At 37.7% G+C, this 288,358-nt stretch overlaps 4 protein-coding genes across 7 annotated transcripts; 2 read left to right on the top strand and 2 right to left on the bottom strand.

Annotated features, from left to right (window-relative positions):
• Positions 1-20,479: 20,479 nt before the first annotated feature.
• Positions 20,480-66,787, bottom strand: TTC8 (tetratricopeptide repeat domain 8). Its single transcript, XM_074868563.1, has 15 exons — positions 66,590-66,787; positions 57,532-57,561; positions 53,123-53,243; positions 48,252-48,315; positions 47,937-48,096; positions 46,970-47,059; positions 43,230-43,274; positions 36,759-36,844; positions 33,644-33,731; positions 29,765-29,875; positions 27,602-27,741; positions 26,183-26,357; positions 24,744-24,866; positions 22,839-22,922; positions 20,480-21,181 (listed from the first exon to the last, which is right to left on the bottom strand). The coding sequence occupies exons 1-15, from the start codon at positions 66,695-66,697 to the stop codon at positions 21,065-21,067; spliced, it is 1,542 nt and encodes a 513-aa protein (XP_074724664.1). The 5' UTR covers positions 66,698-66,787; the 3' UTR covers positions 20,480-21,064.
• A 17,245-nt stretch (positions 66,788-84,032) lies between these two features.
• Positions 84,033-207,574, top strand: EML5 (EMAP like 5). Of its 2 annotated transcripts, XM_074868561.1 has the most exons (43): positions 84,033-84,435; positions 105,397-105,556; positions 109,159-109,257; positions 109,815-109,883; positions 112,517-112,702; positions 120,452-120,587; positions 123,505-123,706; positions 124,806-124,943; positions 125,708-125,964; positions 128,623-128,835; positions 130,657-130,824; positions 134,839-134,945; positions 135,333-135,451; positions 142,003-142,189; positions 143,901-144,006; positions 145,345-145,438; positions 147,521-147,621; positions 149,476-149,678; positions 150,783-150,894; positions 151,911-152,038; positions 153,838-153,979; positions 155,770-155,922; positions 156,775-156,906; positions 158,494-158,582; positions 159,366-159,542; positions 160,468-160,669; positions 162,355-162,481; positions 164,028-164,042; positions 178,406-178,484; positions 179,554-179,683; positions 180,358-180,456; positions 182,520-182,540; positions 185,421-185,594; positions 187,037-187,245; positions 189,176-189,333; positions 191,655-191,769; positions 192,241-192,429; positions 192,632-192,804; positions 194,061-194,223; positions 195,101-195,204; positions 197,461-197,614; positions 198,402-198,502; positions 198,804-207,574. In XM_074868561.1, exons 1-43 carry the CDS (start codon positions 84,239-84,241, stop codon positions 198,838-198,840), a joined length of 5,925 nt encoding a protein of 1,974 aa, XP_074724662.1. In that variant the 5' UTR covers positions 84,033-84,238; the 3' UTR covers positions 198,841-207,574. The 2 variants fall into 2 exon arrangements, with proteins under 2 accessions (XP_074724662.1, XP_074724663.1); XM_074868562.1 differs by lacking the exons at positions 164,028-164,042; positions 182,520-182,540.
• A 577-nt stretch (positions 207,575-208,151) lies between these two features.
• On the bottom strand, positions 208,152-232,435 carry ZC3H14 (zinc finger CCCH-type containing 14). Of its 2 annotated transcripts, none has more exons than XM_074868558.1 (17): positions 231,889-232,435; positions 231,414-231,456; positions 228,144-228,258; positions 225,099-225,139; positions 224,558-224,753; positions 223,791-224,211; positions 221,760-221,920; positions 220,549-220,649; positions 217,744-217,899; positions 216,149-216,223; positions 215,505-215,661; positions 214,497-214,720; positions 212,331-212,451; positions 211,223-211,359; positions 210,070-210,164; positions 209,072-209,178; positions 208,152-208,427 (listed from the first exon to the last, which is right to left on the bottom strand). In XM_074868558.1, exons 1-17 carry the CDS (start codon positions 232,378-232,380, stop codon positions 208,421-208,423), a joined length of 2,649 nt encoding a protein of 882 aa, XP_074724659.1. In that variant the 5' UTR covers positions 232,381-232,435; the 3' UTR covers positions 208,152-208,420. The 2 variants fall into 2 exon arrangements, with proteins under 2 accessions (XP_074724659.1, XP_074724661.1); XM_074868560.1 differs by having other exon boundaries at positions 232,345-232,431.
• Positions 232,436-234,406: 1,971 nt separating this feature from the next.
• On the top strand, positions 234,407-287,396 carry PTPN21 (protein tyrosine phosphatase non-receptor type 21). 2 transcript variants are annotated; one of them, XM_074868555.1, is made up of 21 exons: positions 234,407-234,588; positions 236,842-237,096; positions 240,685-241,058; positions 255,969-256,138; positions 258,319-258,416; positions 260,844-260,911; positions 261,360-261,430; positions 262,746-262,833; positions 263,033-263,121; positions 265,123-265,210; positions 265,919-265,998; positions 267,142-267,243; positions 267,919-267,979; positions 268,511-268,595; positions 270,777-272,242; positions 274,496-274,633; positions 277,165-277,386; positions 278,595-278,723; positions 279,022-279,256; positions 279,815-279,975; positions 280,849-287,396. In XM_074868555.1, the coding sequence occupies exons 3-21, from the start codon at positions 240,879-240,881 to the stop codon at positions 280,975-280,977; spliced, it is 3,660 nt and encodes a 1,219-aa protein (XP_074724656.1). In that variant the 5' UTR covers positions 234,407-234,588; positions 236,842-237,096; positions 240,685-240,878; the 3' UTR covers positions 280,978-287,396. The 2 variants fall into 2 exon arrangements, with proteins under 2 accessions (XP_074724656.1, XP_074724657.1); XM_074868556.1 differs by lacking the exons at positions 234,407-234,588; positions 267,142-267,243 and having other exon boundaries at positions 236,712-237,096.
• Positions 287,397-288,358: the final 962 nt, after the last annotated feature.

The following is a 288,358-nucleotide window of genomic DNA, read 5'->3' as shown; positions in this document are numbered from 1 at the left end:
CTTAGAGGACTCCCTCCCCAGCCTGCTGTTTGGCAGAAATCCTGTTTGGAGGTGGTTCACAGCCCCAGCACACCTCAGCAGAGCCCATCTATGCAATGCCAGTCAGGTCCTGCACCCAGAGGATGGGGAAGATGGCAGCAAAAGTACCATGTGGGAATTCCCAACAGAGTGCCTAGGGGCCAGCTGCCCTCATCCTGACACCAAGGCACGGCAGGAGGATAATCCTATGGGCTGCATGAGGCTACAGGGTGTATTTTCACGTGCTGGGCAGAAGTAGCAGCACTGTGATGGCAGCGTGGCAATGCTCCTGGGAGGGGGTTCATGCCTCTGGGTTAGCTACTCAGCATGAACCTGTCCTCTCAGCTTGGACACTGGGCTGTCTTTTGGCTATCAAATGCTGACCTAAAAGAAGGCATATGTAACCCAAACTATTTCATGGCCAAGCATTCACTGACACTACCATCACAGCAAAGGCTCTGTGGTGATGTTACGTTAACGAGCGTCCATGTGGAAGGGAGCAGAGTACCTCTCTGCACTCAGTGCTAATGCTTTTGGTTAAGCATAATCCATCTGAAGGTCTTTTCAGTACAGCAGACTTCAGTGGAGGACTAGCTGAGTGTGCTGGTTCAGAGGGCACTAATGCAATTGTGCGATTAATTTTCGTCTGTGCTTTTGTTTGCTTTGAAGGCTGCGTTTGGTGGAGACGGGCAGTGTGATACGGTCAGTCACTCCTACAGTGCTTGCTGTCCTCTGACAAAGATGACTGCTGGCCTCTGAGATCTGACTCCTTCCGAGCAAGGATGAGTCACTGCCCCTGGGTAAATAATGAATACTATGATGACACTCACGACTGAAAGACAGTGAGTTGGAACAAACAAGGTAATTTCTTAATAAATATTTATTTCAAGGAAACATTGGGCTTAATCCTTCTTCCACTGATGTTAATGAAAGTTATGCATTGACAAAAGGTACTACAGCATTTGTAATGTGTTTTGACATCTGTGGATGAAAGGTTCTAAATAATAGCTAAGGATTATGTATTCCTCAATGGGAACATGAGCTAGCCCGCTGGATAAATTAATAAATACATTGTTATGTAAGTATGGTAAAATGCTTCTGATGCTTCATGCTTAAACCTGACATGTTGACAAAAGGAAGCTGAGGATTTGGTTTATTTTATTTTATTTTATTTTATTTTATTTTATTTTATTTATTTTTTTTATTTTATTAAAATTTCATTCTTGTAAGGCTTGCTTGAAAAGTCTCCAGGTGCTTTCAGTTTTAGATGTTAAATCTCCAAACAGAGATAAATATTTCAGTTCTGTTTCACAGGTAGAGAAACTGAGGTATGAAAAAGATCACTGAGACTTTAATGTCATGGGATCTGTAGGCTGCACCCCTGGTCATTGCAAAGATACAGGAAGAGATATTTAATCATTTTCATCATGCAAAAACATCAAAATGGTCTCGCAAAAAGAAAGGCACCTTCCTGGTGTAAAAATGTCAGAAAGCAGATGTTCTTTGGGTTTAGACATTTAATAACGTCCAAGAAAATTCACCATGTACTCATTGTGGTATATCTTATATTCTACCCTAAGTCTCACCATGAACGCTACAAGCACGGAAGACCCCAGGAGGCTTTCTCTGCTGTTGGGATACACATTCCCATCTCTAGGAGTTTCACCATTACTTTCTCAAAGCTTCTTAAAAAGTTTTTCTCATTTCTCCACCCAGCTGAATTTGCCATTGGTGACACTGCACAGCATTGTTGGCGGGTGCTAAAGCCTGTCCTTGCACTCCAGCCCCGATGCTACAGGTCTGCTAAGTGCCACTGTAATTAAGCCAAAGACCTTCCTTTCTATCTTCTTTCATCTAGATCCCTGAACTTATTTTAGGCATTTGTACAGTGGTCCTCACTGTGGTACTGAAGAATCATTTAAATACCAAACCTGATCTCAAAACTGAAATGTCTAGCACCTAAAAGTGATATCTAGTGATAACACGAAATTGAAATCTGCTTTCAAGCATTAGACTTATGTGGTACATAAGTGATTGGTGTTTGCTACTAAATGCTAGACAGCTTAGTATGGAGTATTTATAAAAAATTACAAAATATATCATGGAAGTGGTTCTGTTTTCTAGGTGCAGCCTATATCCTTCCTGCAAAGGAAGCCCATAGGAATGACCAAGAGTGAAATTAGTTATCACCAACCAACGTCCAGTGCTTCTGGCTTAGTCTGGTACTTTTTCTGCACCTCCAGCAACTCTACATTATTCTTCTGGATTTGGACAAACTAAAGATTAAAATATCACTTTCCAGTGGATGATAATTTCCTTCAGATCTGAAGAGGATTTTGGTGGGTTTTTTTAATTTTTCCTTCATATTTAGTGATTTATACCTGAAAGAATTTAGTACCTTGCCTTCTGTTTCTGGAGCCCTGATCTGCAAAGACTACTTTGATATCTATGCAGTAAGATGACAGACATTTTAAAGGCTTTTTTTGTAATGACATTATACAGATTGGATGTCTTGCCTTCCAGATGTTTGACTGGCAGCTTCTACAAAGAGAAAAACAAGCGATGCAACATCAAGTCACAGAATAATGTAAATAAGAATGCAAACAGGCAAGAAAAAAAAAAAATCAAGGAAAACTTGTGATATTTCCTGCCATCCTGTTTTCTGTTCTACCTGAAAATTGTTATTGTTTTCCTGTGGGAATGAGGTTTGGTATGATTGTGCTCTCTATCTATATGTCTCTTGGTATGCTTTCCAATTTCAGTGACATCTGGCAGAGGGGTAATGGTCTGAAGGAGATGATGTTTTCACAGTTCTCATAAACACAGGTAGTTCTGTGCAGGAGGCTGACTCTTAAGTGCATTGACTGGGAAGGAGCTGGGGCGGAAATCTCATGCACTATTAGACAGCAGAGGATTCAAGTAATAAAGTATTTTTATATATGCCAATCATAGATAAAACTCAAGAATTTATACCTTCTTCTATAAAAAATGGTAACCTCAGAAAAAATATCCTTGGGAAATCAGGTCTGCCTAGTCCTGGTTCTCAGGGATCTCCTTGTTCCCTGCCTTTTTGAAATATTTTATCCACTTAGATGACTCATGGGGACAAGGACTGTCTCTTAATAGACTGTACCTAGCACAGCAAGTACCAGTCTCAGCTGAGTCAAGGGCTCTTCGATGGCAAAAGCGAATTATGCACTGATGGAGCCTGCTTGCTATGAAACAATAATACTCAGATCAATCAGGTTGATCACTAATCTTCTTTTTCTTCTCTTAGATACAGATAATGAAGATTCTGCCTTACATTACTTGTCTGGTATTATTAAGAAGAATTATTTATTACCACAGGAAATGAAAAAGCCAAAGATGAGGCTGAAACTCATTCCAACAGAGTGGAGACTTTGATTCTTCTTTAAGTCTTTCGTACCAGAGACTTACTGCACAAAGAAAGGGTGAAGTCAGTGTCATGGGCTGGCAGTTCTAGCTTGCACCGCATTCCTTTGGAGGTAAGGGAGTATAAAAAACAAGGGTGGACGAAAACCAGGCATTTCTCTGTTCTCTCTTTACAGGAGAGGGGCATGCATTCCCAAATACATCTTGTCTTCATCCCACCATTGAGGTCATTGGTGTCAAAAGCTCTTGTTAAGTTTTTATGTGCAAGGAGAGTGTCTGGCTGCTCGAGCAGCATCAGCAGCCACCATCACAGGCAGCACAGCTGGGGATGCCTCCTGGAGGTCACAGCCTGCGGGTTGCTGCAGACAGCGCAGGCCCAGCTGCTGGATTTTTTCTTAGCTTTTAAACAGATATTCTGGTGTGGGGTGTTTCTGGACACAAATACAGTACAGCAGAGAGCAATGCTTCCCTCCTTATCGCACAGCAGCTAGTGTGCAGCTTGCTTCCCTGCATCACAATCTCTTTCTTCCTTTCCAAAATAATTGCAGACAGACAGAAATTATTTAAGCAATATTGTTGGTAGTGCTACTGACATTTTCCCAGTCCTGGGAGACTAAACAGGCCTTTTGTCTCCTGCTTAGCCCTGCCAAATGCAACATCTGCCTGTGCAAGACCAGTCTCTTGTCACCCCAGCCCATGATGCTCTTCTGCCAGTATTACCTCCCTTTCTCTCCATTATTTCCTTCCTCTGCATCTGCCCCTCTCTCACCAGCTCCTTTCCCCACACAAGCTCTGGCCAGTCTCTCCACACACCACACTCCAGATCTCCCCTTCCCACACAGCTCCCACTCAGTCCCTTTTCCACCCGCGCCGGCACTCAGCCTGCCACTGCAGTGACCTTTCAAGCGCGTGTAGTGCTGTGTGTGCTGCAGAAACATCCTCCCCTCCACGTGTCAGCACAGCCACAGCCTCTCATAAACTTTTGACCCTTGCTTAGCCCTCTGCCATCCCCTGGCAGAAACAATGGCGGGGTTATATGTGTGGGTTTAGTTACCAGGGGCTAAAGACTGCCAGGGAACACAGTGTTGCAGCTCTGATTACACTTACATGGGAGAAAAATACTCTTAAGGCAGCAGCTGACATTATCTTCTTGTTTGCATTTGGTATTTGGTTTTTAGGCTGTTTTGCCTCTTCATTGATGTGTGTTTTCTTTTTTTTTTTTTTTTTTTCCCTCTTATTTGTCTTTAGGTTGCTGCTCAGGAGCCAGCTGTGAAAGGCTACATCCCTTGTAGTAATACAGCTGCATAAGAAGTTCCTGTTATAGGTGAAGGCAAGGAAGAGCATAGAAACAGAGAGGGGTGGCTGCAGTCCTTTTGGGAGGGTGGGGAAGAAGCAGAAGCGGCAAGTCCATGTGTCTAAACTGGAGACTTAATGAAAGAAATAACACCTTCCCTGATTCTAGGCAGCAGAAGAAAAATCCCTTCCCAGTTGAAACCTGCACAGGATACTGTCCATTGCTTTTTTCCTACTAGTAAATAAATAAAAGTAACTTTCCGATGAGCTCTAGTGCAACCTTCAGTGCTCTAATCAGTGCTTTGCTTTTCCTATTTTCAGCACATCATTCTCCCACTGCAGTTGCGCTCCAAACAGTTTATAAACTTCAAATCCTTGCTTAGAAAACATTTTCAAAAGCATTACGCTTTCACATAATTTATTTGTAATACAATAGTTTTCTTTTCAGCTCCTGCCACTTTATTATATCAGCCTCAACTTTACTTCTCAATTCCAGCTCTTAACTATGTTCCACCATTTCACAAGATCCATGTTATTTAAGTGAAAAATTGTTAAGGAATGGATGGTGTGCTCTAAAAGATGTTGCACTGGGCGTAGTCAAACTGCAGAAGGGTTGGTTAATTGGCAAAAAGGAAACAACATCCTTCTTGCAAAGGAAAATAGCTAGTGAAGATATGTTTAGATGCATAAGATAATTGTTAATCTGCAGGACTTTGCTGAGAGCATTCAGAAACTGGGTTTCACTGTATGGTTCTTTAGAAGGAAATAAATCCCTCAGTCTGAGATGTTCCTTCTGTGTAGAAATGTCATATCTCACATCTTTGGCATGAGCTTTGCTCCTTTGGCCCCAGTCTCTGCTGTCCGTGCTGCCGGCCTCACGCATGCTGCAGTAAGGTCTCCATCACTCTGTGAGCTCATGTGCCTGATTTGCCTCCTCCCCAGTCGGATCAGCTGTGCTGGTAGGCAACATCTTGGAGTGGAAGAGAAGCTGCAGCATTGCCTGGCAGGCAGCCTGGCTTGGAGGGCCCTGGTCTCAGTATGAGCTAATGTTAGGATCTGGAAAAGATGGAAGATCTCTCTCTGTCACTAATGTTGTCCAAGTGATTAGTGTGAGCAGATGATAAATGAGGATTCAACAAATAAGGGGGCAGTCTGCTCTCTAACAGAAGGTATTTTGCTGGTTACTTACACCACAGTGCTCAATTACATGGTCTCTGTTAACAAGAGTTCACTAATACACTGGCCACATGTCCTAGGGGTCGTGGGAACCTGGGAAGGGTGTATGGTTCATGTGGCATATGTATGCATATATGCACATTATATATGTATGTATAGTATGTGTGTGTATGTGTGTACTGTAGATATTATAATCATCTATGATAATTTTTTTCAGTTCTTTGAGACTGGCAGCCTGTGCATACTCAGGTGGCTTCTTTACCACCCCTCAACCATTACTTTCCTTATCTACACCTGTCTCATTTAGGAAATAAAACTTGGACAGCTGTTTTTCTAGTTGGTTTGGTTTGGTTTGGTTTTAATCATAAGTGATTTGTTTGAACTGCTCCTCACATCTTGACCAAACTCCTGAAGTTTTGATGTGCCCCTTTATCCTCCTATCCTTGTTCCTTCCCCCTGTTTAACCAGTGCATTCATGGGCAGGCTGAAGCCCAGATAAGGTTCCTCTCTGCATCAAAGTCCTTGATGTAGGCCAAACTGATAGTGAGATGGAGGTTGTGGCTTCTTCCTCTCCAACATATATCCTTCCTGCAAGGATCAGTTTGAATACATGTCATCCAACAACAGAAACCTTTTTTAGTTGCTTCTTTCTTGGACTCTGGCACTGCTTCCCTTAAACCCCATTGCTTCTTAGCTGTTGTAGACGCTGCCAGGCAAAATTCACAGAGAGACAAACAGGCCCCTTGCACATTGCTCCCCCCCCCATTACCTTTGCAGTCACCCAGCACCCCTGGGGCTGCACCAGGCTGCAGAGCCAGGGTGAGTTTGCCACCCACTTCAGAGGGTGCCAAGGGTTGATACCTTGATACCCCTTTTTTGTGTCTGTACGTACAGCATTGGTGAGGAAGAAGAGCTCACCTCATTGATCCATAGAAATAGAAATGAAAAGATGCAGTCAGTGACTCCTGAGGTTGTCTAAGTCAACTTTCTCTGAGTGGCCTGGATGGAGAAAGGGTAATAGCGACAAGCATGATGCAACATTTGTTCCAGGAATGCCTTGGTGAGTGCACCTTTGTGAGGAAGGCTAAACCAAAGGAAGGACACACTTCTCCTTACCTGGGTTTAAAGCCTGGGTGGCCATCAGCCTCTTCTGCTCTTGTGCCAGCACAGCAAGCCAGAGTGCTCACAAGCTCAATGGTATCTTGGTTTTCCCCTGAGGCTGCCATTTGCCCTCAATGAGAGAACAAGATCAGACTTCATTTGAAACCAAATCCACAGGTGGTTTCTTGGTGTTACAGAAAGTTCAAAAATATCTAGAACAACATAGACCCAAACTGCTTTATATTTAAAGTTGCTTGATTTTGGAGGTGAGACTGACTCAGGACTTTCTGTCCTCGATTTTGCAAAGTCCAACAGCTTCTACCAGCTGGGCTGTGCCTCACGCCTCAGCTTCTGAATATTTGCTTCACTCCAGACATGTATCCCTGCAATGCAGATTCTAGGTAGGACACATTGTTATTTGCTTCTTTTCTACCTGGAAAAAAATTTTCCTTTTGTATAGTTCAATGTCATCTAAATAAACAGTTACTGTCTTTTTGTGTCATTTTGAAACACAAGTTGATTCTGCAGTCAGCGCAGCACACAGCATTCAATGTTTAAACTGTCTAGTTAGCTCCGTCCAGACATCATCATGGCCTGGAAACGAATGGGTTACACCACAGCATAAACTCACTGGGATGAAATAAAACTAAGTCTAGTTACTGGATTTAACAGATTATGTTTACAAAGTATCTGTTTGATTCTTTTCATTTCTTGTCATATCCTGTTCCATTTAAACTTGATATCCTATTTTTTGATCAGAACGGGTACCACAACTTTAATGACTGAGACACAGTATCTCATTGTCCTAAAAAAAACCTGAAACAACTAGTTTGCAGCTTATTGTCAACTTTCATGAGAGAACCTGCAGACAGAGCAGGAAAGTGCAGTCAGGTTCAGGAACCTGATGAGGAATACAGAGAAATGTTAAATAAATTATTACTTATGCATTATTAAAAATAACAGTCACGCTTCTATAGCTCCTCTCAGATAATGAACTCAAAGCCATTTATAATTAATTTCACAATTCCATGTAGGTGAAGGAACTATGCCACGTTGTTTTTATGAGCAAAGAGCTGAGACATCGAGAAGTGTAGTGTTTAAAGTCATGTAGACCCCCTGTGAATAGCACCAGGGAGTTTTTCCCAAAGGGCATTCCACCAGGTAAGTAAGGTGGGCAGGCATCCTGGTTGGTTTTCCAGGTTTTAAGGTCCTGGAGGTGGAACCGTTTGTCTGTTCTGGATTTGGCTGGAGTCTGGCCCAATGGGGTCTTCAGATTTGCCCACAGAGGCACTGACCCAACATCCCTAACTCCATGGGATACAGGCTGTTCAACTCATCATCCCGAAACCCGGAGTTGCCAAAAAGATATCTCACAGTGCAATGCTGTGACAGGGTTCTGAGGGCTCCTGACACTGTTGTTGAAGCCTGAAAATTTGTAATGCTGCACAGAAAAAAAGGCCACAACACACAAATGCTGATTGAAATCATGGATGTGAGAGTTGCAACTGCTGAGACTGGAAGATGTTGTGCCACGTGCTGATGGTAGGCAGCAGGGTAGCACTTGTCCGATCTGCTGACACGCAGTGAGGAAGGCATTCATCTGGTGCTGAACCTAATGAGAAAATAAAAATCCCACCCAAATTATTTTCTAACATGGTATATTCTAAAAAAAAAGCCATGACATTTAGTGGCATACTGACAATAACATGAATGTTACACATAACACATTTTATCAGAGCTGAAGTCAACTGTGCAGCCCAGATTACTTCCACTTTTGTAGACTGCATTGCAGAGTGCTGTGGGAAGCAGTATTTCAGGAAATGGCATGGTTAGAGAATCTGAGCCCCATCAACCCAAGAGAGCGTGACTTGCCCTCTTCTCCTCTGCACTGCTTGAGTTTGCAAATGGCAGATGTTTCTTTTTCCCAGCTTTCAGCCTTATTCTATTTCTCATTGGCCATTGAGTCAAATTGCATTGTACATGTGTACTATGATTGCGTTCCTTATCGGGCAATGGCAAGCTTTCTGTGAAACAACACATTTAAATATTTCCTTACATTATCATCCTTGCCCAGATAAAGGTATGCTGCGCTTGGTACCTTCTGCACCGGCCCACTGTGTCTTGCAGGGAGCAGCAGTGAGGTCCTGGAGGCAGAAAATGCTATTTTTGGTTCTGTACTTTACATGTGTATCTTTTTTCCCTCCTAAAATTATGTTTATTATCTAGTCATGTTTCAAAGAGGCAATTAGTTTCTGCATTTGAAACACTTCCCCAGAAAGTGGTGGGCTTTCTTGATAAAGAGACAGGTAGGAAGAACCTGATCCATTTCAAATCTCTGAAAATAAAGATCCTGGAGAATTATCATTGCTTCCTTCTTATTTTGCTTTTATTTAAGCTGTTTCAGAGGCTTGTTGTGCCTGTGACAGGCAAGAGATGCGTGGAAGTTGCCTCCAGCATTGGGCTGTGAAAGACCCAGTGAGTGTCAGGAAAGAGGATGATCATAATGAATGCCCCCCTTCTCCTGGGGCCGGTGGGCTTCCTCCAGCAGGTGAGATCCAGACAGTGAAAACAGGTGACTTGCTATTCAGATAGTGGTAGAAAGGCTGTCAGGACTCCAGCTGCTGATGGATGAACTCTGGTTCTCACGAGAGTTTGTGTATTTTGTGACCGTGAGTTTTAGCTGCACTAAATATACAGTTTCCTTCCTCAACACACCATCCTTTTCATAGGAAGTATTTTGTTAGCTCTTGTCCTGCAGACTTCTCCTGACTTAGGGGTTAAATATGCTACAAAAACTGCCCATAAAATGGACTATGTGAAGATTTAATGAATAATGTGATATTCTTAATAGTCCAGTGAATAGCTGACTCTTATCTCTGTGTGTATGGGGAAGAGCATGAAGACAGGAAATCTGTGACGAGTAATGGCCATATGAATAATTTATTTGACACAAAACTATTTTGTATCTTGATAAAAATCATGTATCCCTGTGAAAGCAGAAGTTCCTGAGGCAGCACAGTTTGCCTCTAGGGCAATATGCTTTTTTCTTATCTTCATTTTTCATTTTCTAGTAACAATCTTATTTACTCTGTCAGAATTCATTGTTGATAATCACTTGTCAGGAGTTTTCTGACTCTACCAGCAATTATTTTTCCAATCTGCATTACACATTTCCAGAGTGAACAATAGATTATACATTTCATATTTTCTAATAAAGATATGACAAGAAAACATTTATGATGACTGCACTCAAAAGAGTTGCGGTCGACAGCTTGATGTCCAAGTGGAGACCAGTGAGGAGTGGCATTCCTCAGGAGTCAGTATTGGGACTGGAGCTCTTTAACATCTTTGTCAGCAACATGGACAGTGGGATTGAGTGCACCCTCAGCAAGATTGATGACAACACCCAGCTGTGTGGTGCAGTTGACACGCTGGAGGGAAGGGATGTGCCATCCAGAGGGTCCTGGACAGGCTGGAGAGGTGGGCCTGTGTAAACCTCATGAAGTTCAACAAGGCCAAGTGCAAGGTCCTGCACATGGATCGAGGCAATCCCAAGCACAAATATAGGCTGGGTAATGAGTGGATTGAGAGCAGCCCTGTGGAGAAGGATTCTCACCCTCTACTCCACTCTCGTGAGACCCCACCTGGAGTACTGCATCCAGTTCTGGGGCCCGCAGCATAAGGACATAGTGGGAAGGACTCAAGTGGGTCCAGATGAGGCCATGAAGATGATCAGAGGGCTGGAGCACCTCTCCTATGAGGACAGACTGAGAGAGTTGGGGTTGTTCAGCCTGGAGAAGAGAAGGCTCCAGGCAGACTTTATAGCAGCCTGCCAGTACTCAAAGGGGACTACAGGAAAGATGGGGAGGGACTCTTTATCAGGGAGTGTAGTGATAGGACAAGGAGTAACAGTTTTAAACCAAAAGAGGTAGGTTTAGATTAGATATAAAGAAGAAATTCTTTCCTGTGAGGATGGTGAGGCACTGGAACAGATTGTCCAGAGAAGTTGTGGCTGCCCCCTGCCTGGAAGTGTTCCAGGCCAGGTTGGATGGGCTTTGAGCAACCTGATCTAGTAGAAGGTGTCTCTGCCCATGGAACTAGGTGATTTTGAACGTGCCCTCCAGCCCAAACCATTCTATGATTCCATGATTCTATGCTTTTGTGAATAAACAGAATGGATGTGAGATCTGAACAGCAGAATGATGTGCAGGTTTGGGGTTTGATTGCATTTTTACCAGGAGAAAAATTACATTAGGACTAGAAGGGAAATATTTGTTGAAAATAAGAAAAGGTTACCTCAATTTTTTTGTAGTTACAAGATGGTATTCAAAAGAGGTATTCTTATACCCATCAGGGAGCCATCCAAGGTTTATGCAGATTTGACATTTTCTTCTTTCTTCTCTATTTGTATCCGGAGCCCAGGGTGAACAGCCTCCTTTTTGTTTGCTCTCTCTAAATATCTTTGTCTGGGCAGCTGTTGATTCAGGCCCTGTGAATAAATAAAAGGAAGAGGACCTCCTGCATGATTTAAAAAGAAATGTTATTTTCTGAATCCTGACTTGCCATTTGTGGTGTTAGCATTATCTTACTTAGACAAACAAATGGCCTTTTCTCCCTCCTCACAAACATATTAGCTTTTCACTTGCAAAAGCTGCAGAAAGTGAACTTTCCTGACATTAATGGGAGATGATGGCAGGTGATGGAAGGTGCTGTCTTTGTCCGAGAGGAGGAGAAGCACTATGAGCCCCATGCACCCGCAGTGCTCAGACTTCCTGCACAGCTTTTATTCTCCCAGTGCTTGTGAGTGTTACTGAGGGAAATCAAAGACAAAATCCTTTAAGAGTTCAGTTCTGTCATCCCCCCGCACACTGCCTCTCATCATTGCTTAAGGAGGAATATTCATGCAAAAACCCCAGTGCAACCAAGTGCAAGCATTGAAAAAGAGGGTCAACTGACAGAAAATGCATTAATTTATAATAATAATAGCAGCAACAATCCTGTTAACCTTATTTTACACATATGGAAATGGAGGGATGTAAAAGCACAGTGTGCTGAAGCTGGGAGCACCAGCTTAAGCTGGGACGTGGGTTGTCCCCTTTCTAGGTCTCTCTTCTAATGGTTAGACCAAATTGTGTGGTCCCAACATGTGATTGCTACCCGATATTGTTTATTAAGTATGACTATAACTTGTCAGGAGAGCCTCACACAGATCTTTGAGGTTCAGGTATCCTCAGACCCTCAGTCATATTTGCGCTGCCTCTTGAGGAGCACCAGGCAGTTTGGATGAACCTTCCTCAACTGGCAGCTCAGCAGCTGTGTTTGCATGATCTAGCTCACCTAAGCCCTTTTTTATATCCCATTAACATGTTTGAAGGCTACCACGCTAGCTGCACCCTGTTACCAATGTTTTAGCTCCCATTCCTTTTAGACAGTCCAAACCTAGGGAGGAAGGAGGGGGAAAGGACAAAATTATAGAGACAATATACCACGCTGCTGTGCAATGATAGGAAATGTTGGATACTGAAAGATGCTAGTTATGTTAAAGTTGAAGGTGCTGACAGTATCAGAAAAACATGCTGAGCATCTTCAGTATCTGTTGCCCTCAGCGGGAGCAGAGACACTCAGCTTCTCTCAGCTGACACTAAGCATTCACCAGTATCACCCTGATAATGAGCTCAGATGAATCCATGCTCCTTGGTTGGCACAACATAAGAGAGCTGTTGAACAGAAAGTGGAATGGACACTGTAGCTTCACCAACCAAAGAAGAAGCCTAGGAAACCCTATGTTTTTATTTAAATCATAAATACAAATACGCTCTGTGAAAAACACTGCCCCATGACCGTAAAAGCTGAACGACACATTGAAGCTCCAGTCTCCAGGGATCGTGTGGGGGTTCCTTGGCCAGGTGGCTGCTCCATCAGTCCTCCCTCTCTGCTCCATGCTGGGGGGTGGCCAGTACAGAAGCTGCTGCTGATGGGGAAAGGGCTAACTGCAGCAGACAGACGAAGTGTGTGTGTGGCAGGAGAGCAAATGTCTAAATCAGGAATCTTCACCATGATAATTTGCTTTCAATAATCTCTTCAGGACTTCCTATTCCCCTTCGTTTTTTGCCAGCTAAGAGGGATGTGCAGGTGATGGGGAGCTGAGAGTGCTGATTTTTAGGTAGATCTGGAAGGACTATTGTGTTTACTGTGTCCTCATTAATGCTCTTGAGGGGCACACTTCTGACAGATCAAAGTGATACTTATTTAAGTACCACTTCAGTGCTGTTTAGCACATATTCTTAAATATTTGAAATCAGAAAGAAACTTTCAGGTCCTGTCTTTGATCCAGGAGATACTTGGTGGAATAATGTTATCAGTTGACTTCTGTTCAGGTCTGCCTGCTATTTTACTTTCCTCCAACATTATTGAGAAGTTTAGTCACCACAGTTTCTTCTCCCCTTCCCTGTGTTGACTCTATGCTGAGAACATGGCCCATGTGTAACTGCTTAAAGCATGCTCCATCCCTTTCACGCTCCATCCCTTTCATGGTCCATCCCATTCCCTCCTGTCAGAGGGAACTCAATGCCACATGGCCTCCAGCAAGTCTCACTGCTCTAGCAGGAACCCACAGCACCTGTCTGTGTGTCTGCAACTTCTCTTATTCAAATGAGTATTTGATAGAATATGGAAATTACTCATGGGGATGACACCTAACATGGTTATCAAGACACTATCTGTGACCTTGGCAGTCCTATGTCCTATTTTCAGTACAATCCTTTCCTTCCTTTATTCTCTCAGTCATTTCTGATACTGTTCATGACCTTTGTCCACCAGCACCTTTGCAGTATGGTGCCATGTTAAGGTCCTTTCTCCCCAACATTGCTTCCTCCATGGTTCTTAGCTGCTTTTTGGTGTGACGCGCTCCCTGGCTGCCAGCTGGCTTGTGTTCAACTGACTGCTGCCATGCAGCGCTATAGAAGCAAAGTTCCTGCTACTGGTGCAGACTGGGTCCAGCATGGCCAGGCCCACGACGGTGGCATGAGTTCATGCAACAGGAGCATAGGGTACCCTTGGGCAACATAAGCTCCCCTGTAGGGTACAGATACTCAACCCTGTGCTTGTCCAGGAACCTCTTGTGCCATCCAAAGCTGGTGGGCTGGCCACCAACAGGTCCAAATTTCTGTTTGTGACGTGTAGGGTCATTGTTCCATGGAATATGGTTTCCAATCCAAATAACACTTTGCAGATTTTATCTTGCTCTTCCTTGCTCAAGAGATTTGTGTCTGAATTACCTTTTTGCTCAGAAATGACAGGTATTTAGCCAGAAAGGAATTTGCTTACAATGTATGCTACTTTACATTACGTCATTGGTTTATGTTGCAGCACAGTAGGGTCCACCAAGATAACATGATAAGAAGTTACAGGTGCTCATATGACATGAGTCATAGACTACTCAAGACACAACTCTCCCTCCCCTTCAAAATCAAATATCTGTCATTACTCAGGCTTTGTTTCAAGTTTATTAAAGTTTTGATCTAACAGGAAAGGCATCTGTTCTGGTGCTGGTGGTTTTATGTTTTTAAAGGCATTGGAGAATCTGAAGCTTCAGTTGAATTAAAACCACTTTCTGAGATTGCTGAGTATGGCTAACTTTTTCTTGAAAGATGATGTATTCAGGTAGACAGCATGAGAGTTGTCACATAATGCCAGGGATTTGAAAGTTTCTGCACTTTGTAATTGCTTAAAAATGAATCTTTGATAAATATATACATAACTGCTAATAAAGATGGTAAAGATGATCATAGGTGTGGCTGCAAAGTATAAATGACCTCAGCAATTTATAAGCAGCCACATTATGTTTATTTACCATTAATTTTCTATATTTTGCAAATATACATATAGCCCTGCAAAATAGGATCTCCATTCCACCCACCTTTCCCAGTGTTCAGTTAGACTGGGGACTAAGGAACTCTTGGAGAGTTATTTCCTTCACTGTCTACAGCTACTGCCTGATTTGAAGATACAAGCTATTTGTGGATGTCTTGCATATACGTAGATATGTAGTAATGATATCCCTGTATTATACTGCAGAGATTTTTGGTATAGGATCTTGGCATGGCTTGTGGTACTCTGCTTATTAGCCTGCCTTCCCAGGATTTATGTTGAATTTCAAATCTTACATTCATCCAAGTAGCTACCATTTAATATCGTAATAAATAAATGCTTGGTAATGACACAGCATTTTAAGCCTGTCCCTTAAACATTGCAGGATTGAAGGCAGAAGCCAGAAGCTTTTAAAGTTTTTCTACTGGGCCTCCCACATCAGTATCTCTGGAAGAACCAACAATTACATCATTAAAAGCTGGGACAGATACATGCATCTGGTTTTGTTCTACCAATTGAAAAAAAAAAAAATCAGTGACCATATATTTTAGAAGATTGTGGTTTTATCTGAATCTTGGACTGTTGGCTTATGGTAATTCACAGGAATAAAAATAGTCTAGGGTTATGTTCCTAAATTAGCTTTTGTGTGGTATCTCATATACAAATAGACAAAGTCTCCTGATTGAAGGTTTTATGACCCTTCGTTAGGGTGATCTACATATATTGTATGTAAGGATTAATTAACATGTGTAATAGCTTTAAAGGTTCTTGGCATTATTATAGGATATAGACTTGGCAAAATATGGAACTGATAGTAGTATAAAATAATACCAAAGCTAAAATGTAAAATCTTGGCAATTACTTTATGGCTATGTAAACAGAATAAGCTGAAAATGAAATGAAATTGCTGGTGTGGTCTACTTGCTAGAACCAAGTTTCCTGGCTCTTAATGAGTTCGCCCTTTCCAAAGTGCTGAGCAAGGTTTGCATCCTGCTGTTTCTTCTTGCATCTCATTTCTAATGGCTTTTTCAGCTAAACCTTTATAACCCTTTTGTAAACTAAGCATAAGAAGAGAGAAGAAGGCTGTGCACTAAGCAATTGCTGTAACTAACCAACAGAAAGGAGATTAACAAACCAACAGAAAGGAGAAGGTAAATATAGTACTTGTACAGAACATTCAGTTATTCAGCGTAATTCAGGGTATGTTTACTTGATAGTTTCGCAATAAAAACTGCTTTCTATGGTGACATATCTCCCAGATTTAACCTGCTTACAGATGCTTCTGAGCATTTGCAGCTCCTGAGCACTCCTAAACTCTGAAAATGTGATGAGGGAAATTAGTAACACGACTATCTTACCAGCACAGAAATTCAAATGCTATTGGAGAGTGACTGGAGATAACGTCTGTCTATGACTTGAATATCAGAGGTTCTTGGCTTTTGCTTCATTTGTCTTCTAAGGCACAAAGAGAAACTTAGTTTTGTTTTTATTTATAGAGAAAGGGGCACTTTGCACTCCACATCCACCATCTGCTCATTTGTTCCCAGTGATGGCTGGGATATCCAAAAAATACTACTCTGTGGCCCGCAGAGCTTGGCAGTGCAAAATTACAATGTGTGTACACATACAGGCATCTGCTGGGAACAGCAGTTTGGAGCAGCCCTAGACCCTAAGTAAATTCCAACAAGCAGAAAAAAACTGTGCAAGCTGCCTCTTGTCCTGGCACTGTGATGAAAACTCACCCTTTCTTTTGAGTCTGATTCCACAGTGGCTTCATGCCCTATGCTTCGCATTGTTGTGTGCAATATAAAATGTTTCTCGTCTGGAAACATGCTAAAATGGCAATTCTGAGGATTCCGCTGGAGTAGGTGAGGAACAGGGTGGGATCTCACAAAGCCTTTTACTCAGCTTATTTAGTTTCCTGGTAGGCAGCTGCTTTCCCCCTGCACTTATCTTGAACAGATTTTTGACCTGCATTTCAGACTGCCCAGTTCTGTCCTTGCAGAAGGGGCACAGCTGATACTTGCCAGTAAATTTTCACAACAACTTCTTCTTGCTGTTTGGAGCAAAACGTCATGTCCTAGTTTAGACAAGTGGGTTGGCACAAAGGATTCTTCAAAGCTCTCTATTTCATGTTCTCTGTGATAGGGTGTGGTGGTTTGACCTTGGCTAAATGCCAGGTACCCACCAAGTCGCTCTATCACTTCCCCCCCCTTCCCCTTTTTTTCTCAACAGGTCAAAGAGGGGAAAGAAAATAAGATAGGGAAAAAAAAGAAACAACCCTTGTGGGTAAAACAACAGCAGTTTTAATATAAGCAAAGCGAAGCAAAGGTGCGTGCGCGGAAGCAAAAAAAAGAAAGCAGATTTATTCTCTACTTCCCATGAACAGGCGATGTCGGGCCTTCTCAGGAAGCAGGGCTCCAATACGCGTAGTGGTTGCCTCGGAGGACCAAGGGTGACCCCACCCCCTTCCTCCTTTCTCCCAGCTTTATACTGAGCAGACGTCATATGGTCTGGAATATCCCTTTGGTCAGTTCGGGTCAGCTGTCCTGGTTGTGTCCCCTCCCAAGATCTTGCCCACCCCGTCCCACTGTGGGGGGGAAATGTCAGAAAGAGCCTTGGTGCTGTGTAAGCACTACTCAGCAGTAGCCACAACACCAGTGTGCTATCAACACCCTGCCAGCTCCCAGCATAAAACACAGCACCATGAGGGCTGCTACAGGGGAAAACCAATTCTGGCTCAGCCAGACCCGGTACATAGGGAAATGGTGTATTTTGTCAAAAATAACCATCACACGTGCCAGTGACAGCTCTGGTGACAGAGGCAAAGTAGGTATTGCCTGAAGGAGGCAAAATGGCCACGGTTCCACTCAGCTGTGCCAGATTCTAATGACAGTTCAGCTGCTGGTGCTGGGGTATAATGAGTACCCACAGGTTGGGGGATGGTTGAAGGGGGGACATGAATGAACTTGAAATCATCCATCAGGAAGCAGACAAATATATGGTAGTGAGTGTCTAAATACAAAATCTTTCACAGAAGATGCTGTAGCTTTTTTTGTACCAAAACTTGCTGCTGCTCTGGCAGGTAACCACTAGTCAAGCACAAACTGGGTTCATTAAAAAGAGCTCCTGGCCTAAAATGTTTGGTGTATGTCCTATCAGAGATCAGACCGAATGACCCAAAATTCTCTCCCTCTAGCCTACAAAGATAGGAAGCAATCAAAGAGAAAAACCACCACCACCAGCAGCAACAACAACAAAATGGAATCATTATCCAAAGTCATACAGTGACCAAACTGGCATCTTACGGCAAACTGCTCCTGTCCTGCTCAACGATGTCTGAGGATGCTTTTTGCAGTCAAAAGGACACACAACCCTTAACTGTGAATCTGATTAATTTCAGCCAGTTTTGTGGCTGGTGCTGTGGCTATAACATCTTGTAAAACAATCAAAATCTGTTAATAACCTAACCCTTCATTAACAACTTTTAAATTATTTCATGCATCAGAAAGACCCCAGCAAGAGGGCTGGTGAAAAGACTGGCTGGAATTGGTGGTAACAGCCATAAACTGTACAGACCTTTCCTCCAGGACTATAGAAACTTCAAGACCTCCCAGAAATCTGCTTTGAGCTTCCTTCCAGGCAGCATTGTTGTGGATACCATCTACCCTAGAGATTTAAAAAATTGTTTGTGTCATTTTTTCATTGTATTTTATTTTCTGCTCCCAAGGGACTTTGTAAGTGCTGGCTGGGCATAGCTGGAGCTGTGCTACAGGTTAGAGGAAAAATGATTTCTATGGTACAGAAATGCTGCTTGCAATATTAAGGTCACACCGTCCTAACATGATCCTACTGCAGAGATGAATACACATTCTGATGCACTGTGTTGTGCTGTGTCGTCCTCAATCAACTGAAGGCAGTTTGCCCCAGGGCCTGCCGATTCATCTGTTTGTTGGAGCTCACACCAAATTAACATACAACAAAACCAAAAGATTCTTCCACGACAAACAGCCTGCTTATTCATCTGTTTTTTGTATTGTGGTGTTGTTCTCATTACCACATTTGATTTAATTTGTACGTGTGCTAGTTGTGAAAAAAATAACTGTCCTACCCTTGCTTTGAGGCATGAAAGGTCAACGAAGCAAATAGCTTGCTGTCTTTTGGGGCAGTCAAAATACACCATATAAGATAAATTTGGAATGGCTTGCAGATGCACACTGGGGAGCTAAAAAGGTTTTAATCCTTATTTAGAACTTCATGTGTTTGTGTGTGAGGTGGGGTTTTTTTTATATAATTAATTTACACAAGCATCTTGTGTAAAGGAGTCTTTACAATACATGAACATTTTCCGTTTCAATCTCCACGCATCCCCCAATATTAAAAGAATAATCATGTCAGGTCTAGGTTCTAAGGAGTACTGTTGCTAAAAAGAAGAGTTATTCAGATCATAAACTTGAGCTGTGATCACAGTAAGTGGGATAAGCACCTCTAAGGAACTACTGAGATGCCACACTGGATTAAAAATTGAAGTTGTATTACTAGTTTCTGTTCCAGTTATTGTAGAAATAATCTTATTTACCATGCAATTTTAAAAATACTTTGAGTTAATAATATGACATTCAAAAATTCTCAACAGTTGTGTTTAAACTGCTAAAAGACAAACGTTTTCTTTTCTGGTAGCTTCCTAAGTTTAGCACTGTCAACTGGAAAGATATAAGTACAGTAGATCAAAGGATGGAACTTCCCTCTAAATTATTCCTTTTTACCAGAAAGTAAAATCTTATTTAGGTAATGAAAATTACCAATAACTAAGGATCTCTCTTAATTAGCTTGTGACAAATTCCAACAATATTAAATCAATGTGGAAAAAATAAAATTTCCATTAAAGATGCTGCATCTATTCAGCCAATAATGCATTTGCATTTTACAAAATGATTGACACCAGTTAATGATAGTGTTTCTGACTGTCACCTACAGACTGCTTATGGGAGGAACCTGTAGGTCCACTTCTCTAAGCTCCCCAGCATCTGCCTTCACCAGCTACAACAGTCATACAAAGATGAGGGTGGGGAAGTAACGAATAGTAAAAAGGAAGACATCATATTCATAAACATGTTTAGGGTTGCTCCCTAAACCAAGATAATCCCTTAATATATCAGAGAAATATGACAAGATTTTAAAGACCTGTTTCAGGATGTGCCACTTCTGAATGCCTTAACATCCCACATTTCTTAAAGGTCTTTTAAAAAGGTCAAGTTGGAAAATCATGCAAATTTATCCCTTTTAGTTAGAACACAAAGATATATGACAGACAGAACATCTTTATTTATTGCTATTAGTAGTATTCTTGTAGTTAGGATGATCCAAATATTTAGTTAGCAACAGTGCTTATGTGGTAGCACAGGTAACCACCCGATCAATGCCTTGTTCTCAATTATTAGTACCTAACTCTGCAAGCTTCTAAATATCCTTCTCCCTCACTGAGATCAAGAATAAACTCTCTCTTGGGGAGAGAGGAACACACATATTTATGCTATTTTGTACCATTTCTGTGGAGTCTTTCAAAATATGTTATGATTGCTGACTCTAATTTTCATGGCAATAGGGATGTAATTTTAACTTACATAAATGAAAGAAACCATACAAACTGGAATTTATTTAATTCATACAGTACAACAAAGAATGTAAGAACTTCTGCTTTACATATGTACTTTAGATTTTTTTAAAGGTATTTTAGTTTTAAAACTTAACATTCAGTAAGAAAGTATACTATGAAAAGCCAAGTTTGAATACCAGTTAGGAAGTACTTTTACTCCGTGTTACTTGACAGATTGTCACACAGGAATATTTAAAAACATTTTTTCTGCAGAAAAGTCAGAAAAAATTCTTTAAAATGTTCATCACTATTAAATGGAAACTTACTTGCTCATACACCAGACAACTATTTCAAAGCTGTCATACTGGCAGTATCCTGCCATTCCTGCAATCTCTCGTGTATGTAGTTGCAACGTGTTCTAGCAGCATTTTAGTAAGAGATATGTTTTAAGATAACAGAAACTAATTAGGACTCTTAAACCTTTCCTACTACTCAAAGTAACACAGGCTCTGCCACAGGAATGCATTAAGTATACTTTATCTACTTTGAGCCAGTATTTTCGAAAAGATGCATGGGAAGTTCAGTCTGGTTGTTTTCACATAATAAAAAATATGCTCATCAGAGCATAGCAAAGTGCTGTTTTAACTGTTTGAGGAGCTGTTGTGTATCAACGTGGCCTGGAAATGCTTCTTCTGACTTCTGAGCAGCTGTGTAACTCCTCTGAAGATCTCCAACCTATAAGAAACACACAAACTAATTTTGTAAATCCAAACACTGCAGTATTTGCATCATGTATTCTGTGCAGTACATTTCTGATCTCACAAATATTTAAACATAGCTGGTCCTGAAGGTGAACAAATAAACCAGTCAGTATAGAGGCTTTTGAATTCAGGGTTATGTCCCCCTTACATCAAGGGATGAGAAGAAAAAGACAGAAATGTGATTTTGATGGGAGGGATGCTTCAAGACAGTAACTTTATGTCCCATTCCACCTGACTTCTTGGAGAATGGACAAGGTACACCATGCCCAGTGCTTAAAGTGAGAAGGAATAAAAATATGGAAGATTTGTTTTTAAATTCCATAGAAGTAGTGTTGTATATACAGGTAAAACACAACCAATCAGGCCTCTGTAAAAGCCACAACTCCATGTGATTTCCTGCTTCCTCACAGCAAGGCAGAACAGTGTTGGGGAGCTAATGGTGCTCCTCTGCTTTTAGAAGTATGTTTCCACATTGTTCCCTACTTTGGGAACTTTATTTTTTCCTAAATAGCCATCATTTTTGGAAGGAGAAAGTGTACGTAAGGACAGCATCTCAGAAAGTGGGTTCAGCAAAAAAGAACCCAACTGGGTACACATCTAGTAAAAGTGATAGCTGCTGGGTGGAAAGGAAGAAGCTATGGAAAGTGTCAGTAGGAGGCCTCTGTTGCCTGTGCATCAGTCAACACAGACCTTCAGTGCAGCAGGAATTCTCTGAAGGGGAAAAAAACAGGGTCCTGGCCAGAGGAGTTATGTTTTGTAAACCATGGCCTTACACTGAATCTGAGGATTGCATTACCACGCTGCACCAACAGCTAGCTGATCTAGCCATCTGTCTTCTCCCACAACCTATGCAGGTTCTTTGTGCAAAAGCTATGTAACAAGACATTTGCAGACTAGGATTTACTCCTTAATCAGTAAGTACAGAATGCAATTATTCAAAACCATCTTATGTTTCACAATGGAGAGGACATGCTTACAAATTAATGGGTTGTTCTCTCCTTGACGCATGTACTTTAGTATCTGTAGGAGTTGGGCTGCCCACACAACACAGACTCATAACAGAATCTTGAAGGTGTAGGCACAAGCAAAGAAGCATTTTTTTCTTATGAAAAATGTAAGGACTTGTACAAGTTTCTCCTTATTAACAGGAATGTTGGCCACAATGTTAATTCAGTGTCGGAGTGTGAAAGAAATTATTAACACACAAAATTCAAAGGTTGTAAAGCTGAAGAACAGACTTTCCTTTTGAGACCAGTAAGATCATGGGATGAATAAATGATATTTTGTCTATAATTACTGATAAATTATATGATACTATTTCACTTCACATTCTGAAAAAGCCAACAACTGTAAAGACTGTAGATGGAATGGTTAATGGATTGTTCATCTTCTGGGCATTTGGAAAATTACAGTTACTTTATAGCTAGTTGGCCTCACTCATTCTCAAAAGCAAACATTTGAATGACTACTTTTACACACAAAGCTTCTGGATATTAAAATGAAAATGTAACTTTAGTTTTCCTTGAGTTTATGCACTCTGTATTCTTCTGTCTTACCTATTACTTCTCAGTAATAGCAATAAAAACCCAACCGCCCAATTTTTTGACTACAAGAATAGGATAATGCATTACCTTCTCTGAGAGTACTGCAAAATTGAAATGGGGCTCATACATATGAGGTGCTAAAGATGAAGCAGTCAGCAGCAAAGCTCTTGCCTATATAGACAAAGAAAAAAAACCACAATGAAATCTGTGAGAGAGGGAGGGTAACAAGAATCTAATGCAATTTTCATCATTCTTAAGAGAAATCATCCTGTGTTTTCTTTACTAGGCCTTTACTAAGAAAGCTATCTTCAACAATGATGAAGTTACACCAATAGTACATTTAGGCACAAAACGGTTTAATAGCATTGAAATTAATAAGACTCGTGGTTGAGTCAGAAAAAACATGTTGGTACTTATTTGATTAAGCAATTCAGTTCTAAACACTGAAGAGAATTTATTAATTTTAAAAAAAGTATTTAAAGTCCTACCCCACTGTATTTATCTGTTGTCTCTGACAGCACTGTCTTAAGCATCCCTGAAAACCTAAATTTTATCATAAAAATGAAACTTTTCTCACTCAAAAATTTTAATAAAATTAACTCTTTTTTTTTCTGACTAGCAAGATAGTATCATTAAAAACTAATGAAAAATTAAGTATCAGAGTGTGCATTTTCATGCTGTAAATCCAATACAAAATTAAGGTCAACTTAAGCTTTTACTAAAAAATGGAGACCTTCGGGGAAAAAAACCTGATCTTTTAAAAACAAAAGTATCTCTAAACTATTTGGGAAGGCAGAGTTAAGAACTTACTAAACTACCTAAATCTGACAATTCTGAGTACATGCAACAGTACTTCTGAAAGAAAATTGTGAAGTGAAATAAAATAAAATCCAAGATAAACAAAACATCTTCACTTTATTCTTCTGTGCATAATTTTATTGCCCTGATGATCTTGATTTTTAATTATACATGTGATACAAGATGAAAATAGAAAATTTTAAGCTAAAAACTAAATAGACAGGAAACAACTGATTATAATGGAAAGGCTCTGCAGCGCTAATTAGCAGCAATCACAACCTCCCCAACTGGACGTAATTTCCACCTGGGAGTTAAATGTCTGCAAATTTACTGATTATGAAACTGAAACTAAATCCAAAGTTTGTCACTGAAACCATCCAGTGCTGGGTTCATGTCACTGTTTCCATGGTAATTGCTAGGTTATCTGAATAAAGTTCACTTTGAGAATCTGCTCTTAAAAAAGGTATTTACAAGTCTTTAAATCATATTGTAGCTCTCTGATGTATATATGAATCCATCAAAATCGGCTTGCTCCTATAAGGATTAAAACAAGCTCACAGTACTTCAAACTGTCCAACAAATGCAATTTAATTTTCCCTGCATGCGTGTAAAAAATGAATGCATTTAATCTACTGTGCATGTCAATTATACATCTAACTGCAATTCAACTTAGTATACTCACATTAAGTAAGACAAACCACCAAGCTTACTGACGCAAAAGTATTTATCAAGAACCTGCTACTTTGGGACAAAACTCCAAAGCAGTATCTTTGTTGAAAAAAATCTTTTAAGAGCTGATCTGATTGCTGCTTTCTGCCACCCAACAAAAGTATATTATCTACATTTATAAACTGAATATATAGTCAAAGTTGTAATTTAAGTGATGATTACAGAGTGATGGGTTTTGTTTTGGGTATCAATTTAGACAAAAGATCTCCACAACTGCAAAGCCACTGTAAACCTCGTCTGTCTTGGATGGACCATTTGGATATACCTAAGAATGGGCAGTTTAATGGGAGATGGCATAACAACGTGGAGGTTACACGAAAACATGCATGAAAGTTATCCATGTTTTCTGCCTGCAATAGTAAGCTAAACGTTCCTATGATGCCTCCACCTCAGAGAAAGGACATGTTTCTTAAGTACAAAAGGGTCAAAGGAAGCATTCTGCTTAGGCTGAGATGCAACACCAACCTGTTCAATGTGACCTTTACGCATTTCCAGTACAGCCAAGTTGTTGTAGGCTTCCGCATAGTCATTATTGTTGACTAACGTTAGCTTGAAACACTGGTAAGCGAGATTCACGTCTCCTATCCCCTAAAAGTAAGATTGTATTTTAATTTGTGAAAAGATTGGAAACAACATACATCTGTTTTGTTGTCTAGAGTATCTTTTCACCCATATGTACTACCATGGAATACAAAGCACAATAAAAACATGCTTATCACAACCATATGTGCTTTCTTCCCAGACCCTCTCATTTGCTTCTTATCCTTCCTCCAGACAGATTCGTTTCTCTCCAGCACAAACTTGCATGCTCCAAGTGATAATCACTTCATCTAATTTAACTTTTAGATGACTAAAGTGTCATCTAAAGACTACACTATCTGCTACCGTCCATAGTAGGATAAGAAAAACAGAGATGTCTCCAGAGGGGAAGTCATCTTGCCTCTCTGTCTCTATACAGTTTAAAAAAAAAAAATCACATATAAACCTAGGTTTTAGAAGATAAAAAATTAAGAGAGATTAATTTCTTTGTATGGAGCAGCTGATTGCTCTTTAATGCTCTAGTGTTATGATCAACACTGATGTAGCATCAGGTTAAACATTAGAAGAGATGAATGCAGAAAAATATAGGCACATCAGTTCAAATTTCAGTGTTTTAGGCAGTATAAATTAATGTGTTTATCCTAGTTGCAATACAATCAAGATGATCAACTGAGTTTCTCTCTGATTTAAGTTAAATCATAATCAGCATTTGAAGACAACTCATATTAGAAAGTTGCCAAAAACTTTATTCAGTAACCTTACTCTGGCAGGCAGCTAAACAGAAATCTCACACAACTTTTGGAAGAACATCTGCAAAAATGGGGAATGAATGCAAATTAGTTTAGAAATTTAACAAATTATCACACAGTTACACAATATTTCTATAGCAGCCTGTAAGACAGAGGAACATGTCTTCTCAACTATGACATACATAGTGCTTTAGTGTCTGCTACATGCTGCTGAATACATATTTTTATGGCAACAGAATCGGCCTATAACAGCTCAGAGAAAAATATTTTGAATTCAATTCTTTTTTTTCAGATTAGCTTGTTATTGTAGCAAAGTCCTTCAAGGGCTGGTATGTGTTGCAATTTTTTTAGAAAGAAGGGAAGGTTAAAGATGGTGGGGAGGGAGGATCTTTTAGCATGAGTAAGCCACATTCCGTGAAGATGTACAGAACTTTTTTCTTTTGCATCTTCCTCTCTACTGAAGTGCAAATAAACCTTTAATCTGTACTGCACTTTATCCTGTGTGCTATCAGGTTTCATATTTCAAAATAGGGCAATGACTCCTTCCTAGTTATTCTTTTTTCCAGTTGTTGTAAAATTATATTTATTCAGAAAGGTTGTTAATATTTTTCATACCACAGCCACGTGTCCCAAGTTGTACCACACATCTGCTGTCTCCTCCTCATTTTCAGCCAAAAACAGTGCACGTTCAAATGAAGATAGTGTCATATCATATTGCTGGGCATAGAAGCAACAGAGGCCCAGATTGTTAAAAAGTTGGCAGTTATAAACACCCATCTGCAGGAGCCGTCTAGATTGAAAGAAAAATTTTTTTATTAATTTCAAATAGGAGTTCTATTCTAAATGACAAAGTTTGCTCCTCCTTTCTCCATGTTCTCAGAGGGTATAATAACCAAGTGTTAGTCTTACACTTGGTAAAAGTTTCATGAAGGGCACTGCAAAGCATTTTTGATTAGTAGAATCAAAGCTGTGCAAAACAGTCTTCATGTAAATTATGTAACTTCTGACTGTGCCACATGATCTGACTTTACTGTAAGACAGAGCTGTATGCAGACTTTCTCCATTTCCTCTTTTCAATTCCTCAACCTCAATCAAACTGTTAATTTGTTGCAGCTACTTTTCATAACTCTTCAGACTTCAATTTTTTGCTTGATTCCTGTCCTTCAGCACTGCTCTAATCAGTAATAGTACATCTAGTATGTGAATCTACATTAATTTTACAATTGAAGCACAACTCAGATTTTTATTCAAATTGATGTTAATGCATCTTTTAGAATGGAGATGTTTTATAAAAAATCCCTTTATTAATATTTATAGGAAAAACAGATATGCTAAGAAGGCCAGGGAAAAAGAGGGCTGCTGTCTGCAGCATGACTGTGAGTTTCTGAATCTAAAGCATGAAAGAGGTCAGGTCCAACCAAATGAGATGGTAGTGCTTACAGTGACTTACTCTGCTCTTAGACTTAAGAACCTGAGTCAGGCTCCTTTGCACTCTCACTGTAGTGAAATAAAAAGCAAGCAGCACCATTTAACACTATCTTTTTATTGCTTTCAGTATGAGGGAATCCCAGCCTGTATTCAAGTAAGGGATTTTGTGGTAACAACTGCTCATGATTTCAGGTGGAATTTTTCAAAGACTATTCATTTTCAAAGGGGTAAATAGAAAGTCCATGTGCCTTCCAAATGCAACTGAAGTTGAGAGTAAGGTCCAGTGTTCTCAAACTGCCTCATGCTGTGAAAGATCACTTCTTGGTTATTAATCAAATACTAACTGTTTTGATAATCTTTGTTGATACTTCTACATATTCCACATGTAATAATGACAAGTTTTTAAGAGAGAGATGTAACTGTCACTGGCCGAGAAGATACATAAGTTGGCATACTCATTTTATGGTGATATTTGTCCAAATGCTCAGCCATCCTCCCATGTCAATCTCCTAATGTTCTTTCTGCTATCAGCATTACAAAAAATCAACCCTTTATATTAGCCTCCCGCATGTTCAGTTCCCCCTTCCTCCCCACAAGTGTAGATACCTATAAAACCGCAGAGCTATCTCGGGCTGGTCCGAATAAAAATGGTTACTGCCAATGCATGCGATGGCTTCCACATGAGTATTGTCTTGTTTTAAGACATCTTTATAGTACTCTGCAGCTGAGGAGATATTGTTCATTTCCTGTACAAGTGGAAAAAATTGAGATTAATTCTACATTTATCAGCAATTTTTATCGTAAAACTTATTAAAATGTCAATCTACTGAGTGCTTTAACTATGCCCTTTACAGCACTTAACTGAGATTAATTATGTATGCTCTTACAGTTCTCTGATCGTACAATGCAACATCACCAATTGGCATCTTCACAAGCAACACACACATCCACGTAAAGACTGCATATTAATTTATCAGTGCTAGCTGTACCTGTCATTAACTCTATGCCATAGCTACAAAAAGAGATTTATTTGTTTTTTATTTATTAGAAAAAGAGATTGGTCAGAAGCTTAGCGTATGCAATAGGCACTTGCTACTTTTTGCACAATGCCTTGTGATACACAGTGCTGTGCAGTTGGTTTCCCAGTATGGTAACATACAGTAGACTTATTTCCCCAGTCAATGTCTCAATTATTTTCAGTGCTTTGTAAGTCAACGCATTAATTACTCTGAACACAAATGAGAATATAATTGCATATGAAGAATTATTATGTGCCTTCAAAAACAGGAATCAGGGATTTATTACCAAAACCTGCACTAGCTAGGATATGCCAGTTAAGAGAACTATGTTGTATAAAAATATATGCTTGGATGTATGCTACTTGGAAGATGAATTAGCGTGAACTCATTGCTGTAAACAACATCACACTGTTTCTGAGGAGTGCAAATCACCAGAGGATGCTACCCCACATCTGAAGAAAGTAAATTAAAAGACCAAAACACACTTCTGTGTTTAGAGAGGAATAATTTCTGCCTGTGTGCTGGACATACACTGTACTCTCAACATGACCACATAAGCTTTTATTGAACCTCAGGAGCATATTTAGCTATGAAAAACTGTATTCCCTGTGATTAAAGGAAACAGTACTATAGCAGTCTTTGTAAAATAATGGGTTTTCTAAAACCAAAAAAGGTCTACAACTCTTCCTATTGTCAAAAGGTAGTGACAGAGAAGAAAAGTTCTGATTAAGATGCCTGATGCATACATTCCACTTGTGAGTCTGTGTAATGAGAACAGCCCTGTGCTGCAGTACAAATCTTTGCTAATGAAGCTATAATCCTGCACTCAGGTGTCAGTGCAAAACTGGATCCTGTCAACTATATGATGCTCTTTAATAATTCCTTAAAGGGTTATGCAATGTTATGTATGGTTCTGAAAAAGAATACTCATATTAAAAACTGTTTAATAATTCAGAAAGAAAAGCCTCCAAAAATTATGCAGCTGTTTTCTTCCCTGCTGAAGGACAAAAAGGATTTAATATGAAAATGGATTAATGCTTAGGGGTTAGATGAGAATGATGAGAACAGGAAAGAATGCCAAGTATAAATGTAGACCAAAAAAAAAAAATTCATGACTCTGTTTAAAACATTTGTTCTGGAACAGCATCATTACAACTTTCAGTGAAAAACAGTATTAAGTCCACTGTTTGACATGAACATACACACCTTTAAAATACAAGATACATGGTTACCAAGCTAAAACAAAACTACTTTACAACTAATCCTACTTAAAATAACATCTACTTCCTAAACTAAGAAACACACTTCAACTGTTCTCATTGGCTTAAGAAACTAACAGTAACACGTAGTGCTAATAAAGACAACACAGCTGAGCAGACTATTCTGCCATTTAATCCTGCTAGCAGGCTGTTGGTGACGAGCAGTTTTAGTATGATGAAACACATATAAACTAGACCTAGGTAGATGGACAACATCTGGACCACTTGACTTAACACGGACTTGTTTCTGTGTGTCAAGGGTAAACAGGATGTCACTAGTGTGATTAACCATTTAAACAAATAAGCCTGCAAGTCTTCCCCTGACATTACTTTGGTATCTTTGTGTAATGTTACCTGTTTTGCATTAGTGATACTGAAAATCAGCATAATTAATTTTTTATGACCTTATAGTTCTATTCAACTATTGGCTCTTTTTTCTTGCCCAGGCAGCTAACCTTGGCCACAATAAGGATTGCATAGTGGGTGCATACCTCGTAGATTCTGGCAATTCCACAAATAAGAGTCACTTCTCCAGGAAATTGATCTAACCCTTGCTTGAAAAGGTTCAAAGCTGTTACAGGCTGATCCAAACGCAAATACACCTAAGGAAATAAAAAATGTATATAAATGTCAAATGTCTGACTTCTATACTTGTACTGCTGTTTAACAAGGGAGAAAAATAAAAGGGATGACACTTCCCTTTATGCAGTAAACCATTAAGTGAGATGGTGAATAACACTGGGAAAATAATGGAGGGAATACTGAATAAATAGCTAATAAAATAGGCTAATTAAGATAATTAAATTTGCATGCATATCATCTTGACATTATTAATTTATCTGGACATTACTAATAAACCAAAGAAGTATCTTGTTACGTATTAGCATATCAAAATAATATACTTTGACACTGAGGTGAAGGTATCACCTTGAATATTTTCCTGTTTAATGTATTTTAAAAAACTTATGTTTAGGCTTGAAAAACTGGATCTTCAGGTTGATAGTGCTGGAATACCAAAATATTTTACTTAATTAAATAAGACTGCAATGCACAGAGCAGTGACACTTTCAAATTTCCTTACTGCTCTGCCAACCTCCCCTGTTACAAACAATAAAATCCCCCAGCAGAAAGGAGGCAGTTTGGTCTCCGTGATTTTGGCTTCTGTGTTGATTACAATGTGGATTGTGATGTGGATAACATTGTGTGAGAACTGGATAGGGGACATCAACATAGACTGATAGACACCACCTCTGCAGCTGTCTAACTGTAAAGCCCTCCTGTTGTGGGGTATGGTAAATACAGCTACAGTAAAGGAACAAACCCTGCACACCTACTGTGGGAAACTAGACGGCTAGAGTGATTAATCTGTCTCCCACCGAGTGGAAAAGTGCTTTAAGTGCTCCTGAAGGAGAAACATTACATTAAATAGTACTAATACTTGATATGACTTAAAAAGGGAAAGAATGTGTGACTGCTATCCTGACACAAATATTTTGTGATGCAATGTAAGAAAAATATCAATGTTAACTGAACACCCGAGAAACCTCCAAACACATTTTCTGCTTCTGCCCCTGAGCTTCATGGACTTTTGAGTGCCAACAATCAAAATACTAATTAAAGTCATAAGTTCTTTGTTTGCATCCATATAGATATATACTGCTGTAGACATCTGCAAAGAGTTCTTTCCTATGACCATTCAAGTGACATTCTTAATTGTCAAAGAGCTGTCGACTATGAGTGTCTTCCTAGTGCAGGGACTACCATTTCAAGTTGATCACTGGCAAAAAGAAAAAAAATACAGACTTTTTTTTTTCCCAGTCCTTTTGCTAATGTCACTTATTTCCTGTATTAATCTAGAAAGCTAACTCCTCTTTGTGAAAAGCAATAAAAGAGCAAGGGGTTTGGGTTTTTGGGGAGCGTGGTACTTGGTAGACTAAGACTGCACTGATGACACCACCAATGAATATGCTTTAAATCAACAATTTATTCCTAAAGCACTCTATCTGGAAATGTTCCTGTATCTAAAACAGACTTCAAGTCATTTGCTATAGTTTTTAATTTGTAAATCATGCAGCAGTTTCTGATCATTTTTATGTCTGCATTAAATTTTAAACTTTAAATAATTGTCTCTGTTGTGACTTTCATGCTCCTTGTTTTCTTCTAGCAACAGTTTTCTACAAGTAAACCACTCTGTAACGAGTTTCAGTGGAAAGTACACAGATGAAAGAGAATACACGACAGTTGGGTATAACTCCTCAATTAAGAAGAACCTTGGCTGGTTGTTTTACTCCTAAGTATCACCTATGTGAGTGACTTGTACAATTTATCCTAAGTATGTGTAGTAAGCCAGTGTACACTGCCATGCCTACAAATAATTTCATATTTTCTTTGTTTGAACAGAGAGAAAATTTTAATTAGCTGGTTTTTTGCTTTGCTTGCTTGCTTGTTTTTTGACCTGATCTAGCTATGAAGCACAGCTATCTTCATATTCTTAGGGCCAAAAGTGTAAAAAATGGAGGACAGGAAACTCCACTAGATCTGCTCCTTTTTTATATTTTTGTTTATGAAGTATGTTTTCTGAGCATTATGACTCAAGTCTGCTCTATTGCTTCACCTGGAGGTTCACTCCAAAGATGCACTTGCTACAGATCCTCTGTGCAACTATTACACTAAGGCAACACAGCCACAGTAGTCTACTACGTAATTCCCATATCCAGTGGCATATCACACCGACAAACATCTCTGCAGACTGTAAAGCTGCTGTCAAGATGAGTGGCAAAAGAAATTAAAAGACAGGTGGGACAACTTCCACCTACTCACAGCTGCTTTGGGGAGACCCGCTCTTTAAGAGTACTACAGCTGTAATCATTAAGTTTTAGATGCTAAATGAAGAACGGTTCCATTTTCTTTTTGGAATCTCTCTTATCTCTGGTAAAAATACCCCATTTCCAGCTCTTCTGGGTCATGAAATACTTTGTAACTTCTCAGCCTTGACTTCTTTAAAGACTCTTTAGTTTTTTAGTTTTGTTTTGGTCTTTTATCTTTTCATAAATTACATTTCAAGGGAGAATCAGCTTTCTGGAAAATATTTTTAAAAACCCAGATAGCTGTTGTAGTAATAAATATAAACAGAAAACTAATTGGTACTGTAGTATTGGTCTATTTGCACAGAACTTGATGCAATCCTATTATTTTTTTAATGGCTGCTTAACTCAAGTCTTATCTTTTCAGTACTGTCAGACTGAGCCATATCTCAGTGCCCTACTCTACTGCCTGTCCACCCACAGTCACTAAATCATGTTGTGCGATGCCTTATACTTGAGCAAGCTGGTCTATGGAGTGGGAGGTGGAAGTTCAAATGCAGCTCCTACTTGAGCTAGTAATGATGTGGGGGGGATGCGTATCTCCCTAACAAATCACTGTTTGTTAATTCAATTACTCTGCCAATTTAATCACTCTGTAGCTCATGTGTTTTGCAGAATGACTCCTGCTGGTGACAGAAATCTAAAATTACAAAGTTCAATTGAGTAAACTAACTCCAACTGCTGTGTTGAAGACAAGTCTCCAGATAGCAATGATGATCACTTAAATACAAAACGTAAATTGATCAAGAAATGTAAAGATAAAGCAAGTATCATAATACGAATATCTGAATTATCCACTAGTAGTGATGATTTTTGGTCAGGCCCGTGACAGCTGGCTTAAAGGGAGCTGATAAAAAGCAACTGATTTAATCTCCTTCTAGGACAAGAGGAAGAAAAATGCAGTTCTAGTTTCTCGTTTCTCACAGGGCACCTTTTCTTGAATGTCTTGGAAAATGTTTAGAATCTGATGTGTACCCTGGTAAACAAGTAATTCTGAGGCTTAGCTGTGCCACTTGTTTTTTTAAAGCTTTTAATGCCTTTATTTTGATGGAACAGTCTCTGTTTCAAGGTCTCCGATTGCTTCCTTTAAGCTCACTTTGTTTTGATTTTGCTTGTGAAACTAGGATTTTGAGCTTCACTCTTCACTTACTGACTTACTGCATTAGTTTCCTAGGAGATAATATATAGCTACATTGTTCTTCATACTAAAACTCCAATAATTCTTTAGCTATATAATCCTCACTGGAGTTTAGAGCAAAGAATACAGTAACATAGGAATTTTAGGGTTTTTTTGTGTGTGTGAAATCTGGAAGCTCCAAAATCTTTTGTAAACTATAGACCTAAATTTCAACTGTTAGCACGTATTGCCTCAGGTCTATATGGAGATCACACACTATTAAAATTAATGGTGTATCAAATTCAATACTCAGTTATTCTGGTGTATGGACTTCTCAGGAATAGTCTGGAATTTCACTTCATTCTTAAACAAGCAAATCTATGACTTACTTTCGCCAAATACAAGACTGTATCAACCATGTCCTGTTGCTTGAGAGCTGACTTAAATTGTTTTTCGGCTTCACGGTATAATCCTAACCTAAAGAGACAATAGATAGATAAAGAAGGTATTTGTTTGTTGGTTTGTTGTTTTTTTAAAAAAAAAACATTAAAAAATGAAGCAGTGCACACTAAACCAAACATGAACAGCTAAAAAGCATACTTTAAGGTCATATATTTGTGTGTTAACAAAACCCATGATGTTAAATATACTAAGGTTACAAAGACAGCCATTCAAAACCAGGAAAAAGGCAAATTCATTAAATTTGGACCCCTTTTGTGCATGCAGCCTTCTGGTGCTAATTGAATAATGATGTACTCATTTTCATAGGACTCCTTCCTGCTCTTTGTACAGAATGGACAGTAGAAAATAAGCAATTAAAGTCATGCCTCAGCCTCTACCCATATGGTTTTGGAGCAGAATTTCCTCATTCATGGCAAAGTTTAGGGATCATCTTAGTCATCTATAAAACACTTTCTCCTGGCCTCATATGGGAAAGGGTGAAACTTCTGTTGCTGATATTAAAAGTCTTTCACTGTGTGTTGAAAACATGCTGTACTGTAAATGGCATCACAGCTTAAGACCATCCAAGCAGATCACTTGGGAGAGGGCAGTATATGGCACATGAACCTCACAGAAGTCTGTTTCATCTCAAAAGCATTTGTTTTGCAGTATTTTGCAGTAATCTATAAATGCTATATAGACTACAAAATTAAGAGGATTGTATCATTTTAACAACAGCAAAAAGGTACACTTTCTCATATGCAAATCGCCTTTTCTTTCCTTCAGCCAAAGAGCACATATACTTGGTGAAGAAACACAAAACACAGCCAGAACAAGCCCAGCAAAACAACAAAACACAGCCAATACAGACATAAGGTAATATTGGATCCTGGAAGTTCATGTGCCTGCTTGGATGCTTTAACCTCTGTAACACTGTTTATAAAAATCCTGAAAGAGATTAATTTACCTATAAGCTCATGTATTGGGTTTGCACAGTAAGGTTTTCGTAGCGGGGGGAGGCTACAGGGGTGGCTTCTGTGAAAAGCTGCTAGAAGCTTCCCCTGTGTCTGATAGAGCTGACCCCAGCCAGCTCCAAGATGGACCCACCGCTGGTCAAGGCCGAGACCATCAGCAACAGTGGTAGTGCCTCTGGGATAACATATCTAAGAAGGGGGAAAAAAAAAAAAAGCCACACTTGTACAACTGCAGTCAAAGAGAAGAGTGAGAATATGGGAGAGAAACAACTGCAGACACCGAGGTCAGTGAAGAAGGAGGGGGAGGAGGTGCTCCAGGTGACAGAGCAGGGATTCCCCTGCAGCCCATGGTGAAGCCCATGGTGAGGCAGGCTGTGCCCCCGCAGCCCATGGAGGTCCACGGTGGAGCAGATCTCCACCTGCAGCCCAGGGAGGACCCCACATTGGAGCAAGGGGATGCCCGAAGGAGGTTGTGACCCCGTGGGAAGCCCACGCTGGAGCAGGTTTTCTGGCAGGACTTGTGACCCCATGGGGGACCCACGTTGGAGTCGTCTGTTTCTGAAGGACTGCAGCCTGTGGAAGGACCCACACTGGAGCATTTCATGAAGAACTGCAGCCCGTGGAAGGACTCATGTTGAAGAAGTTCATGGAGGACTGTCTCTTGTGGTAGGGACCCCACGCTGGAGCAGGGCAAGAGTGTGAGGAGTCCTCCCTCTGAGGAGGAAGGAGCAGCAAAAACAATGGGTGACAAACTGACTGTAAACACCACTCCCCATCCCCCTGCGCTGCTGGGGGGAAGGAGATAGAGAAATCAGGAGCACAGGAAGAAGGGAGAAGTGGGGGGAAGATGTTTTAAGAATTGGTTTTATTTCTCATTATCTTACTTTGGTTTGATTGGTCATAAATTAAACTAATTTTTCCACGTCAAGTCTGTTTTGCCCATGACAGTAACTGCTGAGTGATCTCCCTGTCCTTATCTCGACTCATGAGCCTTTTGTTCTGTCTTCTCTTCCCTGTCCCGCTGAGGAAGGGAGTGATAGAGCAGCTTTGGTGGGCATTTGGCATCCAGCCAGGGGATGCCAGGGTCAACCCACCACAGATCAAAATAAAATAATCCGTCTACTCTTCTAAAGAATATCAAATAAAGCTTAAGGGTAGTGAAGAATTTCATTAGTTTGAGCATCTAAAAAGAAGAAATAGTTTCAAGTCAAGATACAACATGGCATTTTAAAGGGCTAACTGCTTCATACTACCAACATGGCATTTTAAAGGGCTAACTGCTTCATACTACCAGCCTGTTCATACAAGAATTGCTTATAGAATTGTGAAGACTACAGATGAGGCTTCAGTTTTTTAACAACCAGTACAGTATTCATATGTTTTACATTCATGGGACAAACACATTGTAAAGAATGAAAGGGGGAGCTGCCTCAGTACTTGTTTGATTACGGGAAGCAGGGTTGTATCAGGAGGAGTTTTACCTGATTCGATAGAACTAGTTGTTACAATCATAGCTAGATCCTCAGCAACCACTCTAAACTGCCTGCAAGAAGCTCTCCTCCCCACTACTGCCACGAGAGGCATATCGCCGCACAGTGTCGGGGTACCCCTAAGTTATTTGTATGAGATGCTCAGGTACAGAGTGCCAGGCCTCAGGCCTTGGCATCTTTGGAACTGACACTTCTTGGGCAATGTACCTCTGGCAGAAACTGTCTAACATGAATATTTCATTTTTTATTATTTCATCAATCTGAAGCCCTCACTGACAGTTAAATTTCTCAAGCTAATATTGTAATATTGATTTTGTGTGGTCTGTTTTAACAATGGTTCTTTGCATTTATTTACTGACTTTTCAATGACTTTGAAACATTACAAAGGTGAAGATGCAATAATTCAGTCACTTAAAGGTACTCAATGTTGATGTCTTTACCTCAAGCACTTGAATCTCCTTGTATATTAAAGGAGTTTTAACTCTCCAACTAAATACTTACTGAACTATTTCTCAGTGTTCAGCATTGTGCAATACACCCAGCAGTTCAGGTCCTGCACTCATACTCACTGATCACAGAAGAAATGAACAATGGCTTACCTATAGTAGCACTTCCCAATTTGGACTTTCCACCACCAGTCCTTGAATTGTGCATGCTCAGTGGCAAGGGCTGCCAAATCTAGAGCCTTTGAAAACAAATCCATCATCTTAACATTAATGCCTTCAATGTTTACACAAAGAAAAAGAACACAAAGTGAACAGTGTAAAGATTTTTGTAAAGAGAAAATTTTGAACCTGGTCCTGGTAAACTTCAGGTGGGGGCACTGCTTTATGTTTACTATTTTTATAGCTTAGTGCATAAAGTAGCTGAAAGGATAATTTGTCCCTATAACAACAAGTAATCCAAATAACTTCTAGTAATTCAAAGAGAAAATATAAAATAATTTGATCAGACTCCTGAAGTGCTGCTTCAAAATATTTAGAATACTTGTGTAAGCTGACACACTTTTTTCAAGCTTCCCATCCTTGTTCACTAAAAGTTTTTAAAAACAAGTAAAAAGATACTAAAATAAAGAAATCAGTTCAGTCAGTTTGAAATACTGCAGAAATTGTAATCTCATTGCTAATAACAGGCTGCCTCCACTTCTGCGAACTCTCAGATGTATACAGTAAGAAATACTTCTTTCTTTAAAAAGTCTATGATGTAAATAATTATTTTACTACAGATAGGAAAAATAGATAAATATTCTAAGAAATAGCTATTGAACAGGGTGGAAGTCTAAATCTTTTATCTGGTATATTGGAAAAGTGGTATGCTAATCAATGTGCTACCATCAGCCACCACAGACAGAATGTATGGCTTTTCATGTTTTAGCTATTATTTCATCATTTCTGTTAAAACAAATGGATATGTGTTCTGCACCAAAACCTACCAAAGAAGCAATTGTTAGGGCTCCTTTTTTTTCAAATTCCACTTTGTCCCAGAACATATCAAAGACATGATATGTTTGTTACTTATATTTCAGGGATATCATCAGAAATAGTCTAGAAAGCTTTAACACAGTATTTTTATAACAAAGAACTGACCCTTTGGGGTTTTTTTGCAAACCACAGAAATCAGAAAGTAGCTATTAAGAACATATGGAAAAGTTCTGTGCACCAGACACTCAGTAGCAGAGGAACCAATAATCTGCAGGAAAAAAATAAATCTGAATACTTGAAATACTAGAATGAGCCTAATTTAGTGACATCTACCTCTGGGTTTGATTCCTGTTCTTCCTGCTAGCAAAATGAGGCTGCAAGTAATCAACAGGTGTAGATTTGACATAGCACAGCAAAGTCAGTGGACCTAATGAGAACTTGTCAAAGTTGCTCTCTTTTGGCTGTGTGAGAAAGAGTAATTTGTTTTCTGTAGCAATTCAGGCTAAGGAGTTGGTTGCATTGATGCTGACCTCAAAGAGAAAGGGACAGTTGTCATTCCCCGCCTCTGTGACAGGAGAGGGAAAATTGAGGAAAGCTTACAACTCTGAAGTCACTATTTCTTCCAGTTACATGGAATCCTTGAAGACCTCGGATGGCAGCTCTTATCTTGGTTGATAATCTTAATGGCTTTGCAAATTGCACAACAGGGCCTCTGGACCTACAGCTATAATGGGGAAGATGCTTGCTTCAAGACAGAAATTACCAGTTTCCCTTCCAGACAAATACTTTCTTTCGTCTAAAGGTATATAAGCAATTTTGTCCCAGTACTGGGAAAATCTGGGAAAGTAGTTGATGTTAAAACATCAGTTACTTTTGCTGCATTTACAAATGTATAAACAAATGTGTCAAATACCACACCTGCTTCTAATGCAGTGTGAGGGGCCACTTAAAATGAGTAAGGAGCATACTGCAAATAACGTGCTTTGAAAAGCTTTCCTTAGAGTGCTCTGATGACAAATATTCAAGGAGAAGGACTGAATTTCAAAAAACAATCCCTTCTGTAGCTACACATTCAGCTTTCTTTCTGGCACCCTAATTATTTCTGATAACTATTTTATGCAAGGCTAACAATTCTAGCTGCTATTGGAAAGTGGGAACTAAGACTGCTTCAGGCTTAGTAGAACTAACATCAGCAGTTTATCTGTTGGTGCAGATCCTGAACTCTTACTGGGATCTTATTACTAACATCAAGAAACAAAGCATGACTTCATTTTGAAGTTAGTTTCTGAAATTAAGTCCTGTTTTTATACCTTCCTATCAAGGAAGTAGGAAAGGAATAGGAAAATCCTGTTTCTCATACTTCACAAGCAATTACAAAAACTTTAATCTAAAAATGCTACAAATGTTACCAATATTTCTAAACAGTGTTTGCCTGAAAAGGCTTTGTGCATATCAATGTCAGCTTTTTGTATGTTAGTAGTCAGACTTTCTACTGGTATTACAAAATCTGTTGACAATGCGGCCTTTGAAATGTTAGTAAATGGGTTAAAATAAACTTTTAAAAGTCAAAGCCTGCACCTTGCCATATCAATACCACCTGCTAGCATATTTCAATTTCAGTTTGCTGCAAACTTTTTTTTTTAATTGCACAGTTTAGTACAAATCAATGTTCAATCTGCACAGCATGTTAATTTAAAACCAATCTATAATAGCCTGTGTTATGCCTGTCCTGCACTCCTGTGCATTGCTGAATGTTGGTGCTGTTGTATTAATAGCTAGAAAGGAAAAATAGCATGGATTGTGGATTGGCAGATCCTGGTATGTCCTTTTAAGGATTTTTGCTTCTAATGTACATATTAGAAAAAAACCCACACTGATTGTCCCAAAAGTTTTAATAAACTTTAAGGTATAAGTCATCATCTGGAAATGCTGGTTAGCTGAAATTTTGCTCTATAGAGCACTTAGCATAGTTACCCATGTATGTAGGAGTTCATTTCAGTAACAGTCTCAGCCCTGGGAAGCCTTCCAGAACAAATTTATTTTACTCTCAGTTCTTATATTTGTGCAAATAAAAATAATAAAACCCCCTAACACTTAGTGGGTTTTCTGGTTAAAAAAAAAAAGAAAAAAAGTTTTTCTTAAAGAATGAATCAGAGCTGGTTCTAAATGAAGAATGTAGATTCTTTAATTGTAACTGTATTTACCATGATTCTGAGATTCATTTTTTTAGCATTACTTTCTGTAGCTAAACTGTATTATAACTAAGACTTCCAAATTGTCTACCAGTTGTAACACAGTATAAAACAGTTTGTAGGGTTCTGCTAATTTACTATTGTATTACAAAATTAAGTTGGTAAATGTACATTTGTTTGAAACTTAGTAATTTCATACATAGTATTGTATGCACCAAGAAATTGGATAGAGGAAACGATAGCAAGTGTCTGCTGCTTCCTTCACGTGCTGTTGAATGGCAGTAATTCTTCAAGTAGCAATTATTGATTAAAGTCTTATTTATAGACAGATCAACACAGAATAGCCTATAAGATAGCTGAGTAAATGACATTAGCCATAGTCAATTTAACATAATTTCATTTGGTGAATGTCTTTGGATTTCTACAGTTTGTAAATCTAACATAATTCCATTATAAATAGATTTCTATCAGAGAGTATAACTTCAGAGTATTAGGAAGAACTAAGTATCAGAAGTCATGATTTCTGGCCCCAAGTATATATTGTGCACTCATTTTTTTTTTTTCCTCAGGACAAAGTGTCTTGTCATCATTATCCACCTGTGAATAATGGCAGAGTAGGATGTCATCGTCTACTGATGAAAAAACTATTTCTGGACAAGTCTTTTAAACTGCCCTGCTCTTACAGCATTTAGCTCATAAAATGGCTTTTAGAAATAGCTCAAGGGGTACAGAGTCAGTTATTAAGTATATGTGTTCAAAAGAAAACAAATCAAGAACAATAATGGATAGGGTAATAGTAAGTGTTTAATTTTTTGTCAATAAGATTAAAGACTTTTGAATACATTTTCAAGTGCTGAAAAAGCTCAGTGCTTCCCTCTTCTTCTTGCATCCCCATGTTTCTGATAACTGATAGATTACAGATATATTTACTTTTAATTTGAACCCAGTTCCTAGCATTATTTGTCCAGTCAAATGCACACTGATTAATGGTATTTCTCAACTGAAATTACTGAAGCTTTTTTTTTCTTTCTATATACTGGCTGAATACTAAACAGAAGATAAATAATAAAACTGCCTTTGCTTCTTAAATAATAATGCAGCTGAGAACAGTACAGACTGTTCTAGATCACAGTGACAAAGGAAGGACATTGTCACTGCTACTTTTGTGTTTTATTTGCAAAACTGCAGGAACTGGTCTTCCAACTCTACCCATGCAGAAAGTCCACAAATAGAGGCTTTTCAGCCTATACAGTCACAAACTTAAGCCAATTTCCCAGGCTTCCAAGCCTTTCATGCTCTTTCATCTCATCTCATGCAGAAAAGTGTTTTGTTTTGTTTTTTATTTTAAGAATGTGCAACATCACACAGTAGCAGGTAATACAAAGATGCAAGAGATGTCAGTGAATGTTCTAACGGATGATCAAGCAAGATGCAGATCAATTTTTAAATAGTTAACATATGTGCTGTTTCTCTGCTGAATCCTAAGTGACCAAATTCTTGTCAGGAAGAATCAAGACAATGAATCAGTGAAATGCCATTGGTAGAACAGGTGAATAAACAGTGATGCAGCAGAAGTTAAAGTATTTCTTTTTTTTGTTCAAGAAAAATTAATGCAGATGAGGTTCAAAAGGAAGGGAGGATGGTTTGAAGAACAGGATTATATTGAAAATGGTGTAGAAAGTGCAGAAGAAAAGAGGAATGAAAGCAAATGACAGAAAGCAGACTGAACAGTTAAATAAACCTCTCTTCAGATATACACATTACATTATAAAGGCACCTTGTATTGTGAAGTGTGACACAATTTTTCTTCCTGTAAGATGCTATCATTAACCAAATATGTTGATCTCCCTCTCATTACACAATAAACAGTGGTGACTAAGCTGACACTTCTTTGCTTATGGATATTTATTCAAATGTCTAGAGTGCCTAAAAAAACATAGGCAAAACTTTTCCTGCAAGACAGTGATTTTGGATGCTCAGCAAGGATTTCAAAATACATGCAGTACAGTGTAAAACATCTTACAATTTTTTTTCTGAAGAGCCTGGAAAATTCCTTGCATTATATGAAATTATCTGTTTAGCCTAGAGATCCTACATGTCCTTAAAGTGTAGGTCACAGGCACATGTGGCATCTTATCAAGTGACTTTCATTCTTAGTGAACCCAGTTCTCAGGAACAAGCAATATAAATTTTAATTATTAGTAGCATAAAGCCCAGGCACTTTCTTCATATTCGGTATCAGAACATGTAAATGTTAATTGCTACTTCTCTCTGACATTTCTGACACTTGCACTACTGTTTCAACCATATTTTGGATTAACAGTGCCTTGCAATTCAATCCTCTTAAAAGAATGCTATGCAATAAATTCACAGTGTACAACTATAATCATCTGATACTAGATTAAAAAGCTTCACATAGCAGTAAATTTGGAAATGGTTCTGATCTATGTCAACAGCAACAAAATTTTTTTTTTGTGTTATTGATTAACTGGAGAGTTTAACTTCAGATCTAATCACACAGCAGTCATCAGTATTGCAGAAAATTCAGTAACTGTTTAGTCAGCTACGCGTTATTTACGAAAACAGTTCTTTCAAAGAAACTTCAAGCAGAAATTTTGATTCTGTTTCAACTGAGTACATATATCTAACATAGTAATGAAATATTTTGACACTTTATTCATTGAAAAAATTAATTATTTCCCTGGGTGAACTGCCAAAAAAGTTCTGCAACCTTTATCTATTTCTGCATGTTTAAACAATATGTACCCAAAGCTGATCTTAGCCATTCAGTGCAGTAACATATGAAGAATCACAGAAGAAAAACTTTGGATAGGGTAAGGGGGAACTGTATAATTAAGAAAACTTTTGGAGAATAAAAGTTATAGACAGTGATATCAACAATATAATCTTTCTCTTGAGGCCACAAAACACCTCAGCACTATGGAATCAGATTTCCAGAAAAAGTGACCAAAGTCCTATTGATATTTTATTTTTCTGCAGTTTCACCAAATACCCTTCCTTTCTATTAACCCAAATGCATAAACAATCATCTCAGTAATTTAAAATGTCAAATGATGTTCAATTCAATCAATAACTATTTTGTCAGATATTTTCACCTTTTTCTGTTAACGGACAGTCTTCTGTAACTCATTGCTTACTCTCATTACGAAATCATTAAATACAGGGATCTTATCATGTTGATAGATGAGGGAACTAGTTTTAAGTGTTAGAATGTTTTGCTTCTCCAAAAAGAGAGCAATCTGTACGTTGGTATTTGCAAGTTATCATCCCTGATTATCAGCCCTGTAAGAAAGGATTTCTCTCTCTTAAACAACTTCTAATGCTTCACTTCTGTACTCAGATGTGATGTACTACTTGGATCCTTAGTTTAGCAGAATACCAACAGAAATAACTGAATGATACTTCATAAAAACTGAAAATGAAACATATTACTCACATTTTTAACGTCATTTTCGTGGTGAAAAATATACTCAAACAATGCCTGTCAGAGGAATATTTAAAACATTGTCATATTAGAAGATAAAAATTGATAATATTATTTTAGAGGAATACAGAATCTTGATTATGTTAGGCAGAAATTAATTATTTGTGAAAGCAATCATATTCACACATCACAGTTGCTGACATTTACATTTAATTAAAGACTTGAATAGACAAAAACTATAGGTGTGCTACACTGCCATTACAGGAAAGCATTTTAATTTTCAATTTGTTGCAAGAGATTAGTGGAATTGTCTCTTATCTTTGATCCTTAAATCACTTTGATAAAAAAAAAGGCAGCTATAATTTGAAAGCGAATATAGATTTATTTGAAAACCTGGTACCATTTTCATGTCTTTTTACCTGTAAAATCAATGAGTGATCTAACAAAGACTTTTTGCAATGTATAGTTATGTGCTTATGTAGTGCAAAATCTACTTAAATCAAGCATAGGTTATTAAGAATGTAAACTGAGTAAATTTTGCCTTAGGGAAAAATAAATTCTAAACCCTACAGAATTTTGGGATCTGTAAAGGAAAAACTTTTTTATTTGTAAATGATAAATGCTAACAATACTGAGTTTCTGAAACTCAAACACACCATCATAATATCAAAGCTTAAAGAAGTTGCATGCATCAGCTGTGCTGTGGTAACTGCTCATAAGCCCCCAACAATTGCACCGCAATGTAACTGCCTCTTTGTTTACTCTTGTATAAAGCTATGCAAGTCATACTACCTTGTAGCTGTTCTGCACTAGAATACAGAAGAGTATATAACAGGTAACGGGGGTGACATTTTAAGTGAATAAAATGATATTGAAAGAGACTAGGTAATTAAATGGAGACTTGTAGCCTCTACTCCCAGACATGTAGTATGGGTGCTAGTAACACCCAGGTTCAGCTGAGTTGAACCTTGATCTTTTTCTGCACCCAAATCCCAGGTCTTAATTGCATTGAAAGAACAGAACGTTTTTCTAAAATCTAATTATTTGTTAAAAAAAATTAAAAGAAAATATTGTCCCATGAGGAAAGATATAAAAGAACAAGACAGCAGTCTTCTAAGGGCTTCCATGACTCTTCTGCCAGCTTTTCTTAGATAAAATTCTTAAAATATTTACCTTAAGGAAACTACAGAATTACTAATGAATTGTCATGTCTGGTGAGGAAAGTAAACAACAACCTACTTGTCTTCTACTTTTGCTCAGAAAAGACTCTGAACAGATGATTAAAAGACATTAAAGAAGTATAAATAAAACCACATTTATAGGGAGATTAGAATAGGTGGATAACAAAACAATAGAAAATAAAGTAGTGGAACATTTCATCCTCTAGTTCAATAACAGGGAAGCATTCAGTAAAAGTGAGTAAATATAAAGTGATAAAAAAAAAATGTTCTCTTGCATGGCTGGCACAAGGAATTTACTGCTGTTATCTACAGGTTCTGACCTTCATAAGGATTTAAATAACTGAACATTCCCTTGGATAAAAAATATCTAGAGTTATCTTAAGAATTCTATTAAAAATCCACAAGATAAGAGAGATAAAACTTCCTGTTTCATACCATAAACCGGTTGCTCACTGAGATTTACCAGAGGCTCTCTCTGGCGACAGGTGGTACCTCACATGTCTACTGTGGGGTTTCCTGCAATAGTCCTTAACATGGCTGATGCTAGTCAGAGGTAAGCCACATTCCTGTAGTCATGCAATGAAAAGATAATCTAACTTAAAAAAAGATGTGATGACTATACTTTGCAAACACATAGGGAAGAAGTACATAGGAGGAGTATGTACCAATATGAGTATACAGGCTAATCATGTGAATTTAATAGTTGCAAGATTTATCATCTTTTTGCACCTGGGAGAGGTAACAGCTCAGAGTTTCAATGATTCTTAACACAGAGTGCAGTCTGAAATCTCACCTCCTGCTTTGGCTTCAGCCTTAATGCTGTCTTGTTTTAAAAAAGTTATAAATCCATGTAGCTCCAAATTTAAACTTAGATCTTACATTCTGTGTGAAATGTTAATGTCAGAATGTATTAGCTTCATAATACTGACAAGTACACTTGTTGCCTATGTATGTTTCTATGACTGTTGCTTTACATTTTTTGGCTTAAGCCTCTTCTTATATGAAAGTGAAGGAAGACAGAGCTATCCCATTGTCCCAAACAATGCTAATTAGAAACCAGAATTGCTAAAGAAACATTTCTCATTCCTGAGAGCTACTGTTGAGAATAAATATTTCATCTAAAGCTAACCTAACTACTTAAATAGTATATAGAGTTACCAAACACAACTAAAAGCTAGCTGTCTTCAAGCAGAAGAACTAAGCCTAGTTTCTTATGGATGCATCCTGTGTTTCTTAATCCTTCCCAGGTTTCTTACATTCTCCCTGTTGTACAGACTTTGATGGATTTAGAACAATATGTGTGCTGGCTGATTGCCGGCAAGGACATAATTGGACAAAAGGCCTGCAGTTTTTTTCAGAACTGATAAAGAACTGACTCATAACTGCCCTCAGATGATAGTTTGGAAGTCTTTCATTATCTCTCCAGACTAGAACTTACTATACTTGGTATTTATTCTTCTGCCTAGCTTGGTTAAGAGGCCAAGGGACAGAGATGTAAGGAGAGGGTGAAGAACACAGCGCAATCACACAAAATTTATTTCCTTTGAAAACCACATTGAAAAGCAATGCTCTACATCAGTCTAGATCAGGTTTTGAAAAGCAAAGGAATTTTCTAATTGTTTATGAAAAATTATTAAGTGCACTTTCGGACTGGAGGAGCTAATTTCCACCAGCAGATTATTAGGTACTGCTAGTCTTCTAAAAGGGTTCACCACTATGTTTCTCAAAGTAGACTGAATACATACAGGTTCTTGCAACTCTAGGCTGCTAGCCAAATATAGCTCCTGAGTGTCTGATAGTCATTTGATACCTTGTGCAAAATGAGCTGTTGGTCTCAGCCCAACAGTTGTTTTTTGTGAACAAAGTATGCACAGAAAACATCTTCATCTATACAACTAACTGGTTGTTAGAAAGCAGAAAGATTCAACTGGAAGGCCACAGAGTGATAAATCATTACACAATTTTTAGGTCCGTTCCACTCACAGCTGAAACCTGTAAATTGGGCAGATAAGCTGGATAAACCTGTTCTATTGGCAGATAGTCTGTTTCAGTGGTTGTCAATCATAAGATCTTAACAGAATATGAAGAAGAATTCTGAAGAAAAAGATTAAATCTTTTTATATAAAAAGTGTGAACTCATGCCATAAAATCTACGGGAAAAATACAAACCATTTGAACATTTTTTAGGACAGGATTGCCATCTATTCACACACAGAACCGCATTTCCAGACACTAAGAAGTATGTTGCTGGGTTTTGCCTCCTGGCTTTTTTTTTTTTAGTTGCCCTTCACCACTCCTATATGCACAGTTCAAAGTTATTTACCAATGGAATATTTTATTCTATACAAACATTTTTCCTAGGTTATACTTTCAACACAGTCTCTTCAGAAATATTTTCAATTTCAAGTCTAGTAACCAACCACTGTCAAAAGTTAAGTAACACACTTTGTTTCTGAACTTTACAACACAGTTCATCATTGTTTGTATCCCCAATCCCATGTACAGTTACATTAGAATGATCCCAGAAAGCAAGAAAAAGATATCATAACATTAACCAAAATAGTTACATACCTTTGCCAGTTTGGGTTTTTGAGCATATTTTGCTAAATTCAGTCGAGACAGATTTATGAAAGGGCCATCTGGATTTGTTAGCATTGAAGCCTGAAGGGGAAAAAGAAGGTTTTAAGTGGGAAGATCCCCTACACTTTCCCTGAAAATTTTCAAAATATTAGTAGTATACAAAAAACCCAAACCCAAACCAAACAAAGCATTTGTAGATGTATTGCTCTACTGTGCAGTACAGACTCCTCTTACTGAATTGAATCTTTTCTGAAAGCCAGGAATTTGTCCTACTCCCATACAGTTCCTGAAAGAGATGGTATGAATTACCTTCTGGAACTACCTTTTTCTTCCCTCTCTCCACTATTTCCATAATGTGCCTAAGCATGTATCTTGGACTAACTGTCAGATGGACTGAAGATAGTTGGGATACATAACCGAAAAGTCTTCAAGAAAGATTTAGGAAGATCAGTTCATACCTGCGATAGTGAGAAGATACCACATTTTGCCATTAATGTGATATTAATCTGTATTACATATTCGTGCCAGTTGCAGTTTATTAATTTTGGCAATAGGACAGGATAAAACTAGTATAGTTTATTTTCACATTGAGATTAGTAATTGTTTTGTCATAAACTGAAAAACTTGGAGAAGGTTTTAACATACTTATGGTGAATTTATATCATAGTCTTTTCATGGCCTCAGTGAATGAGTCTCACAGAACTTGTGAATTTGGAATTTATGTGAATTTTTGTGAACTTGTGAATTTATGTATATTTTTTAAATAAACAGATTAGCAAACTAACAAAAAGTAACATTTTCAAACTCTACTTTGAAAACAGTTTAAACAAAAAATTAAAAATGCTCACCTCCTTCAAACTTGAGTTTAGATGCAGCTTTTAAGTCAACTACAATGTCACTGTACCAGACACTATGACCAAGAAAGCCATCATTCTGAGAACAGAGTCAAACAACTTACCGTTCCTAGCCTGACGTATCTCCCAGAAGCACTAGTAATTGGACGAGCTGTGAGAGCTGTTCGAGGTGTTTTTATAGCCTGTTCCACAGTACTTGGCCGTCCACTTTGTGTGCTGGGTCTCACAAATCCTGTAATAGGCCTTCCTGATTGAGTTACTGGCCTGAGGATGTTAAGCACATTATCCTTATGTTGAGTGGTATTTATCGATAGAGAATTTAAACACTTATATCTACAACATTTCATTTTCAGAAGTTAAATTTAGGATTTACTCATTTGTAACTAGTCACATTTTAAAAAAAATAAACAATCACATACCTAACAGCTGGGCTGGGACCTCCACCTTGGCTAGTTCCAGGGAGTTTCAAAGATGTTCCTGGTCCTATAAAATAAGAGTATTTCTCCCTTCACATCGTGATACTATACTCTTGTCCAGAGGACTTCAAAAAATGATTGTGTCTTACAATAAACTGTAAATTTCTTTGTTCAAACTGAGAGGACATAGCACTAGGCAAAGACGACAAAAACAAATATTGCACTGTACTACTGATAAACTGTCAGACTGTTGCAAGAAACCTGCCACAATGAACACGGTTTTCTCACTTTTACCCTTCCCATTTGCTCCCCCATCACACCTGGAGGGAGTGAGCGAGCAGCTGTGTGGGGTTTAGCTGCCTATCGGGGTTAACCCACAACAATTCTCAAGAACATCTTAGGAGCAATAGATAGAATTGAAGTAAGAAAGGTTACTGGAACAATGAGATCATGCTAATTTGAAATGGTATATTTTCTATCTGGGACTAAAATAGGACCGAGGCTACAGGTCAGATGGAGAATGGTATCTCATGTCATTGGACCCACAGTGGACCCCCACCCACAATTTAGGGCACATTAAAGTTCTAGCTCACCCATATCCAAAGGTCATCAATGAAAATACTAAATTGACTTGAGCCCAGGTGAACAGATGACAGGTCACCCTTTTCACATATTTCTGTTTTGACAGTGGATCATTAACAATTACGAGTTCCTGCATGTAGATTTTCCATCACCTTCACCGACACTTGATTATAGTCAGTTCTTCTAACCTCCTAAGTGAATGTCTAAGAGATAGTTTTAAAAACTTAGTTAAAAGCAAGATATGACATCTATACCTTCTGGTCTGTTCACTGCTTGTTACCACGTACAGAAAGAAATGAGATTTAAGTTGACACAGCCAGTTCTTGACAAATTACTGTTACTCATCTACTTACTTTCTAGATACTTATGAACTGCTTTTATTTCAAAAGTTTCCAAGAACTGAAGTTAAACTGATAGGTAGCTAGTTTCCTTCCCTCTTTTTTCCCTGCAAGATAAACCCCAATTTTTCCCTTTTTCAGTCTTCTCTCCCACCCTCAAGCTGTAATCACCTCTGACATACTACCAGTCCATTGTTTAAGCAAGTTTAGAAGACTTGTTCAAATCAGTAACTTCTAACTCAATCTAAATACCTTCTAGCCTTTTTAATCCATGCTGATACCAAGCACCTCTGACTTCAATACTGTAGTAGCCACCTGTCTACAGCTGTATTTAAAGTTAAAGAATATAAAAAAGGTATTAACCACTATCACCTTGGTAAAACCAAATAAATAGGTAATGTTAGAATAAGGACCAAAACTCGGATTTCTTTCTCTTCTGGCTGGCTGCATTTAAGATCTCTGTTGCTTACTTGCTCTTTATAGTCCTGTGAATCTTGATTTTTTTACTCCACAACAGAGTGTTCAGTCTACCCAGCAGAGTTTCTAACACGGTGTGGTGGTTTAGCCCCTGCCGGGGTCTGAGACCACGCGGCCGCTGCCCCTCCCCCACAAAGGGAGTGAAATACAAAGCCCCAAGACTGAAATAAGGGAAGGTTTAATACAACAGTGCAATAGCAACACAACCAACAACAACAATAACAATAACAGTAATAGTGATAGCAGTGAACAGAGCAAAATAGCTACCAAATACAGCAGTTTGAAGCACGATGTACAAAACCACGAGTGCACCGCGCTCCGCGCCAGGAAAATGTGACCTGCCAGGATGTGACGTCCGCATGGTATCTGAATAACCCGGCTAGAGCTCCCCCCCACTGCTGGGGAAACTTAACCCTATCCTGGTCAAACCAGGACACACGGTAACTAGGGCACTCTTCTGAGAAATGGAGAAACTTGCTTTCAACTTTTCAGGCTAGCAGACAATGAACTAGTCTTCTACTTTCTGAGCCTGTTTTTTAACTATTGCAATAATATAAAAAAGGTAGGAGCATTAAAATCCCTTTTCCAGTTATGTTTTTTAATAACTATGATTTTTTTTGTGCTTTTGGTGTACTGGGAGGATGCTTAGAGGATTTAGTTCCCTTGATCTCACCCCAGGCAACTCAGTCCTTACACTGAGAATCCCAACTGAACTAGCTATGAATAGGCATCAAGAGGCCACAGCAGTGCATATGGTCACTAACAGCAACAAAATTTAAAAGCGTAATTTCAACACTTAGTGATGACTGCAGTTGACTCCTTTAACTCCCTAGTTAATGAAATAGCTGTGATTACCCATAATGCCAATTAGTATGAGCTTCTGAAAAATATGTTGTCAAGGTAGCACTTTTAAACAAGATTACAACCTTAGCTGATAAAATGAATAGTGTTAAGAATCCAAAGGTAACATACTGGGAATTTTCTGTAAAATGATGCTATAGAAAATTTTTGTTAATAAACAAGACTGATGGAAAATTAACAGCAAAATTATAAAAATCTAAAAAGTGGTGGAAGACAGATTTCATTATATATGTGTGAAGAGAAACCACAGAAAAGTAGTTGTTTCCAGTGGTCCCTATACAATTTAGTAATTAATTAATAATGCAAGACACAGAGCAAAATCATTATTAAGATAGTTTAATCTGGAAACTAAGATAAGGACAGATGCAAAATTGAAATGGACATGTAACTGATGAAAAAGGATTTGAACTGCTGAGTAAGCAAAGTACAAACAATACCAGTCATAATAAGGAAAGTATGACTACACATTTTTAAGTTTGTAAGCTATAATTATAGTGGGGGAGGATATCCTGAAAGATTTGCCACAGTAAAAGACCCTTAGTCAAGACCATGTATGGTTAACACATTTTAACAGCAAAGGAAAAAGCCCACAGTCAACAAGCACCCATATTCATTAAATTGTGTAAAATTGGAAGTGATCACAGAATCACAGAATGGTTGAGGTTAGAAGGGATCTCTGGAGATCATCTGGTCCAACCAGGCTCAAGTAGAGCCAGTTGCCCAGGGTGCTGTCTAGACAGTTTCTGAGTATCTCCAAGGAAGGAAACTCCACACCCTACCTGGGCAACCTGTATCAGTGCTCAGTCACCCTCACAGTAAAAAAGTGTTTCTTGATGTTCATACATCATGTTTCTTGATGCCTCCTGTGTTTCAGCTTGTGCCCATTGCCTCTGGTCCTGTCACTGGGCACCACTGCAAAGCCTGTCTCCATCCTCTTTGTACTTTCCCTAGTGATACCTGTGCTTACTTTTTAGATAAAAGTGTAACAGAAAAAAACTTCAGATGTATAAAGAAAGTAAAATCAAGCTGTAAAGAAAAATGTATTTTCAATGTGTCAGTGGACTTGTCTGGTTTGGTGACTACAACTGAAAAAGCACGCAGATTAATTGGAAAGGATTAAGAGTTTCAAGACTCAACTCAAAAATTAAAAGATATACCTCAAGAAGAAGACTGTTTAGCTGATCAAAGGTCACTGGATAATTTAATGACAGTTTTAACTATTTACTCTGGAAATATACCTTTGAAAATAAAGTCTTCATATCGGGCAACAATGTACACAAAGTAGCAACAGCTGGATCTACAGTTGATAATTCACACTAAAGATATGGCACATGCTGATAAAAGCTAGCAAATTTAATAATTTACTAAAGACTGCAGGGGGGTCTTTCTCTCTGGAAAGTTTTTATACTTTCTGAAAAACTATATACTAGCTCAGGCACATCTAGTAGATTTGAAGCACAAATAACAAAGTCTTATCTCAGTGACTCAGGAGTGCAGGCTACACTATCATAATGATTTTCTTTGGCTTTGAAATCTGTGACGCACTATCCAGAAAGTCACCATTTTTCAGTTTAAATATAGTAAGAATGTATTTTTCCAGAATACCTTATTTCTCAATAATATTCATCAAATTATTTTTCTTGGCAGATGGTCTCTACCACAGGGGGCATAAAATCAAATAAAAGTCTAAATTATATTAGTATGCTGTTTTAACACAGATACATGTAATTAGATTATCATAATGCATAACCACAACTTGAGTACTGCTTGGCTGTTTATATGTGATCAAGCATGTAATGACCATTTTAAAAAATGTAATCAGATAGATATGCAATTGCCTACTCCTACCCAGATGAAAAAAAGCTTTTAATGCTTCAGATATTAGTTCTGGTCTATGTTCAGTTCTTCCCTTGAATTCCTTGACATAGTAGGTGGTTGAGAGCCACATCTAATAAGGTGCATAAAAATTCCCACGTGGACTGCACTAAAGAAACAGAGAAAAACAGAAATAATGCCAAAAGTAGTGGAAGACTACTAATTACTGCCCCCTTAGAAGGGAACTGAGGAAGCTGAAAAGAGCTGCATACAAGAAACAATGACAGGGCAGAAGAACTGTCCTGGGAAGGAAGAGAGGAAAAAGTAAAGAAAAGCAGAAGAGAGAAGATCAGTACAGAAAATGTTTGGGGAAATGATACAAAAAGGTGATGTCAGATTTGGCCAGACTGTTGCTGACAGTACAGGCATATGGATGAGATTCACAGTACATCAAGGGGATATATTTTTTGCTAGTTTCCCACAGTGCCTAAAGAAGCCAGAAAGGAGTAAAAGAAATCAGTGCACTGATGGAAAAGAGCTAGTGAGTACAGAGATGTAGAGGAAAAGCTGACAAACCACTACTTGTCTGAAGCCCTATCTGACACGTCTAAGCTCTACATCAAGATCATGTGATGTAACTCAACATTGCCATACAACCATAAAACAATCTAAAACTCTTCTTGTAGCAATAGCTAAAAGTCGTATCAGGTCACCTCAGTATGTACTATTTTATGCTAGATGACAATCCTGAACAAAAGAGCTCTTGTTGCTTCAATGTATTTAAGTGAAAGTCATTCTTACGTGCGACTTGAGCAATGGCATTTTCGTCTAGCATCATCTCTGCAATTCCCTCTTCATCCATATCGATTTCATCCACGTACACCATTTCTGTCAAAGCTCGTGTTTTCAGGCTCCAGGCAGCCTGAACAAGGATAAAGTAAAAAGTAAAATGTCTTAAAGACACCAAGTAAATAATCTAATCAACAAATTTGCCTTTTAAAAAATTATTATTCCCTTCACAGTTTTAATAGGCTTGAATAAGGTATTGACTTAAACAGCTGGGTATATCCATCAATTGCCTGATGGAGGTGGAAAGAGACCTGAGACTTTAGACAACCCATTTGGAGTGGAACAGCTATAGTCACTCAAATTGAAGGATGGAATTTCACACCTCATGAAAAGCTATGACTAATTTAGGTCACAGGCAACTCTCTGAGATGTTGTGCTTTTGAAGAAATCCCCAGCTACCAGTGCCATTCAAAACCCACTGCTGACAGACACCTTATTTAAACTGGGATGGGAGAGGAAGGTAAGTAAACCATTGTAATGCAAAGTAATGCCCTTCCCAGGCATCTGTAGAGAAAGAAGGGAAATCCTTTAACTGGCAGTTAAAGATACAGTATATTACTATCCACAAGCAACAGTCTTTAGAAAGATAATCTAAAACTCCTTTGTTCAAAGCATCAGCTGTAAAAAATGTGTAAATGTATAGATCAAGCATCGCAGATTGTGAGATTATTGGAGTACTTGTTACTGAACTGAACCGACAAATTACAACATCATATGTTTTAGAGGATTATATGAGCAGTGTGGAAAGGCAAGCATAATTCTAGTCGATGTGACAAACTTTGTGTAGACTACAGAGGGACCAAATCAATGGGGAAAAGAAAAAACGGTGGCAGCCATACAGAAGTACCGACGAAATAAGTGCAGATTCAACCACTCCTATAACTTAATATGCCTGTAATGTACTCATAGAGCTGGCATGATAAAGGAAGCCACAAGACCAATCCCTGATCTTCATTCAGATATTGAACAGATCATCATAAATTTTCCAGAGTAAAAATCACTGCCAAAACAATTAGATTTGTTTCTTTTCTGACAGGGGGTACAGCAGTCTGGTGGGAAAGCATGTTTAATATTTGCTAAGGAGACATTTCAAAACAGAAACAGACTGATGCTACCTTAATAGAATTAAAGGTCAAAGACATGGAAACATTTTCTTTAAATAAGAGGTAGGACAAGATCTGGACCTCAGGCTTATTTAATAATTTAAGTAATCACTTAATTGAACACTTCTCATCATTATGTCTCAGACCATCCCTTCCTCTACACTTCCTTCATATTTCTATGCAACATTACAACTATCATAAAGAAAGTATATCTAAAAATGTTGAAATATTTAACTCTCCTTTTTAAAAGTGCTTTCTTCCAAGCAAAAGCAAAGGAGGGATTTAGCCAGCCAGTTCAACCACAATTAGAAACCTTTGTTTAAGTATGAAGAGAGGAACAGGGCAGGATGATTTGAATCTAGGCCAGACAGACATAATCCAGATCTGCTTTATTATCTTTCAGTTTCTTCTTATGTAGTAGGGTGACAACCTTTAATTAGCATTGAGATTTGCAGTTAGATGTTCAACACCCTTAACTGTTTTTCATTATTCTATGGAAGTACTTAGTTTGTCAAATTTTTAACACCTTGACAGTACTCAGCTTTTTTCAAAGACGTATATGTCTGAAGTCAACATAACCATGTCTATATTGGGAATATGCTGAAATTAGAGCTCTCAGCATAGTCAAACACAGGCTGATTTCCTAGTAGAGATAAGAAAAACTGCCCATAGCCTTTCCCTGGGAATTTAAAGTAGCAACTTCTCTACACTAATTGCTAAAACTGGGGTCAGTTCTTAACACAGACATAAGTATATCATTGTGATCTTTCCAATAACAAACATAAGATAATGTGTTTTTAAAACTAACGTCTCTTTGTCATTACTGGACAAGTATCTGTCAAAAAAATAGATTCCACAGACTGCTCTTCCAGTCTTAAACTCCTAGTCTGAGGTTTCACAGCCAACAAAAAATTCAAATATTGCATATTATTCCTTAATTAAACATCAGTCTGTAGATTATTGTCTGCAGCAATGTTTGCTATAGGACTTCTGATCAAAACACCAAGAGAGAGAAAAATGTCAAATTTGTTACTTATACTATAGAAAGATGACCTTTACATTGGGAGACAAGAAAACAATTCAAAATTCCTAACTACTAATTACAAGGCCCATATGAAACAAAAGTATCATTTCACTGCATGCACACAGTTATGCTGAATATCTGAAAAATCAAGGCATGGGAAAAGAAATTAGAAATCTATACTGACACACAAATAGAGAGGGAGATGTAGGAAAATGATCTTTTTTTTCAAAAGAATTAAATGAAATTTCTGACACCCTTTTTATTTATAAAAAATTTGCTTCTTATTCATAAAAAGTCACATAGGACTTTATAAGAACTACGGCATATGGCTATTGTCTTACGTTTTAAAAGAAAACCTGAGATGTACATTTCTCTGTTAAAACATACCCTCCCCAACAAATTTTGATTTCTTTTTTTGTTCATAAAGTAAAGATGTCTTTTATCACGTGAGATGTACAACTCATGCGAGGTTCAAACATTTTCTTAACAGCTCAGTAATTTCAACTTTTGCTGACTTTCTGTAAAGAATTTGTACCAGTAGTCCTGGTATTTCCTATAGCTACTTTATCTTTGTACGAAGCCTACTTTCTGTGTTGCTATTTTTAGCTATCCAGAAAAATTTTAACAATTCTGTTCATAAGAAAGTACACAGTTTTAGTCATTTACTATAGCACAATGCACAGATTTTTTTGCTCATCGAAAATCTGTAAGGTTAATCTGAAACTAATGCAGAAAAACTTCAATTAAAATGAATAAAAGCATCACAAAACTGGAAGAACCACACTGCCAACAGTGAGAGGAAGGCTCACTTATAATCACAAAAAGCCATAAAAATAAATGCACACGTTTCTGAGTAACCACATAACAATATTATTTACACCTCAACTTAGCAAAAGTTTGTCCAAACTGTTGCCTCAGATTTCATTTATATTATCTGCTCTCTCTTTGTGGGATCGATAATTTTGTTTTGTGACAAGCAACATGTCTGGCATTTATGAAGACAACTTGCATTTTTATGAAATGGACACTTAAACAGTAGGAACAAGAATAGGACAGCTCACTTCAGACAACCCACATATTCACAACATAGTAACAGATTTAGCTTACTTAACTCATAATCAGAACAGAATTTCACAATAACTAATAGTAATCAAAGAGGGATGCAATAGCTTAAGTACCATAAATACAGAAATGTGATATAGTATTTCTTAAGAAGTCTAAACTCCAGAAAGAAAAGTGACAGTGTTTTTCACTTAGTTCCCAAGAACTGGTTTTTCACTGAATCACATATCTTCCTCTTGTTCCTGAAAAGTCCAAAAACCAAATTAAAAAAAGATAAAATCTAAATCTAAATGTTTTCTGAATCTGCTAATGCACATTTCTAAGAGATTTCATTCTCCAATAATCCTTTCCATTATCATAAATTTTATTCTGTACACAATGAAAACCCCAGAACGCAACAATTACCTTGTGAAGTGCAATCTTTAAAGTCAAGAAGATACCTGGCAGTATTTCACTGAAACCATTTTGTATGCAAACAACTTGCATGACTTCATCGGAATATAATTGGAGACTTGTAAAATATGTTATTGAGCTATATTTAAAGATGCAATTTCACATTGCATTTAATCTCTTCTGACTCTGGGCTGGAGCCAAAAGATGCCACCACCTGCACATTACTATTCTTCTCATTGCTGTAATCTAGTGCTAATGTGGACAGAGTGAAAACTAATCAATTACTCTCAGTCTTCCATCGCTTATGCAAAGCATCATCATGCAGCTTCAAGACTACCAGACTCTACACAAGGCAGGCAGTGAGACTGAGCTGTAGGAGCAGGAAGGGCATGCGTAACAGCCCACCATTACACTGCATTAAATGAAACATGAAAGTGAGCCCTAAGAGCATAAACATTGTTCTGTCTGTTCTGGCTTTTTCCTAATCTCATCAGCAGATGAAGGTCATTCAGTTCAAGATAGACTGAATTTAGCTTTTAGAAGGCACTAAGCTACTGAACTGCTGAATAAACCTATAGGATATATATGGGAGAAATAAACTTCTATCAAATATAAAAGCTGCCTATTTAAAATACCCCTTATCAAATGTACTGCCTTACCAATGATGAAAACTAAATTTATGCCATTAAGAATTTAACAACAAAATAAGTATTATTCAGTGTATCAAAATTCTTCCTAATGCTTATATCTAATAATTGTATTTATGAAAAGAATTTTACCTGAAATACAGTGTATTCAGAATCAGGCTCCTGAAAAGGGAAGAAACAGAAATTGAGGAATGGTAATGCCAAACAATAAAAAGAACAACAAAAATGGAATTATACTCTGTGACCAACTCATTTTATACAAACATCTTCTCTTTGACACATATACCCAAATTTCCATTTCATTACATTATCCCAACTTACACACACTATGGAGCTAATCAGTGTTTTTCACACTGAATGCAGATTTGCAATAAGTACAATTTTCAGATACCTTTTGCTTTCTTGCTTCTGCTGGATCATGTTGGCCAAATCTTAGAGTAACATTACAGAACTATTAAAGTGAAAAATGGTACATTTTAAAAAAACCAACCAACCAACCAAACTTGGAAGATGTAAGCAAATCTCTCGAAAATGAACCAGATTATCAGGCCATGGGCTTTAGAATGCCTACGTAATAAAATGTATCTTTGTGCATTTTTGTTAGCTGCTGATGGTGATCAAAATGATATCACTGAAGTACATAAAGGAAAATTTCTGCACATATTGGGTTTTTTTTTTTTGTACTTTTATGATGGAAGTGATGTATTTATTGTACTCTGGACAGTAATGCTGTAGGTAGAATAAATGTCAAACTAATGGCTTATTGCACCATCCAGTAAACAAAAGGAAAACTACCAGATGAAGTTTACTACAAGCCAAAAGGCAAGAACTTGTATCTGCTTGAAAACTTGAGGTAAAAGTGAGTAAATACTAACAGGAAATGCAGGTTTATCATCATGTATTGTGCAGTTATCATGTTTATATACTATTTAAACTATCCTTCATGGCTTATGGTGATCACTTCCAGGGACTGGGGATGAATTTTTCCTCTCTAATATATTACTTAGTTTTAGAAGGAAAGACAAGAAAGGTGGGAGATAGATTTTACTTTCTCTAAATCACTAGTAGTCTTTTGTAGCGTCAGATCATTTCTGCTCCTAGAGGCAGTGGAAAATTTCTTATGTATCTGGCCTTGTGTAAAACTATCACAGTTAAGGCAGCTATGTTAGATTGAATACAGAACTTCAGAGTAATTCAGACTAGAAAAAGGACTTCAGGTCTCTAGTCCAAAGCCCAGCTCAAAGCAAGGTCAGCTATGGGGTCAGCTGAGGTTTCTCAGAGCTTTGACCAGTTGTGTCTTGAAAAATTCCAAGGATGGAGACTGCACAATGCCCCTGTGCGACCTGTTCCACTGCCTGACTGCCCTTGCAGAGAAATGTTTTTCCTTATATCATGCCACAGCCTCCGTCATTTCAATTTATGTTTGCTGTCTCTCACTCCATGCACCACTGTGAGGGGACTAGTTCCACCTTCTTGATAACCCCTTCATATGTATTAGAAGGCTGCTATTAGATCACACCAATGTCTCCTCCAAGCTGAACCACTGCCCAGAGTGCTGTTAGCTTCCTTCGCAACCAGGGCACACTGCTGACTCATGTTTCACCAAGAGAATGGCAAGGTCAAGCTCGCTCTTTTTCTCTGTAGTATGAGATATGGTCTACTTCTTTCAATTTGAGCATTTTTACTCAGTAAATTCCATGATGGCAGGGATCTGGAAGACTGGTGATGATCTTCCTTCTGTAGTGTACTGGAATTTCTGTGGCCTTTTAAGGGTCATATTTGGAATCACAAACTTGTTCACTGGTGTCAGAATGCATAACAGTTTATAAATTGAGCATTCTATGTAACTAAATGTTAATTGAGGGATTAATCTCAGCTGTCTGTGATGCACCTGAGCTTGACTAAGGCACTAAAACTGCCTTTATACTTTAGATGTATGATTAAATGAACTCCAAGTTCTTTTATTATGTTGTTTTATTTATAGTATTCCTCTTCTAAAAAATAAACTGTTTCAACCTTCCAAGTAATAAAGAAAGGGACATTGAGATATTTCAGCTTGTATTTTATTCACTTCATTGTGTCCGAGTGTTATACATATGGTGTCGTAGAAAACAGTTTAACAGCAGTAGCTTATCTTCCATACCATATGCGCTACAGTAACTAATGAGGACAAGGTTACAAATATTACATCAACACTAACTCAAAAATGCCTTGATGTTACAGATGTGTAGCTTAGTTTAGGCACTGTTCATCAGTTTAAAAAATAATTTAAAAATAAAACAAATTTGCTTATGTGGAGACATTCATATTAGTAAAAAATGCAGAAATTACATCCCTCATCACTTCGGAGAAAAGTAGAGTTGACCAATAATACTTACTAAAACATTGCTCTGTCATAATAGTAGGTGATAGTACGCATTGTTGATACATCATAATATATTGTTCCAGTTTCTGACAATCAGTAACTTCAGATTTTAAATAACCCTCAAGCAGGTGATAGAACTTTCCTCCCATTAAACCCAAGTCTGGAACAACAAAAACTAACATTAAAATATAATGTATTTTAACATGGGTGGATCCAGCAGTTGCTACTCACACAAGTAAGCCACTGGAACTGGATTCCGAATAAAGATTTCTTTGAGAGGATTAAAAGTGTTGCCCTGTAAGCTCGTATCTCAAAACAAAAGGTCAAATTTATTCTTCATTTACACATATAAGGCTCCTTGAAATTAGTAAGATTGTAAAAACAATGAAGGAAGGATTTAAACCAGATCTCTAAATCCACTGAGGGCATTTTATAATTCAAGTTAATGTGTAAAAGTCAGCTCATTCGAAGACCAAAAATATTTAGAAAAATTAAGTCTTCTGATGTTTATAGACTAGAAGAGAGAATGAAACAAGGTTACATACCTTATATTCTAATAAAGCTTCATTCTACAACTAATTTCAGATAAGTATGATTTAATACATGCAGAATATTAAGATTAGTATATTCTGAAAATGCTCTTCAAAAGATTAAGAGCAGAAACACAGAAAAAACATTACCCAGGAACAATGACTTCACTGTATGTATAACTAATTTTTACATATAAACTTAACAATTACAGTCTCTTGAACCAGTAACTGATTTCAGTTGAAGATGCTTTCTCAAATCAAGTTCCATGTACATAAACATGTCTGTGATAACTTTATTATGACCTTACAAAAACCAGTAGCTGAAAGTTCACCATGGGAGAAGAAAGGACGAATGAACAAAAGCAAATCCTCATAGTCGACCATTAATCAAGTTAAAGGCAGGACATCCACTGTATGTCTATTAATTACATTAGGGAATTTTTTTTTTATTATTGTTAAACTACAGCAGGCCTCATACATCAGTGCTGGTTATTGCCTTGAATCTGACATATGGAAAACAAAGAAGAGTAATCAGATTAGGTAACTAATCAGGATGATCAGCACAAACAGCCTTGGATTGTATTTCCTCTAGGTCATGCTATTACTATAAACATAGAAGACAGTGCCTGTTTGCTTATGTCGTGGTTTAACCCCAGCCAGCAAATAAGCACCACACAGCCACTCACTCACCCTTCCCCCCTCCCAGTGGGATGGGGAGGAGAATCAAAAAAAAAAGTCGCCAGTTGAGATAAGAACAGTTTAATAACTAAAATAAAATAATAAAATTAAAATTATAATAATTGTATTGTAAAGGAATATAATGAAAACGAGAGAGAGAAATAAACCCCCAGAAAAGACAAGTGATGTGCAATGCAATTGCTCACCACCCGCTGACGCCTGAGCAGCGATCCACCCCCCAGCCAACTCCCGCCAGTTTATACACTGAGCATGACATCCTATGGTATGGAATATCCCTTTGGCTAGTTCAGGTCAGCTGTCCTGGCCATGCTCTCTCCCAGCTTCTTGTGCACCTCCTGGCTGGCAGAGCATAAGAAACTGAAAAATCCTTGATTTAGGATAAGATCTACTTAGCAACAACTAAAACATCAGTGTGTCATCAACATTATTCTCACACTAAATCCAAAACACAGCACTGTAACAGCTACTAGGAAGAAAATTAACTCTATCCCAGCTGAAACCAGGACAGCTTACAATAGGAAATAATTAAACTGAACATCAGTGCTCATGTGTTTGTAAGCCCAAATGCTAGTCATAGAAAATATAGATCTTATCTATCCTGAGATAAAATTTTCAGCATAGAAGTAAATTCCATCAATAAAATTTATATTCCTAATTCTTAAATGAAGAGATGGACAGGATATTTTATAGAAAAAATATTTCAGTCTTCCATAAAATCTAACTCAGTAACAGCTAATTATTCTTCTATCAAAATGTTCAGCATATTTTATTCATTAAGAACTCTTCAGGAAAACATAATTGATTTAAAAATGTTTTGATTTCACTGACACGTTCTTTAAGAATTCAAGCTTATAATGGCATAGCATTTAATACTGCTACATAAGAAAATTCCTGATTCATGCACAGCTGGCTAAAAGGTCAATGTGATACCTTAAAAACCTCCTAGGGCTTACCACATCTGGTGACAGAGTTCAAAGAGAGTTCTACACTAATTAAGATAGCTTCTAAGCATATGTACATGTAACTATTGGTTGGATCATCAGTAAACTTATTTTTGAGACCTTCAAATCACCTTTTACCATGTTCTTAAAGGAGAACTTCTTAAAAATCATTATACTTGTAATGAAAACATATTCTCAATACTAAGCTAGATGTACAGGGAGTGGTAAATTAAGAGAAATATCAAGATGTACTGGTCAAGAAAATTTCTAATTACATTTCTAAGTATGACTGGCAAAAACACCTACTTCTAAGGCTATTGTAGAAAGCTGATTTCAGCTGCCCATAGTTTTGTGACAGTGTTGCGGATGCAGTGGAGCAGGAGTGGTGCTATCAGTTAGCAGACCAGCTGACAGATGGGAAAAATGGACAGGCTTTCACACAGGCAAGGTCGTCTCTTTCAGGCATGAAAACGCTCTCAGATTATGCACTGTTAGTCTCTTCCTTTATTTACTTATTGTTACATTACATGTCTTAGAAATGAGAAGGCTAGTTGCCTGAGCATGAAAAAGTTCTGACCTGTAACAGTCACAGCTTAACTCAACCATTCCTGAGCACCTCTTTAAAGGATGCTGTCTCCTGTGGCTTGGTTTGTATCATATCCTAACGCCTGCTGTTCAAAGAACTGAATATCTGAACAGTGACGAAGGCTCCTGTTCTTGTGAGATCCTTCTTTCCCTGGTTGCAGAGGTTGGAAGGCACATGCTTCACAGAATATGGTACAAGAGGATGAGAACAGATGGCATGGTGATTACAGCAGTTGAGTATTCCCTTGTGCTGCACAGCAGCTCATTTAATCCTAACTTTCCATAAATTGTCATTTGTCTGTTTGCTTTCCTCGTGTCCAACATGACCTACCTTGGGCCTGATTTGCAGAAGTGCCCCCAGTTAGGGTTTGACCATTAACGGTTTTAGAATTGCTATGTGCTTTTTAAGCATAATAAGCCACACATATTGGGTCAGGTACCAAAAATGATACATACTTAATTTTAGATGTAGTTCACACAGATGGAAGACAGCACGATTTTCTGGTAGGTGGCTGAAGAAGACAGAATTAAAGTTCAATCAAAATAAAAATATTTAGGAACTACTGATTTTATTAACACACCACCTTCAAAACACAGACTTCAGAAATCAACAGCCAATCTACCTGAAAATGGTTGTGGGTTCTTAATTAACTCAAAAAAAAAAAAAGTAATCTTAGATCACTTTAGATCACTACAGCAATTTAACTGATATGCTACCATTAGAATAAGTACAGAATAATGTAAAATAGTATTAGACTAAGCAAGTCAGGATCATTAAGTAATGTATGTCACTTATTTGAGTTCTAACTACCTCAGTGTTCAGCCTTGGAGATTAGTATCGTTCAAAGGTTTTATAAAAATAACAGTTCTATTAAATGCAAAGTATACATGTTGCAACACATAAACATGATTTTTTCACTCTGTTGTATCAAGTAGGTTCAAAATAGTTTGTAAGGTTTCAACTACATGTAGGACACGTTCCTGAGGCATGTTACTATTTCCTTTACTCTATGCCTGAAGTCTAGCAGGGCAAACGTGACATATTGGTACCTGAAAACAAGCAAGTGTTAGAAAGTAATGAGCTGAAAGTGCAACAACACATCTATGGAAAAGACCTGCAAGGCTTTACAAATGAGAAGCAGAATAATAAAATACAGACTTACATGGACAGATAACCAGCAAAGATTTTGTGTTGATTACAATAAAAAATGTAAAATCTAAAACATCATGAGCACATTGACTGAAGAGAAATGCCATTTCATGATAAGTCTGCAATGAACGTTAAAGCTATATTCTAACTAGATAATTAGAAAATGTTTTACTCGAAGAGATTTCAGGTGTAAGATTTTGTATGTTGAGTTGGTTTGAGTTTGGTTCAAATTGTATTCTTGAAAGTTATTTAACCGATATTCTGGTTTCTCCAACCTGCTGTACCAAAATAAACAGGTGGTATAAATAACGCCAGATCTTTTGTCAGGAGCTGTCTGGACTAACAGAGTGGAATGATGGAAGAGCGAGCTGTGTAGCCGTTACATTACACCATGAAGTACAGTATACTTCATGATCCTTCTGAAGAAACATGCTGAATTGCCACTTAATAACTACCCCTCCATTTATTTATTTATTTTTAAAGTCTCTAAACTGTTACTCCGCTTACACAAAGTACTTATATAGAGTAAAATCCACTTGCTGGTGTCTGCAAACTTGTGATGTGCTTTACCTGAACACTGTTCTATGAAATCTCTTTTCAGAAAAAGACCGACACATAATTCCATGCACTTTTAAAATGTTAAAGATGACTAATTTTTTCCAAGCTAAAGTAGATATATTTTAAAATACTTTTAAAAGTTATTAATTCCTGTTTAAAAAAAGCTTTTAATGAAGGTTCCTCAAGAAGATGGGGCAAGAGCCAAACTAACCACATTTTAAGTTTGCCTCTACAGAAAGCAAAGACATTTCTCTTCCTTCTAAACTTTCAGGTAGCTTTGAAATATGCTGCTGCTGAAGAGTACTTTTTCACACAAAACCGTGAACAGGAATATAGTTCTGAAAGAAACAGACTGAAGTTACAAAGTCCAGTCCTTTGCAGGCAACCATGACCTGGAAGTCTTTTCAAAACACTAATGAAACTTGATCTTAAAATTCAGAGACTTCATATAGGACCTCCTCTAAGAGCTTGTGATTTGATGTGGTGTAGACATGACTTATATCCCCATCCTCCCACTGTTTCTCAAGCATAATTATCTTAAATGTTTTCACCCTTTCATTCTTATAGAAGTTGAAGCTTATAGGCTGGTGTGATCATTTCAAAGATTAAATTAAGTGATCGCTTGTCCCAGCTTTATATAGTATTTGAAAAAACTCTTACATTGCTGGTATGTAAGGTCCTGCTTCTCTAAGAAGAATGTGTAGCTTTATCCAAGACGACTAATTTATATACTTAAATGTTTGCAGCATGTGTGATCAATATTTGGAAGAAAAAAGGAAAACCACATGGGATCTACATCCTCACATTGTTGTTTTGTTATTTTCCTCCTAAACATTTTTCCCAGCCTTGTACACCTTCTATTCCTAACCCCACTTCTGTCTGTTGCAATGTCTTCAACAAGTTCCTCAGTGCTACCAGAAACAGCCCAGCAGAAGTTTGGAGTTGCCAGGTGTAACAAAACAATTTTATACTGGAGTTTCAACACACACTAGAAATGCAGTTGCCTTTTTATTTCCATGTTGAGATCACAGATTGGAAAACATTTTACTAATTAAAGAATTTATAAATGAATAGTAACAGAAGCACTATGATCTTTATGACTTTATTTACTGTTATCTGTACTGTCTCAAGAGTTTCTATCACAAATCAAGTGCTGTATGTCCATATGCAAAGACTGCATGTATTGACACCCAGTAATGTAAATACAGATAAATTATATTGTTCCCAAGACTAATTTTTGAAGGACTTGCACAGAACTAATGCTCAATCCCATTTAGTGTTCAGGATTAATTTTCCAGGAATGTCTTCTCTGCTAAAAAAATTTCTGCTCATGGCTTCTTGTTGGTGCCTTACAGTATATAATATAAACAAGAGCATCTTTTAAGTATCTATCCTAAACCAGTTTAAACAATTACTGTGCTTTACATTTACAGTCACGTGACTGTGCAGCTTTCTTTAAAGACTTTTCCTTCGCGATTAAAAGGGCTGCCTTCAAGATTCTTAAAATATGTGGCTATAGGATACTTTGAAAGACTAATTTACTGTAAAGTATTTATGATGAAGATAAAGCCCATTCAATGACTGTTTTCCAAATATGGCAGTAAAAACACTTACATGCATACAAATGTTAATCCAGAAACAACCCTCTCAAATCCTTCCTTCTTAAGAAGGGTGAGAAAATATGTAGATATTGAACAACACATGCCTAACACTTCCAGAGACTTTGCAGCTGGGAAAAAAAAAGCTAAAAGAGAGGAATGGGAAAGCCTTCTGTCCCGTGGTAATCCTCGTACGTAAGCTGAGCTAAAATAGGTGTCCCTTAACCTTATGAGGTTTAGCCATACAGCAACTGTGATATCTGAATCAATTGGTGTAAAATCAACAGTAACGTCCTTAAGCAGACCTGACTTTTAGTCTTGGCTTTTCCTTCTTTAACTCCGCAAAATCGCGGCTGAGTTACAACTCTTGTTGTGGGGAGTCCCAGCGCTCCGCTGCTGTCATCCCCCGCAGTACAACGCACCTGCGGCACCCCCCGCCGCCGCCCTCGGCTGGGGCTAGGGCTAGGGCGGGCGGGCACAGCCAGGGCATGTCTGCGGAGGAGCCGGCAGCCCCGCACTCACCGCCTCCACTCTCAAGAGAGATTTGGGGAGCTCGGCGAGCAGGCGCGGCCTGGCCCTCCGACCTCCCCCTCCTCCTCCTCCTGCTGGCGGAGCACGGCGCGGCCTTGCCCTCCCCGGCCCCTGCAGCAGGGCGAGCGGCGGTGCCGCGGTGCCAGCCCCGGCGAGCGGCCGGGCCGCTGGGGGAGCGGGGGCCCGGCCCGCTGCCGACCGACACCACTACCTCCCGCCCCGGCCCCCGCTACCTGCTCGCCGGGCGGCCCCTCCAGCAGCTGGGAGCAGAGCTCCGAGCACTGCCGGAACTTCCTCCGCCTGAAGCAGCTCCAGGCCTGGAACAGCGGCTCCAGCCCCATCCCGGCGGCAGGACCGCCGCGGCGGCTCCGGCCGGGCCGCCGGCGCCTCCCGGCCCGCTGCCTGCCGAGCGGGGCCCGGGGCGGAGCGCGGGCGGCCGAGCGGCTGCCACGGAGACGGCAGGCCCCGCCTCGGTCTGGCGGGCCTGCGCGTCGCGCCGGGAGGGCTCGGGGGAGGCGGGCGGCAGCTGGGGGCGGCCTCCGCGGGGTCCCGCGGCCGGTCCCAGCCGGCTCCGGGGCGCCTCGGGGCCCGGAGCTGCGGCCCCCGCTCTTGGGCCGGGCCCCTTCCTGCAAGAGCCTGTCGCAGGCTGATACACCCGTGGCTGAAAGCAGAGTTCGATCTGTAATATTGAGAACGGTAGATTTCAAATAACCCCACAGCTTTTAACTGTGTCCTATTACCGGCTGGCCTGTTATCAAGAGCCGTTTCGAATTGGGACATGTGCCTAAACAAGAAGGATACAGTCCTTTAATCCTTATTTGGGTAAAATGTCCTTTAGAGCCATGGGAGTCCTGGTTTAGAAAAGTACAGAGTGCAGTGAACAGCACTGGTCTCAGTCTCGCAGAATCTGCTAGTTCCTTTAGTTCATTAGTTCTTGCAGACAAATAATAAGACCAAGATATTTGGAGATGGGAGAAGCTGAAGTACAACAACTTTTACTTTGTATGTATTGTAAGATACTGATTGCAACCAGCAGCCCAAGTAAAAGGAAGAAAAAAAAGTCTCTAGGATTGCTTGGAGAAATAAGTGAGTTTGTGATGTGACAATCCCTGATGGATGAACACTAACATGATAGCTAAAATCGCGTCATGGGTATTTTAATGGATCAGTCTGGTTTTATTGCTTCTTTCTCACTGAAACAGTTTGTCCAAGATCCATGAAGTGGATATCCAGGCCAATAAGATCAATTTCAGGTGGAAGGATTCCAAAACAGAAATGGAAGTGCCAGTCCCGGGGCGATGGCTTATTCTAATACAAGAGTAGGTGGTTTGAACGGAAGTAGCAGCTATAGAGAGCTGGGTTTTGGCTGTTCCATGGAGCGTGCACAGGGAAACAGTGATCTGAGTGAAATCTCTTCTGGAGCCCATGCTATCCCCAGTTAAGAAGGGTGGAAAGGAAATAGTACAATAATTTCTGTCCCTTCTCTCTTTTAAGTCATCATGGGAATCGGTATGTGCTGCATTCCCCCAAAACGTGTAGGAGGCTTGCACAAGGAGACTCGCTGTATAGCTCAGGTTGGTCAGAAGAGTGAACAGTATTTCTTGTTGCTCTGTCAGACCAACTGCTGTGACACTGCTATTCAGTTGTAGTACTGTGTCTGAGTAACTACTGAGCTGTAAGATATCCCATTTTGTTTACAAATTCTTTTAAATGGCAAATCCTCCAGCGTGTGTTTTATGGTCAGGCTCAGCACAATAAGCAGGATGTGCTGTTCAGAGAGGTTGTGAACATTGGTCAAAACCTATAGATTTATTAAAAATACTAAGGAATTCCTCTACTTCTGTGTACATTTATGAGATGGGTTTTTAAATGCTTTAAATGCTTGCTGTGACCATGTTAGGTAATTCAGCATGTCTAGGCTGCTACTTTTTTATAGAACATAATGTCAATGGCACTTTCAGTTTGTAGAGATGCATTTTGAGGTCCGTACATTAGTTCTAAAGTTGTTAGATTAAAATGCCAAACTGCTGTTAGTTGGTTTACCGGAGACGATGCCAGAATGTTTTATACTTGCTGTTTTAAAAAGCAGTTTTCTTTTGTGTGTGAACAGCCCACCACATCAGTTAAACACAACATTTATCTGCACAGGAGAACAGAGGAGACCAATAGCTCAGAATTAAAGGGCTACATGTACTTTGTGAACACCTGTTTTAAGCCTTAATATCTTAATGGCTACTTCCAGACTACAAAATAAATTAAATGTCTAAAGATGCTGAGAATGTTTTATTATAACAGTCTTCTTAATGATTTCCATTTTGAGCTAGTGAATCAAGATGAAATATAATGAAGTGGTGATTGTGGGCAACACAACAGATTAAGGTTTCCAAGTACTCTGTCAACCTGGGAGCTGTGCGTTCAGGTGAGCAAATAGTGGATTGGTCATAGATATTATTGACTACTCTGTGCTCTAGCTCACCTGAGGGTCTTTGACTTGACAAGGAAACAGTGGGTTTTGTTTCCTAGAGAAAGGAATGGATCTTCAGGGTGACTTGCTCTCTAGCAGAAAGCAGTGGAGACCCAGAAAGAGGCATGAAGCCGTATGCTTTATATGGGGGATGAACTTTATGTTCCTGTGATGAAAGCTGATGACTTTTCAGAAGAAAAAAATGAGATGAGGCTGTGTGACTGGAAACTAATGGGAATAAATTGTGAGTCATGTGAGCTGCCAGTATTTGGTCCCTGGTCATGGGAGGATGCCCCTGAAAGCAAGAAAACCGGTAAGCATCTCAAGAAGCTCTCTTGGGAGGAGAGGTAGAAAATGAATGATTTTCAAGTAAAAGAATAACTGTATATTTAATCAGTAATACATATATTACTGGACTTCAGCTGTAGTTTTATAGCACCAAGATTCTATCTATAACAAGAAAGGTCACAGTCTTCCAAAGTTAGCTTGTCAGATGTAGCTATATGGCTTTTCAGCAAAAGAAAGGGGGAGATGGTCCCAGAGCAATTTTTATTTGTTACACTGTTGGGAAAGGTATTCATCGCACTTAGTGATCAAACTGAAGTAATGTCCTATGGTAGCAATTAGATCAAGATGGATCTTCTGCTTTTTTACAATTATAAGATTTTACAGTGTTGAAAATGACTGGAAAATTCTTTTTCTTTCTTTTCAAGCTGTAATTGCAAGGGGTTTTTGCTCTGTTTGGCTGCAGATATCAGAAGGAGTTTTTATCAGTTTCTGCATGATGGTAGGCATCTAATTCAAATGTATGAAGCCAGAAAGAGTTGTCCTGGCAAACCTAATTCATCCACCCATGGCAATGTGAACACTCAGACCTAAAATCATAAAGCATAAAACTGTACCTTAGATCAAAGTTCAAAGAAAGATTAAGCTATGTAATAATTTGTCAGCAATACTTATATGAGGAAGAGCCTTTGATTAGTTCCTTTATATAGCTCCAAATGTAAAGCAAATGTGATTCTGGAAATTTAGCTTTTATCAAACCATTTACTTTCATGGCCTACCTGCCAGCATGTAGAATAGAAAGACACTGTCGGTCTCCTCCTGCTTCCAGATCACATCATAGTTTTGTCAGTGTTCCAGAAGCTACACAAGGTGCATTGAACATTTCACTGATAAGTGCTCTAGATAAAGTTTGTAAAAGGGGAGGAAAAAGTGAAGATGGACAGAGAAAGGTGTGTCCACCCAAGTCGGCAGTTACAGTACATGTAAGTCCCTGCTCATGTGTTGCCTCTGTATGTGCACTATTCAGAGGATGAATATAGACCTGAGAATATGTATGTTAGTCCTCCATAAAGTCTTACAGAATGTCAGTTCTCTAAACTGGCACTGTCTTATTCTCAGAAATAGCTGTCTAAAAAGTATGTCCTGATCCTGGAGGAACATTGCAAAGAAGACTTAATCCAATATTGACAGATTTCTGTATGAGCAGAGCACTTCAACATAAAATTACACATGATTCAGCCTGTCCTACCTTTCACGTAAGGTCAATCCCCTGGTGCAGATGCTATTTGCATGTGTGGAGTCCACTCCTACCTCTGTAGCAGGCATAGAAATGCATTCTATCTGTCACAGCCTGCTGTTGCTACTAGGTGAGACCAAATCCCCAAGTGTGCTGCTGGTGTGCTTTCTTGGCACGCTTCTATCCCGGTCTGTCTCTGGTATTGGCACAGAGATCATCCTATACATATCATCTTGAAGTCTTTTACACTGATAATGCTGGCTTTCACTTCCTGCATAGAAGAGCGTTCTGAGCTTTTTAATATAGGGACTCTCATTTACCTTGGTTATCGAAATCCCCAAATTTGAACCTTTTAACCAGTCTAATACTTCCTCCAAATAATAATCTCTGGGGGTAGCCATATTTCACTTCTCTAACATATTAAAATCCTGTAATAAGACACAAAGTCACTGTGTCTTTGTGCGCTCTGTAGAGTCCTATATGATTGTCTCCCTCCAGTGTAACTGCATGAAAGCTAAACAGCCAGGAATTAGTTTCAGGGCCGATGACGAGACTACCTTCAGGGAAAGAAAAAGAAGTAATCCATTGCAGCTGAAGTTAGGTGACATATAAAACTGGAAGAAGTTTCATACCCGTTTAGCTGAGCAACTCATGCTATCCATCTGCCTATAGTATTTATTTGCCAAATAAATCTGTATCTGAATCCTTACTTCTGACATGTGTAGAGGCACTCTTGCACACTTGTGTGATTCTCAAACAGCATAGAAGCCAGATGGGTAGTCCAGCTGAGTATTTATAATGCTTGCTACCCACTTTCTGGAATGCTGATAACAGGATTTTGGAAGCCAGTACAGGGCAACTAATACATTAAGGAATATGTCAAATAAGACTACATAGGAAAACTTTACTTGCAGGAATACAAAAGTCCCTGAAGGTGTGTGTAAACTCCCCGGCTGACTTGGGTTATAAACAAATCCTAATCATGGGTTTAGGACTAACTGTAGGGCTGGTTGGTAGTGCTGATTAATTATCCTATGGCATATGAGAAAAAGAGAGGGAATTGGATTGACAGAGGAGGTAAAACAGGAGCTGATGAACAGAGACACTATAGCCCTGTCTGTCCTTTCCTGGACTCTGAGTTGCAGTCCTCTCAGACTAATACTGAGAGGAGTAACGGGAAGAGACTATAGAGGAATTTTCATATTGTTTTGCTGATCAAGGATGCCAATTAAACTCAGACACCAGAGTGAAAAGAGTAGGCTTATTTTACTGTTAATAATTAAAGGATATAACCAAATAATACAGAAAATAAGCAGTAAGAAAAATACAGAGTAGTACCCTTAACTATTACTGCATACAGTTAATTATAGAAAATAAGAATAAGCAAGGTAATTCACCTAATCATTGTTACACGATGGGGAGAATAGTGGTTAAGAAAGATACATCACCATGTGCATACGTTACCATCATCCACATCCACAGACACTGGGGAGCCCTGGTTACAGCGAGGATTTGGAGAGCCTTTCCCTGCAAGTGGGAAGTCCTACGTGATGTGTCCGTCCGTAGGTGAGGCATCCAGAGTCGCTGCAAGAGGGTCCAGCCTTATATACCAAAAACCAGCAAGCCAGAATGACTTGCACTTTTCTTTGAACAGAACCATCTGGTTTCATCCTCCTGTTGGATTCCACCCAAAGCCTGGCCAGGGCTTGGCAGGGAGAACCAAGAGAGTTTCTAACAAGGCTAAACACTTGGGTTCTCAGCCTCAAACACTGCTAAACAAGGAAAGTTGGATACACATTCTCACGACATTTCATCCTCGCTACTGCTTACATTTTGCCTAAGCTACATCTTTCACTAGTGAGCATACATATTTTGTTAATGATCAGATAGTAATAATAAACACTAATGGTAATACAGATTTTACTAATTAACAGATACTAATAATGGATAATGTTTGGTTGTGAGGTTCCTCTAGAGGTCAACTTTGTTTTGGGGCCTATTATTCAGGCCCTAGCACTACACATATCCTTTTTTCTATGTTCCTCCTAATTAACAGCAACATTAACTTTTACAATAGGCCATCCACATGGGCAGCAATGCACTTTAGTTAGCCTCATGTCATTTTGCACAGGTCAAGCACAGGCTTGTAAATAGTCTTTTCCATGCCACCTTCTGAGAAGCATAGATTAATTTAGAATATTTCATGTCCAGCTACATAATTAGGGTGTTTTAAAGTCCTGTTGTAAGTCCTCTACAGTAGAGGAAAACAATATGTAGGTTACTTTTTGCTCTATTTCCTTGAGGGTCTGCTGCTGGCTTCCTGGCCTTTAAAGACCCCTGCTCTTTTTAGTTTTTTGAAGTCAGGTGAGCAGTATTCCTTTTACACACGTATGCCTGGTTCAGAGCTGCTGTGTTTGCTCTGGTGATGTGGCCTTCCTGAATGCTAATGAGTACAACCTGTCTGCTGAGGTATCTAGTACCAGAGTCTATTGCAAATGCTGATGCTTATCCCAAAAAAGGGTACTGTATGCATTTGGCTGATGCCAACAGTAAAAGGAAAAAGCCCATCAACTGCCTTTCTGCAAAGCTGAGGTATATATAAAAGAGCAAGTACAGAAGGCCAGTAACAAAGCTGATCATATGCTGGCCTAGAATGCAATCTCCTGCTCCTGCCACCGCCTCTGGGCAGTGGCCACCTCTGATCTGTGTGAACATGAAAAAGGAGCTTGCTCCTCTAATTTTGCACAGACAAATTCCTGTCTAGTGCATAGTTGTGCAGTGTACCACATACCCCATTTTTCTAAAGCCATTCTCTATCTCGAAGTTGGACTGGGTGAGTCTGAGCCAAAGGTCAGTGGAAACTTAACTGCAAAAGTTTTCTACATCAAAGCTTTTTGCTCTCAGGGCTTCATGTGGTTGTGACTGTATACGCTGATCCTTTGTACATGCCTTTCTATGCATGAAGTGAGCCACTGGTGACTTGCAAGTTAATCACAGTCATTTAAGCTGTATATGCTAGATCTAAAAAGAATTCAGTCAACTGGGCAGCAAATAAGTGTCCTGTGTCCCCTGTACGTAGCCACACTACACAACTGGCCTGTAAATAAAATGACTCTGACATCAAATTGTCTTTGTCATTAAACTGAGAGAAGCCTGGAGAACCTGTTTGGCTTCTCAGGAGTTTTGTCACACGGGCTGCGGTGCATGAAATAACTCTCATTTGCACTCTAATGGATACCATTTGTTGTTGTTGGGGATGCACAGTCACAGATTGGGAGACTGAACATGCTGGCCCTCCTCCACAACAGTATCTTTCAGGCTCTGGCATTAATGTCTGCAAGGTATTAAGGAGTGATTTTCAGCTCTGGATTTCCTTTGTGATGTCACTTATTCAAATATATATCTGACATCCCATTTGAGAGCTGGAAGTTTTATCCATCACAAGATAGCTATTCAGTTGCTTATGGGAAATTAGTGGTTGGTTTCAGTGAAATTAGTAGTGCTTAGATCTTCATATTATACTTCAGGAACTATCGCTTCTGGCATACTTGTGTATAGTGTGTGGAAAAAGAATAATTTTGAATGTGTGTGGAAACTGCTTAGTTTCTTTCCCATAGCTCAGGGCTAAGACACTGAGTAGCTTGCTAGAGCTATGTGCTTCTTTCACCCACTATCCCCCAAAATGAGGAAAATTAATTCTATGGAAAGTTGGACAAAATAAATTTTGGGAATTATACCTCAGATGTACTTGATTTGTGGGAGAAGAACAAATTACATACTTCCTTTTTAACACTGATAGAAAAAAAAATTAGCAACAGTGACATTCTGGGAGAGATTGTCTAGGTGGAAGATGGGTTTCACTGTGTGAAATGTTACAAGTGGTGTTTATGTGTGATATTATGAAAGGTGGAAGTTGCTTGGCTTGAGTGCAATATAGGCTAGTCTGCATTCTTTTTGAAAAGTTTTGTAGTCTGGGGCTTAGTCCCTTCCATTACTTTAAGTAGAATTGCTTAATTTGGTCATAATACCCAAATGTCCTTCAACTATAATGAATCCCTCCATGTTCATTGTGCCAGTGCTATCTTGGGACAATGATAGGTATGTGGTATAACTATAGAAATCACCAGGGTTTATTAAAGAAAACTCATGTGCTTATCTTGTATAACTATGCACAGTCGTTGTATTAGAAGTGACCTTTGTAGTTGGTATGTTTTGAGACACTATTCTCATCTTCTGTGGAAGGACAGGAAATTCAGTGGTGCTGCTTTATTTACAGCTGGAGTATTGTGATGATATCACTGTCTCACAGGTAATTTGAACATGGCCTTCATTGATTTGAACTAAGAACAGAAAATTCAGGGATCAGAAGTAAGGGACAGTTGTAATTCCTCTTCTGTTTGTGGTTTATTTTTCATTTGAAAACTAGATGTCCCTGAGACAGGCTACAATAAGAACTCTTACTATAATTATTTCTAAATGAAAATATCAGGGAGCTCTATTGAATATCAGGAATCCATTATTATTCATCTTTATTCATAGAACACATGGGTTTGCATAATTACTTTTTATAAAACATAGAGTTTGTTGACATCTATATCTGTGTATTGGATTTCAGTTCTGTTTCAATTAATTGTTCAATTACTTGTCAGGATTAAGTGTTGCTTAGAGATTTAAATCTGCTTCTGATTTTCACCTATTTTAATACAGTTTTTTTCTTCCTACTGATAAGGGTATATTAAATTGATACTGAATATTGGCTCTGAAAGGATAGATATATTTAATATTTTTCTCCTTTACATACTCCTCCAGAATAAACTATTGGTATGCCTAAAATGCTTTGCATTTTCCAAATGTTCTTGTGACTTCTGCATCAGTTTCTTGACATTTAAAGTATGAGATACATGAATTAGCTTCTTACAAAGTGTGTATGGAAGAGAGTAGGACAGGACCCACTGATATCTAAGACTCCTTTCATTTTAAAAACATAGTACTATAGGCTGAGTTTGCCTTTCTCTGTGAGGCTCCCATGGGGGTCTTCTGTGTGACAAGCAATCATACTTGTTTCTTGAACTAGGAATGCTAATTGCCAGGAATAGAACCTAAAAATACTTCCTAAAATTCTGTTGGTATCCTCAAATTTCTTATGCAACTCTGGAGAAACGTCCTGTATCCCTCAGTAGCTAAGTCATTCAGATGCAGGTTGTTGCTTCTGTCAGTTACTCATCTCTCTCAAGGTGTAAGAATACAGAAGAAAGATATAATTCACTGCTCAGTACAATTAACAAGGGCTTGAAAATGAACATTGATGTTACCACACATCTACGTGCAGATTGCCTTGGCTAGGGACATCTGACTTGCCTTTGAACAAGTGTTGGCATCATGAAAGATGACATGCAAAAAGGGTATGATTCAGATACAGTTGATATTGGGAGAATTGAGAGCAAAGAGCGTAGAGCAACTTTTGTTTTGTGTGATTTGAATGAACCCAAACAAGATTACAGATCAGGCCATGACAAGTGCCTGCTTTTTGGGAAGGCATGTAGTTGTGGCGGAAGAGCACAAAGAGGAAGTTCCCTCTTTACTTGCTATTTGCAGCAAGGACCTTGCCATCTGAAGTTGAATTCACATAATATTTGCTTGTAGAACCCATATCTTACTGACTGTAGAAAATTAGGAGAGGTCATGCAAATGAAATTGCATTAAGAGCAGAGTTTTGTGCTGAGGCTTAGATTCAGCATCAGGGAAAGTAATTTATAGTAACAGCTGCGGGTTTCATTCTGTGACCAGCCAAGACAACAATATGCATCGATAGCAACTATTGCTATCATAAATAAGAATACTGCTGCTTCTTGCTGATCATACATGATATTGTAACCATGGTTACCATGGTGTAGCTGAAAAGGGATCATCCAGCAGCTGATAACAGAACTTACATGGCAATACTGTTCAGGTCCCAAGCCATTAACCTTCATATGACTTTAGGTCTGTCCTGTTCTATTTATGCATGGACTGAATACAGTCTTTGTGATCAGATCCACACTGCCTTCTCTGTACAAGATGTTTTTCAAGTGAGATTTTTACCTTCCTTTTTATCTTTAGTGTTTCATATGAGGCACTATTTCTTGTTTGATGCAGATGCTATGTATGCTGTGCTGAGTATAGACTGGTGTTCATCACACTAGAGGAATCAATGCAGCTATAAAAAAAGACAGCGGCCTATGAAAAAGGCTCGTACGTTATTTCCATTTAAAGATAGGTTGCAAAAAATTGCAAAGGATCCACTGATGACTGGCTGTTCAGCTTAAAAAAACTGGGCTTGACTTGCACACTTAGTTGCAGTGGATCCTAAATATTGAAGTAGCAACCCTCATAATAATACTAAGTTAATGTTGATGTAAATGGGTTTGCTCACATATATATATATATACATATAAAAGCGGTGGAGAGAGAATACAGATCTCCTAGAACTCAGTCTGCTATATTACTTACAAAGCCATTCCAGCATCATCATTTGTTATATACCTGTTAGTTCCCACAAAAAATTATGTAGGTGCCCTACAAATCTACTTTCTTCCTGTTAGGAGTGTTAGTCTGTTTTGTTATTATTTTATCATTTTTAGAGGGAAAATGTGGGAAAAAGATCAATTTTCCTCCTGTGAGGTGTGGCTATTTTATAGAGGCTTGTGCACAGTACATTACAGTAAAAAGCTATGTCATGTAGCAGTCTCTTGCCCATATTTTCTTTTACAATTGGAATAATTTAAAATGAAGTATTTGCTGTTCTTAAAGTAGGCTTACTTTACTTCAGTTGGTAGACTGACTTAAGTACAGTATGGCTGTAGAGAACCAGCTTACAGAACTGAGTATCTAAATCAGAGGATGATTTAAGTTGGAAGGGATTTTTGGAGGCTATCTAATTCAACGTCCCACTCAAAACAGGGTTAACTTCAAAGTTCGATGAGGTTGCTCAGGGCCTTGTCCTGCTGAGATTAGAGAATCTCTGAGGATGGGGAATCCACCGCCTCTTTGGGCCACCTATTCCAGCCCTTATCTGTTCCAGTGCTTAGTCAAATCTGATAATATGGAGTCATACAATGAAATGAATTAATTTAAGGTTTGCATTCCACTGCTGCATTAATAGTGCTATGCTATTTTTTAAGTTTCTCAGCATTATGAAGGTTAATACTGTTACTTTTTAAAATGTTTAAATATTTTATTTCCTTCAGTTCTTCTGAATATTTATATTATCCCTGGTAAATGATGTCATATTTGGTAAACCTGCATTATTGTATGTTGATTCTATGTAGTGACATGGCTAAGCTCTTTCATGATTCCTTTTGACAGCTAAGCTTTTTGAGAGCTTTTGCGAAGTCAGTACTGTGCATTATATTTTGAAAACCTTGCCAACTACTGTGTAGAAAGATGTCATCTTGGCCTGATAATTTTTAATTGATTAATTACCATCAGCCAGCTGAAATTTTAATTCGTGCCCCAAAAATTATTAACAACATGCTCTTGGGTTGATCATCCTACGCTATCCTAGTTGTAAAGAAAAAATTGAAAACAGGTGGAAAAATTACCACTGCATGCAAACAAGGTGTTGCTTCATGTTGGGTTTGATCATATCATAAGATGGAGCAGAGATAGCTGTCACTTAAGTAGAATTTAAAATTAATTGCATTCTATATTTAGTTTAGGTAACAGTTGAAATTATGGATTTTGAGAATTCATAATCAGATTTTTGTCATAAGTCTATTGATAGAAAATGCATTGGGATTTAATCAGCCTCTCTTTATGTGCCTCATTTAAGCCTGTTTAGGTTGTCATGTTATATCAAGTGCTGGTGCTTGATACAAGTTCTTCAAATCACCTAGATGAATGACTTCAGTACACATATAATTGTGCATAAAATGCAAGCTGAAAAAAGCTATTTAGATCCAAGTGTGTGTGTGGTGCCTAGAGCCATGTTGTGTAAACACAATGTCATTGCTGAAACTGAGTGGTCCATTGTGTGGCTTCAAAACGCATTCTGGTGTCTGATGGTTGGCGGTCTGAAACATGGTAGTTTTTTCATTGTTTATAGACTAAAAGGAATTTTTTTTAGTGAACTGTTCCCATGTGCTAACACAGATTTTAGAGCCAATTGTTAAAGTTTGTGATAGACATTTTAAGAAAGAATACAAATGGTAGTGCCTAACTTCTGAGACTAATATTAAACATCATTTTACTACAGCAACTTCAAATCTAGAACTAAATGTCGAAGCTCTTTTGCCTTTATTTGGAAAAAAATATGTGCTGTGATGGAAATTCTTAGACTGAGATTTTTGCCATTGAAATCATGGTAGAAATCCTTCTCTCAGTTTCAAAAGAGAGAGGATTGTAACTTTGGATTACAGGAGAGACCCTAAAACAAGATCTTTTGGCAAAAATGTCACAGCTAAGGAAGCCGGTATACAGTTTTCAGTAATTGTGTTCCATCCGCAGTTTCAGTTGGTATTGTTTACTGATGTACTTGCAGCACTTCCTGTCCTAAACAGATTTATTTCTGCTTTAGAATGTCCAGAAGAAATTGTTGCTTTCTATACTAATGATGAATGAATTTAATTTCAATAATGTTTGTATCTTGTCCATCCCTTTAGCAGCCCTATGTTAGGAAACCATTATGTGAGGACATTTCTAAATCCAATTTCCGTGAATAAACATATCGCAGCCCTAGTTGCTGTCTGCATTGTGAAAATTACATGTTCATTGTCTTTTAAATAGGGTGCCCATTTCTTCCAGTGCCCAGAATTAATGTTTACCAAATAGATACAATTCCTATGATTATCAAGGTGTAATTTATCTTGCAGAAGCAGGACAAATGAATGTTTGTGATATTTAGTTTCATACACATATAATTGTTCTATTTTCATTTCAACCGTTGTATCTAGTTTATCAATCAGTACCAAAAGAAAATACATGGGTTCATAGTTACCAAGTTTATAATAGAACTTGCTTTTAAAACAGCTACAGTGCTGGATGATGCTTCAACATAGGACATGATTTTAAAGAGCAATTGCGTTTTTCTCTTCAGAGCATATCAGCTACAACCTTTTGAAATTGTCAGAATTTTTGGAGGTACTCCAATGTATAATGTACTCATGACTTGTTGCTCTTTAGCTCATCATTTTCCAGCACCTTGTTATAATGATATCTCCTTCTGTGACCATACCCTGTACCTGCTCCCATCTTGTATTTCCCAGAGTCTTCTGTGTTGAGGAGAGACGTGAAGAAGTCAGTAACTTTTTCTGTGCCATTTTCTTAACCTTAATTGGTTCCTTTGCTTCTTGATAATGCAGTAGACCTACTGATTATTTTCAAGGCTTCTTATTTCTAATGTTACTTTAAAAAACCCCAAACTCTATTGTAATAATATATTGTAGTCCTTTCAAATTTCTTAATAACTTGCATCTTATGTGTTGGCTGTTATGGTATAAAATATCTTGTTAAATTTTCTGAAGGAGAATTAACTCAAACAGTGTTTGAGTTTGCGATGCTGTCTTTTTTCTTTGACTTCTTACTTTTATCCAGTAGTAAACAGGCTTTTGTGAGCATCAGTGTATGCCTCAGAGCTATTAAATGGTAGCAGGTAATTCTCATTACTTTCTCTCTTAAACAGGTTTCTTAGTTTTGCAAAATACTATTTGCAGACATTGTGTTCCCATAATAGACTGAGACCTTTTCATCCCCAAGGATCTTGAAAATGATGTTGTCACTGTTGCTTGTCTGTTTCATATTATATAATTACTACTGGAACCAGCTACTCTGTATTACTTAGGACTTAGTGGAGAATAATCCCTCATTTTGTGTACTCTGGAATTAGCTGTTCCAAGAGCATTTGTTTAAGAAATCACTTTCTTTAAGCCTTGTGCCATTTAGTAGAACATGAGATACATTATAAATATATTTACAATATACTAGGAAGTACGTCTTCTTACAAGTATGTGTTGTGAGACATTAAAATACCACTTATTTGATTTTATTTAGAGAAGTGATGTACTTGTGTCACTGAATACTAATGAAATATAATTTGCAGTGATGTAGCTGACATCATAGGAAAGATTTAAAACCCATCATAGGCAGCTGAGGCAAAACAGCTAAACACCATGTTTCACTTGTAAAGTACCTTACTGGAAGCACATAAAATGTCCTCTTTGGCGAAGAGCTCGTTTATTTCCCACTGTAAGCACAGGTCCCATAGAACACACCCGCCTGCCCGGCCTCCTGGGCCTGCCTGCCGCGATCAGCACCGTGGACAGCGCCGCCCCCGCCACCACGGGCACCTGCCCGATCCACCGGCCCCGGCCCGCGCGGGCTGCGGGAGGGCGGGGGGGGCGGGGGGCACAGGCTTTGGGAAGAGCTTGAAAAGGGCAGGCCACGCTCAGTTCGTATGTCCACCGAGAAAAAGAACGGAGAGGGACTGCTGTCAGAGTCCTAGTGTACATGTGCACCGTATGTAACACCGACGGCAGGATGTCCCAGGGCCCGGTGGTCCCTGAAGTGATGACTGCCCGGTGCCAGTGATACTGGGTGGAGACGTCCAGGCTGGTAGAGGCCAAAGGAATTACGGGTGTCAGAGCTGCGTGGGAACACTAGACAGAGCAAGGGGAGAGGAAGAAGTTGTGATACTACACCACTTCCTATTCCTGGCAAAACCAGATGCTGAGTGTGCGAAATTTCACTTGCACCCCTTATGCGTAGGCATAAGGATAGCAAACTACAACAATGAACAGTCTTCCTCCTGAAATTTTTGCTCTGCCATTCTCTCATCTTAGAGATGGTGGTCAATTCAGGAACAATCAAAAGGAAATACTGGCAGTTTGTGTGGTGTGTGACATGCTGCTGTTCCCACCCTCCTTGCATTGCGTATACGTAGTTTTTTTGACTACAGTTTTGGGCTCTCCTGTTCATTACAGGACATAGGATCTGCATCTTCCAGTTACAGCCAATTTCATTACACATTAAAGTTTCTTCCTGCTGCTGTTTTCTCTTTTCAGTTTTAGTAATGGTTTTGGAACATGTGGCTGAAAACAGCCTATTCACTTTCACCAACCAAATTCTCTCTTGGTCTAATTTTTGAGTTGCAAATAAGACCACAAGATTAAAATTTTAGCTCCACTGAAGTTAATACCACACATTAGTATTGATCTCAAGAGGTCCAGAACTTCACTTTTAAGTAATAACCCAACAAAGTATATATTTATATAGAGTAGAAGAAAGCAGACACCATAATTATGTATTTTTGTACATTCATGTTTAAATATGCAATAAATGTGCAGTAGAGAAAACTAATATGTTCTTAATTTATACCACAAAAATACTCCCACTTTCAAATGAGCTTTTACAACAACAGAAGTCAAATATGTATCAACTGCCTATGTCTGCTGATAATTAATCCAATTAACATTTAAAAGCTTGAAACAAGTTATTTCAGTCATCGTATACATTCAGTATTTTTCGAACCTACTTTCTCATAAACTTCAGCTTATAAAGGGAACAGTCTTGCAGTTGTAATCTTATTTTTAGCCTCAATATATTTGTAACTTTATGGAACTGCACAAAATCTTACTAGCAGTTTGATTAAATGTATATCAGCATCGAAAACATTCTGTGGAATTCAAGAGGAAGCAATGCAGAAATTCAGGGTTTTTTCGGTTTTTGTTTTTCAAGAGGAAGCCAGTGTTCATTTCCTTTTCATATTATTTCCAGAATGAGACTATGCATCATTGTTATAGACTTTTCTGTAACCACGTTTCCCATGAAAAGAGCTGGGACAGCAACACAGAACAGCCATGCAGAGTTAACATCAGATTAGAAAGAATAATACATTCTGTACTTATAGATGAGCTAGCTGGGAATTTTCCAGTCTGTTTCCTTGGGGGACTCCTGAGAAACTGCAGCTACCCAAGTTCCAAGGTGCTCTGGCTGTTTAGGAAGCAAATAGAAGGGAAAAAGACTGCTTTTGATTTTTGTGGAAGTAACATTTGCTTTATCTGTTGGTCAATATATATGACTTTTTGACCTGATTAGGGATAAAAGCCATTTTTTTAAAAAAATTAAATTTTTCATGGAAGGGGAAGTTTCCTTGGCTGTATATTTTAGTGAAGATTCAGGCTGCATGAATCTCTCTGCAGACTTCTGTTATGTGTCTTGTGTTGTTTTCAATAAACATGTGGGACTGAAAGCTGCATCTGATTCTGGTGTCATGAAAATCCTTATTGTCAAAAATACTGTCTCTCGGTGTTCTAGACTGTGAAAATCTGTTAATATAAAGCTAATTGACTAGAATGCTTAAATGCATGTTTTTGTGAAAGAATTCTTTTTCTAAAACAATGAAAGGAATAATATAGTATCAAGTTTACTCTAGAAAGATTTAAGAGGAAAAACTCCCTCTAATTAAAACATACATAGAGTAGCATGGAAAAACATCTCCACCATGAAGTAACTAGTTAGAAGTAGATGTTCTGTGGAAGAAATGTCAGTATGACTAATGAAAGAGTAGAAGAGAAAGAGGAGTTAAAGAAATGGAGATTTAAAAATAAATCCTGTCAAAATACATACACTTGGGATGCCGAATCTGAGCTGGAAGTAATAGAAAAATTATTTGGTTTATTTTCAATTGTCAAACCAGGAGCTTTTAGAGTAAGTATTCAAGTTTATGGTGCAAAACTGTTCACATGCTCATGTAATGCACATTTATTTAGCCAGCTAGGTACTGCAGAGTGTGACAAAGCTGGGGAGCATGTTCTCCTGACCAAAATTTTGGATGGGGCGGAGGGGTTCCCCTGCACTGCAGCTTCATGCAGCACGGAGAAGTCGCTTCCCCATCTGCGAGATGGGAAAATGGTGACTTCGCCGTGTAAAACGCTTTGAGATCCAAGGCTGAAAAGTTGTGTCATGGGGAAATTAAGACAGGGATGGGGATGTGACTTTTGTGTGGGATACGAGGCAGGCGGCGGGGTTAAAGGGTTAAGTATTAGTCATTAAAAATTACAGCTGACATTTCTTTCGTGGAAGAAGAGGAGCCGCCGGGCCCGCGGGGAGAGCGGGGCGGGGGGGGGGGTCCCCACACGGCTGAGGAGGGGCCAGCCCCAGCGGCGGCCGGGAGCCGGGCGGCAGGGGGTCGCGGGAAAGGCAAGGAACCGGGATATTCCCCGAAGCGGCAGTAAAAATACAAAACCAAACTTGGGGAAGGGGAAGAAGACATGGCCTCGCTTAAAAAGAAAAAAAACCCCAAAACAGCACAAAAAAGAAAAAAAAAAAGGAAAATTGTAAATAAAAAAGCTCCCCCCGCCCCCGCCAAGAAGGCGCATCGGTGAAGCTCGTTATCTTCTGCCCCCACCGACCCTGCTCCGCGGGCGGCCTGCCCGCCCCGTCCCCGTCCCCGTCCCCGTCCCCGTCCCCGTCCCTGTCCCCGTCCCCGTCCCCGTCCCCGCCCCCGCCATCTCCTCCCGGCGGCGCCTCGGCCCGCGCCCTTCCCGCCGCCGGCCGCGCAGGCCCGTCGCGCCCCGCCCCGCCCCGCCTCGCCGCCTGACGGCGCTGCCCTCGGCGCAGGCGCAGGCCGGGGCGCGGGGGGGGGGCCGGAGCGGCGGCGCCGCGCCCTCGCTCCGCGTCCCGGGCGGTGTCTCAGTGCAGCCATGTCTGGCGGCGCGGGGCGGCGAGGCGCGCTCGGGCGGCGGCGCCCTCTGTGAGGCGGCGGCGGACGAGCGGCGGCGGCGGGCATCCATGTCGGCGGCCAGGGATTAGCGCGGCGGACACCGAGCCGAGCCGAGCGGAGGGGGCGGCCGACCCGTCGCCCCCTTCCCGCGGGGTCTCCGGCGGGAGAGAGCCGTACCCGGCTGGCGGGGGCGGAGGGACATGGCTGACCGGAGCGCGCCGAGCTGCCACCTGCGGCTGGAGTGGGTCTACGGTTACCGGGGTCACCAGTGCCGGAACAACCTCTACTACACGGCGGCCAAGGAGATCGTCTACTTCGTGGCGGGGGTCGGCGTGGTCTACAGCCCCCGGGAGCACCGGCAGAAATTCTACCTGGGGCACCAGGACGACATCATCAGGTACCGCCGCCGCGGGCCGCCGGGCCGCATCCCGCCGCCGCTGGCCGCATCCCCCCGCGGGCCCCGGCCCCGCCGCCTGGCTCGTCCCCCGCCTGCTCCTCCCGCCCCCCTCGCTGCTTGCCCCAGGTGCCGTCCCGGGCTGCGCCGGCGATCCGCCTCCCGCCGTCCAGTCAGCGCTGTGGGGCTGCGGGGAGCGGATGGAAACGCCGCGAGGACAGTCAGCGCTTCCTCGCCCCCTCCGCCCCCCGCCCGGGCTTCGCCGTGGGTAGAAACAGCCTGGAAATGGCTTTTGGCTGCCGGGTTTAACGGGCCGCGTCGCGTCCCCCTCCTCTCCCCGCCCCGCCACCGGTGCGCGGTGCCGAAACTTGTACGGGCGCTTGTGCGCCGGGGTGCGCGGCGCGGCCCGGCAGCCTGAGGGTCGCTGCGCGGTCCCCGGCCGCCCCCGAGTGTCAGAGGGCCGGCGGGAGGGAAGGAGTCCTCTCGGGTGTGCCCTGAAGTACTCGGGTGTGGAGGAGGGTAATCTGCAGCAGGTACACCTCTGGCTCACCTGGAAAAGGCAACGGTTACATGGGGAATGAGGGGCCTGCCTGTAACTCGTGCAACTTTTAGGGTTCAGCCTTTCTCTCAAAATCGAGGCTTCTCCGATAGCTCACCTTTGGTAAAAACGTTTAACTTGGCAGTGAATGTTACCAGGTGCTGAAGTTTATAAAAACAATAATTACAAACTGACCTTGCAGAAGAAATGTGCTGGTGTTATTTTCTAAATGTATTTTCACTCTGAGGATGCTTTTATAAGCTGTGAAATCAATGAGAGATTTGAGGAATATGAAGGGCAGATGTGAGCCTGAGTCATCAATCCTTTCCCTTTCAGTAGGTGTCATTGCGGATGGATTCTAAATTCTGATTTCCATTGCTCTTCCTGTTGGGGTAAGAGCTAGCAGTAGACAATTTTGTAGGTAATTTGCAGCACAGAATTTGTTTTTATGACGCTTAGTGCTCCAAGGCATACCTTCTGTGTGCGTTACTCATATGAGTAACAGGTATTGCCAGCGGACACTAGAACAGATGCTGTCTTTCATTTAAGCTTTTAGACACACCAGAAAACTTGGCCATAATGGCCACTTTTTTTTTTTTCTTTGTTTAAATCTTCTTGAAGAAATTTAAGTAGTTTTGAAGTATGGCTGTGAGCATCCCCTAGAAGGGTGTCACAGCTAGACTATATTTCTCCTTGGTGCTAAAAATGTGAAGGAAAAAGTAATCAGTGTACCTTTGTAGACCATTGTACTAGGGGTGTTGAATCAGAAGTTTGAATCACTGTTATTTGCATCATTTAATGCTTTAACATTCTCATTTTAATCCAGGAAAAAATGTTTCTTAAGAACTGCTAGCCATCTCTGATGTCAGGTGGTGTGGGAAATCCAGATCTGCAGCTTCCCATTGTGCTCAGGAAGCTGTGGCTCATTACTTGTTCTAATCTAACATCCAAGGTTGCCGTAGTGTAATATCACACATTTAATACCATGTATTCATGAGTGCTTCTGAATGATGCCATTCGTTTCAGCGGGGCTTCTTATAGTATAAGAATTACGTGGTTTGAGCTATAACTGGGGAAGTTGTTTATGTTTTCCTGTGGTAACAGTTTTTTGCTCATGCTCTCTCAGTTTTGGTACAATGTGCTACATTTGGCCAAAATGTGACAGAACTCATTATTCAGAATAGTACTAAAACAAAAAAAGTCTGTCAAAAATCAGCAAACCAGAGAGAAAGAATAGAATGACTTCATCTGATTTTTATGGACATGTACTTTGATTTTTATGGTACCATGACCTGGCATACTGGAGTTTCTCCTGCTTTGAATTGTACTGATGTTGAGAGAATATAATTCTAAGTATTAGTATTAAAGCATTACAGTTTTACACAGTTAGAATTTTGCATGCCTCTTAAAGCTATACAGAAATGTTAGTATGCTTAAAGAAGAATGCTCAATTTAAAAGCAGCATGGCTATTTCCAATAGTAAGATTAGACTTGCAGTGATCAGTGTTTCACTTGCTGCTCGTTCTAAAAGCAACATGATACCATTTAAATGTCATCTTCCCTTACTTTTCCTGGCTAAACTTGGGTACCTAGACATGTTGAGTCTCAATATTTAAGGCAGTCATAGTGGGAAGGTCAAGTATTTAAAAAATGGGTTTTTAAAATACCAGAAAACAGGTGCAGAAATTGGATTATATAATATAGTAATCAGCGTTACTAAATTTTATCTCTGAAGATAGCAAACTCAACTGTTGTATTGCAAAAAAAATCATGTTTTGTGTTTTAATAGGCTCAGCAAGCACTGTCCAAATGCTGAAGCATTTGCGATGTTTTAGTGAAAGCAATGGGAGGATTGAGTGTCTTTTTACAAGTGTGTCTGAAAATCTAATGTATTTAAAGGATCAAACTTCCGTGAGCACAGCTCCATAGCTACAAAGACTAAGCGATATATACTGCATGGCACACGGTGATATTATTAGTACTCTTCATTATGAGAACTTCTATATCATTAGCATGCTTTGGATGACATTCTAATTTTAAGCATCAGTCAGGAAGAGAAGAATTGCAATTCTTAAATCAGAGCCCAGTTCTTTAGTAATAGAGAACAATATTAGCTTAATGGACAGCTAGAGGATATTTTCCTTTGGAAAATTTCTTTCTAGCACTAGCAGTTAGTTTGTCTTCTGCTATGAAGTTTTACCTCCTTATATTAAACAAAAGCCTATAAACCTACTGTAAGATTTTTGATATGATTAGATACTTTAACATAATTTATTTCCAGTATAAATGTCTAATCTCGATTTTGGTGACAGTGTCCACCCCCCTTCCCCCACCTCAGTTAACAGTGTACTGAAAGTATGACATCTCTCACTGTTTTGTCCCTCAGTTCTATTGAACAGTCTTTTGGAATAGAAGAGGGTAATTAGAATCACTTGGGGCCTCTTCTATTAGTCTGGTTTTTGAATTGAACAATCTCAGTCATTCAGCTCCAATCTGTCTCTAAAAAGGACTGCTCTTGCTTTCTGGTGAGCTTTTGTTTTTTATCTTCTGGTTTTTATCTCTTCTCAGAAGAAATCAACCCACTATTCTGGAGAATAGAGAGTATTATGTTTTCGATCTTATTTATCTCTCATTTCTTATGCATCTGCATGTTTTTATTGCTGAGGTCCTCGGTGTGTGAGGACACTCGAACATGTCATTTAGATACAGAAGTGCTTTGGAAATTTACATCTTGGGAGTGCTGATAATGTGAGGTTTTTTCTTGTGTTTTTAGGAGTAAATAGAGAGGAAAATCTTGTACATGAAGTCTCAGGCTTTGATACAGCTATCCTTTGCCAGCAGCATAACTTGGACGTCTGCTGTGTTTGCGGAGGATCCCCTATCCAGCCTGGGCTGTGCATATGTAGGAGACACTAATTTTGAATAAACGTGAATTACTCCTGCCAAGTTAGTGATTTAAATGGTGTGTTCTGTAGGGTTTCATAAATCACCAAACTAGCTTGTGAGGCGTAGATCAGGTTGCTTTACAGTAGAGAAGAAAGAGACAATGTCTTGGTATGTTCAGGTTAGATCTCTCCTTTGTTTTCTCTTCATAATTTTAGTGATTTAGAGGAGCATGGGTTATTTAATGTAGACTGTCCTTGCCTTGTCTGAGAGACCTTAGGGGGATCATATTTAATCCTGATCTGTATAAAGATTTCAGAAGATGCCCCCTCAGAGTATTAACTTGTCATACTGGAAACTGACGCTCACGTTGAGGCTCCTTATTTATCTGGGCTAGCTAAAGCGTGTTTATGTACTTTACTTTCTGTGATGGAAGGTGAGAAAATTGGAAACCCTGAAATCATCCACCTATTTAAATGGCTGTCTGCTGGAAAAAGCTTTTGATGTTTCCAGGACTATTGTCTATGCTGACATGCTCCAAAGAGACACTTAAAATAATTTTTCCTTTTGATGTATTTCTTTTTTTTTTTTTTTCCTTCCCTTAATGCTAGCCCTGTGACCGTCTTTTTTTGTGAGCTTCAGAGTGCTGGAATTTTACTGGGAATTAACTTTTCACCTGGCATTGATGATGCTATTGAAAAGCAAAACCTAAGATCAAACCAGTGCATCTTTTTGAGATCTTTATTAGACTTGGCAAAAATGCATATTTTGCTTTCCTTGATGTCTGTTCTTCAGTTCAAACTTTAGCATTCATTTGAAGTCTGTCCTTCTGCACCGATATCTCTATGGTGGTGCAAAACAACCACACAACCATGCGGGTCAAAGAAAGAAGAGAAACTACGTTTCTCTGTCAAAGGGAGACAAATTAGGAAGAGTTGTTACGCCCCTCCTACTTTTTAATACCCATCATGTGAGTTAGCTGGCAAATAATAGTGCTGTTGTATATTCTTCCTAGAACTTTATCACCAGTAAACTGTGACTACTTAAGACGTCTGTGATACATTTAGGTTTTGTTGCTAAAGGTAGTAGCCAATGCATCTTATGCTAGAAAAAACACTTGAATTTCTGCTGATAATGCCATCTCTAGCTCTGCTGTAGAGCAACCATAGGCTATGTCTGATAAGTTCCTTTGTCTGCTTGCCTAGAAATCTGTGTATTTTTCTGTGTCTTGGGCTAAGTTGGGGGAAAGGAATCATGTATTGCCTGCCCTAGGACTCATGCAGAGTTCTGTTTTTAGAGCAAATTTAATTAAAAAAATTATTTAGAAAACATTAAAATTCTTTACTGTTAGGAGTTCTAGTACCAGAAACTAACAGATCCCCTGCTACAAAGACAGAGGAGAAAGAAACTGGTGCTGCCTTTAGTTTGGTTGAAAACATCTGGTTCTTTCCTGCTTCATGCCCCTCTGTATCCAAGACTGTAGAGAGGTAAATTGCATACTTCATAAAGCAGAGAGGTATGTGCAAGACAGGTAGAAAGAATGACAAAACATTTCTCTGTATTGTGACAGAGATAGGATTTGGCTCTTTTCAGCAAAATAGTTTACTTGTCTAAATTGCAGCTTTTGTTAAGTCAATTTTTCTTACTTGTTGCTGTGAACTCTGTAGGAATCATCTTGAACTTTGTTTCCCAAGGAACAAAAAGAGGCAGCCAAAACTCTGGCTGCTCTGAACTGTGGTCTTTCTGGACACTTTATTTAAGAATTTGGCTCAATCTACAAGAGATTGTCCTGCCTGAGATTCTGTGATCTTGCTCCTGTATTCCAAGGCAAAATAAACTGTTTCTTCCTAGTGTCAACATTTCTGAGGTTCTAGTGAAAATCGAAATCACTAAAATCATGTCTGCTCCCTGATGTTGGTGCTGTCCACCAACTCTGTGTGAAGGAGATTCTTTTACCTGTTGTTGTACCCTCAGCATTAGTCTAACCGTCAGCATCTAAGAAATTGTTGGACTCTGTTAGCTGCTTTCTAAGACTGCAACTAGATAATGCTGTCTAGGAGGCAGGTCCAGGCTTCCTCTGTGTGGCTGTCAGCTATGGTTTGCAAGCAGAAATTCTAGCAGTGCAGTGATTAGTCACATCCGAGTTCTGAATGACGACTCTGGTCTTTTCCTCATCCTCTCTTTCTGTTAACTTTGCATTGTTATGACTTGGATGACTAGCTGTTGGACTTTTTCTGTAAAGATGCTGTGTATTTCTTCCACCTCGTTGTATCCCGCTTTGTTCCCTTTTCATTAGATCCATGTCACGAGAAAACCTTATGAAAGAATAGAATATCTTTCCTCAGAAAAAGAGGCAAACAGAAGATTTCACAAGAATGTAGAGGGAAATTATTTCCATCTTTTCTATTCCTTCAGTAGACTGACACTCTAAGATCCATCCTAGTTCTCAAAAATCTCAACAAATAATTGAAATAGTTAAAAGTTAGGGTATCTGCTAGCAGGTTTATTGTTGTCTTCTTGTCTGGAATAAATGGTGTATGTTTCTAACCTAACCCCAAATGAGAATCAAGCACAAATGTTAAGCAACAGATATTATGTACAGCTACAAAATTTTATCAGATGTAATTCCATCAATTGATTGGCAGCAGATCTATGAATTTTCACCAGGAATTCCATGATCAGTTGTGTATTTTGGATTCCAGGGAATATAACTGAATGAATACCACAGTTGGCACATGAGGAGTCTTAATTATCCATTACATGTGCAACCTCTTTCATCTTTTGAATTACTAATGTGATAGAGTAAAAACAAGCTTCAGCATGTTCTAGTGAGGAATTCTTTGTATGCCCTTGAATTTGATGCAGTCCAGATACTTTTTTTCTAGAAGAGAACTCTGTTATTTGCAGAAATGTAATCTCCCAAATTATTTCAACAATTATAGCCTTTGAAGAAGGCCAGTCATCCCCCTTCAGATCCTCTAATAACTTTACTGGAGGAAAACAGGAGTGAAATCCATCTTACAGTTGCACCTCGAATGTGAAATTGGTCATGCATAGAAACACCTCGGAATGTCGCTTGTATAATATTTAGGAAACCTACAAGGTGCATACATTCTGGATTATTATTATGGATAGTTCTGGGAAACCAGTCGTTGTTGTTAAGTCCCAAAGAAAGTCTTTGGTAGGAATCCTTCCCCTCTACTCAGCATTGGTGAGGCCACACCTGGAGTACTGTGTCCAGTTCTGGGCTCCGCAGTGCAAGAGACATACGGTGCTACTAGAGAAAGTCCAGTGAAGATGATTAAGGAACTGGACCATCTCTCCTGAGGAAAGGCTGAGAGAGCTGGGACCATTTAGCCTAGTGAAGAGAAGGCTCAGAGGGGATCTTATCAATTTATATAAATACCTGAAGAGAAAGTGTAAAGAAGATCGAGTCAGGCTCTTTTCATTGGTGCCCAGTGACAGGTCAAGTGACTTTCAAATCAAAAGTCAAAATTGAAGCCCCAAGCTGAACAGTTGGGGGCTTCCAGAATTGGAAGTTCGGTTCCAAAGCTTCATGATTTTGACTACAAACATCCATTTATGATGTTCTTCTGACATGCAAATTCAAATAAAAATAATTTTGTGTAAGTTTGTAGTTAAGGAAATTATTTTTGAAATTATTTTTTCTTGAAGAAAAGTAGACATTGAGAATAGATTTTGGTTTTTTGATGTGCAATGGAATGTTTACTGTGAAACCTAATAGCTTTAATAGTTTGTTTTCTACAAAGAGCAGCAGGCTTTGGAGTGTGTGCTGGTGTGTCCCTGCTCAAACATGACAACTGGGGTTCATTCTCCATTTGCACTTGATGAGGAAACAGTGTTCTTGCTTCAAAGGATGAAAACAGTATAATGCTGAAGTCATGTAATGTGTACCATTCCAAGAGGTTTATTATAGCAACCCAAATCACTTGAATAGATTAATTCACCAAGCTTATGTACTCCTTTGTGAATAAGGCATCTTCCTTTTCTGAATACAATATTTTGAGGGACTGGTTGTTTTATTTTTTCAGGAGGTTTAGATTAGCAGCTTAAAAAATCAAGTCTTTTCCTTAGGTTATTCTTACGCTTATATGGTGTCATGTTTGTTTTGTTTATGCTAAAGATAAATTCATCTACTCTCACTTTGTCATCTTCAGGTGTTCTTTAAGGGCACAATCAGAATATTTCCCTCCATTAAAGAACTCATAACTTAATGGGACCTAAATTACGTCACAAATAAACGAATCAGTCCTCCTATGAGCCTCTGGCTCAAGTATCTTTTTGACTATCTGCCAAAATGGTATTTCTTCCAGCAGAAGTAATTGCTAGGGCAAGGAGTGAGATAATTACTCTGCTGACCACATCATTTTATGCCATGGTTCACAAGGACAAAGTCCAAGTTAAGCTCTGTCCAGTTTTTCACGTTAAGTGATCTAAAATTGTCGAATGTGCAAAAGTCTGGAGGGAAGATTTGTGTTCATCTCTTAAACAGATCAGAGGGAGAGATGAGAGAGAATAATCTTCTTTTTCCTTGAGGAAAAAAAAAGTTTTCTGGGTAGTTAGTTCTAGAACACGTGTTCTGGAACATGTGTTGTACCAGTCTGGAAGATGTTCTTTGAGAGATTTATTGTTGAATCTTCATTACAAAGTGTTTTTTGTTTTGGTTTTTTTTTTTTACTGAGAGCTTTGTGTGTGGCCTTTTTAGAATACCTTTTGCTTGCATTTCATTTGATTAAAATGAAAATATTTTAGGAATACAGAATAAAATATTTCCTGGATTCAGTTTTGAAATGGGACAAGAGTGTGCCTGTTTTTTAATATGCCTGCATACCGTTGAAAACTTTATTTTTCCTAATTAAAACTGCATGAATAGAAATACCAAAAATACCCAACCAGAACTGAATGTATAAAACATACCAGAAGTTGATTAAAGTAGATCGACACAGCAAGGAGCTAGAGGCTTACGAGCTTGCCTTCATGCATCATGCTTTTCATAGCCAGCAGTCACATCACCTTCTGATGAGTCTGTCAGCACTCACGGGCAGGGTCAGATCAGGTCAATACTTAAATAAGAAAACATCTTGGTGCTGTACAAAATGCTTTTCTTGATTTGGTAGTTGTTGCATTAGTTCTGAGAAAGAGAGCCAACATGAGCTCTAGGACAACGTCAGAGAAGAACAGGAAATATAACCAAAGGCTTAATAATCTTTGATCATTAAAAATTTTAAAGTATTTTCTGCAGAATTTTGAGATCTGCCCTAATCTTTTAACTTTTCCAAAGTGCAGTCAAAGCAACTGTGTTTTTCTGCTTACCTACATTTTCGATGTTTTCATTTGTTAGTCATCCTCTTGGTATAAGTAAGAAAGTAGATTAAGTTTCTGGCTGATTTTTAACAGCATTATGAAGTTAACTTATTATGGTGTTTACAGTGTTATGATAGTGATAGTAGTTTAGCATGTTTGAATAAAATAATTCTTGTGAAGGGTTTATATGAAGTCAAATGTTTGTGTTTTTTTTAATGCTAAATTTAAAGTTTCAGTTAAGACATAAAATAAACATCAGGTTTAAAAGTTAATTATTTAAGACTTGATTTCCACCCCCATGTGTTTTAGATTGAAAAACATAGTATGCTAGTTCTGTCTGACGTATCAAAAAATGAGTTTAGATTTTACTGTAATTATTAACACAAGCACTGTTGGCTTTTTAAAAGGCATCCATGGCTTGAAACAAAACCTGAAATAATTACAAACCTCCCTCAAACAACAAAAATTACAAAAAGTTATTTCTAGTTTTGTCATCTACAGTTTTGGGTTTTTAAAGTTGTAAGCCGATGCTGACATAAAGCTAAAAAAGCTGGAGAATTTAGTTTTACATTTTGTAATATTTCAAGGGGTTTTTTACTTAGAAATGTAGTTTACCCAGTTTTTCAAAATATTATTGTATCGCTTTCGGAGTTACCTTTATGATTTGGGACAGCACTTTCGTCTAGCATCAGGGACTTCAAAAGAAAAAATTATTACTCATAAAAGTGGCAAAGCTGTCTAATCTGGACTGATGAGGATCAGACATGCTCAATTTAAAATTTAGATTTAAGATACACTTAGAATCAAAATGCTTTTATAGTATTACCAAGGAAATTGGTTTATTCACAATATATTTATTTGACTTGGAATAATCTGTTGCTTTTGGTATTTTCACATGGTAGACAAAGTTACTGAGCACTTGAAAAACTTGAAAAGCGAAATAAAGTTATAATATTCCTTGAACTTACGTGTCAGGGTGTGAAAGTTCACCTTGCCATCTTAATAATTCAGTTGAATGTTTAACCTAGATGCTGTTGAATGTTTTCTTCAAAATACATATAGTCAGGATTTTCTACGCAGTGAGATTCTGGTGTGAGTGCCATCTGGTGTGGTATGAATTTCCCCAGGTGCATCAATGAAGCACCTTACAGAATGTTATAGATCCATATAAAATTACTTGCATTAGGGCGCAGATTACTCTCGTTACTCCAGTGGCAGCAAAAGACTTTCATTTCTACAAGAAATAACCAATATCATTATTTGTATTGCTGTTGTAGATATTACAATGGTAATAGACTTCAAAATGCAGTTCTTGATTTGCACAAAAAAGGTCCGAATCAGCCAAGATTGCCTTAACTCTTGATAGCAAAAGATATGGTTGAATTTTTAAGATGGTCTTATGATACCTATCAGTTATATATTGCAAAAGATAGAAACCACAAAGAATTCCAGTGTGTGCACCATCTGATAACAAATCCATGGACCATTTTTGGTGTTGATCACCTTTACTTTCATTTCAAGTTTTTGTCTTTCAGCTTCAGTTTTGGTCATGAAAGCGGCAAAAGTGATGTCAGCATTAGTCAGAAAGAGGACAAACTTTGATATTCGTTGGTAGCTGATAGCTGAGTTGAGGGAAATCACTCTGGGAGACATCTTCGTCAGCCTGTGAATATGAAGAAAATCTCTCTTTTGAAGGACCCATCCTGACATACCTATTATTTTGGCGATATGTGAAATATTCCACTTCTGCGCTTCATTTAGAGCAAGAAGTCTTTCTGTGACCATTTTTGTTAGAAAAACAGTTTTTCTCATTGTTTTACCTAGCTGCTAGAGGATATCAGTATTATTAAATCTCTAGAGAAATATTACATCTCTTCTTCAGAATAACTTTCCTCAGCCTAGTTGAAAAAGTTTTTCCTTTAACTGGGAATCCTCATTACTGTTGAGTGACTTCCTGGTACACTTCTTCTGAATAGGATCTGTAAGATGGTGCCTGCTGCTTATCCTTCTGTGAAAACCCTGGATATTCAGATACTACTTCAGCAGATACAGTGGACAATCTTTGCAGCTGCTTTTTACAGTTTTCTAATTTCATGTCACTGCTTGATCTTCCAAGCTTTTTCAGCAGTTTTCTTTATAGGGCCTATTGCTTTGGCCTGTAGACAGGATGGATCAAGACCTGTATCTGTATGCCCAGATCAGTCTGATTCTTTTGGTTTAAAACCAGGCATTACTTCCTCTCATTTTAGCCAAAAAAAGTCCTTTAACTCCCATCCTAATAGCGATGTCCAACTTCTTATTGCTTAAATATTCATGGGATCGTCTTTGAGAAATATTTTTGGGGGCTCACTTCTTTGGCAGTGTCTTGGTATTGTCTGTGGATTAGCATTGTTTTGCATCAGAATGATGTGCCCATGCGGAAGAGCAATGGATTCATACAATGGGAGTAGTAACTCCTCCTGAGCTATGAATTGAAATGTCTCTTTCTCTGAGCTGAGGTAAGCCAGTTTGCTCACAGGAATTTTTTTACTTTAGACTCTCCAAATATAAACAGAACTACTAGGTTTTAAGATAGGTATGTGGAAATGTAAGAATCTTAAACATATACCTTAGATTAGTTCCAAGAGATTTCTATGCATTTGATTTGGCTAACAAACTGCTGGGATACATATCCAGTCTCAGAACTGGGACCCTGTTTTCAGAAAATCCTCACCTATGCATCCTTTTAGAACCTAATCAGGGAATAGTGGGTAGGATTTGTGGCTGGCACAGGAGGACACCTGAGCAGACCCTGGCATTCTGTTTAGATTTGAACTTTCCTCTTCACAAGGATTGCTGTGACTTAGAGTGGATGTTTCTTGGGGGTTTGAATTCAAGAGTTGAGAGAAGTGTGCCCAAGGAGTGCTGTAACTTTTGGAGAGAATAATGTCATTTTGAACAAAGTGATCGGCTCTGTAGGTACCACAGGTGGTATTTCCACTGATGGTTTAGCCAGATCTGTGACAGATGATGTGCAGGGAAATTTTTCATTTGCCTTTTACATTGTGTTGACTATAGGATGTATTACAATTTAAACTTCCTTTGGCTTCATACAAGGTATATTGATTAGATATTTGACATCAATTTTTATGTAAATAAAATGCTTGATTCAGGTGAAGAATTCAACTTAACAGAAGAGAAACCAAACTGAGACAAAGAACCAGATAATAAAGCAAATGTGTCCAAGCTGAAAACGTTTATAAAGTGCTCATAGTTATAGCAAAATCATTGTGTTCTCACCTGTAGCTCACACTTTTCACTCCTGATTATGTATTGTATTTTTTTCTTTACCAGAATTGGAGAATGAAATTTGTAGATAAGACAGAGTTTTATAACAATTTTCTAAAAGACTAGATGGAAAATAATTGTTTTACTGCTTTGCTTCTTTCTAGTTATGTGGTGCACTTCTTGTGCTAAATCTAGTTGTATATAATGTTAAAAATAACAGTAACCCTTCAATTTTCTGAATTATAGGGTAACTTACTATAATAATAAAGCTGCCGAAAATGTCATGCTGTGATATAGGTGCATGCAAATATTATATATAAATATAATTGGGAAAAAAACCCCAAACGTACTTAAGAGTAGAAGTCACTTAAAAATATTTATGTATTTTAGTCATTTAAGGTGAGTGGTGGCGAGATGTCTCCATTTTATCAAGACAGCATGCATGCAGAATGAGTGGATTAATTCTATGTTTTGGGTAGCTGACAACAGTTACAAACCTTCTCCTGACTTTTAGAATTGTGTTAATCCTCGTTCCCTGTTTATAATCCCTGTACAAGAGCAAGCAAGGTGAATGATGCTTTATCTTAGATCAAGACAAGAATCTGACAGCATTTGGAAATTGCCTCAAAGTTTATTGTTGTGAGTGTGACATTTTAAGCTAAATTAGTCTTCCAGAGTGCCTAGGGAAATAACAGGAAAATTTGAAGAACTGGTAAATGTTTGGTTTGGTGGTTTTTAGATCGAGGTTACACTTCAGAAAATATTGGGATTTTTTTGTTACAGGTTCCTTTATTTATTGCTTTGTCAATTGCCATTTGTTCTACCATAGAAATTAATACCATAAAAATGAATAGCATTTGGAACATTCTTCAGTAATAAATGAATTTATAAATAATTGTGATTTTTGTCTTTTGCAGGTTACAGCAAATGCTTGTGATAATGAGTATACATTACCTTGTTGGGAATAATGAACGGGATCAATATTCTTGAAGTAAACAGAATTTTAGAACACAAGAGCTGTATTTTCTTGAAAGTGTTGCTCATGAATGCTCTTTATCCATTTTCTCCTTTTAGTGTTTTTTAGTAATTAAGTTTGTGAGCCCGCATGTGCAACAGCTTTCATTGCCCACCTGATACACATTGACCTTGGAGTCCGTTTAGTATTACTGCATTTTCCCATGCTTCTTTCCTGTTTTGTTTATGCTTCTGGTACATGTGGGGTTTTGTTTGTTTTAGCAGACAGTCTTCTATGGGAATACTTATGTTCTGTGGCCTCCATCACATTTTTATAGTTTTTCTAAACAATGGTTCATATGTTGTCCCAGCTTTAAGTTATGTCCTGGCTCATTTCACCTTTCTGGGCGTGAAGTTAGATGCTGGGATGGTAAATTTGAGACAAGTGTTATAGATGTTCTTGGCTTTCCTTTTCTGTAGGAAGACACCTCTGGCTAACACCTGCAGAACACACATATGCCTGGTGTTCTCAAAGAGCTTGGGAAGAAATCTAGTTGATCTGCAGTCTCCAGGGTTGGCAAGATAAAGATTGTCTTAGTGCTTTCTTCTGCTTTAAACCTGCTTTGGTTGGTAATGAAATACAGTCCATTGAAGCACAGAATATTGTGCTTATCTCAGCTTATTTCGTTAGCAGCTCTGCCACTGCCTTCTTCCCACCATTCCTTATTTTAAGCCAACTGCTAATTTTATCAGTGTGACCTTTCTGTATAAAAGAACCACCTTTCAAAACTTGTCACTAATTATTCTGTGACTCCACTCTTGAATATTCAGATAAGTTTTTCATAATATATCCCATGGGAGAGAAGACTGAATTGCTGTTTAATATACTTATTCAGATATATGAAAGAAAAATGTACAATCTGTGATTATTTTTTTTCTATGTAATACTAGAAGATCTAGTATAAATCTCGAAAATAACAGAGGGAAGATGAGTAGTTAAAACTGTTGCCAGTCTCTTATGGAGAAGCAGCAAACAGTAATGACTGGATGAAGGGTTGTTGGAAGCGTTTGACCATGATAGTGAAAGATTTAGAAACAAGAAAATTTTGTACCTCAAGCAAGTTAACAAGCATCCAAAATAATCCTTTTCTGGAAAGAAATTTTTAAAATTTTCCTGGCTACAAGATTTGGAGCAAATGCTTCTTTGACCTTAAATTGTTTATTCTGTATGTTTCAAATTCAACAAACAGTGCAGTGAGTTTTTGTGCACTGAAATGAGGTTGAGAGTGATTATAACAGTGATGATAATTTTTGTCATTCCGTTTCCCTTTCTAGCCTGTATTTCATTGCAAACTTTATGTGAAATTAAATCTGTTCTCATTTTATAGGCATACTTGTCTCAGTGTCCACCTAATTAAGTGGCTACAGCATGATGGTCTTTACTTAAGCTAATTAAGTAGTTTCTTAGCTTGTAAACTGGTTAGAATGGGAAATCAGTATTTCTGCTTTAATTTTAGCCTGCCTCAGTTTTTTAATCTGTGATCATTTTGTAGGTTTGTATACTCTTCACCACTTGTATCCAGGAGTGAAGAACTGGTTTCTAATTTTGTGCCTGACAGATCCTGACCAAATCATTTAATAGTGCTTGATGAAGTGTTAAGGGATCTCTTTTGGGTCATTGTATGTAGTAACCCAAAACAGCTGAGTAGCTGGACTGCCTCTCTCAAGTTATTGACAACTGATTGCAGTACCTCTTCTTTCTGCAGATCTTGCTCTTCTGTATTTTTTTCCCCCCTTTTTCCCCCCCTCCTTTTTTATTTTTTTTTTTTTTTATTGCTGGTACTGGAGGGGGCGTTATGTTTGACAGTTTAATAATTGTTTAAAGAATGAGTCTTAAGTCCTTGCATTGTCCCATGAGGAAAGAAGGAAGTTAGATTTTTTTTTTTTAGGTGGTATTCCATTCCTTGGTTACCTTCAGGCTTTAGTTAATGTCACATTATTGTACCACCAGTTATTATAATTGGAATTGCTTCTTTCATATGAATAGCTAGTAGAAGATAATAGGAGACTGTCTTAGCAAATTTGTCTCCAAATCATTCTGGAGTATATGATATTTCTGACTTTTCTGTGATAAGAGTTTTTTTTCTAGGAGCATGCAAGTAATTTTGCTGCCTTCTTTTTCAAGGGGCATGTTAGAAAAGAAACCTCAGGTAGTGAAAACCTGTTCGTGAAAGTGTCAATATCATGTGGAATTTGGAAACAAAACCCAGCACCCCCTGGTCAGTCAAAACATGAGTTCTCCTATTGGCACTGGCAAAATCATTCATATTGAAAAGAATGGGAATGTCATTATTTTTAATCTCTTTTCTAGAGAAGGTAACTTTTTTACTAGAAAGCTTAAGCCAGTCCCTTCCTCAGCAGTGGAGGACGTGGCTATGGAAGGCAAAAATAGGCATCTGTGTAAAGTGGCCTGTAGTTCCCAGAGTCTTTTCCCTCAGTTTTCATCCATGATGAGTTGGGAACTTTACATCAGTGTTACTGTACTCATTCTCTCACTCTTTCCTTCTCTTTGAAGTTCATCTGGTCTTTTTATTTTTTTTCCCCCCTCCTGCTGATTTTTTGGAACACATGGGAGCCCAAAGAAATTTTTAGGATTCTCTAGGTTGCTTATAAACATTTCTTGTTAATCTAAAAACATTTAGATCCAATAGGGGAGAATATGGAATGGTAATGAGGTAAACTGCAGCTGGGAATAATCTGTGTTCATCCTCTCTGTCTCCAGTTCAGATTCTTTTACTTTGAAGTTGGATGCTTATACAATTTAAGGAATCTTCAGAAAGCTATATTTGACATTATTGGTGCTATGACAGTAGCTATATGGAAGACCCAGTAGTGATGCTCTAAGACGAGTACTGCTTTGTTTTGTCTATGGGAAGTAAGCGTGCTCTGACTTGATCTGTCTAAATTTTGATGAGAGATGTTTGCTTGTTACAGCTCTTCCTGCTTTAACAACTTAAATAGTATGACAGAAATGGTTTGTAGTTTCCCCTGTCATTCTTTCTGGGAAAATACAGGTACATGGCAGCGAATAAGAAAATATCCACAACTATATGTAAAATGTCTGTAAACATACAATGAAAATATTTTTCTGTATTTACTCATAGAAACAATTTCACACTTGAAATTAACTCTTAATGAATAGATATCTGAGATGCTGTTATTTTACTGCAGTATTCCTTCATGCATTTTTACTGGTGCCCTAGTTTTATGAAGCTCAGGAGTAGTCACATGAACATGTTCTTGGATTTTCATCCAATATTGTTGCTAAGGAAACATCATCTTTAATACTGTGTCCTTGTCTGCAGCTTGTCTGTATTAATCAATGCCTGTTAATGCTCAGCACAAACCAAGTAAAGATGAAAAAATAGCAATTTCTTTTATAATAGTCGATTGTAGACTAATCTCCTTCAGGATCCCATACCACCACAAATCTCACACAAATGGAGGGTCATGTCCATGTCTCTGGTCTCATCCCAAAGAAAGTATGGACAGTTTTTATACTTTTTTTTTTTTTGGTAGGCCGCCATTAATATTTAGTATCATTAATCTAGCATAGGTATTGTACAGTGCATGGATCTCGTCAGAGTGGTGGAAATGCTTACATGCTGCTCTAAAGGGGAGAAATAACCTTTCTATATGAAGTATAAAAGAGGAGCTTGAATGTGCTAAATTGAGAAACATACCTCTTTTCAGTATACTGTTGAAATTGTAATACTGTATTTCAGCCTTCTTTGACTATCTATCTAGGAAAAGATGGTCAGAGATATCAATGGAAGTCTCAGTTCTCTACAGATCCAGCTGTTTGGTTTTGTTGCAATAGTGACAAGCAGATTTATTGAGTTTTCTACTTCTGAACTCTTCTGAAAAGTATCAAATTTTACAGCCAATTTCAAAATTAATTTGACTTAGCAGTTTGTTAGCCGAATTCCTGCTTTGTTTCATGGTCCCATTTGTCTTTTGGACATTTTCCTTCATATCTGCATCTTCAAAGACACTGCGTTAGGTCTAACATCTGTTCTTGAAAAGCTCAGGTCAGAAAGGCTGGAGGCAAGCAAAAAGGCCTGAAGAACTTGTCTCGTTAGGAATATTTGTTTCCTTTTTTGGACAAGCAGTGATATCTCATTCATCAGCTTAGTCATCCTTCAAGGAAGAGGAGAGAAATCAGGCAGAAGTTTACAGTCTAGCTGTGTGGGCTAGATGCAAGCACAGTTTCAGCAGTCGAACCTGGATAGGTCATCTCAACTTTCATTACCAGAGCTGTAAAAGAAACATGAGTTCTTTCCTTCAGAGTGCAGAGCTTCTCATTCCACTAAGCAATCTCCTTCTCCCTAGGAGAAAAAATGCAAGAAAATCTGTGTGAGGGAGTTAGTGTACTTAAGTCCACAGAGCCCACACCAGCAGATTTGGAAGCTGTCTTAAGAGCAGAGCCACACTCCTGCTTTTCTGCCTGCCCTCAGGGGCTGACTAGATGGATAGTAAGCAACTACTTCAAATACCATCCCAATAGTTGTACACCTCCGTAGAGGTGTCTTGGAGATCTTAGGGGTATCTAGAACGACTCATACTTGTTTGATTCTGTTAACTGCGTCATGCCCATGAGTCAACATAGTCCCTGTACAGCAAATGTTTATGGTTATCCATTTCCAGGCACCCATTCCAGTTATATTTTTTGCTTTCTGCACTAAGAAGCTATTTACAATGCATTGCTCAGGACTGTTTTAGTAAGTTCATGAATATGTGAGTTGTATGAATGCTTTTACTCTAGAGGTTAGACCCAAGATACTGTATTTTTGTATTGATTGTTACGCCTGTAGGGATTGCTTAATCACTCATAGTCCAATGAAAGAAATGAAAAGGGCCTCCATATTGCTTAAAACTGGAATCTAATCCTTGAGTTCTGATCAGGACTTATAATTTCAGACCTGAAATTCAGCATGGTGCCCCATGGGTGTAATAATAGCCAAAACATCAATATTAAGGAAAAGCATCTTCATATCATTCATGGTTCAAATGAAAATCACTTAAGTGTGGCAGTTCATTTTTTTTAGTGTTGGTAATAGAAATAGAAGTCCCTTGACTCTTTCCATGCTTCCCTTTTCCATGTGTCCTGATAGCCAGTGAAATAAAAATACTTGCAAGTAGTACTTTAACCTATCCTTCACTCCTTGGTCTGAAAGAAATGATGAGGGAAGGTGTTTTCAGGTGAGTATTTCTTCAGCTACTGCCAACAGCTCTGCTGTTCAGTTTCCCTGAAATCCCTGCATATTGGCATTTTTTAAAAAAAGCTTGCTGTTTTAAAATATTTACTGTATATTTATTCTCTTCTACTTCCAGTGACTGTCTATAAAGGTTGTTAGCGATTTACTGTAGAGACAGAAATGATAGGGGAAGGACATCAGTAATTCTATGGTGTTGTCTGTTGTGATTAAAATACAGGCTTTGGATCTTAATTTATGCTGCATCATCCCATATCAAGGCAGAATTTGAGCTCAGTTGTTTAAGTCAGTATTTTATATCATGATACAGAAAGAATGAATACTATGATATTGCTATTAGTTATTATTTGCCATTTATTAATTAGAAGGGGAGGAAACGTTCTCTGTATTCACCTAATACACTTTGAGTGGAATTGATTGCCACACTTGGGATAAGACAGTGTTTTCCTGGGCTTTGGTAATGCCTTTACTGCTGCCCCTTCCATCTCTAATGAGTTGTGTTTGTCGCTTCTGGTCTTTAGTTAAAAACATGCTAAGCTAATTTTTGGTTGCTGGAAAGTGTTTTGTAAGGTGTGGCGTAGGGATGCTTTTGTGTGTGTGGTCAGGGTAGTGCCTGAGTGTTTTGCAAACTTGGGGCTGTGGGGTAGTTTTCACTTTCCTGAAACTCCACAATGCACTAATAGCAGAACTAAGTACATGATTGAAGAGGTCATGAATCAGTCATAAGACTGCTATGTTTTTACTTTTTTTCTTAGTTTCAGTCTTCTCTCCCCCCCCTCCCCCCCCTTGCATATTCTTTTTACTTCGCATATTTCTTTTACTTCATTTCTCTTGAATTTCTTTACTGCCCATGTGGTCTTACCTCTCTGTGGTGTCATCGTAAAAATTAGATCATTTTGAATGCAGCATTTTCTCCTCCTCCAGATGCTTTTCATTTTTCCCCATGCGTATGCTATCTGCCTGTGTGTGCTCTGGGAGATGTGCAGGTGTTAGTCAGGATTAGGTGGCAGAACTGAAATGAAATGTGGTAAGTTTTGTCTACCAGCTCCTTTCTACATTGTTTTTTAATTATGAAGTTGCTCTGTCAAATAAAGCAGGAGGGAAAGAACCAGAGAAATAATTCTGGGATTGAAGAGAAGCAGAGTGGGGAAATGTTGGTTGCTTGGTCGTGGTGCTGAGGATAATGTGGAGTAACAAAGAAGACGAATTCCTGTAGAAAGGTTGGAAGGTCCAGAGTCTTTTTACGTTCGAAAGTTTGAAGTTAAAGGTTCCTGTCAGAGTTGTGCATGTGGAATTTGTTAAGCAGTATCAACCAACTGAAATGCTGTATTAAAAATACAAAAAATAGAAAAATGTATCGTGTAGTATAGTATGACTTCATGAAATATTAAGCAAATTCTAACATGGTTTTCTTCTTTTTGTATATAGAAAATATACATCTTTTGATTTAGATCTTTTTTTTATGGTCACTTCCTGATTAGCTTTACCCTGAGGATTTCTTCTATGTTTCTAGACTCCTCTTGTCTCCACCCTTTGAACTTCATTTATCAAAATCTATGTTCATGTTTAAGATCATTTTACCATTGCAAAGTGCTCGACCTTTCTCCTTTCCAAGTGAGGCTGAGAAGATAAATACATTTAGTGTACATTGTTAGTGGTTCTGTCCACCAGTCTCTCAAGATCATTACTCTATGATTACTTACGGGAGGAGATTTTTTTACCAAAATTAAATAGCCAACTTTTGAAATTTTATCTTCCTGATATTACACGTGGTATTTCTCACATAATTTTGGACTGCCCTAGTCCATGTAGAATATCATCAAGTAGCTTGTTTGGGTTTCTGTTAGAATATGTTCTTACTTTTCTGTATTATGCAATACAAATCTTCAAACCTCATGTCCTCCCTTGCAGCTTGCTTGCATAAAAAAAACAAAAAAAAATCTTGCTGACTCTCATGCTTTCTAGCTTGGTTCCAGATTTAACAAAACAGTTGTGATGATCCACTTTGAAAGTCTCTGAAATACAAACTAAGAAAATCTCTGCAATGTTAGAAATGTGAAAAGTTAGTAATTATTCAAAATCAACTATTCCCAATTGTTCTATATTAAAATTAACACATTTAAGATAATCTTCATCTCACTTCAGTTTAGTCATCTGAAGTCTAGTTATAACATCTAGTCTAAGCTAGTCATGCTTTGGCTTGCTGTATGATCAGTGGAGAGATAGCTTCAGAAGCCTGTTCAATCCTCATAAAAAGGATGTCAGATAATATGTGGAATGAAGTACTTCTGGAGATGCATATCTCTCAGCTTGATTATAGATGTGTAGATAGCTAAACACTAACTTTTGTTGTCCATCCTTTGTGGTTTTAAATGTCAAGAAATAGAAAGAAAGGGAAAATAGATTTTATTTTTTTTTAAGTGCATGAAAATCTGACCTAATTTAATGAACTCTGTATTTTGGAACAGAGGATTAATGACTATTCTGCAGTTAGCTTAACTGGAGAAGGCTTGAAGGTTCACATCCAAGAAAGGTTGTGGGTATACTGTATTATGGGAATTTTACAGTAATTGTGGAATCCGTGATACAAAATGACTTGTTAATATCTACTATCAATGGGAAAATATTGTAAAATAATTTTTAAGGAAAAATATTAATGCAACCTACTAGGCAAAAGTGAAAGTTTCATGCAAAAATATTTTATATCTTTTTCTTTGGCAGCCTTGCTTTGCATCCTGAACGTGTGTTGGTGGCAACAGGTCAAGTCGGAAAAGAACCATACATCTGCGTGTGGGACTCATACACTGTGCAAACTGTATCTGTTCTGAAAGATGTTCACACACATGGTATAGCTTGCTTGGCTTTTGATTTAGATGGTCAGGTATGTGATTAGTATTCTTTTTTCAAACACTTAAATAAATTGTTTATCTGTCAGAAATCTTGTTATGTAGCTTTTTCTTTTTTTAAGGAAGTATTCAGGTTTTATCTGCTTATTCTCAAGTTGAGGCAAAAAGTTGGCAGTAGTAGTGACTGACAAATATTCACATTTGTCAAGAAAAGCATAACTTCAAAAAAGTTTTGCGTGAAGATGAGATGGTAGGCAGATTCTTGTGGTCTGTGGGCCACAGTTCAGGGTAACACCAAATGTTTGGAGATAGTGGATCTCCCTTGTGCAGGGGTGTGTCTTGTGCAGAAAGTGATGGCAGTCCCGTTGTGTTACTCATCTTGGACTCCGAATGTCTTCAGGCAGTATTCCCTTCTCTGTCATGCATTGCATGCATTGATGGCTCTCCATGTTTTGATTGTTTAGACTCGTATCTGGGATCTAAGTGTCAGGAAAAAGGTTTTTTTTGATTATATTTTGTTACTCTAAAACATTATCTGAGTAGTAAATTGGTTCTCAGAATTGCTACCTGTAAGGGAGATAATTTTTACCAGACACTTTCTCCTGTGAGTAAAGAGGCTTTCTTGATTGATGTATTGGAAAATATACATTAGGTAGCAGCTGAGGAGGTATTAGCCATGGAAGTCCTTTCTGCCGTTGTGCTCTCCTGGTCTTATGCAGCAGTTGTTTCCCTCCCGCTTAGCCTTGCAATGTGATACTCAGATTTAGCTACATTCTCAGTTCCTTTCACTTGCTAAAAAGGTCAGTATCTGTTACTTACATCCTCACTTGAGAAAGCAGTAGTATTACAGAGACCAGTTGCTGTCCTTATTAAGACAATATCAGATGGAGCTCTACTAACCACAAATAAGAGGAAAGCCTAGCTATAACTTGTTTCTGTTAAAACATACTGTACTTGTTGTAGGGAGGTTTTGCATTTGTTGGAATGACCTACAGATTTTATCATTTAGGTTTCTCATTGTTTAGGGAGTCAACTTTCAGAGTCAGCTTCTATCTAGAACATCATTTCTGCTTGACAGTGCTATCTTTTCTCTATGCTTTTGTCTGTGTAACTTGTCACGTCACTTCCTCACTTGAACACCCTTAATAATTTAAGGCCAGAATATATCTAATTAGGATTGAAGTCCCCTCATTCTTTTTTAGAATGCAGTTATGCATCCTCTGTGTGTATTGGAGGGAGTTGAATGTAGATCTGTGATTTGTTCTAGGAGTCCCAGCACTGATTCTTGTGTTTAAAGCCATAAATGGTTAGAATTTAGGCTGTACACTTTCTCAGCATTTCCACATGATCACCTTTTTCATTGCATTTGTTAGAAATTTGAGGTCTCAAAGGAAAGCTGGATATAGGTTTTTCGAGATCTGCATCTCAAGAATTGTCTCCATACGGAAATACAGTAAAACACAAATCCAGTTCAGAAAGATCTGCAAAATATGTTAGTTTACATCTTGCCTATCCTTATAAATCCAAATTTGTCAGAGTCGCTGACCAGGTTCTTTTAGATAGTTTAATGTTTGATATTAAACATACTTACTTGATATATTTGGCGTTATATGGGATTTTGATTTAGTAGAGTGTTACAGCAATATGCTGAAATCACAGCACAAGAAATTGCAGTATACAGGTGAATCACAATAAAAATGTGGTTCCTGTTACTGGTCTATATATGATCACTGTCATGATGCTGGGCATCTCCAGTCACTGAGAAGGAATATGTGGATTGAAGTGAGGTCAAGCCCATTGCCCTCTTCAAAGTTTGTTTTATTAATTGTTCAGTTTTTATACTTCATGTTGGGGTATGCCACATACACACTCTCCTCCCCACTCCCAACTGGTCTGGCTAGCTCAGGAAGACGTTATTTATTATTTACTTATTATCCTTTATTAAATGCCTTGGGGAGCCTGGTAATTCACTGGTGAAGCTGTGTTATCTAAAACCAAGGTTACCCTCCAGTCTCCCTGGTATTGAGAGAAGTTCAGCTTGCTTTATGATACATTCTTCCCTGAGCTCACTGTTGTTTTTGCTCTTCTCTGAGCTCTGCTCCACTGTGGGGGTGTGCTGGTTGGTAACAAGATTTTCTAGTTCTTGGGAGAATCGAGAACATAATTTAATCTCCCTTTTTGAGAAGTCAGTGTATTGGCTTATGTCTGGAGTGGCATCACCCAAATTTTTTGTGGTGGGTATGCAGTAATTGTAAAACTAGTCTGCATTTATGCCTCTCATTCTGCAGTAGGACTGGAATTGAACCGCTTGGAAGTGTAGCTGGAATTAAAACTGATGTTCCTTCCAAGAATGTTTTCAAAGATGGAATCGAAAGATTGGACTTTGTGGTGTCTCAAAAATTGAAGTTGGCATAAATAAATAGGGAGCATGGATAGCAATTGTATTTAACTTGTTTCTTTTTCTTCTCATAATCTTGGATCTTTTCAGACAGTAAAGAAATGATGTTATTTGGAGTAGGTTTCTGTCTTTGGGAAAAAATTTACTTAAGTTTGAGGTTTGTTTTTGCTTTTACAAACTCACATTGATAATCTACATAGAAATCGAAACTAAATTTGTCTTTAATGTGTGTAAGTATTAACTGCTGAACAGTGGAAAAAAGTTTGTGCTAAAGATTTGCAAAGCTTTCATTTCTCAAAATGTCACAATTTATGCATAACCTGAACAAAAAGACTTAATTTTCTTTAAAAACAAAACTCGAAATCACTCAGTTTCTTTTTATCTGATCTTTAATACTGTTAGTCTTTCTGTTGAGAATTTCTGTAGGAAAAATAACATTTTGACTGGTTAACAGATGCATTAAAAGTGGACTCTTGGCTAATATGATCAATGATTTGTGTCAAGAAATCTGTGCAAAATATCTTCACAGTTGAAGACAAGACAGGCTGCAGAGCATAGGAAGATCTCAAACACTTGTTTTTCCTTATTTTCTCAGAACAATCTTTTTAGTCCTTACTAGTTCTACAGTTTAACTGGCTTCAGACTCTTTCTGAATATTAAAGACGTCATGAAATTTGTATGTTTGGGGTCTTGCTGGATTTTGGTTTGAGAAAGGATTCAGAAAGGAATAGTTACTCATACATGTTTTGAAGAATTAAGCAAAAGATTCCTAAAGCTTTTAACTGTTTTTAATATTTTGTTTGTTTCCAGTAAGATCGAAGAAAAATTTTTTTTATCTTCTGAACTTGTAAATACTTAAATTCTGCAAGTTAATGTAATTAAAGGTAAACAGATGTAGTCTTATTACCTTCAGTGAGGTTATTCCTTTTTGCAAGTGTTTACTGACTGCTGCTAGACATGTGTGCTATATGTCATTATATATGTTAAACATCATAAATCAGAAATATGTTGTTATCCGAGAAGATCTTGCTTCAGTTATGACATCGTGAACATAAAGAAGAGATGCATCTATGGAAGCTTTGGCATAAGATGTATCTTTAGTTTTCTTCTATATCGAAATGTAGCTATTGCTTCTAACTCAAATATGTTATGAATGTGTTACCATTCAAAATTATGACTCTAGCTTTCATTAATATATTGAGTTATTTTTATTTATTTATCTAATTTGGACATTTTTAGCGTTTGGTCTCAGTTGGTTTGGATTCGAAAAACACAGTTTGTGTATGGGACTGGAGAAAAGGAAAATTGTTATCAATGGCTCCTGGTCATACAGACAGAGTAAGTATAACTACAGAATTTGAGTGTCAAGGTAGTTTTAGTTTGTTAAACCATGTCTGTGTATAAATACTAGAGCTATGTCTGAACAAGAGACACTTTATGTTTTAGAAATTGAATTTGCATAAAGTTTGGATATGTATTGATATGTGAAGATATATAAGATATGTACATTTATTTCTAAAATGAAACGTGTAACTCACCGTTTATTTGAGTATGGTTTGTTGAGACTGTAAGTATGTAGGGGAAGTACAAAATTAATGCACTTCCTAGACACTAATCCCCCTATGGGAAATCAAAATACAAATAATTGGTTAAATTTTTCTAGTCTGTAAATGAACCTTAATGTTGTTTTATCATGTGTTGTAATTAGGAAAAAAACCAAACAACTAATATGAGCTATACATTGCAATTTCAGTATTGAATGAGTGGATTAAAAAAGTCATTCCAATAGTTCCATTAAAAGGACTGTCTGTTAATTTGCTACCAGTTTTTACCATTTTAACTGTCCTATAATAGAAGGGCCATCTCTGCTGACATCCTTGGGTTTTTTTATGCAGATATTTGATATTTCTTGGGATCTGTACCAGCCAAACAAGCTCGTCAGCTGTGGCGTAAAACACATCAAGGTAATGAAATAAATGTTAATTCATAAAATCTTGAAGCTGCAGTAGCTTATAAAAGATATAAAAATAAAACCTAAAAGGAATATGTAATTATAATATGGAAGGTCCTCTGTAAGAATAATACTACTTCTTAGGAATTGTAGTCATGGATCACACCTGACTACACTAGATACTTTACAAGATACGTATAGTGGAAGACAGACCATCTCTGCTAAAAAGAGTTCATGCCCTGACAAGGAGTGCAGGAGTAATGAACCAGTTATCAGTAGCATTGTACGTAATGATCATAATATAATTTAAAATTTCAGTTGTCTAAAACATGCTGTTTGAAATCCCAAGAAGCATAAGAGAGGGTGCATACATTTGAGGTGAGTCCAGGTACTCCAGCTTCTGATTCTTGAACTTAATGAACTTAATGAATTCTCGAATTAATGGACTGTTACGCTGCACAGGTGAAATGAGTTGAAAAACCATTTTTTACAGTTTGAGAGAGTATGGGAATACAGTGGAAATAGAAAGGAAGATGCTTGATCTTTCTTTTAATTCTTTTTTTTTTTTCCTGATGTTATTCTTACCTGTGTCATTTTGAGCACTCTGTACCTGTTACAGGATTCATAATTTGGACAGTTCATGTCTTTTTCAAGCAGAGTTTTGATGAAACTTTTCAGGTTTGTTTGATCCATGTACCAACTGCTGTGCAGAAGCAGCTTCTTTTTCAGGTTTAACTCTGTCATCAGGATTATCAATGCTTGACTGCCATCAGATACATTTCCTACAGTCACTGCCTTCTCACATGCACTGTCTTCTGTGTTACCACATAAAAGCAGTAGATGGCAGCTTGAAAGTTCTGTATTGCTCTTGTGCATAGGTTCCTATGGGGGGAAAATGTGTTGTGCTTTATACAATGAACTTTAGATCAATATGGATTAGTGGTTAATTGGAAAAAATATTCAATGTATCGGCTAGATTGCATATGTCTTTGATTTATCATAGTGTTTAGCATGTCATTTACAGATTTCCATGAGCTTGATTAATAATGATCTTTTTTCTACTTCAAGATCTAAAAGGACTGTTATACTAATAGTGAGCTAATATTTGCCATCAGTGATTTAGTATATTTAAGATGGCTTTATGATGTCAAAACATACCTATTTAGATAAGCAGAAGTTTATTTGAGCAACTTTTAAGGCTCTATAAAGCCTTTTAAAATAACAATAGCATTTTAAAAATAATAGATGTTTCCTTCGAGAAAACATTAACCGAATATCTGAATCCTAGAGATTTACAGGCATTTGGATGAGGCAAAGATTTTTGTTGATGTGTATTTTTCTTAAGCCATCTTTCCTTTTTGTTCTTTAAGATATCAACAATTAATGTTTGTAATAACTATCATATTTTATCCTTATATAATATTTTATGCAAATTGTAATACTACTCAATCAAGTTATGTAGATAATTCCAAGTGAACTGATACTGAGGAATTACTTTTCTTAGATATGTTACCTCCGTATTTGAGCTAGGTGTTTGATTTATGCAGTGATTGTGCAGTTACTTCTCAAGCAACAAAATAATCTATGATGTGTACTTTGCTTGAAGAAATACTAAAGTACAGGGATTTGTCTAATCAGTATATGGTTATTTCTTAGTTACAGTATTTCTGGTACAAAAATCTTCATTGTAACTGCTTATGTTATCCTGTATTAATTGAAGTCTTGGCTTAGAATTTTAAATAGATTATTGGCAACAGATTTGTTGTGAAATACAGTTTCATAAACGTGTATACAGGGAACATGCTGAGACAATATAAGAGTAACCTGTCAGCAGTGATGAAATAAATGCTTTCACATTTTGCACTGGAGTACTTCAGCAGCTTGTTGACTTTTCAGTGCGCATTTACATGTTTGGACAGGAGGATTTGAAGGGAATATGCAAGTGCTTCTTGTCTGCAGAGATCTCAGAAACTGGGGTGTAGCTGGAGATTTGGTTGGCAAGTATCACTCTGACAAGTGACTCTGCATGTCTTTAGTTTAGGAGTCATTAGTACATGTTGGATCACCTAGGAGGAAATTCACTCTCATGTGGTTGCTGTAATCACATGCTAATGATCTATTAGAAAGTTCTCAACAGTGCTGCCATAGATGGCTGCTTTACATGATCAGCGGTTCTGATGAGAAGTGGTAAGTCTGTAATAAAACAAGCTGCTTTCAAACAGAGCAAATGGCAACCTTATCAGAATTTACATGCTTAGATTGCGTCTTTAAATGGCTACAGTAACATAAAGTACAAATGCAGCATTTGCAAAATGGAGGTTTTACATCAAAGAAAGATCAGATAATTCTATTATGAAATGCTTTTCAAAAATGACTGAGAATACAACTGACTCACAAATTCTAATTTGAAAGAATTTCAGTTTGATTCAATATTGATACCCTGAAACTCTTTCCCAACTAGTCTGCTATGCTGATTTTATGGAAGGATAAAGTTGGTTAATACAAAAAGTTGTTAACGAACTAGAGAACTAAGGCAGGGAAAATGATGATGTCTTTTTGAGGTAAGGTACTTCTCTTTCAGATGTACATATTAAATTATAGTATATTAGTGAAATATTCATCTTTCTGAATCACTTTATGTTGCAGTTCTGGAGCTTGTGTGGTAATTCATTGACACCAAAACGTGGTGTTTTTGGCAAAACTGGTGATCTCCAAACTATATTGTGCCTAGCCTGTGCAAGGGATGAAGTGACATACTCTGGTGCATTGAATGGAGATATATATGTATGGAAAGGAATCAACCTTGTACGGACAATACAGGGAGCACATGCTGTAAGTATATCTCTTTAATATAAAATGTTAAATAGATTTCTGGAGAGCTGGAAAGGGCTATGCAAGATCACCTGGTCTGTGTTCCTAAACAATTTCAGTGATAGAGACTCAGTATGTCTAATTTGATTTTTTTTTTTTTCTCTTCTTTCTTTCTTTGTGTTGCTTAAGATCACTGTTACAGTAGAAAGTGAATGCTAGACTGAGAAATACATTTAGGTGTCTATTTATGTACTGTCTTCCATTATCACTGATGGGGGACTTAGTAATCAGTAGAGACTGGAATGCATTTAAGTTTACCCTTAAGTAGACATGTATTACTCTGTTCAATTACCCATGCGTGCTTATATATAGTGACATTTTATATACCGGAGTTGAGTATATGGCTGCTTCCCCCAAAGAATAGGGATCTGTTTTATCTGACTTTGTTTTGTGGATGTCTGATTAATCCCAAAACATATCAGAAGGCCTGGACTCCTATATTTAGGCAATTGGTGTTGAAACAAAGAAACAGGTCCCCAGAGAGGCTGTTGAGTCTCCATCCACATTTCTGTCCATTTCGAGATAAACTCAGCTGGACATAGCCCTGTGCAGCCTGCTGTTATCTGACCCTGCTTTGAGCAGGAGTTTGGACTAGAAGCTCGCCAGAGTTTTCCCCCAACATCAGCTATTCTGTCATTCCGACAATTGAGTCCTACTGGCTGGTTGCCTGATAGGTCTCTAGCGTCCATTGATTCTATGAACTGTAGTGTAGGCCCAAACACCTAGCTCCTTTGTAGGCACACATGTTTAGCCATTTTAGCTTGACTCAATCACTCTTCCGTGCCCTGTGTTGCTGCTTTTTAGTGTATTCATTCATCTTTTTAGAACAGTATACAGCTTTGAAAAGTGAATTCATATCAGTGAAAGTTAATAAAATTTTTCAAAAGTCCTTGATAAGATTTTCTTTTAATCAAAATGTTTGATGTGACTATGAAGTGATTGTATTTTTGCTATTTAAGTTTTCATTGTATTTTCCATATTCTTTCAAAGCATATGGTTTTGTGATTAAAGTATGTAGCAAAAAAACACTTAGTGGTTTGCAATCTAATTTGTGAGTGCCAGACTATGAGAGTCCTCGTTTCCTCTCATGGTAGTAAGTCATATACGGTAATATAATGTGAGATTCAACTTCTAAAATTGTCCAAGTATTGCTGTAAAAAGAAAACCAATCAATTTCTGGTTGTTTTAACCTATGAGGCGTGAAACTGCTAAGGTAACTTCATGAAGCTATATCATTTATTTGCTGGTCGAAGTTTGTTTTTTGTTTCAGAAAGCACTGTACTTTCTAGATAATATTTGAGGTTCCCTAATTAACAATTTAAAATAAAGTGAAAATGTAAGCTTATGAGTTCCTATATTGCAGCTTTGAAATTCTAGGTAAAAATCAATAACGGTTAATTATTTGTTCTTGTAAGAATGTGTTTGTTTTAACTGGCAGTATTGGACTGATATAACTGAAGTATTATAATCATTCTTTATAATTTGATCAGGTAGAATGGAGGGGACAAAAAGATGATGAATGATATGTATGTTGGAGAGGTTGCAGTCAGTCTATAGTGAGGAGAGTGTTCATTTACTCATAGCTTAGAAATGTACCTTTAGGATGGTTGCAGCTTGTTGACTTAACTAGTAATTTAAAAGCAATTGGACTGCTTATTCAGATAGCTCTATAATGACAGTGTATCTGATTATGAACAAAAATAAAGTTACGAAGAACATAAGTGTGGGAAACATATCCTAGACTATGTATTTTGCATTTGAGATTTTTTTATATACCTATAAATGTATGTATATTAAAAAAATGAAATATATATATACACACACATATGCATACTCTCCTGTATGCATCTATAGAAATATTAAATGTATTCAAGAAGGTCCAAATTATAAACCAAGAAGAATGAGGGGATATTTTAACCTTCAGATATTTACTGGTTCTTATTCTATACCTTCAGATCTGGTTTTAGCATTCATATTTAGTGTTCAATAGTGTTCTATTCTATTCTATATTTTCCTAAAGTGACATGGACATTTACTTTCTGATGTTGAGGTTAGTGAAATGAAATTTTTAAAATGCTTATATTGCATATACAGACCTGGATTCCCAGAGGAAGAAGTGCACGTCTCCTATCCAAAACTGATCAGGAAAATACTCTCCCATCCTGTTTGGTGTTGTAGGAGATACCTGTCCTGTATATTCACATATTTGCTACTTGGAGTATTTAAAATAGCCACAGTTTATTTCTCAGAATAATGCAGTGCTTTTCAGCAGTTTCAGTATGAAATGAGCCAGCTGATAAACATAGGATGATGAGAGCTTGTTACTCCATTACCTTATGTGCTGTGTCAGTTCTCTGTTGACCACAAGATCAAATTTGAAGTGCTCTGCTCCTTATCTTCAGTAGTGTCAGTGGATGGAGCTCAAGTGACCTTGGAGTAGGTCTCATCTAGCCTTCTATTTTTGGCTCTGTCCTTTAGGCTCAATGGAATTGTACTTTGCAGTATTGAAAATTAAGTAGGGGTGCTAGTCCATGGCTTTGGAATTAATTTTCACAAGAGATTAGAGTCATTACAAATCTTGCCAATTTCAGGAAAAAAAACCCACAGTAAAATCTCCTCTGGAAGCTTACTTTCCAACAAAATGAAACCTTGTTTTTCAATAAAACATTACCTTAAAGGATAATATTGTCAGACTGTTGTAAGCACAAAATATAGCAGCTTGGAATAAGAGTGCCTCTTCGGCCATACTAAACTATTAACATATTTTACAGTTATTTTGTACTTAATTTTATAAATCATGTCCTTCTTACTTATTCTTTTAAAAGAAAATGCAAGTGTAAATGGTAACATTTGTGATGTGCATATGTTGTTAAAAGCACAGGGTGCACATAATGGAGAATCAATACAAATTTCTGTTCAGTATGCTAAGTGTTGGAATTGTCATCCCTGCATGCCTGTTTATCATCCCACATCATTACTCCTCAACAAGCTTGAATTAAACTGAAAATTTATTCAAAGAAAACATGTCTCATTTGCATAAAGTACCATGTCTTCTTTGCTTGCAACATAAGCATTCCTGAGATGCAGGAAAACATTTTCTAAAGCATGTTAGTGATGTGGGGATATAGTCCATCCAGCTGGCAATGGTCTGCGTTAATATAGAAAACAGGTTCTTTTAAACAGTTGGCTGTTTTTGTTACAGTTACCCTAGCTGAAAAGACATTTTTTACTTTAAGAGTAGTTCAATGTGAAAAATAAATCATGCTGTCCCAGGATAAGCAATCAAAGGAACAGACAGTGACTTTAACACTAGCAAGCAAAATAAGAATTCACAGCTAAGCCATATTATCTGTCTGCTGTCACAGCAATGCTAAGAACTGTAGATAGAGGAAAGGAGAGTTTCCAGCTGATTCCTTTCTGAGTTTGAATAGAAACAAAAAGTTGAAAGCAGATAGATTGGGATGACTGTAGAATTAGTTGGAAGAGAACTGGGGAGTTCACTTAATGTAGAAGTAGGAATGAAAAGTAGGAAAAGATGGAAGCAAGTAGCAGTTAAGAGTAAAGGCACAGAGTTCATGTGCAGGGAGCACTGGATAGCAATGGGAAACTCAAATTCTAGTTTTGCTGATCTCCTAAACGATAATACTAATAATGAAGTTTTAAAACGAAGATAGGAAACAGAGCAACATGAAAGCATATGTAAGTTCATTGGCACTGGTCATACTTCAGGAGGTTATTTGTAGGCAGTGCATCTGATTCTGAAAAGTTAACATATACCTTGACTGAAAAATAAATCTTTTATTAGATGTCTCATTTTTGTACCAGTGCAAAGAACATACTATAGATTCTTCTATATATTTTATCATCTTATGTGTTCTATTTCAAGGTACTCCATGATATAGACAAAGTGTTACTCAGGTATTAAAGCAAAATAGTATGCTTATTTAAAAACACTGTACATTTTAATGATTCTTGTGTGCTATGCCTTTGCCTTGCATAGAAAATGTACATAAGATGCTTTCTCAGCATCTGAATAATTTATTTTGAGATAGTCTTTCAGAGGCACACATTAAAGTTGCGTGGATTGATGTCAGAAACTGAGGTTAAATAACAGGCTCGAGGTTAAATAACAGGTACTCTGTTAAAACTATTGCACATCTATGTCAGTTGGCTGAACACTAATTAAATATAGATGGAAACAATATAATGAACTTAAATGAATGGTTTTAAGCTGGTATCATGTTACCAACACATTAAGTCATGCTGTATTTTTCTCCTACTGCTTAGACTAGTCACGGATTTGAAAGTTAACTGTCCACTTATTTCAGCCAATGAGAGGTGTATAGGCAACTATTTAAAATTTTTATACCAATATGCCCATTTTTTAACTGATTTGTTAAATAGGAAGATTAATTTTCACAGTAGTGGTTCTACACTGTAGACTTACTGACACCAACGTTAAATGTTTGCAATCCATTTCCTTGCTATGCAGTATATATTGGGAGAGACAGTATCTTAGAATAAGTGCCCGATATATGTGTTGCTTTACATGTTAGCATCTATGTCCTGAATTGTATCTAGGAATAAAAAGGAGGCACTGGAGTTCTTACTGAACTAGTATAATGTCTCTGTTCTCCATACTGCTCAGTAGTAATCAGTTGCTTCTGAAGTTTCCATATGATCTTTCAAGCTTGATCCTAATTATAGCTAACTGCAGTCATATGCTTTAGGAATTGCATACTCAGAGTTAATGTGGTGGATTTTATATAAATGACTGCATTTAGATAAATTAACACTTGATCTTTTCCCATTTGAGGTGAGATAGGTCTAGCACCAGCAGAAAACCTGAGACTACCTCAGTATTGGAAGCTTCTTGGATACGAGCAGTGGCAAAATATTCATGCAATAGAGACCATCTTTGTTAAGTTCTTCTTGTACTTCTACAGCTTTCAAGTATCATTTCTAGTAGATCTGGATATTTATTTGTTTGCTCTCATTCAATTCTTTTTTTTTTTTTGAATTTAAGGGAACACAGGTGTGATACCAACTGGTTATATAGGAAAAATAGGAAATATTCTGCATTCTGAGAAAACTGATCAGTTTGAGATGTTATTTCTGGAATTTTCCCATTCATTAGGAAGTGTAATGAAAAATTTGTAACAGAATAATGCAGTCCATATGTCAAACTTTATAACTTTTAAGATGGATGATTTTGATCTACACCTTTTATTTTGATTCAGGAGCACAATCAATCTTTGTTGATCACATTATTTAGTTGGATCAAAGTCAATGCAATTGTTTGCCTCTCATTGCTGCTAGAAGGCTATTGACCATCAAGAATCAAATTATGTTAATGACAATTTCAGGCTGAAGGATTAAGAGAGCATGAAGACTCCGAAGTTGATTTGCATTAACAATCTTGACAGTTTCTAAAAGGAAAGATTTAGTGGAAGAATTATGACTGGCCAAGCTACCAGAGTGAAGAATCTGTCTTTTCCCCATTAAGTGTGAGCCTAACAATTAAATGAAGAGTAGCTAAGCTCAGCTTCTTCTATTAAGTACTTATGGTCCCCATTAATAAGGGATCTTTTTTCTAGTCTTCATCTAATTCTTCTATTCCAGTGGCACATAGACTGAAACAAGAATGTCCTATTGCATTTCAAGAGATTGAACAAGCACATCTGCCAAATCTCCTTGACAACCAGTATGTCCTTTTTAAGATAAGGATATTCTGTGAAATGGAAAACAGATTAATCCTGGATCCACTTGATCTTATCTTCAGAACATTCAGCCAGCTTCCCACATCACCAAATGTCTGATTCTTTTTTTAATACTGACTAATTAAATCATGGATTTCAGAGGGAGTTAATTAGAGAAAAGAGAATAATTCTATTATCAAGGTTGCATTCTAAAAAGGGCTTTAAAAGATTTAAATATGCCAGAACTTGGGCAGAATTTAGTATATGGTACAAAATGAGCCAGAATTCCTCTAGCCTTTTAATTACTTGATGCTAAAAGGTTGATGCAGTAAAAGAGACAGACACATAGAGAAACAAATACAGGTTGGGTTGTATTTTCAAAAATCGCTAGGCTTCTAAAGAAACAGAAAGAGGATTTTCAGGATGTTAGAGATAATGGAAGTTAGCCTTCTAATCTGCTTATGACTTCAAAAGTCCACTAAATTTCTGTTTAGGCATGTACTACTCTCTTAAAAGTCTATACCCTGAGGATGGACATGGCGCATCAAAAAATTTGAGTTCTGTCACTCTAGTCTTTCAGTTTTGATTGTAATTTGACATTCTAGTAAAAATATGCTTTTTTCTGAAAGCTGAGAGATTTATTTTTTCTCAACTTGAAGAATGATATCCTTGTTACCTGATGCTATGGAAGAAAACACAGTCCAAATTTCATTATGATCAGTCCATTATGATATTTTCTTTATTTATAATTTAAGAAATAAAACCAGCTTGGTATGAGAGAGTAGTCATGAGTACCTGGGAATTCTCAAAAGCCACAGCACTGAATGCTAATTTCTTCTGTAAGTGTACAGCTTTATTTTCCCCCAAAAGCCAATCTCTCTTTTGCAAATTGGTTTCACTTTTGGGGTTAATGTACTTCATTACTGCAAAATCCTGACCCCCAACCAAAGAAACTACTTCTTTACAAAACTGAAATTTCATAACAATATTATAGAAGGTATAGGTATGTTGTTGGCTGTTCTACCTTCTTTTGGACAGGAGTTAGGGGCAGATTTTCCCTTCCATTGTTTTTAATTCTCTCCTGTTTTCTTTTGTCATGGCTGAATATTAAATACTTTCAATAAATATAGAACACTTCTTTTTTTAACTTCTTATAGGTTTATTAGCCAGAGTTGTCCTTTCAGTAGCTTTGGTTACTGAAAAGTGTGAGCTACTTCTGAAAATAAGACTAATGAGTTGTGTGGGTACTTTTTAAAAATAAAAAAAAAGTGTGTATGCTATTAAGATAATGTATCATGTTTACATCAAATATAGTGGCTATGTGGATACAGTATCTTTATTTTAATAATGGATATATCATTCTTGCCTCTTCATTATCCTGAATAAAACATGTATCAAGTAAATGAAAATGTGTTAAGTTTTGTTTCCTGATGTCTACCTTTAAAATAAGAGCTAATATTATGCATTTTTAAATTGTGTAAAGTGATCACTTTTTTCTTATATTTTGCTTCTAAACTTAAGTTTTAAATCAATCTTCCTTGGCTTAAAGTGTAAAAATTCCCAGATGTTTTTTGCCTGATTGCATAGAAGCTAAGTAATAGCAACAAAGGCCCTGAACCAAACCTGATGGAGATCAGTGGAATTCTTCCTGCTGACATTTGTGAAAGTTGGACCAGGCTCTAAGGCAAGATGATGCAAAACTAAACTCTTTCTAGGGATAAGAAGCAGCATCACTATGATCATCATCATCAGGATGAAAGCAGTATTACAACAATTTCTTTATCTTACTGTTTGTCATTGGATGTGAATTCTGCTCTTTTTGAGTTTGTTTCCATTTCTGACTTCTGTATTTAAAGCCTGTATTAGTTGCATGTGTTTATGCTGTTTTCAACAGCATAACAGATACTAAGACAGGAAGACAGTCAATGTCAGCGTGAACAAGAGTTCCACCTTCCATATTGGTATCTCCAATCTGTGTATATTGTTAAAAATAACTTTCTTCTCTCTTTAGGCAGGAATTTTCAGCATGAATGCATGTGAAGAGGGATTTGCTACTGGTGGCAGGGATGGCTGTGTTCGCTTGTGGGACTTAAATTTTAAACCAATTACTGTGATTGATCTCAGGGAAACAGACCAGGGATATAAAGGTAAAAAGAAGTTTGTCACTTTTCATATACCAATAAAGTAGGAAATTTACCAGTGTTGTGAACAAGAAAAGACTTTAAAAAGTTGTTTCATGTATGTACTCTGAACTATTTGCTAGAAAAGAAATTTGATGTCTGCTGGTATGAAGGCCACGTAGTCCTTCAAAGTTACTGTAAAACTTACTGTGAAGTTGTCAATGCAGAGATTTAATTTTTTTTTTTCTTTTAAACCAATAAAATGCACATCTTTTTTATAGCACAGCAGTTTTTAACAAGGAACAGTAATTCTTTGAGAGAACTTAGAAGAGACAGGAAGATCTATAATGTAAAACAGTGGAGTGCAGAAATTGCATTTGCTAGTTATCCAAATTTTCATAAAAACTATTTGGAAGTAATCTACAGTTCTGTAGTACTTAGAACACAGCTTACATATACCTATGACTTCAATTACAGTTTATGTCATGCTAAAATTTTAGATCTAGCAGTCTATAGCATGTTTTGTCAGTGTTCTCGATGTTGTTGCTGTGGTGATTAAAGAAAAGAATACAAACGTATGCTGAAGCACTAATGTAACTTACAATATTGCTCTTTGCCCCCAGTCACTTCGTTGTTTTCTAATATCTTGCCAGGAATTTGACAATGTGGTAGAATGTCTGATGGCAATCAGATATTGAGGGTCAATAAATGATTACAAGTTAAATCTTTGTATTCTGTAATTGACTTGGTATTCCCACCAAGATTGCGAAATATTGCAACAAGATGGAACACCCTTTCAAAATACCCATTTTAAAAACCCTGTGGTACAGTGACTCTGTTTTAAATCTAAGTTTTCTCAGCTGTTTCATGTAGTTGAAAGCTGTGTTTCATTCCGTTTCATTCTTTCAAACTTGTTCTCCACTCCAGATTGTCTCCTTTACTTTTAATGGAACAGACTCTTGCCATGAACTCTTTTGGTTCTTGTTGATGACTTAGGTGAACTCCATCCTCATATTTTTGACTTGTCAAATGCCCATGACAGAGCTAATGGCTTTCTAAAAATCCTCTTTTTAATAAATTCAGTTTCCTGAATCTTTTCACTTCATTTTTTTTTTGGTATTGTATCCTTTTGAGGATTGCCTTTATGACCTGTCCTTCTACTAATTTTCTTAATTGCATTTTCTGCTGCTCCTATACCTCAGCTCTTGGTAATTTTATCTGTGAACACAAACTCAAGTTCTTTATCCCTGGGAATGGCTCACAGAACAATTACTTGACTCTAGATATATCTCCAAGTAGTCAAATTGTTTTTCAAATTATCTCCCTCCACCATAAGAAGTTCCAAATTACTAAACCAGATGTTTTAATCGTCCTTCATCAAAGATTCTGGTTGGTTGTTTCTTTATTTTTTAATCACTATAGACAATATAGCCGTATAATGTATAGATTATAGGGCTAGATTGTAAGGTGGTTATATTCACCAGTGCAGCACAACAGGAACGAATCTGTAATGCAGAACAGTTGGTGTGGAGGATTAGAGTAGCGCAACCCATGTGCATTCAGAGGTGTGTTTGAGGGGCATTAGCTCTAGCCTTGTTCAGTGGACTGAACATTGCATTGCAGTTTGAATGCACTGAGTGCACTCCTGGAGCCCATCTTTCAATTCTGTTTCATATGGCGGGAGTCTTATTTGTGCATTTGAAAGCCATCTTGTAATGCAAAGCATGACAAGAAGGCACAATCAGGAGCTTTGCTTTGAAAGGTAGCTGTGTCAGAATTAAAACATCAGTGCAGATGCACCAGACTGGCCTGCTAACCCACCCATTCACTGTTTCTCAGTCTTGCAATTTTTTTCCAATATAAATTTAATAACATAAGGCTCTTCCCTCTACATAGTTAAAAATATTTTTCAGAAGCACATCGACTCTTGCCATTACAATATTCCTTTATTTCATCTTGTAGATATAATTTTAATATTAATATATTAATATAGCATATTAATCCAGAGTAGTTTTTCAAAGATCATTCTTCAGCTACTCTCCACAAAAGTCAGTGTTTAAGCAAAGTGAATTAAGTTAGACATTGCTACCATCTAGTTATCTACACCTGAAATTGGCAAAATTGAGTTGCACTATCCGAATGTAATAAATACAGCCTGTTTTAGGAGGTGCATATTCTACAATTGGGCACCAAATATGGGGTTCTCAGTGTACAACTGTCCTAACTTCCATGTTATTATTCCCAACCTGATCTACAAGTGCAGTCTGTAAGTGCTCACCTCCACTGTAAGCCTGGAAACTAATTCAGTTGTTGGAAATGCTTGTTAAATTCCATCATAAACCCTTTTCATCTCTCTATATGTTGTTTCAGTTTGATTTATTTTTATTTTCTATTTAGTGAGAAAAATAATTCCAGATACTATTAAGATGTTAGGAAGATATGCTTTAGGGGGAGCATCTCAGAAACAGTCTGGGGAGAATTGGGCTCTTTAACTGTCTTGCATATAATGCATGTTCCACTGATGCTTCTCTCACATAATTTAGCTTTGTCTAGCTAGTATTAAAGTCCATGGTTTGATCAGAAATTGTCACTTATATTGTCTGCTATCTTTGAAATTGAAAGACATTAAATGTGTAATTTCAGATGCAAACACCAGTATTATCTTCCTCTGTCAGAAATCTTGTAATACAAGAGTTGGCTATGTGTCCTTTATTAAAATAAGGCTCATATTTTATTTTAGAATTTTTGCAATGTTAAGTTTGAGGTTAATGTTCCAAGAGCAATTTGTGTTGTATGGAATAGATAAAAGGAGTAAATGGAGGAATAAGAGAAGGTATATGGACACTTTTTGACATTTTCTTGCTTTTATGTTTTGTCATGTGCTACGTTACCTTTGTTGCACAAATTCTCAGGATGTATCTCTCAGTAACAATCTCTTCTACAGGTCTGTCTGTAAGAAGTGTTTGCTGGAGAGGAGACCATATACTCGTCGGGACACAAGATAGTGAAATTTTTGAAATTGTGGTGCATGAGCGTAATAAGCCTTTCCTGATAATGCAGGGGCACTGTGAAGGAGAGCTGTGGGCTTTGGCTGTCCATCCTACAAAACCGCTAGCAATGACTGGAAGTGATGATCGATCAGTCAGGTTAAATCTTGTTTGTTTAACTGTGTGCAGTTTTATATGAACAGCTCATTCTGTAGATAACCTAATTGAAATACATACATTTTAAAGGTATTAAAATGTGGCATTGAAGTTCTTCTGAACCAGTTATGCATGAAATTAGGGCTCTCCAGTAATAAAACATAGTGGAAATGCGTATTTCACAAAAATGAAATGTACAAAATTTGAACAAATTTCATTTAGCCTAACATTAAGCACCCATACACAAGTATCCTGTAAGTGTTTCCTTCTCAGGAGTTATGTTAGGCATTCACAGGTTGCAGTGAAAAAAATTGTAAAAAAAGCTTACAATTTTTACTCTTACCATAATCACTTTTTCACATGCTGTGAATTAACTTTTAGCTTGGGAGTTTCATCAGACTTAATGCATACATAGTAAATAGAATCTATATTCTGAGAAAACCTAGTGAATTACTCCCTTTTACAAGTTCATCCTTTTTTGTGAAAAAATGTGTTTTCTCTTCTTTCTTAGAAATTAGGTGGGTTGGCATTTTTGTTAAATATCTTAAGTGTAATGTTAATCAAAACACTAGTTGAATTATGAATATTGAAATAATGCTCTAGAATTCCAGATATATCTTGTAAATGATAGATGTTTTATGTTTATCTTGTAGTAAAAACTTACATGTTATAATACTATCTAGTTATAGGTAAGGAGTTACGGATAATGACTTGTTAATAGGAAAGAATATGTTTACTGAGCAAAGTCTTTAATTGTTCATTAATGTTCTTCTTGGCTAAAATGATTAGCAAAATAGTGGAATTTTCACATAGTGGTCTAAAATTATATATTGCTATATGTCATTCTCTTTATATTTAGAAAGTCAAACAAAATTAATATGCTCCTGCATTTTCTCATTAGATATTTTCTTGCTATTTTAAATACATGAATATTCTTTGCTGTATGCAAAATTCACACTTTTATCTTAGATTGTTCTTGTGGAAAATTATTTTAAAATAGCACACTATCGTGTCCAGCATTCTGCAGAAATTGCAGGTTTCATGCTATCTATGACATAGCTACAAAGCACTCCTCATGTTTGCAATTATTTCTTTATTTTAGAATTTGGAGTTTAATAGACCATGCTCTGATTGCCCGGTGTAATATGGAGGAACCCATTCGCTGTGCTGCGGTTAGTACTGATGGAATCCATCTTGCTCTTGGAATGAAGGATGGCTCTTTCACTGTGCTTCGAGTCAGGTATGTTACAAAAATTAAAAATAGATACCTTATTAACTCTTTCAAGCATGTTATCTAATTGCTTTTATAAATTGTATGTATATTGACACTGTAGTGACCATACATGAGAAGATCACTTACATTTCTGTTTTAAGTTATTAATCTTGAGGTGCTCAGATTTTTAAAATGTGTGCTGCATGTGTTCATGTTGTTCTATAGCAACACATTTGAAAAAGTATATTGGTCTATTTGCAAAGAATGGCAGTGTTCTAGGAAGCGTTTTACTTCAGGTTTTAGCTTTATTAATTATTCTTGAATTTCTAAGACATAAATTTTCATTACTTCCTAAATTGCTTCCATGTGTTGAAATGCTGCTGTCAGCACATCACACGTACAAAAACAGTGCTGCCTTTGTTGCTGTGATGTTTTAAAGGGAAAATGAGATCTATGTCTCATGTCAGTAAGTTTTCTTCCCTGAGTGAATAAAGATCTGGTAATTTGCCTGATTTAATATTTTTTGTGGACCCAGCTTGAACAGTTCGTTTTGTTCACTCTGCCTCAGCCTGGTGCAGCACCTCTTTGTGTCACCATTCCCTTCTCTCTCTTTTTTTTTTTTTTTTTTGGCCATGAAGCCCCACCCAACTCTAAAATAGCAGTGTTGTGTTTGCGTATGTGATAGTAAAGTTCATTTCATCATTTCAGTTTTGTCCGTTTTAAAAAACTGGGAACTTGACAGTATGATAAGGCTCTTCTATACTTATGACATGCTTTCTTTCATACTACAGAGATATGACTGAGGTTGTTCATATCAAAGACAGGAAAGAAGCTATTCATGAGCTGAAATATTCACCAGATGGGAATTTCCTAGCTGTTGGTTCCAATGATAGCTCTGTGGATATATATGGTGTTGTTCAGCGGTACAAGAAAGTTGGGGAATGTATTGGATCTTTAAGTTTCATCACCCATATGGATTGGTCTTCAGACAGTAAATACTTACAGACCAATGATGGCAATGGGAAGAGACTTTTTTACAGAATGCCAAGTAAGATTCTGAGTTGCCTTTATGATATTTGTTACTTATTACTGGAAGAATGTATCGTAGTTTTGTAAATACAGACTCTGGTTCAAAGCACTGGGTTACAGAGAAATTTTTTCTAAGTTCATATAAATATTTACTATATTTGAATAAGTACATCATTTTCCAGCAATGTTACTTACTTTTATCCTTATGTTTACTCTTCTTTATAATGGATCTTTTCATGGTAGAGATGCTGGCTTATAATTTATATTATTTCTCTAAAATTTGCCCCCACTTTTTTAGAAAAAGAAAAATTCAATTTTGCAATAGCTTAATAGCTTTGTACTTATTGAGCTTGGATATTAAATGGATTATCATTGCTTGAGCTGTATGTTTTTTAAAAATGTGTGGAAAAATCAGTATGTTGTGTCTCAGAAGAGTCATCTGGTTTTCTAGAACTATGCAGCAGAACTGAGGAATTTAACTTAAAAGAGCTTTTACAGTGATAAATTTGTAATAGATAGAAACAGTTGGAGTGCAAATGAATCGGAACTAATGGGATTAGGTAACTGCAGAGAAAATAAGAGTGCCTGATTAAAGGATGCCAGAATTTTAGGAATTACTGGAAACCAAAGAAATATCGAAGCTGTGATACATATATGATTCAATCATGTAACTTTCAAAATGAATAAAAATACCAAAATGAAATTTAGCTGGGCAGTCTACTGATAACACAAGTTCAAATGTGTCTTTTCTCTCTTATGGCAGGGAACTATTAAAGAAAATTAGTATGTTACATAATAGTAAAATACAGTTTTCAGATTCAGAGTTCGTGACAACCCCATTATTGTAAATATTTCCAAGACAACACTGTCTTGAAAACTTGACTGAACTGTCCCATAGTCTTGAAACAGTTTTCATCAAGACAATTCCCTCTGCAGGGGACATATGCACATAGTATGTGTATCTTATAGCTTCAAATTTAAGTAGTCCTGATTAGTGTGTCAAGGGCAGTGTTTCTCACAAGGTTTGACTTGTTTCTTCTGTGTGTATACCCTCTTTACATGATATCATTCTATATTTTTCCCACTCATCGTATTTGTAGTAACTATTTATTGTCATCACCACTCACTATATTGTCCCTTCATTTGTTATACAATATTTATACTTTGCACTATACGTTATTCACAGTTCCATGGAGCTTTTTGTGACTCTTTGCTGAAGCATCTAATTCATTCTATGCACAAGTTTGATCTTGTATACTAAATGAGACAGAAGATACGTAAGAAAAGATAGAATTTAATTAGACTGTAACAAATAATGTACACACAGGAGGAGCAGTTTGAAGTTCCATAGGCAGATTTCACCCTGGAGTTTCTTGATATATTAGAATGTGGGATTGTGAAAGTTTGTTTATGTAGAAAATTTAGCACGGTCAGTGAAGTTAGAGGAACCCCCTGAATATTTCAAAATAATGATCAGAATTGTGTAACACTTGAAATTCCACTATAAATGAGTAAGGAACTTACAGTTGCCTAATACAAGATCTGTAGGATTTAGTCATGGATATAACCAGTATTAGTAGTCATTGTTTATGTGGATTAGCGATTGAAAGAGATTACAAGGTAAACCTTGTCAAAGGGTGTAGTTACTTCATCAGAGCTGAAGGATCTTCCAACAGGACACTTGATTTCCTTTCCTTTCCTTTTTTTTTTTAATTAAGTCTTCCTTTCTGATTTATTTCCCTTTTTGCTTTATCTTTCTTGATGGCGTTCTTTGCTCTGTTTATTCCAGTCCACTTGAGTTCTCCCTTGACTATCCTTCTGTTGAAAACTTACCTCCTTACAGTAGCTGAGGCTGCTCCCCCCTACATCCTGTCCCATCCCATCCCATCCCCTTCCACTAGTCAGAATCCTATTAACAATAAGAAGACAGGAAAAAACCCAGCCTAGTTGCTTTCAGTTTTGTTACCACTGTAGACTGAGAGGTGAATTATTGCCAGTGTCCTGCTCAGGTTCTGCAGTTGCCCACTCAGTCTGACTCACAACTTTTACATTTGCTTGCATTGTTCTTGTGTTGCTCCTGCACTTTTCTTCTGGCTGTTCTTGAAGATGCAGTATTTATTAAATGGGCCTTTGGTCTGACTCAGTACTTAAGCTCTTACATGAAACTTTGTGGGACTGGAACAATCTTATTACAGACAGATCTGATGTGAAATAATTTAACAAGGATCTAAGCATAAAAGGTTGGTATTTTAAGTAATTGACAGTGGCCAGATCTAAATGAGTTCTTCAGTTTTTGCTTTATATAATATAGGTTTGTAGAATAGTTCAGCGAAAGAATTTTTCCAAACTTTATCTTAGAATGGCAACAGGTATTTTTTGATAAACATTTAAAAATAACACAGACTCAAGCAAATATCAAGAAATAATACTGTATATATACAAGATATACTATATATACTACAAGAAATACTGTAAAGTACCAAACCAATGATCTGTTAAGTAGTGTTGAGAAGCCTTACTGCTGATACTGTTGGTCATAACAGAGAACATTAGATCAAGACAGTTGTAGAAGTCAGTTTTTAATTCTGTCTCACTTGGATTTAATTCCAGAGAATTAAAAAAAATTTTACATTGCATAACTAAATATTGAAAAATAGCTCTTTATTTTTGTTCTTAGGTGGAAAAGAAGTAACAAACAAGGAGGAATTAAAAGGCGTTCAATGGGCATCATGGACCTGTGTTTCTGGCCTTGAAGTTAATGGCATCTGGCCTAAATATTCAGATATAAATGATATAAATTCAGTGGATGCAAATTTTATTGGGCAAGTTATGGTTACGGCTGATGATTATGGAATAGTAAAGCTCTTTCGATACCCATGTCTAAGAAAAGGTAGTACCTTTAAGTTCAATTGTAAATGTGTATTTTGGAATTTTGGTTATTCAAGAAAAAGGTTTTAGAAAACTGGGTTTTTGAAATTATATCAGTGGGCAATATTTATTCTTAGAAGTTTAGTTTGAGCTCAAAGGTAGAAAACAATAATAGGCTGGTGTATTGACAACTGTATTAGTATTTTATTTGCATTATGAATAGGAAAGCCAAAGGTTTTACACATACTTTATTTTGTGAAATAGTTATCTTTTTTTTTTAATAGAATTTTATGAGGTGATGCAATATCTACCCTTTTATGAGATACATATCTTCAAGTATCTCACCTTGGTCTTCAAGTAGTTTTCTTCCTTCCTCTGGATCTGTGTTGGAGATTTGGTCTAGGAGTTAGAAAAAATGACTTTACTAAATGATTAGAGGCAGTAAATAAGTGAACAGCAAATTGGTCCCATAGTCAGAGTATGCCACTGTATGTTACTTGAAGGTTAAAAACTTTTCCAACACATTTTTCCTCAAAATTTTACTAGCAATAAGGACAAATCTTGTGTGAAATTTTAAAAACTGAAACCTAAAGCCAAGGTCTATAATTTTCAAGTTTACTGTTCAGGACTGTGAGTGAACAGGGAGAGAAGGTTATCTTTTTAGATGAGAAGGGCTTTATTTTTTCAGAGCTGTTTGAAGAACTCTATTCTAGACACCTTTCAAGTTGAACAGATTATCAATAGCAGAGATCTCTGTCTTCAAGCTGGTAACATGGTGATGATCAGAGGAAGCCTGTGAAATGTTCCCTAGCTTTTAAACCTAAAAAGTTTGCTTGGGGACTAGATCAAATCTCTAAGTTTTGAAAGTGGAAACAAAAAGTTGCACTGTTGCATCATTGCAATTTGCAGCATTGCATGTTTAATGCTGGCTACAGTGTCATGATCTTTGTGATGGGTCTTGAGTTATGTCTTCAAGCAATATGTGCTTAAAGAAATGATTTATTTTCTTTAAAATGACTGATGTTCCACTATAGGTTTTTCAACTGTTTTTGTAAAAGTATATTAAAGAACATTTCATTTCAATCTTTCCAGTTTTATTTTTAAAGTGATAAGGGTTTTATTGATACCTGAGGTAATCCAAAAGTATATTCTTGAAAAGACTCTTCTGTCCATTTGAAGGAGACTGAATTTGTTCCCTTTTTATCCCCTATTTTGCACTAGAATTATAAAACCAAAGAAAAGGCACAAGAATCTGTATAATGGAGTGCTGTTAGGAACTTCTTTTTAGTAACTGATCCAGTGATTGTGTTGTAATTATGTAGTAGTCAGTGAAAACATTAACTTGATGTAGTTCTACTACTAGAGGTGTGAGGATATGAATTGCTAGAAGTGCTTAACACTCAAATTGCACAAACAGTGGGAACCAGTGCTATGAGCACACATAGGGGGGTGTTTTCACAGAGCTAAATATACATCATTTAGCATTTAAATAACTGTATCTTTTCAATGTAGAAATAATAATAGCCAAAATCTTGGTTTGTAAAAAATAAAATAATATAACTTTTTTTTTAAATCTTTCTTTAGTACATCTCATACAGCATTACCATATGTCTTATCTCTTTGTGTTTGACTTATTAAAGGTGGTATATCCTGGAATCCAAATTTTAAAATTTGTCTTAAAGACAGATTAAAATTTGGGAATGCTGCAAAACCTAGCTGCTATTAATTAAAATATCTTAATTAAACTGTTACTTTTTATAAGAGTTCCTTGATACTTTTTCTGAAACTGCTTCTGAAACATTTATTCCACGTATACTGAAAGAGATTTTTATTCTTGTTCAAGGAGCAAAGTTTAAAAAATATCTCGGTCATTCTGCTCACGTGACAAATGTCAGATGGTCGCACGATCACCAGTGGGTTGTTTCCATTGGGGGAGCTGATCATTCTGTCTTTCAGTGGAAATTTGTCCCTGACCGGAAGTTGAAGGACTCTCTTCATATAGCACCTCAAGGTAAGTAATTTATTAAAAAAAACAAAGGGTGGGAGGAGTCGAGGCTGTAAGAGGAGTAAAATTCTTTGGTGCAAGTATAGAAATAAATATTCAGAATTGTCAGTCTGCGCAAAATTGTTCTTTAATGTTGCATAGAGTGAGGGATAAATCTATTAAGATATGAACCCCCTTGTGTTCTAGCCGATCCTCAAAGGTTAGAGAGGGTGGGGATGTCTGGTCTTATCTCTGAATAGGTATGCCAATTATGGCTGTGACTGTAGGCCTGACACCAGATGCATGAACAGCCCATGTGCTGTAGGTCTGACACCGGATGCATGAACAGCCTGTCTGCTGTAGGTCCAGTCACATTCAAAAGAAGCGGTCAGGTTCATAAATAGTACGGTTTATTCTTATGCAACATATACAGATTCTTTAAGACTGTCTACAATAAATGCGCTATACCAGAATAGCTCTACAAACAAATCATTTGTTTGTAGATTGCAATCATAAGCTCAATTTCCCAGGTAGGCACTCAGCATAGCCAAGATCACAAATCTTACCAAAGGGCATTCCTTCTGGGGGCAGGGGGTGAGGAGGACAAACCCGTTGATCTGTCCCTGCAATTTGGTGTCAAGTTCTTGTCCCTCCCCAGGTTATGTATGAAATTGGGGTAGTATTTATCCATTACTGTGCCAAGCGTGTTGGTGGGACTGTGGTCAAGCTACTGTTCCTTCAGTAGTTGCACAAAACATTTCTTGGTATAACCTCTGAGCAGTTGCCCAAAACATTTCTTGTGAAAAGTGGAAGAACGGGACTGCACGGCCTTCACCTTGCTTCATGTTTCTCCCTGGTGTCATGGCAACACAAACCACCGGCTCTTCACCCAGTGCTGTGTGTGCTCTGGGCACCAGGTGTTCAGCAATACTGGGCTTTGCAATTTTCCACTGTTTTGTGTTTCCAACATTTAAACTTTGCAGCTGCCTGAAGTACCTGATGGAGTTGCTGATACTTGCCTGTACTGTGTATGCTCAGTCTAGCAAGACTGTGAAAAAAATTCATCACTGTGTTCCCTGTGCAGAGGGAAAATTTAAAAGTTCAGATCATACATACAAATTTATGAATTCTGTATGTACCATCCTTTACTAAATTGACAACAACTGGATGCCCAGATGTCACTGGAATAAAAGATGTATATATCTCCCACTGACTGAAAAAGGGGAAACATAATCCCCGTTTTTAAAGAAGGAGGACCCGGGGAACTACAGGCCAGTCAGTCTCACCTGTGTGCCCAGCAAGGTCGTGGAGTGGATCTTCCTGGAAACTATGCTAGGGCACATGGAAAATAAGGAGTTGACTGGTGACAGCCAACATGGCTTCACTAAGGGCAAATCGTGCCTGAGAAATTTGGTGGCCTTCTATGACAAGGTTACAGCATTGGTGGATAAGGGAAGAGCAACTGACGTCACCTACCTGGACTTGTGCAAAGCGTTTGACACTGTCCCACATGACATCCTTGTCTCTAAATTGGAGACACATGGATTTGATGGATGAACCACTCAGTGGATAAGGAATTGGCTCAATCCAAGCAGAGAGCAGTGAGGAGTGGCGTTCCTCAGGGGTTGGTATTGGGACCGGCGCTGTTTAACATCTTTGATGACGACATGGACAGTGGGATTGAGTGCACCCCCAGCAAATTTGTGGACGACACCCAGCTGTGTGGTGCAGTCGACACGCTGGAGGGAAGGGATGTGCCATCCAGAGGGACCTGGACAGACTGGAGAGGTGGGCCTGTGCAAACCTCATGAAGTTCAACAAGGCCAAGTGCAAGGTCCTGCACATGGGTCGAGGCAATCCCAAGCACAAACACAGGGTGGGCAATGAGTGGATTGAGAGCAGCCCTGAGGAGAAGGACTTGGGGGTATCAGTGGATGGAAAGCTGACTGTGACCCAGCAATGTGTGCTCGCAGCCCAGAAAGCCAATCGCATCCTGGGCTGCATCAAGAGAAGTGTGGTCAGCAGATTGAGAGAGATGATTCTCCCTCTCTACTCTGCTCTTGTGAGACCCCACCTGGAGTACTGTGCCCAGTTCTGGGGCCCCCAGCATAAGAAGTACATGGACCTACTCGAGCGGGTCCCGAGGAGGCCACAAAGATGATCAGGGGGCTGGAGCACCTCTCCTATGAGGACAGGCTGAGAGAGTTGGGGTTGTTAAGCCTGAAGAAAAGAAGGCTTCAGGGAGACCTTATAGCAGCCTTCCAGTACTTAAAGTGGCCTACAGGAAAGCTGGGGAGGGAATCTTTATCAGGGAGTGTAGTGGTAGGACGAGGGGTAATGGCTTTAAACTGAAAGAGGGTAGGTTTAGATTAGATATAAGAAAGAAATTCTTGACTGTGAGGATGGTGAAGCACTGGCACAGGTTGCCCAGCAAAGTTGTGGCTGCCCCCTCCCTGGCAGTGTTCCAGGCCAGGTTGGACGGGGCTTTGAGCAACCTGATCTAGTGGACGGTGTCCCTGCCATAGGTTGGAACTAGATGATCCTTGAGGTCCCTTCCAACCCAAACCATTCCATGATTCTATACTCATGTGATTAAAACTTTGAAGTATTTAGATGATAATTTAAGCATTGTAATTGATTTTTATTTTTAAGCAGACTATAGGTGTTTAATATTTGGAAAAAAATGTAGATCATGTTTCTACCAATGACTAATAACAGCAATTATTCTCATGACTGAGTTTCCCAAAACCAAACAATTAAGTGAGTGCCTCACTTGCAAGTTCCTAAAGGAATTTAGAGTCCTTTGGGGAAATAAATATATAGACTTACAATGAAATATACTATTTCACCCTTTAATTGCTAAGATGAGATGAAGCTGTATCAGTATGGACCCAGCTAATAGGTAAATTAATGCTGATTCAGTGCTGGCCTTGTCAGTGCCAAATGCAGAAGGAAGCAATAGTTCTCTTCATCTCCTTGATGAAGCCTCCAAAAGCCTTTAACTGGTTTGGTCCTTCATGGTATGAATTAATTTTCAACTAATTATTTCCCACGACCCAACTTTTTCATTAACTACTGCTTCAGAAGATAAAATTTTTATATATTAAGTGTTGATTAGATTTCTTATTTCTGGCTATCTGACAGTATGTACAACATACATCTGTCACACTGTTGGTAATTGTCCTGTTAATGGCTTTTCTAACTGTAATCTGCCACCTTCATGGGTAGCAATATTGTTTTTCTCTAGATCATTGATAAAATGTTAAGTAGTATAGCTCCAAAGATTGCTCTTCATTGCATATTTCTAGAAACTTTTCTTACTGAGTGGTGATTCTCTCTTTGCAATTACATTTTGAGATCTTTTAAAATCCATTTGTGTTCTAGACTCATTTTGTGTCTGGTTTCTTAATGAAAAAATGTGGAACATTCAATCAAAGGTTGCAGAAAGATCCAAATATATTTTTTATTAGCCAGGACATTCTTTTCAGTTTCCGTTGGAATGAAACTCTGTGCTACAACTTTATCTGGCTTTCCCCAGATGTAAAACAGAAACATTAAATGACTACTCTTTTTCTCCACAGTCGCTGAAAATTTTAACACTTCCTTCCTATATCTGTTTTTTTCTTTCCTAATCTATGAGAAGAATTGCTCCTTTCATCAACGGCTCACCTAACCATAAGTTTCTCCTTGGAGCCCTTTACTTCTCTTGTTAGTTTTCTGCAAGTCTTAGTTTCTGCTTTATATTTGTTACTTCGTTCTCTTCTTTCTTCCTTTCCTCTTAATGTTAATGAAATAATTTTAATGAATAAAAAATAACTTGCTGCCCAAAATAAACAACAACAACAAAATTATATTTACATTTGGCTTATTTCTACTGTATCAGCAGAAATGATCCTGTCAGGCTGTTAATTCTTAGCAGTTTCTGTTATAGCTAATATATGCATTGATTATCAAATCAGAATCCTTAAGCAGTTTCTTTAAACACTTTCTGGTTTGCAATTTAGGTTGCTTCATTTCCTGTTTGTGTTTTCTTGGTGGCAGAGAGTCTGGTTGATTCTAATAGTGATGAATCAGATTCAGATCAATCTGATGTTCCAGAGCTGGACTCTGAAATTGAACAGGAGACACAGATCACCTATCGTCGACAGGTAAAGATTTTAGTTTTGATGGCAGTTGGAATACTTCTCAGGGTTTAAGTTGGTCTTTTATGAAGACCTGTTGAAATGTGAAAACTGGGGAGACTGAGAGCTGAGCAGGAACTGACCAAAACCTTTAGAATTGTTATTATCTGATGCATTAAAAATATTAAGATGCAGTAGAGAAAAAACACGATTACATGTATTCCTAGCATGTTCTATTAGAGTTTTGGTTGTAATGTAAAAACAAGTTATACTATACAATAACCAGCTACATTTATTGGAGATTTTTTCAGTGATGTCAATATAACATTTTTGTGGGTGATAACTGTGGCTGAATTCTCAGAAACATGCTTTTCTTGTGAATCTCTTAATTTATGAGTGTGCTTTTTCTTAAAGGTTTACAAAGAAGATCTACCTCAGCTTAAAGAGCAATGCAAAGAAAAACGGAAAAGTGCAGCTTCAAAGAGACGAGAGCGAGCTCCAGGGAACAGTATAAGATTACATTTTGTTCATGGGTATGAAAACTAGGATTCTTTAAAATATACAAGCAGACTGTTTGTGTGTTATAGATTGGTGTTTATCATTTAATAATCTGATGAAAGACTTCGAGGTCAGTTGCTTTATGATTTATTGGTTTTATTTATTTCTATAAAAATAAATTTACACTAAATTAATAGAAAGCTTTGATGCCAAGCTAGACTAATTGTAAACACAAATTCTAAAGTGAATTTTCACTGAAGCTTTAGCTGATAGTTGTTATTTGAATAGAGGTGACTAAATACAATATTTGGCTATCACCCATATTTTTCAGGATCTGAAAAGTAATAGTTCTCTTCAGTATATTATTTTGGATGCTACAACAGAAACTTGGTGTAGTTGAAGATGACTGGGTTCTGTACTAAGTGGTGTGTCTATTGGTGTTTTATTAAAAAAAAAGTATAAACTGTACCTAATCTGAAAAAATTTACACGTTCCTCTGTTTAGGAATTAAATTTAATTCTTAATAGGTCCTGTGAGTGTGCTGAAATTCAGTTTCATTCTCTTTTTGGTGCTAATTTGAGAAACAAAATGACTTTCAGATGCATCCTTGAAAGCTTACAATTTCGTCTTTAGGATTGGTATTCTCCCATATCTCTTCACAAGTGAAGACTTTTTCATCAGAACAAAGATGTGGTGTTTTAAAGCAAACTGGCAGTATATGTTACTACATTAGAATAATGATCAGAGATATAAATTCCCTTGATAAAAGAAAACCAAAGCCTTTATTAAATTAAGGCTTTGGAAATCAGGTGATACTGTTTTTCCTTTCAAAAGATACCTCTTTGCAGGAATACAGCTTCTTTTTAGAGATAACTAAATGCACAGATAAGTTACTGTCTGTCTTTATAATGACACTTAAACAATTTTAGAAGGGGTCCACATGGAATGCTTAATAAATTAATTGGCTAAGAACAGTTAATCATTCAACTCAGCAATTTTGTCTGTAGAAGACATGGAGTCTGAGGAATAGCTTTGGAAATAATGACAACTGGGAAGCTTGGTGCAGAGTTGGGTTTTTATATCTATTTTTGATGCTCCAGAGTTCTCAGTTGAAGATTTTTGTATCTGTGTAGAAAATGCATTAAGGTGGGTAGCTGTATGTAGTCTTTAAAATTTGGTCTAAGAATCAAACCAAATGATCCTGAAGAAGATGTAGCACAAGTAAGGGCCCTGGATCTTTGGGATTATTGTTATTTCCTTCACAACAGAAGTGAAGCTTGACCAGAATATCCAGGAATGACCAGAAGTAGAATGTCCAGTTGAGTTCTGTCTGGTTACCCAATGGGCATCAAGGAAACTAATGAAGAATCCATGCTGAACAACAGATTTTTCTCAATGTCCAGGCTGTTAACTTTAAAGTGACCCACATCCAAGTGAGTAATAGGCATATTCTCTGATTCAGGAAGTCTGCTTTGCTTCATCTTTCTTTAGCTGCAATGGAAATGTCTTGGATGTTCCTTGAAAGTGTAAAAAGTGGTGCTTTTTTGAACTAGGGGAATAGGAAGCTCTTTTTCCTTTCTTTGTTTTTGAGCACGTTGTTTTTTGTGTTTTGAATTTGTCAATTGCCTTGAAAGATGAACTTTTAAAAATCTCTTCATATCCTGTAAGAAATCTTTTAAATCTCTGGTTACTTCCTGTTTTGGAAGGGGATAAAAACAATAATGCTGATTATGTGAGCCAGACGCTGACTAATATGGATGAGAAAGCAACTTCTATTAACAGGTTAACTTTTAAAATGCATCTTTCTCTAAGAGATATGATGCAATCATGATGAGAAACATGTTATTAAAGTTGTGTGTACTAGTTTGGCCTCTTTTTGACTATTTCTGTATTTTCTTTCTGCCATGTCTTTGACAGTGGTGGTGGTTCAGAAACGTAAAAAGGCTACATCTTTTGAGATATTCAGAGGACCCCCTTTCTCAGACTCAATGCTTATAATAACTTTTGCTGGCAGGGAATAAGGATGCAAATATAATACTTAGGTCCTGTATTCTCTCAGAGCTATGCTGCTGATCTCTCAAAAATTATTTTATCTTTTTTGTTTAATATTCAAAGGATTTAAGCAAGATCTAGTTTGAGTTTCAGATATTCATTGAACTGACCTTATCATAAGATGAAATTTGGTTACAGTTTCAAAATGACATGGGATTTCTCATCCTCTTAAATGAGAGTCTTACGACACCTTGTATGGACTCCTACCAGAGGGCTACGAATACCTGCAAATAACATCTGAAGGGAGTAGGCTATGAGGAAGTCCTGTTGAGAAAACACTATTGCCATGTGAAAGTTTTGGGATTTTTTTTGTTTGTTTGTTTTGGGGTTTTTTTGACATATCTCTACCTTCGTGCTGAAGACTCTGACCTCAACCATGTTTATTTTGACATTTGGTTCTTCTGAGGATAGGGTTTTCACTATGTTTGGAAATTTCCCACATATACATTGAGGAGCAACATGCAAATTTTGAAACTCTTACAGGATTAGACAAACTATGGACATTGACTCTTTTCCCAGAGAGGACACTACTTGTGAAGTTGCCCCTTAGTTTGCTATATATGTGACTATATATAACCTTCAACTGTGAGTGGGATCCAGCTTCAGGTTAAAGAATTTACAGTTGTGTGCCTAAAAGTAGGTGGTTTTATGTGTGTATCTAAACTTCCATCACAGTCAGTGGAGATCCAGGTGGTAGTCAGTGAAGCATAAGGAGCGATTTCGCTCAAGTAAAATTAAATGCTGACTGGTTGATCAGCTGAGTAGCCCTGCAGGTTCCGTTGGCTGTATTGACTGCTGATTAAAATGTAGGTGTTAGTATATCTAAAACACATGGGAACACCTACATTTATGCTCTTCATGACCTTGGTAACGGCAGAATTTTTTTTCTACATAGCATTGAGGTAGCTATCTTTTCTTCTGAAAGTTACTGTCATATTAACTTGAATCTGTCCTGGATTAATGGTTTGATTAGCTGTTGTTGAAGACCACTTGAAAACATAAACTCCTGCAGAATGCAGTGTTATGTTTATTGTGCCTTGTTATATATTACTCAGTAGCTATGATGCAGAGCTTGCTGTTGTTATTATTTAGTTTCTAGTTGCTAATCAAGATGCCTTGTAAATTACTTCTGTGGCTTGTTTTCTGCATGCAAAGAATTGTTTCTCTTCATGCTTTTTTCTGAGATTAGCTAATGATCTCAGTTCTAAATTGGTTTAATAATATGGAGATGTAGGTATTTTGGAACTGTGTAGCATAATCTCGGGAGTTATCTTCTATACTGAAACATGCTTCTTTTCATCTCTGTTTGGACTGTCAAAGCCCATCACTTTATCCTTCCAGAGAAAAGTACCTAACTAGTCAGGGAGTTAGTAGACTGGCATGTGCAAAAGACCAGACGCGTTTAACTGGGTTACAGAATGTCTTTGTTTGCACTGCTTGATATTTTGGCAAAATAGGTTTTATTTTAATTGTAAACAACTGATTGTACACCTATATTTTTTGTAAATGGAGAAAGTGGACTAAAATCCAAACTTCTGATCATAAAAAGTTATAGATATGAGTAATAAGAACTATTTTCCTGCATCCTAGGTACATTTTGGATGTTTTGGGTAGTCCTCTGAATATATGACATTAACTTACTCAGTTTCACTATGCTTAACTTAGGGTATATAGGCAATTGTTATGACAAAAACTGGGAAAATTCCGAATTTCTGGATTGCAGGTAGGAGGATCTGAGACCTTTTTGCTGTCTTAATGCTTTTTACTTTTATAGACAACTGCTAAACTTGTAAGAAATTGCTCAGTGTCCAGTATTTCTAAAGCATTATTTTTTTCGGTGTACACATTTTTGTAGCTGCTTTTTAAAATATTCAGGGTGCATATTCAGCATTTTTTTAAGTATTCTGTGCTTGCAAAGAAAATCTAGTATTTTTTTAAGAACACAGTTCAGAGTGAAGCAGAGGAAAATGACATCTGAGCAACGATAGGTCCAGATACCTTCTTTGGCACTGTGCCTGCCTTTATAATCCTTGCCCCTCACTGAACGTTGTCATGTCCTTAAACTGTTGATGTTGCGTACTGTGATAGGGTATTTTTGTTCTCTGTCTTTATAGTTACTGTAGGTCATTGTGTATTATGTCCCTTTAAAAACTAGTGGCTGGACATCAAAGAAGGGTGCAGCCAGGCAGGGCAAGCAGGCAGCACTTGGGGTGCTTCAAATCATCCTCATGTGTTGCTGCTGGGGGAAGTTGTTAGTGAAGGATATGGTGGAAGGAAAGCAAAGCATGACTGAAGAGTGTACACCTGTATTGTGAGTCTAAATTGTTGGTGACTTTGAAAAAAGCAGGGAGCAGACATATATCTGAGCCTCAGACCCAATGGGAAGAGGTTTTTCTAGAGACCTTGAAGGGGCAGTAACTCAGGAGACACTGAATATTTGTTGGACTGGAACCAAACCTGAAGTTAAGAACCTGCCTGTGAGAACCAATCTAAACAGTGGTTTGGAGGGAGACTTATTTAAAAGCTTTTATTTCTGTGCTATCACAGTTTTTGCTGGTTTAAGGAGTTGACTTTGCTTGTTCGTGATCTAATGAGACCCAGCTTTAGACTTTGCAGTATTGTAGACAATACAAAACTAGGAGGAGTGTCTGGTACACCACATGGCTGTGCTGCCATCAAGAGGGACCTGGACAGGCTAGAGAACTGGGCAGGGAGGAATCTCATGAACTTCAAAAAGGGGAAATGCAGTGTTCTGCATCTGGGGAGGAATGGACCTGGACCATCTTCTGGTCTGTTTAAAAATGTTGTGAGACAATTTTAGCAATTTGTCTCTAATCACTTATGATCTGAGTACCATTGCATGTAGTGTAGGTGAGCCAACAGAAATACAGTGTGTTCAAACCTGCTACAGCTGGTGTTTTCCAGTAATGTATACGTCTAGTATTTGTGAACATGGATCCGTGGCTGGAGTTTTCAGAATAGTATTCATTAAGCTGAAGTTGGTCAGCTGCCTTAAAGATTCATTACTTGACCAGTGCATATGGTTGCACTGTGTGCACAAGGAAAGCTAAATATAATTTTATGACAGACTTTTCTACCTGGACTGCATAATTTCTGTGTCACTTAAACCTTTTAAGTGTCTCAAATGCGTTAATTGTCTTGATGTTATCCCATTCATTTTGTGTATGGTATATGTACAGATGCATCTTTGTCTTATGTGATAGTTTAAAAGCCTGCACTGTTGCAAAGAGATCCTGCATTTGTTGTTTTCTTAAAAATAATGTAGTTTGTTCTGATGATACATGCTTTTAATTAAGCAAAGAAATTAATATCATGAGAAGTATAACATAACATAGGCATTAGATATTTCTGTTGGTTTGCAGTTGCTGACGGTGAAAGCTTAGTTATTTTGTTTGCCAAGAATGACTTGCTGATCATCTTCAGGGCTTTTTTTCAACTAGGTAGAGCCTTATGGTCCCTAAATAAAGATAATTCATCAAAAGGCCAATTCGAACACATTCAAGTGTCATTCCCTTCCTGTAAATTTAAATGTATATTCAGAAATATAACCAGATTTTGCCTGCATCTTTGTAAAATAATTTTAAAAATTGATCTAGTGAAGATCTATAAGAACAGAAGTAACAGAAAGAGGTTAGTTGGAGAATTAATAGTATAGAAACAAGATGTGTCAGGAGTATATGGAGTATTGTTTATATCAGAAGAAAGGAAGGAATGACTTTAAGTTACATATTTTTAAATGTTATCTCCATTGACTGCTAAGGATAGCATTGTTAAAAAACACCGATTTAAAACTTGCTTGTTTGTTTAATGTTTTTTAGGTTTCTGAGTCTCTTAAATTACTTCTGAAAGTAGGACCCCTAGCCTTTTTGAAAATCCCACCTTTGGTTTTTATGGGGTACTGAATCTTAATCACACCTAGGAAGAAATGTGTATACTGTGACTGTGCATACAGACCTCAGTTGGGAATTGGCCTACTCATGCCAGTTGCTGTATCAAGCACAGAAAGGAGACAGGTTTTCCTTCAAAAAAGAAACTGATTTGGAAGAAAATCTGTGCATTTGTTTTCTGTTAGCAAGTTTCCAGAAACTTTCAGTTTTACGATATCTGTGTTGTCCACATTCTTGTGTAAATTTTTGCTGCCTGATTTTTTTGAGCAGTAAGAGATAGAAAATGTAGTATTAGTTTGGGCTATTTCGTTTAATTACATGTTGCATGCCAGAATTCTCGATGTGGTCTGAAAAAATTACTAGGTGTTACTTCCTCTTCTAAACTAGTTATGGAAAATAATTAAATAGCACTCCCTTTCGAACTAATACTAGTAGTACTGATGTCTGAATAGTAACATAAATTGATAAATTGGTGTTCCTTTAGGAAAATATGTTATAATCTTAAAACCCCAAAACAGTAATTGGTAAGTAATCTGAGTGGAAAATGCATCTTGCAGAATTTTGTCTCAAAGTTTCTCTATATATGGTTATGACCTTGATGAACAAACTTTTTTTTCTTTAATTAGTTACAGAGGTTACGACTGTCGAAGCAATTTATTTTACACTCAGACGGGTGAAATTGTATACCATGTTGCAGCAGTGGGAGTGGTGTACAATCGACAGCAGAACACACAGCGCTTTTATCTAGGTCATGATGATGACATTCTTTGCCTTGCTATTCATCCCTTAAAGGACTATGTGGCAACAGGCCAGGTAGGATGCGTGTTTATCTGCAATAAGAGTCTGAAGTTGTTACTACTGAATTTAGAAAAGCCTATTTTGGAGGAAGGAAGTCCAGTCTACACTTATTCAGGTGAAGGACTGCATTTCTGTTGCAGATGGAATCATGTTAAAAAACTGAAGTGTTTCTTCCAGTTTTTATATTAATTCTGATAAGTCTTTAGTTGATAGTTCTTTTTAACCTCTTTTTTATTTAAGAATAGATTCATATTTTTTATTCAGCGTGACATTGCTTCTTCATGATAACAAGTGGAGGAAATGTGCTATTAAAATACATTTTTTTAGTGTCTCAGTTGTGAAGTTATGTTATTACATTCTGGCATTTCAGTTCCATGCGTTATGTTTTTGGTTATCACCTATAGCCAAAGTATTTACTGTTTGTACATGCCACACAGGTATGTGTGTTGCTGAAGTATTTATAGTAGTTCATTTTACCTTTTGCCAGACAGTAATTTTAGGTACATTTTTTCACCCATGTTTTGGGACAAACATCTCTTCCCATAAATGTCCATATACCAGGAGTTGAAGGCTTGATTTGATGTTTCAGGGTTTTTAAATTATTGTCATAATTATTATTGTTATTATGTAATAAATTGGAGAACATGTGAACTGAAATTTTTAATATAAACTTCTGCTTATAATGCCCTTAAATTGTGTAAAAATGTCTGAGATAAACATACATTTGCAGGTCAGTTTAAAGTCCTAAATGTGAGAACTGATTCTATTTAATTTAGGAGTAGTAAAGACTATGAATAATAATGTGCCTGGATTTACTGTATTTTAAAATACCTTATGCTGTCAACAGAATGATGCACTCAATTATATACTGTTTTATATGTACACATTATATAGTGTTGTATATTACATTACCTGTAGAAATTTGGTAATGCAGTAATCAAATTCCCCATGCAACAGTGGTTCAGATTTTCCTGATAGTGGACATTACAAAAAGGTTTTCAAACATCACATCTTAAGTTTGTGGTGAATCCAGAAATAGATCCTTGTTTTCTTAAGTCCTGCCCTCAGTCTTAAACAGAGAAGAGTGTTCTGGTTTTGCAGCCTTTTTTTGTGTACTGAAGTGTAAAACCTTTGCAATAGCAAATAGTCTTGTAAATACTGACTAGTAATGCTTGTACATAGTTGAAAAGAATAAACTATATTCCATTTCTTACCAAGTTCTAGTTAACCTGCATTAGTGCCATTCTAGTGAAGACTGCTCCACAGGTATCAGTGCATCAGAATCTGACTTGTAGGCACTTGTAATGACACCAGAAAGCAACAGAAGTCACCTTGATTTCTCAAACATAGAGTAGCTTATGTACTAGCAATAAAAATAACCTTTTATTTTTAGACAGGGAATGATTGATAGAGAAATTATGGAATAAATATGCCACAGTGCAATCAGTGAAGGGCTTTCCCTGCCCCCGCACCAGGAGGACTCTAGTTAATTGTGATTGACGTGCCTGGGTTCTTTGGAGGGAAGAAAGAGCCAGCTGCGGAGTGGTGTATGTGAAGCAGGAGAAAGAATAATATACTGCTAGCCAGACAGAAGCAATACTTGGAAAATTTTATCACTATTTTTTCAAATACTTTCTAAAGTATTTGTAAATATTATACTTTTAAACTGTGTGAAGTAACTGAGAAATGGAAAAAAAAAAAAGGTTATATATATGTATACTTTCAGGTTGGTCGAGATTCCTCAGTACACATTTGGGATACAGAAACAATAAAACCACTCTCAGTATTAAAGGGCTATCACCAGTACGGTGTTTGTGCTGTTGATTTTTCAGGTAATAAGTCTTTATTTATTTATTGTTATGTAATTTTACTTTTCTGTATGAAAATACAAGCTAATCAATTCTGATGAGCAATTGGGAATTCCTTTACACTGAAGATTTTGCATTAAAAATATTCTCTGGTGATCAATGGCAAATGAGAGAGGCTGTCTTAAGGTGATTGTTCATTAAAAAGAGCTCCTGTGGAGTCTTGCACGTCAGGAAATGCAAGGTTCTGTGCCCTTAGAGCTGCAGTGATCCCTTTGGAATTTCTTTTGGTTGTATGAAGCAGGTGCACAGATCTTGATTGTTGTGTCTGCATTATAACTGTAAGCAAATCTTTGAGCAAATAGATTTTTTAAAAAAATAAATCCTGCAAGCCAGTTGGGTAGCACACTGACAGATTCAGAAGGTCCAGTTACAGAGTTCTGGGCAGAAACCCAGCCTCTTTCCTCATCTTATACTAACATAGGAGACTGTCAGTTAAATCTTCTGAGGTTTTTGCACCCCATACATTGAATTCATGTACCAGTGTTAAATTTCTTCCTCTCTGCTGGCTTCTATTCATTCTTTAATGGTTTAGATTTACTAGATAGGATCTCTAACCTCACAGTGAAGATGGGTGATCACAAAGATGAGTGGTTTGGGGTCTTTGATGCTTCTTAGCTTTCTTTGGTTTTCCTTTTTTAAGACATGAATCTCAGTTCCCAAATTCTGGCATGGATGCATAGCAATTTCAAAGAAGGATACATGTCGAAGTCATTGATCATGAGTGAGCACAAATAACTTCTTTCTTGGAGGTTAATGTGGGATATGTGTTGGAACTTCTCAAAGACTTCACACTATTACTAAATTTAAGGATATTTTATAAACTTTATGGTATTACTTCAATGCTTTCCTGTTTAGAAATCAACAGGGATTTTCAGAGTAAACAGAAAAATCTCACAGTGCAACCTGCGATGAATATTTTTGTGCAACTGTGTCAGCAACTAGCTGAACAAAGGATTTGATACAAACATAAAGGATCTAAGTGCAATTTTTAGACAGGGTAACTTAAAGTCCTAAACTCCATCCAACTGACCACTCAAGTGTAGAAGCAGAGACAGACTTGCCTCTAAATATACATCATATGATTATTTACCTGTTTGTACATTGTTCTTATATTTGTGAGGTTATAATATTATTTAATGGTTTCTTATTATTGCAATATAATGCTATATTGCATTAGATGCAATTAGAATAGATATAATATGCAATTAGATGCAATTAGAATAGATATAATATGCAATTAGATGCAATTAGAATAGATATAATACCATATCTACTCTCTTAATCATAAATTTATTTTTCTAGCGGATGGGAAACGATTGGCTTCTGTTGGCATAGATGACAATCACACCATTGTACTCTGGGACTGGAAGAAAGGAGAAAAGCTTTCAGCAGTAAGGTGGGAATTTTAACTTTGTCTTAAAATTTGTACCTAGCTTTACTCTCAAATGACAGTAAGCAAAATATATTCATTAAATTCTGTAATAAATTAGCGGTTTCTATCATTTAAGTGATACAGGTGATAACATTTAGCACAGCCTTAAAACTTTCTTTGGAAGAAAAAAATTAAAGCTATTATAGTCAGCAACAGTTATTACAGTGACAGCTCAACTGTTGAAGAAAGAAGACATAGAAGACAAAGTTTATTTATGTGTATTTGATGTGTTCTGAAATATTTCTTTAAAACTAATTCCATGGACTTCTGTTGGCTCTCCCAGAGATGGTGATATATGCTCTGCTTTTCAGATCTTTTTCATCAGAGGTCACATCTTTCTTGGGATAGTAGTTTGCAGTTGTTTTGCTCAGTTCCCTTTTCTTCAAGGTTCTTTCCTTTTCCTTTCTGCATCCTGAGCAGCCTGATCTAACTTTGAAGTTAACTCTGCTTTGAACAGGAAGTTGAACTAAATAACTTGTTGTGGTTTGAGTTTAGAGAGCAACTGAGCATCAGGCAGCTGCTCACTCACCCCTTCCCCCTCCGGACACAAACCTAGCTCAATAACCTCCAAAGGTTAAAGATTATGGAAGTTTCTTTGACTCTGCATAGATTATTTCACATATGTTTATTGAGTTTTAATCTACACGATAGAATTTCTAATATTGAGTAATGTTTTTGAAACCTTTGACTTTGTTGTTTCTAAGGATCTATTGCTTTAAATAGAGCAGTAATATGAGTATGTTTTTCCCCGCTCTGTCTGGATTCAGTATGTATACCCTAAATGTTGTGCTGTGTATGTTTGAAAGGGATTTCTTGTTCTGTGCAGATACAATTTAAAAAGTATCAACTTCCATTTTATCCAGTAAGTTCATTATTGCTCTTCAATGATATTTACTCTAGTTTGTTTTTAAACACGCTTCGAGTTTCTGATCCACTGAGGAATGAAAATGCTGTATAGATGATTTTAGATAAGGAATAGTACACCCTTCCTGGTTATTCATCAGAAGGCCAGTTAGCTTGGCTTCTCTGAAGATACTCGTTTGGGCCTTCCATTTGTCTGCCTTTCCTGTTATACTTTTATTCAGCTTTTTTTTTTTTTCCTAGTTGTCCTATTCTCTGAACCCACCAGTCTCACTTAATTCTCATTTTTAATCAAACTTTAACCAGTTTATACTGGATTTAGTTTCTGGAGTGTTTTTCTTCCTACCTACTCAGAGGAATTTAATAGAATTTTTGAGAGCAGCCTCTATACTTTGAAGATTGCGGTGTGAGTTTGGAAAGAAACTGTTTCATGCTTCTTGCTACTAGTTCATTTAGTCATCTGAAAATGACAGAAGGTAAAGTATTATTGCCACTCTTGAACAGGGAGCAAAAATTAGGGATTAGAAGCTCTTCTGCATTTTAAAGAAAAAAAACCAGAACTACTAGTAAGCATTTATTTCCTTGCATAGATAGCAACCTTAGTTGAAAGCTGTTTTTCAAACTATAGGACTGAAGCAAGGCATTGGTTTTATAGAAGCATAGTAAGAAATCTAAAATGCACAAGTCTTTATATTTTTAGACACAACTGAAATTTCCATTTAAAATTTGATATAACAACATATGTTTTATTCTAACAAGAAAAATAGAAAAATCAAATAAAAGGTGGATGAGAATGCAGTTTATTTTCAAACTGGGAAATTTTTAAATAAGATTTACAAGTTTACACCTGTAAGTTTTATTATGAGCTGTCAGAGGTCTAAATACCATATGCCTCAACTTAATGCAAATATATATTCTTTTGCACAGAAAATGCCACCTAGTGGATTTCTGAAGTAATGTAATTACTCCCCTGCTTTGGAAACTAAAGGGTAATGAAAATGTAACAGGATTCAATATGTTTGTTCTCTGGCTTTCTTCCTCCTCATAATAAACTATTATTAATAAATTGGAAATAAATGTTAGCAAGATAGAAAAGCAAAAATAGCAAAAAAACCACCAAACCAAAACCTATTAAAAATATGAATACTTATATTTTTATTTAAAATATTTTGCTTTGCATTTCAGGGGAAGCAAAGATAAGATTTTTGTTGTAAAGATTAATCCTTATATGCCTGATAAGCTGATTACAGTTGGAATTAAACACATGAAATTCTGGCGTAGAGCAGGTAAGGAAACTTCAGAATTACACCACTTTCTGTTATTTAAATATTGCATCTCTTATAGTATTTTTCATGCATTAAAGGCAAATATTTTCTCTGTATATCTAAGTTAGCTTTGCCTTAGAAATAACATTAATTTGCATTATGGCAGTAGCGGGAATTCTTTTTTAAGGTCAGTTTGCCATGGAGCTAGAGCTGCACAAATAGAAAGGACCCTGGATTTCCTACTGTCTGTTTTTATATCTCATAATAATACAGCACATCTGAAAATGTTACACAGCTGCTCTAAAATCATGGAACAGTTTTTGGAAGAAGGCCCTTTAGAACATGTATGTTATAAAGAGGCACAAATATAAATAAATTTAAGGTTATAAAATTCCACATACAAAAATTCAGACAAAGTACTTGAAGAGGATATGTGTCAGTTGAGACCTGTTTGTTTGGATACTTCTGTTAAACTTGACGATTAAAAACCAAGTTAAAGCAGCTTGCTTTATCTGCTTGAAAAATTTCGAAGAGTGAAAAATCCATTCCCTGATATTAGTGTGAACTTCGTTGTTTCAAACCTCAAAACATATATAAAGACATATGTGCTATAGAAGACTAACTTATCTGCTAAGAATTTTCTAATTATTCATGCAGAACTAAAGCACACCAACTCATGAGTCCTTGATAAAGATTAATTTTGGAGAGAAAAGTCTGTGACGAAAAAATGACACTAGTTTTGTGTTTTGACACAGTTCTGGCTCCAACAGAAATTAATCAAGATTGCCTGAGAGCAAGCTGTTGAAGTATATATAAATTATTAATTTTAACAGTTGTGCTTGCTACCTATAGAAAGAACGAAGTGTGTCAGAATATTTACTGAATGAATTACTATAAATTCTTTAGAAAGAAACCTTAACTGTGGTAAAAGCCTGCAGATAGTGATTCTAAATAAAGAAATGAAATTGTTTAAAATGCCTGTTTTCTCTCTGGCATTGCTCAGCAGCAGGAATCAAATTTCATTAATGCTATAGCCCATCTGTGTGAAACTGGAATGTCACACTGGCAAGGCAGTCGCTGTGAAACACACTTAGTGTTAATGTGAGGAGTATCGGTGCACCTTAACAAATGCCACATCTCTGTAATCTGCACTAGAGCAGATGCATTTGATGTGAAAAGTGACACCAAAGTATATGCTTTGGTCTAAATTTTCAGCAGTGCCAAGTGATGGCAGAAGGTGCAGAGACCTTGCTTCTGTAAGTATGAGAACAGTGCGAAGTGTCAGATCCTGAGGGGCTTCTGTGTTATACCACATGAAGTTTCTTTGAGGATTGTGGACATATAAAGCTGACTTTCTAGCCAGAAGTTACTATGTGTTATAACTGTCAAATGATTTTTAGATACAGTATTGTAAGGAATTTTAAAATGTGTGTAGCTGTAACATTTCTATTATTCAGAGGCCAATACAGCAAGCTTCTAAAAATTAGAAATCTCACTGAAAACATATAGTGAAAAGGATGGGATGTCAAGATTTAAACCCTTTTTTTTCTTTCAAGTTAATTTTATTAGGAATTTCTATGAACTGTGTGGTAGTTGCTCAGTTTTTTTGTTTAGATGCAAGTTTGCAAATGCACTTTATCTATGTCGGTATATGTACATATGCAAATCCATATTCAAGTAGTAAGTTAAAAGGTTTTTTTCTTGGAAGATGCCAAATAGTAGAAAAAATTTGTTTTGTGAGAACTCTTCTCAGACTCATTTTTTTGGAGAGCACAGGTGAACCAGAAGAAAAGGGCTTGTTCTGGGTAAGATTGTATCATTTTTGGAAAATAATTCTAAGCAAATGTCTGATGACTTGTTTTTGGTTTGAACCAGGCGGAGGACTAATTGGGAGAAAGGGCTGCATAGGTGCTTTGGGAAGAACCGATACAATGATGTGTGTGGTATATGGCTGGACTGAAGAGATGGCATTCTCTGGAACTTCCACGGGGGATGTGTGTATTTGGAGAGATGTATTTCTCATAAACACTGTCAAAGCACATGATGGTCCTGTGTTCAGCATGCACGCATTGGAAAAAGTAAATAAACTGCTCATTGTTTTTTGATGTCTGGACAAAAAAGTCTATGAAGTTAGTCCTTTCCATATTCAGGAATCCATGGCTTTATTTCCATTACAGAAAAGCCTTGTGAGGTTCAGATTCAAGATAGTGTTTTATGCATGTCTCTAATCCTTGTTATGTAGCATGCTGTTTCTCAAACCCTTGTGGTCCAGTGACATCTTATTCAGCAATTTTCATGACCTCTTATTAAAGAAATACAACTTATGATAAGTAAAAGTACTTTTTGATTTAAGCATCCATAAGTTTAATGGAATATGAGAGCTTGTGAGAGGGGAAGAAAATCATACTTTTACTATTTTGTGCTGTAATTACTGTCTACAAGTAGAAGCATTCAGTCTGTAGATCACTAAGTACTCTCTCCTGATTCTTTTGACGCAGGAAAGCCTTTAAGCATGTGCTTAAATGTGAATGGGTGTTCCAGTTAGATTACTTGTATGTTTGAAGTTATGTATATGTTTGTGTTTTGCTAGGTCAGACCGAGTTACTCCACCTTCTAATATTTGAGTTTCAGTATAGCAGCTTTGTACAAAACATGTGTTAATCATATTGAAAAAACTAAGTGCTCCAAAGGAAAGTACTTATGATTTCAATATCAAGTATACCTGTTGCTTCATTCAATAGCTGTAAATAATTTTTGAAGGCAGAATGACAGAAATATGCATTTATTTGACCAATTTAAACACTAATCAAATTTTTGTGAGTGGTACTGAGTTTGGCTTGGAGTAATGTGGTGAAATGCCAAAGGGATATTGAGGCTAAATATCAAGAAGAATGTTTCAGTATGCCAGTTAAATTATTTTTCTAGTATGGTAGAAACTTACGGTTAGAACTTTTAAATCCAGCCTGTGTACATGGGCTGTACAGAACTGGTGCCTTCATCAGAAGGAGAATTCAATCATCACTTTGCTGCTCTGGGTTTTTTAATCTCTAATATCTGTAGTTCTGTGCATTAGTGTTGTATATAATCCATTTTCAGTATTGGCAGAAATCACTGAAAAATTAAGGAAATAAAATAATTGATTACAGCTTGTGATTATTTTTTTTAAATTTTTTTTTTCCTAGGGATTTGTCACTGGAGGGAAGGATGGGGTGGTCGCTCTCTGGGATGATACCTTTGAGCGTTGTCTCAAAACCTATGCCATCAAAAGGGCTGCTTTGGCCCCTGGGTCTAAAGGTAACAGAGATCTTTACCTATTTTTTATTCTATTTAAGATACTTTATTTAGAAAACTTTCTGTGGAATTGCTTTCCCCAGTAGGAGGAAATCCACATTTGACATAACGAATACTACAAATTATTTTTTTAAAGCTTTACTGATTCTAAATAAGTAATTTTTCTCCTGGGAGGGGAATTGTACGTTGTGTCTGTTTGCACACGTGGTGGCTGCAGATCATATTTTTTACCTTATTATCTGCCTGAGTCTCTTACCACCCAGGTGATTTTTTTAAAGTGGCAACCAAAAAGTCTATTAAATTTCTAATCATGAAATATCTTGTCTGATCCTTTTTGATTTGGAGGAAGAATGAAATTCAGAATTGTGGTTAGTTTTGTAAGGTATTAGTACATTTTATGACTTAATTTTCTGTAAAAGCATAAGTATTTTGAAATTGTTTAAGAACATTTTAATTCCTATTATTCCTGTTTCTCCCATTTCATCTTGATCTTTGTGATGATTTACGGTTTCCCCTATTTGACATTCTGAATAGCCTTTTCTCTTTTCTCCTTGCCCCCCCGCATTAAAATTACATCTGCTGTGTTCTAATGTACATGGCTTGATTTTCAAAAGTCATGAATGGAAACAGCCATTAACTAAAACATTCTACTGCAGAGTGTCTCATTCTCATATCTGTTTAATAAAAAGCTAAATTTGAAGGTACCATAAATGCTAGCAATATAGTAGTATAGTTGGTACTTCATATGCCCTTTTTTCACTAAGATTGGCAGTGAGTCAGGCTGGTTAAACTTCAGAGATACATAGTTGAGAAGAAAGATTGGTGTCAGTTGGGTAATTGCTAAAGACTCCCAAATGAATCCAAATATTATGTTAGTTCTTCCATGCAGGAATATGTTTTTACTTGTTTACTACTAAGTATCTTTTTCTACAGTGAGAATGTTAATATGCATGCATGTGAAAAATACTTTTTAAGGCATACTTGAGAATCTTCTGTCTTCTCACATTTTCACATTCTAGGTCTCCTCTTAGAAGATAATCCTTCTATACGTGCCATATCTTTAGGACATGGTCATATTTTAGTGGGCACAAAGAATGGTGAAATATTGGAAGTGGATAAAAGTGGACCAGTAACTCTGCTGGTTCAGGTACATGTTAAATATCAGTCAAATATTCCATGCCACAAACACTATTTTATTTTTCAAGTAAAGACTGTCGTGAAATAACAAACATTTTAATTATTAGTGAAGTTAGCAAGTTACTATCACTTCATAGATTTTTAGTGCTAGACTTGACCATTATGACTCTTCAGTGAGCAAAACTAATTACATAATTTCATGTACTAATTTGTTCAACAAGTTCATCCTTTCAAACAGACCAAGATCATATTTCTGTTTAAAAAGAAAAAAAGGAAAAAAGTGTGTGAAACAATGGATCCTCCACTAAATTCTTTATTATTTTTTTCTGAGTACTAATTACTGTTACTATTTTAAAAGTTGTTTCCTTGAGGTTTATTTTTAGTTTTGCTTTGTAATTATGTAAAAAAACATTTCAGTTTTCTTTGCCGTACTAAACAGACTGCATTTCTTAAGCCTGACTACAAAACAGATTTTTTACGTTGTATCATCATATGATTTTCTTTCATACTTAATAAAAATCTGTGGACCTTTAATTCACACTTCTGAGTGGCCAACGCAACATGTAAAGAACTAGATTTTTTTAAGAATATATTAGAACCTAAGGTAAAGAAAAATCTAGATCATAAAATCATAGAATAGTTTGGAAGGGACCTTTAAAAGGACTACCCTGCAATGAGCAGGGACATCTTCAACTAAATCAGGTTGCCCAGAGCCCCGTTGAACCTGACCTTGAATGTTTCCAGGTATGAGGCATCTACCACCTCTATGGGCAACCTGTTCCAGTGTTTCACCACCCTCATTGTAAAAGATGTCTTCCCAATATCTAGTCTAAATCTACCCTCATTTAGTTTAAAGCCATTACCCCTTGTCTTGCCTCAACAGGCCCTGCTAAAAAGTCTGCCCCCGTCCTTCTTACAAGCCCCCTTTACGTACTGGAAGGCTGCTATAAGGTCTCCCCGGAGCCTTCTCTTCTCTAGGCTGAACAACCCCAACTCTCTCAGCCTGTCCTCATAAGGGAGGTGCTCCAGCCCCCTGATCATCTTTGTGGTCTCCTCTGGACTTGCGTCGCCAGGTCCATGTCCTCCTTATGCTGGGGGCCCCAGAGCTGGACACAGCACTGCAGGTGGGGTCTCATGAGAGCAGAGTAGAGGGGGAGAATCATCTCTCTCGACCTGCTGACCACAATTCTCCTGATGCAGCCCAGGATACGGTTGGCTTTCTCAGCTGCAAGCACACGTTTTCGGCTCATGTCCAGCTTTTCATCCACCAGTACCCCCAAGTCCTTCTCTGCAGGGCTGCTCTCAATCCCTTCATCCCCCCAGCCTGTATTGATTGCCCTGACCCATATGCAGGACCTTGCACTTGGCCTTGTTGAACCTCATGAGGTTTGCATGGGCCCACTTCTCAGGCTTGTCCAGGTCCCTCTGGATGGCATCCTGTCCCTCAGGTGTATCAACTGCACCACTCGGCTTGGTGTCATCTGCAAACTTCCTGAGGGTGCACTCAGTCCCACTGTCCATATCATTGACATAGATGTGTATGAGGATTATTTCTCAGGGAGAATTTTTGTCTAGTACTAATTACTACTATAATTTTTTTTTTGCACTTTTACTGTAAGTAGCAGGGTGAGGTTTTTTTCAGGTGTTCTAAGTTTCTATTCAGATATTTCTTATTATCCTCTAAAGATATAAAGATATGCATGTTCTCTCTTATTTGTTGTTGTTTTTTTTTTTAAAAACTTCCTTAAATGTATTATTTCATATTTCAGTTTAAAATACAAAGTCATCTGATTCATTGTGTTTTTTCAGGGTCACATGGAGGGGGAAGTTTGGGGTCTAGCTACTCATCCTCATTTACCTATTTGTGCCACTGTAAGTGATGACAAAACCTTAAGAATATGGGATTTATCTCCTAGCCATTGTATGTTAGCTGTTCGCAAATTGAAGAAGGGTAAGATGCTTAGTATGAAAAAATATTCAACCGAATTCAGTTGACATTTACTAGCATTATGAATCTTCCAAAAGCTAGACTGAATAAATTCCTTTGCTCAAATTAGTTTATCGATGCTATGTTCATGAGTTATGTAGCCCTTAAGCTAATGAATCTGTATGAAAGATTTCTATGTAATACTGCTCTTAAGATTATTTGCAACTGTAACGTTTTTAAGTCAGTGAATTTACAATAAGAGTTGAGCCAATTACATAGATCTGCCATGTTGCTTATAGTATTGCACACTTTTTTGAACAGTGGAGGACTTCAAATGTAGAAACTTTTGGAAGAAATTTGAGAAATAATTTTTAATTTCTTTTCTTTGTGAATGTTAAGAATGGAATTTCACAGAAAGAGAATAGTCATAAAATTCTTATTCATTGTATACTGTATAACTAGATTCTATTTTGGCAGGTGGAAAATCTTGTTTTAAGTGACATTATACAAGGAGACTTTTTTTAGGATTAGACCAGACTGGCCATAACAAGCTTTCAATGATATATATGTATTGCTAGATAAAGGAATACAACAGGTGTTCAGTAAAGCATTTTGACCCAAACCTTCATGGAAGCTTAGTTGAAGATGATTTGGATTGATAAAGTAAATGTAAGAAGAGTCATGAGCTAGCACAAGCAGGGATTAAACAAGAACGTTTCAAGTTGGTGAAGTCTGCATAATTCTTAAAGCTGGTATTTCTTAATATTTTTAAATGTAGTTTTGGCAGAAAAATAAGGGCTGTGATGACTTAATTTGCTGATGAGACATATTTTGAGATGCTTTGGCAGTCTTAAACACCTGTGTGTACTGTGCAGAAAGAGCTGCGTACTTCTGCACGCTGCAGTAATGAAAATGATAAAATATTTGGTAATTAAAAAAGGCAAGACTCAATGACTGTAAGAAGAAATGTCTGCGTAGCTGAGGAGTAACTGAGAAGCTGAAGGCTCAGGATGTTCTAGGTGATGGCAGGATGACAATTACATGTGATAGTGAGGTATTTTTCTCAGGACATATTGAAGTATTCATGTAATTTACAAGAGACTTATCAGAATATTTTTGATGTACACTTCTCATCTGTGTTCAGATGAACAAAATTAAATTGAAAGTTGAATATGGAGAAAGAGGATCTGCAGGATAAAGAATGAGAAGCTTTGTGGTAGAGTCAGCTAAATAGAGGATTACTGTCTACAAGTTATTCAGAGGAGCAAATAGTAGGGAAAAATATTTACGCTAATGGAAAATTCTGTCATAGAAACAAAGCTATATAAGCTGACCATAAATAAATTTAGATTGGAAATTAAACTGTTTTTCAAATGAAACTTGATTAAAAGGATAATATAACATACTGACCATCATAGCAAATGACTGGATTCTGTGAGTCCAGAAGGTCTTTTCCAGCAGTGTTCTTACCAGAGCAAATGGTAAGAAACAACTGGCACCAGATACTCAGAAGGAGAGCAAATTAAAAATAGACAATAATGATTAATCTGTATTACTAATGTAGAACATATGTCAATTAATATGGAAATAAACGTAATCTAAGATTCTGGGATTGTGTACTTGTCAATTTGCCAGTGGCTTCTGTGTGCTATCACAAGATGCAGAGCTTGGAAATTATCTTGGCAGCATCTAAAAAATTTCGTTAGACTGTTATACTATAAGAACAGCTTTCTTTATACTACTGGAAAAATAATTCTGAAAGAGGGATTATGCACTGTAAATGTACCTGAATGCCATTTCTGTACTCTTCATAGGAGGTAGATGTTGCTGCTTTTCTCCTGATGGAAAAGCATTAGCTGTTGGTCTCAACGATGGAAGTTTTTTGATAGTTAATGCAGATACCCTGGAAGATCTAGTCTCTTTCCAGCACAGGAAAGATGTTATTTCAGAGATCAGATTTTCTCCCGGTAAGTGATTTAAAATTAAGATTTTTATGTCAAGCTTGTTCAAGCAAGCTTTATAACCTTTAAAAGATAAAAGTAGTAGAGATTTGTAGTACTCTTCTACATGTAACAAATAAGTCAGCAAGACTGATATTAACATTTTGAAAAACATTGGGTGAGAAGTCCTGTGTTGCTGCTTTAAGTATGAGATTATTGGAATAGGTTTGCTTGTAGTAACTTCCTGAATGCAACAGTCCATTTTAAATCATGAACGTCTGGCAGCCTCCCTGTGTCCTTAGGGTTCCACTTTGAGGTGCCTAAGTTTCACTCTTCACTGGGGTTACTGTTAGCTAATGAGAATGCTTGAAACTGGTATGTCAGAAAGTCCTGGCATCTTCTTTTTTCTTCTTTTTCCCCCTACAGTGCTTAGCACTCCCAGTGAGACTAGGTTTTTGTTGTGTGGTTTTTTTTTTTATTTTTAAACAGTACAGCTCTTATTTAGGAACTCAAATGTATGGCCTGAACTAATAGTACTACTTCAGTGAAAATAATCTTCTGTAGGAGAAATTTGATGCAAATTACTGATACCCGTTCTCATGCAACATTACTTTCTGGTTACCTAAGCCTTACCACTCTCTGAGTGCAAATAATATTTAAAATGTCATCAAATAGTTTTTATTGTTTGAAGATGTAATGATGTAATGGCTGTATATTTCATACGGATTTTGATTATGCAATATGAGCATTAGTCTGTATAAATTAGCAAGTTTATTTCAAAGAAATCTGGGTTGCATGTAGCTAAATTAGAGAATGTACTTACTATACAGAGCACTACAATTTTTGAAAATGTTTTGTGTTTTTACTGGTGTATTTCAGGGGCTGGAAAGTACTTAGCTGTGGCATCCTGTGACAACTTTGTAGATATTTACAATGTAATGAGCAGTAAACGAGTAGGAATCTGCAAGGGAGCCTCCAGCTATATCACACACATGGACTGGGACATAAGAGGTAAGTAGCATTCATTCTAAAAATCTACTGGAAGATTGATTACATTATAGACTACATGTGAATTTATGGTATCACTGACAGATTTGTTTCTTCAGTTTATGAATATGCTCACAGAATCTGAATAAATATAAACCCATTAATTTTACTACTATTTATATAGTGAGAAGTTGTGCAATTTGAAGTAAAATAAATTGTCTCTGTGGATTGGTTTGTTTGGGGCTTTTTTACATCTTCTGTGTTTATTGTTTGACTTCCTGAATAATGTACTGCATAGTGCAGTTGCATCTGTAGTTCAGGAATATGTCAAAAATAGCAGAAAGACTGGATTTCCTGTCTTCCCGCGTCTTAATACGTGATTAATTTAAATACTAACTGTCATGGTTTAAACCTGGCAGTGAAACACCACACAGCAGCTCGCTTACCCTCCCCCACCCTGGGGGATAGGAGAGAGAATTGGAGGGGTAAAGGTAAGGAGACTTACAGGTTGAGATAAAAACAATCTAATGGAAATAACATAAAATTAAAATAATAATGATAATAATAATAGAATATACAAATAAGTGATGCACAATGCCATAGCTCACCACCCACGAACTGATGCCCGGCCCCTTTCCGGCTAGTGATCTCAGAGGAGAGAAAATCCCGAAACTGCAATCCTGGAAGAGAGAGCGAGAGCTTCCCAGCCAATCCTCCTCTATATACTGAGCATGACGCTGTATGATATGGAATATTCCATTGGCCAGTTTGGGTCTGGTGCTCTGGCCATGCTCCCTTCTGGCTTCTTGTCCACCTGCACACAGGCAGGACATGGGAAGTTGGAATGTCCTTGATTTCTCAGCAACAACTACAAACATCAGTGTATTATCAACATTCTTCTCATACCAAATCCCATACTGAATCCAAAACACAGCACTATTATAGCTACTAAGAAGAAAAATTAACTCAATACCAGTCAAAACCCGGACACTAACTTTAGTCCTGTTTCATACAAAGCCAAGGCAGTGCAGTTGTGCAGTCTGTTAGTTCCTGCTCTTATTCCTCTACATAATCACTTTTGAAGCAGTCCAATTTAATTTGAAAGAGCGTTGCAAGTTAGCTTCCTCTGAGAATTTTGAAAACAGGAAGAGGACAGAAACATTAGTGAGAATGTCCCTCAGAAAAGAAGTAGTATAAAGGCAAGCAGAAGTCACCTGCTTGGAAGCAGCTATTGACCAGGGAGCATATGGGCTTCTCAATCCCAAGAACACATGCATACTGGTCAGCAGTTGTCACAATCAAGCTCTGAGTTAGACCCAGTACATTTTGTCTACTATCTGATGGGACAACCATAAACAGAAAAGTCATGCATTATTACAGTTTTCAGAGAGGAAGAAGGACTGCGAATTTAAAGGGTCAAAAGACTCAGATCTTCAGAAGCCCATACTTCCAGATCCACTGTGTATGTATGCAGCTTTTTCCAATGGAAAGTAATTTGTGTAATGCTGTTAGAAACAAAAATTTCAAAATAACCTTTTTTCTTTCTTTTTTCCTTTGTAAAACAGAATGTTCTAGTTAATGTTAATATATAATATGTAATATGTTTTATAGGGAAACTCTTGCAAGTCAACACAGGTGCTAAAGAGCAGTTGTTTTTTGAAGCTCCTCGTGGGAAAAAACAGACAATTCCTAGTTTGGAGGTGAGGAAATAGACTGCCTTCTTAACTTGTTTGCACATTGGAGTTACGATACAACAATCTATACCACATAAGAGGGAATGATGTATAAAACTATAATTTTAGCTGGTCTGTTCTGAAAGCTTATGTTCAGGCATTTGCTGTCCTTTATCCTTTTTTGCAGCCTGTTCAATTAGATAATGTAATCAGAATGATAAAATACATAGGGGATATCACATTTGTCTCCTGTTAAGCAATGGACGTTTGACTGGCTTACTCGTGAAAATATCACTGGACCTCTGTATGCCTCTTTTGGTACCTAAACATCTTTGAAAACTTACTGCAGATTACTTAGCCCTAACCTTGCTGTGGAAGACCTCATGTCTATCTTTACATCACAATGCAGTATACATAGGCAAGCATAGCATATTGTAGCTATAATATTGATTTGTTTTCTCAGACATAGAGCATTGTCACAGGACAGAGAGTGAAAATGGACAATTTTCAAATAGTATTTTCTATGAGATTGAAAGTCAGAGTTGAAAAATGTGATTTGTTTTCTCTGGCCTGGAAGGCTGGGTAAGGTCAAAATTTTAAAAATACTTCAGAGGTTTTGGAACTGGAAGTTAATAGAGGTAAAATTAAGGGTCACGAATGAAATCCTGAATAGTCAGAAAATAAGTGGTTAATATGTTATCTTTTAGATGTGACGTATCTTTCAGTGCAAGGACTTTTTCTTGAAATCAGATATGGAAGAAAACTGTCTGGGAAGAAGCATGCTGTGTCTCAAACAGGTTGTTTTTGTAGGTAGAAAAGATTGGCTGGGCATCATGGACAAGTGTTTTGGGCTCTTGCTGTGAAGGAATCTGGCCAATAATTGGTGAAGTCACAGATGTAACTGCTTCATGCCTCACTAGTGATAGTAAAGTATTAGCCACAGGAGATGATTTTGGATTTGTGAAACTGTTTCGATACCCTGCAAAAGTAAGTAATTTTCAGCTGTTCATGGAGAAGATTGATTAATAAAACTACATTTTTTTAAAACTGTAAAAATTCATTGCTTAGAACAAAATAGTGCTTTTATACTTTTGTCCTTACGATCAAAGAAGGCATTCAATATTACACTGCAATTTGTAATGCATTAAACATTCAGTTGGTAAGAATGACCATTCCAGGTCAGAAAAGAACCATCTCGTGTATTGTCTGTCACTGACAGTGGCAAATGCATAGGAAAAACTGTAAGAATGGGAATGGGACAGGCACTGTCTAATAATATATTTTTGGAATTAATATCATCAGTGTGGTTTTTGTCGGTGTTGGTTTTAACCCGTTAAGCTCTTGTTTTGGAAGACAATATTTCTCACCTTCATTTCACTCATGATCTTATAGACCTTCATTCTCTCCAATTTCAGTCATTTTTCTCTGATTTGAAGAGCCTCAGTATTATTTAATCATGCATCATAGAAAAACTATTCCAGAAGCACATTATATTTTTACTGCTCTTCTAGAACCTTTCTAGTTTTTCTGTACATTTATCAGTAAATATGTCTTCATTTTTGAATATTTTGCTATGCTAGGGATGGTAACAATGCACAACTATTGACTCAAAATATTCTATGTGCATTTTATTCTTAATTCTGTTATTTTCTATCTTAGGAAAAATGATCCCGTGTTTATTGCTGGAATCTGTTTATAAACAAATTCTTGCATGCTTTGTATGGAAATATGGTTAACATTTCATGAAGTTGCTATAGGAGAGGAATGTGACAAATCATGTGATGCACACAAATGCAAGACAGCTGAAGCATAAACTGGAAAGAAGTTAAGAATGTGTTGTGCGCTGGCAACTCATTTCAGTTTTACCCAGCAGACTGGTTAAATTTGATCTGTGCCCTTTCTTCTCCCTTAGGGAAAGTTTGGAAAATTTAAGAGGTACGTTGCTCACAGTACCCACGTAACAAATGTCCGTTGGACCTATGATGACAGTTTGTTGGTCACTGTTGGAGGAGCAGACACATCTTTAATGCTGTGGACTTACGAGATGGAAGGACATCGGGATAGCAGACAGTGTGACAGTGAAGAGTCTGATCTAGATTCTGAAGAAGATGGAGGTCAGTAATAATTTATAAAACTAGCTGGATTATGCTATTTCAGGAAGACTTTATTAATGGAAACCTAATTTAGAAATAATCAAGTTTTATATATGATTGTTTTAATCTTAAATAGTGAAGATGCTTCAAAAAAAAGTTAAGTAAAATTTCTTTTGGGGGAAAGGACTGATAAACTGTTGTGAAGAAAATGATAATGAAGTGTTTGACTTACTGCTTTGAGTCAGAGTATATAAAAAGACTCTTGACATCTTTTAAACAAAAAAACATAAAGTGCCAATTAGAGGTAACTTCCAAAAATCTATGTAGAAAAACATACTAATCACAGTTTAGATTTGGTTACTAATTCTAATGGAATTAGGTTGAAATCTGTATAATGTGAGATCATAGTTAGCGCGATGTTATAGCATCTGTTTCCATAACATGAAAGTATAATAGACTGAGGTAGGCTGATGTTCATATATGGAACAATCTATTGTTTCATAATATCAATAGTTGTAAGGTGTTAATTACATTTTGTAGAATTAACTTCTGTTGATTTTGCCATACTTAATGTTTTCCTTTTCATATTATAATTCCAAGGGTTCATGAGCCTCCAAACTTGTTCTTCCTGCTCCCAAGTGCAATTTTTCCTCCTTATGAATTCCTCAGTCTTCAAGGATTTTTAAACTATCACTGCTAATCTTTTAATAGTTCTGTATAATAAATTAACTTCACTTTTACCTAAAATCTGCTAAATAACCAAAGAGATGCTTCAAGTATTAAAGGCATATTAAACATTCACTGGAGAAGAACTTTTGTGCGCTGTCTTTCTGGTTAAAAATATTGAAGGCTACATCCACAAAGTAATTTAATTGCCTGCAGGAGCACTTGATCAAATTTAGCTTTCTGAATCAAAAATTGCAATCTTCCGAGCTTTTTGTTCAGCTTCTGCCTGTGTCCTGTTACCACATCTTCGACCAGTAACCTTCCCTAGGTGCTGGTGCTTTACACAGAACCCTCTTAAGCTATGTGTTAAAAAATACTCTAAAAGAAAGAGAGGTCTGTTAAGCTTACAAGAAAAGACATTGACATCTTTTTCCACAAAAGTTTCTCTTCATCACGCCCTATTAATTTCAGTTAGAGTTGAGAACTATTCATGAAGTTGGAATTAGTAGTCTTGATCTTTGGAAAAAAAAAATGAGGGTAAGTAACAGCCCTGTCACTGTTTAGATTTTTGCTGTGTTTACTATAGTAAACATCATGTTGATGTGCCTCACTGTCCCTAAGCATTGTGTAGGAACCCTGTGCAAACCTATAGATTCCATCCTAATGGATGGATCCTAAAATTCAGAACAGCCTGGCACTAAATCTTCCAGAACTTAACAGCAGGTGTCAAGTAGCAAGGTCCTTTGTTAGTGATACTGAGTTAAGGCCAACCAAGCAGAAATAGGTTAGCTTTGAATGTCCCTTGAATCTTTGTTATTCCACAAAGATATTGTAGAGAATTTTCTTCTTAGAATGTCTTTTATTAACAATGTTCATGATTCCCAGCTGCTTTCTTTCTGTTTTGAATTAATGTTACTAATAATACAGGTATAATAGTTCTTCTGGTCCAGTACATTGTTGAAATCTGCACAAATTATGGTGTAATTTTTTTTTTCTGGTATCTTATTTTGTTTTGATACTGTTCACTGTGATTTTGTTAGGTTATGACAGTGATGTGACAAGGGAAAATGAAATTAATTACACCATCAAAGCCTTATCAACAAACATTAGACCAATGTTTGGAATTAAGCCTCATCTGCAACAAAAGGAGCCAACCTTAGATGAAAGGTAACTGCTAAATTACAATTCTAACCAAGAAAGCAATCCGAAAAGATGATTAATAGTAAAACATAATTATATTGGAATATGTATATACAAATTAAAAGGGTATATATAAAAAGAGTGGAAATACTTCTTTAGAGAGAAAAAAGCCCAAACAACTTAAGTTTTGCTGAAAGACTAGGCTGTATCTCTTTTTCAGAGAGCACAAAAGACTACAAATGATGTATGTATATTATGAAGTTTGGGGAGTTTCTCGAGATAATTGAGTTATTTGCTGGTGTTTCATAATATGTTCTTTTTAAAACTTAAATCGCAAGTGGTATCTAGTAATGGTATTACAGGCATGAACCTGTACAATTATTTTATTGAAAGACAGCTCTCAAATTTTTGTTTTTGCCAACAAATTAGTCTAATTCAGCTGTAATTGCTCGTTGCATTGTTTCTGTCTCCAGATAATTTCACCTGTCTTTTGAAAAACTCTGTCCACAGTGGTTCTGCAGTTTCTTGGATAATGAAGTTGGTTGCTAGCTTGGTTCACTATTGTATGCTTTAAAAGAGAAGGGGGTGGGGAGCAGAGTAAAATAAGACCAGCAGATAAAGTAGATGTGAAGTTAGAAGAATTTACAAACACTAGAACATAATCTGTTGTAGAATCTGCAACTGAGCACAGGACCCTGAAAGTTGTTGTCAGCAAAATAGATGTGGACAGTGTATATGAGGGAAAAGGGAAGAGGGATTCCTAATATGATACAGTGGCAATTGAGGAATGCTAGTATTAAAGAGAGGGAAGTGAGGAAAACCCAACACAGTAAATTAGGTGTAAGGATGTAGAGAAATAGCAGATTGGAGACTTCCTGCAGGAATGTGAGGAGTTCTGTAGGATGAACGTGCCTCTTTCTGCAGTGAAGCTGACAGATCTGTGATGCCCTTGTTGAGAAATGCAACCTGACATTTGTGGGAGTTTTGGTGACATCTTCTGTTTTTAAGTTGAATTGAAGGAGAGAATGGGGGCCTGCATATAAAGCTGTGGCGCTCTATCTTGCATTTAAAATGGGAAATGGTCTTTATTAATTAGATGTATTTGGTGTGAAAATCAGAAAGAAATAATGTGCATGATATCAGCCTGTTGGATTTATATCTACTCTTGTTAATGGAAGCTGTGATTTTTTTTTTTTTTTAACATGAAATAGTAAACCTCTTGTATTTCTTTCAGTAATTATTTCTGAAAGATGAGTGAGTTGTGTTTTTCAGTTTCAAATAAAATATTAAAGAACATTAATTCCATAGTAAGGTAACTAGGTTCTGATTCAGATTACATAAAACTTCATTAAAGAATTCCATTGCCTGCATTGATAAAAGTTTGAGGCCCTAAAACTTCAAAGAAAAGTTTTTGTGAAGAATAAAACCAGAATATGGTTACTGTATGCATTTAAACTTCTGTTCTGCTGAAGTTAATATTGTGTAAGATTGGTAAATGTTTTAGTAGGTCTACTTTCATAGATACTAATTTTTACTTGATTTTTATTTCCCTTTCCTTTTGCTTCCTATGAAGGCAGGGGGTAGTGAGGTAAGTTCATTTGCACAAAGTCCAGGATCAAATACATTTTAATAACTTAAACTGCTTGGGAAAAGTTATACTTTTCAGTAGAAGTAAAGGCTTTAACTCTTTACTATTAAACAGTAGCTGGTCAAAAACAGTATCTGGGTAGAAAAGGGATAAGGGACGAAGAATAAGTCTAGTTCTCAGCCTGAATAGACAGGAGTGGGTACTAAATAGAGTGTTTGGGAGGAGGTGATCAAATCTCATCTTCTTTTCCTCAGTACTTTGGAGTGTCTAAGAAGCAGCTTGACTTAAGTAGCTGTAGTCATATTGCTCGCCTAACTTCTTGTGGACTTCCATAAGACTATATCACAGTGTTGGTGCAGAGGTGCAACATGGAATAAAAAGTGCAGGGAGCATGTTGCAGAGATGCCTGAAGTGGCTATATGAGCAGTATCACCATGTCTGCAGCATTGTGTTGGAGCTAATAAAGCTTCAGGGACAAGAGGAGCATTATTGACTTGGCTGCAGCATTTTACCAGTGCACCTATACTACTTCAGGATCTGAGCTGCTAGGTCCACTCAGCGTTCATATGACATGCAGAGTTGCTAGCTTAGGTGCCTGCATTAGGTAATGAAGTTTTACACATACTCTATTTAGAATATATGCATACTCAAAAACGTGCTCTTACATTTGTGGCACAACAAATCCTTAGGCTGTAGGTCACCCTTCAGACTTGTAGACTGAGCTGCCGGGACAATTGGACCTACACTGGTTAAGAAAGGAGACCTCCCTCTCATGCCTACCTGGACCCTGTTTCCACAATGAAACTCTGTGGTGACATGATAGAATTGTGTTAATCTCTGTATCCTTCTGTAGATGACTTGACATAATCAAGAAAGCCACCATCTTCATCTAAATTTTAGATGATACCACTAGCAACCTTTTATCAGATTAATTCTGGTTTTAGCTGTAAAGTCAGTTATACACGCTCTGTATAACTTATACAGACTTTTCTTCTGTGTTTGTTCATTTACAGTGTATTTGGGTACTATACTGTACTGCTGTGGTGGGTTGACCCTGGCTGGTTGCCAGGTGCCCACCAAAGCTGCTCTATCACTCCCCTCCTCAGCTGGACAGGGGAGGGAGAATAAAACGAAAGGCTCATGGCTTGAGATAAGGACAGGGAGATCACTCAGCAGTTACTGTCATGGGCACAACAGGCTCAACTTGGGAAAAATTAATTTAATTTATTATCAATTAAATCAGAGTAGGATAATGAGAAATAAAAACTAGATATTAAAACACCTTCCCCCCACCCCTCCCTTCTTCCCAGGCTCAGCCGTGCTCTCAACTTCTCTTATCTCCTCCCCTTCAGCAGCACAGCGGGGTGGGGAATGGGGGTTACGGTCAGTTTGTCACCCATTGTTTCTGCTGCTCCTTCCTCCTCAGAGGGAGGACTCCTCACACTCTTGCCCTGCTCCAGCGTGGGGTTCCTTGCACAGGAGACAGTTCTTCACAAACTTCTCCAACATGAGTCCTTCCCACGGGCTGCAGTTCTTCATGAACTGCTCCAGCGTGGGTCCCTTCCATGAGGTGCAGCCCTTCAGGAACAGACGGCTCCAGCGTGGGTCCCCCACGGGGTCACAAGTCCTGCCAGAAAACCTGCTCCAGTGTGGGCTCCTCTCTCCACTGGGCTGCAGGTCCTGCCAGGAGCCTGCTCCAGTGTGGGCTTCCCATGGAGTCACAGCCTCCTTCAGGTATCCCACTGCTCCAGCGTGGGGTCCTCCCCAGGCTGCAGGTGGAGATCTGCTCCACCGTGGACCTCCATGGGCTGCGGGGGCACAGCCTGCCTCACCATGGGCTTCACCATGGGCTGCAGGGGAATCCCTGCTCTGTCACCTGGAGCACCTCCTCCCCCTCCTTCTTCACTGACCTCGGTGTCTGCAGTTGTTTCTCTCCCATATTCTCACTCTTCTCTTTGACTGCAGTTGTACAAGTGTGGCTTTTTTTTTTTTCCCCCTTCTTAGATATGTTATCCCAGAGGCACTACCACTGTCGCTGATGGTCTCGGCCTTGACCAGCGGTGGGTCCATCTTGGAGCTGGCTGGGGTCAGCTCTATCAGACACAGGGGAAGCTTCTAGCAGCTTCTCACAGAAGCCACCCCTGTAGCCCTCCCGCTACCAAAACCTTTCCGTGCAAATCCAATGCAACTGCTCAGAGTGTAGGTAGTACATCTGGCATTTCATGTTATATGTAGGCTTGTTATATTGACTGCCAAACATTAGAACAGATACGTTTCTTGTAGTAACACTTTATTAGAATCCTTGTATTCTCAGGATCACAGGTACCTACCAGTGTGGAATGTGCTTCTGAGAATGTCTTTCAAGTAATTTTGACTTTGTGTATAAAAGAGATTCCTTATCAGAAAGTATCTGAACCTCTTTTACTACTGAGTGTAGGAAGAGTTTAATTCTCTATGGGAGAAGATGGAGATAAATACTACAGGTAATTAAACTCTGAGGCTATGTGCAAAGACTTTAAAGACCATACCGAAAATAGAGTTACTACTTAAGATTGTTGTACCTGACAGCTGAAGTGGAATTCATAAACCCTAGCTGAGTAGTGAAGTTCCCTTTATATGGAAGGAATATGATTTTTAGTAACCAGAGTATTAAATGAGATAAATAGGAGAACACTAAAGGAAGAAGCATATCTGAAATCTCATCTGTTTCCTACTTGTGTCTCACAAAAGCACATCTGTGAGGCCAGGAGTTGTAGTCCAAGACCATGGCCTGGATGTAGAGTCATAAATTGCTCAACCAGGCACCAAAACTTGATTTACCAAAATGATTTTGATTCTAATATTATTAGAAAGGTTAAGTTGATTTCACCTTTTATGTTGTAAGCAGTAGGATGACATAGGAAAGCAGAGTTTTAGGCCATTTAGTCTATCAAAAATTCAAATATTCATCACCAGGTGGGTCAAAACAGCGTCAAAACTTTTAGCAAAACTCCTTTTGCTAAAGCTCTGCAGAAAGGAATGAAAGAATCCCTAGGGTCAGAAAGGGAGAATAAGTAAAAGAGGCTGTGAAACACTGCAGTCTGGTAGGTGGGTAGCTTCTCTTTGAAATATGGAACAGGAGATTCTGCTTTTGGTGTAGCATAACAGTTTTCTTCCAGTGACTCTTAATTCAAAATGTAAATGCAATTCCCAGAACATGAATGTGAACAAAGGATTATTTTTGCTCTCCAACAGAGGTAGTGTCCTGTTCTCAGTTTTCTGGTTTTGCTCATAAATTACTTTTTTCCTTGCAATAGCAGAAGTTTAAAAAAAATTTATTTTCTCCTTCACAACAGCACAGTTTTACTAGGAGCAGTGGAGATTTCTGTGTCTTAATCATTTTTATGACTAACACATTAATTTGAGATGTGAGTTGCATCAACTCATACTTCTAGGCAGCACTGCCTTTATTTTTTTTTCCTTCAGAACAAACATGATTTTCTCCACTTTTTCTGGGACTTTTTTTGATTACAGTCTTATCTAAGCAATTCAGTATTAGAAAGAAAATGAGAGGTTTTTTTTTTCAAATTAGAGATGCTAGTGCTGTAAAAGTTGATATGCTGAATAGAAATATGTGGAAGCCTTAGATTTCAGGCACATTTTTTGACAAATTTATTGATGCTAGAACTCAAAATTTCATTCAGATTCAGTTGATTTCAGGTCTGCTTGTGGTGTAGTTTAAGGTCACCTCTACTAATGATATTCCATTCTCTAGGAGTAAAATTACGGTGATATATCATTGACATTAGAATACTTCTGTTGAAAACACAAAATGGCATTGGCTGTGAGGAAGCACTTTTGTCTAATTTTAATTTTTTGTAATTTCTGAATAATGATATTAAAAGATAATATTTTTATGTGAAGATGTCTAATGTATGTCTAATGTGGTTGTGTAAGAGGTTTATGGATATTCAGCAGCACAAAATAAATTGGAAAACTCTTTCTATCCTTTACTAAAGGTTATTTCCTAGTATGTCTTTGTGCTAGGTAAATTCCTCAGAAGAGAAATCCATCATGGATGGTTAATTTTGAAAACACTTTTGGCTCAGCTATTCCCTGAACTGCAAATCACTGGCGGTTGGGAGAAGAATCTGGAGAATATCACTGCATTCTTATTCTGTTCCTAAACTCCCTGCAGTGTTCACTGTTTGTCACTGTCAAAGGGGCAATGCTGTGTTTAATGTACCTTAGATAAGAATGACTGTACCAGGAGATCTCAGAACTAAACAACCAGGAATTCTGGTTTAATTTTTCACCATAAATGTACCATACTAAAGATTTGCAAGCAACTAAAACCTCTGAAATAGTCTGTCTCTCATAGTCATCACTATCCTGTTCTCTTAATACATATCATAACTCAGTCCACGTGCTGAGATTCTTCTATGGGAAGATCCCAGTGTTTTATATCTTTTGCAAATTCTTTAAATGCTCTGCATCCACTCCCAGATGCAATTCAAAGCCAGACATTGTGGCAAAATAGCTTCCAATCTTTTTTTTTTGTCTTGAGGATTTTGTTGTGTATGTGTAAGGTCATATGCAAAAATACATAACCTAATACATAAGGGCTTCAGCCACACTGCCCAAGATGCAGAAGGTGAAGGTGGGGACTGGGAGAAGGGAGAACTGCCTACTATAGGAATTGTACTTGCAAGGGGGTGAGAGAGGGAGAAAGCTACTGAAATGAGTCTTCCTTTATCTGAACCTCACAGTTATCACCTTGTAATTGCCACTGAAAGAGAAATTCAGAGATTTTATACAAACATCTTCCATGTGTTTTGTATAAATGAACAGAATGCAATTAGATTTTTCTGCTTGCAATTCCAGGGACTTTTGATATGAATGTAGACAGCACAAATTCCAAAGTTCTTTTTGTAAAAAAATCAGCTTTTTCCTCTCCTTTTGCACTGTCAACTTGTGTGATTTGGGAGAGGGGAGAAGCCAATAATCAAAATTAAAAATTATAGCAAAGGACTTCATATTAGCAGCTTCTTTGCTCTCTGCATTCTCCCAGTTTTTGCAGAATAGATTAGATAACAGGAAAGTTTAAGTTTTAAGTTAACTTTTTTTCAACAGCTTTAGAAAGAATGCAGGGCTTTTTGAAGGTAACATTTCTGTGAATTGGTTTCCACACAGTGGAATATACATTAGTGCAGGACATTAACCCTGAGATTGAAAACCCTGAAATTTCTGGAGATTTTATTATTCACAAACAAGAATTTAATTATCATTAGTTACTTCTATTACTATGTCTCTGATCACTAGCAATAGACTAGAACAACATTATGAAAAGGAATGGTTTCCCATTACCAGTTTGAGGTAACTATTTTTTCCTCCCAAAGCTGAGGTAAAACTCATGTCTTTGAGGAAATCAAAAAGCCAATTACCAAAGTATCAAGGTTTACCAGATAATCTCCAGTTTTGAATGCAAGGAAAAAACCTATTAGTTTTGCAACTAAAATAATCAAATGTGACCAGGAAATAAAAGTCTAGAGGAACAACTGCATGGCCCAGTGATGAGGGATGGAAGATTTTTATTTGGGTTATGATCTATGTAGAACGACTTTATCAACAGAACCTAAAACGTTATGTGAACAATATGCATTTATTGAAGAGTTCAAGAAAAGTGTAACTGAAACGCAGGTATATTGCGGGATAGGTTGAATACAGCTCCAAATAAGTCTTGCATATTTCAGTGATGAAGGCAGCACAAAAGCCTTTTATGAAATCTGCCTTGTACGAATTAGACATCTGATCATATCTCCATATGTGTCAATATTTTCCAGCTAATAATTAGATATGTCACACGCGGTCCATGTGGAAAATCTTGTTCCGTACTTAACTCATGAGATTGATAAAGTAGAATTGGAGATTAAAGAATTGAAACTGTCAAATTTTCCTCTGACTATGCAAACATTTGGTTCAGTGGACTCAGAAAAATTGTGAGAGAAAACTGTGCTCTATTCTTGGAGAAGCTCTTATTTCCCCTGCATAACGCTTATTCTGAAAAATATCTGAAGATATGCAATTCTTCAAGGACTACAAGAATTCAAATGTTACTGACTGTAAAACCTGTTCAAGATACATTTGAATTGTATTGGGAGAAAAGGTTTAGCTGTTTCCAGTCTGAACTAGTGCATTAGTCTTGCATGGCAAAATAAATTTGGAACTAATTAGAAGAGATTCAGTAAAACAGATTATTTTCATTGGGGGTTGGAATCCATCTGTAAGTTGTTAACACTGTTTTTTTAATTTTCTGGAAGGTTTTCCATACCAGATGAGGGTAAAATTATTTTTGCTTCACCTATAAATGAAAAAGACTGATAACTAGTGTCCTCCTTGCTGCAGTGGAATTGCTTGGTAGTTCTTAAAAGCAAATCAAAAGAAAGTGTACCTGCTAATCAGATTAATGAAAAATACCCATGCATAGTACAAATATTAGGAAATAATCTGTACATGCCAATATATTCTGATGGTTAATAATGATTTTTTGCTCGTCAAATATAGGAGTATTCATCATACGTGTCTGAGAAAACTCATCCACTGAAACAAATTTGTGAAGCTGATGCTGAAATATCTTCAGTCAACATAAATTGAATTAAATAATCATGAAAAAACATTATATGTCAGAAGTGCTCAGTACTCCACACATTTTGACTAGCTAATTGTATTTTAGTATAACAATGTATTTTTATGAGTGAACTTGAACATTTATCTTTAATAATAAGCTGACTGTTTATCTGTCAGCTCATTTCGTGAAGTTAAACCTGCACAACCTTTCTTTGAGTAATTCAGGTGTTGTGTTTGCCAACTCTTTAAATACTTGATATACTTCAGAGGTTTTTGGGTCTGCTTCTGCTTTCTTTCTCTGTTTACGGTAGGAGTCATTCCCAAGAATTGTATTCTCATACCAACATGTTTATAATTCCCATTTAAGTGAATGGGAGTTTTCTGTACAAATAGTAGATTTACATAACCTGTGAAGTTGTGAATAATCCCCTTGTTGTAAAAGAAGTAAACAAACCAGAAAGTCAGTTATTTCTATGAATAATTCACTGACACTTAGCTTTCAGCCAAGCTTGTATAAGTAATCCTTTTCTCTTTCCCACCTGCTGCTGAAAAGAGGTTCCAGGTAATGCTTTTATTTTGCTATCTAGTCCATATCTTACTGTCATCTCCCATTTTCCTTACAAAGCCATCTGTCATGTTGGGTGCTATACCATGCACCTGTCACTCTTCAGAATATTGCTGTATTACAAATTTTAAATTTATATGTATTCATAGTGGTTCTGTTCCATACAATAAGCTAAATATTCATTTATCTACCAATATAAAATTAACTATATGGATCATTAAACTTGCCTATGTTTTACAAATAGTATTTTTCAATAATATTTATTAAAATATAGATATTAGTACTCTTTCCAGTTCCCAGTGGACAGCTATCCACCTCAAAAGTGGATTGTTTTACATTTGATGGGACAGTCTCACCTGACATGTCAAGGTGTATGTTTTGCTAAATTTAAGTATTAGATTACCTATATCCACATTAGTGTGTACCAAATGTCACTACTCATAGGACATGTGAAAATAATTATGACTAATTGTTGTCAAGAAGCAGTATTTAAAAACTAGCAGGTTGCATTGTCTTCTAATGGAAATCAGACCCCTAAGTGACTCTGAAAATCTTACCAAGAGTAAATGGACAGAACTTCTTCATTTTAAAATTAATTCTCTACTTCAGGCTTGCTGGCACCTTTTTGAGAGGGCAGTGAAAGTCACTTCATGCTGAAGGCTAGTGCAAAATCAATTGCTAAGTTCTCTGCAAGTATGAGGTGCAGCTAGGGCAAACCTCACAGGAAGGGACTTTTGTACCAACAGCTGTAATTTGCTCTATGAAATCATGCCCAAAATAACACTTGGATCTTTAAGACAGAAATAAACGTTGTAGTTGACATTGTCGTAAGTTACCATGGAGCTCAAAAATTCATGGCAGTTCATATTAACCACAGAAGACTATTCCTTGTTCTGTTAGTAACTTTAGAAATTCAGTATCAATAATAGAACGAGGGAGTGAAATACAACAGCATAATACAAGATAACACGGGTAGCAGTGTCAGTAATACTGAAACTATGTCTCAAATGATAAAAAAGGGATTTCTTTGTTTCACAAACTACTTAAAAATGCTTGTATTCCATTTCTTGGTCTCATAACAAGAAATATTAAGATACATGTATACTGATTCTATATTCATGTTGAAAGTAAAATGCCAATATTAAGGTATTTATTTCCCCTATGATAGATGGCTGGAACTTTCCACATGTTCAAACTGACCCCATCCATATGTGCATTCACCCCAAAATGTTATTCATGCTCTCCTTCCCATCTTTTGCACGCAGTTTTTGAGCATGCAGCCAGTTACACACGCAGGTATATGACCACTGTGTGTTGTATATGCCATTAGTCACTTTCCAGCACTATTGAAAAATATCTGCATCTTTCACACCTTTAAAAAAAGCAGTTGGAAAATGTGTTCCGGTGTCCTTCAACATTCCTGCTTTTAAATGCAGAAGCTGTCATCTTGAAACTTAATTGGGAAAAAACCACATACGCGTTTGTAATTTGCATTCTAGTTCCACTGCTCTGAATCAATATAGTAAGTCTTTCCTAGATGGTTACTTGTATAAATTGTTCAGGTGACCTCTGAGATAATATAGCTGAGTATAAATTGTCAAGTTTTGTTGACTGGTGTACATTCACTTTATTCTTTTGTATGGTAATGTACAAATGTAAATGTATTCTCATGAGTGGCAAAGGATGGTTATCAACCTACATTTCTATCTGTACAGCCTTTAAGTATAGATGGTCTTTTCAAGTGATTGTATAATGTGAAATTGTTTTACCTCTTCTCACATTCTATCACAAGGGATTAGCAGACACCAAATATTATAAAATGCCATATTCTAGATCCAAGCAGCAGAGAACTCTTCACTTCCAGTAGTAACATAAACCTGTGCCAGAACCATGTCCTTTCAGTTTTTACTGCTTTCATGAAAATTCAGATATGCTCTCCTGCTCTGTTTAGTATTTATGCTTTTTTTTTTTCCTCTAACTCACTTTTTCCTCTGTCTTTCAGGGATATAAATGAAATAAGAGGGGGTGGAAAAAAAAATAATGAAAGAAATGAGGCTTGAGTGCTCTGTGGCAAATGTGAGAGTGACGAGTGGAAGAAGGGCTCTTTATGCTCTGTTTTATCAATTTCTGGAGTAACGGTAGTAAGACTGTTGCTGGATTGTCCATGACAAATCAGAATTTAAAAATCTAAAATATTTGGAAGCATTCTAGAGTGAGCAGGAGGTGGATTGGGCAGTTTTGCTCAATCTTCCCCTGCCCTCACCTGTAAAGCAGGACTGACCTCTAGGGATGGAGCCTACAGCCGTTGTGTGCTGCCTGCATGCTCAGCACCAGCATTGTTACTCACTTCTACTCCAGAGCTGTCTGGATAACCTATGGTCATCAAGTTTCCTACTGTTATTAAACTTGGTTTTGGTGGTTTGGCATGGTTGGTTGTTTTTTTTTTTTCCCAGGGAAAAACTTGTTAAACCTACTTTTCATTTTCTGTGTAATTACAGGGATTTCCTCTGCTGTTTTAGATGTATCTTTCTTATTTCCTTGAATCTCACCTGACCTAGGCAGTCCTCTCTCAGTCTCTGATTTTTACGTATCTTTGCAACAGCTGTCAAACAGCACTAGCCTCTGACAACTGATAAATGTACACTGTTCCTCCTAAATAATAGTGTTTCTGGGAATGCCTTTTTTCTTAGAAGCTCTAAATTGAGATGGGCATAAAGGTATTTTTTATGGATAGATTGTTAGGAATTGTCTTAAGAGAACTGGACTCAGTTCCCCACAGTTTGGACTTCTTGCTTCAGATCAGGTGCGGCTTTTGATGGTAATGCATAGTAGTCTGTGTTTGATCTGAAATCTTCATTTACCCTTGTGCTACTTTTAACAGATTTTTTTTTTTTAAGAGTGGCACTAGTTACTGATATGCTTCTTAGTCTGCTGTTCACAGTAATAGAGAAATTTATGCAAGATACTTGGATTTAGAATCTGTCATTTTTGTTCCGTGTGCTGGCTGCAATGTAATCTAAGGAAGCCACATTTAAAGATTCCTTGCTGTCTGAAAAGCATCAGAAGTTATGCCTCTTGCTCAGCTAGGAAGGCTCTCTGGAACTCTGAGGAGTGTATCTTTTTCTACTTTCCTTTCTTCAAGAAGGTTTGGATTTTTTTTCTGCTGGCAATCATATCTTGGGTGGTGATGCTTCACAGCTGAGTAAGGCGGCATTGTGATTGTCTTTTTAGTCCTTAATATGTCATTGACAGCTTGATTTATTTTCCTCCAGAAGCCTTTTTAAGTTCTACACGTGCCAGTAGAAGCAGCATGCACAACAAACAGCATGCCAGTCTCACATTTCTGCAGTACTCCCTACTGTACTTGCTGTTCGATTTTATAGCTCCTGCATGGGATGAGAGAAGAGGTAACATGACAGTGGAAAACTAGTGAACCTTGATACTCTTTATTATATGCTCCTCTTCCCTGCCACCCCCCCACCTTTCTGATTCTTGGGGAAACTAATGCTTAGGACCACCAGAATCACTGGTATACAATCTTCCAATTTTCAGCACTTCAGAGCTGTTCCTGACTTCCGTGTTTAAAAAGAGAAAGGTACATGTTGTGTTTGCTCAATTTAAAAAAGGATTTAAAGTTAACGTTATCTAAGTGGTTTTTAAGAAACCACTTTTGTATAAGTGTTTTTTAAGGAACTTCTTGCATTTATAAGTGTGCTTCTAGTTACCTAATAAATGAGTAGCAATTACGGAGGTATCAATGGAATTAAGGAATTTTAATTATAATTCAAAGTGTTAAACTGTAGGTAGGAAAAAAATGGTTGGCAGCTTTTGATATCATTAACCTGTTACATAAATCAGGTATTAGATATATTTCAATAACTACAGTTCTTAGCCATAAAATAACAGGATATGCATAATCACGGGTATGTGCAATTCATTTAACTTCTTAACCCTGTTCATTCTTCAAAGACTTTTGATTACACAGACAGAGAGCTGGTTATTATTTTGCCATTTAACTTCAGAGATTGTAAGCACTAGAATTTGTTCAGTTTTAAGAGTACTTAGATTCATATGCAAAAAAACTCAACCCACTCCAAAACCCAAACAGAGCTTTATTTCTTAATATTTTGGGAGGTCGGTGTGACCATTTCAGAAAGGTATCGGAAAATAAAAAATGGTTCTTTATTAGAGAAGAGGGAATCTTAATGTAAATTTACCTCAGATGTTTCATGAAGCTGTCTGATTTCCACCACCCCACCCCCACACCCCAGCGAATTTTAATTGGACCTGGGCTGTATTAGTTTCTCTCCTTCTCTGTCTCTTCATTTACTTGAATGAATAAGGGCGGGTTTTTATTCTCTGTGTCACTGAAGTGCTTTCAGAAAGCCCATTCCCCATACAGAATCTGTGCCTTTCAATTTTTGTTCATGCATTTCAGTAGTTTTACTTGGTTGGGTTTGATTCAATTTGAGTAGCACACAGTGATAAGAAGGTCTCTATGGCACTGGGAGATAGATACCTGCTACCTCTTGATCAGTGTATTTGTAACTGAAATTACTCATTTACTGTGAAGATGGGGAACAAATACGGTCAAAGATTTTTTGTAAAACTTCAGATGACCTCTCTCCATATATATTTAGTACGATAAACATTGTGACCTATTGGGAGTGTTTTCTGTTGATAATTTAGAAACTTCTAAATAAAAGTGTAGTTTCTTTATTTTTTAAAATAGAATTTTAATCATACTTAGCAATACTGTTGTTGTAATGACAGGCTAGATAAGAGGATGCTAGGAGTCAGTCAGTGGTGGTAGGAGGAAAGAGAAGAAAGGACCTGGAAAATAGCCGGGGAGGCTAGGTATTTCACATCAAGTATAAGACCTGGAAAGAACTGGTTGAGAGACAGTAGTGATTTAAGAGTGGTCATCAAGTTGGGTGTTGGGATTGCTGACAGAAAATAGATGTATTACTTGCTTCCTGTACTGGCCAACATGCCTCTATAGATGGTGAGGGCAGCCCAGACTATGCATGGTTTGCTTTTCCTCCTCTTTTCCAAAAGTTAGGAGGATACTTTTTTCACCTTTGCAGACTAAGGGACAGTCTGTGAGCTAGGTCCAGGCTATAACTGCAAAAGAAATTGAAATGTCTTGCTTTTCTGTCTCAAGGTGTATGTGAATTCCTTCTAACTGGAGACCTCAGAGAGGAAAAAAATCTGTAACTGAGGACCTTTGGGAATGAGTTCTGGGGGTACATTCCTACCAGACATATTTCAAGCAGGATTGAAAGAGTATATTTAAATGTGGCTATCTTTTAATATTTGTCTTTTGAGCATGGAGAACTTAGTGCATGTCCACATTGGACTACTTTTCTGATCTGCATTGCTATATATGGTAGATGTCCTCTAGATTTTGCCTTTACTGCCTGTTTATTAGAAGTCTGTTATCCAAGAGTAAGAATTTTGGAGTAGGAAAAAGCAACTGTTAGACTACCATTCTTTGTGAAGTTACAAAAGTCTTTCTCTGTACTTCAATTAGTGTTCTCTGTTTTAATTTGCACTTATTTATGAGTGAATTTAAAATATGAACCTTAGTTATTTTCCTTCATGGCTTGAATTTGCTTTTTAACTTCAAATATTATTTTATACTTTGATAAGAATTTGTTTAATACAGTCCATATTCCCTCCCTGTGAAAAGACTCATTGTGTTATCTATCCAGTGTAAACCATCATTATTTCTTTTTAGATCTGTATTTGGATTTTCTGTCATAAAGATTTTACGTTTCATAAAATCTAGATTTGTGAAGCTGAATTAAATATTTTGGTTACCTTCCTCTGGCCCTATCTAACACAATAGTGAATTTTAATAAACTTGATCATGTTTGGGTGATCCAGGCATCCGACAGACTTCTCTACCAGACAGAAATTTTTCATCATCTGTTTTTCTTTTATACTTTTTTTTCCCCAATGGTACTTTACAGTCTTTTAAGTATAGAGGAAGTAATTGAAGCATCTCGGAGCACAGTTTATAGTTGCTGTATAATTTGCATTATAATATGTACAAATCTTTTGATTGGTGGCATGACATCAATCTATAAATCGTACTAAAATTGGGCAAGGAAAACGGAGCAATAAAGCTCAGAAAATGGTACTTTATTTTCAAAACTAAAAAAATAATTTTTGAATGTAGTTCAAAATATACAGTGTACAAACAAATCATAGTCTAGAAAACAGTGATTATTTTGCATCAGACTCATTCAAGAGCAGAGAAGGAATTAAAAATACTTCATACTAAAAAGGGAATATGAAAGGGAACTGAGCTGTTGCTTTATGTGTGATATTAGTTTGTCACACTGCCTACTGGATTAAATCATCTAGATTTCATTGAATCTATATGTAGAATTTATTTTGAAATTAATTGTTCGTCTTAAGGGTCAAACTTACAGGTTTCTTTTCATGGCCACATATGCTGTATATATAGAATCAATAACCAGTGCTCCTGAAAATTGCTAGAAATAGTTTCATAATTTTATTAAATAAAACTTACTGGATTGTATGGTTCTTCGTATATGAACAGTTGAACATAATTTGAAAGATATGTTACAGATATTTATCAAACTCTTAATTAAATCTGGGCTATTCAGAACAGTGGAACCTAAGTTATGGCTGATATTCATGCATTTGCATGGTGATGGTTTACTTCCAACTGAGTGTTGATCAGTAACTCGTTTCTGTTGATGTAAGAGTGAATGGGCAGGTGTACCTGGTGTTCTTTACAAACTATGGCAAAAATAGGAAAAGTTAGGGCCTACTGAAGGCATGTGGGAACAGGAATGATTATCTCTAGTATTTAGATCAGGTAAGATTTTAAAGTTTATCCAATAAAAAATGCTACAGAGAAGATGGAAATGCCTTAAGAACACAGGATGAAAAAGCTAAGAATATTACATCAGTGTCATTTATTGTAAAACAAGCTTTTGCATTAACTTCATGGATTGTTGAAGAATTGTCGGAAAACCTAACGTGTTAAAGGTAGGGTTTTTTTTGACAGAGGTGTTTCTTTTAAAGATGAATACAAATAGCAGTTAAACAAGATACAGCTATAAGTTTTCCATATGCAGTAGCAGGTTGGAAGGTACTGTGTTAGTATGGAATGGGTGACGGACAGCCTTCTCTTATTCACAGTTCTTTATTTCAGACCCCCAGTTAGTAGGGCATTGCCACAGCCGGAGAAACTTCAGACGAATAATGTTGGGAAGAAAAAGAGACCTATAGAGGTAAGAACAACATTGATACCCTCTTCCTCTCCTTTTAGGATTTTCTTTTCCAGAAATTGACACATTTGTGGACACACTAAATAATTGTTTCATTTTAAATTTATCAAAGCTGGAAATATTGAATAGTGAGTAAATAGCAAAAGAAGGGAGATTTTTTTTTTTAAATCCAGAAAAGCCCAATGCTACTTTTTTTTTGCAAGCGAAACAGAGCACAACTTAATTCCTAGTAACAACAAAACCTTTTAAATGCCGTGTGTAGAAAACAATATATTCTGTTTTAATAACTGGATTATTAATGGGTGTATTATCACTAATAAAACTAAGCATCTTTTACTGCAAAATTTTTAAAAATTTATTTTAAAACTTTGTTTAAAATTCATCACTGTTAGCAGTTTTAAACATAAAATAATTTTTTAAAATCTATTAATGTTGCCTTTAGCTCGGATACCTATTTTTTTTTTCATTACATGGCCAATGCAAATAAATACACTCACGTTTGATTAATCTGAAGTAGAAATTTCATCTAACCTTGAAAAATGCAGTTTTTCATATCAACTGAAATATTTTCTATGATATGAAACAAAATGTTTGGTGTAGCATAATAAATGACTTTTTGCCATCAGTGTTTTAGAAGTTTTAGGCTTTAATTCAGCTTTCTTATTTGTCAGCTGGAATTAAATTGTGGACCAATGTTTGTCATTCTTTGTTTCTTAGTATCAGCTGCATCAAAAGAGCTATGTTCTTCTTGTCTCACTGTTGTTTATTTATTTATATACATTTATTTATTTATATGCATGTGTATGAGTATCTCATTCTGTGTATATGTACCTGTGTGTATACACGTATAAATATTCTACGGCACACACCAAACCGAGATGATAGGATGACATGACTGTGTACAAGAATGAGCAGTAATAAAAGCTGACAGGGAAGGCAGAATCTCAGCTTCTGTTGGTTTGAGACATTGTTAAACTCCTTTTCCTTTACTGCATAAGGACATTGAAGATTGTAAAGTTCGTAATTGCTTTAAGGTTTTGAGTATCTAATAGATGTAAATATCTTGTTTTAGGACCTAATTTTGGAGCTGGTGTTTGGGTACCGAGGCAAGGACTGTAGAAACAATGTGCACTATTTGAATGATGGTGCTGATGTAATATATCATACTGCGTCTATTGGGATCTTGTATAATGTGGCAACAGGTAGGAGAAAATCCACTTGAGGAAAAATGTTTCTTCACACACATGGAATTACAGTTTATGAAGTAACTGGTATGCTCTAAATCTTATAAAAGTATGTGGGAAAATTATTATTATTTGTTGCTGAAAATTCAGTCTGTATAGATGATTCATAATAGCTGGCATAAGCAAACTAAATACATTGAAACGTTTCTGGTAACTGAATTTGGAAGGAGGTAAAGATTTGATTATTTTGGCATTAGATTTCTGAAATTTGTTTGTTAAAACGATCACAGAAACTAAAACAGCTGAACAGTGGGGTCATTGTAGTTTAATGTTTTTTCTAAGACTAAGTTTATTTTTTCTTTGGTTTACTTTTGAGTGCTCTGTATCACATACATTCATTCCCAATAACCAATTCAGTTTAGATAACTCAGACCTTTTAAAGGGCAACACACGCCATTTGTTTCTGGTATATCTAAGCAACTTGATGGAGAAAACTTGAGGGACTAGTTCCAAGTTATTGAGTACTATGTGTTAAAATCAGGATAAAAAATTAGGAGTTTGTTTCCTGCTTTTAAGCTCCAAACGGCAACATCACCATAATGTGTTTTCTAACAAATATTATAAAATTTTCAAACATTAACCATGTCTATGTGTGTATAAATATTTTAATTAAAGTTGGACTTTTTTTTTAGGCTCTCAGTCTTTTTACCAGGAACACAATGATGATATCTTGTGCCTCACCGTAAATCAACACCCCAAGTTTACCAACATAGTGGCAACTGGCCAAGTAGGTATGTTTGTATTTTTGTAAAAAGAAATTGACATAAAAGCATGCAATTAGGGCCTTGTGAGTTCATGATAAATCACAAAAATACTTGATTATGCTATCTCCGTTTGTATGAGTGTTACTCAGTTACCTGTCCTCTTTATATGTTTCTTTGGGTGTAATTTAATAAAGTTGAACAAAAAATATTGAGGCATTAAAGAAGATTAAGCTCATCTTTTGTTTGGAGTGTTATCAAAAATATTTTTTTAAGAAATGTTAAGCCCCATGAAATTAGTCTGGTTTTATTTAATTATCAGCTTGTTCTAGGCCTTCCAAAGAGCCATAGCCCTTCCAAAGACGCTTAATTGAACTATCCTTCATTTCTATATGGACTAAACCTAGAATTCTTAAAATAGATGTCACTTTACGTAGGTTTTATCCCATCAGGCAGATTTATAATACCTACGTGGTGTTTTGGTAATACATAGTTGTAATATTCTAGGCAGAACCAAAACCTTAATGGTGTTTCTCTACAGATAAACCTAGATTTAGGGGGAAAATATGTATGTGTCATAGCAACATTAAAACTGATCTATGAACTAACCACATTAAAAAAAAGAAAAAGAAAAAAAGCCCACTGTGCATCTACATAGCTGCACTAATACTGGTGTTTCTAGATTTTGCAGAATAGTGTAATTTTTGTAGTCCTACAACTCAATTTCTGTTTTCATACCTTCAGTTGTTTCTCAGCGGATTCAAAACCACATTGTTTTTCTTAGAGCATAGAATACAAAAGAACCCCTTAGTTTTAGCCAGAATAGCTTTTTTTTTTTTCCTGTAGCTTTGTATTAGATGTTTCATCTAAAGATGGTCAGTCTGTCAGTTACCTGCTTCCATCTTTTGGCTTTTTAGGTGCATGTCTTACTCAGTTTGACTTATTGATAGTAGTAACTACTTAACTTAAAAATCTTTATTTCTTGGTGAGTTTCTTGCCTCACATTGATTTAAAGAAATCATTAATGGAAATTATCTATCAGCCAATGGAAAAAGTTATCAGCTGATTTTTGCCTATGGTTTGATTGCAAAGAACATTTGCAGGAATTACAGACCTTTTATTGTCTTTAGGAATTTGCTTTTTCAGTGTATTTCTTAATCTGGCCCTTTTTGCCTTTCCATATGATAGAATATACAGGAAGAACGTAGGCATAATGTGAAAATTTGTTCTTTGCATGGATTTTCTTCAGTGTTTGTCTTACCCAAGAAGAAACACAGGACCCTTAATGCTTTTTTATTTCATAATAATTTCTACATCAACTAGCAGTAAAATAATTTTGACTGCTTTGTAATGTGGATTAAGGCATACAAATCAGGAGCCAATTGCACTTAAAAATTAAACTACAAAACATGCTTTTTAGATTTTTATCTAAATTTATTTTTAGATTTTGAAGAGATGTTAAGGAGTGCATACTCCATGAAGAACATACTTAACTGCTACTACTTTTCCTCTTGATATGACTGGCACAAACATAACTTTACCATCCTGATTTAAATCTTCAAAAGATTTACAGAAACATTATTTCAAGTATTTTTAAACTGTAATGCAGAGTCTCGGTAATACTTCCCAGTACCTGAACCTTCATAATTGTGACTTTTTTTTTAATGCTCCTATAGAATAACATTGGGTGTATTTGCCACTTGTCAAGATCAGACTCAAACATTACTTCTTAGCAGAATAGCAATCAGCATTTTTTTTTTCACTTGATTTGTTAAAATATCAGTAACACGTAAAATATGCTTTTTATTTAATTTGTCAGAGAGAGACCTAACATACACCAAAACTAGACTTCTGTGTTGTAACTCAAAATGGAAATCAAAATATATTCATTCTATGAATTTTTATTTCTGATGTGACCGCCTTTTACCAGTAACTGTTCATCTTTAACACTAAAAGCAGTATTGGTACTGCTGCATTGCAAAGAGATGACATCAAGGTGTGTGTGAAGAAATGACACTAAATGTGGCATATATTTTCTTTAGCACTTATCTTATTTCTGGTCTAATTATTTTTCTGCTGCTTTTCCATTACAGGAGACTCAGCAGATATGTCAGGTAAGGGAAATAAAATTTTGACATCTTCAGGTGTAGTTAGCCTATCTAGTAGCCATCTACAGCTTTATAGAGCAGTAAGTGATGTGAATTAATTTTTAGTTTATTAAAACCCTGTATCAGTCATATTATTGTCAGCACTGAATATAAACCACAACAGCTCAGCAAATTGTAAATATAGAAGCAATTAAAATGTTAGAACACACTTAAAAACTACTTTTGTCATAGCATACTCCCTCCTTGCTGCCCAGTGATTAGCGAATCTAATACATACTGTTACTGGTAGCATTCCTATGTACGCTTGCAGGTCTTATAGACATGTTGGGGCTGACAATTAACATCTGTTTTAGACACTCAATTGCGTATAATTTTAAATATGCATTTCTAAAGTAAATTCCATTGAGGAGGCCTAGGTGACTGAGTGAAAAAAAAAAAAAAAAATCACCTTTCACATTTATGTATGATTGTCATGCAGTTATTACCACTGATCCAAAATGCTTGTTATGCTGTCAGTTTATTTTTTTTCTGTATCATTTTGGGTCTTTGACAGTTTGACAGTCTTGACTGAGCTATTTTTTATTAATATGTTGTTTTTTCAACTGCAATCTTAAAAATTCATCACCATCATGTGTGAATGAGTTCATTGTGGAGCGGCCATAATTGTCTTGTGACACATCTTCAGAGATGCATAAATGTGTGTTCATGTATACCTAGAAAGTATAATAATCTTCATGTGGATCTAAAGCTTGTTCTGTGAAGAACAAATGTACAATGGCATTTTTAATGTGTGTTGACTTCTTTTAAATATGCCAAATTGTCTTGCTCTAAGGATGGGAGGAAGAATATAGGTACATTTTCCCACACTTCTAAACTGTATAAAAGAAACAGTGATGATATGGTTGTTTATATGAAAGAACATCTCTACTCCTGCATATAATGCCTGGAGACTTTCCCTCTCTCACGTGCCCTCTTCCTACTGCAAGTTTAGTTTGAGCTTGTGTATATTACTAAATTCTGTTGTCGCTGCCTGCAACCAGCGCTGTTACATTTTTCTTCTTCATGGAACCACCATTAGTCTGGAATCCAAGCTGCTGCCTGCCTTCATTAGAAGGTTGCGTAGTTTCACTTAAACTTTCTAGATGGCTACTTGGCACATTTTTTACCAACAGCTTTTGCTTTTCTAGTTCCAATATTCTGTTGTCCACAGTGATGCAGGGTTTCTTGAAGCAATAATGTTTGTTATAGGCTGGAATGGCAAATTAAGTTTCATAATGACTTGGTATAGATTTGCTTCATCTTACTGAAGATATTTTTTGTCCTGCCAGCCGATGGTAGCTTTATCTAACTTCTCCCAGAAGGAGATGACACCTTAGAAAATCTCTCTTGTGAGAGCAGATGTTGAACAGCTGGAGTACTCCACAATCAGGACGCAATGTCAGGACAGAGACTCTGAGAAGAACACCATCAAGTAGGAGGACTTAAGAGTCCAAGTTCTCTGTCCTGCAAATCTTGCTCTGAAAGTTGTTGTCAGTTCTTATTCATGAAATTCAGGTGAAAGTTTCTGTCTGCCAGTTTTTTTATAGGTTATAGAGCAGATGCATGGGTCAAGGGCAATACAGAATTTTACCAAGGGCAATATTGTAGAGAAAAAAATACTTCAGAGCCATAATAAAGCTTTCCTTTCCCTCAGCTTCCCATAAGGACAGCAAGGAGTTTGCTGAAAATATTGAGACATGCAAGTTGTTGCCAACCCTTGTCCTTTCTGTTTTAATGGAATGTCTATACTATGCTGTAGTACCTCTCAAAAGGTAATGATAACAGTATGTTGGTGACATGAGAGGAAATTCAGAAGTGAAAGAGAAGAAATTAGGAAGGTTTTTCTAAAGACTGTTTTGGAACAGCTGTGGAATTGGGCTCAAAAACTTAGTTTAATGTGGCTAAAATTTTACCTAGATCCTTGTGCCTACTATTTCCCATCATATGTGTGCCTTTGAGGGACTAGATTTAGATGGGTAGAAACACAAAGCATGGAGCTGAACTAGAATTTAGTTTATGTAAATCTGGGTCTACGACAATGACTAGTTACCTCCAGACTCTGCAGTCAGATTTACTAGAGATCAGAGATAACGAAGTTTGAGAGAGAACCTTACTGTCCTGGAAATGCCCTAAATGCTATTCAGAGACTGCAAACTACATGGATTGCAAGATCTTTGGAGAAGGCATTGCATTTGGAAAAAAACAAGCTGTCATCATAATAGAAATAATCACATACATTAGTAGCATGGAAAGACAGTTCTTACTGCAAAGAATTTGCAGTCTAAACGATGCAAACTAAATTAAATACCCTAAGTTCTTCTGCATCAGTAAGCAAGCTGATTATTCAGCTGATGCTCTCCTAAGAGAGCATGCATTTCAGACAGATGGCCACTTTCTAGAAAAGGAGATTTTGGCCTTGCACTGTAAACTAATTTCTCTGTAGCTATCAGTTGTCCAGACACTCCATGTAGAAATTACATTCTTGATGATCTACTTAATATTTATGAGGGGTTTTGAGTTTGCATGCTGAGCTAAGTTTTACTGGAAGAAAAACAGAAGAGAGCTTGCTTTCAGAGATTCTGCTTCAGAAGTCCAGTAACAGGTTAAGCAAAGTTTTCATCTCCAGTAGTGTAATGACACCAGCTTCTTAGTCCTGCTTAATGATCCTGTTTGCCATAAATTGGTTTCCAAGGGGAGGCCAAAATCTCCTTTCTTTTCTTTCTTTTTTTTTTCCATCTGACCAAAACAATTTTGTTTGTCTTATTAAAAAATATTAACTGCTTCAATAAGCAAATCATTAGATGTTTTCAAAATGTATACTAATTACATATTTTTATATTTGTGTAGCTACAGCTCCTTCTATTCACGTGTGGGATGCAATGAACAAACAGACACTGTCAGTACTGCGGTGCTACCATTCAAAGGGTGTTTGCTCAGTCAGTTTCAGTGCCACTGGCAAACTGCTGCTCTCCGTAGGGCTGGATCCCGAACATACCATTACCATTTGGAAGTGGCAGGAAGGTAGGAAAGCAATTGTTTTTGTCAAATGTGTTTATATTGTTAGAGGTTTGTTGGCTTGAGTCAAGAGCAATTGCAGCATAAAAATACCAGCAGATTGAAAATTACTGCAATAAATGCTTTGCACTGTGCACTGAACAAGAACAGGTAAAATAAATGTACTTACCCCTTCTAGTAACTGCTAAATGTATCTCCTGTGGAACTGTTGGGTAAAGATCAAGATAGTTCACTGATTTCCCATTAGAATAATTAAATAAAATTGTAGTCTTCATTCTTTTTTTTTTTTTTTTCCTCCCTAGTCATTTCTGCTGCTTGGTAAAAACTCTATAAAGTCTTTTTTGTTCCCAGAAGTTTTCTATTCTTCTCTGTTCTTATTCTTCTCTAAAGTCTGATTATTGCCTAGGTGGTTGTACTCCTAAAATTATCCCCCAAAAAATGCAGATTGCAGAAATGCGATGCCAGTACAGCTTCTCTGTGCAGCTCGGTAATTGGTGTCTTAAGCTATACTACATGTTTTCAGATTGGCTTTGATCTGAGTTCAGGATTTAGGGTAAAGCGATTTGGTCAGCTTCTTTCCTCATCTCCTTTCTGTCTGGCAAAGCCATGCCCAGATTATGAAACAGATTCTTCTAGTCTTAGGGGTTTATGTCCTCTCTCTTTGGAGATTTCCGTTGATCAACTAGTATCTCTCAGAAGTTTAAAGATCAGCTATGAAGTTATTAAAAAGTAATCCTTCACAGCTTGTCTGCTAGATCCCATGGAGCTGAATGCAATGCCAAATGTGTATTTATACAGTCTTGGGTAGTGTGAAAGATGTGTGGTAAAAGCCCATGTAGCAATTCACTGCTGTTTCAGTCAGAACGTGCCTGTGCTTATTCTTAAGAGCTGATAGAGTCATTCAACATGGCAGGTAAAGATCCAGATCGAGTAATCTTCACGTGGGTCAAAATGTCTGATTTTAACACATCTGAAGAGACTAGAAAAACATTACCTTTGAATCTAAGACCATATGTAACCAAGTCAGTTTCTGCATTTTCTGCAGAAGGAAGAAAGTTTTCTAACTTTGGACAAAATTTGCAGAGAAGTCATTCATGTCTCTTGTAATTTGTCCAGAGTTTGAGATTTTCAGAGGAGCCATAGGAATTTAAGATGAGATGGAAACTGACTTGCATCTGAGCTCCTAACTCTTTTATATTCCTGAGGAAATTGAAAATTATAAGTAGATGACACCTTCATGAGGTGCTATGCTTTGCTACTGGGTCTTATTAAATGATATTTTTTTATCTGCATCTTAATTTAGTTTTGATTTAGGAGTAGTTTGTGCTTTTCTTCCTGACCTGTGTGGCCTTGGATGAATCATCATTCTCCCATAATTTTTATATTTTCTTAAACTATAAATGTATATTTTTCTCAGCAAATTCAAAATGTCCTTTTCTTTCTGCTAGGTGCCAAAATTGCCAGCCGAGCTGGTCATAACCAGCGTATATTTGTAGCAGAATTCAGACCAGATTCAGATACTCAGTTTGTTTCTGTGGGAGTAAAACACGTGAGGTTCTGGACACTGGCTGGAAGAGCTCTTCTCAGTAAAAAAGGGCTGCTGAGCTCCATAGAAGATGCCCGAATGCAAACAATGCTATCTGTAGCTTTTGGAGCGGTACGTACCTCAACAAACTATTTTAGAATGCATACAAACAAAAATTTTTTGACTCTTCTTTTATTCAATTCAGTAAGCTTTTCTAACCTGATAATGTCAGTTGTTTTATTAAACTCAGTTTAGTGTTTCTAATACTTGCCCTTTAGTTAGAACTAATACCAGCTTTCTTTGGAACAGAAAAGAAAGAAGATTATGGATTTGTATGTTTTCAAAAGAAACAAACATAGGTGCTTCAGACTGATATACACTGCTTGGTATTTAATCCAGGTAAAGCAAAGCTGACTCTAGACAGCAGGAACCAAACAGTAGAAATGAGGCTAATTTTATGTCTGCCTCGGGGTGATTGTGCTATAATCTGTATACATTACTCCTTCTGGTTGACATGAGAGCAGCATTGTGCTGGAGCATTTGTTAACACTATGACTGTTAGACGACCACAGTAGAGTTTTGTTTTGCTTTGGGGTGGTTTTTGACAGGTGCAGGCCATGTTGCTAAGTTCTATGGCTTTGCTATTTCAGAAGTTGCTCTATGTGAGTGAGCAACACTTATCTCTTCAGCTGAACAGATAGCCAGAGATTTCTTCCATGAAGTGGTGCTTCTCTTTTATTGTGTGTATTACTGTCCTGCTTGCTGATCTGCTTGTTGGGTCCAGACTGAATTTACACTATTGATGTTGATTTTTGAAACTGTAACTGGCCTCTGGTTTCACATTTCTTGAGACTCTCTTTTCCAGAGTGGTGTGTCTCTCTGATTTAAGAGAGAGTCCTACAAAGCAACAAGATATCCTCCAAATGATAACTGTTATAGAGATGCACAGCCCAGGCATTAGTATGGGGTTTGGGAAATCTCTGTGAACTTTCTTATGGAGGGATAGATTCTTAGTGTGAAAATCAGGCTGTATGCTGCATGTGCTGAAGTATGTCCTGGTATGAGGTTGTTTGAGGATGCAAAGCTTGCAGGGGTTTTGTAAAAAGCTGTGCAAATGGAATAAAGCCAAACCTGGTGTGTTCTGCATGCTTGCTGTAGGGAGTAGTTCTGGGAGTGTTCTTCCTTGTCTCAGAAGGAGCTAGTTCAGGTGCTCCTAAACAGGAGTTGGAAACAGCCCAACAGTTATGCTGTGAGGATGATCAGAGGATCTGCTCCCAAGTTAATTTCCAGTCCTCTCTTATTTACTCATTTATTAGGGCACCTCCCCCCCCCCCCCCCCTTAAAAAAAGGATGTATAACATGAACCAAGTTCAGTCAAGGAAAGTGTACTTGGCAAATCTGTATGTGCATACTGGTACTCTAAAATACTACACGTGATACTGAGTTTTAGGATTGTTCATCTAAGTTACTAAAACAGTTTTGCTCAAGAACCAGTTTCTGTTTTAAGTGTACCCTAATAAATTGCCCTTAAATTTGAGAGGTAATTAAATTTATTACCTTTCAAAAACAGGAAGCAGCAGTAAAGAAGAACAGGCAGCTTTTAGTTCTAAATTAAACCGTTTTCTTCATAAACTAATGGTTACTGTAATCCAGTGAGTACTTTCACCTGACAACGACTGCAAGCATAATGTACATAACAAGGAGGGGCAAATTGCCTGTTTGTGTGAAATGTCAAAACTGTACTTGGTTTTCTACTTTTCTACCACAGTTTGCGCACCTGATAGGCTGAAAACAGATAACCATATGGCTGAAGCTTAAGTCATTGCATTTCTTCTTGCAGTGCAGAGCCTGTTAGCTACTAGAAAGCATGTTTCAGACAAGAATATAGTACCTCATTATTTTGTCCCTACAGGTTCTTATTATCCCTTCTACAATTTGCTCTTCTATAGGAGCAAATAAAAGCAATCTAGCCTAAATGCAAATGGTGATGATCTTTATTTCTGAATTTTTTCTTCCTGCCTTGCTTAGAATCAGATGATAAGTATATTTTTCCCCTTTTCAGAATAACTTGACATTTACAGGTACTATCAGTGGAGATGTTTGTGTTTGGAAAGATCATGTGTTGATACGAATTGTGGCCAAAGCTCACAATGGACCTGTTTTCACAATGTATACCACATTAAGAGATGGTTTGATCGTTACAGGAGGCAAAGAAAGGCCGTGAGTCGTCTTTTTTTCTTTTTTCTGCATGTGCATGTATTGTTTTAAAATGGTTCATATTCATCCCATCCATCTCAACTAGGCAGTTGAGATGTCAAAGCTAGAAGTCATTTCCAGATCCCTGAGTAGGTGGTAGGAAAAAAAGTAGCTGCCACCTCCAAAGTGCAGGTAAGCCCACATGAGCTTCAAGTACCTATTTTTATCATTTTATATAAGAGAAAGCCTAGAGTCACTAGAATCCAGAACTGGGTACTTGCTTAAGTACCTAAAGTCAAGGGGGATGAATCAGACTCTAAATGCCGTACAAGTAGTTTTTCATAATTTTAACTTCGAGATAAGTCATCTTTCTAAAGCACACGTGTAAGCTTCTTTAGGTGTTTTATGATGACTTTACATTATTTTAGTCAAAAATAATAGTCAAGTGTAAAATAAAGTATGTGAACGTTTTATCAATTATATGACATTATCAATTATACTGCATTACATCAGTCAGGTAGTATTTCTCCAAATACAAATACACAATTATCAAAGAGATGATACAGTTCTCTGTCCTTAAGCTGAAAAGGGCTGAACTATTGTAATAAAAAGTAGCCTTGAAATCACCTTATGTTACTAGATGGTTCAATGGTATTTTTCACAGCAGTAATTATTTTTGAGAGAAGACAAAAATATTTAGTTTGAAATACAGCTTTAAGCATTAAAAAGTTGCCTCATCCTTGGTGGGTTACTTCTTTTTCTGAAGTTGAACTGAGGTTTTAATCCAAGTAATTTGCACAATTGTGGTTAAATAAATGCATGCTAAATATTGTAACAGCATAATACACAGCTTCTTTTAAAGAAAGGATCTGTTTAGTTATGATGGCAGAGGCAAACTTCTCTCAAATCTAAGGTACAGCAACATCTTTTGTTTCTGGGGTCGTAAACAAAATATCTCTTCAAGCATTTTGATTTTTTTCTTAGTGCCTTGCTAATGATTAAAAAAAAAAAGCTTTGGCTGTAATACAGTCCATATGATAGCATGATAGGGCCCCATTTTGCAGGACACAGGCCAACTTACTACCTTTTCCTTAAATACTCCTTAAAGATCCTGGCTGATATTCAGACCCAGCTGAAAACTTATTTATTCCTGTGCTTGAAATATTTTCTTCTAGTGTTTATAAAACATCACCATGATTTTATTTGGAGAATGTTCTATCACTTAGCTTCAGAGCCTCTTAATAATTAGTATTTGACCTGAAAGAAATAGTAATAAGTAACATTAAGAAACAATAATTCACCTCCTGTGGGAAAATGGAGTATTGAAAGTATACAAAACAAATTCTACATTTAGGAAAATTGCATGTTTGCTTCTGCCTTGGCATTCTTAATTGCAGTTCACCAGCCTCTTTTGATAAAATCTTTTTGCTGAGTATGAGGGCCAATCATATGTCAGAACAGCGCTATTGGGAAGCAAAGAATATTGCATTGCAAGAACGAGTGATTTGTAATTCATTACAGTTCTTTTAGTAGTAATAGTACAAAAGCAGTAATTGTGACTAAGCTTTCTGGAGTTCTTGGTCAGGGTTCATTTAGTAATCAAAGTTGCAACACTGGCAGCTCAATACTGTGGAACATTTTATTTTCTGTTGGGGGAGATTCTTTTCTCTTTGAAGACAGATAAAACATGTCACAGCTGAAAAGATTTATAACTTTCCTTAGACATTATCTCCTTTTTAGAAACTTTTTTCATTTTAATGTGTTCTTTACTGAAATACTAGTTCTCTTGAAAGTGGGTGGGAAATACTCAGTGCTTTCATGATTAATACATATTAGTTGGGTATCTTGTGCAGTTAACATTGTGTGATTTTTTTATCCTGTGTCTTTGTCATTTATTTCACAGCAGTGAAAATAGTGAAATTTTCACAAAAGTGAAAATCTTTTGTCATTTATTTCACAGTAGTAAAATAACATCTCTTTCCCGTTTCCCTCATCTACATTTTGATAATCTCTACCTGTCTTAATAATAAGATGGCAGTTTGTTCACACACTGTTCACACAGACAGATTCCCTCATAGCTACAAATTCAGACTAAGCTTAGCACTGACCATCTTTCAACTTGTCTGTAAAGTAATGTAATGAGGACTTTGAATCAGTATTTCTTGCTTAGCTTGGAGGTTCAGCATATTAACATCACCTGTTCAGTAAAAACAACTGGAATCTTTAATGATTTAAAACATACTAAAACGCCTAGTTTACATGACATTAAGTAATACAGTTCTTTCATACTTTAATTGTTTTTTTGTGCCAGCCATTATACTCATATCTTCCTGATTTCTTCATAGTTCAAAGGAAGGAGGAGCAGTTAAGCTATGGGATCAAGAACTGAAACGATGTCGTGCCTTCAGACTAGAGACAGGACAAATGACGGACTGTGTTAGATCTGTTTGTAGAGGCAAGGTAAAGAAAACATCATGCCTTTAAAATAAAGGCTATAATTTGTGGATTGATCTATAGCATTAAATATACGATACATTGCTTCCTCTTATAATTAGTACTTGATTAAAGGTTGAGCTAGAAGATGTCTACAATTGATTTTACAGCAGAAAAAAAACTCTGCTTCAGAAGATCTTAGTCTTACTTAGGATAGTATTTTGTATAGATTTTATTAAAGATTGACTAAGGATTTATTTTCTATTTCCTTTTCCCACTTCAAATATCCGGCTTACAAGCAATAACTCAACTAGCATCATGATTTATATACAGTTTTGTACTTTAATAAATCGTAGAGGAGTTTAAAAAATAAATTATCTTTGATTATTTGATTTCAGCAAACCTTGACGGAACTATAGCTGTGGATTATATCTTTATTATTGTTCATCACACGTATTTACTGTATTATATCAGATAATTCTTTCACTGTTGTTCAAGGGGAAAATTCTCGTTGGGACAAGAAATGCTGAAATAATCGAAGTTGGAGAGAAAAATGCTGCATGTAACATTCTAATTAACGGTCATATGGATGGACCAATCTGGGGCCTAGCAACGCATCCTTCCAGAGACTTTTTCCTTTCTGCTGCAGAAGATGGCACAGTAAGACTCTGGGATATTGCTGAAAAGGTAGGTGTTGGGGAATAGTGGTTGTTTAAGGAGAAAAAAAAAAAAAAATCCTAGACTTGTGGTGGTGTTGAGGACCTGAAACTTGTTTTTTAATGTATTCTGAGAATAATCCATCTGGTAGAGACAAACTGTTGGCATAAGGTACTTTTGAAATGTAAACAAATAGAAACATTTACTTTTCTGGGTTTTTATTTCTTCACAGAAGATGCTGAACAAAGTCAGCTTAGGACACGCAGCTCGTACTGTTTGTTACAGCCCAGAAGGTGATATGGTAGCTATTGGCATGAAAAATGGAGAATTTATTATCTTGCTTGTGACCTCTCTAAAAATTTGGGGGAAAAAAAGGGACAGAAGATCAGCGATTCAAGATATCAGGTCAGAAAATATAATGCCTTTGTAGCAGTATTCTAGAAATCTGTATTATTTTGATTTTACATTCAGAGGAGCATTGCAATGATATTTCAGAGCACTGGAATCAATGAGTGAATTGTGGAGTTTGTGTGAGTACTCTGATACCACGAATAAAAAGGAAGGAGGAGGTACATGAAGATAACATACAGCAATCAGTCAAAAACCAGGCAGTACCATAGGGGGAGTGTCAGATGGTATTTCCAAGGATTAGTTAAAAGTGAAGGGGAAGTAAATGGACAATAGGAAGAGACCATCCTAATCAGGGGGCAGATGAGAAGGTCTGAAAAGGAGCAGGGTGAGATGATGTGTAGGAGGTAAAATGAGATCAGAAGTTTACAGATGAAGACTGGATTGTGAGAGACAATGGAAATGCCTGTCTGACAGTTTGTTCTTTGTTGTGTTTTGTTAGAAAGGAGTTAGCAGAAGTAAAATTTTGCTTCTATTTCCTGAGTGGAGGACAAGACTGTGCCTTCTGTCAGATAAACTGGTCATGATAACTAAGGGAAGCTTCTGGAGAATGAAGTGGAATGAATGGGAGAAATAGGATCAAACAGGGACCTTGCTTCAGGAAGGCAGGAGAGCCCTGCTAGGAGTTAGGGCGTTGCTGGAATCAGAAAGCTGTCCCAAGCTGTGTCTAGAATAGAAAGAAACAAACTTCCCTATTAACACAAAAGGGGCTGTGAGGAATTTGTTCAGCTCAGGAAGCTACTGAGTTTCAAGACTAGAAAGGAAAACTGGAGGAAAGAAACATACAAAGGCAAAGATACATTGGGCAGAGGACAGGTTTGATTTCACATCGTTTTATTCAGTACATTTCACTTAGAAGGTCTGGCTTTTCCTAATTTACAGCATTTATTTTTTCTAGTTTGTAGCCTTGTAAGTATAGTGTTAGGCAGTCGAAGTCATCAGGGGTGTGTCACAAAGTTGTTAGACCATTGAGATGGCAATGAGATCAGATAATAAAGAGAGTTATTCCAGAGATGCTCCCAGTTCACTTATATGTGACAGCTGTACCAAAATTATTGCCACCTTCTGCTGCATACGCATTCCCTGGAAATTTTGTTTCAAAAGTGACTTAGCAGACGAAATACTCTGCCTCTCTCTCTTTAGTTCTGAATGAACTGAAATGAAAATTTACCCATGCTACTCACAACTATCTCAACTACTAGAATCTGTTTTAAGTGCCAACCTGTGTTCATAAAACCCTTTTATCTGTTCAGGTTTAGCCCAGATTCTCGTTACTTAGCAGTCGGTTCCAGTGAGAATGCAGTGGATTTCTATGATCTGACTTTGGGTCCCACACTAAACCGAGTCAGCTACTGCAAAGATATCCCAAGTTTTGTGATTCAGATGGACTTCTCTGCAGATAGCTCTTATCTCCAGGTATCGGTCATTAACTGTTCAAGATACTGAATGGAAAACATACTCTTGACAGATACTCTGCAAGTATTCTCCTTTGACAACTACTAAATTTTGTAACGAAATATTGTAGTAGTAAGTTACTGTCACTAGACTGTTACTTTGTTGTAGTGAGAAGTGGATGACAAAAATAGTTATCCTGGTTATTAAATACAAGAAATAAGCATAGAAACCAGAAACAGGTTTCAGAATCACTGTAATGTGTCTCACTGCCTTTTTACCTCTGTGATGCTGATGAACTATCTTAAGAAGAAGTACAGTCTATCATTCTGTAAGCCCCAGGGACCTGTGAATTCTTCATATCCCTGAGCAGAAGGGTAGCATTACACATCGTTTTAGTGCTAGCCTCTGTGGAGCAGCACCAAAATCATGGTGTTACAAATCCCAGCCACAGGGCTGAAGACATTTCTTAAAATCAGAATAAAGTAGGCATACTTTGCTTTCTATATTTTGTTCACATCTGAGAGGAGGAATAAGCTGCTCTCGCTGTCAAATCAACATCTACAGGCTGAGAGGAATACCTGCTTTGTGTCAGTTTTAAAGATACGAGTTTATTTTGCCTTATTTATTTATATACACATATACATTTGAACACAATAAATAGAATTAATATGTGCAGAATGTGAGATGTTTCAATTATTTTTTATTAATTAGGCATTTCTTGCTTTATACTTTTATAGATTTTTGTGAATTTCCAGCTCATTGAGCTTTATCAATAGCTAAGTTAGTTATAGAGTAAAAGATAAGTATCAAGAAAATGCTTTTCAAAGCCCTTTAGAATTATAGTTTAATCTTTTCAAACAAGTTCATGTATTCTGAATTCTCTGTGGTCATCTCAAAGGTCTCTACTGGGTCTTACAAAAGGCAAGTCTATGAAGTGCCTTCAGGAAAACAGCTTGTGGACCAGGCTGTGATTGACAGAATAACATGGGCTACTTGGACAAGGTAAATGATTCACACACTTACACCTCTTAAAACACTTGTAACTTCCAGGAGAAGCACCTACTGTTTAAAAGCATATTTCATCCCTTTATTCAGTCAGGTATTTTCTTTTAATGCACTCATCTGCTCTGGCAACAGATTACAGTACAGCAAAAGACAGTACATAGCAGATTCCCTCAGTAGAACAAGAGCTGTTTGACCAGTGAGGACATCTGATAAAAACTGATCTCTCTAATGTGTGCCCTTCTATTTGCTGTGTATATCTAGCTTCTGATCGATATATCTCTAGCACCCTCAGTAGTTTTTCATTGCACTGTGCAAATTACTTGGAATACTGCACTATTTGCTTCAAAATAGTGATTTGGGGATAAGCGTACACGGAAAATTAAAACATCAAAACATGAAAAGACAATACAAGACTGTGATAGTTCAAGTTTTATTTGAAGTATTACACTAATGGTATCTGTATATTAATGTTGCTATTAACATTTACATATTAAAAGGTATACAAAAATACCTTAGTTACTATATTTCATTCAAAATAGACTTAGAAATTACATTAAGGATGATACCATATTTTATTTTTATTTTACATTTAAATAATTTATTTTATATTCTATGCAATCTCATTTCCTGTGCCTTAGTTCAGGCCCCTTTGCCTGCTTTCAATTATTGTCCTCTGATTAGCACCCTCAGACAAAAATTGAGAGTAAATACTTGAAAATTTTCCACATGGGAACCACTTTAAACAATAATAATCCTGACTATTTGCTGCAAGACATGACTGAAACTACGAGCTTTTCAGAGGGCTCTGAAAAACCATTTTGCTAGCTCTCTGTTTTCTGTTTGGGTAATTGTCTTGGTTTAAGCCTGGCTGGCAACTAAGCCCCACACAGCTGCTCGCTCACTCCCCCCCTGGTGGGATGGGAGAGAGAATGGGAAGGGTAGAAGTGAGAAAGCTTGTGGGTTGAGATAAACACAGTTTAATAAGTAAAGCAAAAGCTGTGCATGCAAGCAAAGCAAAACAAGGGATTCATTCACCACTTCCCATGGGCAGGCAGGTGCTCAGCCATCTCCGGGAAAGCCGGGCACCATCACACGTAATGGTTACTTGGGAAGACAAACACCATCACTCTGAACATCCACCCCCTTCCTTCTCCTTCCCCAGCTTTTTATGCTGAGCATGACACCACGTGGTCTGGGATATCTCTTTGGTCGATAGGGGTCAGCTGTCCCGGCTGTGTCCCCTCCCAACCCCTTGTGCACCCCCAGTCTCCTCGCTGGTGGGGTGAGAAGCAGAAAAGGCCTTGACTCTGTCAGCACTGCTCAGCAAGAACTAAAACATCTTTGTGTATCAGCACTGTTTTCAGCACAAATCCAGAGCATAGCCCCATACCAGCTACTATGAAGAAAATTAACCCAGTCAAAACCAGCACATTTTTGTCACCTCTTTGATGTGAAAATGAAAACAACCTATGCTTTCTGACCAAATTCAGTATGTCTGAAGTAAATTGTTCCTTTTTGAATGTATTGTGCTGTGCTCTGATTTGGGGGGGAAAAATCACAAAAAATTTCCCAAATCACTCACCTATTAACAAATTATAAAATGCTTGTTTCTGTGCGTTCTTGGAAGTATGCATATAGATTGTAAGCAGAGCTGAATAAAAAGCAACTTTTCACAGGGCTTTGCAAAGGAAATTTTCTATAAATATCTGGTTTGGAATCTTAAGATAATTATGTTTTCTGTTTAGGACAATCTCTCTCTTGCTCTCTGTTTATAATGAAGAATCTTCACTGGACTCAAGGAAACTTCTCATCTGATTGATATGAAAATGTTACAGAATCAAGAAAACTTAGTTATAAAGAGAATATACAGATTTTTATTTTCCAAAAACTGAAACTTATTCATGTAATGCTTATGCTATGACATTCTATTTTTAATTCTCTCTCTCTTTTATTTTTTTTTTTTTGGCAAATACCTCACTGGACAATAGTAGTAGTATTGATTTCACCTCTGCTTCTTAGTGTTGTCATGGGCCACATTATTTTGGGAATCACTGAATCAGTTTCAGAAGCAATTATGGAATGATACAAAAATTAGTTACAGAGTAAAGCCTCTACAAGATGTGTATGTGTAAGAATAAAATGTAAAAATCACATTTTTGTAAAGCCAGTTACAATGTGAGAACTGCTTACTATTTCGTTACTCTATTGTTTTTGCTGGAGTTTTCAAAAGAATCTCTTGCTCTTCTGTTTCAGTGTTCTGGGGGATGAAGTGATTGGAATCTGGTCCAGGCACGCTGAAAAAGCTGATGTAAACTGTGCCTGTGTCTCTCACTCGGGAATCAATCTTGTAACAGGCGATGATTTTGGCATGGTGAAACTGTTTGACTTTCCATGTCCTGAAAAATTTGTAAGAATTCGTTTTTGCATTGTTACAAGAAGAAGTACTGTTGATATTGTGGTCTTGTATTGTTTCTCTGGAGGATGTATGATGGAGATATTTCCTTCTTTAAATTTGTAGCTTTTTAATGCATCTATGTAACTTGGGTTCTGTAGTCTCATAAGCATGCTTCTCCTCAAAGTTTTCCTACCATTTTGTGCAATAGCTCTTGCTATTAGCTCTTGTAGATGTTGATACTGTCTGCCTGTCTGCATTAATAGTGCCTTTATACTGAAGATCTCAAAGCCCTTAGTTTTGTTTATCTAGGTCTCCAGTCTCCATTTGACAGATGAGAAAGACAGCTGGTAATTTTAGTCTCATCTGTGTATTTCCATAGATGAAGAGTTTACAGATTCTTTGCTAACTAACACTGTTAACTTTCAGGATTTGAGATTGCACAGTGTAAACTGCTTACACACTTGTAATGAAAATAATTTTTTCAGTGTTAGGAATTTGACACAAAATTCAGAGATTAATCATGTGACAAGATAAATTTCATTTTATTGTGTTAGCTTGAGCATTGTTCCAGTTTGGAGGTGCTGTCTCATTTGGTGACAATGTAATCTGCATTGCAGCTTAATAGTAGTTCTCCTTCAGGAGATCTTCCACGTTTGAAAACCTGTATAACATTCTGAATGATATAAATAACGTGAAGCAATAAAAAGGTAGATAAAAAATGCATGCCTTGTTTGATTTAAGAGGACACAGAGTATTTAGACTCTCTCATTTTATTGTTGTGTTTTTTTTTTTTTTTCAGGCAAAACACAAACGATTTTTAGGTCACTCTGCCCACTTAACTAATATTCGATTTACAAGTGGAGATAGATATGTGGTCAGTGCTGGAGGGGATGACTGCAGGTATGTATCCTTTCCATTATTGTCAAAAAGTACACAGCAGTGGGCACAGACAGTCCATAACAGTGTAAAGCTCGAGTTCAGAGTCTTCATCTTTTTATCTGTGCACTTGCGGTTTTTTTTGTTTATATATAAAGAAATGGGTATTTGCCACAAAATAAATAGCAGTTAAGATCTAGTAAATTAAAATGTTTATGTCTGTATTCAGAGCATCATACTTTTAACTGTATTAGCCATTTCTTTTTAACAGTGTTGTTAAACAGGTCTTTTATACCTCATATTTAATATCGTTTTGAAAACACAGCTTATTTGTTTGGAAATGTGTGCATATGCCTCACTGAGAGAGACATGGAGACTTGCAAGGAGGACACTGCATGAAGTACCAGGCATGAAATTCCCAGGATTGCAATGTGACATTCTACTATGCCCTGCATGCGTAAGAAGTGGTGCTGATCCAAGACACAGAGCAATCGTGTCTCTGAAAGACAAGTATCTAGAGTTTGTCAGAAGGATGGATTGTAACAAATATGGTGAGGCCGTTAGATTGATTTCAGTATCGGATAATCCGGGTTTGTATTTCACTCACTGCCAGATGTTGAAAATGAAATACGTAGATAAAAGGAAAAAGGGAATTGTTAATCAATGTACAGTTTCACAGTAAGATCCTGGGGCTTTAATCAAGAGATGTTATTTCTGACCTAGTGCTGTACATTGATCTATTTTCAGCATGAATGTTTCTTCTTTAAGTTTTGGAGTCTGAATATCATAAAAAAAAAAAAAGAGTATTCCATATTTTATTACTGAAAGAAACCATATATTAACTCTTAAATATATAGTATTTTAATAAATGTTTAATTATGATAATGGAAATGATATTTTTATGACTGGTAAAAAGGAAACATCATCTGGTGAAGCAGAAAATAATAGAGCTGATTCCTTTAGGACTTAAATATTTCTGTGTTTAGAGGCCTGGGTCACAGTCATGTCTGGTGAAAGCCGTTGGATATGCATGATCTTCATGGCTAATTTAGTGTTTTTGTTGCACTTAAACATTAAATTAGTTCTGTGAGCAAAAATAATTTGCTCACTTTGCGAGTGCCTTGCCCACAACCTAAAAGTCTAACTCCAATTTTTGCCTTGTGAATAAAAGTATTCTCAGTGGAAGAGAGATTATTGCTGTGTCGCTTGACTGAGCTGTTAGCCTCTGTGCTGGAAATGTGGACTAGGGTGAGGGTTTTATAGTCTTCATAATAGATAAAGCTTGGGATGTCACCAGTTGCAAAAATAGAATTTCATAGCAATATGAATTGATTTTATTTTCTCAGCATCATAGGGGGGATTCAGAGAGAATATAAACTTTCCAGACATTGTATTTTATACATTTGAACTTTTTAACAGAGTTAGGACTAGCAGGGAGAGGTCTCTACTCAGATTTCTCTCACGATTGTAAAAAAATGTCCAATCATATGCTTCTTTAAATGGATCTGCTGTCACCTCTAGCATAAGTGCATTTATTCTATCCTGCAACATAACTGAGACTCTAAATTGAAAAAACATTTCAGTGATAATGAAAACCTGAACAAAGCTGTGTTTTGGGTTTAAGTGAGGAAGATTTCATCAGCTGTTTGTCTAAATCATGTCATAGAGATACATTACAGACTGAACCTGTTTCTTAATCTGTGCAGTTGATTTTCATGCAACATAGGAGGGAACAGAAGTTGCTAATTATCAGCACTGCTCTCTTAATGACATTCTGCTGTGGATGTAAAGCTCTCTTTCTCTGTGTAAGCCAGCACTGCTTTAACAATGGCGTCTGTTTTGGTCAGTCAGTAGGCTTTGATATTATTCACCTCTTGCATTCTTTTACGCCAGATAAAAGTAAAAGATAAATAAATGTCATCTCTTCTTGTAAGCATCTTGTGTGCATGGTGGTTATAGGAGGAATGGGTGGGCGTACATATAGAAGAGAAGGGGGAGAAAAGTTAATGAGCCAGACTTCCATGCTCTCCTAGGTCCAAAAATGCTCGTTATGTGCTATACAAAGCTATAGTTACCCAACAGTCTTAGATAATATACTTTATATATCAAGCTATAACAAATACTTATTTTACAGAAGTTGTTTATCATGTTTCTTGGCATGAATGGTTCTCAGCAAAGTCTTGCCAGTCATGCAGCTGTTATTCTACAGGAGCAAAAGCTCTGTAGATTTGGTCATGAGTGTACAGGGAGACCTTGCCACTAACATTTTTTGACTTTAGGGGAATTGCATATCAGAATTGAGATTAGACCTGATCTGTCTCATAACCTTGTTGCCTGCCTGTCTGTTTTATATGAAAATTAATATCTGTCATTTAAATCTTATCTATGCCAGAGAAGTCAGTTGCAGTATGCTATTCTGTAGCTGAGATTCTATCCCTTATTAAACACATCTGTGCAGGACATCTTGTCTTGAAGTAAGATTTGTCCTGCCTCTACTTTAAAGTTGCCTTTCATCAGTTCAAGTTAAGTGGCTGTTAAGAGCTCGCTCATAGTCTGTCCTACTCAGACTGCCAGATCAAAGTCCAAATTTTTCCCCTCAAAATCCTGGTCTTCCAGCCTCATGATCTTCTGCAGGCCTTCACCCAATGTGGGTAGGTGGGCTATCGAGAGGTTTCTTCCTTGGATCCCTGTCACTGGTCATGTCCTCTTCTCTCCTTCCCCCCACACTCTTCATTAATGCTGTGCCTCTCCACTGATCATTTGCCCATTGGTGCTTTTGCCCTGGGGCGTCTCAAATGCCACACCAGCCCACGGTGAAGTACCGGTGAGAAGCTGAGGGCCAAATTGCAGCAGGGCTGCCCTTGGCAGTGCAAGGCTGATAGCTGCAAGGTGAAAGTCTGAGCCTCCAGATCTCCCTGCTTCTTCACTCTCTTCCAAACCTCACCGCTACTGCAAAGGGATGGGATGAGAGCTGGAAGGTGAGGAGGAGCTCTTTAAAAACAAAACCACCAACCTTGCTCCTCCTATTGCAGCCAGTGTTGGTAGCTAGTACTTTCCTGGCAAACTGCTCAGTGGTTTGCCAGGTAAAAGGGGGTCAGCCAGCTGGGAATGGTCATGAATGTTGAGGAGAAGAGTGAGTAGAGCCTCAGTTGCAGCTTTCTTCCTGAGGACAATTTGGAGCATATTTTGTAGGACAAACTCTGATTCTCTGCTGAAGAGAAAAGCTGGCTCTAAGCATGGTTAAAGATAGCAGCTTTGTGGGTTTTTTTGGTCTTTTTGTCTGTGATGGTGCTTGTTACTGTGCCTCATCTGCTGTTTACATTAAATGCTACTGTAGTAACTTGCTAATTGCTGCCACCCCTGCTTGAAGCATGTGTATACAGGAACAGACTGCCTGTTTCGGTAGGCAGTGGGAGCTCACGACTGGTTGCTCAGCACAAAGTCAGAGAATGACATAACCCTGTAGGATACGTCAGGGCAGAAGCTGGAATGTGGAGACTAGTGACAGCCTTTTGTTTGGAAGTGTCAGAGAGCAGAAATGGGGGCAGGAGAGTTCTCTCTGAAGCTGGAGAAAGCCTTTTCTGTGATTATACAGCACCAAAGAGGAGACAAAAGTTCTTTGTACAATTTAAACACTCACAGTGGATGATTTTGTTCTCTAGCTTAATTGTCTTTCTAATTCTTTTTCTGGCTAGCAGCGAACATATCTTTGGGATCTTTAAAGTTAGCAATATTTTTTTTGTAATAAAAGAAATAAACTGGAGAACTGATTCAGGAAAAACAAAATGACATTTGACTTAAATAGCTTCCAAGGGCACATTTAGTTTAAGTGTGCTTAGGAAAAAGAGAATGAGAGAAGGAAAATCCAGCTCCTAGGAGCAAACAAAAATTAAAAATAAACACATTTAGAACTGCAAATTGCCATAGTGCAGGAACTGAGGAATACAGTTGAGATTAGGTCAGGGAGAACAAATTAGCCAAATGTATTAAATCATTTAGACTTGAAATCTTGATTGTTTTATGCTTCAGGAGGTAGTCATCATATATGACTGATCTTGAAAACGAAGGTGAGAGATGGTGTAAAACTAAAGATAAAATCATTTGAGAAAATCAGGGCTACGTTGTCACTTGTTGACAGCAGAAGGAAAGCGTGCATTCACAGTAACTGCTGACTTTGCTCAATATCAGGGTTTCAATATTAACAAGATTTATTTCAGAATAAGTCTGATCTTCATACAAGTTGGGTTAATACTAATCTGGAATTGTACCACCAGAAAGCAGACACATTGCAGACAAGTTATTTCCTGGATCTGGAAACTAAATCAAAATAAAGGACCAATACCAAGAGCAGGAGTTCGATGGCGTTCACGGGTGGCTTAGTTTAAAGCTGTGATCCACTTCTCCCAGCTGCTGCCTACACCTCTCTACTTGACTTGCGAGTTTGCCAAGCAGGCAGTGTTCTTTCCAGACAAGCCCTCAGCAGCTGCCTGTGCAGCACCTTACCTGCTTCCTGGCTTGCACCCAGCAGTGTTCAAGTCTCCAGTTGCACATGGATTTCGCTCTAGACAGATGCACTGGAGCCCCTTTAGTGGGCTTGCTGTGCATGGTGCAGTAGTGTGCCAAGCAAAGGATCTTGGTTTCAAATGCAATGCTTAAATGGGCAAGGTGACATATTTCCCTATTTCATTATCAGTGTCACAGATGTGAGAGGCCTTAATCTTTAAAGATTTTTTTTTTTTTTTAAATCGTATTAGCATAAGCTATATACAAATGTCATCAGTGTTTTGGACAAAGCGAATCATCCTGTAGACTCTACAGAAGGGGAAGTAAGATCGCAAGTCACAAAATAAATGGCCACGTCAGTGGTTTGAACATCACTAGCTGTATTGCATTTGCATACTTTTTTGTTCTCATGGTTTTGTCATGTTACCACACAATCTGCCCTGTTTACCTAAAGTTCATAGCACTATTTGGTTTTTGCTCATGTGGACAGTGAGCTTGCCAAAGCCTGCTGTGTGTTCTCTATACCAATCACTGTGGTGTGGTTAGACCAAGCCTTTGGTTGTCTCCAGCTTCTGCCCTTCAGTTAACTTTGACTTCAGACTTAAACCCTGCATATCTCATTTCAGAAGATAAAAATAGTTTTAGGTGTATAATATGCATAAAAGCCACAATAGTTTTTCTTGCCAAAATCATTCATAAGTAACTAAAAATTAGTAGGTGGGTTTGGTGGGGAGTTTTTTCCAGTCTGCTTGATGTTAGAACAGGTAACCACTCACCGTTCCCTTCTCAGATTACCAACAGCGTACCAGTCATAACCTTGATCTATTTTTTTGTTAACTGTTAAACCAGCAATCCACCCAATTCACTTTTTCTGTGGGGGAAAAAAAAAAAGGCAAAAAAAAAAAAAAAAAGGCATGGAACATGTGTTCTCTTCTTTCTCCTAGTGTAAAACCAAACAACAAAAGTGTAAGGTCTGAGCATGGTGACAGTAGGCAATTCTGGTAATTTCCACTTCTTTTTGCAGTTATGGAACATAGGATGGAATAAAACCAGTAAATATAAACCCTGAGAAAAGGAAGGAAAACAAAGGAAAACAGAGGAAGGAATGCTCAAATAGGCAAAGGCAAGACCAAAGAACCAAAACAGGGTGAGGGGCATGGGACGTAGGGAGTCATGTCACTTTCTAGCAAACATCTTCTTTCAAATGGGAAGTATTCAGTGGCTGATTGTGGAGTTTAAGGACCAGAGAGCACCAGAGTGCTCAAGGAAAGGCTGCAGGCAACTTCGTTCTCTCTGTTTTGGGGAAGATGCAGCTGCTCCCATTCGTTGCTCTTTCCGCTCCCATACCTACAGCACAACTACTTAGTGCTGAATTAAGCAGCTAACACCAATGAACCACTGTTGCAGTGTATGTATGTTGGTAACAAAGAACATACTGTAAATATTAAAATGCTATGTAGTACTGAGAGCTCGGGTAAAAGAGTTTAAGGATGTATTTTAAAACGCTACTCATCTTTTCCACATAAACCAAACATGAATTGTTTTAATAGGCCTCTTCTGATTTATCCATATTTTAGTTTCCTGTGCAACTGGGCTTAAATGCATTGTTTAAACAAAAAATATGAAACCAAAGAAATGCTATACTTTAGAAAACTCTTCATAACCAAGTTGTATCAATTACTGCCTATTTCTTTTCTATTGATACATCATTCACCAGTTCTTGGTTCTGTTCCCAGACATGTACAACATTTAAGATGACAGACATTAAAGCGACAGCCTGTTTGTTCCTCAAATTCAAATCATACGTGAGCTGAATTTTCCTTCGGTGGTTCCTTGCCTTAGGCCTCCAGACAAAGGTATAGCAAGTCAGGGAAGCTGAGTGTAATGTAGGCCTATGAATACATATGAGTAGAAATAAATTAGTAAAAAGTTCTTGATTTTATCCCATAATAAACCATCACAAAATAAGGAAATAATTAAGGTAAACTTTATGTAAAAAAAAAAAATCCAAACTCATTACAGGTGCTGTTTAGACTACTGAACTGGACTTCTTTACCTGTAGCAACTCTTTGGAAGAAGCATAAAATCTGTGCAGAAATAGCTGGACTGGTGCTTTTCCATCTGTTAAGAGGACTGCCTCACATGTCCCAAACTCAGCTGTATGTTCCTATTGCTTGGTCTGTCTGGGTTTCTCTTCCAAAAGCCAAAATACGAGTTTCCTGAGTTTCTGTTGATTGTTGTGGGATAATGTCAAGACCCTACAAAGTGATTTTGCCCTTAATAGTGCATATCTTGCTCAGTTTGGGCACAGATGTCATGTAAGAGCTTGTTTAAAACCAAAAAAAAAACCAAACCCACCCCCAAACCAAAACCAACAAACCTCAAACTTTTTTTTTAGAGGTATCCTGAAAATTATTTTCATGTTCATTCCAGTGATGTAAAGGTGTGTCTGATTCACACCATTCTACATTCTTAAAAAAAAGCTAGTTGTACCCATTTCACTATTAAGTGTGCCCAACATAACAGGTTTTAAACTAGAGGATTGACATCATTTGTGCTTCACCAGTTTTTCACACAATTAATTCTTTTTTTACAGGGGACAAATGGTATGTAACTGCAGCTCTCATAAAGCTAGTGCCAGCTTCAGCTGCTCTTGGGGGCTGAGGCAGGAGATGAGTGCTTAAGGAAAAAAAATGTAGATTATTGAAACAAGTATTGCATTGGTGGGTTTGGAAAAGGGAGGTAGGAGGGGTATTTTCGTTTCAGTTCTCTGCAGGATTATAAGCCTTTGGGGGTAGGGGGCTGTTTCATGTAATAGCCTCCAGTTATTCATTCATTAGCTTTTGCCATTACTATTCTTTTTTTTTTCCCCCACAGGAGCCCTTAAAGCAACTCCCCCCCACCCCCCCCAGCAGTGGCTGTGAGAGGTCAGCCAGCTTTAACCACAGCTTCACTGTTACTGTGGTGATTTGCAATACAAAGTGTTAATGTTGCTGAAAATGAATTTTCTGTTAACTTAGTTGCAAATTCTTGAGATTTGGGGGGGGGGATCTTTCATGGTCAGATGAAATATAGGGTATTTATTCTTCCCAAGAAGCAAAGCAGTTAAATACCTTTTTCCAGCACATTACTTCAAGTCTGAGTATGTAGTGTCCAGCTATGGAGCTGTAAATGGTACTTCTGTAACTCCATGATTTTTTCAAACACCAATCACACCCAGGACATGCTCTATACTGTACTCTTTCGGAATTTAATAAATATACTTTCTAAAGAAACTCCAAGCATGAACACAGGCACAAATTGCATGGGGAAAAAAAAAAAAAAAAAGGTTTTCTGTACTTCTGTGAAACATTGGTGCTGTTGGGTAGTACTTTCCACATTTCTGGTCTGTTTTCCTTTACGTGCTACTACTTATCATTGTGTTGTGGTTTTAGGTGCAAAATGGCTCCTTTTTCTTTTTAAAGCAGTATCTGGTTATTTATGCTTTTTAGTTCAGTTACAGGTATACAGCATATTATATTAAGTAATGGAAAAGCTGCACTACTAATTTGTGAAAAAAGTTAATGCATTTTTAATGTAGATTTCATATAAGAATACACTCAAGACCACAAGGAACACTTAAAATAATGTAACAAAGTAAATGCATTAGAACCATTCCCTTTAAAAAATACACACACTTTAGTTTTGTGGCTTGGTCTGTTCACTTTATTTTTAGCAGAGAAAAAGCAGCAGCTTGCCTTATGCTAAACATTGTACAGTAGGTTGTAAAACATCAAAGCTGTTGAAATTGAGCAATGGAGGTAGTATTAGTTTTCTGCTGTGCTTACAAATTATCTCCTCATCCCACACTGAAAAGGAAAATGGCATCATGGTGGCAGCTATTTCTGAAAGGGACAGCTAATGAAGGCATTGGAAAATTCTATAGAAAAATAATGTAATTTGCAGTCTTTCATCTGGAAATCCATTTCAGCATTGCTCCTTATAATGCAAGAGCCTATCCTCTCCTCCTCTACTTCCCTGTCAGGTCACCTTAGGAAAATATTTTACTGTAGTTCTTTAAGCTTAAAAGCCAGTTGTCTGTTTAGATTTGTCGTGTTTCATTATGGAGTGTGTCAGATAATCCATGCCTCTTGCTTTAACAAAAAAAAAAAAAAAAGAAAAAAGTATTTTAAACTAGTCCAAAGGTATGGTCGTGTATTACTGTAATAAGGACCATGGTTTTAAGTGTACTCCATTTTGGTTTCCACCACAAACATCTAATCCCTGTAACAATGTTGTATGTTTATTGAAAGTATATATATATATATATATAAAAAAATTAAATGTCAGATTTTTGCATTAAGATTTTTTTAAATTTGAATATGAACTTTGAGTACTTTATTTCACAAAAAAAATGAAAAATACTTTCCTGGAGTGTTGAGTTTCAGAATTCAAGACTATATTTGTCAAATTTAAGTTTAAAAGATGTAGCTGACATTGTTTTCTGGTATCAAATGTAAATATTTGTAAAAAGAAATTCTTTTGTATATTTTTGTGAAAAATGTAGTTCCCCAGAAGATACAAAAGATTTAATAAAAAAGTGCATTTATGTTACTGGTTAATGCTTTTCATCATTATAATACCACTTAAACGTATTTATGGTCACCTCCTGGGATTATTTTTTGCAATGTATGTCACACAGGAACTTTCTCAAAGGAGGTAGTTACAATGAGATTCAGAGACGTACCTTCTCTCTTCCTGGTGTAAACGGAGACATCTGAAACCATTTATTTTCAAGTGAAGGGGTATTTAGTTTCATAGGCTCTTTAAATGGAGCCCAGTACAATAAATTGTTTAATTGTTCTTGCTTATGAAACATTTTTGGTCCCTTACTTTCTTAAACAGGGAAAAAACAAAGATATCAGGGGTATGATGCCTATTACACAGCAAAAAATGCCCCAGAGACAAACCATTTACACTCTTTTTCCCTAGGAGCAGGTGAAGAGTTCAGTCACCCTTCGCCAGGACAGGGGTTCAGCTGTATGCGCTGTACCAAACATATGCTGAACAAAAAATACTTCTAGTATGATCCAAATACAGGACTAAGCTTTCTCAGACCTTCTGATGCTACACTCACTTCTTCAACATACCTAATCTTAAGCAAGAAACATAACCCAAACAGAACACAAAATGTGCTTTGAAAGTCTTTAATGGAATTTAAAGTAAAACTTTCCTTACACAGACATTTTCTTCTTACAGTGTAAAAAAAATGTAAAATTGCTCAAACTTACAAACTTGGAAAATTAGAGACATTTCAAGTATGCAATCAACTTCATTTTATGAAAACAATGTATATTAAAAGTTCAAAATGCATGAATTTTTCTAACATCCTGTGCCCCTGGTGGTTAATCTTCCTTTCCACTACTGACCAAAGGAGGCGAAGTTCAGTCCCAAGTGGTATCATTCACTGAGGGGGGAAAAAAAACCCAATTCATGTAAGTAACAATTCTACCACTCTGTAAAGATGATTTGAGAACTGATCTGTGTCCTGCCCCGTAACAATTAAGACCTTTGCAGACAAGATTAGCTGGAGTGGAAGGCTCATGTATCTTTAATACAGACAATGAGTGCAGCTTTGGGAAGTTTGCTGCCAGTTTATGAAATCATGGATAGACAACAGGATGGAGCTGTTCTGCCAGAAACGCTCTGAGAAGCCTCTGAATGTTTGTGAAAAAGACAGCTTGGACATAAGATAAAACAAGAGTAAAGAGCTGATGTTGGATATTCAGCTTTGTTCAAATAAAACTCAGTAAACACAACATGTCCCTGTCGGGATTCCAGTGACTGCCATACTCTAGCTGCAGGACAGTTATTTTTCAGTGTTGCATCACATTAGCTAATGTTTATACTACTAAAACCAAACAGTACAGAGTTCTCTTTAAAAGGAAGATGCCTATAACAGGTATCTTTCTTCATATAATCTTCATTATTCATCACACACACATTACTCCTGTGATTACTCCTGTGGGTAAAATTACATTTGTGACACAAGTCATAACATACACTCTAAACCTAATCAAGAAAAATAAAATTTGAAAACTAGCACCTCACCTGGTTTGAGTCCGAGTCCATTTCAAGGCATGGCGTGGAGGTACAGCAATAGTTGGGTGGTAAAAAGTGCAGTCTGGTCTTGTACACTGGGTGTTAAATCTACAATGCTAAAAATGAAAGATTTCAGAAGAGGCTACTCGGAACTGGCTGCCTGAACTCCTGACCTCGCTGGCTCCTGTGTGTTACATGTCAGTCTGTATCTATATGACATACCTGGCTGATGGCTGAGAACAGCTACACAGACTGGTGCCATCAGTGCAACCCAATAACAGAAGGAAAGCCTTTTCCAAAAGTTTTTAAGGGTTAGATGCTCCAAAACTGCCACTGCATGGACAGCTGGAAGCTCCTTGGCTTTTAAACGTTAACAGAGTTTAGTTTCAATTGATCTGTGTGTACAAGTCAGGAGCGTGACACCGCATTATCTGCAAGACAGAGGAAAAGCCGGAGTATCTGGCTAATAACAGCTGGGAACAGAGTCCTGGGGCCCCAGGGCATTTCAGGGTTGTTATGGGTTGAAAAAGCACTGAACTTACTGGTGTAAGAATAGGCAGGGACACAATTCTATGGAATAGAAGTACCCAAGTTATAAACTCTTGTACTACATAAATTACATGAATATACTCCAGGATAACTGATCAATCTTTAAAGTTCTTGTATACTGCAGCACATCCGAATGAAGAGTCAAGAGTCTGAAATTTATTCCTTCCATAGAGGCTACAAGATGTCCTCCACCCCCAGCATCCTGGATGGGCAGATTCCTGACAAGTACTATGGCCAGCTGCCTGTTTAAAACTTCCCAGAAGCATCTGGTAGAAAAATTATTTAACAATATAATTTTCCAAATTCTTTAAGTCACTGCTTTTGCATAGTCTGTTTCTGAGTTAAAATGTGAAAAGTAAAAGCAAAGTGTGAAATGCTAGTGACATTTCCTGACCCAAAGTAAGGTACTTCAAGTATCTTTCTGGAAAGGAAGGGAAAAGATAGGAGAAAATTCTTACTTTTGGGTGGTAAAATGGACATTCCATTTTCTTACAAGCTGGAAAAAACTTGCACAGCGGACTACTGGAAGTTACAGACAGTGTGGGTAGTGGTGCTAAGAGTAGAAAAAAACAGGAAGTGAGTCTGGATCAGAATAAACTGCTTTTTTAACATAGTTTCACACAAATATATCAATCCTTCTGCAAGAAATTACATTTTATAATACACCAAAATTCTGCAAAAACTATGGAATGCGTATCACCAGGCACTATGTGGATCTCATCCTGGGGTAGAACAAGACTATCAGGTAATCATTAGTCTCGGTTCTTCACCATTTCAGGAAAGTACCATGGTCATCGCAACAATTCCAACAAATTAAGCCAAGATTCTGGTAGGCAGAGACATTCAAATGTTAAATTCAGGCAGCAGCAAGCCTGTTAGCATTGAAGCTAATCAGACCGAAAGGCACGGGCAGTGCACTTTCCAGGAATACAGAGGAGCTGCTGGAAATGATACAGGAGATGGATAAGCACATTGTAGTCGGCCTTCTGGCAAAGTAACAAAACTGCACCATGCTATGACTAAGTGCTAAACCGCTTCCTAAAGATCATGACCCTAGTGGAGTAAAGGCCCTCCACTTTGGCACTGGTGAAAGGCTCAGGAATACCAACCTGTAATCCAGAGCTATTGCCTTTGCTGGGTAACCTCACCCCAAAAGCCATCTCATCATTACATAAAGATAACTCCTACGGTGTCATTAAAGAAAAAAAAAACAACATTCATACAGAAACCTCTGTTTTCAATTTGTGTCACAAGCTCTTGGTATAACAGGTGAAACAAATGTATAACATGAAACAAATCTGAGCAAAATTGCAGTGCTAGCTAATCCCTCCAGAAGAAAGGACTGCCTGTGCAAGTCACCACTGTGGCCTTGCCTAGATTTCGTATGGACTCTTGCAGAAAAACATTCAGGGATTTGTCTGACAACACTGAGTTTTTTGTTTTCGCAGGCACACTGGATTATTATTCTTCATCCGGTATTAAGAGTTGAAAGAAAATTAAGTCATATCAAGCAAAAATTATTTTTTCCACCATTGTCAGTTTCTTCTTCCAAATACACTGTTTTTCCTTCAGCACTTTCATTTAAAGCTCAGAAAAACAAGAGGTGCTCACCTGGTTTAGGAGGTGGATGGGGGGTTCGTCGACTGGCATGAGTGTAAGGACAGTCTGGCTTAGTGCACTTTGCATCGTATTTACAGTTTGGATGGATGAACAAGCATTTATCAGCAAATTTGCAGTTAGGAAAAACTCTGAGGGAAAAGAAATTAAGTCATAAGCCCATACTTGGAGCAAAATCCCCAAGCAGCTCTTGTGCACGAAAGCCAGAATATCACAGAAAGCCAGAACTACAACAGGGCTTGCGCACGTGTGTTAGTTACTTCCAAAGCAGAGCATGCGGGTGTAGTGTACTAGCTGCACGCACACAGGTCCGTGTTCACCTTCCCTGCGGACACTCTTTACATGCAGGAAATAACTGAACCACTTCACACTCAGTGGCGTTTGGTAGCAACCTACTTGTTGCAAGCTAAGGCGCATTATTTATTCTTAGTGTGCAGTGCAGAGCAGCAAAGGGACGGTGAATTCAGACCTTTGCACAGAGGGACACAGAACTGACTAAGTAATATGCTTTGTTTACTGAAGAGAAAGCGTTATTTTGAAGGTAGTTATGTCAGATTTTAGAAGAAAATTCAAATGTCTGAGTAAATGAAGCTACCCAATCTGGTAACATTTATCTCAAAACAGAAATGATTTTTCTAGACTGTTGCTGCTTGTGGAAGAGAAGGCAAAGGACAGCACACATTCAAGAGTTAGCCTTTGGTTTCAAATTAAAAAAAAAAAAAAAAAATCACCGCATTACTATGTAATGATACCCTAACATGTTCAAAAGTATTCTGACAGCTAGCAGGAGAGTGCCTCTTGTTTTAAGACGACACAGATTCTCACATCTCTAAGCAACACAAAAGCACCAGCCTGTATGCTAAACTAAGCTTTCTTCTGCATGAGCACAGCTGTGACTCTACTTATTAAAAACGTCACTGTATTCTGACACATGGTAGATGGGAGGAAAACACAAGAAATGACAGTGTGAGAATCTAGCTGTGATCCCTACCCTAACACACTTATGCTGCCTTGAAATATTTACTAACGCAGAAGGGAAATCTGTAGCACTGAAAGAAAAATAAAAGTAACATGTCAAGTGCATGAGTTTTGCACTACTCACTTGCAAGGTAGTGTGGGGTGATGGTACACACATTCATCTCCATTTTTACAGGCAGGCCAGTACTTGCAGCGCTCAAGCACCTTCTCTTGGTTTTGCAGCACATTTAACTCTTCCATATCCACTAGGAAGGAAAGAAAAAACGGAAAAAAACAAGCTGGGACCTTTATGATTCTATATGCAATTTGGTGTACACAATGTAGCATAATTGAAATTCACAGTATTTCCTATTCTCTCTCTCCTTTTAACCCCATTCTTGATAAGCCTCTATTAATCAAAAAAGTCATAACAATAAAAATTTATGGACAATTATATCTGAAGAAAATTTCCAAAACTATGAAGTGAAAGAAATTGTAATATTGGACTGACAGCAGCCTTTTGGTGATAAAAGATCAAACTTGCACTGTTTACAAGCAAAAAAAAATTAATTTTCTTCACAAATCCAAATTCAGGTGTGAAAGTCAAACAGACCAGATCTTGATCAGACAAGACAAAGATTCTTCAACTGAACCTCTTATGACTGTTCCGCTGAGCCATGTGTTAATAATAGCTATGCTTCCTTTCTCTGAGATATTTCCGCCTCTAGAAAATTATTTCAAGAGATAAAGTAAAAAAATCAACTTTTACACTAATCAGATATGATTTATTAGTATGGGGACACACACTGAAAAAGAACCACTTTCATGTAATTTGCTTGGACAGATACCACCTGAACCCAGACTCCAATCCAAAATGTATTTCAAGAAATTCCAAGCTGAAACATTCAATACCTTCACTACTCTTACAGGAATCGGGGACTTTGACTTTCTATTTAACATTATTTCTAAAACCTCATTCTGCAAATTCAGGCAATTAAGCACATACCTTCACTGTCGTCTTATCTTCCCAGACCTGCCTAAACCTTTGGCTTTTCAAAGCTTTCCAGGACTGCTAGACTTACCCCTCTGATCTTGTTAGTGACACACTTGCTCCAGCTTCATTCCATCCTCAGCCTCATTTATGCCTTCTCCTTGCAATGCACCAAAGCCAAATAATGCTATGCTAGTGCAAAACCACACTGCTTGTACAAATCACTTCCACACTGACCAGATTCTGTGTGAACTTCTGGCTAATGTAGCTAATCAAGTAAGAAACCTTAACAGAGATATAACTTTATCAGCAACACTCTCCTGTACCAAATAGCTTTAGTCGGGAGTATGAAAGAGACTATACTAGTAAAAGCACAGATTTGCAAGGGTAGTACTCTAATACGTATTTCACTGTACTACTAAAACTCTGCCAATGCATACACTCCTTTCTTCTTTAATACTGCCTGATACGTGCAGTACTTCTGCAGCCAGTGGAACTGAAAGGATGTGGACTTAAAAGATCTTTTGCTTTTCCCCCGTGATTCTCTCATAATTGCATTACAGCTGGATCCATGAAATTTAAGAGTTCTCTGTATAGCATCAAATACTATTATTTATTTAGTTCAGAAAATCTGGATGCATTGCTACTATGGAAAATAAAGGTCTTTATTTTCATAAGAGAACCAAAACAAAAGAATCCAAGCATGACCTATGCTTGGTCTATGACAAAATAATATCCTCTAAATTTTTCATCACTGCGTCAGCACTCTAAACAATTCAAACATATGCTTCAGCAAGCAATTTCCCATGTTATTCAAAAGGTATCCTGAATACACAAATCTTCAAGTAAAATAACACACTGTTTAAGTTCTACTTTCAGAGATTCTAGCAACTTGATCCTATCAACACCTTATACTAAACAGGCTTCTTTTGATATCACAAATCTAGGCAGAAACATTAATACCACCTCACGTATTTTTTAAAGTTTAATGCATGGCAAAACATTCATCATAAAATCTCCTGTCCATCAGCATGGGGACAAATGATAACAGGTCAACCAAAAGTGCAGATTTCTGGCAATGAAGACAAATTACATTTTCAAAAGAAAAACCCCAAATTTTACCAATATTGAGATGTGTGGAGAATTACCTATGTGCCATATTGCTCTAGTTTACCAAGATAAAGGCTTCCAAAGATATGACCCCACTGAACTACCATATTTCATTTGCCTAAAAAACGCTCTAATTTGAATAATAAACACCATCACTTTGATTTCTTAAGAATGACATTAATGCTAGATCCTGTTGGTAAGCATAATTACCATCACAGCTTTCCAGCTGCCGGGTTACAATTTGCATCTGCTGTGCTCTAAGGCCTTTTAATCCTTTTCCAGCACACATATTTTGGGTAACTGGCTTTAATCCTTCAGTTATAAACATATCTTCCTCTTCTTGATCAGAAAGGTATCCTGGTGGACTGGGCACGCCATCCAGCGTCACGATGAACTTGGGACTAGCAGGTTTCTCTGGCTGTGCCAGCTGGTCTCTATCAAACAAAGAAATGTAGTAAAAATAGATTTTCTGACTTGAGAGGTTTGAGTAGAAGTGAGCTGCACTAGTAACTAAAAGTAGTACAAGCTAATCCATGGAGAGTCATGCAGTAACCAACCTACTTTTAATACTACTAATAATGTACTCTAATTAGCAGTTTGCCTTCTAGTCTCCCTGAAGCACTAGTAAGAAATACAGCCTTCAATGGCATACAGCAGAGAATCTGGCAGGTACATTTCAGTTTGTTGCATTCTGCTCAACAGATAGATCCAAAAGCTCATTTACAGACATAGTTAAATAAAAGAAAGTGATTAGTCTTTTGAGGATTTTACAGTTTTGAGACAAAAAAGTGAGGGTAAATGCCATTCTTGGAATCATGAACCTTTTATCACACAAAACCAGGTGTCTCCTCAAAAATACTGAACAGCTCATTATGAAACACTGGGTGTAAAAGCTTTTAGCACTAGGAAGAGAGAACTGAAATACTGACATTAAGAACTTTGATGCTCAGCCTGATCCAAAGATCATTCTAGCCTAATATCCTGTATCTGACAGTAGTCAATGTGGATAGAGGAGGGAGTATAAAAACAGGGCACACATATGTTTTCTCCACTGTTCCGCTGTCCCACCCACTTCACCTGAGGGATTTCCTGAATAGCATGTGATTCTAAATATTTGGAAACACACTATGGAGTTCTCATGTTTGACAAACAGTGATTTTATCTAAGCCACAAACAGCAATCTGACTAATAACAGTCCTAAAAGTAGTAATTTTTTACCGTGTCTGTATTAGACGTCCTGAGAGTACCCGTATTGCCTCTGTAGCCCTCCTTCCCAATTGCTGATTCTGCGGCACTATTTCCTCTGATAACTTGGGCTTCTTCAGGATAAATGACCTGGTATCTGTGTGGACCATAGACTCTGCATCATAGTAATCTGAATTGAGAGAAAAATTACATAGAAAAGAGGAACATAAGGTTGTAGTTGCATCTTACTTACAGCACGTTTTTATTCTTAACTTACAGCATATTTTTTAATATCAATTTACATTGTTGACAAGCGAATTTTGTTTTAATTTCTTACTAGTAGCTTCCAGAAAACATTTTTACTTCCATGCTTATTCCACAGAAATGAATCGACAAGAGCCATAGGCCATATTAGGCCAGACCAGGAAACTTTGTTACTGGAATGGCTGTGCTGAAACAGCACTGAAGGAGGTCCACACACCTCCCCAGTATCTCTCGGGCTTTGAACACCTACTGATGTTAACACTTTCATTACTTAGAGATGTAGAAACTAGAAAATTCTAGAAATCAGTATAATTAATTGAAAAGGAAGTTACATTTTAATATTCACTGACCAGTAGTGTTCAATTTGAAAACCAGCAATTTTTATTTAGGAATAAAAGATCACAAGACTTAACCTTGAGTCACTTGCAAAGTATCTTCAATCACAGGATCAATCTGGAGCCGAGAAGAGAGCTCCCTTTGTTCAGCTCCTATAAAAACCCCCAGTAATTAGAAGCATATTTTACTGTATGTCAAAATTAAACTATAGATTAAAGACATGAAGCATACTCTTCTAATTCCTTTGATTAAAAAAAAAAAAACCCACACAACAAACTTCCACACTTCTAACAAAAAGAACGCATTCTCATTGTTATGAACCCCTTTCTCATCGTCTCAGAAACAGTAACAAGTTTTCTCCAGCATTTCAAAATCTAAATACTGAAAGACTAGTCTTTCCCATAATCATTGCTCAGGACAAACTAGATCTGCAGGTATGGCAACTTCTAAAGGCCAAATTTCTCCTCATTTGTAGAGGTGTTGACTATTCAGAGAACATGCACACAGGAAAGCAGCTAACAAGGAACTACTTTATAGTCTTCTTAAAAGAGGTGGAACAAATCAGAGTAGCACTGTTCTATATTTGACTTACAGTTTGAAAAAAATTATTTTGCTTCCTGTAGGTTTCCTAAGCGAGCTGCCATTTCCATTTCAATGGCAAGCAAAAATATTTAGCATAAACATTTTCTGTACATTAATTCACAGATTTAAGCTGCTTCTTACATACTTTACAGATACAATTTCAACTATTATGTCGGCAGAAAGATTCCAAATACATCCATGTGAGAAATAAGAGACTGAAAAAATAGATTTTTTTTTTCTAGTAGTGAATATTTAGCATTCCTTAACAATGACTATGAGCTGATGTAACAAAGGTCTTACTCAAACTAGATTTCACTCAACAATCTAAATATCTAAACACAGCAATAGTGAACAAACTTTGTTTTACAGAAGTCATTTTCCACAGTCTTATTTCTATGATTCCTTGTAACTAACACAGACACACACACTTCTTTATTTGTAACAAAATCTTGCTGAAAAGATATACTGATTGCCTTTAAATGTTACCCTGTTTTCCTTCAAGAGGTGGGTTTTTTTCGAAACAGAAGTAAAAACAAAGCTTACTGTTCACACGCTTATCCTGGTATCAGCTGTCCCATAACAGCAAATATAATATTTCAATATTTACACAAAAAAATAAAACATTAGAACTATTTGTGTGGTAACAATACGTTGGAAAGAATCTTTTAATGCTTCATAGGCTGCAAAATTATTTCAAATGAAGAGTATCTTAACTCTCACATAAGTTTCATGACAAAATTACTGCTACATGATATTAAGGAAACGAATGCAAAGGATGGGGAAAAAAGAAGTTATCCCAATATAAATGGATACATTTTCTTATGCAAAATTATTCTTCAGTGATACGCCAGAATGCTATACCACCCTTTGCTTACTGATTAATTCCTCTGAGGTGATCTCTCTGTGTGTGTATATACACACACACGTACCTATCTTACAGCCATGCTTTAGAAAGCTTCTTGGTTTTCAGGCATTTCCACATGCAACTTCTGACGCTGACTAAAAAATTAAAAGCATTTCTTTTCTCTGCTCAGCCTGCTGTAAAATGACATTCACTGGTATAAATTTTTAAAGAACATGATCAGATGACCTTGAATTCCTTCAACTGTCTGCTCCTTTGGCTCTTCTACTTGAAGCTGAGAACTCGGAGCAGGTAGTCTGTTTTGCACATGGATTACTTCTAACTGAGATTCTTCTGGGCTAATTCGAGTTCTTGGTGCAACTGGAACAGTCTGTTTCTGTGGAACTTTAAATAAAGAGACAATGGTAAATCATTTACATACAACCCAATCATATAACAGTATTATTTTATATACGGTGCTAAAAACTCTAATTCCTACACACACAAAAAAAAAATCCCAAGCACCTCTCTTCACAAAAATCACCTTTAGCTACTTGTAAAACTGTTAGTGTGAAAACACATTCATGCATGTGCATAGAGCACTGTATGAGTGGCACCTCAGAACATCTACTTGTAAGACAAAACTGAATGACAAGGATTAGAGTGACATCAGCAAAGTATTCATTCGTCCACTTCTACACATAATTAATTTGGTACTTTCTTATGGTATTGAGATCACTTTTCCTTCCAGCTTTCATATAAACAATCAATGATTATCAATGCATACTTTTCATACAGTGTCAGCTACCCTATGCTAAGGTGCTTGCAAATAGAATATAAAACTTGATGACAGCAGAATCATAGAATCGTTTGGGTTGGAAAAGACCCTCAAGATCATCAAGTCCAACCACTAACCCAGCATTGCCAAGTTCACCACTAAACCATGTCCATAAGTGCCACATCTGCACCTCTTTCTAAATACCTCCAGGGATGGTGACTCCATCTCCCTGGGCAGCCTGTTCCAATGCTTGACAGTCCTTTCTCAGTGAAGAATTTTTTCCTAATATCCAATATAAACCTCCCCTGGTGCAACTTTCCTCTCATCCAAGTGATTGTTACTTTGGGAAAGAGACCAACACCCACCTCGCTACAACCTCCTTTCAGGTGGTCGTAGCACGGAATTTGGGAGTAGCAGGATGACAGGTTGGCTTCTTCACTCGGCTTCTGCTAAGACCGTCAGAACTGGTTGTGAAAAGCTAAGCATATTCTTCCCTTGGCTGAGTATCACATCAGCATTCAACTTCTGACACATACAACTAAAAGGTAGCACTCAGTACTGGATTCATCATTTATGATCCTACCATTTTGTTCTACATTTGTATTTCAAATTAGCTTATTTCCATATTCCATTCAAAATACTTAAAAAATTACATGAAATATTACCTCTGAAGTGGAAGAATCTGCATGACACTTCAGATAAAATTCATTCATCGCCTCTGTATTAAACCACAAAGTGGTTCTTTTTGGTCTCTCCACTGAAATATTCTCATGTTGGTAAGCCAAACTACAAGCTCACCACTATTAAAAACCAATAGTTTTAATCAATTTTAACATTTTCTGGCTATGTTCTATTTCCTGCCATATTGCTGCGTACACAGGAAAGAGCTTCCTGCATCACCTCACAGTACTGTTCCCTGTGTTGCTGCTTTTTCCACCATAAACACTCCTTGCTGGATAACTGGCATCAGAACTTAGAGGCATCAGTGCTCCCACCTCTTTTCTTAACAAACTGCTCATTCTGCTTACCATCTAGAATGAAGACAAGCTCTTAGTGCTTGGGAGGCAGTTATGTTATTTGCTATTCATGAAGCAGCATAATTTTCTTTCAGAAGTTCTTTTACTGTATGAAATATATTTTGTAAGTAGTCAACCAATTCAACAGTTTACTAGCACTGTTCTTAGCTATCAGTTCTAAGCTTGGCCACAATCTTTATTAGTCATCCATACAATTGTTTTAAAACCAGCTCAGTCTATATCCCACTTCTAACATGCACGGATACCTCCTCCAACTCAAGAGCCTTTGAACACAGAAAACTCCATACACATCTCATGCCTTTAGATCTACTTATCAGCACCCGTGCAACATTGAAAATACAAGTATCGACAAGAAAACAGGGAAGTTCTCAATAACCATTTTGTAAATATGCTTAATGCAGAAGGAAGATACATGTTTCTTACAGTTAAGTTTGCAGGTTTTGAGAGAGAGAGCAGGCAAGAGATTTTGAGCAGCTTTCGGTCTTGCTCCAGATGGCATAAAAGTCATGGTTTAGGTAGTTTAGTGAATGCTTCTTCCCTGGCAATGTGCAATGCTTCCTGCTGACAACGCTAGGTTTATTAATAGCCAATGAAACAAAAGCACACAAGATAACAGCTGGATTTGCCCTTCTTCAGCAGAAGTCTCTCCTAGCTAGGAGAACTAAATGCCTACACACAGGCAACTGCTCAGCTGCTGTACCAACTTCTACTCAATAACTAAAACCACTGAATTAAAATTGCAGCCTCACTGTTTGAAGACAATATACGGTGACATATCAGTCAGTATGTTGCTTGTTATTTTGCACTTCTATTACCTATATCCAGTGCATTTTGATTTTTTGCTGTTTGGCTTTTTTCTCCTCCCCTCTCAGAAGGGAGGAGGAGAGTACAGAAGGGAAAAAAGATCAAACAATCTGCCTAATTCTGAACACTTTCCCCTTGGCAAGTATCAACTTCAGAATACTTCTGGCACTTCCATTTTGTATCTATACACATTACAGACTTAGTATCTTGATTAATATATTTTAAATAACTCTTTCCTCCCTTTTTTATGCTTTCACAATTCATCACTGAAGATTAATGGAATGTTCTAGGGACATGGAAAATCCCTTACATGTATCACTGACATGCACTATTTAACATTCTGCTTTACTCCTAAGCACTATCTTTAGCTTGGATTGGTAAAACAGGGCTTGGAAATATACACCTTAGCACAAAAAAAAAAATAATGCTAATTACCAGTGGAATAATTAGTTGTTTTTGTAACCGATTCTTGTGCTTCAGAGATTGCTTTCAGTATTAAATTCTTATTGGCCTGTTTTGAAGGTGGCAATGAAGGTCTAAGGGAGATAAAAAAATTAATTAATTGTACATGAATTGCAACAGCAACTGTATCCATGGTAAACACAGATATTTCAGCAGCTTAACACAGTTATGTGTAATACCGATACAAATCACCACCTAAAAATCACTTTATCCATATTTGTTTTCAGCTTGTTAATCTATTCTCTGAGTGGATGGGGAGCCACAAAACGCTCTCAAAAACAGAAGTCCAGAGGTGTGATTTTGCCTCTCAGCTTAAGCTCCTGTAAAACCATGCTGCATCTGAAAGGCACAAACTCTGCCATTTATTTCCTCCCACCTCTGCCCCTCACATGCCTGTTACTACATTTGTGTTGTCACTAGTAATTATGCAGCTGCCCCAGGGAGTAAGACCCAGCTGAAAACTGACTATCAAAAACATATTAGCTGTAAAAAAAAAAGCTTTCTGTTTGTCTTTGAACATCAACAATAAGGAAGTTTAAATCAGATAAATGTGCCGCAGTGCTGAAGATAAATTCAATAAAGTGTATTAGCTTAAAACAAATCTTATACAAGCTACATTGTAGATCAGTAGAACCATCTCTTCCCTAGTTTAAATGTTCTTTCTCTTACTGTTGAAAATCAGATACAAACCACTGATGTACTTTGACTGACACCTGACATTCAGACAGAATTAGGGAGCAGAAAAAAGGAAAAACCTCTCAAGTCCTTTCGAAAGTTAAAATCACCTTAAAAAAAAGTGATAATTGGTTTGAAAACTATTTGTGAAATAAGAACAAAGCTATTAAAACGCTTGGAAAATTATTTTACCACATTAAATACCTGGTCTGAGGCATGCCAACATTAATGTTCTTTTGCCACTAAACTTCTCCCCAATAGTGTAAAATTTCACATTCCATTGCAGCTTATGCACAATAATAAGAACAGGTTGAAAAATCAGAGGAAAAAGGGTGTTATAAACAGACATCTCACCCAGAGTTCTGAGATAGTACCAAAAAATATAAAAACAGCTTCCTGAATTTTCTCTGTCAATTTTCAAAACTGGGAACAGTTCTCCCCAACTTCCAAAGTTTTTGTTCATTAGATTCATTCTTGAAACCACACAGAATCACTGAGATCTTAAGTACCTTCTTTCTGGCTTCGCAGGTACAGACACGCTGCTGGAGATGCTTCCTGTTCGTGATCCATAGTCGTCGTCCTCCTCCTCGTCTTCCCCATCATTAAAGAACTTTTTCACTTTGACTACTGAGCTTACAACAGGCAACCGTCTCTTCCTGGAGCTTTCTTCCTACAACAGAGCAACCAAAATAATTAAGCATATAATGTGTATTAATAAGCCAGCAAAGAAAATATTGTAATTCTATGTATAGCCAGAAGATGAAGAACTTCCACTCAAGTTGAATAAGTCTAGGACCACTGTACTGTCAGCAGAAACAAGTGACAGCACTAGAGAGCATGAAAATCAGACATTTACACTGAAACATCTCATTAAAAATGTAACTGTAATTAACATTTAGAAAAGGAGAAGAAGAAAGTCTAAAGCACAGACAATTTATCCAACATCTACAGAAAAAGCAGGATTTTCCTAAGAAATTCATACTATCCTTCAAGATGCACCTGTTGAAAGTCTGATAGAGAAAAGTGATATCAGTATGAATGACTTTCTCCTCTGTATCAGCTCTAATTTTACATTAGCATGAGGATTAATTTCTAGCAAGCTGACATATTCCAAAGGACGCTAATAGCTAAGCAGAGCCAGGATGGTCCAGTTTAGGCAGGGCAAGATCCCTGTTCCAACACAGCCACTTATCACCACCACAGTGCACGGGGTAGTAACAAATTTAAATGCTAGGCTGCATGAAAGCATAGGAGAAAGCACACATCAATACTTCCTATAGGAATCATCACTCACCACAGAACTACACAGGAGCACCATGAGGCATCTGGATGCCAGGTTTGTATGCAGTACCCTTTAAATGATCCTATATCCTCCAAGGAGATAGAAACATCCTAAGGGATGGACCTGGACTACACCAATACAGCAAATTCGTACAGTAAAAAACCCAATACCTAAAGAAATGACCTTTTTAAAGGTAAAACTTCGGAAAGCACAAGAACTTGTCTAAAAGAAGGTAGAATACAGCACAGGTCCACAGTTCTAAGAAATGCTCCTCCAACAGCCCTCTTCTGGACATTATTCATGAAATAATAATAGAAGAAAATCACAAGACCTTTTTCTAACATTTCCAAGGAGAGAGGTGACTGTCACTCACCAATGATTTATGTACAGCCCTAAACAAATCAGAATATTCTCATTCTCACTTCCCCATCCTAAAAAACAAAGATACCAGCACATGTATTCGTAAAGCATTCTAGTTTTCCGAATGAAATTCGTTGTCGTTTGTACAGAACTAAGTAGTAGCAAAGAGCTATATAAGCAGTAACAAACACAGATGCACTTGGAATACAAGGTATGTAAAATTCCTGCTTTGTTATGACATTAGCAGCTGTAACAATCTTCATTCTTCTCACAAAGGGCTCTTAACTGGTTCATATGTGTAGTCTTAAAACTATCAGCCAGGACTATCACCCTGCCTGGCTTAGTCTGGCCTCCAAAGTACGTAGGGCAGTAATCACCTTTCTCCTTGTACGACACTCACCCAAACAGTTCTTAAACGCAATGGTTCCAAATAGTATAATAATATAAACCTAATAAGCAACATATCCAGGCTTTCGAGACTAACGTATATCTAGCATATGTGTGAATAAACAGCATCCCAAAAATACTGATTTACAGAACTGTGTAAAGCTGGAGATTTACATAGCACTTACAGAAGATCATGCTGTTCCAGTGATCTAGAGATGAAAATTATTATTTCCGATTCATCACATGCATCATAGTGTGCTAACCCATTAGTCTAACTCAATATGGCATGAAGATGTATGAGCTAATTAACTCTGAGCTGCAGCAACCTGTCTGATGTTAAAAAGAGACCGCATAGTTTATCAGTGGACTCAAAGAATGAAAACCCAAATCTACTGGTGGCAGTGACAGAAGTCCTTTGATTTCTCTGAGGTGAAGATTTTACTGGAAGTATACATAGTAATTTAGGTTCCTAGCAAGTGAAAAATATCACAGTAGTTTAGATCATACTAACCTCGCTGCCTACTTTATCAGCACTAAGTTTGGAGGTGGGTCTGTAACTTTCTGCTAAGCTGCCAAATGCTTCTGGATTGCACGGCTGGCCTGTTTCCAAAGACCTGCAGCTTTGTGCGTCTAACTGCCAGCTCCCCTGTAAGCTGCCCTGTTGTGACAATCTGTGCACATGTGTATTGCCATCTGCACTCCTGCTAGCTGGTGGTCGGTAGATTTCAGCAGAAGGACGAGAAGAACCGTAAGTTACAGTTACAATAGGTTTCTTCCGTGACAAAGGATTCTCCTGCACAAAGTTGAGGTCTTCATCAATTAGATCATCTGGTTCAGGTTTAATGTCAATTACAGCTTCAGAAGGTGACAATTCCCTCAAAGGCTTGACTGTAGATGTTAAGCGGGGTGCAGAACCATCTTCACAAGACTGCCTGATAAAATAAGAAATTGCCAACTATTAACTCATCTCCAAAGAAAGCTCTGGAAAATGAGAACTGTCTTTTAAATAAAGCCAGAAAGGGTGAATCATTAAGGTATTATTGTTTATACACATCTAACACACTGATTGCTATCTTTAGTTTGGTTAATTAATCTAAGCCCATATGGTCCTTAAAGAAATGGAACTAAATTCCTGATTTAATGTTTTTTATGCAACAAATTGTAGCAACACTTTACTTTTCAAAACTACTTTGATCTTTCCAAGTAGCCGTGCTCTTCAGAATGCTCTTCACACAACTACTGTCTAAATGTGTGTTAGTAAGTAAGCAGAAGCTTTACCGTGAAGCAGTGTTCCTTTGCTCCTGTGAGCTAGTTGAAACTCTTGAGTCATTTTTTTCAGTCCGAGTGCTGGAAACTGCAAGAGGTGGCAAGATATCCTCACGCCTCCTCTCATCGCTCACACATGAACTGCTTTTGCTGGAAGGAAGGTTGCTCTCAAAGATACTAGATTCTGAAGATTTTACACTAGTTGGTTCTGTGGAGACATTTTTACATCAAAGCACAGCAATACAAATTTTGCAGTAAATGTAGCTAAGAAACTGCAAACAAAACATTGCACAGATCTGAAAACACAACAAGCTGAAAGCTCTTTTGGCTGAAAACATCAGCGATAAACACCAAGAAATAAATTCTGGACTCAGAAATAAATTCTTTATCTCAAAACATAAAACAATTTTCTAAAGAGTCAGGACCCAAAAGACCATATAAATTCAAAATTAACAAAATGGTCAGCCAAGATCTGTTTTGAAACTCATTAGACATGCAACACTATGCAGAAAAGATAAACCTACTTTCACTCAAAATTAATTTTCTTGCTTACCAGTAGTCACGGACCGCAGCTTATCCAAAACACCATGGAGCCTGAAATACATGGGGGACACAGAAGGAAGCAAGAAAGAAAAAGGAGAAACAAAAGAATTTTAGCTTACATTCACAACAATCATCTTTCAGAAACCAGCTGTATTTCCCCCCCCCCATAACAAGCACCTCATTCATCTAAGACTTCACTTTCCGTTAACTAACATGTTTAACCTCAAAAGGGAGGCTTTAAGTATCTTGCCTCCAGTGAGTCTTCATACATGCAGGTAGGGTATTCATCACATCATCTGCTTTTGGCATTTACTTGGTTTACATAATTAAAGCCAGTACTTTCCACTCTTTCATTGCAATCAACAGTGTGAGTTAAGTATCTTCAAAACGAGTGACTCAAAAAACCTAAGGTAGAAGCCAAAAGTATAGCTGATAATTTTACTTCATATATGAAATTAATGAAATTAATTACACAGCAGTTAAACATAATTCTAAATAGAAACCTAAACAATATAGAGTTCACAGCACTTAACATACTCAGGATTCTTCCAGCATGCTTTGTATGTACCAACAATATTCTTTGAGACACATCAGTGAGCAAAAGCATTTCAGCAAGGTGCCAAATTTGACGTTTGCCTGTGAAAAAGGCACCAAGCTGAAGCAATACAGAAAATCAAAAGGCTATAAAATAATAAAGCTGTTTAAAAATAAATACACATTACAGTGAGAAGAAAAAAAAAATTAAAAAGAAATCCCAACTTAAATGCATATCCTACTCAGAATTCAAACCTGACCATGGGCATCGCCATAACTTTGAATGAGTATTAGAAAGGAGTTAAGGAACAAGAACATTGAAAACTGGAAAAAGTAAGATTGCATGTGCCTAAACAAAGGCTTATATTCACCTGTTTGTGATTTTTCATTAAAACACTCTTCAGTTTTGTCAACTGAGCTCTGCTGATGCATATCAGTTTTCACACTGACCTCCAGATAACTGTGACCTGACACTTGCTTCAGAGTAAGAAGTGTTGGCCAGCCAGCAGGACTGTCAGGTCTGCCACAGAATTGCTGTGAAACTTTTGCCAGATGACCCCAAATTACCAGCTACAGGACAAATCAAGGGAGGCAGACCTCGTTGAGTATTGTATTCCGCCAGAGACTCAATGTTTAAGAATGTAAACATTCTAGGTTGCCTTTAGAAGCAATAAAAGCATATAAAACTTCCAACTACAATGATATTTAACTTTTTTCCACCAGTCTGCTTACAGCTAATTGCATAGGTTTCATCTCGGTTTCTTTTTCATCATTCTTTTAACCAATACCTTCTTTGTTACCCAATACAGCACTCTGACATTGAATTTGTATTTATAAGCAAATGTGGATACTGAATTGAGATTAGAAGACTCATTACACTTGGAATTTAAGCAGCTGTCAAAATCAGCAGGAGGTATAATATCTACGTATAGCTGACACTCAGTTCTAGATATATATATATTAAAAAATAATCTTAATTTCTCTTCCCTGCTGAAATTTGCTTTCTCTACATCTTTATTATTTTTTTGAATAAAGTTTTAGTTTCATTTACAAAGCCATAAAAGTGTTTTCTGCTACATATTACTGTGTTATTTCTTATTGTATATCAGGATTCAGTCAAAACCCTAATATTGGAGTTACCCCCATCAACTTGTAAACCTCACTAATGTGTCTAACTGATTTCCAAAACCACAGTGAGAAAGACAACTACATGACTTACTGATACAGTGAAACCCAAAAGTTTTGCCTAGGCAGGCCACAAGAGGGAACAAAGAACAGAAATGCCAGTGTACTTTTAAAAAAAGGGGTGCATGCTTAATTGCACTCCTTTCTTATATTTTTGACAAATGCCAGGAAAAAATTTAAAAATTGAAAGCAAACTCAAATTATATCAAGTAACACTGTTACATGGAAAGTTTAAATAGTTAATACAGTGAATTGTAACAGCTAGAACTAACTTACACTTTTTGTCAATGTTTATGATTTCATAACATACCCAACTTCTAAAATGTTTCTCTCTGCTATTTAATAGCATAAAAGCTCCTAATCAAATAAAGGGGAACTTGACTAATCACATAGAAGAAATACTGGAAGTTAATGTAACCATTCAATATGAAAATTTCAAACGAAACAAACTGAAAAAGCAGAAAAAATGTAGTATTTCTCTAATCTATACAAACCAAAAACGTTCCTTAAAACTATATTCGGTTAGAGACTCAGAAATAAGATTAACTTGAAAAAACACACAACTCAGAAAGCAAGAAAAATCTCTAGAGTGAAATATCTGCTTGTATACTGTGAAACACGGAGTTAAAGGTTTATACTGTAAGCCAAATTCAGTATTAGAAAATGCATGAGAAATACCATGGCTAAGGCTGTCATGCAGCATAGCGTAACCCATGCTGGCAGGAGTTCAGAAAAGATATGTTGCTAATTTGTCCTGCTCACAATAATTCTGAGGTTCTACTTTTATTTTGTAGAGCTGGGTGGTGGTAATAAATAAACAGCCTGAGAGGTGGGAATACGTAAACATTTGGTGCTAAGCCTTTTCAAAGACAGCATACAAAATTAGATTCACTACTCATCTGTCCCGATATAGTAATTCCCATGCACAACAGCAATCTGAAGCATAAAATTAGCATAAAAGCAAAGAAGTTTGTCTTTGAAGAACTATTTCACATCTAAGTACTCTCATGCTCACAGTGGGCTTTGCAGGAATAGTCTTTTTTAAGTCAACATATGGCCCTCACTTACCCGAGTATTTCACACTTCATTCAAAAATTTGACTGGACTTACAGCAAAGAAAGAATATAAACCTTCCAGTGCTTTCCCACTTAATTATCACTGCAACAACCTAACAGTTGATAGACTAATTTACTTATTAGACCTGCAAAGGAAAAGTTTTGATTAATGTAAATTACACAACGGGGAAAGTAAGTAACTTCTTAAATTCTCAGGTTTCACTTATAGAAAGCAGTGCTGATTACTGGTAAGAAGTGTGATAAGTAGCTTACAAACATACCAGACAGTAAACCTGACAGTATTGTTTCCAAGGAAAAGGGAAAGGTCTTCTGTCATCTGCTCCTGACTCTTCTTATTGGCCACCATAACCATAATATAATCAGGGAGCTCTTCATCTAATAGAAAGAGAAATATTGTTTTAAAGTATAATAAATCATAAAAGACATAGTGAACTTCTTTAAACATGTAACCAGATTTTTTTTTTCCAGTTTTACTATAAAGACTCCACAAGCAGATTAGGTAAGCAAATTAACAAGACTTCCGTTTTCTCTGAAGTTCAATACAAGTTTCAGCTATGAGTGAGAAATAAAAGATCATTAGCTTCACAAAAGCATAAACTGAAGATAAGATCAAAGTATTTTAAAAGTGAGTAAATAAAACACATAAAGGACAAGATAGAAGAAAGGCACTCTGTTGCCTATATCCTTTTACTTGAACACTAACAACTGTCTACAATTTTCATCACTTCAAATATTGACAAATACAGTACCTTATCCTTGTCAAATTTCCTTTAGATACAGAGATCAAACAAATAAATATCCCTTTCTGATCTGTGCATTAAACAAATCAAAATTGTATTAAGTTCCAGATTTTCCATCTATAAAAAAAATCCATTCCCTTGCTGGGCTGTTCATACAGGGTACGCCTAGTCATCAGAATAGACAGGAAGGTGCTCAGAATTTAATACATTAAGGGTTTGGGGAATGTGGTATTCGGCTTTTTACCTTGGCCTAGCTCTGATCTACTCTGAAGGACTGAATGGCACATTTGTTGCTCAAGGGCATTAGGTATGCTTCTTGAGCACATATTTCCATTTAGTTTAATCAAACACCTCATGTTCTCCAATACCACTCCATGACATGAACATAACAATAGTTAAGTGAAGATAATTGGGAAATCCACCTCAAATTGGGCATTTGAACCAAGGCACTAACTCAGCTGTGCTCATTTCATCAAGTTAAGTCTGTACACAACATTAAAAAGACCTAAAAAATGAAAAATCTTAACTAGAAATCAAAATACAAATCAAAGGAATTGCCTTTCATCTATGTACCCTGTAAATAATTGATCTGTACCCCAGACTACAGAAATAACATTCATACATTGCACCTGCATTTCACTATCACTATTCAAGTGTTCCAACATAACATGTTTCTAGCCTAAACCCTAACTTTTTTTGGTAGGGTTTTTTTTATTTTATTATGTAAACTACAAGTTGCACAAGATAGGTGGATACCCAGACCTAGGAACTTAGAATAAACTTTCCTTTTTTGGCCAAGCTACTTTTAAACCTGATCAGCTCTTCAGGTGGTTCAACATATGATAAAGTAACAAAGAGACTTTTAGTATAGATCAAAACATAAGTTAGCACAATTACCTGTAACAGTACGATAGAAAAAGGAAAGAAAACAACTGCTTCTCTCAGTGACTGTGTTGGCTTATGTTAACTTAAACTGTATGTAAGACTACAGTCTTTTGAAAACTTTGATAGTTGATGAATATTTTACTATATTTTGCTTTACAGATATGAATTTTTCCTTTGTAAGTGCTACACAACAAATAAGTTTCAACATGTCTTGTTGTAAAAGACCTTTTAAAAGAAAAGAACTAGCAGTTACAGAAAGAAACAAAAGCATGGTTCTTGCTCACAGAGCCTAGAATGAGGGAGAACCTATTTTTAACCGAAAAGAATAAATAGTGTGTTTTTGAAAAACATTACTTGAAAAGTTGTCTAACATACTCTAGTCAAGAAAAGAAACCTGAAAAATGACAGAAATTTGGAAACAGTTGTTTAAAAACAAAAAAGAGGCCAAGGGAAGTCAGATTTGGCAATAAAGAATACAGAGTTATTTAAAGAAGATCAGCAGCAGACCAAGAAGAAAGAGCAGACATTGTATGCTGATCTTGGGAACTGCATTCTCAATACAGGAAACAGAAAGAAAAGAAAAACAAAGAAAGAATAATCACCCATAGTTGGAATCAAAGAATACTAGTATTCTACCATCCCCTTGGTATTAGAGATAAGAAAGATTTTTTTCAGAAATGCAGGAAAAGGCAGACAAAGAATCAAGGACTGAGAAGCTGAAACCTAGAATGATAGCTAAAAAAACAAAAACAAGTTACCGAAAAAGACAACTTTTGAGATGGTGAAAAAAGACGACCTTACAATGAAAAAATTCTAAACACAATTCCTTGGCATCTGCTGAGTTCAGAATGTCACCTCACAGGTAACTCCCTTCAACAGAGTCAATACATTTTGATTCCATAAATACAATGGTCTCCTTTAAATAGGAAATAAGATGAATTCAAGATCAAACTACAAACTTTGAACTTGGTCCTGCAATTCATGGTATCTCTAAACTATGCTCTCAACTCCTTTCCTTTACCCGGGATCCAAGCATCATCACAGACAACAAGGCAGTTGCAGGACTGAGGTATTCTGCTTCCAACAGAATAATACTGTGTTAAGTTACCAACTTCTACTGCTGTAAAAAACAGCTGCTCTTAAGTGCAATATCCATTTAATACTGGATTCAGGAAAAAAAGAAGCAAAATCCCCACAACATTCACACTGCCCATCTCTCTCTCCTCACAATCCAAAATAAAATCTCACCCTGCCTCTAAGATTCAGTTACATATGTTTCATGAAGACTAGATTAACATAGCTCTTAGTTTTTCCCTTAACAGTCAAGCTCTTACACTTTGCAGATTTGTCCTACATAATGTTTCTGACATGGCCTTTCCACCTCCTAAAACAGTCAGCCTATCTCTGTCGTACAGTAATATCCTTTCCCCTATTTGTGACAAATGTCTCACCTTAAATTCAACAGGCTGTTGAAAAGACTGACTCCACCTCAGACTGGTCACAGCTAACCGCTGCTATATTTGTGAGGATCTTGCTTTGTATAACGTTTCTCCTTGTGCTACAAAGAAACTTCCTTAAATATTCACAGACACCTATTGTTTGTTTTTCTTTCAAATCCCTTGCCACCATTTCTCCTTAAAAGGGGAGACTGTTAGCCGCCTTAGTTATTTCCTCTTAGTTCTTCATACATCAATGTCCATGTACTGCCTTCTCTTAGGCTTGGACTATACGTATTTTTCTTTCATACTAGTCCAACACTTCAGATAACTCACTCATGCTTAGGGCTTCTGTATGCAGTAACACAAGTAAGAATAAGTAAATATGCAGTTCCATTAACTAGCTGGTTGTTTCCTATCTAACAACAACGAATCTAAAGAAAATTGCCAAACACAGGATAAAACTTACCAACATAAGCCCCCAGCTCCTGCAACTTTCCTTTTATAGCACCCTAAAAAACAATGAAATAGTATTTAAAGAATAGAGCAACAAAGTACTTTTAACTGCAAAACGGTGGGAGGCTTAGCAAAGTTTTTCTCATTAACTGTTTGAACATGTTGTTTTAACATGTTATTTTTCCTGTTCTCCACCGCTCATGATATAAACGTTGAACAGTGAGGGACTGATGGCAGAATAGCAAAACCTGCCAGAAATCTCACACTCTCTACCATTTTTCCTACATACCAGTTCCTGGTGCTACCAGAGAACCTGCGAGTCCCAGCCGTCCTTTTTTAAGCTGAGACCATCCGGGCTCATAAAATAGAAAGAAAACGAATCCCGGATGGTTTGATAAAAGGCCGTTCTCGGCTCAGCAAGAAAAAAAACCCGCCAGGATTTTCAAGCCATGATTGCTGAGTGAGAGCAGCTGACAACCTGACAGTACCGGGGTCTCACACCCGAACGCCCGGTCACAGCTGCTCCCTCTCCCGGGCAGCCCCCGGTGACGGGCCTGTGTCCCCGCGGGCCGCTCCAGGGCGAGAACTCCAGCTGCGGGGGAGAGATGGCAGCTCCGGGGTACGGCGGGACCGAAGCAACGCTTCCCAAAACAACGACTCTCCTGCTCGCGCCCCTCTCCGGGGAGCCCTGGGGCCGAAGGCCGCCCGCTGCCAGGAGCTCCCGGTAACCCCGGCCCGGGTGGGGGTTCATTCCGCCGCTGCCTTCCGCCGGAGGAAGGGGTCTCGGCTGTTGCAGGGCCCGCAGCGGCCCCGCCACCTCCGCGTCTGAGGGGAGGCCGGAGGGAGCCCGGCGCCTCAGCCATCGGCCGGGCCTGCCCCCCCACAGGCGGGGTCAGGCCCCTGCCGCGGGTGGAGAGGGAGCGACCCGGCTGCTTCTCTCTCACCCGGATCTTGCGGCTGATCTCGGTGCCGATCTCCATGGTCGCGCCGCGCCGTGCCCCCTCCCCTCCCGTCCCGTCCTGTCCCGTCCCGTCCCGCCCCGCCGCGGCCTGCCGGCTCCGCTCCCGCCGCAGGCCGCGCCGGCTCTGCAGCGCCGCGCCGGAGAGTGCGAGGCCTCCGCCTGCAGCGCCCCCTGCCGGGCCGCGGCGGGACCTGCGCCGCCTGGCGCCGCGGCGGGGCCGGCGAGGCGGGGACCGCCCTGACGCCCCTCGCAGCCCCCGGCTCCTCCCCGCGTCCCTCGTCGCCCCCTTCCCAGCCGCCGCCCCGGCCGCCTCCCTGGGGCTGGGGGCGCGCCCCGACTCGGTCAGGCAGTGCTCCGTGCGCCCCGCGAGCGCTGGGGCGGCCCGGCGGGTCGGGTAGCCCTGAAGCGGTGGCGGCGGGGAGAAGGGGGACGGGCGGCCCCAGCTGGGCGGGCGGTGGGCGGGGGGACTGGGCCGCCCGCCAGCCCGGTGTGAGCCCGCGGCTGCGGCCTGCCTTGCTCTGCGAGCACCGGGCAGCCGCCACACGCCCGGGAGTAAAGAAAACAAATGTCTCCTCTAGTGGATTTCTAAATAATTGCGTGTCAGAGGCTCTGCTCTTAGTCTCATTGTCACATTCAGCTTTTAAATTGCCTCTTCATTCATTCCTGTTTTTTATAAAACTGGTTTATAAAGTCCTGCCACATGCCTTAGGATGAGTATGAATACCGTAAGATTAACTGCAAGGTTATTTTAATAATCTGCAAAAGTACAAAATTTGAAGATTTAAATATCTGTTAAAAACCAAATGTATTATGGTATAGCAATACACAAAAGTATTGAAGTCACTTTCAATGCCATACTACAGCTATACTATAAAAGTATTTTACTATTGAATTTTAGTTTTGTGATCCCATGTTAGACTGATAAGCCTTAAAACTATGCCTTTTTTTTTTTTTTTCTTAGAGGTTGCAGCATCTATTAGTCTTCCTGCTACAAGGGAGGAAGAACTACGTGGAAGTCATGTTTGAGCCATACCATTTATGTTTTGCACCAATGTCCCAGCTTCACTTCAGCTGATTCAGTGAGTAGTAAATTACAGAAAGCCAAGCCTACAGATAAAGGGCCCTTTACAAGTAGTGCCACTAGGTAAAATAATCTCCAGGCATTGTTGTTAACAGCTGTATTAATCTCTTTCTGCATCACTGCTCCTAATATAAACCAAACATCATACAGAGATAGCATAGACTAATTGTTGCTAATGATCTGAGCTGTTTGCCTGACTGTACTTATACTGGTGTTACAGTGAGATACAACTAGTAACAGATTAGTTTAATTACAACATTCCATTTTAACCTTCAAGACACACATTTTGCTCTCAAGATTTCAAATAAGTTGTATTACTTTATTATTGGAACAAGAAAAATAATTTTTGAAGGACAGAAATACAAATTGAGTTTATTTCATAACTAATGGATTTACTTTAGAAAGAAATACTGCTGAAAAAAATGTATCATCTGTGAATAACAACAGGAGCTCATTGCTTCAAGTTCAGCACTGCGTTATGTGTAGGAAAACTGTCTGTTTTCTTCTAATAAGAAAATTCTGTAACTTCAGTTATTTAGTATGGTTCAACATTTTACAGTGCCTTATGAGTAAAAACGAATCTTGCAAACATGAAATTTCAAGCTTCAAGCATGTAACAGACATATTGTATGCTCATTTTTCTAGCACCTTCCATTCTATCCACTACCATCAAGAAATATGTAATGATGCATAAAGACCCAGCTACATCTGCTTTTTTGCAAGTAAGAAATAAAATGCTGAAAAAACAGGGAGGCCTCAGACACAGAGCAAAACCACAGAAGTGGTGAATAAAGTGAATTTGTTCAGAGAACAGCTTTAAGAGTCACATGTAGAATCAAGAGGTATTCTGACTTTTCAGTTCATGAAGTCACTATTTTGCATGGCTAGTGAGTAAATCAAGGTATTTTTTCACATGACTTCTTCATTGTTTCAGCATCCTGGGAATGCACCTTTAACTAGTAGTTTCTGGATTATCCTGCCTGTGTGTTTATCACAAATGGATAACTCTCCACTAGGCTGAGGAGTACATACATGCCTGGAGGGTGACTGATTCTGCTTCTTATTTGTCTCACTTCCCACCTTCTGTCTCACCATTAGTCAATGCACAGACCTGATGCTGGACAGAGTTCCCAGAATAGGAACAAGGTGGGTACTTGCATCAACCTTCACCGCATTCGTTGGCCGATACATTCAACTGCAATCATATATTTGGACCAGGATGGAAAAAAACCCAAAACTGTTCCAGAAGGGAAGATGTCAGTAAGAACAAAGTAGGTTTATCCCTGTTCCACTATGGGCAGACAGCCAAATTGGCAGAAACTTTTCTCTACTTGTAGAACAAGGGCTGCAACATTCAGCTGTAGGACCATAGTCTTTTCCTCCCATAATCTTCAACGAGAGAGTAAAGTGTACAGCAAAAGATGTGGGTGTTTCTACCCATGCACATCATGAGTGTTGACGGGGGTTAAAGGAGGAGAAGCAGAAGCACTGTATAGTGTCCTGAGGCAATCACTCTATGTCTTATTGATGTGTCTTTATCAGAGGTCATCACATGTTCAGGGGCGCCTTTGTCTCTTTGTCCTATTAATTAGAATTGATAGTTGGAGCAAAGCAGGTAATGGAGAGCTGCTGAGGCAAAAAATGAGATGGGGCAAAATGGAGAAAGTGCAGAAAAACAGTTAGGATACAAACTGGGGTTATAGGAAGCAGAAGAAAAAATTTAATCCAGGTAAGTCTGAGCTTCAAAAAGAGAAAATGTAAGCTGCAGAGGAGCATATGGACAGTGTCCTACTTGCCTCTTTTAATATGATGCGTTGTCTTTAATGTAAATGCAAAGAGAGAAAATACAGGAAGGAGTAACTGTGGAAAGGAAGAAAACTTACAGATGTACCTTCTAGGCAGGGAATCAGGCAGGAAATGGGTGTGATCAAGATTTAGAATAGGAAATGTGACAGATAAGAGAATTGAGACGTTGTTTCCAGTATGAATTTTCTAGAAATAGGAAGGGTTGTCTCTGTTACCCTGAATTTTCATGGCTTGGTCAGTTTTCTCCAGTAAGTAACCCTAGTTCTGGCCTGTAGCAGATACCATTAGAAAAGGCTATCCAATTAGTTTAGTTCAAAGTTAGTTTATATTATATATAAACTAATCATTTTAGTTTATATAAACTAATATAAAATTCCCCTGAATGAGTTCTTTCAGTGGCTTATGGAATGCTCATCATAACTACGGCTGATGTATGGGGTCGGGAGAAGAGATATTCCCCTGATTAGAGGAAAGGACGTTGTGTCTAAGAGAAATAACTCAGAAGAATTCATCGTAGTACAAAATTACCTACATATTTCAGCTGAGACTAGTGTCCTTCTGAGTAACATGCTATTTGCATAGCAGATCTGCAGGTTAGACCTGCTCAGACTGTAGCATGTTTGTGAGCTTTACATTACCAAAACACTTTCTAAGTTTTACAGTCATGAGTCAGCGTTCACATACTCACTTTACCTTTTTCCTCATCCCTGACGTGTTTCAAGTTTGTATGTACTTTTACCAGGCTCACACAATGTGAAGAGCCATAAAATTCCAAATTAAAGCAATTGCTAATTTCACATGCACACACACGGAGATCTCCACATATTTGTGGAACTGGAGTGCAGCCCCTTTATATGATGTTTGCATTGGTTAAATGCTATTAATATTACTTAATTGATATGCATTTAATGCTTGCTAAGACAGTTGTTATTAAGGGCATCATTTTTACTGACACCTTTGGGTGTTTTAAATCCAAGGAAGGGCTGAAAGATCAGTCTTTAATCTGAATTTTCTTCCTGTGTGCATTACCAACAGCTGAAGCTTTTCAAGGACTTTTGTTTTTAGCTGCAAACATAAATGTATGTGCATAGGTCACTTGGTATGGTACATATGGATTAAACCTTGAAAATATTTCCAAGCTGCATGAAAATAAGACCAACAAATTTTTTGGTAAGAGATTTGCCTTAATTGGGAAGGCTTAAAATAAATGATCATATGATTAAAAAAAGCAAGGATTGCCTGCTATTTGTTGTAACCCCTATTTCTGTAATGCCCCTGTAGCCAGAGAAGCAGCTGTTCATTGCTGACATTCTCCCTGCCAGGCATTCCAACTCTCTGAGGTAATGGGCTACAAGCATACGGGCCTTCGCTTTAATTCTTTCAGCGTATCCTTCCGCATGGATAGAGCAAGGGGAACGCCTCCAGGAAAAGAAATTAAATGCACACACACTGAGGCACACGGAGACGGGTGATTTGAAAATATTCCTGAGAACAGAATTTGCACTCATGCAGCGCAGCGTCACATGAAAGAGGCTGCCTGAAGAGCTGGCTGGCACAGGTTTATTTTGTTGTAATATTTTCTTCCACCCCCAGCTCTTTACCCAGTGGAATGATATCCAGAGCAAGTTTTTTGAGACAGGAAGTGAGGAATGTTTTCACTATGAGTGATCTGAGAAGAAGGTGGGTTAGCCGAGATAGCAGCTGTTTCATACAAGAGGAACACAGTAAGTCAGTTCCCGAGGAATACCGATGAGATGGCTCTGGGAGAAAAAGTCTTGGAGTGCTGTGGGGGTTTTTCGGCTACACGTATGTGAAAGGAGACTCGGTGTCTTTGAATCGCTGCACAAGGTAAGAGAAAAACAGCAGGCACAGCAAATAAATAGCGGGTGATCTTCTCTGCTGTGTACAGTAAGACTGAGGAGTTTCAAGCATTTACTTTTTGAAAAGTAAAGGCTGTAGAACTGTTCTTCTGGAGGTGGGGGAGGTTTGAGATGGACACTTACTGCTGTTCTTTCAGTCCAAGAGTCATGTCAAAGATTAACTGGTAAAACAAGGGGCGGGTGGAGTATTCTGATTTTTTTGGCTTCCCAAATACTTCTGAAATAAATTTATGTATTTTAAGTATTTGAAATAATAGGAACCCTTTTTCACCATCATACATTGCAGTTTTATTTTGTACGCTGTCATTCATGCAGGCTGTTTAAAAAATCTTTGTAAAGTAAAATGCTAATTATTGAGGGGGGAGAGGGAGGTGTAGGTAAAGGGGAAAGATACCACAGTGCTCAGTAATCACGCGTCAGTCACAGCCATGTTGCTGAAATTCTAATACAACATTTTTGAAACTACGTGTCTGTGTTGAAATATAAATGTACAAAGTTTGGCCACAAAAGACATTTTTAGCTGTTGTGTGAAATTCCAGGCTTGCTAAATAAAGGCTTATTATTGTAGAGGTTGTCAACTGGATTTGTAACTCCTGACGGTATGTAGTGCCTTTTTGCTAAAGTAGCTCTGTAACAACGCAGATGTGTCCAAATTTAAAGTAATGCAGATGGCAAATATGAGAGCACCTAGCATTGTAAAATGCACAGCTGCTGAATAAGAACAGCACAGCTGTGTTTGCAAGAAGTACACATAGCTAGCAATAGAAGTTAATGAATGATACCTCAGTGTTATTTATCAAACTTGCCTTTATTCTACGATATTATATGTCAGGAATTTTTTTTTAGTTGGTCTTCTATGACATGGGCTGGGAGTTAGTTACTTAAGTCTTCCTTGTTACGAACGTGTTTCAGAAGTAATGAAGATTATGTCAGACATGTACTGAGTTAAAAGGAAACCGTTTAGGGTGAATGCTCAGTAGAGCAATAAATGCAAACAACAGATCATAACCTGAAGAGCACTCCTGGCACATTCTGAAAATTCTGCTGTAAACTTCCTTCCTGTGCTTGCATTGCTACCTGTCTGCATAGCAAAATAACTGAAAGGCTGAGATTACCTCATGTCAGCATTAGATGGTTTGGAAATTTCACCTGTTGGGTCAGCCTCTGGTTGGTGATTTTTAATTTTTTTTTTTTTTCCATGCCCTTAGAATACTTTTCTAACGGCCTGATGGGGGCATAAAAGTTTGAAAGTCTTTCATATTCAGTGGTACTATAGAAAAACTGAGATTGAAACGGCACTGCACTTCCGACTGCAGCTTTTGAAAAGATGAGCAAGTTGGTTTCTCACATTGCTGTAGCACTGAAGAAAGTGTGTAACTGTGCAAAGAATGTATTGGAAAACAGGCTCGGGGATGAGCTGAGGTCAGTCAGCCAAAAGTTACTCTGCCAGGAATAAACCCAGTGCGAGATTCTGCTGGCAGTGGGCAGGAAACTAAAAGCTTCTGTCTGTAGAGCATTCCCTGCATGCTGCTCCAGGGGGGCAGGATTTGGAGAATCAAAGTGCAGAGCAAGTGATAAAGTGAGGAGTTCCCATGTACCCCTAAATTTTTCAGGGAAACTTTTTGCTATCAGTTGTTATTCTGCAGCTGCACCCAAAACCAAATTAGTTGGTGTTTGGGTCAGAGTTTTTTTGATTCAATTAAGTGGTTAGCTGTTGAGGATGGGGATTGTGTAGAATGGTAGAACTGCTTCAAGATTATTAGAAACATGGTCATTAAATGTGTTTATTCTTTGGAGTAGGGTTGCAAAGGTGTCATTGAGGAAGGGTGCTGGGCTGTGTCCTCTTTCTTCCTGTTTTAGGCCTTTAGCGCCTTTCCACCTCCCTTTTGTCTTCGTTGTGCAAGGGAGTAGGGAGTCTGATACGAGGTTTTCAACCTAAAGAGTTTGCAGTTGAGTAACATTAAATTTCTAGGTATGTATATAAATGTACAAGTATTATGTGGCACTCTGTTTACAGCTGTATCTTCGAGTTTAAAAACAGGTGTGCTAGAAAGACTATTTCTTCTGATTCCCCCACTCCAAGTAAATGGATGTCTTCCTGTTATTCCTGTCTGATACTTGTAAAAGTCTTCAGCAATCAAATTATGCTTTTCAAGATGTGCTACTACTACATACCAGCCGGAGAAAAATGTAGGTGGTGGTTTCCTTTTCCCTGTCAGGCGGTGCGGCGCTGCCACTAGAGGTCCGCAGGCCGAGCTCCCACGCCAGTAGCAGCTAACAATGAGAGGAAGGAGCCCAGCTCTCCCTCGGGGGCGGCCCGGCCCGACTGCTGCGGGCAGGGCAGGGCAGGGCAGGGCAGGGGGCTCGCTCCGGCCGGCGGGTGCTGAGCCCCGCGCTGGTAGTGCTGCGGCGGGGCGGGGCGGGGCCCGGCCCGTGCCAGGGGGTTAGGCGGGGCCGGGGGCGCGCCGTCCCTGTCCCTGCGGCGCGGCGCTGTGAGGGAGGCGGTGCAACCCCCCAGGGGCGATGGTGGCTTTGTCTGGAGTGTGTGAGGCGCTTTCACTTCAGTGGCAGGTGCGGTGCCCAGCCTCGCTGAGGGGACTGCTCTCAACGCGCGTAATTCTGCAGACACCCCTCCCCCACCCCCCCCACCCCGGTGTTTAGAAGATGTTTTTATTTTGCATGTCGTACTGAAAACCAGCACGACTAAGAGCGACAGATTTCTTAGGCTAGGGTGTGTGCGGTAAGAAAACACTTGGAAGAGGAGAAAGGCGAAGCTTGTATGTTACAGAGTTGATAGGGGGCGTGAAGGTGTTAGCGAAAGGTGGGGAAATGGGTGGCTACCTTTAGACTGGAAATAAGTATTTTTTTCAAGGAAAAACTAGTAAATAAATGGTTCTCAGAATTCGCATACTCTCTTGATGAGGCAAAGCATAACCTGAAACATCATCTAGCATAAGAAATAATGGTACAACTAGCTGTAATTCAGGGAAAATTAGAGGAATTGGATTTTAATTGTCTGGTAGGAAATAGCTAAAGTGTGAGCTTTAATGCCTCTCTTCCTGCCTTTCTTTTTTTTTTTCCTTAATCGTTTATGGGGCTTGGTTTTGTGTTTAATCCAACAGACAGCGGCTGAGGCTGCACACTGCTCTGAAAAACAATCCAGATTGCTGAATTCACTCTTAAAAGAAAATGGCTTTGTTCAGTATTAGAAATACCTTAGGCAACTCAGACTTCAAAGAGGTATTTCATTTAAATGCTGATTCAGTTTAGAAATACTTATTTTAAGACATTGCAGTCAAATTTGATTGACTCATTATTCACTTGCAAGTTTAAAAAAAACCTAAACTTGCTGAAGACCAGTGCTGCCTGTGGAAAAACCAGAAATTCTGGTGCTTATTTCATTATTTGAATGTATAACAGCTCTGCATTTTTGAAAAGTAGACTGATTATTTAGATTTAGAAAAAATATACATGTTGTTTTTCCCATGTTACCATTCCTTGTTCGCTCAAAGTATTTCTGATTCTTGTATTTATTCTCTCTTTTGTGCCTTACTAGGATTCCAGTGGATGCCCCTTCTACTTGTCTCTTGGTGGAAGACTTGCTTGTCTTTAATGGATACTGCTGCTGCTGGTTGATCTCTGGAGACTTTACAGCTCCGTACCTTCTGAGAGGAGATAGCTACTTGTCCCCTCACGAGGTCCTGGTGGTAGTAGCTTTTTATCAGTAACCATCTGTGGGGGAAAAAGAAGATGCCTCTACCTTTTGGGTTAAAATTGAAACGAACTCGACGTTATACAGTATCCAGCAAGAGTTGCTTGGTGGCTCGTATCCAGCTGCTCAACAATGAATTTGTGGAGTTCACGCTGTCGGTGGAAAGCACAGGACAGGAAAGCCTGGAAGCAGTGGCTCAGAGGCTTGAGTTGCGGGAGGTAAGCAAACTGTCAAGTGAAGGCGTGATTCTTGTCTCTGCTGCTAGGTGGCCTATGTGGTGAATCCTTACCATTTGGGGCGATCTGTTTATTTACTGGAGCAGCTATCCAGTGTTCCCCTTGTTTCCTCACCTTCTGGTCTTGATGGGGACTTGGATTGCTCCAAAACAGTTTCAAAACTTACCTTACAGAGCTAGGGAATGCCCGAGGGGAGGACATGTGAGAAGTGGCAGTGAATAGAAGCTTAGAGCGATAGACAAAGCGACTGTTTTCTAAACCTGATAATGCTGAAAATGGTGTTTAAAACAGCTCGCAAAGCAACCAAAAAATTTTTCGGCCTAAGCAACATGGTTAAGAATTACTGCAAGACTTGAGACAATTTTTAGCAAAGGATATGAGTGTTATTTGTGTGTATGTTTTTGGTTTTGTTTTTTTTTTTTTTTTTCCTGATGGATTAGTGCTGTGGAAAGAACCCAAAGCACAAAATGTGATGTGTACCGGTGACCAACTATTTGTATTGCTTGTTCAAATACCACGAACATGTTTGCAGACACTGTCTTGGAGCAAGCATATAGTCCTTTAGATCGAGTGCAGGCCTCATGAGGAAACATGGTTTGCACTACTTGAATCTGTATCTATCTGTGTAACCTGCCTTTTCCCCCCAAAATTCCTTACTTCATATTTTGAAGGATCCTTTTGCAATTGAAATTTACTCTTCTCCCACACATTTATTGATTATGCATACATCTCCTGTATTGAGCGAATTATTTCTGAAATGCTGAGCTGCAAAATGTTGTTTATAGAAATCTACATTATTACCAGCATATGAACCAATGTAATTGTTTTATAATTTTGTTGAACACAGATGGATTTGATAGCAGTGGTTGAATGCTCTTGATCCTGTGTAAACTGACATTTCACTAGAGTCTTAAAAGGTTTAGTTCATTTTGTAGTCATTAAACTGTGACAGCATGTGGACGGGGGAAAGGAGAGAGAAAACTTGTAATAAAAGTTTAGTTTTGCTAACATTGTTCTCAGAAAGATGCTTGTGCTCTGTTATGTGGTCTGCCATATAAAGGTGTTTTAAATATGGGATTCGAATACAGGATGAAAACCCCAGACTTATAAGGGTAACCAAAATAAGAGTAATCATGAAAATAATTGTTGTCTAATAACTGTGATTTTTTTGAAATGTTGTATTTTTATTGTCAAGCAATGGCAGCTGCTTATAACTCGGTCCTGCAAACATCTATTACTGTTCACAGCATGCATTACTGTAGGATTTCTTGGTAGAAAATGCTATATATAGTCAGTTGTTGTAAGAAATATTTTTTTTTCTGTTTGGAGAATAATAAATGAAGTAGATGTGAATTCATTAATCTTGAATTGTTTGTTTACAGTGGTTGTTTTCAATCCCGATATGCATTCTATTAGATTCTCCAAACATTTTTTTTTTTAGTGTACAGTTATTTTGGAAAAATGCAATTCTGTGCACCAGTGTGACATCTTTTTTTTTAATCTTGCTCCTTCTAGTAGTAAAGGAAGAATCTAACTACTCTTGTAGTCTTAGTGTTTACTGGGAACACATCAGATATCATATATTTAGAATTCAGTTATTGTGGTGTGAGTGGAGATTGTCAGTTTTATCTATGCGCTTTCAGATGTCAGTGCTAAGTCAACAGAAGGTAAAGAATTTTAACTATATTTGGTTTGCAAAATGCAAAGGCTTTGTGCTCCTGAATGATGACTGCTAGCTTTTATTGAACTAGTCACAGAGTGTTGGAGATGCAGTTTTTTTTCAGCTACTCTTCATTATCTCTTTCTTTGGAGCTACTCCTAAAAATCTTTTTTTTTTTTTTTTTTTTTTAAAAAAAAGATGGCAGTTCCCTCAATTAAGAGTCATATATCAGACTAAGGGAGTTGACAGTACACTATTGAACTCTGAGCAGATTCCTTCAGTCATGCATTCTTGCATGGATTATTTTGGCAGGAAAATGTGTTGCAATAAAAGGGAATGGAAAGTAGGGATATAAATTACTTTCCAGAGCTTGCATTTAAAAAATGTTGTTCTGCCTTTAAATAGTTAGATTGGCCAAGCAGATACTGGATCATTCCTGACTGCTTGCTTAGTAGAAAGTTTTCAGAAAGAAAAATTTGTTCAGCACTTTCCTTAAATCTGCAAAACCAATGTTAGACCTGGATACTGTAAAATACTAAGTACTTTGTACAAGATGTTGCATATTGTTAATGCACTAAGCACACTTAAAGCGTAAGTGTGAATTCAGAGTGTTAAACGTGAAAGTATGACTGTTTATTTGAATACTGATACTTAACATAGTTACGAAAACCGACGCATCGGTTTCGGATTACCGTGTATGGGCTATACAGTTATGACATGCCGTTCCCATGCACCTTCCTAACAGTTTATTGCAGGAGGTATGAGGGGAATCTCTACCTTTTTACACACAGAATGGTAAAACTTGTAAATACCTCTTTCTCTCTGGTGTAGTCTGCAATTACTGAATTTGGGCAGTGAATTGAATGGCTTTTTAATGCTGTGCCATCTTTTCAGATACTTGTTTTAACAGATCTTTATGTAAAGGAGTAGTCTTCAAATTATGCTTTGTGTGGCTAAACACTGGTTTTCTTTTGATTTTCCAATTAGTACTTCTCAATTTCCAAGTTGTGTACTACTATGGACACATAGTTAGAGTTTAGGGAGTCTTAAGTATGTTGACAATTTTTTTTTTTACCGAATGGTAGACTTTACAGAAAAGTGAAATGAGTGCATTAAACTAAGAACATCTGGTATTCCCAGAATGTGATTCATCAGCAACGGGTATGTAATCCATCTCTCTTAAACTGAGGAGCTGGGGAAAGGGAACATACGTTTTTATAGTTCAAGCATTTCTGACGCACTGTTGCAGAACTTCTAAGTTACTCAGGACCCGGATAACCTTGATTTCTTGTTTTCTATTCACGTCCAAAGCAAACACAGGAACTTGCATATGCACAACACACAACTCCAGAAGTTCCATACCATTGGTTTTTGTACTTGGGCCCAAATGTCTACCACATATCTGCAGTTAAGTCGGGCTCTCTGCTTGTACACAGTAGCAGAATTATTATGTCTTTTATCCTGTGAGAGAACTATAACCAAACTTGATTTATGCAAAAAGTTGGATATGTTGTGGAAAACCGTTCTGGAATGACAAGTTTTGCAAAACTACTGAGAGCTCTGATTGTTAACTACATTAAAAAGTATGTGCAACACTGCTAATCTTGCATCTAGGGCAAGAGTATACAAATTAAATACTTGAAAATATAGAAAAAACAATTTTAAGTGGTAATATAGCTAGGTATCTATAGGATGTTTGGCAGGAGATGTTACAACTGATTTACTTCTCTTGCTGAATCTTCTTTTGTTTCTGTTTTCTAACGCCCCTTCATTCTGGTTTAGAAGTGTTAAATTCTGCTACTGTGTACAAGCAGAGGGTCCGACTTAACTGCAGATATGTGGTAGACATTTGGGCCCAAGTACAAAAACCAATGGTAGGGAACTTCTGTGGAGAGTATGTGTGGTGCATATGCAAGTTCCTGTGTTTGTTTTGGACGTGAATAGAAAACAAGGAATCAAGGTTATCCGGGTTCTGAGTAACTTAGAAGTTCTGCAACAGTGCTTCAGAAGTGCTTGAACTATGCTGTAAAACTTTGCTCTGAATTCTAAAATACCGGCTCTTGTTTGGAGAAAACACAAAAAAATGCCTTTAATTCAGTATGGTGATTCTTAAATGTGTGTTTTGCATACGTAAAAAGTGTTTTTAAATAAGACCAAGTGCAACCATAAATATTCTTACCTCTATATGTACCAGTAAACATATTGACTGGCAAGTAAAAGTTGGGCCAAGTCATGATAGAGGGGTCACTAACATAATTATGTTTATGCTTTGTATCAAAGTCTGATGAAATTTTAGCTAATGCTTGGAGAAATCAGAGAAGAAGCAGTGCTCATAGTTGGACTGCTATGGTTGCCTCTCTGAACCAAATTTTCCTTAAAATTAGGAAAGGAGAAATTGTCTTGGAGGAAGGTATGTAAAGATGCAGACCCTCAGTGTGTGATCTAATTATTCTTTAAAAAGCTACTTTAGTGAAAAACAAGCTTGATTCCATCACAAACATATGTATAAATGTGCCATAATTGTAATTTAGGAACCAAGATAAACTGAAGGACAGAGCAGTCAGCCAAAAATCAGTAATTTCCTCAATGCAGTTATTGTAGTTCTTCCTTTTACTGAAAGAAAAAACCTATATGTTCAGGTACAGGATTTGTCCTCAGTCTTATTACACTGAACAGCACAAAATTCAGGTTTTTCCATGAAAGCAGTAGGGGCAATTAGGAAGCTTTGCCCATAATTTCTTCAGCTTTTTTATAAAATTAGGTCAGAATTTGAATATACCAGTTAATTGTGTTTTTTCACTGTCTGTGAATTGCTGTACAGTTTTTTACTGATTTTGACAGAAGAGTTTTTCTTTACTTCTGAAGCGAAGACCTTAACTTATTATTTAGTATTTTTAGACTACTTTGAAATTTTGAATTTAAGCCTCATGAATGGGAACATGATACTTTTTTAATGTCAGTGCTGTGTAAGGTGTGAGTCAAAAGCAGTTGTGTGAGTCCATCCTTCTTGGAGTCTTGGGCAGTGGTGGGAAAAAATAAGATGATTTTCTAAAAAAAAGCATGTTTCTACATTTCTTGGTCATGTTGATAACTGACCTGTTTCTGAAAGAGGTTAAAATAGGTCTTGACTATAATGTCTTCTATGCACTATGAAGGCATTGCTCTTCAGCTTGTAAATTAGCTGGTTTACCTTTCTCTAATGTACTGATGAGTAGAATCTGCCTTGCCTGTCGAAAGACCATTTATTCAAGATATTTGAAGGGTGTAAAACACAGTGTATTCTAATTTGTGCAGTGTTTTAATTTGAATAAATTAGAATATGTCAGATTGCCTTCCAAAGTATTGATTTTGGTTATTTTTATTTTTATTCCTGCTGTTTTGCTTTAAGCTATAGTTGGCAATTGCTTTGTTTAAGTAGCATTTGGGGAACCTGTGTTGGAGTAGTTAGGAGAAAATAATTGTGTGTATGTGGGTGTTGGAAAAAAGGTTTGCATTATGAAAGATCTAAGACTTAAGAATAATTTATCTCTGTATACGTATAGCTGCCCTGCTAAATACTCCCTCCTGCAGCTACAGATGAAGATCTTGTCAGTACTAGAAAAACAAAAATAGTATAAGCAAAAGTACCCTAAAGTGAGAAGCTTCAAATGGGAAAATGGAGGGATTGTTATGAAGCTAACCGGCAGTCCTCCTTTTTTTGCAAGAACAATTGGTCACGGTAGTATGCAGAGGAGTGCAACTTTCTACTCAGTGGCTGGTACATGGCAAGACTCACAGGTTTTTTTTCTCCACCACTTCCAGGAAGTCTTGGATCTTGTACACTGGCCAGTCCAGGCTGCTCCAAATCCTTTCTCCGCTAGAGATTGGAAAGATTTGTGGAGGAGGTTGTCTGCTGTGATAAGAGTGAAGTTTCTGGAGAATTTTCAGGGCCTCTTGTCTCCTTCTGTTGTTCTTAACATTGGGCGTAGGCTAAAGCTTTCACTTGGTATCTGGCAGTTGTGCATAGTGCAGGATTATTAACCCAGTTCTCCTGCAGTTTATTTAAACTGTGATATCCTGATGGCAGGAGCTGTTTTGTATCCAAGCATATAATAAAGCTAGACACAGTGGAGCCCTTGGGCTAACTGGGATTTTATAAGTACAACTGCAGTGCTTATCCTTCAGTAATGAGAAGGTGCTTTCAGCACTCTGTTCAGGAAAGTCTTATAGCTTGTTTTATTTGTATGTGCAGGTGCAAAAGAGGAAGAGCCTAAAAATATGTTTTGATTACATTCTTCTGTAAACCCTGTTATTGTTTTCTTTTTATAATTTCTTGATTCACGTTTTAGGATGGTGATTCCTCAGGCTGCTGTACCCTTGAGGCAGGTAGCAGATTGCATTAATTAAAAGACATTGTATTAACAATTAGAAAACAATTCTCTTTTCCAGTCTATTTATAACCTGTGAGATATTCTGTAAGATTTGTAATATAGGATGTGGAAATTAGCTGGGGAAATACACAGTTAAATACGTAAGTTTGAAGTAAACTTTGAACACTGTTATGCCTCGGGGGAATGTGTAGTAAAGTCTATTTGTCCTCTCTGCTTCCACCCACAAAAAGTGGTTGTTTTTTTTTTTTTCCCTTCAGTCTGGTGTTTTATAGAGAATGATTTTTTTTCTCTAATCATTCTCTATAAATGGTGTTTTCTCAACATCCTAGGGAACGTAACTTTTTCTTTATATTGGCAAAAAATGAAAGGCACAGTCGAGTTTGGGGATCATAATAGGTGCTGTTAAACTCAAGTGAGAAGATTACACACATTTGATATCTGGCATATGCATTTGTCATTTTTATTTCTTTTCTAGGTAGTGTAAACTGTGACCAAAACGGACCCTGAGATTCTATATTAAAACATTTTTTTTATACTGCTAATCAGAATAAGTGGTATAGAGAAATGACGATTAGATTAGAGCCAAAGTGAAATTATATTAGGGATAAGGCTGATCTGTACTAAGGAAAATAAAATGAAAGACAGCAGTTAGTTGCAGCTAACTAATATCAGGCAGTTGGTACAGGGAAGAAGTACTATCTCATTGATTCCATTTCAAATTATAAAATAGATGAGGAACAGCAAAGTATGCTTAATAGATGTGGAAACTGATGAAAATGTTAAGATTTAAAGCTCAGTTTTTAATGGGTTTGTAAAAGATAACACCTTTTATTTTTTTTTTTTTTAAAAGTGTTATTTACATCCAAGAATTTATCAGTAAGCTGTTTCTTTGTCAGCACCAATTCTATAATGACATAAAATCACATAATAGTTTGAGTTGGAAGGGACCTCTTGAGGGTTGCATGATCCCACCCTTTGCTCAGGAAGGCCAGCTTGGATCAAGTGGCTCAGGGATTGCCTGAGTGAGTTTGAGTACCTCCAGGGATAGAGATTTGACACCTTTTTGGGCTACTTGTTCTAGTGTTTGGCTAGTCTTGTGAAATTTTTTTGCCTGATCTAATTGGAATTTCCCACATTGCAGTTTGTGCCTAGTGCTTCTCATTCTTGTGCAGCGAGCACTTCCAAGAAGAGCCTGTTTCTGTATTCTCTATACCCTGCTCTTAAGCAATTGAAGTTCACAGTAAGATTGTACTTTAGTCTCTTCTTAAAGACCAATCAGCCCAACTTCTCTGACTCATCATACATCATGCTAAAAGATATAATCTAGTCACCTACAGTAGTGTAGTTTTGTGGCACTTGTACCTGATGAAGCTCCTCTGCTTAGTTTAGGAACTCTGGTTGACATCATGGATTAAGTCACTAGCTCCAATTTGAGCTATAATGCTGTGTTGGGTTTTTGGTACTTTTGTGTTCTTGATAACTCTTGGACTTGTATGCAAAAATGCTTACTGTTCCTGTCCGTAGTGACAGAAAGCAGCTAAGTAGAAAGTAACTGCAGAAATTGCATGTTCTTTTTATTTCTAGTTGATTTTTTTTCAAAGGGGTTGGGTCATGAATAAGTCACTAAAATAAATGAACCTCAAAGTAGCGTTAATCTTAACAGCTTAACATATTTTAAGAATTATGTCATGACATTCTTTTTAGCATTGGATGTTGTCCTGAGCTGCTAATAATAAAATGTTTTAGCAATGAATAAAATTGGATTCTATTTTAATCAGTGAGAATATTCCAGGGTGCATAAACTCCTCTGCAAACTCACAGGATCAAATTCTGCCCTTGAAGTTAAGTGAAAGGTTTGCATACAAGTCAGAAGACAACTTTGGTCCATAGTGTTTTGCCTGGTTTTCATTTTATTTTTGATAGTCCAGATTGGAGGAGTTTGTAAGGGAAAATACTATGGTAGAAGAATCTTATTTAAAGGTATGCTGGATTCCAGAGAATACTTAAAAATGCGGAAGCATTTTTCTTAGTCTGTTGTGCCAGTAACTCAGTTCTGTGTGTAGGCAAGAAAAAGTGGTCAGTGTTGTAAAGAGACACCAGTGCAAGTGATAATCATGCCTTAAAAATAGGCTATAGATTCAGTTTAGACTTCAGGGTGTAGAACCAGGAGTATCTTACATCAGAGTTTGAAACAGTTGGGATGTTAGCAGAAGTTTGTGCTCTTTCTTTCCTTACCTTTCTGTTATGTATTTGTGCTTCTTTGAGGCTTAAATACACCAAGGCTGCAGATGAAAGTTACTCAGTTAATTAGAAATTTTTGCATACATTTCAAATTGGTTTCCAAAAGTGTTTGTGTGCTATCTTTTACAGAAGTCTTTCAACTTTGTTGGTGTGCTTTTGTGGTTCTGTAGCTGTTACCTGTAGGTTTCAGTCTCTGCCTTGGCCTCTGCTCTCACCCAGAAGGTTGTGGTTTGATGTTTCAGATCACACTCAACCAGGGTCTCATGCAGTTGACCTGTTGGCCAGCACAGTAGGCTTTGTTTTTTTGAATTTTTCCTAGCAAGTGAGATCAAGTAACTTACAGCATATAGTTCAACTTTAACTGTTATTTTTAAGTAAACTAGAGGACCAAAAAATAGTGTCTTGCATTATGTACACATTACGTTTATAACACTCAGAAGTTACAGGATGTCACAGCATCACAGGCTGACTTTGGCTCCTGCGATAGTGCACGTGATATTAACAGTCTTGTAATGAAAGAGAAATACATTTTTTTACATGCATTCCTTCAGTCTGCAGGAAGGATTGAGGAGTAGTCATTTGGTACATTTTTATCCTCTTCAGTGTGTGATGTTGCAGTGAACATAGTATTTTTTTCTTAATAGTGTTTGTGTGGTAGTACTGTTATAATTTGTAACATCTTATGGAATCTTAAGATACTATCTTCTCAATATCCTTGTGGGGTGGCCAAGGTTGCCACACACTACATCTTATGATTGGGGGATTGAAGCACAGATATAAAAACAAATGTTGTCTAAAGTATCTGCAAACTTTTGTGTGCTTGGACTGAGAAATTAAGAAAACAGTGTTTATAGTATTTGTATTCAGAGCCATATTCCTTTTGTCCTCTTGAAACTGGAAGTATTTTATGAGTTCTTAAATTTGACTCTTGGTTTTCAGAATTCAGAAGCGAAGAGCAGACAGTGTCCACCTGTGGAAAATTTGATTTGTTGGATTTGCTTTACAAGAGAACTCTGTTTCTACTGTTGGAATACAGTCTTGTTTATGGTGATTTTTAAACTTTCCCAACCACAAAACTATTTTGTATATACCAGCACTTTGCCTTTTCTCCAGGTGTCTTCTTCTATACTGAAAAACTGCTTTTTCCTTCTATGAACAGTTCTATTTAAATTTAATTTTTGTATTACAGCCTGTCTTTTTATCAAATAGGACCAGAATTGTCTTAGTTCGTGGAAGGGATCTTAAGGTTAAATGGGCAGGCTTCATCCTAACTTTTTTTTATCTTCTGAATACTGATTTTGCAATTACATGGTAACAGTAATTTTAATTTAGACAATTTTTTTTTTTAAACACTGGGGAAAAAAACCCCATCAAAACCTACCAACAACTGTGTTGATGCTAATTTAGAGGCAAAGAAGTACATTATGCCAATATACAGTGTCAAAGGAACATTATGCCTTAGAATTGTCTCTAATTTCCCAGTTTTGCTAATTTCTCACAGAAAATGCTTTTATGGAATAGGTGGTTCTGTTAGTTTAATGTTACACCTTGGCTTTTGTGCCCAAAATACTTAACGATCTGTGCTGATATGGTCTTCACTGCTGTCCTTGAAGTTTGGGATGTAGCATACCCGCCCGTGCTGTGGTAGTTACATGCATAGTCAGCCTGTCAGAGATGTAAAGGATAGCCAGAACACCATAAGGGTAGACCCTTCATCCTGTTTAGACTATAAACTAAGAAGATGTATGTGTATGAGTTTTCAGATGTGTATATAGATGAGTTTTCACAGGAAAGTACTAAAGTGGTCTATCATAGAATGGTTTGGGTTGTAAGGGACCTTAAAGATCATCCAGTTCCAACCCCCCTGCCATGGGCAGAGGCACCTTCCACTAGACCAGGTTGCTCAAAGCCCCGTCCAACCTGGCCTTGAACACTTCCAGGCAGGGGGCATCCACAACTTCTCTGAGCAACCTGTTCCAGTGTCTCACCACCCTCAGAGTAAAGAATTTCTTCCTTATATCTAATCTAAATCTACCCTCATTCAGTTTAAAACAATTACCCCTTGTCCTATCACTACATGGCTTTGGAAAAAGTCCCTCTCCAGCTTGCTTGTGGGCCCCCTTTAAGTACTGGAAGGCTGCTATAAGGTCTCCCCGGCGCCTTCTCTTCCCCAGACTGAGCAACCCCAACTCTCTCAGCCTGTCTTCATAAGGGAGGTGCTCCAGCCCCCCAGTCATCTTTGTGGCCTCCTCTCGACCTACTGGAGCAGGTTCATGTTCTGATGTGGGCCCCAGAGCTGGACAGAGCACTGCAGGTGGGGTCTCACAAGGGCATAGTAGAGGGGGAGGATCACCTCCCTCGACCTGCTGGTCACGCTTCTTTTGATGCAGCCCAGGATACCATTGGCTTTCTGGGCTGCAAGCACACATTGCTGGGTCATGTTGAGCTTCTCAACAACCAACACCCCCAAGTCCTTCTCCACAGGGCTGCTCTCAATCTGTTCTCCGCCCAGCCTGTGTGTGTGCTTGGGATTGCATCAAGGACCGTGCACTTGGCCTTGTTGAACTTCATGAGATTTGCACAAACCCACCTCTCAAGTCTATCAAGGTCCTTCTGGATGGCATCCCTTTCCTCCAGTATGTTGACTGCACCACATGGCTTGGTGTCGTCAACAAACTTGCTGAGGGTGCACTCAGTCCATGTTGCTGACAAAGATGTTAAACAGCGCCAGTCCCAACACCGACCCCCGAGGAATGCCACTCATTGCTGGCCTCTACTTGGACATCGAGTCATTGATTGCAACTCTTTGATTGTGATCATCCAACCGATTCCTTATCCACAGAGTGGTCCATCCATCAAATCCATGTGTCTCCAATTTAGAGACAAGGATGTCATGCAGGACGGTGTCATAAGCTTTGCTCAGTCCAGGTAGATGACCTCAGTTGCTCTTCCCTTATCCACCAACACTGTAACCCCGCTGTAGAAGGCTGCCAAATTCATCAGGCATGATTTGCCCTTAATGAAGGCATGTTGGCTGTCACCAGTTGCCTCCTTATTTTCCATGTGACCTAGCAGTTTCCAGGAGGATCTGCTCCATGATCTTGCTGGACACAGAGGTGAGACTGACTGGCCTGTAGTTCCCTGGGTCCTCTTTATTTCCCTTTTAAAAAGTGGGTGTTATGTTTCCCCTTTTCCAGTCAGTGGGAACTTCACCAGACTGCCATGACTTCTCAAATATAGATAGTGGTTCAGCCACTTCATCTGCCAGTTCCCTCAGGACCTGTGGATGCATCTCATCAGGTCCCACGGACTTGTGCACCTTCAGATTCCTTAGATAGTCTTGAACCTGATCTTCTCCTACAGTGGGCAATTCTTCATTCTCCCAGTCCCTGCCTTTGCCTTCTGTGTCTTGGGTGGTGTGCCTGGAGCACTTGCTGGTGAAGACTGAGGTGAAAAAGTCATTGAGTACCTCAGCCTTCTCCTTATCCAGGGATAATCAGATCTCCCATTTCCTTCTGAAGAGGGCCCACACTTTCCCTAGTCTTCATTTGATCACTGATATACCTATAGAGGCTTTTTCTTATTGCTCTTAACATCTCTGTCCAGATTTAATTCTATCAGGGCTTTGGCTTTCCTGACCCGATCCCTGGCTGCTCAGACAGTTTCTCTGTATTCCTCCCAGACTGCCTGTCCTCGCTTCCACCCTCTTTAGGCTTCCTTTTTGTGTTTGAGCTTGTCCAGGAGCTCCTTGTTGATCCATGCAGGCCGTCAGGTGGTTTTACCTGACTTCGTCTTTGCTGGGATACATCGCTCTTGAGCTTGGAGGAGGTGACCCTTGAATGTCAACCAGCTTTCTTGGGCCCTTCTTCCCTCCAGGGCTTTATCCCATGCTACTCTGACAAGCAGATCCCTGAAGAGGCCAAAGTCTGATCTCCTGAAGTCCAGGGTAGCGAGCGAGCTTGCTGTGTGCCCTCCTTGCTGCCCTAAGGATCTTGAACTCCACCATTTTGTGGTCACTGCAGCCAAGGCTGCCCTTGAGCTTCACACTCCCCACCAGCCCCAGCTTGTTGGTGAGAACAGGGTCCAGCATAGCACCTCTCCTTGCTGGGTCCTCTATCACTGGGTGAAGGAAGTTATCATCAATGCATTCCAGACACCTCCTGAATTGCTTATGCCCTGCTGTGTTGTCCCTCCGTCAGACTTTGGGGTGGTTGAAGTCCTCCATGAGGACCAGGGTTTGTGAACACGAGACTGCTCCTATCTGTCTATAGAGGGCCTCATCTATTCAGTCTTCCTGGTTGGGTGGCCTGTAGCAGACTATAATGTCAGCTGTCTCTGCCCTCCCTTTAATCCTGACCCAGGAGCCCTTGGTCTGCTCCTCACCCATCCCCAGGCAGAGCTCCATGCACTCCAGCTGGTCATTAACATAGAGGGTGAACCCCCTTCCTTGCCTCGCCTGCCTGTCCTTCCTAAAGAGCCTGTATTCTTCCATTCCAACACTTCAGTCACAGGAACCATCCCACCACATCTCCATGATGCCAATAAGATCATAACCCTGCAGGCATGTGCACATCTCTAACTCCTCTTGTCTATTTCCCCATGCTATGTGCATTTGCATAGAGGCATTTAAGTTGGGTCCCTGATGAAGCTGACTTACTGGCTGGAGTGACTGGAATTCCTTTGTGCTGCTCTTCAGGTGCTCTACTGCTGACCTGTGACCCCTCTCCAGGCTCTGGGCTTCTATTGCTGGCACTGGCATCAAGCTGATAGGAGAGGGATGGATTGAGGTTCCCTCCCCTGGCAACTTTAGTTTAAAGCCCTTTTCACCAGCTTGGCAAGCCTATGACTGAAGATGCTCTTCCCCTTCTCTGACAGGTGGACCCCGTCAGTCCCCAGTAGACCAGGTTTCTCAAAGTGAGTCCCATGGTCTAAGTAGCTGAAGCCCTGTCTGTGGCACCAGTCCTATAACCATGTGTTGATTTTCCAGATTCGACTGGTCCTTTCAAACGCCTTCCTTTTTGACCTGGAGGATGGATGAGAAAACTACCTGTTCTCCAGAGTCCCTTACTGCTGCTCCCAGGGCTCTGTAATCCTCCTCAGACTGTTCCTGGCTGTATCACTGGTGCCCACGTGAAACAACAGCAGATAATAGTGGACTGTAAGAGGCTCATCAGTCTCTCGGTGACATCCCTGATATGAGCCCCTGATAAGCAGCACACCTCACTAGAGATGCATCTGGTCAGCAGATGGGTGCCTCCATACCTCCCAGAAGAGAGTAGCCTACTACTGGCACCCATTGCCTTTTCCTAGTTCTCTGGTTGTTCTATGGAGAGCAGGTGGGGCTGCCTTAGCTCCAGTGTGATGGGTCTTTTCTCTTGAGTCTGCAGGGCAGTGAAGTGGTTCTGCAAGGGCACCTCAGGCTTCGGGGGAAGTCTCTTCCTCCTGCTGGTCCTTGCCGTTGCAAGCTTCCATTCTTCTGCATTACTGGCCCCCCTCCCTCTCATGTATGCTGGTGGGGGAGTTTTTGGCTGTGGGTCCAGTGCAGACTGTGCATGGAACCAGCTATCGAACTCCTCCTCACCCTCCCTGATGCTACGCAGCCTTCTCACCGCCTCCTGCAGCTCAGCACCTGCTGCAGGACACCCTCCACCTGGGCACACCGTTTGCAGGCAGGTCTGCTGCCTGTCCCTGCCCCGGGAGAAAGGTCCAGGCCCTTCCTGCAGCCTGAGGCCTGCACTGCAGCCTCTTCCTTCAGCAGCTCCGTCTGGGGGGAGGCATCGGCTGCTGCTGGGGTGGACGGTGCAGACCCCCCAGCCAGAGCTGCAGCCTTTGCTCTCCTGAGGGTCAGGCAGGATGAGTGCCCTTGAATGAGTGGCTCTGCAGTGTGAATTTAGAACTGTACTGTGGAGTTACAGAACAATATTCTGGTCCAAACTCCTCCTCAGAGGAGATCTAATCAAAGTTAGATTGTGTTGCTCAAGATGTTGTCCAGTGGGATTTTGACATTCCAGGAATGGACATCCCTCAGTCTCTGGGGCACTCTGTTCCAGTACATACTGTGTTTTGTGTTTTGGCTTGGTCAAGAGTTGCCTGCTCAGGCAAGGTAGCTTGCTGCTGTACCTGCTCATTTTCTTGCTTGTGGGATGAGCCATACATATGCTTTAATGAGCTTGTCTTTGACTGATCAGCTGTCCTGTGCTCTTTTGTCCTTCAGCATCCCATGTGAGCCTACCTGCCAGTTCACCAGAAAAGCCATACCTTGCTTTCCTGCTGTCCAGTGTCATTTTCTATTTGCCTTTCTCACTTCCCTTAGTTTTCCGGTCACACATAAATGCTTACTACTAACATTTGTAAGTTGCCACAGCAGGTCAGAAACTCTTTGCAAATAAAGAATGGGTTTGGTAATGTTTTAGGTATGGGACCTTATGTATGTGGATTGCTTATCTGGAAGTAATGTCTGCTTTTGATATTAAATGTCTTTCCAGTTCTCTAAGTTTTCAATAACCCATAGCCTTAGTGTTTTAAAAACTTTATTTCTCAGTAGCAAGACTTTCATACAACATATTTTATCTAATATTGCAATATTAATTTTTTTTCATCATTGAAATGCCTCTTTTTCAGATTACATATTTCAGTCTGTGGTATTATAATAAGCAGAATCAGCGCAGATGGGTAGATTTGGACAAGCCTCTGAAAAAGCAGCTGGACAAATATGCCTTGGAGCCAACAGTGTATTTTGGAGTAGTGTTCTATGTGCCTACTGTTTCTCAGCTTCAGCAGGAGATTACCAGGTAAACTTTATAGGTGTGCCTATAATTTTTTCAGCGTTCTGAAATGTATGGTTTATTTTAAAATCATCTGCTTTCCCCTCCCTCACCTCTATAGAAATGGAAATTATTAGTTTAGGCTGAATTTATGTTCAAACTGTGTCTTTATTTATTTTTCAAATATTTAAAATGTGTGATAAACTAAGCAAACAACTTTTTGGTGATCTTATGAATCTAGTCAAACCTATTTTCAGTAATAGGCATACTTTCATGGTCAGATTTTTCATTGTTTTAATCCCTTCATGTTTGTCTGTCTGTTTAGAAGAGCCATATGTGGCTTTTGGGGACATCCATCCTGCACAAAGCACATGTGGATTTTATTGAGCTATGTTTTCCTTTATTTTGCTTTCAGTACTTTCTGTACTTTCAGTACAATACATTGGCAAACTACAGGCTAAGCTTCAGCTTGTGATTTTTTTTTTTTTTTTTTTTGTTTGTTTGTGTATCACTGGGCAATGATGTTAGCTTTGATATGATGTATCCATTTCTACTGTGAATCTGGGGAACACCACATAAGTGGTGCTGACCGCAGGGGAAAAGTAAAATTGAGCATATATACTGGCCAGTTATTCCTATGAGCCTGTACATTGGCTTCTAGTGTCTTAATGTGTATGGTTGTTCTGATGTATTTATTATTATCACTACAAAACCAGTAACTGGATTACAAACATATATTTGTTATTTCAGAAATACATGTTTGCATTAATCGACCCGTTTAAGCTGGTAACTTCAAGTTGGCCCTCCTTTGAGTGGGGAGTTGAACCAGATGATCACTTAGATGTCCTTTCCAGTTTAATTTATTCTGTGGTTACGTGAAACTGTCTTTATAAACTCTGGTGCTAAAATACCTTGCCAGAGACTAATTGTGGAATGAAAGCTCTTCAGGGAGATAAGCTTCTTGGTGCAGACAGTGGTGCTGTAATGTATTGCTCAATGCCTGGCAGCTTTAGTTTTTGTTTTGTGTGAATTTCTGTAAGCTTATTTTCTTTCTGAAAACTCTGAAGTTTTGGGTTTTCTCAGCAATTTTACTGGCTTAAAAAGTCATCCTAGTGGTCTTTTTTTTTTTTTGAATGTCTTTGGTTCAGATTCTGTGCTTCTTGGTGTGCTAGGAGGCATCATGGTGTTGCATTAAATAGCTAAATTGCCTGAAAAACCTTGAATATTCTTCTCTGGCATTTATTTAAAGAATATGATATTTATTCTGGAGCTTTAACAACAATTTTGCAGTGTGCAGCCACATAGAAAGAAGGAGTTTATGTGCCAACCTTATACTCAGGTCCTAGAGGATGGTACTTGCTTTGATGTAAGATAGTGAGGGTCTGGATTAATTTCAGAAATCTGTGGATTTTTTTCATGGCTTTTCAATGTAAATGAGATTAAGCATGTTTAAGCAAATGATACGTTTACTGTACACCAGGAAATGGAAATGTCGTAAGCAAAAGAGATGGTATTTGTACTATCATGAGGTAGTGTCAAGATTCTTTGTCTGTGTGTTTACTTTTAATAGCAGTTCTATGGAAAGAGCTTACATTCTACTGCTTGACTGGGAAGATTTATTTCCCCAAATGCCTTGATAGGCGGTGGCTTTTTCCTTTCCTTTTTTAAGGCCTGGGTTTAGTCCCAGCTGTTATGTGTGTTGTATAAGGATGGTACCTACTGTCATATGGCATACTGCTTTTTTGTAGTAGGATACAGAAGAGTCTAAACAATGTTTATAAAATGTCACTGTATTAATTAGTGAGGGAAGAGAGCCGTCTTTTAGCCTGATGAAATTTGTGTGGAGTTTACCGGACCTTTCTGATCACTGAATGAATTGCAGCACATGCTTCCATGTTCTCAGTATTAAAGCCTTACTTCACAAGAATTAATATACAATATGAGGGTATGGTAGTAGATAGAAATCTTGGAGATTCTTTGTTTTAAAAGGTAGCAGTATTTGATTCTGCAGTGATATGTAAAACCTAAGGGAAGAGTTAACAAAGACCATGAAATAGTGGGTCTGAACGATGAGGAAGGCTACCCTCCACAGAAACTGGGGAATGCAGAGAAGAATAGGAAATGCAGGCATATCTGTCTGCACTCTCTTTAAATTAAGAACCCCATGTTAGCTTTTTCTTTTTTTTTTTTTTTTTCTCCCCATGTAGGTATCAGTATTATTTGCAATTAAAGAAAGATATCTTGGAGGGCAACATTCCTTGCACACTGGATCAAGCAATACATCTGGCTGGTTTAGCTGTTCAAGGTAAGTAAGGCAATTGTGCCAATTAGCTAATATTGTATTAGAAACTTTGGTGATACATTGTCTATTGCATGTTTTCTATTTATTGCTCAAAGACCCAGTTCAGTAAGTTATGAAAGGCTTGCTCCTTAGAACTTTGTCAAATGAGCTGAGGAGGGGGAAGAGTGGAATCAGTGGCCCTAAACTTGCTGGTATTTCTGTGCAGTCCTCAGAGGTGTAGCTGGCTATCTAACGTGTATTTTCAGGAGCTGGGTTTGAGTTAGACATCAGAGTTCCTTTGGGAGCAATGACTTTAGTCGTCTGCTTACATTGACAGACTTTTCATCTGTTTCTGTTAATGAAGGCTCTTTATTCTGACATGGTAATAAGAGAAAGGGACATAAATAAGCAGATGTGTCTCTGCTTTCTCCCAAATGTCCTAACACCTAAGGTTATTTCAAGTTAGTATGCAAGACTGTTAACAATTCCTATGTTCAAATTGCTCCTGAAGACCCATTTCTGTGATACCTACATGAAAGTGGCTGCTTTATTTTTCCTAACTGGGGTCAGATGGGCTAGAGTATACACCAGAGAACCATCAGTCCTAAGTCTGTCTGCACTGATCATGTCTGGTGTTCCCTGCTAACATGCTTGTTTCAATCTTAAATATCTCAAAATAGAAGTTTTTAGTGGTAATGTTTAGTGTGTTTGTATATTGCTTCACAGTGAACGTCACTTCAGTATATCTAACAGCAATTGTAACTCTGCCAAAACTGAAAGGACTTCAAATCATTGGCAGTACATACAACTTAAGATTTTTGTCTTGTTTTAATTATATGTGTTGGTAGTATCACATTGAAGACGATGATTATCTTTTTTGCAAATGTGGTTACCAGTGGAATTGGGTGAATTATATTAGTGCCTTGTTTATATAACAGTGAATGTTTAATCCAAGCCAGGATTTAATGGTCTTCAACTGACAAAATCTTGCTTTTCATATCTTTGGACATTGTAAATGTCTCTCTGCTCACTGAGTTGTTTATAGAAATCTTTCAATATAATCCTCTTTCCAGATGGAAAATATTTATCTTTTTAGTTTTGACATTCCTTTTTCAGTCTTGTATAAGAGAGAAACTGTGTTGATAACACAGTGAAAAAAACAACTCAGAAAAAATGCAGGTTCTAAGTTAATGTGCTCCAATGACTGAAGTAGCTTATACCAGGTAAGTTAGTTAATTTTAGCTGGTGAATGAACAGAAGCAGTTGTTTGGTGTTTCAAGTGAACTGGTTTCAAGAATTTTCTGATTTAAAATAATTACAATAGGCTATTTCTAAACACTGTTTTATCTCAAGTGCTGTGTTGGTGTAGCATGTCACAAGTTCTCCCCTTTCATCATAAATAACTTGCATATTAATTGTAATGTTTAATATAGATTTGGTTCCTAAATGTCTCTGAAATGATACTATTGTGGACAAGAATCTGAGGTAATGTAAATAGGATCTGCATACTTGGGGATTGTGTTCATGTTTTTGGGAGCAGCCAGTCTGTACAGACTGCTGTTCCACTGTTTCTCTTGTGAGAATGGTACATAACCTTTCCAATTTAGATTCGTTTATTTCTCTTCTTTGAAATGTTGGCTAGTTTTTTCCTGGAAACAGAAAAGAGGCAAATTCCTTGGGATGCCCTTTGCCATGACAAAATCAAAACTGTTATTAAAATCAAAACTCTTGAGTCCCTTCTGAGCATGCCTCTGAGTCTGGGAAGGCTTCTAAGTCCCACTTTCTGCATTTCTGGGTGCAGGGAGCTGTATAAGGCTTGAGAGCAGAAAGGTGCTCCGGCCGCTCAGTTGCAAGTTAGAGCAGTTTGCCGGTGCTATACTGCAAATAATTAAGTATTTGACAGGAGGGAGTAAAGAACATGGAGCCAGACGCAGGCAGTGGGCACAAACTAAAATACAGGAAATTTCATCTAAACATAATAAAAGTTTTGTTGTGAGAGTGGTGAGATGCTGGAACAGGTTGCCCAGAGAAGTTGTAAAGTCTCCATCTTCTGTGTTTAAAACTGGACTGGAGAAGGCTCTGAGACAGTCTGCTGTAGGTGACCCTACTTAGGGCTAGATCTCCAGAGGACCCTTCCAACCTCAACCGTTCTCTGATTAAAAAAACCAAACAAATAAAACCCCAAGGAACGAAGGGTGATTGTTTTATCATTTTTTCTCCTTTCCTATCCACAAGGAGTGTTACCAATTTTTCTGAACAAGGTAAAAAGATGGAATGTGTTTTTACTTTTCATCTTCATAAACATTACTGGTTAGTTTGTTCCGTTGTTTTACTTTCAGATCGTAGTTCAATAGGATGGAGATTTGCTACTTGGAGATCCTGCTGCAATTAATCGGGTATTGAATCATTTTGTTACAAATGTTTGAATCCAAGAAATTTTTTATTTTTTAGCTGATTTTGGAGACTATGATCAGTATGAATCTCAGGAGTTTCTACAAAGATTTGCTTTGTTTCCAGTGGTAAGTACTTACTTTAAATTGATACATTTAAATTCTTAAATTGATAAATTTAAATGTAAATCTTTCTTTAGATTGCTAAATGTAAATCATCATTAAAAACTCCATGATCCATCTTGCTTACTGCTCCCTAGACCGTCAATTTCAGTAAAGGTTTTCACTGAGACTGGAGTGAGGTATGATACCTTATATTACACTGAAGCACAGATGTTCCAAGATCTTTTCAATTTTATTGTATATTACACTGAAAAGAAGGTTAGGGTGGAAATGGGAAAGTGAGTAAAACCACTTCAAAACAGTGTTTGTGATTTTTGTTTTTGTCTGTGCATATTACAGCATCTGTGCTCCAAGAATAGAGTGTAGGGTTGATTCGTCTATGCAAAGAAACTATAACCATTTAATTTTGTAAAATTTTTTGTATTTCATTCTATAAATGCTATCTTACCTTAAGGGTTGGCTGCAAGAAGAAAAAATACTGGAAGAAGCGACACAGAAAGTTGCCTTGCTACATCAGAAATACAGGTAAAATTTCTAAAACTCTTTATTGCTTAATTTTGATGTGATTGCTTCAATAGCTCAGGAGGCTGGGAATCTCAGAAGACAGTTGGACTAAATTCACTTTCCATTTAAATGAGTTTTTCACCGATACATCTACATTAAAATTAAAGGAATTTTTGCTGAATAAACACGAAAAGAGAACAGAATGATTATTATATAAATGAGAGGATTCTGCTTGAAAATTGAGAATACAGGACACAATTAAATAGTGTGACTTCACCTGTATAATGTTTCTGAAACTTTTTTATGTGAAGTTGTGACCTCAGTAAGGATGTTTCTTGATAAACAACATTGGCACATACTGAGGGCAGTAGAAATGTAGTCACTGTGCCAGAATGCTTATGACCTTAAGTAGAAGGTGGCTAAGATCCAGTAGTCCAAGACAAAGGAAAGTTAAGTTCTCTGTTGTCAGTTCATCAGTGAAAAATGTTTGTGACTATATAAGTAATTATTTTTTCCTGTATTGTTACAAAATAACAGTTTGAAAATTTCAAATCCATTTATCTTTGAAATGCTTTTGTAGCAAAATGGCATGGTTAAGGTTCAGCAAAGAAAACTTAGTCTGCACGATGTTTGGAAAGGGTGAAGAAACCGAGAGACTGATGGTTGAAAAGGTATTGAGAGACATAAGAATGAGCATGACAGGGTTTTGCAGGTAGAAATAATGTCTTTTATGAGATCATAAAAGGTAGGGAAACACAAACTTTTAATCCGTGTGACACTACTGCAAATGTGTGAGAAAACTCTCTTTGCCAGTTGGTTGAATTTAAAAAAAATACCACCTTTACCTACAGATCTTGTCCTTCTCATGTTTTCAAACCATCACAGTTAAAGCTCTGTCAACATTTAGAAAATAAGACTCTCTTTCCTGACATGTGAAGCATCAAATTTCATATTGGTCCTAAATATGTATACTGCAATAGGAGAAATTCAGGTCTTGAACATGTGTGCCAGAATAATCATTCTGATAAAGTGAGAAAATACGGTGACAATGATGGATTTGAAGAAGAATGTGATAATTGTCTGCCATTAGCAGAGATGATAATTTTAACTGGTCTTTGTTGCCATTTACCCCTAGAGATGCCAGAGAGAAAGAAGTTACTAGAATCAAAGTGTAAAGGTTGAGACAAATATATCAGCCATTGGTACAGATGAAAACAACATGATTTGATGGTTGCCTGGATGTCTTGGGGATGCTTTTCAAGCTTTGACAGTGTCAGAGTAAAACAATGACTTTTTCATATTGACAGTACTAGCTGATTGCTGTTTTCATTTGTAGAGGCCTTACTCCTCCTGATGCAGAAATGTTGTATATGCAAGAAGTAGAGAGAATGGAGGGCTATGGTGAAGAAACCTATCCTGCAAAGGTAAACAGGGCTTTGATCTTAGTCTTGGTTGCTTTTTTTCCATATGTAAAAAGGGTTACTTCCTGCCAAAAATAAATAAAAACCAAAAACCACACCACCCCTTTTCTCCTCGAGAATTTTAAAAGTAGTTGCTTCTCATGTAACTTTGCTTTCAAAGACTTTTTTCTGTATTTGCGTAAGTTTTTGCAACTTCTTACAGGACAGTCAAGGAAGTGACATATTCATTGGGGCGTGTCTTGACGGTGTCTTTGTGAAACACAAAAACGGTCGTCCTCCTGTTGTATTTAGGTTAGTATTGTTCTTAAAATATCTTTGTGCACTTCGCATTTTATGTTCCTCACTAGCATGAATGACTCTTAGATATGATGTGTATTTATTCATTTGATAAACCCGAATATAGTCTTGTAGTTGTCACGCTACAGTGAATTCTGAACTCCATGGGAACTTTTCAGTGTATTGGCTGCAGGATGAATCTCTTTAAGCCAGATTAATTCTAAGAGATGAACATTTAGTATACATTGCACTGCAAAACATTTATTGAGTAAAAAAGGAGCAATTCTCTGCACATAGAACATCTTAAGTCCTGAGATGGCCATGTCAATTTACTTAGAAATATTCAATTGTTAAATTATCTAGGAGTTCCTTTCATATATTATATATAAAAGAAATAGAAGAGAGTCACATAATAACATTTGTTTCATTATTTTGGATCCATACATTGTTTTAGTTTAATATTTAATGTTCTGATAGTTAAATTGTAGACATAGGCATGTCTGCAACTTACCTAACCGTTAAAATTCAGTCTTCATGTGAAATGGTCTGATTCCCACTGACTTCAAGAGGAGTTGCTTGGTGATCTTTGGACAGAATTTGGCATAAATTTTAAAAAATACATAACGAGTTGTTTTGTTTTTGTTTTGCTTTGTTTAAAAAGAATCTTAGTAGTCTGTAGTTACCTCTAGAGCTTTATTCTTAGTGAACTTTAGTCTTCTAGAATTGAATTTTTATCTGAGTATGAACAGAATCTTGAAATCCAACAGCTGCTGGAACTCATGGTGAATTTCTGGGGTTAAAGAAAGTAGCAACCATACTTCTTTCTGTTAGTGGTTTTGTTTAATAGAATTTATAAATTCAGTATCATTAACTGTCCTTCACAAAAATTTCTATCTCTGCTGCTGATAGAAGAGCTGATGCCAAGTTCTTTTTATTTGTGTGGAGTGGTAGAAGTGCCCTACTCTGCTTTCTTGCAGAATGAAGCATAAGAAAAAGGTTGCACATTGGAGAGCATCAGAAAGTATTCATATTCCAATTTTAGGATCCAGTTTTCTGCTCTATTGGTTATTTGTTGTATGACTATGGGCAGCTCTACCGGGGATAGATATATAATGGTATTTGGGTGGCAAAAAAAGCATAGAAAAATGACCCACTAGTACAATTTACAAAGGCTGGGTTATGCTTCAGATTGGTTCAAGCAATTTCATAATTGTGTCCATAAATGGCTATGAACCAAGGCCTTAAATTTGAGGGGTCTTTGTTCTACATCAAGATGGGGACACTAATGTTTCTCTACCTCACGCATATGATGGTGAGTAGCTGTAGAAAATGCTATTAGCCACATCTAGATAATGAAAATGGAAGTTGTATAAATACCTTTAGAGAGAGTCCTGTATGTAGATCATGCTTTTTCCCTGTGTTTGTGCACTGCAGAATATTCTTTTAATAAATCAATTATATATATCTTTATTTACAGTAACATAATAATAATGGATCAAACTGTATTTATATTTAACAAGAAGTTAAATAAATATATGGTATTATATTCCTTGCAGTCTAGCTTTTTTTCATCTGTCAATATGCAAGAGAGTTCTAGAGCCTTAATGGCTTTGTTTAGTGTAGATTTTTTTTTTTTTTCCCCCAGAATGTATGGTTTGCTCTCAAGCAGTCAGGACATTATAATTTACTGATAACCGAATTTGTCTGAGGTTTGTTTTGTTTTTTTTTTTTAAAAAAAAGGAATACTTGAAAAAATTTCAAGTGGAAGACAAGTAAAAAACTTACTACTGTACACGTGCATCTTAAAAAGAGTTAGTCACATATATATTTTCCTTGCAGCAGTCATTTAGTGGGTACAGAAGTGATGGTCTGCAGCTTGTTCAGATAGATTGATAACTTTTTATTTGTCCTTGGTTCTTTATCCATGTTCTTGGTGGTGGTTCTGTTCTTCAGTTGCATTTTCTGTGGTTTGAAAATAAGAGCTTTCTAGTCATGTTCTATACCTTTTGTCTGCAGGTGGCATGATATTGCCAACATGTCCCACAACAAATCCTTTTTCGCATTAGAGCTGGCAAACAAAGAAGAGACAATCCAATTCCAAACCGTGAGTGGATTTTTACTTTTATTTTTTTCACTAAACATGAATTAAGACTGCTAATTTTATGTAAAGGATAAAAAATACTTTTTATATATTTAGTGACTTTGAACTGTACAAGTGAGTCAAGGGTAATAATACTGTTTCTGGCTGGCTTCGTACAGGAATGCAGTAAAAACTGACTTTTTATGTTGAGTACATTGGCAAGGTTGGTTCAGATGGTCATAAACATTTTCATCCATTCCAGTAAAATTTCCAGCATGTGTGTTTTAACTTTTAAATGAGTGGCATTTAAAGATAAACATGGTCTTAGAGCTTTGCTGGAATGGGCCACAGTGTTCCTTGCAAAATTAATTTTATGTAGCATCTACCAGTTGCCTTTGTCAAGAGGGCAGCTGTTGACAAACTTATGGCATGAGATATATATATATATACACACACACACTAAAAATTGTGTTAGTGTTACAGCTGATAAGACTGTCTTCCAACAAAAGGCTTCTACTTTCAACTTTCATAAACCTCATAAAATTGTTAGGCTAGAGTGCATGTTCAGGCCCACAAAGTACAGTCTTAGGGAAAACCTGATGACAGTAATGAAGTTTTATTAAAAAGAAATCAGTCAATGCTAATTTAAAAATTTTAGTGGCTTGTTTGAAAGCTAGTAAAGGGTATGCATATTTGGTCTAACATGCAAATTTTGTCTTTGTTTTTTGGCAGGAAGATATGGAAACAGCAAAATATGTGTGGAGGATGTGTGTGGCTAGACACAAATTTTACAGACTAAATAAATGCAGCCTGTAAGTAGAGTACATTAGAACTCTTGGTGCTCTTGAAGCTTCCATTAGGAAGTGAAATCTTTTATAAACTCTGTAATGTCTTTACTGCCCTTTTTAAATGGTAGTGATTGGGGTTTTTTCTTAATATTTTTTGAGAAAATACTTATCACTAGTTTCTCAAACATGTTCTGCTTTATAACAGAGGACAATATTGAACACTGAAATCTTACCAAAAGTAATAGTGTTTGACCCCTGCTGCTGGATCTCAGTGCTGTGACAGGCTGTAGTTGCTTTGGGGTCTACTATTGCTGGAATGTTTGTGAGCTGCTGGAATCACTGGGATTTTGGCCTGAGTTTGGGTGAACTGCTCTGAAAGGACACTCTAGAGGCCTTTAAAAGGGCGGGAAGTGTATGTGAAGCACTCCTGAAATGTGCTGGATTGACAGCTGAGAGGTATGTGGTCCACTGGATATCCATGGAATCTGTATAGCTCAAGTAGCACCAGTGCAAAGTAAATTTAATACAATTCATCAAATTAAATTTAAATAGGCTGGTCTCCAACTTGTAAATCAAGGGCTGGAATTTGAGGTACTCCACTGGTACAGCTTTCCTTCAGTTAAGTTACTTCAGTCAAAGAACAGAGAATTAGACCCAGTGAATAGTCTGTCATAAAAAAGCATGATTCCTAAGTGTTCCATTCCTCTTTGTACATGAGAAGATAGCTATGGAGGGGTTGGTCCAAAATTTGCTGAGGCCAATGAAAAGATAATGGAATATTTTGTACCACAGATGACTTGCTAGTGTGTTTAACGCTAATTTATTTTGGAGTAGAGTAGACCTCATACCTCCAAGCTTGTAAACCTGGCTGCCTTTTGAGAGGGATAAGAAATATTGGTGGTAGTAGTAGTAGTGCATTTGTGGGACTTGTGCATTGCTATCTGAGTAATGTCAGTTCTATAGTTCTGTATTGAATGTCAGTCTTTAGGATAACTTATTTTAACCCTTTCACCACAACATGGTTTTATTAATAGGTAAAGTCCTCAAAAAACTTTTCTGATTATCTGCAAGATTCTCTGTCATCTGCTCCTGCTGCTGAAAACTCTTATGCATGCCTGTATTAAGTTCAGGGGTCTTTTTCTTAATCTGTACATACCTTGTCTTTAGAGACTCCCTGGACTCTCCGCCTGAGGAGGGCTCTCAGAAATCTTCCCTCATTCTTTCCCTTCCACGCTTTCCAATCCTTTCTCGTCCTTCACTTCCCAAAGGGTGAGCTGAAAATCCATCCTTCTTTCTGCAATCTGGCAGTTCCTGCATTTGTATTATTCTGCTGTCTTTTGACCTCCATCTTACTGCAAGATGCAAAGTACAAGTGCAGTGTAGGGTGGGGAACAAGGAGCTTAAGGTTTCTTAACCTTACATTCTGGAGGCAATCCAACGAATTATGAAAATTTATTACCATTAGCTTGAATGTTAGAACATACAAATGCTTATGCAGTATAGTTGTGCTTTCCAGTTCCTGTAACATCTGTAATGTTACATTCTGTAAACAATTTTATGTCTGGTCTTGTAGAACAGGTAACTTACAGTATGAGATTTTTTATGGGGTTCAAATTTGGAACTAGTCCCCAGTTACTCTGCTGATTTTTCTGCCATACTGCAGTGTTTCAGGGACATCTACTTTTTATGCTTCATAGAAAAGAAGCAAAGAAATAATGGAGGTATTTTGATCCTGGTTTTGTGATTCTGCTCATACTGTCTGCAGTAGTGGTTTATGCACTGAGCTCTTTCCTTTTGAGATTGTTGGGAAGGACTGTTTAACACAGGGCCTGGCTCCAAGAAATGTAGAGTGATTTTTAACTGAAGTTGGGAGCACTTTCCAAGGTTTGAAATAGGTCTTAGTGTTGTTAAGAATAATTTCTTACCGTAAAATGTCTTCTGTAGACAAACCCAGCCTGTTACAGTGAATCCTGTTAGAAGACGGTCTTCGTCCAGGATGTCTATGGTAAGGCAAGCAAATAGTTTTATGTTTGCATTTTTATGGATTCCAATTGACTTTGAATCAGACATTAGTTTCCTTCAGTGAAATAAAACGAGCAGTGAAAAGATGAGTCTAGTATGTGAGGAACTCTTTCTGACTTGTAGAAAAAGCTGCTATGTAATATCTGATTAATGGAATTAAAATAATTGCAATGAAAAGTATTTTAAACACTTATATTTTTAGTTTGTTTGCTCTGTCTCTAGGAGACTCTCCTAGATGTCAGATGACAACCAAGAAGTAGTCTTGGGTTGGCGGTGTGAGGTTTTGGTTTTGTTTCCTTTTTTTGGTTATTATTCCTTGTGTCACCTCATAGGAGAAGCTTACACTGGAAATATAGAGAAGTGGTTTAAGACTAAGGCTTTGTGTGTCTGTGTATTATACATTATATATTATATATATTATATTATACATTATGTGTAAAAAACACATCTTCAAGACTTATTTTAAAAATAACTCATGAGTTTTTAACTAACAATAAGATGCTTGCTTACTTAGCCAAAGCCTCAGCCTTATATGATGCCTCCACCACCTCAGCTGCATTACAATGGTCATTATACTGAACCATATGCATCTTCCCAAGGTAAGCTCATTATATCCAAGGCAACACTACACAACTTTAGAATGTAAAATCTATAATTTGCATTTATAGCTACTTTAGCTGGAGCTGAAGAAATTCATAGGGTCAACATGGGATAGGTTTGAACTACTTAAGTGCTTGCTGCTATTCTAGGCGTATAGGCTAATGTGAAATAGAATTATAGAATATTAGAATTGTTTACGTTGGAAAAGACCTTTAAGATCATCAAGTCTAAACGTTAACCTAGCACTGCCAAGTCCACCACTAAACCATGTCCCTAAGCACCACATCTATATGTCTTTTAAATACCTCTGAGGATGGTGACTCAGCCACTTCCCTGGGCAGTCTGTTCCAATGCTTGACAGCCCTTTTGGTGAAGAAATTTTTCCTAATATCCAACCTAAACCTCCCCTGGTGCAACTGGAGGCCATTTCCTCTTATCCTATCGCTTGTTACCTGGGAGAAGAGACCAACACCCACCTAGCTACAACCTCCTTTCAGGTAGTTGCAGAGAGCGACAAGGTCTCCCCTGAGCGTCCTTTTCTCCAGGCTAAACAACCCCAGTTCCCTCAGCTGCTCTTCCTCTGTATCCTCTCCTATGGGATATGAGCAGTTGATAGCGTATACAGCAACTATAGACTGTGGTCCCTTGTGTGAGTTTAAGCTGACCCTCATTTTTTTGGTTCACGTACCAAACTGCTATGTTACAACGTTGTGAGATCCTTGTCAATATTGATCTTAATAGCTGCAAAGAGTAACTGAGCCCCCAGACAATTCAGACAATTCAAAATTTTTTTAAAAAATTAAACCCAGGATGCAGGAAGAGAGAATCTTCTCTCGAGTTTGCTAGACTACAAGGTGGTGGGGAATTCAAAGGCTGCAGAAGTCTGCAATTTATGGAATTGGCATATATTTGATTGAAAAAAAGGAAAGAAAAAAACCCGAAGCAAATCCTAATTAGAATTCTTAAGAAATGCACACTCCTAATCCAAGAGGTTTACAGTGGAGTCATGGCTGCTTTCTCTCCTTTTTTTGATTGTTATACACTGTGGCTTTAATTAACAAAGTTTTGCCCTGAAAGGCTTAATCTAATCTTTTGCAAAGTTGCCTTGATAGTTTTGATAGGGACCTTCCAGTCCTACAAGTCAGCTGGATAAAAAAAATACTCGTAACAACTCACTGGTAAGGGAATAAGCATGTTTTCTATCTAAATAGTTACACAAGTATTCATGAAGTTACAGGTATATAAATGCAGAATATAGCTGAATTCTTTCCAATATAGTGTTGGAATTATTGCTGGATATTTGCTACTGCACATGTCCTATTTTTGAACAATTTTTTCACAAACAAAAGAACTTTTGATTGTCAGCAAATTCATTAACATAAGTGTGGCAGTTATTTTGGTGAACCTGAAGAGTTAAATCGTGAAAGGCATCTAAAGCCTGAACTGAATTGTTCTCTTCTGGAGTTTGGCAAATTGTACTAAAATGAAGTAATGGTTAAATTATTAAATGTATGTAAGGATGTTTAAACTGTTATGTCATTTTCTTTACTCATCAAAGTGGGTGTATGTTAATGTGCAAACAATATATGATGGTGGTTTAAACTGTCTCCAAAATTGCTGGAGAAAAGTTATTTTTTTATTTTTATTTTTTAAAGATATTGTGGTACTATATCTACTTATGCCCTTGGAGGGAGGGGAGGGAAGAAGAGTGCGGGGGGGTTTTGTTTGGTTGTTGTGGGGGTGTTTTTAGGTTTTTGTGCTGTTTTTGTTTGCTTTTTGCTGTTTTAAACTGATCTCTAATGATCAGTTAATGGTTAGTGCAAACCCTAGTGTAGATGTTTTTTTCTTTCAGTTAGTGTGGTTTAAGATTGATATGGATTTTGTTTAACTTGGGCTGAACCTATCCTAAACAGAAGAAAGCCATTCTTAAACTGAAACAATGTTTTCCAATAGGAATTTGCATCATCTGAATGAACATCATAAGTTTCTGGTATACATACCTTAGGTATCAACAACAACAAAAAAGCTGGAATTGTTTTATTTTTTTCTTCCCATTTCAGTACATAGCTAAGAATAATTGAGATTCTGAAAATCTCAAACATTGGTTAGCTACATCTTAATAGAAGATATCTTTGTCTGATGTCTTGGACATAAAGATTGTTCTTAAACTTTACTTTCAGATAACCTCTTTGTGAGCAATCAGAATGGATACTACTGTCACTCTCAGACTAGCTTGGATAGAGCCCCTCATGACTACAGTGGTCGGATCCGCAATGGTAGTGTCTATAGTGCGCATAGCACAAACTCCTTGAACAATCCACAACATTACCTGCAGCCGTCCCCCATGTCCTCTAACCCAAGCATTACTGGAAGTGATGTCCTCAGAACTGATTATGTCCCATCACACAGACATAGTGCACTAATACCACCTTCTTATCGTCCCACACCAGACTATGAAACTGTGATGAGACAGCTCAACAGGGGTATGGTGCACACAGATAGGCAGAGTCATTCAATGAGAAATCTTAACATCAGCAATTCATATGCTTACAGCAGGCCTGATGCCTTAGTTTACAGTCAGCCTGAAATACGAGAGCATGCTCACTTCACTTCCCCACAATCTAACCATTATCCATTTAACCTGAACTACAGTTTTCATAGCCAATCGCCCTATCCCTATCCTGCTGAAAAGCGCCCTGTTGTTGGGGCAGTCAGTGTGCCTGAGTTGACAAATGTGCAGCTCCAGGCTCAGGATTATCCAGCACCGAATATAATGAAGACCCAAGTCTATCGACCACCTCCCCCATACCCATACCCAAGACCTGCAAATAGTACTCCAGACCTTTCACGACACATCTACATTAGCAGCAGCAATCCAGATCTTATCACAAGGCGAGTCCACCATTCTGTCCAGACATTTCAGGAAGACAGTCTGCCTGTGGCACATTCTCTTCAGGAAGTCAGTGAACCTCTAACATCGGCACGCCATGCTCAGCTGCAGAAAAGGAACAGTATTGAAATAGCTGGCTTGAATCCCAGCTTTGAAGGAATAAGAATTAAAGAGAGGACCATGTCAGCTTCTGCAGCAGATGTGGCTCTTCCAAGAGTTATTGCAGAAGGGTCACAGCCCAACATTCTGATGGAGAGAACAAAGCAAAAAGAAAGTGAGCAAGAAGAAAGCATGAACTGTGATCATAAGAAAACCCTTTCAGATGCTACTATGCTGATTCACAGTAGTGAGGAAGAGGAAGAATTTGATGAAGAAAACAAGGCTAGTACAAGTCTTTCTCCTCTCCCTGAAGATCAAACCCAACTTTCATCTCTTATGGGTGGTTATTCTCATGATTCAGTACTGAACTACCCTTATAGCTCTGTTGCTTCATCTGCTGGCCCTTTGCATATTCTTGAGCCTAAATTACATATTACAGAGACAGAAAAGAGAATGAAAGATATGAGTCCCGTTCATTTACTAGTAGAAAGCCAGGTACAGAGAAGAGGGGAAGGACTGCTTACTCCATCTATGTCGGAATCTGATCTTACAACATCAGGGAGATACAGAGTAAGGAAAGATTCAGTAAAGAAGAGACCTGTGTCCGATCTTCTGTCTGGGAAGAAGAATATTGTGGAAGGCCTTCCCCCGCTAGGTGTAAGTGGATACTATTCCTCTTGTTTTGGGTTGTTCTGTGGTGGGAGTTGTGTGTGGGTTTTGTTTGGGTTTTTTCTAATCAGCCTGAGATGCTTTTAAAATGTGAATGAACAGTTACCTTAAGCTTGACCTTTATTTTTCTGTTCTTCCCTGATTAACTTTGTTTAGCTGGCTTTTGTCCACTTCTCTGCCATGTCTGAGTTCTGTTTGTAATAGTCCTCCCACACAAATCCAGCTGTGCAGCCTCCATCCATCTGATACACCTAGCCTGGCTAGCAACTGTAGAATGAGCTAGTTTAAAGTCAGTTCTAGATTCCAAATTCTGTCCTACCTATCCTTATCTGGAACAGAAGCAACTCTTTCCATTCCACTACCAGCTTTCTAATCTTCCTCTCCCTGAAAATCAGGTGTAGCTGAATGTTTTTTTTTTTTTTATTCGTTTTCTTCTTCTGACCTAAGAGGGGGACCTGATGCATTAGGCAATAAATTTCTTCCTTGCATTCTTTTCTTTCCTCCATCCCTTCCCCTTTTCATATCCTTTCCCTTTTGCTGTCTCTTCAAGCTATTTTTATCCCACTAAAAGTATTTCTTGCTTGCCATGTCTCTTTCTTCTACTCCAATTATGAAGCCATAAATAGTGAACAACTGCAAGTTTCACCTCCCCTGTAATTCCCATCTCATAGAAACATCAATGTCTGTGGGACTGTACAATTTCACTGACAGTCCTTACCACTCATTTTGTTTTAAACTTTTGTTCAGTTTTATGTACTCTGTGGCATATTTCAGGTGCTAATGGAGGAAGACCATTTTTATTTTGCCTTTTTAAATGGATTGTTGTTAACTTTGCCTGGCTGAGTTAGTGTCGAATAGTTTTCTGTACAAATTGGACTGCAGTGGAGCTACCATGTAACTTCTAGTGCTGTAGTAACTGTTACAGTTGATGCTGCAAAAGCTATGCATTTAAATAGTTACTGTTCTCACAATTTTTTGTCAGACTTGCTGTACGTGGAGCTGAACACATTGAAATGAACCTTCATCAGCTTCAATTCATTTTATAATTGTGTATGTTTTTCTAAATCTCCTTCCTTCTGTTTGTTATGTGGATATAGGAGAAAAAGGTGATACCTTTCTCCTTGTGTTCACATTTAGATAGTCACTTACTATTTTATTCTCCAAAAGATACGTTTTCCTTCTGATAGCTATGTAAATGTTCAAGTCAACCTTTGAAATGAAATTGATATTAAAACTTTTTCACTGGAAGTGTTCAGTAAAATACTTTCTAGTTCAGTAACACTTAAGAGTGCCATTGCATAATAGAGTATGTTGCCTTTCTGTATTCAGTATTGAGGTGCATATCCTGGTAACAAAGCTGACCCCTACCAATGTTTGCCCATTTTGCGTTTCAGTGCACTCTTACTGTTGTGTTTGTGTTCACTTCTCTTTTAAATGTGGTCTCATTCTCTTAGCTTTGTCTTCCTATTCCTTGCTACCATTTAGCTTTTGAAAGCATTGATCAGCATTGATTCAGGCAGCATATACACTCATATTTTCAGTGTATTTTTGTTAACAACCAAACTTAGCAACTGCAGGAATGATGAAGTTTTCTCTTACACTTTCTAAAGGAATCATTTGAATTTATTCTTTCATAAAAATCCCCCTTTGTTATTTTTCTCAAATAATGAATGTAACTTCAATAATTTAGATTCATGCCCTGGTTCAGGGCTCAGATCTGTCTGCAGTTCTGTGTTCATGTTTTGTACGTGCAGTTTGTTGTAAACTCAGTCAAACATTTTAACTGTATCCAAATATCTTAAAGGTACATGCTCATTGTTATGCCCACTCGTAGGGAAGAAAAATACCTGCAAACTGAATAGTCTAGTAAGGAATCATTTTTATGTGTTTTTGGGGTTGGAAAGTGATTTCAGTTCTGTCCAAGAATGTTAATTATCCAGAGTTGTCACCTCATACCCTCAGTTGTAAGTTTTATAGGGAACAATATTTGTCATTCTCATGCAGTTTCATTAACCTGTCTGGAATGAAGACAGACTTGTATTGTGTCCTTGGAGGAATGTAGTCCCACCACCCTAATCTCTCACTGCAGTGCTTACAAAAAAAAAAAAAAAAAAAAGGTCAGACCTCTTTGCAGAAGGAGTCAAAGAAGTATCCTTTGCTTAATTGAACTCATCTGGTTCCTGCTTTATAACTTCATCAGATATTTCAGAATATTTACAAGTTTTAGCTTTTCTTTTTCAGGGTATGAAAAAGAATAAAAATGATGCAAAAAAAATAGGGCCTCTAAAGCTAGCTGCCCTAAATGGACTAGCTTTGACTAGAATGCCTCTGCCAGATGAGGGGAAGGAAGAATCAACAAGAGCAACAAATGATGAACGGGTATGTTGAAATTTTTTAATGCTTGATTTCTCTTTTACACTAAATTTTTCAAAATGACGTGTATGAATGGTGCCTATGTTGACTTTAAAATCTTCGTATTCAAAGCAATACAAATACTGAGAATAGAAACAAAATGAAGAATGAGACTTCTGATTGATATGTCATTGCTGGAAGTATTTGGTATAACTCAGATTTTTCCTTAAGATTTAAGATGACAGTGATTTAGATTATAGTTTACCCTTTGAACGTATAGGAAGCAAATTAATTAGTATCTACCGATACATTTTTGTGCCAAGTCTTTCTGTTTTCTTCCTTAATTTTTGGGGTTTCCAGGCTGAAAACATATGAAAATTGAAATTCTGAGTGCGAGATGGAACTTAGTTGTGATTGTTAGTAATTCATACGATTTTTAAAATAAATTTTGTAGTTAAATTGTATCCCCAGGGTACAGCTTGTGCAGAATGTATTTATCTGTTTTTCTCAAGTGGATCCCTGAAAATATAGATGGAACTTGTGTGATCTGCAAAAATTTTAAATTCAGTAAAAGATCTCAGATCACTGAGAGGATATCAGGTTCTAGAATTTGAGGATCATTCTTTGAGAAATAGAAGACTCCATCTGCTTGTGTCAGGGTCAACAATGTCAGTATATACTTCAGCCTGCGTCCTGTATCATTAAATATCTGCAGGAAAGTGACATACAGTCAATATCCAGCCTGTGAAGGGCTGTGTAGAACAGTGTTGTCATCACACATCTGACCAGGGACCAACTAGATGCACCAAGGCCTACAGTAATTATTGGATATATTCTGCGACCAGTGGTCTCCCTAGAATCTGGTTCTGAGCATGGCTGGGCATCCTCAGACCCCCTCTAGCTCAGTTTGTTGACAGTCCCTGGGCAGGAATTAGAACCTGAAGGAGTAGTCCTGCTCTCACCAGCTGCAGTTTTAAGGAACAAGCCAAGAAAATTAATTGCAAGTCATATAGTAGAAATTCAGTCTTGTGAGTTTGAAGGCTTGGAGTGAGATCCATAGGAGGGGGAGATTTGACTGTTCCATTTCAACACCGTTGAAGTTCTGTTTGGATTATATATACACTCCTTAAAGATGCTAAGGGACAAAAAATAACACTGTGTTATTGAGATACAGTTCCACATTTAGTACCCGTGTTGGTTATTTCCTCTTACAGCCATCATCTCTTCCTGGAATGACCGTTACTGAATTCAGCCATATTATTATTCAGCTACCTCTGCCCACAGTGTTGAGGTAAAAGAAGAATCCATAAAGTCAAGTTATGAAAAAGACATGTTACGAAAATGACACTTTCTGTTCAGGCAGTCATGTAGAGGCAGAATAGATACCATGAAATGGAAGTAATTCCTCAAGCAGTTGTGAAGAGGCAATGCAAAGCAGACATGTGACATGAAAGGAGTCCAGACTGCAGATATTTTAAAAGATGACTTTAAAGTTGATTCAATGCCTGTTTCATTGCTCAGCTTCATGTTATTATCAGTTTAAATGAGGGAATTTAGCCTAAAGATAATAAAGGAGTTTGTACAGTTGATGTATTGATGTGCAAATTGCATATGACTGAGGTTTTACACCTTCCTCTGCAACATTTGGCAGTACAGTTATGTGATACAAGATACTTTCCTGACCTGATACCATGGAGCAGTTGCTGTGAGAGGCTGGGGACATGTGACATAGATGAAATTTTCTGGCTGAAATCTTACATATTATTCCTCTAATTATTGTTGGCAAAGAGATGCTGAAATTCCAGAAGTGTCTTATGATTTAGAAAGAACTTGGTTTTGAAAGAATAAATCGGGGGGGGGGGGGGGGGGGGAGCAGCTTATTAAATAAAACATTTATTTTTACTAGTAGGAAAAATCCTGGGTTTATACCTCAGCTGCAGCAAGAGGTTCTAAGAAGGCTTTGCTGTTGTATGCAAAGTTTAGTATCTTCAGCCTAAGAAAATGTAGAGTATTACTAGTGAATTATTAGCTCATGGACTGAGGCAAGTGTTTTGTTTTACATTTTTAGAGTTTTTTTCCATCCAAATGACAAAGTTGACTCTTTTATTTTTTTAATTACGAGGTTAAAGGAGACCTTTTTGAATGATGTCATCTAATGTGCTATATTGAGCAAGAGGATTAATGAATATTTCCTGTTCAATGGTATTTGAGGCAGTTTGTAGTATAGCATAGCTATCTGATTTGGCCAAATATTTCTTTGCCCAACTGGGTTGTCTTTACAGAAACTACAAAGTAATTTTTCTTTCACCAGTGGTATCCACAGTCTTTGTGACCTAATGAAGTTTAACAGTCTTCTTAGTTTTCACATGAACATAATTCCTGCTGGTTAGGGTGCTTCTAATTTATTCTGGTATGTTTGTAAAAACATTAATAGCTGGAGAAGCATTGAAAAAAGTATGGAAGAGAGGAAAATACATACATTTTGTCCTTCACTAATTCTCTGTTAAAATAGACTTGCCTTAGAATGTGACTTTGGTTGTCTGTCTTCTGTCTTTCAGTGTAAAGTTCTGGAACAACGGTTAGAGCAGGGGATGGTGTTTACTGAATATGAGCGCATTCAGAAAAAAAGACTTAGAGATGGTGAGTGCTCAATAGCTCGGCTTCCCGAAAATGCTGAACGAAACCGGTTCCAGGATGTCCTTCCTTATGATGATACCAGAGTAGAGCTAGTCCCAACCAAAGAAAATAACACGGGTTACATCAATGCATCTCATATCAAGGTGAGAGAAATACTGTTGGAGAAATATTTTCCAGTTCATGGGGTAACTAATAATGGATTTGGCTAGCAATTTTGCTTTGGTCAGATGAGTGAGAATCCCTCCATCTCTCTCCCTCTCTTTCCCTTCTTCTGCAGAGGTTTCTTTGGGTAAAGGAGGAACCTATTTTTCCTCATTACCTAGAATAACGGAGGGTTAATTATTGGAGAGGTCTCCTGCATTTTGCTTCTGTTTTGATCTGCTGTCTCCTTTCTCTTGCTGTCTCCTCTCTGTGGATTGGTGCTAACAAAAAGCATGTCCATTCTTCCCAGAGTTAAGAAGGCAAATAGCTTTATAATAAACCGGGATCCTTTGCAGTGACTATGATATTTTTGAACTGCAGTATTATTTCTTCCTCTTCCGTACTCTCAGACTAGGTCTACAACAGGCAGTAGGCTAGCTCCCAGCTTAAGCTTTTTTGAATGGCTAGAGGAACAGATGGAGCCAGGGGGAAAGCTGCTCTTTCATAATCTTCAGTTGCTCTTCGCCCCAGCCTTAGCTCTTTAAACTCTGTTTAAAAAAGTGAGTAAGTTGCAGGGTGACCTCAAGAACCTTTAAAGCAGTTCATTCATTTTCAATGCATTTACCTACTTAAAATACAACTACAATTGTCTTCATGCTTTCTCTGTAAAGAGTTGAGATCATCAAAGCAGCAGTTGTGTTACTGTCCTTTTGTTTTATAAATCTATTTGTACACTGATGTGGTACCATAGTTTCTATACCTCAGCTCATTCACAAATGTTAGTATCTCTTCTGACCCTTCTCAAACAAGATAATAATTTTTGAGGAAACATAAGCTAATCCTGTCTTTTTAGTGCATATAATAGCATTTACAGCACCAGGATATGAAAGCTTCTCTAAACCCAAATTGGCTAGAATGCCTTAAATTCACAAAAAAGAAATACAATTTTATTTACTCACTTTTACGTTATGTTTATGATGTAAAATACATTTATTTTAGCTATTTTCCGATACATTTTTGAATATTGTCTCTTCTGCATCTAATGTGACAAGATCAGCCAAAAAATGGGAGGCAGATATAACTCACAGTGGGCTCGTACTTCTGCAGTGTTGCTGTCTTTTTTCAGTTTGTACATCTTCAAATGGCTGACTTAAGAACAGGGGAAAGGAAGTTTTCAATAATTACTTATCTAGTGTCTTTCTTTTTACAGGTCTCTGTTGGCGGCATAGAGTGGGATTACATTGCTACGCAGGGCCCTTTGCAGAATACATGTCAGGATTTCTGGCAGATGATCTGGGAACAAGGGATTGCCATCATAGCTATGGTGACAGCAGAGGAAGTGAGTATAAACTGAGTCAGGTTTCTCCCAGAAATTCCGCAATGATTTTGTTATGATCTGTTAGATGAAGGGGATCTTTGCTCCACCAAGAAAACCAATCGATAAATTTCTAGTGACCATTTTTTCCTTGGCAGAAAGATGTAAATTTGCAAACTCTTTCTGCTGGAAAGTTGATTTACTCGGTGAGAAACCGTAACACTGTCGTAGTACTTAATAGAGGAGAGATACAGTTGTTACAGGAGTATGAGTTGTATGAGTGTTCTTAAGTTTCTTGTTAAGCAAGTGTTTTACTTTTAAGGAAAGTGGGCGAGAAAAAAGCTTCAGATACTGGCCACGTCTTGGTTCAAGACACAACACTGTAACATATGGAAGATTTAAGATTACTACACGATTCCGTACTGACTCGGGCTGCTATGCAACTACGGGTTTGAAGATTAAACATCTTCTCACAGGACAGGAGAGAACAGTTTGGCATCTGCAGTATACTGACTGGCCAGAGCATGGCTGTCCAGAGGATTTAAAGGGATTTCTCTGTAAGTTGTATTTAATAGCTTTGTTTTTGGGTGGTTGTTGGGTTTTTTTTTTTAATACATCCTAAAATGGGTGCTATACATGAATTAGCTTTTGATATGTATGCCAAGCATTCTGCTGTAAAGTTTTCTTCACACCAGCAAGAGATACTGAATTATGTTTTTGGCAGGAATATCTTGCCAGTTTATTAAAGTGACTGTTTACATCTAAAGCCAAATATATAATTTACTAGAAGTTCATATAGATCAAAACATAATTGCATCACATACTACATGTTGGAGTGTATTCTAGCAGTAGCAAGATGGCCATGAGCTGCCTTTGGTGGGGAATAGGGGAACAAGGCAAGGAAAGCCTTACAAAAGCCTTACAAAAGTTAGATGATCTTTATAGATCTGTATTGCTTTGGTTGGGATATGACTTGTGATTTATACAGTGTGTCATTTTTCTGTGGGATGTAATTTGTTAAATTACTACTTTTCTGGTGGTCATACAGTGTAGTAGCATGGCTTATGGGGCTTCATCTCCTAAATTAATTACTCTTATCTTCTTGAACTTAATAGCATACTTGGAAGAGATACAGTCAGTGCGACGCCATACGAACAGCACTGCGGATCCTAAAAACTCTAATCCTCCTGTACTGGTGCATTGCAGTGCAGGTGTAGGACGAACAGGAGTAGTCATACTGTCAGAGATCATGATTGCTTGCTTGGAACACAATGAGGTGATTTTTTTTTTTTTTTTTCTTTCTTGTGCTTTAAATAACGTTAGGTAGTGGAAGAGTAATTAACCTCCTTAATAAATATTTTATGGCTGTTCATCTGAGCTTTCCCATGATGTGGCCTTTGGAAGAGCCCTTACAACTATGGTTGAAAGAGCTCTTGCAATTGAACAGAAGTTAATAATCTTCTAGAGTTGCCCACTTGCACACTGGGTACTGGAATGCTCATTTGAATTCTTGACTCCATAAGATGTTGTGTCACTGAGCGGAACAAGGTATGCCCTAGGCTACTAAGCATATTTCAGAATTTCACTCTGACTTTACCACTTTCACTTCAAGCCTTAGTTTTAATGGACAATATTCAAGGACCTGCTTTGTAGCCAGTCTCTGTGCTTGTGACTGAATATTTTATTCCTAAGTGTAGCGTATTTGCAGTATCAATCTCAGCAGAGGATGAAACAGTAGCTTAATAGAATAAAACCTCGTCCTATCAGTTTTTTAGCCAGAAATGAACAGCTGTAAAGTGTTTATTAATAATATAATGTGCCAGCTGAGACTCAACAAACCGATTGTTTTGCTGTGCATATCTGTCCTAACACTGTGACAGACCTTTGCAGCCATTAAATTTGTGAGGACCTAGACCCCATGAGATAAGCAAATTTACATTATGCGTATTTCACAGATGAGGAGGTAGGCATGGTCAGTGGTGTAGTGCAGCCCATACTGCAGGCATGGGCAGTGAATTGTCAGAACTGAAATTAGAGCAGCCGATTCTGCCCTTAGGTCAGTGGTACTACTCTGAACCTCCTGCTGAGAAAGTGCAAACCAGTCTCCTTGCTCACAAGTGACTTCTAATGGTTTGTTCTCTTCTTCCAGATGCTGGACATCCCACGAGTGCTGGACATGTTGAGGCAGCAGAGAATGATGATGGTGCAGACTCTTTCGCAGTACACTTTCGTCTATGGAGTTCTCATTCAGTTTCTCAAAAGCTCTAGACTTATCTAATCGCTGCCACTTCCTAAGGGACACTGCAAGAGTTTACAGAAAGAAAATTACAGTTGTTCAGGCAGACCTGCTCTCACTGGTGTTTTCTTCGTATGATGAATCACAGAGTTACCTTTTAGGGCTGGCACGTGACTTAAATGCGAGTCAGCGTAACAGTCCCTGCAAAGCAGGATCTTCGCTGGACTAAATTCTTCCCATGTTCAGCTGCAGTCATATTAGGGAATGATTCTACTTGTACTGGTCTGTAGTACATGTATATATTCTTTAGACTGGTGTTACTCTGGGCAAAATAAGCATCTTACAGAATGGGAGTACATGGCACAATTTTACTAACGTTATGTTTTAAAACATAATTGTTAACTGTGCGAAAGCTGAAATCTGTAGGTGAAATGGGGTGAGAAACTTGCTCCTTGGGAGTCTTATGCAGTTTCATTCTGCTTTCGATCTTATATTTAGAACAATACATCTATATTTTTTAAAGCAAACTTTTGGTTTCCTCTGGTTTACTCAGTAAAACTAGCAGCTCTTAGATATTTTAAGCAGTTGCTTTAAGGACAGTTATTTTTATATTCAGCATGTTTTAATTAAGAAAAGCAAAACACCATGACCCAAAACTTTTTAAATAGCATAATATTTTCAGAGGAGAAGACTGTCAATGTTTGAACTAACTTTTCAAAAATCATGCAGAAAGTACTAGGGGAAGCTACTGGTAGTTAGTTGTAGTGCTATGTAATAGAACTGACAAGTGAAAGATGATGTTAACTGTTGATAACTTCCATTTGAGTGGAGGCATGTTTACCTGCAAGAAGCAGGGGAAAATATATTCAAATTATCTACAAGGTTATTGGAAACAAATGGATGAGAGAAAGTACATATTCAGTATTATTCGTATATTTAGAGGACAGTTTGATTTTACTGGCTGAAATCAAAGAGGATGCAAATGTTTTAAGCACTTTTTTTTTTCTCTGTTATTTATGTAGTTAAACATAGAGGCTATAATCATGCATTGTTTCATATGGTAATATACCAGTACTAACCTGTTATTTTAGGAAGAGCCTTTTAAGTTGATGAAGTGAGAGAACCAAAGTTGGAGTAAGAAGGTGCATAGTGGTGAAGTGGAAATGATTGTATGAAACATAATGGAGGAGATGCGGCAGCTATGATTGCTGGTTTACACAGTGAAAAGATGACCATTAAAAATGTGTATGTTCCCGGTGAAGAAAGCCTTTAAAGCACTGGAAGTTTCTGTAGAATCCTCCAGATTATTCTGTCAGTACTAGAACAGATTTTGCTAATGCTGCACAGTGTTGCAATAAAGAATATCCACAGAAGCCGTCTGAGACCACCTGCAGAATGTACGAGCTCTCAGAGGTAACACTGGAGATGTGGGTATTTTAGTAGCTGTGTAGGTGGCTGAGTCAATGGCTGTGGCATGGATCTGAAGATGAGTCGTACCTTTGGTAGTTTCCGTTTTGTCCCATGGGTCTGGTCTAATGACAGTATCCCTAAATAATCCTCTGTCTGTGGTTTTCAAATGGGGACAGTGTGGTTTTACCTGCCTTTTCAAGTGTTTTGAGATGCTGAGTTGAAAATCCCTATTCAAAAGTGAGCCATTAGTTTGTAGATACCTGGTTTAATTTGAAAAAAACTCAATGGTAGACCAGTCTGCAGACATGTTTAAGTGTCCATTTCCCTTAATACCTGCTTAACGAAACGAAATGAGACCGAAAGTCATTTTTATCACTGGTGAAGTTGTTATTTTTCTGAGCTGTAACAAGGGTTTGGAAACTATTATGAATAATTAAGACCCCTTCTAAACAATAATTGTCTCCCAAAACATTAAGTAAGAATACTAAATAGGTTGCCTCAATTTCTTCTGTAATAAGCTACTTCGACAAAGAAAAACACATGGTCCAAAATGACATTGTGCTAATATGTCATTCTATACAAAATGTATTATTTTAAAGGATACTGTATTAATCTAGTGTATTTGGTCTGCTTTCAGGCAGTCTGAATTGTTCTACTCTCAGTAAAAGTAAGATTATTTCAGATAGGGGAAAAAAACGTTCTTTTTGTGACTATAATATGCCTAGGGAGTATTAATTACCAAATGTAAAAATGGAAGTCCAGAGGAAACCAGTTACTGAAGATTGATTCTTCATATATAAATCTTGCAAACAAACCAATTTGACGTATCTGTGTTAATGGAAGTATTAAAAGAAACAGACACTCTTAGTTATTTGTATCATGCTCTGTTTTAAAAACATTGCTACTTTTTGCCACAGTTCACTTCTATCTTCAGAAATATTTTTGAATGGGAAGGTATGCTCTAAAATATAGCTTCTACCATTTCCATTTTTAAACTTTGGACTGTGATCTTCATAACCTGCTACATGCAGCTTTTAATGAAATTATATACAACCGCAACTTCAAGCAACAATTTTTAGCTATTCAGCAGTTACTGGGAGAGAACGTCAGCAGTGAGGCATTAAAAGGAGCAGTTAAACCAAGCAATTTGATCCAAAACTTTTGGAATTATCTGAAGTGGGTGAGGAAATGTGTGTCTTCTGGCTTTCTTTTCTGTGTTGCTGAAAGAAGTTGTGTTAACTTTTAGAGGCGGTTGCTCTCTAATCCGGTAGTCATGGTCTTGATTTATTTTTTTAAGCATAACACTGCTACCTCCTCCACTTCAGCTTTCAGTTTTGTCCATCAGCAGTCTGTTTTTGCATTAATAGACTTGACCTTAATAGACTTGACTTTATGTGAGTTTTCCTTCTGATGATAGCAGGATTGCTTTTGTATGCAAGCATATGGCTCCAAGTGAGCATTGGAAATGAGCGGTTTCTCTTCTTAAGATACCAAATAAAAATAAACTTCACAACCTCCTGTAACAAAATGAATCTTAAAACCATTGTTTAGATTTTCACTTAACTTTTAAAAGAAAATTCAGTTTTTAGCACTTTGTTCTGAGCCTTGAAAAGGGATGCCTTTTTACATGTAGTTGGGCTGAGTGCTTCATGAAGTGTTGGACATTATAAGAACATCCACTGTCCAAATCCAGTCACAGTGTGAATTACAGGTGGATTTATTTGACAAGAGCTTAAAATTCACTATAAGCCTGTCCATTTTGCCAAATGTGCTTCTGTTTTTATGGAGATGAAACCAGATTATTATGCACAATTTGAGCTGACTTTTTTTAGTAAGAAAAGTTGTATAAAGACATTCTTACAGTAAATGGCAGAGATGATGCTGATGTCTAGGGATGCCAGAGCTCTCAGGGATAAATAAAGGTGCTACATACTGTCAAGAGACAGATTTTACTGTCTTTTGTGGGCTAGGTGGAAAATGCTTTTTAGGATCAAATTCTATGAAGAGTCAGGAGAAGAACCCACAAATTGTAGTAGGGCCTTCTGCACATTCGATTTCTTTCTTGGTTGCTCTGATGAGAGATTTTTTTGGCCAGTGAATCTTTGTTATCTTGGACTAGCAGCTCCTCTCTAAGAACATAAGTCAGAGCCCTGTTCATTGCAAAGATGTCACTGACTTAGGCTTAGCTGTAGGCTGCAAATCACTCCTCGCCCCATTCTGTGAGGGAGAAGCTCAGTGACATGTAGGGGAGTTTTGCATAACTTTTCTTCAGCCTGTGCAGCAGTGCTGTCGTTTTTCTGCTGTCCCCTGTGAAGAGCAGGAAGAGCTGCGTGCCTTAGTATTGCTCTCTTTGTGATACCTTTTGCACAAGTGAATGGTAAAAACTACAAGTGCAGGGTGCTATGGTTTGTATCTAGAAATACATTTAATTCAAAGCAGGTGAGTGAGGCAGGGTTCCTATAATTTCTGTGGATGAAAAGCTGCTCTAAGTTATTATCAACATTTAGGAAAAAAGTAAATAACAAATAAAAGCAAAATGTGTACTAAAATGGAAAGAATTCTTGGCATTTTGAGAAATGTATTTTTGGCTCCTCTTGTAATCCTATGAATCTTTTTTTTAAGTGGATGAAGTTTGGAGCAATTTTCTCCAAAAATAGCTTCTTAAATTTAATAAGAATTAAGGCTACCTGAGACTGCTGCTACATTTTGCTTGTTGGAGCAGCTGTTAAAGTTGAGTGGCTCATAGGTTTCAGTGGGCTCTGGACCAAACTTGGGAACTGCAGGGTCCTTTATCATACAAGCTAGCTGTGTAATGAGACCTCAGTTTTAATATCAGTAGCCTTACTAAAACCCTGGGCATAAAAATAGTGAACTCATTACTATATTTCAATAGTTATTTAAAATGATGAATTTAAAGGAAACTGTACTTCAGTTGCTAAGAACTCTGTGCTTTAGAGTTTAGGGTCTTTTGTTTTTTTTCAATACTGCAAAGTCATGCAAAGCCAGAGTCCAGTCTTGCAAGATGAAATATTCTTGCAGTTCTTCCTGATATTGTAGGAATTAAAATGGGCTTATTGCTAATGAAAGCTTGAGCTCTTAAAGCATGTATACTCACATGTCTGCTTTAAATTTAAATACAGATTACAAGATTTAACAAAAAGAATGCAGCAGGAATGTGCATACATGAAGCCACAGCATTCAAAGGAAAAGTAGCTGAGATAGTTCGGAAGAAATTCTCTCATGAAAGTATAAAATGTTGGAAGTAGAGCTTGAGGATTCGAGGAATGGCTGAAGGCATTTGGAGGAGGATTTGGAATGTTTTCTATCCACAGTAGAGCAGCTAGAAGGATTTGATTCATATGGTATGTTTTTCATGGCATGGTTGGGTAAGTGAATATGTAGTCATAGGTGTTATTTTTTACTGGCTTTTTAAAATATGATTTTTTTGAAACTCCAAATATTTTTTTTCAGAGGCTCTGTTATTTTTACATATCTTCCTTTCCAAATGTATTTAATGCAATCTGTCAGCTCAGTTTCTGTTTACTTATTAAAGGTCAGATTTTTCAAACCATGGTCTCTGGTTTTACACGTGCAAAATGCAGGGGGAATAGGCATACATGCAGTTTTGCAGTGTTAATTTCTAATGGATGCAGGTCAGATGATCTGAAAGTCCAAATACTTTATGAATGCAGCCAGGTGTTTACAGTAGGTCTGAATTGCACGAGGTTAAGGCTAGGCTGAAAATCAGGCCCTTGAAATGTGGAATTTAACATGTGCTTAAGAAATTATGTTGCAGTGCAGCATTTGCAATATGGTGATATTAAAATAATATAATACTGTGCTGAGGTAAGGAAAAAAATCTTAAACTTCTAACAGCTGTTACAAACGTGTTAAAAAAAAAAAAAATTCTTAATAAGATCCTGTTGGGGACCAGCTAACTTGGTGCATTCTATTGGCATCACATATGTTACTTTAAGGTCTACAGGGGCTGGAAAAAAAAGGACTTGTTAACTTCAATGAGCATTTCAAAAAACAGTTGCTAAAGGCCTTTCACTATTTTCCATATGATGTTGTGTTCAGTAGTGAAGAATAACCTCCAATCTGTTTGTTCTTTAGAACTCTATTCTGGGAATGAGGATAGAAATCTAATCTAATGAATAGAGTTTACAACTGGTCCAGCCTGTGGCAAGTTAGAGAGCAAGTCTGTAGATACTGTAACGTTATTTTGGTTCAGATATGTGGCAGTCAAAACTACAAATCATGAATTTTATGAGCACAGTTTCAGAAGGTGCCTAAATTTTTATAAAGGGAATTTAAATGCTGTTTTTCCATTTGGAAATATTTAGGTAAAATTAAGAGACTTTTAAAATACTTTAAAACTCTGCAGATGCCATTAATTTTTAGAATGGTAGGAAACTTGAAGGGGGGAAACCGTGTAAATCCTCCAGTCTGTCACCTTGCTAATCCTGGATAATTCTGAAGGACAAGGTGCATATGCTCTTTACAAAGATACTTTCTTAAATTGCTTTGAAATACCCAACATATCTGCCCTCTTTATGGCTGATCTGGGGGAATTTGGATGGAAATTTTAGAGGCTTGACCTGGCAAATCACTAAGTATGTACACTCCTGCACATTGCTGAAATCTCTTCATTCAGTTAAAGCAAATGGGTGTTTGAAGTCCTTTCATCAGTTTTATAGGATTGAGTCCTTAATGTCAGAGGAATGCAGGATCTGGCTCCATATTCTTCTATTTTCATTTGACCCAGTATGCAAGGATTTAAACGGGACTTTGTTTAAAGAGTAGCAAACATGAAGTATTATTTTCTAGTACTAAGCTAATGGTTAATGTCTATTTTTGCTGTCTTGCCACCAATACTGTAAAAATGTATAATCAAAATAGCTTTAATTCTTGTAAAACTGAAATTGGTTTGTAAAACAATGTACAAATTGTGTTTCATAGACAGAAAAGCTTGTATTACTGAATGTAATATATGTGAAATGAATATATTATAGTCTATTTTTGCCATGGAAATAAATATTTGAAGCAACCATGTGTTTTTATTGTTCCATTATTAAAAGAAAAATCAAAGAACTTAGTTTTCATGTGTAGTCCTAGGTTGGGACTTTACCTTCTGTACACAAAGGTGCTATCTGTCTTCTAATGTGCTGCAAGTACTGTCCTGCATCTCAGGACAGATATAAAACTTGTGCTGTCACAGGTGTGTTGCGCCTGCTGCCCTACCAGTATTGTTTATAATGTTTCGCATTTCCTAAAGCTATTTTTAGTATTCAACACTCAATTTCTTTGTAACCTTTAAGTGGAGGAAGGATAAAAAGGTTTCAAAAGTTGAAAAACCCTTTCCAAAAGCATGTGAGAGGAAACAGTTGGTTGTATACTTAATTACCATTATTAGAGCTGCTACCAAGAACTAACACTGAAGTTTTTCTTCATTTTATAATTGACATTTAGTCAAAAGGGGAGGTGGTGCAAAAGGCTTGCTGTATAACACCTGGTGCAGTACAAGACCTCATAACATCATGATAAATGAATTGCATGCTGGATATTGCAATTTGACACCTGACAGTTGTGTTTCCCATGTCTTTGCTAAATGCCTAGTGTACTGCCCACTTAACTATATCTGAAACGACCAGGCTTTTAACTAAAATTTGTCTTCTAGGTATGCTCAATTTGATGGCATTAATCAATTTAAGGTAAGACAGTAACATGCCAGCTATTTATATACTTGTCTGATCAATTCACAACTCCTGAGGAATGGTCTGTGTGATGTTCAGTGTGGGCAAAATTCTCTTATTTGACATGGATTCAAAATCAGAAGAGGAAGATGTGACTTCTTGGGGTCCTAAGTGCATGGTAAAAACACCCAGCAGTTCTGATCAGACTGCTTTTAGACCAGAGGCAAAGGTCTCTTCAGAAACCTAAACTTCCCCTAAACCCAAATTGCTCTAAACTGTGGCTGTTCTTTTCCAACCACTGTAAAGTCCCCATTAGA

The sequence above is a fragment of the Strix uralensis genome, chromosome 4, assembly GCF_047716275.1.
Source record: "Strix uralensis isolate ZFMK-TIS-50842 chromosome 4, bStrUra1, whole genome shotgun sequence".
NCBI classification, from domain to species: domain Eukaryota; kingdom Metazoa; phylum Chordata; class Aves; order Strigiformes; family Strigidae; genus Strix; species Strix uralensis.
This window is presented reverse-complemented; position numbering and strand designations above follow the sequence as displayed.

What these genes read in the sequence shown, in the direction of transcription:
- TTC8 (XM_074868563.1), bottom strand. Translation starts at nt 66,697, where the DNA reads ATGGGGCTGGAGCCGCTGTTCCAGGCCTGGAGCTGCTTCAGGCGGAGG. An exon ending in ACGAAAATGACGTTAAAAAT is followed by an intron (nt 36,845 to 43,229) that starts GTGAGTAATATG and finishes TTGTTTTCAAAG; the next exon opens with GCTCTAGATTTGGCAGCCCT. An exon ending in ATTGGGAAGTGCTACTATAG is followed by an intron (nt 33,732 to 36,758) that starts GTAAGCCATTGT and finishes TTGTCTCTTTAG; the next exon opens with GTTAGGATTATACCGTGAAG.
- EML5 (XM_074868561.1), top strand. Translation starts at nt 84,239, where the DNA reads ATGGCTGACCGGAGCGCGCCGAGCTGCCACCTGCGGCTGGAGTGGGTC. An exon ending in CATGGACTGGGACATAAGAG is followed by an intron (nt 156,907 to 158,493) that starts GTAAGTAGCATT and finishes TATGTTTTATAG; the next exon opens with GGAAACTCTTGCAAGTCAAC. An exon ending in TCTGGGATATTGCTGAAAAG is followed by an intron (nt 192,430 to 192,631) that starts GTAGGTGTTGGG and finishes ATTTCTTCACAG; the next exon opens with AAGATGCTGAACAAAGTCAG.
- ZC3H14 (XM_074868558.1), bottom strand. Translation starts at nt 232,380, where the DNA reads ATGGAGATCGGCACCGAGATCAGCCGCAAGATCCGGGTGAGAGAGAAG. An exon ending in CGTTCGGGTGTGAGACCCCG is followed by an intron (nt 231,457 to 231,888) that starts GTACTGTCAGGT and finishes ATTGTTTTTTAG; the next exon opens with GGTGCTATAAAAGGAAAGTT. An exon ending in CACCCCACACTACCTTGCAA is followed by an intron (nt 211,360 to 212,330) that starts GTGAGTAGTGCA and finishes CTTTTCCCTCAG; the next exon opens with AGTTTTTCCTAACTGCAAAT.
- PTPN21 (XM_074868555.1), top strand. Translation starts at nt 240,879, where the DNA reads ATGCCTCTACCTTTTGGGTTAAAATTGAAACGAACTCGACGTTATACA. An exon ending in AGAGGCTTGAGTTGCGGGAG is followed by an intron (nt 241,059 to 255,968) that starts GTAAGCAAACTG and finishes CCTCTTTTTCAG; the next exon opens with ATTACATATTTCAGTCTGTG. An exon ending in CTTCGTCCAGGATGTCTATG is followed by an intron (nt 267,980 to 268,510) that starts GTAAGGCAAGCA and finishes TTGCTTACTTAG; the next exon opens with CCAAAGCCTCAGCCTTATAT.